At 38.4% G+C, this 288,358-nt stretch overlaps 2 protein-coding genes, 1 non-coding gene and 2 pseudogenes across 7 annotated transcripts; all 5 read right to left on the bottom strand.

Annotated features, from left to right (window-relative positions):
• Positions 1–59,928: 59,928 nt before the first annotated feature.
• On the bottom strand, positions 59,929–61,385 carry LOC118642065 (annotated as a pseudogene).
• Positions 61,386–70,321: 8,936 nt separating this feature from the next.
• On the bottom strand, positions 70,322–235,676 carry COMMD10 (COMM domain containing 10). Of its 5 annotated transcripts, none has more exons than XR_004961672.1 (10): positions 235,581–235,665; positions 233,943–234,033; positions 225,833–225,943; positions 222,882–223,037; positions 202,745–202,855; positions 181,843–181,963; positions 181,406–181,508; positions 174,628–174,996; positions 172,720–172,918; positions 158,031–158,307 (listed from the first exon to the last, which is right to left on the bottom strand). XR_004961672.1 is itself a non-coding variant. In XM_036279660.1 (7 exons), exons 1-7 carry the CDS (start codon positions 235,619–235,621, stop codon positions 71,098–71,100), a joined length of 609 nt encoding a protein of 202 aa, XP_036135553.1. In that variant the 5' UTR covers positions 235,622–235,676; the 3' UTR covers positions 70,322–71,097. The 5 variants fall into 5 exon arrangements, 1 of the variants encoding a protein (XP_036135553.1); XR_004961671.1 differs by lacking the exon at positions 158,031–158,307 and adding an exon at positions 165,517–165,571; XR_004961670.1 differs by lacking the exon at positions 158,031–158,307 and adding an exon at positions 171,051–171,072.
• Positions 183,846–184,450, bottom strand: LOC118641981 (annotated as a pseudogene).
• On the bottom strand, positions 210,308–210,414 carry LOC118642937. Its single transcript, XR_004961846.1, has one exon. It is a non-coding gene; the product is annotated as a U6 spliceosomal RNA (small nuclear RNA).
• Positions 235,677–251,619: 15,943 nt separating the features above from the next.
• On the bottom strand, positions 251,620–255,619 carry ARL14EPL (ADP ribosylation factor like GTPase 14 effector protein like). Its single transcript, XM_036278534.1, has 3 exons — positions 255,530–255,619; positions 252,991–253,130; positions 251,620–251,842 (listed from the first exon to the last, which is right to left on the bottom strand). The coding sequence occupies exons 1-3, from the start codon at positions 255,617–255,619 to the stop codon at positions 251,620–251,622; spliced, it is 453 nt and encodes a 150-aa protein (XP_036134427.1).
• Positions 255,620–288,358: the final 32,739 nt, after the last annotated feature.

The following is a 288,358-nucleotide window of genomic DNA, read 5'->3' as shown; positions in this document are numbered from 1 at the left end:
AAATTGGAACGAATATGAATCATCTAAGAAATGTTAAAAGTCCATGAAGAATTGCATAATTTCAAGACCAGCAGAAGTCCTCTGGAGCAGTTTATACGCTTCCCACATGTCAGGCTCCAGGAGTGCGTGGCACCCTTTCTCAGGATCTGTAATCTGCGAAGCTTCTGGCTGCCTACATATGTCAAAGGGTTTGCCAGTATCATGGTGACCATTTTGCTAATAATAATCTTCACTGATATAATTTATTATCTTTCAAAAAAACATGACAGCAATATCATCTAAGAGATCCCTAAATGTGAATGCTCAAAGGAAGGCTGATAAAAAGCACCCCGAAGTCAAAATCGTTGCAAAGGGAAGTTAGATGTGGTAAAATCCACAGTGAAACCCGTCCGTACACTGTGACGTGCTCTTAAGGTAGGCAAAGGCTCTGCAAGTTATTAAAGACAATGCTAGAGGGGAAACAGCTTTAAAGCCGAAAGACAACATAGTGATTACAGATTTACGCTCTCCTGGAACACACGCCCCTCACTTTACATTTACTGCTACGAGAAAGTTTGTATTGAATTATACAAGGTCTTCAAAAAACCATTTGTTGCATAAAATGTGACCATGACATATATGCGAATATTTTATTCCTCAGGTCACTGAAGCCATAAATGTATCCTGATGTGTCCAACACAATTTGTCCCATGGTTATGGAACTCATCCCCTTTGCTGGGCGAGGCCCCAGACTCCCCCTTTGTCGCCTGGGACCCCACACATCATACAACATGCAGTCGACACCCAATAACGTGATAATCACACCGTTTCAAATAATGATCTGGTTTTCACCCCTTCTCTGCTCAGGCTGATGCTATGTTTGAGCTCTGGCTTTCAGCAGGGCTCCATCTGCTCTGCGGGATGGGTGGTTTCTTTCTCAGTGCCTCAGTTTCCCATCTTTGCAAAGAGACTCGCCCTCAGTCTGACAGTCATTGCTAAGAGGGAGTTGTAGGAAGGATACAGATGGTGCCTTCAGAAGTGAGGATGGGCAGGGGAAGGGTGTGCAGGTCCTTCCGCAACCCTGCGCCCATTCTTGCTCTGGGGTGAGGGGCCATCACAGGTGAGACCTAGCCATCACATTCTTCCCCCCTCTGTAAGGGGACCTCTCCAGCAGTGGGATATGTGGGGTGTAACTCGGACAGAGGGTGGGGTTTGCCCTAGGATCTGTCTAGAAAGTGGCTAGTTGAAACTATGAGTGGTGAGCTCTGGGTATTAAGAGGTAACCAAAGGTTGAGGCTAGAACTGGGGGAAACATTCCCACTTGAGGGTCAAAAAGAGGAAGAGCGAAGACCACCAGAGAGGTGGAGTGACAGGGGCCCAAGTGGGACAATTCTTTTGCCTCCTCCAGTGACAGTCCTCCTCAGCCCCCAGCCCAAATGGGGGTGCACAGAGGCCAACGGAGAAGTGTTGAGTCGAACCATATGGAATTACCACTATTAGGTACAAAATGTTGATTGTCGACAATTTCACATGGTGTAACCTAAAATTACATGGTGTAACCTAAAATTACATCATGAAAAGATGTGGGAACCTCTGAAGCTTGCCTGTGGCCGGAAGTGCACATGGGGAAGGTGATGGGCAGTGGGCTGAGCTGCAGGGGGCTCCCTCTGTCCCACAGGGCGAGGTGGGCAATTGGAGGGGGGCTGTGGGCCGCAGAGGCTCCGCCCCTGGGGATGGTGAATGCGGGTGAGGAAGGGGGTCCTCATGCCAGCTGCCTGTGCACCACTGCCCTCATCACCCTGCCCGGGAATGGGTTGTTTTCAGGTACCTGGCACCCAGCGGAGGATCCAACAAGCGGTGACTGAGTTCAAGCAGAAGCTCCAGCTAACACAGCTTTCCTGTGCAGAACCAGCCGCTAGGAATCCTCAAGAGTAAGGAATAGGACACGCTATTTCCTAAAATTATTGGGCCACAAAATATGTTGTTTTCATGGAGCATTTCCCAGGGCCGGTGCTTTCCAGAATGTATGTTAGTGATTTAGACAGGAGTTGAGTTGAAATACATCTAGCATCATCTATGAAAACAGAAATTAATAGTGTAAACTAGATTTCAAGGTAGAAATAGTAAAATATTTATGAGGGAAAAAACTGTTTCCAAAGACCCGGGAAGCATTTCAGAAGCACCAAATGCATATAAATAATGGATATATTAATAATAATTCAATTATTCATTAAAACAGGCTTCGTGAAGATATGAATGAAGCAAGACTAGATCAGCCTCGTTGAAGATATGTAGTTGAAAGTAACATGACGACATTGCTTCAAATATATTCTATCTTTTCAATAATTCAGAATAGTTCCACCACTTTATGCTGTACTTAAAAGATTTTAACTTACCCATTTATTTCACTAATTCACTTGAAAATGTGTGAAAGGTATTGTTCTTGATATCTCTCAAGATGAATCAGGAAGGGAGTTTGCCTTCAAGGAGATTTCCATGCGAAGAGGTGCTGAGCCAGGTGGATTAGACTAAATGAAGATTCTTCCAAGTAGACAGGGACGCGTGGCACACGGAGACACAGACGAGGGGAGGGGCTTCTGTGGGAGGGAGGCTGCTCCGGCCGCGGCCGCGGGTCGAGCGCTGTCCTGCACGGGGGTTCTGTCCGGGAAGGCGGCCCGTAGGTAAGGAAGGCCGTGGATGGCAGCAGGGCAGGGCTTCCTCTAGGGGCCCCACGGAGCCTGCTAGGACATGTCAGCATGTTTGTACAGTCTAGTAGCCAAGATTTGAGGCTTGATTCTGTAAATGACAAGGAGCCACCAAGTGTGCGGCCAGATGGGTAACAGGGACCAGCAGTGACAGTGGGTATGTCAGAGGTAGAGCTGACAGTCACAAACCCATACAACGGGAGTTGTACGAGGCTGCATAGGATACTCCCGGATTCTGTATGTAGACCTGTGAAACCCTCAGCATGGCTCTGTCTGCCCTGGTGTTAACACGTTCCACCAACCCATGGCCAAGAGCCACCAGGGAGGTCCGGCATGTGCACCAGGTGATTTCCCAAGTGACTGAGAAGGAAAGGGCCCTCTGAGTTCACTGTTTAAAACAGCATAGGAACAGCATTAACAAGGCCAGGTCATTTCAGCGTGAGGACACTGGGAAGTACCCTGACACTATCACATGGAGCTCACATTGGGGTCCTGTTACTGGAAAATGGCGTGGTGCCACCATGCAAGCAAGTGAAAAACAAAGCATGGTGAGTGGGCTTATGAAAGAGTACAGGCAGCGTTTTCGACAGGTCCGACCCCCTCCCATGTGCTCTCATGTAATTTTCATAGCAACCCCATGCATTAGATTAGTCCCATCGTATACATTTCGTAAGGAAACTTAGGCTCAAATGGTCCACAAAACTAAAAGAGGCAACCCTGAAAGCCAGTGGCAGGGTCTTAATTTGAACCCAGATCCTTTGAACCCCCCAAACCCAAGGCTCCATAGAAGTCACACCTTTGCCTAATAAACACAAATTCCCCACCTTCTCAGACACTTGGGTCCCTTGTCTGTGATCAGGGAGTGAGAGGGAGAGAGGTAGGCACACATCAATACTAAGTCTGCTCACTCCACAGGGCCATTAAAAAAATAATTAATAGATCATTTTTAAAAACTGTTTTGATTGATTTTAGAGAGAAAAGGGAGAGGGTGAGAGAGAAACATTGATGTGGGAGAGAAACATCGAGTGGCTGCTTCCTGCATGCCCCCTCTTGGGATTAAGCCCCCAACCTGGGCATGTGTCCTGACTGGAAATTGAACCGGGGACGTCTTGGTGTGTGGGACGACGCTCAACCCGCTGAGCCACACCAGCCAGGGCCACAGGGCCATTTTGAACCTCAAATGTCAAAGTATATTTTCAACTCTGAAGTAATGGCTTTATTAACGGGTGTGTTTTGATTAAGGGATGAGGGTATTGCAGGGGGTGTGCAAAACATGGCTCCTGACCAAAAAAAAAAAGGCAGAAGTGGCCCAGCTGGGCCATCAGGGGAGGGTTATACATTTCAAGGCGTGGTCAAAGAAGGTAGCCCTGAAAGATGCTGGAGGAGTTCAGATGAACTCATCTCCAGGTCCTAATCCCATGGGACTGGACCCTCCTCCCTACTGTTCTCACTGGTCCTCAAGCATTGAGTGTAACTCCACGGTGAGAGCTAGACCCGAGGACCCCCTTCCCCGACTGCGGCTTCCTTATGCTGCCCGCACCGTGTCCGTCCTCGCTGACCTGGCCCCAAGCGTCTGGCCAGGTGCTTGTGCTGATAGACTGCTCAGAGCCAAGGCCACCTCAAGTGACATTGCTGAGGGATTTGGTCTGGGTCCATGAAGTTGTCCTGCCATCAAGAGGAAATGTATCCAAACTGATGCCAGACAAACTTACTTGTTCTGGTGGCAGAGGGGAATCAGTGTCTCCCCACTGTGCGCACAGTGACTCTGCTCAAAGACACCAGCTTAGGGCTGTCAGGGCCATTATCACAGGCCAAACTGGGAGTCAGTGCTGCAGGATTTATTTTCTGGTTCCGAAGTGCAGGTGGATCAGAGCATGTCCTCCCGCTGTGCGAAATCCTCCCTCGTGGGAGCTGGGTGCGGAGCCACGTGGTTCTGAGCCCTGGCTCCTGGCTCCTGTCTCCGGTCAGGTCTAGGGCCAGCAGAGAAGGTACCACTTACCTAGCAAACCACAGACTTTGGGATGAATTTCGAGTGTAAAGGATATTGGGGAAAGGGAAGCAGGAGTTCTATCTAAATTACCCAGAAAATGCCCTGGCTGGTGTTTCTCAGTTGTCTGAGTGTGGTCCTATGTGCTGAGAGGTCGCCCGGGTCGCTGACTCTCTCTCATCCATGTTTCTCTCTTTCTGTCCTTTCCTCTCTAAAAATTAATAAAAACATATTTTAAAAAATAAAACAAAATAATTACCCAGAAAATGGCCTCTGCCTTCGGCTCAACTTGGGGTGGAGAGTTGCTCTTCAGAGCTTTGGGCAGAAATGTTTACGGGGTTTGACTCCCAACGGGTCTTTGGCCAAGTGTCGGCAGGTCCTGAGCTTCCTGAAACAGAACTGTCTGTGACACGTCTGCATCATGTGTGTATGTGGCAAAGAGGTTCCCTATTGGGTCCAACAGGCTGTGTAGCTTTATTTCATGAGATCCTTGACCCCAAAATAGGTCAGAACTGTTGCTCTAGGAAGATAAACCTGCTCAGTCCTGCGAAGCAGGGCCCTTTGCTCCCAGATTTCCGGGGGCTGTTTTGCCTGCCTGGAGCATTAGCTGCAGACAGGGGCCCCTGTGTAGCTCTGGAATTGGTATTTAGTTTTTCAGAAACTGGCAGCAGTTTCTTCCTGACTCTTACAGGGGACCTTGTTGCCCCCTCACTCTCATTCTTTCTGGCCCTTCACCCTCAAAAAGCAGGTTTCTAACAGTGGAAACAGACACAGTTGCCCCCCCCCCCCCCCAGTAGCTACCAACTAGTAGCTGCAGGAGCCTTCTCAGACTCCAGAGCCTCTCTGCATGGACAGGCTGCTGACTAGCCCCAGGCAAAGAATGTAACAGCCCACACTGAGTTGAGTGTGCTACATAATCTGTTTTAAAAGAAACAATACCCCTAGAGATAAACAAGAACTATCAGAAGGCAGCAGCGGCAGCAGCAGCAGCAGCCATGGCCAGGAGAGATGTGGCCACAGCAGAATCCTGAAAAGCTGGTGGAAGACAGAAGGTGTGTCTAGGTGCGAAATGTTTCCAGTCCAAGAAAAAACAAAAACAAACACAATGTCAGAAGCCAGGGGGATTCAGGCCACGGAGACACAAAGGAGCCCTGAAGTCCCCCTCCAACGGTCTCTCCGGAAGTGTCCTGGGGTCCCGGGAGACTTCAGGGCTCACCACAGGCAGGGTGGCTGGAGGCTGTGCTCCAGGGGAGCCCGAAGCCCAGCGCACCCCAGCTGCCCTCCTTGGGGGTGCAAACCTGGACCGCTCTGCCACCGAGGGAAGCTTCCGGTCTGCGTCCTTCGCGGGGTGCCTGTGCCTGAGGCTTCCAGACCCTCTTAGAAGTTCGGCGCGTCCTCACCTACACCATCTGCTCCTTTGGAGGGAGGGGAAGTGTGGACAACACTGTTCTCCACAGTCCTTACCTTTGCAGCAGTGCGCTCGGCTCCCAGCTTCGTTCCTCAAGGGGAGCGAGGAGTGGGCAAGTGGGCACTTCTGGCTCGGAGGACCTTCTTCATCATCCCTTCAGCCTGCGGGCTCTGAGGGCGCGGGAGTGACAGGAGAGGGCTGAGTGGGGACTGAAGCAAATGGAGAGCACCCTCAGTCCCAGTAGCGTCGCCATGAGAGAATGTGCGATAGGCTGCTTTTTCTTCTTTTTTATTGATTTGAGAGAGAGTGGGGAAGGGAAGGGGAGAGAAAGAGAGAGAAACATTGATTTTTGTTGTTTCACTTATTTCTACATTCATTGCCTGATGGTTGTACGTGCCCTGACTAGGGATCGAACCCGCAACCCTGTTGTATTGGGACAACATTCTAACCAACTGAGCTACCCATCCAAGGCTGAGATAGGCTGGTTTATCAAGAAGGGCAGGACATCTGCATTTGTATATGACGTGTTCCATTTCTAACTGCTGTTTTGAGAGTAGTTTTGTAGGACAAGTTTGGCAGGGCTGGCTGTGCACCCTTTGCTCTGTGGACAGGAGGTCCCACAGGACGCCAGGCAGCTCTGTTCTCTCAGCTCCCACGTGACAATGCCCAGGAGCCTCACAGGGCACGGCCTCTGCCACATCCAGAGTAAATGGCTCTGCGGAGTCTTATGACGGGAGAGGAGATTTCCTCTAGCTGTTATGTAGAATCGCCAGTCTGAGCAATAATTCTGGCCCCTCCGGTTCTAGTCTGGAATGCCTTACCCACCCTAGTCAGTCGTAGGATCGGAGGCAAGGATGGTGGGACGGCAACCACCTTTGTCTCATGTGGAAGCTTGTGTGCATTCGGAGTTTCTCTGAAGACAAATAATCACAAGTTTCACCACAGCGTCGCTATACTGAAGTAGCTGTTATGGCCATCGTTCCGAAACCGCAGTACTCTTACAACGTGCTGCTCTTACCACGTCTCTGACGTGCCAGAGACATCCACTGCTCACCCCTTCTCAGGAAGTCAGAACAAATAGTCAAAGTCTTCATTATCATAATAAATTCCTTAAGTTTTATCCCCAGAGGGGGTCAATACTAGCAAGAGATAGGACCGTTTTCCTAGTAGATTACTTACTCTAAACTGAGCCCAAATCTTCCTCCAACACACTGAGGACCTCACTGATTGAATATTTGGATGCTCAACCCCACACCCACCCTCTGCAACCTTTGAGTACTCACAATGAATGAAGGGACAAACTTTCTGACAGTGGGCTGTACCTCCACCTCCTCCCAAGCAGTACAGACAAAATCAAAGTGTTGCCCGCTTCCATATGGTTTCCTCAGAAGCATATACAACATGGAGCTAAACCAGATAGCAATTAGGAGAGCCCATTCAACCTCTCCTTAAAGTATATTGTTCTCTGGATATTACATATGACTCACAAGAAAACGTGTGGGGGGAAACTCCATCATGGATAGTTACCGACTATATTCGTATGTATTCCAACTTGGCTTTTGAGTACAGAAATATTGCTCTTGGCCTTTCTTTCTGTCAATTAGCCAACCATTAACAACTGATTATCTCTGTCCCCAGTCCCTACAGGACAACGGGAAGGAGTATTAGAAATACTGAGTCCTTCCTGAAGAGACATTTCTCCAAAGAGGACGTGCAGATGGCCTACAGACACATGAAAAGATTCTCAACATCAAATTAAAGCCACAATTAGATATCACCTCACACATGTCAGAATGGCTATTATTAAAAAAGACAGCAAAAATAAGTGTTGGTGAGGATGTGGGAAAAAAAGACACTTTCATGCATTGTTGGTGCTGCCACTATGGAAAACAGTGTGGAAATTCCTCAAAAAATTAAAAATAGAACCACTGTATGACCCAGCAATTGGGAATTTATCCAAAGAAATACAAAACACTAATTCAAAATTATCTATGCACCCCTGTGTTCATTGTAGCATTATTTACAATAGCCAGATATGGAAGCAACTTAGGTGTTGGTCAGTAGATGAACAGATAAAGAAGACGTGGTACATATATACAATGGAATATTACTCAACCATAAAAAGAATGAAATCTTGTAATTTGTGACACCATGGATGGACCTAGAGGACATGGTGCTAAGTGAAATAAGTCCAGCAGAAAGACTTACTGTATGATTTCACTTATATGTGCAATCTGAAAAAACACGATAAATGAACAAACAAAACAAAACAGAAATAAACCCATACATACAGAGAACAAATTGATGGTTGATAAATGGGCGAGGGGCAAAAAAAGGTAAAGGGCTAAGAAGTACAAACTGCTAGTTACAAAATTAGTCTTGAGGATTTCAAGTACAACATAAGGCGCAGCTGATGTGGTTCAGTTGTTTGAGCATTGTCCTTGCACCAACAGGTCACTGGTTCAATTCCTGGTCAGGGCACATGCCCTGGTTGCAGGCTGGATTCCCAGGAGGGGGCGTGCAGGAGGCAGCTGATTGACGTTCTCTCATGGATGTTTCTCTTTCTCCCTCTCTTTTCCTCTCTCTTTCTAAAAAAAAAAAATCAATAAAAACATTTAAAAAATAAAGTACAGCAAAGGGAATGTAGTCAATAATATTGTAATAACTATGTATTGTGTCAGATGGGTATTGGACTAATTGTGGTGATCACTTCATAAGGTATAAAAATGTCTAACCACTATGTTGTACACCTGAAACTCATATAATATTGCATGTCAATTATAATTTAAAACCTAATTTAAAAAACACTGGGCCCTTCATCAATCAATGAAATGTGTGTGTGTGTGTGTGTGTGTGTGTGCGTGTGTTTAAAAAGACTGTCTAGTTAAACTGCTACAATGTGTGATACAGACAGCAGCAAATTCTTCAAGAGTTCCAAGAAAAGGCAAAGGGAGAGCACTGACGGCTGGAGAAATCAGGGAAACTTCTAGGAGGAAGTTTCTAGGAGATATTTGATATATTCTAGGAGAATATCTAGGAGATACTTGAACTAGAACTTTAGAAATGGGAATAACCTCATTAGAGCCTTAGAAGCAAAGGACCTTACTTTGGTTGGCTGGGAGAAATAAATTTCTGACTGAGTTGTGGGAGGAGCAGAACCCTATAAACAACATGGAAAAAAACTTTGGATAATACGATAGGCTTTTTAGTTCAGCATCCTTTGGTGGTGGTACTTAGACTACATACAGAACACACAGATGCCAGGAAGAGCAGCCAATGTGAAGTCCTGGATTGGGCAACTAATATCTGTTAAAAAATAAAGGGATCTTAAAAATCAACAGGAAAATAACAAAGACCTACTTTGAAAATAAAATGGGCAAAGGACAATATTAAGCATGTTGCAAAAGAAGAAAAACGTAAGAAAATGTACAACTTCCCAAGAAAAATGGAAAGTTCAAAGTACAATTTGGCAAGATTGAATACAAAGATAGAAGCCAACGTCACTGACAGAGGGGCACCATCACACTGCTGATAAGAGTACAGGTGGGTACTGCCCCTTGCATTTGGTGTGCAGAACTTCAACTCAGGGAGTCAAGTCCACCTTATCTTAAAGAAAGAATTAAGATTTTGAAGAAAGAGTTTGTGCGATGATTTTCATAACATCAAGCTTATGGTAAAATACTAAAATCTTTTAAAATATGACAGCCAAGAATAATGCATAAGAATTTATTAATGTGGAAGTTTGAAAAATTTTTACAAGTATAGCACAGATCACACCACAGTATGTACACTGCAGTCCTATTTGTGTATAAAAGTAAAATACACAAGCATATTATATATATGTGTGTATATATATACATACACATACACACACACACATATATATACACACACATGTATACTCATACATCTCTTTATTTCTCTGTCTATCCATCTGTCTAGATAAATGGATAGACATACACACACAATACACACGCACACATATATGCATATATACAAATAACACATAGATGTCTTATACACTTAGATGTTAATATTCAATATTTCTAAGTAGTGGAATTATGAGTAATGTCTATTTTCTTCTGTATACTTTTATGTTTATAACTTTTTTTTACAATAAGTATATATAATTTTTTTTCTTTTATTTAAAACAAGAAAGCTCAGCGTCTTCTGCCAGGGACCTATGTTAGCAGGGTGCACAGGTGTGAAGGCAACGCACTGTGATGTGAGTGATGCTGAGGGACCAGTTCCAATGTCCCCTCAGTCACAGTCTAGAACTCAGTATTGCTCTGGCCTGGCAGAAAGAAACGTTCCGCTTCCTGAGACATGCTGCGTGTCCCCATGTGCATTTCAAAGAGCGACAGGTAGAGACAGAAAACAGAGAGAAAACAAGAAAGCTAAGTGACACACTTGGGGCCCAGCAGGGAGACAGTGACAGGAGGGCATCAAATCCAACATCAAAAGCTGTCGTTTCGCCCACAACACCCTGGCTGTGTAAACCATCCACTCATAAGTGGCTTCCATGTTTCTGAAAAAGTTGAGAAGTGAATCCACACAACAGAAGGATGGTGTTTGTTCCACAATCTCCTGCGATGAAGCTGAGACCTGTCAATGCAGCTCAACAAGTTAGTTGAGTGTCCTCTACTGAGTTCTGAAAAGCAAGACCCCTCCCTCTTCTAGAAAAAACAATGTCAACAAGGACAGCATCTTATTCTTATGAAACTTTTCTTAAACACAACCGCTCAGTCTTCACAACAGCATTCTCATGTAGATGTGGAGGGTGTTATTCCACCCTTTCTACAGGTGGGGCGAAGGGCTTAGAGGGAGCGACCAGGACTTGACCCAAATGCACTGACTCTCTCCTCCCATGGTGACTTATTAGAGCATCTTAAAAACAAAACTCATTCACAGGCAGCCATTTATTCCCAATATTCATTGCAGTGGTTGATATTTAAGCAAAGGAAAGGGCACAATCATGCAAATCTTATTTATCATCTTGCCTCATTACACAGTCAAATTAAAGTTGCTGATAACACTGAAGTGTGAACCCATTTTTTTGTTTTGTTTTCTTAATCCCACAATGGAATGTCGGTTCTACTAATCAACCTTCAGCGCGGCCTTTCCTCCTGCAGAGCGATTTCCCTGGAAGGAGGAAACACTGCTGGAGGAGCTGACCTGGCTGGGGCGGCTGGCTGAGCCTGAGTGAGCCGGGGTCTCTGCCCTTCTACCTGCCACTGCCGGGCGGTGTGGCCCCATCCTGGTTCCTTCCTGGCCAGGGCCTGTGTGCCGCGGGAGGAAGAGGGGGCAGGAGTAATTTCCTCCCTCATTTCCATTCTCTGCGAAAGGCTGGCCTCGCTTCCCGGTGGCTCCTGTGCGGCCCCTTCCTCAAGCTTTGAAACCTTTTAAAGCAGAAGCTACGATCTTCAAAGCTAACTCATGGCCAAACGGCCCTTATAAGGGTGCAAGATATACTCTTGGTTTCCTTTTGTGCTGAAAAATAAACCTGAGAGGACAAAAGGCTCTTGTTGGGGACCGGAGGCCCGGGGCAGGTGGGCTGTGGGGCTCTGCGGGCGAGGGCTGCTTCCCGCCGGCGCAGGGCTGTGCGGGTTTAGAGAAGGTGCTGAGCTGCGGCTTCCCTTTCCTCCTGTTTCCTGCTTCATCCGCTGTCCTTGATGTGTTCGTCTGACTTCAGAAAAAATAAATTTATGTATCTTTCTATTTAATATAATAATTTAATATGTTTTAAATTTTATTTTTTCCTTTATTGATTTAAAGAGCAAGGAAGAAAGAGGGAGAGACAGAAACATGGATGAGAGAGAACATCGCGTGGCCGCCTCCTGCAGGCCCCTCACTGGGGATCAGGCCCACAACCTGGGCATGTGCCCTGACCGGGAATCGAATGGGCAACCTCTTGGTGCATGGGGCGATGCTCAACCACTGCGCCACATCGGCTGGGCTAATTTAATATTTTGAATAACCAATACATTTCATGGTCCAAACCAAAAATAATACAAAAATGAACACACGGAGAAGTCTTGCTCACACCTTGCCCTCATCCCCCCATTCTCTCCCTTCCTCCTAGGCAACCACTTTTATTCGTTTCTTATGTTTCCTTCCAGCTTGTTGCACAATATATTTATTTTCTCCCTTTCTTATTGAACAGGCATTCTCAACAATGAGGTGATATCATCCCCAAGGGGGTGAAAATTGGTTTTTAGAAGTGGAAAATACTTACTCTTTTTATGTATAAGTCACAGATGAACATTATATATACAAAACATAAACAGATACACATGATATTGAAATTTCATAGGGGTGGCAACTGGGAAAAATATGTTGTAAAAAGGCTTCTTGTGGGGGTGATAATTAAAAATGGTTGAGAAACACTGTTATACAAAGTAGTATACAATCTACACTCTTCTGCACCTGCTTTTTCACTTTACAACATAACCTAGGGATCTTTCCATATCAATTCATACAGATTTACTTCACTATTTTTTATAGGGGCATAGTATTCCATTGTGTAGATGTACCATTATTGGTTTACCTAGTTCTCTATTAATGAATACTTGGGTTGATTCTAATCTTTGGTTCTTGTAATATCACACTGAATAACATTCTGCATACACTGAATACCTGAACAGGTATATCTGGATAGAGATGCCTGGAATTGGGGTTGCTAAGTCCAAGGGTAAATTTCTTTAAAATGCAAATAGAGCCCTGGCCAGGTAGCTCGGCTGGCTGGAGGGTCATCCCATGCACCGGAAGGTTGCGTGTGCAATCCAGTTGGTGCGCATACAAGAGACAATAGCTTGATGTTTCTCTCTCACATTGCTGTCTCTCTCTCTCTCAAAATCAATTTAAAAATATCCTTGGGTGATTAACAAAAACATAAAATGCAGATAAGACATTGCCAGATGTCCCTCCATTTTGCACTCCCAAGTAAGTCTGTCATCCAACAAGTAAGAAACAGGTCAGCTGTTCTTTACATGGCTTCGTCTGACACTTTCTGAGGGTCATGTGACTGGTTGTTAGGCTAGGGGCAAGGTGGTCACTGGGGCCTGGGGTCTTCTCTTGGTTGTGCTGTGACCAGGGTATTCCCAGCCCTGAAGAGGGCCAGTGTGCTTCTGGTTAAGCAGAGAGATGGCCCTGTGTGACAGAACTCCAGGCAAGGGAGGGATCCTACGTCTTAGACGAGGCGCTTTCAGGCCATTAAAGGGAATCCTGCTTGGGATGACCTCAGCCGTCGTGTGGGACTTGGCACCCCTCTCCCAGAGTCTGGAACCTTCAGTGGGTGAGAAGCAGGCAGTTCCCAGTACAAGCTGAACCTAACCCAACCTTGACTTTCCAGCCTGGGAGCAAAGGGCCATGGCCAGGGAGGTTATTTCTGCATGGAGTATCCAGGCTGCCACAGAGCTCAGCCCCTAACACCACTCCCTTCCCATTGTCCTGCACAGTCATGGTGGCCTCATCGTCCCCAGAAACCTTGGGGATGTGCCCCCTCCATTGCACACACCAGCTGGATGCGGCCCCACCCCCACTTTAATCTGGGTCACAATTAATTGCCAGCTCCAGAGACATTTGTGCTTAATGCTTCAACCAACTCTGAAATTTTACTTGGTCCTTAAATTATTTAAACCAGTGTAATCATATTTGCTTTCAAAAGAAACCTCCTGTACTCACAGGTTTGAAAGCTGACTAAGTGAAGTGCCCCGGGGTGGCTGGCTGCTGCTTTGGGCTCCGTCCGGATCCCCTCCTGGAGACGGGCCCCTCCCAGGCTTCTCTCCGTGAAGCTGAGTGCGCTCAGGGTCTGTATGGGCGAGAAACATGCTAGAACTGTCAAACTACATAAATTGTGAATCATAAGTCACAGTCCCACTTGCTCTGCGACAGGGTAAAAATTGCAAATTTTTCATCAAGCAAGAGAACTGAGTGCTTCGTGTAACTCAGCGGCCATGACACTTCCCTCCCCGGGAATGGGCGAGTCCGGAGGCCGGGAAGTACTGGAGAAGCTTTCCAGAAGGAAAGGATGTGGGCTTCGGAGCGACAGAGACACGGGAGAGAACAGTGAATGTCCAGCTGAAGAACTGAAGGAAGGTGATCATGTGACGTAAGGTTGGAAATGGTAGAGAGAGAGGAAGTCACGCATATTATACTGTAAAATAAATCTTCCAAGCATTACAGGGCTCATTTAGGTTTGATTCCCTCGCAGAGAAGCATATAAGTGGCAGGACACAGGACCATCTGCCAGGGGGTGCTGGGAAAAATAAAAGGGGCTGGGGGCACCTGGCAGGGGAGTATAAAAGCCAGGGGGTTGCCCTTTTACTCCTGCTGCAAAAGTTTCCTAGGGAAACATGTTTTATCATCATGGTTAGAATAGCCCTAAACGGATGCCCCAAATGGGCTCAGTTCCCTCTTTAAGGGGAAGTGTCATCAAGCTCCAAAACGAAGTGACTTGATCTCAGCAGAAAGCGTCTCAAGCTGACTGGTGACCAGAGTATGACCGTGGCCTGCGCCCCCAGTCTCAGCCAACACGAGTCCTGCTGGAGAGGACCGGCAGCTGCTTTCCTAGGGTGCAGTGGCCTCCCCCAGGGCTGAAAATACCCTTCTCCACACAGCGTGGCCTCTGGGGCTCTGTGCAGGGCTGTCCCTGCCCCAGGGTTCCAGGCAGAGTGACTACATCACAGAGAGCCGGCACCTCACCAGCCCAGACGACACAGGTGCAGAGGTGACACACCGGGGCCTGCCTGGTGCAGCTGCAGCGCGGGCCTCCCCCAGAGCGGGAAGGGGCACCCAGTGATCGGCATGGAGCAGGCTGGCCAGAGGGAAGAGTGGGCTGGGTGAGGGTGATCATCAGTCTCCTGCTTTACACAGGCTCTCAATTGTTCATTTGATTAAATATCTTACTTAGGTGAACAGATGGCATTAAGATAACATCAGATGCTTCTATTTCCGCTGGCTTCTCCTTCCTTGTCCTCAAGAGTTCCAAGGGTTTTTTTTTTTTTTTTTTTGGTCTTGTTGTGTTTTTCAACAAAGGAAATTAGACAAAGCAGAACACAGAAACCTTTGGCACACGGTGAGGGAGAGGGGAAGCATGTTGTCTTTGCAAAAGGGTGGCTGGCGTTCTTTCTAAGGAAGCGCAATAGCAAAGAGCAACAGGGTTTCAGCTCCTGGGCACAAGACCGTGTCAGATAAAGAACCGGGCTACTGCTCTCAGCGAAAACCTCAACCCGGGCGCGGGGCAGAGCCTGCGGCTCGGAGGAGGCAGCGTGCTCCCAGGTGCGCTCCCCGTGTTGAAGGTCCATCCGTGCTGGAAAAACAAAGCATTTGCTTACACGTTCATTTGTCAGACATCTTGGCATCTTGGGCATACTGAGGTGAGGGAGGCGAAAAAGGAGCCCCAAAATAGCACAGCATTGCGTGGGAAGGATGATAAAATTATGGCACTTGGCACGGTGACAGACACGGGGGTTTCATTTATCACTCTGTAAAAGGGCGCCCTGGGAGACTGGCCGTTTCCATTACTTTGCTGTCTCCTCGTCCTCGTGTTTTCCTCACATTAATGTGTACACTGTCGCGTATTTTGCTTCAATTGTGGATGTTGCTTCTCATGGCGTCCCTGCTCGGATGCACGCGGCTCAGTGATGCCGGGGTGTCTGTCCCTGCGCGGCGCGGGAATGGCCCCTCGGCGCTGCGTCTCCAGGCGCCGCTCCCGGGAAACGTTGGCAGCCCCAGCTGGCCCATGTAGAGGTATGAAGGGGCTGAGAAGTACAGGTTGGAAGTTACGAAACAGTCACAGGGATGTAAAGCACAGCACACAAAACATAGTCGATAATATTGTAATAACCAGGTATGGTGCCAGTTGGATACTGGAAATAATTGAGGCAACACCTGGTAAACTTTATGAGTGTCTAACCACTATGCTGTGTGCCTGAAACTAATGCAAAATAATATTGAAGGTAAACTGTCATTGAAAAAAATTTAAATTAAAAACAAGAACACCCCAAAATCAAAGATCAGATACAGCTGCTGCCCTTTTGAAGGCAAATGCATCCTGGAATCTGGGAAATGGGATTTGCTGGTCTCTCTTCCCACTGACAGTTCTCAGGAGCCGGTCAGTAGACACCGGGTGGACCGAAAGGGCGCTGCTGTGTCTCTCACTTCCAGCCATGGCCTAAGGAGGCAGCTTTTACATCTGCATCGGACCAGTGCTGTGATGAACAGGTTGTTCCTCCAGCTGTGGTCAAGGGCACACTCCTGCCTCCTCTACCTCAATCCCCACCCCAACCTGAACAGCTCAGCAGAGGGAGTTGGGGTGCCTCAGTCTCTCCCCTCTGAATTGGGAGTTTTAAGGTCCCCACTGCATCATTTTCATGTGAACCCTCTTACACAAGTATGCCTGCCCATGATGAGGCTCCACGGATGTCGGTTGCTATGCTCGCTGGATCAGGCAGGGTTTGATCAGAGAAGCAAACCACCGCAGATGATTTGGTCAGGATTTGTTAGTTTGTAGGGTCGGGCCTGCTGCAGTGGAGGCTGCAGACTGCCTGGTAATGCAGGCTGGGGCAGGCTGCGGCTTCTGCCCCTCGTGTCGAGCCTGCAGTGACTACAGACCAGCCGGACCAGTTCAGAAGGAAGTGGGATGTGGAGGAAAGAAAGGATGAACGGGCACCTCCAATGATGAACCCACATGGAGCCTGGGGAGAAAATTGGAACCTGCTTTACCTCCACTTTCCACAATTTTTTAAAAAAAGTATTTATTGATAAGAGACAGAGAGAAGAGAGAAACATCAATTTGTTGTTCTACTCATTTATGCATTCATTGGTTCTTTTTTTCTTAAATTTTCTTTATTTTTATTTTTATTGATCAAAAAAAATTTGTTTTATTAATTCATTTTTGTTACAGATGTTTCTAGTTTTTCCCTGCAGACACCCTCCTCCCTATCTCACTCACGGCCAAGCATTGTTGTCTATGTCCATTGGTCTATGTCCATACACATATATTCTTTGGTTTAGCTCATCCCTTCCCCCGTTAATCCTTGTATGTGCCCTGACCAGGGATAAAACCCGCAACCTTGGCGTATCAAGATGATGTTCTGACTGAGCTACCAAGCCAAGGGCACTTCCTATATTTTATTCAAATTATCCTGTGTGGCCAATGCTCACCCAGAACCATACAGGAAGGTAATTCAGGGGACTGTAGCTCCAGTTTAGGTAAAGTGCTATAATACAAACCACCATAATACTTAAAAGATCTGTGACCTTCCACCTCCACAACCCCTATCCTCACCTGTGGAAGAAATCAACCCCCAGTGCAATGCCTTTATACTCCTCACAACCCAGCATGGGACTGTGAGGCCCACAGAAATGGGATGTTGTGTTTGGTGCTCACTGCTCTATCCCTGTGCTGATGAGGACGTCGATGTTGGTTGAATGACTCACTGCCAGAGACAATCAGAACAAACTCTGACCTTTGCACAAGTCTTCAGCCCACTGTGTATTTTTATACCAGTCTATGGGATAATAAGCATTTACTGAGACCTGTTTTGAACTAGATAGTAGACTGGTACTGAGGAAAATGCAAAGAAATACAAAAAGGCCCTCATGCCCTCAAAACTGCAGCCATCTGGCTTACGAGGTGTCCCAATTCATCTAAAGCTAATGAATAGTCCCACTGGTGTGGCTCAGTGGTTAAGCATCGACCCATGTACCATGAAGTCGCTGGTTTAATTCCTGGTCAGGACACACACCAGTTTGTGGGTCCAATCCCCAAAGGGGGGTATGCAGCAGGTGGCCAATTGATGTTCTCTCTCATCAGTGTTTCTCTCTCTCTCTCCCTCTCCCCTCGTCTCTCTCTAATATCAATAAAGGAAAAAAATTTAAAAAATAAATAAAATAAAGCTAACGAATATCAGCATTGCATTCGGTAAGAGGCAAGGGGCGCTAACAAATACTCTAGGAATCCGTATGGAGAACACTTCAGGGAAGGCGTCCAGAGGAGGTCAGGCTCCAGCCAGTGTGTGAAGATAAAGGGACAGGAGAAGGAAGGGGCGGAAGACAATAGCAAGGGAGCAGAAGTCAAAGTTCAAAAGGCCCGCTTAGGGCAGCAGGGCAGCCTTAGGCCCCCACTCAGAGGCCTAATATAGAGGATGGGAAGACAGAAAGTGGGGGCTCACATCAAGGTTGATTTCCCCACTGCCCAAGCTTTCCCAGCATTGAGAATGGGAAATGTGATTGGGTTGCTCTTCAGTGATGATTAAAAATAGCGGACACCCACTAAGCATTTACAATATTCAGTGCTGTTAACCCCAAACTAACCATTAAGTGGTTATTATTGTCCCCACTGATGGATGAGGAAACTGAGGCTTAGAGGGAAGAAATTTCTCGTCCAAGGTGACCCAGCCAGTAAGTGGTTGAACTGGGATCTGAACTGATGCCTGAGCCAGCAGCTCTGTCCCTAAGCTCTCCACCCGCACAGACATGTCTCCGCCAGACGACGATTGCTTCCTAACCACCTCAAGACTGCCCAGTTAGGCCTGCAGTTCAAAATCCTAGTGAAGAAGGTGTTGCTGTACATACCCAGTGACCCATCAAATGTTAAGCTTCTGCCATTTCAGATCAGTTTTGATTTTGGAAGAAAACACCCCAGAATTTAAACCAGCTAAATTATAAAAGAATCCTGCGGTTTACAAGGTGACTTCTCCATCTAGGAGGGTGGACTGAGGAGAGCCTACATTGTGTACAACACACACTTGTCTTAGAGTAAGCACTTGGCACCTCTTTGCTTTTATGGGTTCTTTTGTTAAAAAAAAAAAAAATGTTTTCAGTTTGTAAGTTGAAATGCACTCATTCATGTCAGTAAAGAAAATAGGCTGGCACAGAGAAATCTTCACCTAGGTGCCCAGCCTGTGACCACCTCCAAACATCAGAGCCCTGTTCCGCTGGTGCCGGGGGGGGCCCCCCTCACCACCCCCCACCCCAGAACCGCTCCAGCAAGGAGAGGCCCAGCTGAGGCAACGAAGCAGGAACAGAAAAGGAGCTCAAGCTAGTAAATGTGTCCATTTATCTGGACTCCCTGCAATTTAGAAGCTGATTTCAAAGAAAAATTGCTTCAGGCTTCAAACTCCTTCTGTTGTTGCCAACTGTGGCCCATTTTTACAGCTGACTGACCACCGGCTAAAAATGTGGGTCTCTGGTCCTCTTGGCAGGACTTGATGGCTCCTGGCCGCCCTGGAGCAGAAGTCATGAGCATAATTACAGCTAATAGAGGCAGGTTGGGACAGGCGGGCGACCGCTTCACCGCCACCTGCTTCCCTAAGGACTGGGCCGAGGCGTCCACTTGCAGCTGCTTGTTGTGAATCCCAAGTCAGCAGCTGACATGATTCATTAGGAGTTCACACTCCGCTGCAATCCCCTCACGCCTCTCTCACCTTCTCTGCCGTCCCTCACGTACAGCTGGGCCACCGCTCCAAGGTCCCTGCCTTCTTTCTCTCCCGCCCTGGCCCCAGGCGACCTCTAAGGTTAATTACGCTGCCACAAGGCTTCCACCCAGAAGGAAAAGAAACAGTCTGATTGCACCGGGAGTGACTGGGCAAAGGGACAAGACATCCACCCCCAACACACACACATAAATCACAGAGGCCTTTTATTTCGGCACTTTAAATCCGAGTATGTCTCGTTGAAAAGCCATCTCTCCCATGGCCGGCCTGAGAGTGGGGTGTCAGACGGCTCTGTGGTAATAGGGAATGCATTAATCTCATCCGCGTTTCCAAAGAATTTTTAGTTGTTGTTGTTCAGAGAGGCTGGTTATTTAAATAGAGTTTTTGGAGGGTGAACCGTTAATATGTTGCCCCCTCAACAAACCCTTTAAGAACCTACCAACAGAGCCTTGGTTGTTCAAAGGGGTGAGTCCTCTGCCTGGCTTATCTCGGGGAACTTGGAGGATGTATTTCGTCTGCTCAAAGAGCCTGTCCTGAGTTAGCAGCGATCTGGGGGAGCTGCGGACGGCGCCCCAGCCGGCAGGGCTCTTCCAGGCCAGGGCGGAACGTGGGCGGCCAGAGGCCAGTGGACGCGGCCACATGCAGGTGGGGCCCAGTGAACAGAGGGGTGTAGACCAAATGACCTTTCTCCTCTGCTGCACCCCAGCCCTGGGCTCCTTGCCTGAACTTTCTTTTTTTGTGAAGACAGCAGTCTGGACGAATGGAGATAACCTTTCCAGACCAATCACAACCTTTTGCTGAGACATTTGCATGCGATTCTCAGGGAAAGGTCACCCAGAAAACTCCATAGTCAAAGAGCATCCTTCCAAACAACAAATGTGACGATGAAAACAAAGCACCCTTCTCATTCGATGGCGGGGGAAGCAGCTGGCTCCAGGGTGGCTTAGCCGACCCAGGCCTGTGGCATTTGTTACCTGAGGGGAACAATAGCAGCTCTGTGGGCATTGCTGTCGAAAGGGCAGGTGCTGTAGCCAGCTTCTGGGTTCAGCCAACAAGGGGGGGTACCAGGAGACTGCCGGTCAGGGCTGCAGGGCAGTCTCCACCTTCCTGAACATCGCCTGTGCTCCTGCACCACCTCCTGTTGCACGCGGTACATCCACGCACACACGATGAGTGCACACGCATGCTCTAGTGACGCATATTGTTCTGATTTCAGAGCTGGGCTTGAAGCTGGGAGCACCCGGCAGGCCCAGAGACCGTGGGTGTGTCTCTTTCGTCCCACTTTGAAATAGCGAGGTCGTGCAGGGCTTTCTCTCTGAATTGAAAAATGTGTTTTGGACTCTTAGAGCCAAAGACACATTTCTTACCTTCTCCCAGCTTTTCCCGGTGTCCTACCAAACCAGGTCTTCCATGGAAGTGATAGCTTATGGAAAGCTTAGGACCGCTTTAAAAAGACTCTCAAGCGCCCATATATCTGGCTGTACTGACAGCACCCGAGGCCTGCTTGGACCACCCTCTAAGGGAAACAGACCCCTGTAAGCCTTTGCTGCTTAGAGGGTCTACTTTTGAACCATCCCTCCCCACCCACACCCTTCTGCACTGCTCATTGGACCAGGGATTGGAGACATAACTGAAAAAGAACCAACTGATGCTTTTCCAATAGCCAATGACCCATATTTTTTTTTAAAGGAGGAGAAAGAATTGAACTCACTGAATATTCTCTCTCTCTCTCTCTCTCTCTCTCTCTCTCTCTCTCTCTCATATTAACCATGAATCAAAGAAGACTTTTCTATTGGCAGGAGAAATTACTTCTGATGACTGATTAAGTAAACTTACAACTACAAAAGCCAAAATTAAGGGTGAGCTGGGGCCGTGGCAAGCACACGGAGCCTCTGATGGTTGGGACTGAATGAGAAAGGCCATCAGGCAGAATGGGGGTGTGTGTTCTTAATGGTGGGGTGCTTCAGTGAGGACCCGGCTAGCGCCCCTTGATCCTTGGGTTCCATTTCCAGATGGTCCAGCTATACCTTGGTTTCTGTCCTTCCTCACTGACCCACGTGTACCTTAACCTTAATCCCCCTTTACTTAGGCTAGTTTCAAGAAGTCTCCATTCTTTCCTTAAACACAAACCTGGGGGGGAAAAAACAATAGACATCTAGGGGAGACTTGTTTCCCAGGGCCGACAAGAAAAGAGTAATTATATTAAGAACACATTTAATTGTTGCTTTTCTACTTGATTAAAGGAAGGAGGACAAAAGCCCTGATTGATGAGGCAATTAGCAGATCCATAGAGGATGGTCCCGGAGGCCAAAGGCAGTGCCATTTATACAGACTGAGTAATCTGATTGCCTCAGAGGGAGAAAGACAGGTGCCTGATCTCTCCGTCAAAACAGCTGTTCGTTTGGAGACCTGGGAGACTGGAGTCAGGGCAGGGAACTTAGAGATGTCTCTCTGGGCGGGCCCCGCAACACCGGCATCGGCATCCAACCAGGCCTGAGAAAAGGCTGAAACCCTGCTCTGCCTCCTAGAACCTGACAAAAAATGGGAGCTACAGGAGGGTTAATTAAATTCATATTCTAGGCTGGGTGTCAGTCATTTCAGTATTTTATATTTTTTTCTGTTTGACTTACAATAAACATGCTCTGGGCTGGGAAGAAGGCACAGTGTTTTAATAAATATCACGAAGTTTCTATGCAATTAAATATTCTTCACAACTTGTTTGAGGAGGCTGAGAGGACAAAGATGGAGCAGGCCATATAATATAAAAAGACCTCAACTAGCCCTGGCTGGTTGGGCTCAGCGGTTGGAGCATCAGCCTCCGGATCAAAGAGTCTCAGGTTTGATTCGGTCAAGGGCATGTACCTCGGTTACAGTTCAGTCTCCAGCCCTGGTTGGGGTCATGCAGGAGGCAACCAGTCAATGTGTCCCTCTCACATCAGTGTTTCTCTCCCCCCTCCTCTCTCTCCCTCCCTCCCACTCTATCTGAAGATAAATGGAAAAATATCCTTGGGTGAGGATTAAAAGAAAAAAGAAAAAAGACCTCAACTATCTAGAATTCAACTAACCCAGATGTCTTGATTAATTAGAAATCGGTTATTTTACTTTTTACTTTTATAAACATAAAAGGTCAAATGACCAAAAAAATCAGTTAAGAATGTCAATCTAGATTATGTATTAGAAGGTACTCGCAGAGATCTCTAGCATGATGACCTCGAGATATCGTAGCGTCTTGAATCATGTGAAATGTTTGTTGTGCTCATTACACTCTGTTGCTAAAGCCATGGATGGGGCTGCAAACATGTTGGAAAGATTTGCAACAAGAGAAATTTCGATTTCATTCACATAGAAGCAGGGACTTGGATGCTTGAGATCCTAAACATCTTTTTTTTTTTTTAAAGACTATATCTAACAGCCTAAACATCACATTCTCTTCTGAGAAGAGGGATCCTGAGGAGAGATTTGTCCAAAGCCCCTGAACTAGACCAGGGCCTTCTACACTCAAAGGCATGAGTGAGTCATTGGACACAATCAAGTCTTGGGATTTGGACAAGGGACCAAGAGACACAGATTGAAGTCACAGCTTTGCCAGGTAAGGAGTGACCTTGGGAAAGCCCCGAGCTCATTTTCCTTAGCTGTAACATGGAGCGATTGTATTAAATGTACAAAAGTATCTGTCTCCAAAGATGATCTCAATTCCAAATTCTGTCCCACCACTTTGAGAGAAAAGTTAGGGGAAGCCTATCTTAATTTTAGCTCTAAACTTGAGGCAAGTGGTGGAGGGAGGTAGCTTAGCCTGGACCCCGTGCTTTGCATTACAAGTTTTCCTCCGAGGGAAACTCTCCCTGGAAAAATCATCCCACACATCCAGTACTGGTTCTAGTTCACAAACTTCTTTTCTTGATTCAGAAAGATCTTGAAGGTTCCAGTTCGGGACTCAGATTTGGCATTTAGAGTATATTTTTCCCGTAGCAGGGACCCCCTGACCAGACCTGAAATTATGTATCTCTGAAGACTCCTTTCTCTCTTTCAGACCCCAGTCCCAGGCCACACTCAGGAGTTCTTCCAAACCCATTCAGAAGTGAGGAAGCAGGAGGCCTCACTGGGGGAAATGATGAGGTACTTCCTTCCTCTTGGAGCTGAGTGAGCTCCCTCCTCAGGACTCCCACGGCCTCAGAGGCCAAGGGTCAGGGACCTGAGAAATAGGGCAGAATCAGGCTTCCCTTTGGACCACAGACAGTGCTTTTGCATCCATGCTCAATCCATTGCAACAGATGTATGTGTGTAATCTCATGTAATCAAAGTCCAAGAGATTGTATCACTAATGCCTACTCTCCCAAGCTCTGAGGTCACTTAACTTGGACAAGTGACTTCACCGACTTCAGCTTCAGTCTCCTCATCTGTAAAATGGATACGGTGCGTGGTGGGTACTAGAATGATTGGGGAGATCACTTCATAAATTATATAAATGTCTAACCACTATGCTGTACATCTGGAACTAAAATAATATTGTCAACGGTAATTGAAAATTAAAAAATAAACAGTTCCTACTTCATCAGGTTGCTGTACTCATTCAATGAGTAATCCATTCCAAGTATCTGGCATACAGAAACTATTTAGTAATATGTAGCTCTTGTTTTTGTTGTATCTCAAGGATCCAAACACTGTTCTTTCTTTGTCTCCCAAAAGTCTTTGGTGAGGACAAGGTGTGACGGGAGCTAAATTTGATCGACCTAGATGCCTCTTCTGGGAGAAGGGCTGCTGCCCCGGGGGCGTGAGGAGCTCACTGACGGAGCCAGCGGCTCTGGATTCTGCACCTGTGATTTCCTGCGCCCGGTCCCAAAGCACCCCCTCTGCCATTTGTAGATGGAGGTGAGAAATGAGTCATTTTTGCCCCTGCTCCAACCCTGATAATTTCAGTCACACCTATGTTCATTAGTGTTCCATGGGAAACATGAAAATCTTTCAGCTGAGGTTTGGGCACTCACATGCACCCAAACCTAATTAGAAAAGAAGAGGGTGTATAATTCCCACACAGCGAGGAACAGCCAGGGCCTTCCTGTGGCACCTGTGGCACCTGTGGCACCTGTGGCTGAAGCAGTGGAATCGAGGGCACAGCCAGGGGTCACTCATTCTGGCTCTGCCACGTGCCAGCCACAGAGCTGTGGGCAAGCTGTGAACCTCTCAAGGCCATGCTTTCTCCTTTAGGAGGAGGAGCACATAGAAGCCTAGGGTCACGCGGGAGACAGTGTTATGTAGTTAAAGTTGGTTACTGCTGAGTCCACTGGGCTTCTCTCCAAGATGCCGATGGCTGGTAGGCATTCTGTTAACTAATGGTGTCTCCCCATCAACAGCAACCACAAACAGGCAGCTCATCCGCCCTCGGGACCCATCTCCCACTTGCACTAAGGGCAGTATGGCCCCGAGAGACTCCAAACCCAAAACCAGAAGACGTGTGTCTGTCATCCACAGGTGACAGCCTAGGAATGACCTGGTGTGGACAGAGCCGGGACCACCTTCACTTGGTTCCTATTAGAGCTCTCTCACCCCCAGAGAGGGTCCACATCCGGCGGGACTTTCGTGGGGCTGTGGTGAATCAGGGGGATTGCGGCTTTGACAGGATCCACAGAAAAGCCTCCTTCTTCCCTCCTTCCCTTGACCACACCTGCTGTGCCTTCAGTGGAACTTCCCCGCCCCCTCTGATGTCCTTCAAGTCTTGGTCACAGCATTTCCTACCTTGACTTACTGTTTATTTTTTCTTACTATTAAACATTTAGTAATTAATAGCATGGACTGTGTCTCAGACTACCTGAGTTTAAATGCTGTTCTACCACTTACTACTCATATGGCTTTAGCCAAGTGACTTAATCTCTCTGTTTGAATTGATGCAACTGTAAAGTATTATTATATTTATAGGATTGTTGCGAGAATTAAATGAGTTCACGCAGGTAAGGCAGTCAGAGCGGTGTCTGTACCATACTAAACACCTTATTACTGTCAGCGGCTTTATTACTGCTTCCACAATATGCGTCAGTAATGATTCATAATTAGCGAGGTTCTTCAGAGGTTTTATCTCTCAGGAAGAGGGGCTAGAGACTGCCCAGTCAGCCATCTACTCAGGACACTGAGTTAATCCATCATGTTGCAACGCACAGGTGCATTCTCTCTGCCTGTTTACTGTGACCCCAGAATGACTCAGTCTGTCCTTCTCTTGGGACAGTTCCTCTTTTCCGGAACTATCTGTTTACTCACATTTCTCTGTATCCACCCTTCCCCGCGTACACAGAGAGAAATATACATCTATATTTTATAAACAGATATACACTTAATTTTTAAAAAGTCAAAATACCCAAATATGTCAACCACACGACCACCACCATGCTCAACCCCACACTAGGGCCCGGGGTGGGAGAGAAAGGCAGCTATGCTGTGCCCCAGGCTCTCTCCACGTGGGAGCACACAGGAGACTGTTTTGGCTTTCCTTAATATTTCCCCTCAATAGCTCTCTCTCTTTTTTTTTTAATCCTCACCTGAAAATATGTTTAGTGATTTGAGAGAGAGAGGAAGAGACAGAGAGAGAGAGAAACTCGATGTAAGAGAGAAATACGGTCAGTTGCCTCCTGTAAATGCCCTGACTGGGGATTGAACCCCAAACCTAGGTATGTGTCCTGATCGGGAATCAAACCCACAACCTTTTGGGTGCATGGGATGATGCTCCCACCAACTGAGCCACCTGGCCGGGGCAGTAACTATCATTTTATTTATTTAATTTTATATATTTATTTATTTATTTTTGGTTAATCCTCAAATGAGGATATTTTTCCATTGATTTTTTTAGATAAAGTGGAAGGGGGGATGGTGAGAGAGAGAGAGAGAGAGAGAGAGAGAGAGAGAGAGAGAGAGAGATGTGAGAGAGACACATCCATTGACTGCCTCTGGCATGACCCGGACCAGGGCTGGGGATCAAACCTACAACCCAGGTATTTGCCCTTGACTGGAAATCGAACTCAGGACCTTTCGGTCCAAGGGCTGAAGCTCTAACTGCTGAGCCAAACCCACCAGGGCAATAGCTATCTTTTAAAAAGCTACAGCAACAGAGGAGTGGAATCAAAAAAGGTAAACCTGTCCTTTTTTGGCCACTTGGGTAAAAGTTATGAAAACAATGTTCCCAATTTCTGGACAACATCCTCTTCCCACCCAGTCCCCAGCTCTCTCAGCCCTAAAACAGCTTGAGCACAAAGACCATCTTCATGGGAGGTGCTGGTGAAAGACATGGTGGAGAAAGCTACCTTTGCTGGGCCCTAAGTCTGGCTCCCAAGGTAACGTGGAACCTGCCTCGTGCCTTTTCCCAACCTGTGTGCACTTCAGACATTCCCAGATACGTGCCCAGCAGCTTCCCCGTAAAACAAAAAGGCCGTAGTTGGCACTTTCTCTCTCTCCACTCAAGCTGTTCATGCAAGAAAAAAATATTTAAAGTCTACAAGTTGAAAAAAGCTTTTTTAAAAAAAAAACCGCAACTACCCACATTAAAGGAAGACTGTTTAATTCTAAATCTACAGCTAGAAGATCAAAAATAGAGATAATTAAGGCCTGAGATGTAACTGTTCAGAAAGGCATTTCTATCCTCTTTGCCAAGTCTTTAAACAGGTAAACCACATATTTAAAGAAAGTACTAAGATTTGAAAATCCCAATGGGAATTTTTTTTTTCTAGTTTAAGACATAATGAATTCAGTCTTCAGAGACCACAGAGCAGGGTTTGTTAAGCTCTTCGAACTGTCAGCTGAATAATTATCTAGCGAAGCTTGTGTGTAGGTGACTCCCTGTGATTCAGCTTCTTTCCTGTTTTGAAACAGAAGGTTACTAACCTCTGGAACAAAATTTGGCCAAGTCAGGGAACATCAGTTTTGTGCAAACAGTATTTCCTTTTTGTGGCCTTCCTTTTCATCCTATGATATTTGATTTTTAAGTCTTATAAATATAATGAATTCCACTTCAGTACTCTTTCCAAATGCCCCAGAGAAAATGTAAAATTAAAAAAAAAAAAAAAAGGTGCCAAACCAACCAAATAAAAAACCTCCCTTTTTCCAGGGTGGCTGGAGCCAGGTGAACTTTCTATCAAACCCCACAAACAGTGTGACGATTTATATTCCAAGGAGAAGGTGAGGCAGGCATATTAAGGGTCATATACAAAACAAGAATTTTGAAGAAAAAAATCTCATTATTCTGCCAGACCTGTTGGTATTTTTAAAAACATGATTATCATTTTAAACTGTGACTTTAAAATATCTGAGTGCTTGGATGTTCATGCCGTGACGGCTCCACTCGCGAGGTTGTGGCTGTGGTTTCTCTTTCACCTAAAAGGAATCCGGACAGCTGAACATGGGCTCATCCTTTCGTTGTGCGAACCTGTTCATCAGATTCTGAAACTAACTTATTCACCCTCTTCCCCACAGGATACAAGACACCCTCCAGCAGAGACAATGCATGTCATTATCCGAACTTGACTGAAGGAAGAACCAAGCAATGAACTCAAAATCAGACGCAAAACCTGACGTGGAGCAGAAACCGTGCCTGGCTTGCTGGTGTCCCAAAGGAACTCTGCCTGGGTGTCAGACAGGGTTGTCTGCGCCTGGCCGGGCAGGAGATGTGGGGTTTGAAGAACAGAACTCAAAAAAACAAAACAAAACAAAAAAAAAACTCAGTTCATTATTGTAAAGAGAAAAATGATTAACAGCCCACCTGTTGCAGAGCTGGCCAGTTTCCCTCGAGTTTGGTCAGACAGGATGCTCTGTTGCTCCAGACACTGTGGCTGCTGCTGCTGCTGCCTTCATCTGCCAGAGGTCAGACTGAGCCAGACAGCAGGAGGCAGGTGACTTCCTGCTCGGCTCTTGGCTCTCGGGTGGAAGTGGAGTTGAGAGAAGGGCAAGGGTCAGCAATGCTGTCCTGAATGCCTGTCCCCACTACACCTCATCTCCACTATCCCTGTAGAGAAAGGTGGTTAAACAGAGAGGGGCAAATCCCCCCAAACAGCTGTAACTCTTCCCCTGATGGGACCTCATTTCTAGACTCATCAGCCTGGAGTGCGCTCCGGGGACTGGAACCTGGTAGGCACACCATCCACATTCACTGGACAAGCTCACAGATAAAGGAACAAGCATGAAGGAGCGATCCCGCCATCACACGTCGAGTAGTCTCCCCCTGGAACCAGGTGTGACGTTGTAGAATGTTTTATTTTACCCTGGTGTTTTCAGGTCCTCCCCCCCAAGTCCTAGAAAGCATGCGTGTAACACTCCCATCTTACCTCAACATGAGCTGCCAGTTTCTTGGGAAACTTCTCTATCCTGACACCTAACACTTCCAACGTGTGGGGGGAGCATTCATCTCTCTCTACTCAGGCTGCTTGGTGCTCAGAGCTCCAAGAACCTTCAATATGCGGGTCCCTTTCACCATTTCTCCCCACTATACTGCAAAGACCTTGTGAAAACTGACCCCCAAGGTTGTCCTGATGTCTTGGAGTTCCCAGGTCGGACATGAAGAGCAGACCTCGGCTAGCCTGAGAGGCTAGTTTCAAACGGGTGGGACACACATAAACTGATGAGAGCTTGACAGCTGCCACTCCAGATGCCGGCCTGCCTGTCACCAGGAAAACGGCACATCGGCTCAGTCCTCAACAGACATTGAGAAAACATCTCAGCATACCCAGAAAATAGATATTCCTCTAAATCCCCTGTATTCTTCGATAATATAAACTCCCCAGCTCCGATCACTGGTGTTGGCAAATCATGTTGCAGCTAATCCCAGTCTGTCCCGGCTGCCTGAAGATCAGCCAAGAGCTGTGTTCACCCCCTGCAACCCACCTGCTTCCTAGAAACTGCAACGTGTATGACACCTTGAACCAACCAATGAATACCAGAGGGCATTCTGAGGATTCGCTGTCAGTTCCACAAAACCTATAAAGCAAATAAAACAACAACAATATACTGGAGTCATCAGGGTAAGGGGCTAAAATAATAACTAATTTTGACAGGTGGATGGAATTGTTACTTTAAATTTTAGAAAACCTACATGAGAAAAAATTAGTCATTGGGAAGTCATGAGAAGTCATTGGTCAAATATTACAACCTGGACCCATCTCACCTAGCCAGGCTCCATCATAACTCTCTTTGCACTTATAACTAAGCAGTTCTTCATGGGGTTGCTTTAAATTTTTAGGAAATTATTTTAGAATTTTTTCCCATGTAGGTCTTATACATTTTTTATTTAGTTTATTCCTGGGTAGCTTAGAGCTTTATAAATGTCATCTTTTGTCTTCTCATGACATTTTGGCAATCACTTATTAATGGGTATAGTATCTGGCCAACTTGCTGAATTCTCTTATTATTTCAAACCATTTTTCAGTTGATGTGAATAAATTTTCTAAGTGGACATATTGTCCACAATAAAAACAATTTTGACTCTTCTTTTTCAGTATTTACATGTTTCATTTCTTTTTACTGTTTTATTCCATTAGCAGGGATATTGAATAATAGTAGTGCTACTGTCTTGTTTCTGTGATTTCAAGTGAATGATTCACCATTGATATGATATTATGTAGGGTTTCTTTCCTTTATTAAAATGAGGCTACTTTCATTTTAATTTCTATTTTGTTAAGTGGTGTTTTAAATAAGTGGGTCTTTGTTGAATTTATTACAGTTTTTTCTAAACTTATCGAGATGATGTTATGATTTTTCCCTCTTAATTCTTGATCAAACAAATTATACTAATAGATTTCCTAATGTTGAAATGTCCTGGCATTCCAAGGATAAGCCCTACTTAGGTAAGCTGTATTATTCCTTTAGTGTATAAATGGATTAATTGCTAATGTTTTATTTAGGACTTTTGTATCTTTGTTCATAAATGTGACTGATTTCTAGTTTTCTTTTCCCATGATATCTTTGCTTAGTCTTGGTGTATGATTATTCAAACCTCATAAATGAATTGAGAGGCTTCCAAGTTTTGTCTTTGTTCTCAAAGAAGTGATATAACCCCCAAATTATCTGTTCCTTGGTGACTGAAGCTTAATGACTACCTCTGACTAAGTTTTAAATGTTCTTGTAATTCTTCATCTCCCTTTAGTCAACTTTAGAAATTATATTTACTAGGACACCACCCATTTAAAAAAATTTTTTTTCTTTATTGATTTTTTTTTTTTAGAGAGAGGAAGAGAGAGGGACAGAGAGATAGAAACAACAATAAGAGAGGACATCAACTGGTCACCTCCTCCATGCCCCGCACTGGGGACCTGGCCCACAACCTGGGCATGTACCCTGACCGGGAATTGAACAGGTGACCTCTTAGTACATGGGTTGACGCTCAACCACTAAGCCACACCGGCCTGGCCACCACCATTTATAAATCTAGATTTTCGAATTTATTTAATGAAATTGAGCATGGTATGTTTTTATGTTTTAAATACCCTAACAGAATATATGCCCCCAATAAATGCAATTAATTACAATTTTAAAAAATTAAATAGAATATAATGATAGTAATACTCAATAAATAGTAATAATCCACTGATAAATACTAAAACTAATATAAATAAATATATACAGAAAATAAAATTAAGAAAAGAATGTAGGTTTTCTTGTTTCTAATGTTTCATTAATTTCCTTCTTGTTCATAATTTAAGTTGCAAAGCCTTGATCAGTTTTTCTTTTTGCTTTTATTCCATTAACCCCTGCATTTTTACATGTTTATTAATTCTTTCCTTGTATTTTTTGGGAGGTTTACTTTATAATTTGTTATTTAGCTTCTTGATTCACGGTTTAATTCATTTTTAAGGCTCATTCTCATTGTCTAATTAGGACATTTTAAGCTACAAATTGTCCTCAGAGTATCATTTTGTATGCATCCCACAAGCTTTTTGTCTTAATATTCTGCTCATGTTTTCATTTATTCCCAACTTGTTTATAATTTGAGAAAGATCTCCTTTTTAATCCAGGAATTATTTATAAGTCTGTGTTAAAATTTCCTGGTAGATGTACCTAGAATATGTAAATAATTCCTATAAACCAATAATTAAAAGATAATCCATTATAAAATAGGCAAAGAAATGAACAGGCAGCTCACACAAAAAAAATATATTTGAATAATCAATAAGCATGTGAAAAGGTATTCAACATTAGAAGCCATTGGGAAATGCAAATTCAAACTGCAATGAGATACCACTTGACATCTGCCAAATGGCTTCCATTTAAAAGATGTAAATTATCAAATATTGGTGAGAAAATAGACCTAAAACTCTTCGGCTTTGGTGATGAAAGTACAAAATGGCACAACCATTTTGGAAAAGAGTGGTAGTTTTTAGCAGCTTTTCATAAGATTAAACATGCCCCTATAAACAAGAGATTCGATTACTAGGTATATACTCCAAAGAAATGAATTCATATGTTCAGCAACATATTTGTACAAAAATGTTTATATTAGCTTTGTTAACAATAACCCAAAACTGAAAACTGGATTACCAGACAGTAATATATCTATGCAAAAAGATACTACTTAGGAAACAACATACATACATACATACATACATACATACATACATACATACATTCAGAATGAACTGCTGCTACACACAGCAAACAACATGGATGAATCTTAGAAACATTATGCTGAGTGAAAAAAGCCAGACACAGGAGAGTATATACTGCATGATGCCATTTACATGAAGTTCAAGAACTGACAGTGATCAACTCTGAGTGGGGGGATGACTGCAAAGGATCATGAGGAGTCTTTTTGGAGTGACAAAAAGATCTTAACCTGAATGATGGTTACTTAGGTGTGTACATGGAAATTCTTTGAGCTGTACACTAAACAACAACAAAAACAAAACATGTTTAACCACCTCCTTCTGTTGTTAATTTATACTATTCTTTCACTTGGCCAATACATGTATTAAATATATTCAGCTTCTCACATTTATTGAGATTTTTTTTTTGAATCATAGTAGATAAGTACGTTTTTGTAACTGCTCCATTAGTAATAACTTTATTTTTAAGTGATTAAGTAACAACTTAATTCCATTTGTAATAACTTTATTCTTTTAGACATAGATTGTGGTTTGTTATTCAAATATACTACTTTAAAAAACAATACTTGTATTTTTGATAGAACCATGCTAAAATTGAAGATTTGTCATTCATTTCACCCAGTAAACATTTGTTGAGTTTCTACCCTTTGAGGACACATATATTAAGGATTGAGAGCAGAGTACAGAGTCAAACCACCTGGGTTTGAGTCTTGGCTCTGCTTTCTACTAGCTGTGTGACACTGAATATACTACTTAGCTTCTCTGTGTACCAGTTTCTATGTCATTAAAATGTGGACAATATAGCACCCGCCTCATGTGTTTGCCATGAGTATTAAATGAGTACATGTGAAGTCCTACAATAATGCTTGCATACTGTAAGAACTTAATAAATGTTCGCTATTATATGTTAAACCCCGGAACTATAATGATGAAAGAGAAAATACATGACATGGTCTGAGACTTCATGGAGCTTATACTGTAGTGAAGGAGTCAGACATTTTGTCAATCCCACAAATAAATGTATAACTATACTGGGATAAGTATAATAAAAGAGAAAACAGTATCATCAGAGCACATAACAATGAGACATAATCTCTTTTGAGAGATTGGAGAAGATTTTCCTAAGGAAGTAATATTTGTGCTGAGGAGAATCTGGTTATGACTTTAGAGTACAAAATAATTTCTTAAACAAGTCACAGCAGTACATAAAATTTGATTGCATTAAAATTTATAGCTTTTATATTTCAGAAATACCAAAAACAAAATGTAAAGAGAAATTAGGGACGAGGAGAAAATATTGTAATACATATAGCTGACAAGAAGTTACTATCCAAATTGATAAAGAAATTCCACAAATCAATAAGAACAAACCAAAATGTATAAAGGTGTGGACAGATGACAGGAACAGGCCATTCACATAATAAAATGGAATAGCACAAAAACACGTATCAAGATGTTCAACCTCATTAGTATGCAAGGTAACACAAAATACAATAACAATGAGATAAAATTTTATACCTGATGGTCTGGCAAAAATTTTAATGTCTAACAATATCACAGTTTGGCAATGGGAACTCTGACATTTGTCTAAAGGTGAATTAATACAATTGATTTGGAGAGCAGTGAAGTAATATCTAGTAAAACCAAATAGGCACATATTCTCTGACTCAGAAATTTCACTCCTGGGCGTACACTCTGGAGGTAGTGCTTCCCATCTTTGCACATCATGACTCACACAGGATTTTACCCTAGATGTAAATCTCTGCCTTTCAACGGGGAAATTTAATATATATCTGTATGTATGTGAATATATACATATGTATATATATAGTAATTACTAATATGCTTGGATGTATTTCTACCATCTTATTTTGTTTCCCATGTATCCTACTTAAAACAACAACAAAAAATCTTTGTTATTTTTCTCTTTTTTCACCATCTTTTAAAAGTGACTTTGAATTCTTTGAAATTTTTTCCTCTAGTAGCTTGGACATTATGCATCCTATTTCTGTGTTATTATTTTTTTGTGATTATCTTTACATCTTTTTTTTTTATCCTCACCCGAGGACATTTTTTCATTTTTTGTTTAGATAGAGTGGGAGGAAGAGACAGAGAGAGAAACATCGACGTGAAGGGGACACATTGAGTGGTTGCCACCCGCACGACCCAACCAGGGCCGGGAACAAACTGCAACCGAGGTACGTGCCCTTAGCGGGAACCGAACCTGGGTCTCTCTGGACCGCAGGCCGATGCTCTAACCGCTGAGCCAAACCGGCCAGGGCTATCTTTACATCTTAACACACATTTAACCGGATGTACTTTTCTATGTATCTCTGGTATTTGTCAATATCTCTATATTGTCCCTGAAAAGTTATCTATTGATTTGATACAATTCTAATGATCAGCCTGCTTTCACTTTCTTCTTCATCCCAAATCATTTGGAATTTTAGTTCTAGTAATTATTTTTTACATTGTGCTATCAAAACCATTTGATATTTAAGTATTAATTGTACAAGTTTACCACTTTCTTGTTACTTGATCACTTTCTTAGGTTCCTTTTTCTTCTGGCAAGAAACACTTGAGTATCTCTGCTCAGAGAAGGTCTGTGAGTAGCAATGCTTCAGTACCTTGCATCTCAGTGATTTCAACTGTAATGCTAGTTTGGCTTAGCATAAACTTGTAGTTGTCTGCAGCCATTCTCTTTCCTGCAGTTGCAAACCGTCAATTCCCCTAAGCAGCTATTGTTTTGGTCTACTGCTATTTTTCCTTAGATTTCAGTTTAACGGGTACTTGTTGAGTCCCTACAAGGTGGCGAGTACATTCCTTGGTGCTGGGGATGTAGGGATGACTAAGACACTGGCCTGTGCCCAGTGTGCTGTGTTGGCTCCCCACCACTGCACCTGAGCTTCCCCCCAATGTCTGGCCGAGGGGCTACCCTCCTCAAGGGTAGCCAGTGCCTAGGCTGGTCCCCATGGTCTGATATTAAACAAAAACAATAAACAATATACGACAGCAGCAAAACTGAGCTGAGCTGATTCCATTCCCATTCTTACGCATTTGAATGGGGACATGGCCAGAGAATGAAGCTGTAAAAATAATGCTGCCTGCTCTTTGGCCATCTGCCCGCCAAGGGCAGAGCTCGGGGCTTCTGGGCCCTCTGATAAATGCTCTGACCCAGCTCCCCCTGACAAACCACACGTTTCTCACTATCACTTTCTGAGCAGTGACATTTGGGAGAGGAAAAACTAGCTTCTTGGTAAAGTGATTCCCTGAAGAAGGAAAATAGGGCTGGGGTTGGGGGAAGCATTTATTAAATCTCCTGGGGCACTTTTCCAAATGCACACTCTGGGTGCTTACAGAGGACAGAATCCAACTTCTTGGAGACTGCAAGTGGAAGAGGGGGCAGCAAAGACACATGTTTTGAAAAAGTGTGTCAGGAAATTATCATCTATATTTTATGTCTGACCACTCTGCCACCTCCTTGTTGAACACCACTGATGTTATCTAACACTGCTGTTTTATAGATGGAGAACACGGCCCCCCAGGAAAGGTGATTGATTTGTCAAAGCCACACAGATAGTCACAGTGGAGCCAGGCTGAGACGCAAGAACACTCGATTCTTAGACCAGTGTTTCTTCTGACGTTACGTATAATTCACCTTTAACCCTGCTCTCCTGGTGATCACCCTCATCACCTTCATCCCCCTCATCACCATCATCAAGGTCAGCAGACACTCTACTGGCCACTTTATATAAAATTATATCTCAAATTTGTAGTAATCCTACAAGACAAATATTACCTTCATTTTTCACCTTCTGTCCATGTTCCTAACCTTTTTCGACTATATTCCTTGACATCTGGGTATCTATTATCAGCAAGTGCCTCTATATCTTTCACCCTTTTTTTGTTGTTTCTTCCTATCTTACCCCATTGGGAATTTAGCTGTCCCCTGCAAATACCACTTCTCAAGGTGAGGCCCACCTGGCCCTTCCTCCATTCTCCTTGTATTAGAGGGTTGGAGGGTGGGGTAGGAATCTCACTGAGTTTGCAAGTCAATCATCTTCCCTCCTCCTTCAAACCCGCCAGATCTTCTGAAAATCATGCCAGCTTTTACCATCTGCCATCTGTACTTGCTACTGATATCTCCCCACCTACTTTTCTTCATTCATTAATGACTTTAGTACCTGGCTATCCACCCCTATTTCTATCACCATTTTTTGGCGACTGAACCCTGTAGAAGAGCGACTCATGCAGTACCTCGTCCTCTGAGTTCTGTGACCAGCTCACCTCCAACAGTCTTTACCTCTACTCCCTCTCAGCCATCCCCCCGCTGTGTTCCCAACCCCGCCATCGCCTCTCTGACATCAGATCCTACCACCTTTATATCTTTACGAAGATTCAAAGCAGACATACAGATACCATGAGAATATATATTCTTCCCTTCATATACCCACTTGCCTTCTTGCTCTGCTTAATGCTATGGTTTAACATTACAATTACTGTTTTGTGAGTTCCCTTATTTTTCTTGCCTTTCCCATTCCTATCAAATTCATCTGGAAAAACACATTCAAGATTAAATCTATAGCCACATAGTCTGTGATTACACCTGAGAGGCTCAAAGTAATGGTAGAAAATGCAAAGGTGCCGGGGGTTTGCCTTAAACACACTGCCGCACCCCAGCACACTTGGCAGTTTTATGATACTTCCCTAATGTGCCTATTTTGCACCCTGCGAAAACATTGTTTCATACCTTTCCCACCCCTCCTTAAACTTTATACACGGCTGTTTTAGCCTAAGTTTCCTCGAAGCTGCGCCTGCGATACAGGCGTGCCTGAGGTCCTCTGTCTGGGAAGTGGTCCCAGGGATGAGAGAGGACCTGAGGAGTGAGTCGGGAAGGGCGGGGAAGACAAGGATGCATGACTGAGTCGGCTGCTCCTATGAGCAACGGAAGATCAATCCCGTGGGATCTTCTGAAGAACTTGATGGGATGCAGCTCCGATTTTTCTGCTCAGGGAATGAAATGGGTGAGCCTTCATCCATAGGTTTCCGTCTTCCGTTGGTCAAAGGGGCCCCTTGAACTCACTCCTTTACATCTTCAGGCTGCCCCAGGAGGGGCCCAGAGGATCCTGTGGGCATGTGCACAGCAGGCTCAGGGAGGCCTGGGCAGACGCTGGTACAGTGCCGCTGAGCACAGCGTTTTGAACCCTGTACAGAATGGGTCCCTGCAACAGCCATAAAGTAAGGAGTGAGGCTGAGAGGACCCTTGCACCTTCATGTCTGTCACGGACGCACTAATTCCCACCGAATCTTTACTCAAGGCTGCAACCTCTGCCAGGACTTAATGCAAGAGAGTGAATGAAACAAGCTCCGGTCCCCTGCCCAGCTGACCGCGGCCATAACTGATATTCAGCGTCTATTCCTCTCACCCTGTCTCCATTTCCCTCAGTCTCAGCCAGCACTTAGCTGGTGTAAGTTGATTGCTTTATGCAGTGACAAAGGCATTTATCCCCAAAGAGGCCCGATGCTTCATGTCTTGCCCTTATGAGGTCATGATTGCTGAGTTGCCCATTTAGCATGGTTCCTGGAAAAGAAAGCGAGGGAAGGCACCCCTCTGATCCCTGGCTTCAGACCGAGGCTCCCTGCCCCCGTGGCCATGGGGCCTGGTGGAGGGGTTCCCCTTCAGGGGAGGGCATGAGGACATTGGCCTCAGTAGAGGTGAGAGGTTAGAGGGTGAGACGTTTCAAAAGCATTGATAGGAGCGAGAAGGGAAGCCAAAGACCTGCTTCACTAACTTCATAAGAGGGGCCTGTCTTTTCCTGAGCACCTACTATGTGCAGGTAGTTTAGGTGACTTGTCTTCATGTAGGAGTGGTATTGTTACAAAACCGTTTCCCATTTTCATGAGGGGGAACTGAAGCTGCGGTTAGGAGCTTGTGTGAGTGCCCGGTGCCCTGCCTCACCCGGGCCTCTCCTCGCGTCCCACTCCTGTGCTGCGGGCTGGCCCACGGCACTGTGCTTCCAGAGGGCGGCCAGAGGACACCCCGCAGCGCCACAGGCAGCGGGAGGCAGCGGGAGGCAGCGGGAGGCAGCGGGAGGCAGCGGGAGGCAGCGGGAGGCAGCGGGAGGCAGCGGGAGGCAGCGGGAGGCAGCGGGAGGCAGCGGGAGGCAGCGGGAGGCAGCGGGAGGCAGCGGGAGGCAGCGGGAGGCAGCGGGAGGCAGCGGGAGGCAGCGGGAGGCAGCGGGAGGCAGCGGGAGGCAGCGGGAGTCCGGGATCGCGCTCCGGGGGGGCCTGCTCCGGCCAGGTGGGGGCCAGGGGCTCCCCCGTCAGTGGGCTGGAGGCACAGCCTCGGTGTGCGGAGCTTTGTGGACCCCGCCGGGAGTCTCAGCCCTGCCACTTCAGCCACTTCCTTGCCGTCAGACAAGTCACTTCGCGTCTCTGCTTCACTTCCCTCCCCCATAAAACAGCTGTGATGGTGAGGATGATCTGACCTTCCCCTAGGGTTAATATGTGTGGAGTCCCTGCGGGGGCGGGAGGGGGGGATTCATCCCGTTTACTCTCAGAACAATGCGGTTTGTCACATTTTACAGATGGGGAAACTGAGGCTCTTACTGGATGACACACATTGAGCGGGAGCTGCAGTTTGAAACCCACGCTCCTTTTGGTCTCTCAGAAGCGCAGACAGGCAAGCAGACAGGCAAAGAGAAAACCTGTCACCAGGGTCAGAAATGGGGATTCCGAGTGGTGCTACTTCATTTTTACTTCTTCTCAGGCTCCTGGAAGCAGCTCAGGGGGCAGAGCCCAATTCCTGCTGCTGAGCCACAGCTGACTCCAGACCTGCGCGCAGGGGCGGACGGTCTCTGCAGCCCTCTCCTCCCTGCCCGCAGGCAGGGCCTCCTGGGGCCCGGTCACTTGCCGAGAGGCCATGGGCTCTGTGCAGGGAAGATGGGCTCCTGTGGAGCTTACATCGAAGCAGGATGCCATCTAGTTTTGGAATTCCATCGAGGCCCTTGCCCTGGCCTCGAGATTCCTGTGTGGGCAGAATCCAAGGGAAAGGATGGACGCTGCGGAGTTTGTGTGCTGGGCACAGGCTCCCACCGACCACTTCTCAAAGCTCTCCCAGGCCTGCCTTTCTCCTCAGTTTACTTCTGGCAGCCCTGTGCCAAGCACTCAATTACCCAGCCGACTTCTGCCTCCTTCCCAGCCAAATGGGTACCAGATGCACTGTGTAGACCTTGGACAACGTGGAGGAGAAAACCTTTACTCAGACAAATCAGCAGAGAAAACACAATTAGGCAAAGCAAACAGAGCTGAAGAGGCAGTAGGCAAGCCAAGCGTCCAGGAGCCCACCTGCAACACATTTCCAGGGCCCCTCAAAAACCAGCCTCTTCTAATGGGGGCCGCATGGAAGCCCCTGCCTGGCAAAGGCAGGCTCTGAGCACGGCAAATCAAGAAGCCGCCATGCCAGGGGCTGGGGAAGCGGGAAGAGGTGGGTTTGCTTGTGTTCCACCCTCTGGTTTCCAGGAAGGATGTAGGGCCTGTGGCTGCTGTGAAAACATGAGAGCTCGGTGCCAAGGAGTGACCAGGATATCGGCTCAACTCCTTCCTTACACTACAATCCAGACTCCAGCCAGAGCCAGGAGTTGCAGTCACTGGAAGAGGAGGGGTAAAGGCCCTTTCTTTGGGAGGCCTGCTGAAATCACTGAGGTAGAAATAGCCGCTTGGCTCCCTGGGGGAGTGGGGAAGGGCGCTCCTTGGTGTCTTGCTTGGAGCATCAGGCAGGCCTGGAGGGGCTTCTGCCAACAGCAAACACCTAGAGCCCCGGGTACCATGGTCCTGCCTCTCCTTGGAAGCAGCAGCTGAATGCGGTGCTCATTCCCCCTCCACCAACATCACTGATCGCACAGTGAGAGGTGAAGAGCCGCCTCTTACCTCACAGACAGACATAACCTGGATTCTCCGACCCGCCACTTACAAGGAGCTGTGCCACTTTCAGCAAGTTACTGAACCTCTCTGGGCCTCTTTTCTCATTTGTAAACTGGGGACATACGCCTAACGTAACTAGGAAGATTCAGTGAGACATGTGCCTAGACGGTGCTGAACACAGACCTGGCGCACAGCGGCACTCAGTAAACGGCAGCCGCTTTGTGCTGAGCTTATTAGAAGGACCTAAACACCTATAGAAATCAGGAGGTGGGAGAGAGAAGGGTGAATATGAAGAATAAATCTGTAGCTGAGAGGTGTGAAGAGATGAAAGAGCTACAGTTGAAAAAAACACAGGGAAGTGTTGATAGAACTACATCATCCACACCCTCTTGTAAGAAGAGGAACAGCTCTGCCAGCTTATTAGCAGGGAAAGTTCTATTTTAAAAACCAAACCAGGAGCAGACATCAACTGTACTGCCTCAGACATGGGGGAAATCATCACCTGGCTCTGTTTCTTTTCCATCTCCAAAGCCTGCGCTGGCTCCCCACCCCTTTCCCAAGCTTTCCGCCCACAGGCTGCTTTCCTCTTTCCTACCCACCCTCCTTTGTTACAGAAATGATACCAGATGAAAGTGGTGGGTTCCACCTGCAAAGGAAGGTTCCCAGGATCCTGCAGAGGCTCAGTGTCGTGGCTCGGCCCCAGGAGCTGGTCTGGACAACAAGAGGTCTGGCTGACCTCCGTGGCCACGGCCTCTGTCATGGTCTCGGCCCCACACCCCTGGGGTGCAGCCAGCGTCCGCTGGGAGCCCTTCCTCAGGGCTGAGCAGAGCTGTGGACTCAGCACTCAGGGAGAGCTGGGGGAGGGGTGGCGGGGGAGCCACATGGCTGAAACCTGCGCAAACCAAGCCAAGGGCTGTCACTCCACGGAGCTTGTATTTTGTATCACTTTACCCTAAGTGGCTGCATAAAGCACCGTCACATTGCATTTCAGGCTGGCACGTCCTTACGTTACTCCAGTGCTCAAGGCAAAATTTTGCCAACCCTCTTATGAAGTCTGCCACCTGTTTCAGAACAATAGCTGATGAAGACAAGCTCCGTGACTTAATTCAACAGTGCGACAATGAACTTCATTCTGGCAAACGGGGCTTCTCACCAGTCTCTGTGCATCTGCAGGGCCCTGTGGTGGTCTCTGGGCAAGGGAACGAGTGGGCTGGCTGAGTGAGCTGCCCGCAGAACACCAGATGAGCCCATACAAACTGGAGCCCGAGAGCAGCCCCTGGACGACAGAAAGGCAGCAGGGAGTCCAGCCTTTGTCCTCAGTGTCCTTGGCCACCTCCCTGGCTTGTATGGAAGGCATGCGAGCAGGAGCCCTTCTCCGCTGAGAAGAGGGCTTGGGGCCGTGGCAAGACCGCAAGCTTTGGAATCAGCAAGCCCGAGTTTGAACTTGAACATAGTCTGCATGGTCTCAGGAACCGATGTAATCTCTTCGGCCTCAGTTCCCCACAGTGAGTAGGGTTTCTGTGAGGATTCTATACTATGAAGTATATACAGGGCCTGGCTAGCACACTCCTTTTCCCTTCAGTTTGGGTTCACAGACCAAGTGTGCAGGGTCTGGCCAGACTTACTGGGCTGTTCCTCCGTCCCCTGAGCCCCCGTGCTCGAGCACAGCCCCTGACTGCCCCTCCCCCACAGTTACCCATCTCTGGCTCCTCAGCATCCACAGCAACGGGCTGCCCAAACCCTAGTCCAGCGGACAGCCTGGTAGCGTTTCTTTTCTTCATCGCATCTGGAATCACTCCAAAGCAGCTGCTCAGGAATTAGAAACCACACAGTATCTTCTGGGCAGCAGCAGAAAGGTCAGAGCAAGCATCTTTTTCTGTGAGAAACTGGACAGGATCGCATGAAGGAGGAGCACGTCCACTTTTCAGGAAGCCCAGAGGACCAGGCTTCAGATGTACCAGACCCTGGCTTGGGTTCATGGGAACGAAAAACCGATTAGATAAATCTGCAAGGCAATGTAAGTTTGCTTTTCTGATGAACAATAACCCTGAAGCTCCTACTTGTTTTCTGTTTTGCATATCCATCCCTGAGGCCGAAGGGGAGGTCACACCCTGCCAAGCAGAAGAGCCCTGTATTGGGCAGACTCTGGGCCAGAAGGACACTCAGGTCCCAAAGCACTTAGGCCTCTAATACCCATGTCACTCACCCTAAATTGCCTGGATAAGCAGTCACATTTGTATTTGGGGCTGGCACACCCTTCCAAGTCCGTATGCTACTCCGGTGCTCAGGGATAACTTGCCAAACCTCTCGTAAAGCCGCCACCTGTTTAGAACAATAGCCAAGGAAGCCACGCACCATGGCAGCAGGGAGCTGTCTCGTCCTGGATTATTTCTCCAGTGTCCGCCCCAATGCCTGGCACCTACTAGGTGCCCGGTAAATGTTTGTGAGACTGAAATCCTCTGGTCTGCTATGGATCCAACTCTGAGTCAGACAGTTCCAAGAAAAGAGCTATCACAGGTAGACACGTCCAACTCTTCCACGGGGCTCCAGGCCAGACACAGAGCTGTGTACAGGAAGGTATGTAGAGACAGGGAAGTGATCAAATGTAAGGTGCGAGGAGTGGAGAGCAGATTTCAACTATGCGAGTGCTCACTTGTTTAGGTAAGGAGAAATGCTTGAAAGCCCTACGTGAAGGAGAAACACCTGGAAGCTTGATAAAACAAAAACAGCCATGCTTTAGACAATGGGTATTAGATTCTTTCCAGGCATTAAAAGAGAGAGAGAGAGGGTGACTTTAAATGTTAGAGTTTCCAGTAGAATCTCTTATCAGCCTAGCCTCTCCCTGCCCTCCCGACCCAGCTCTTAACAACAAGGAACAGCTGCTTGCCACTCCAACACTGCCCGGGGCGCTACCCACTCGGCACCTGGCATGGCAGTGCATGGGACCCCCGGCCCACTGGTGTGTGCCCCTGCCCCGCTCCTGTGACAGAAGAAAAAGCTGAACTCCAAGGCCTGCAGTACAGCCTTTCCCGATGGCCAGCACACAGCCAGTTTCCTAGCTGGCCCTCCACCTTGGCTTCTGGACTTTCGATTCTCTGCTGAACACAAGCTGGCTGGGATGCCGACCCCTTAGGGAGAGTTACCTGCCGTAAGAGTGTTCCAGGGAACTTCTCCCCAGCTGAAACTGATGGGAAGGTGGAATTCTTTGCTCTTGAAAGCTACAAAATAATACCACCCAAACTTGGAAGGGGGAGGCAGAGAGCAGGTGATCAGGGAAGAAACACTTCAATTACAAAGCCACGACAGGAATACCATGTTTCAGGATTAAACTCTACGTGAACAGTCCCTCTCAAATCCCCTGTCTGCAGAGGGAGCAGGTGCCACCATGGAAACACGTGGCTAAAATGAGATTCATCTCACTCTTACTCCCAACTAGTGCGACATTTTATAAAGATCCCTTTTCTAACCCCTACAGTAGCATACTTTAGTGCTAATTTTGATCTCTAAGAAGCCAGTGACCTTGGGTACCTCTTGAGATTTCAGTCATAACATTCATCGGTACAAGTAAATGCTTTCTGACTGACATACACTGCTCTTCACCTATGTTTTCCCCCATATCTCAGAAAACCTAATATATATATATATATATTTTTTATCCTCACCCGAGGACATTTTTCCATTTTTTGTACAGATAGAGTGGGAGGGAGAGAGAGGAAGAGAGAGAGAGAAGGAAACATCGACGTGAAAGGGACACATCGAGTGGCTGCCACCCGCACGACCAACCAGGGCCAGGGACAAACTGCAACCGAGGTACGTGCCCTTAGCGGGAACCGAACCCGGGTCTCTCCGGACCGCAGGCGGACGCTCCAACCGCTGAGCCAAACCAGCCAGGGCAGAAAACCTAATATTTTAAACTCTAGATCTCTTGTTTCTCTGTAACTATCCACAGATACTTGTGGCTTCAGTACTAAGAGTTCTGCACAGTTGTTGTTCAGTCGCTCTGGACCCCTGATCAATGAGTGTCACCTGCTCCCATCCCCCAGCTGATCTGTTTGTGTGGCTTCGTTTTAACAGCATTACCCTCAGACGTGGTGCCCCTGTTGGCATTTCAGTGTATGAAAGTGCCCATCTATGGGCATCTTTTTAAGCACTAACTTTTGTCAGTAGTTTCCTTCTTTGATGCTCTGAGCATTGAAAAACAGGCATCTCATTATTATTATTTCTTTGCAAACGTGCTTATGGAACTGTTACTGTCTAGTGAGCTATCTGGATTCCTATTTGCGCCAGTTCCTCTGTTCAGCCGTGGCTTTGCCTCTGGGTTTTCCTCTTCATCAGTCCGTCCCATGGAAAGTTGGGCTCTTTGGTTGTTCCCCTTTCAGGACAGAAAGCAGCCTTCAGGATGCTTTCACTCAGTCTCTCTTAAACCGTGTTTTCTGATTAGGCTGCAGTTACCTGTGAGGCCGAGACACCAACTTCAGAGCTGCTATTCTTTTCCCTCTTTATGCCCCCAAGTCTGCTCAGCTTCCTCTCTTTCTAACCAAAGAAGCTGAGTGACGGGCCGGGTCCCAGCAGGTTTTTCTAAGCCCGTACAATCTTCTACTTATGGAGTGTGGGCTTCGAATCCCATTATCCTATTGAAGGTGACTCACACGGTCCATTGAAGAGCTGTTCTGGTCAAAGAACTTCAGTCCAGCAAGCAAACCAGAATTTTCAAAGTAACTCACCCCCTCCCTCCCTCCTCCCTCGCGCGATTCTCTCTCTACCATTTCTTGAACATCACGAAGACGATCCACATTCGCAAAGCAGTTCGTAAAATCCCACTTTTCTATTCCTTCTGCTTCTCTCTTGTATCCCACAGCCCTTCTCTTGTGTCTCCTCCACAGCCCGCCCGCGGCTTGCCTGCCTCTGAGGCTCGAAGAACAGCCCTGAAACCGGCAGACTTCCGTGGAGGGCCAGGGAGGGGGGAAACTGAAACACCCGAGTCCTCCTCCAAAGAAAATGCAAATGCCGGGAAATAGAAAACTTGCAGGCAAACATTTGTTTTTGGTCCTGTCACGCGTACAAGTGCACAGTATTTTAATATGATCCAAGTACCTTCTAGAATCATCTCCTTCTGATTCGCCCACGGGGAGGAGCAGCAGGGTGCGGGCTGCCCTGCCGCTGGGCTGGGGCGGCGGGAAGAGGCGGTGGGAAGATGCGGTGGGAAGAGGCGGTGATCGCGTGCAGTTTGGGCCTCAGGGAAGAGGAGTCGGGCCACCCTCACACTAGTTGTCACTGACGGTACAGCGAGCCAGTGCCTTAAACCCGAAATACTAGAGATTAGAGGGTCTCTACAGTTCCTGCGCGCATCATGTTTTAAACTATGTTCTGGGGAACACTAGGTCATAGTTGAATGTTTAGAGAGGGGGAGGGAGGAAGAGAAAGGAACTGTATTTTAAACAATTTTCTTTACTGTAGGGTGCCTCAGACTTGACTACGGTAACACTGATTACACATCCCTAAGAGGAAGAGACCACAACGTGTAGCTTAATGTTTCTTTAATTGATTTGATCAAAGAACTCTTTCTTTCTGGAACCCTTACTTTTTACAACATAATTTAGTAAGAGTGGATGTATTTGTATTTTTGTCTTTATTTTGATAGAGGTTTTGTAGCTCCACCTGTTTTCTTTGGTAACCATGTATAGTGTGGTGGAGAGGAGACTACGATAGGATGCAAGATATTACTTTATGTTTAAGATATCCTAGACATTGGAGTTCAGTTTTTCTAAAAACCCTTTAAGCTGACATAAAACAATATATGGTCATTATAGAAAATTTGTAAAATATAGGCAATTATCAAGAAGATACTTACAATTATGTCAAGAAGAGTGAAATTCCATGATATTAAGTTATCATCCAAAGACTGTTCTCAATACATGTGTATTTTTCCTGTATGTGTGTTGTGTGTAAAAGCATGTTAATGTGTACATATAGCTTTTCAGCAAAATTAGGGTCATTCCGTGTGTGAAATTTTGCATTTTTTCTACTTATAATATTTTGAGCATCTTAATAAAATGTTCAGAACTTTAATTTTAATGGTTATTACTTCAGATGTATAACTAAGCCAAATTTAACTATTTCCATTTCGGAGAACATTCTAGGTAATTTCTAATTTTTTACTGTTATAAATATAACACCCTGATGAACTTCTTCCATATAAATCTTTGTTTTCATCTCTGCTTACTTTCTCAGGATAGATACCAAAATCTGTAATTGCTATATGAAAGAGTAGAACTACTTAAAGATTCTTGTTCTGTATTATTAAATTGCTTTTGGGAACGATTATTCCAGCTGTATCATTAGCACTGTATAAAGCAGCCTATCTCACAACAGATTGGTAAGAATTTTTATGATATTTAAATTTAAATTTTATTTACTAAGTGATACTGTATATAAAGCAAAATTCAAAAAAATTTTTAATGCAATCAAGTTTCACTTTAACCTCTATCCTCTAGGGACCCCCCCCTCCCCCGGCAAATGATACTTGTGAATACTTTCAAAGACATTTTGTGCACATGGCAAATACATGTAAATATATTCTCTTCTTCAAACTCTTGCATATTTAAGTTTTACATGGATCTCATTCCATGTTAGGACATAAAGGATGTTCTCATCTTTTTTAACAGCTGCTTGGCATTCCATTGTATAAAATATACACGTTTTTTAAACCAATCCTCTATTAATAGATATTTGTGATATTACCAGAAAAAAATACATACTATTTCACTTGTATGCAAAAATATCTAGGCATGTTCCTAGAAGTAGAATTGCTGCTTTACAGAGTGTGTGACCCAGTCACTTTGCTAGATATCAACAAAATGCCCTGTGGCGTCCCTGCTGCTTCCCACACTCTCACCTGGTGCTGTGTAGGTAACTGATTGACCGGTTTCCATGACAGAAACACTTACCACATGGCTGATTGCAAGCTATCAACATGAAATCACTGTATATCAAGTTGGGAAGAGATGTCTACAATCTGCTCTTACACTGTCCACACAGTGTGTTAGCAAGCGTTTTAATCATCACCTGACTAAAAATAATATTGGGCATGAAATCGCATATACTTTCATATATTTAAGAACATTTTTTTCCCCTAAGAGCTGCTTATGTCCCTTGTTCATTTCCTATTGCAGAGGGGGTTCTTTTCTTATTTGTGGAAGCACTATATATAATGGTCATCAGTTTCTGTATGATTGGAACAGCAAATATTTTCCTTGGTTTATATATATTTTGAATTTACTTATGAAGGTTTTGCCATGAAGACAATTTTTTACTTTCATGTAAATATTTATCATTCTTTTCTTTATACTTGAATGGCATGCCTTAGTTAGGTCTTTTCTAAGATTAAAAACATAATTCTCATATGATTTCTTCTCATACTTTTATAATTTTATTTTTTTATACGTAAAATTGTCGAAACATTTTGTTCCAGTCTATGTTTCAGTCTGGGTGGCACATGCTCTAATACCAATTAGGACAAGTTTGTTGATAGTGCTGCTCAAGTCTCCTCCTTACTTTTTTTGGGGGGGTCAGCTGGTTCTAGTAATTGAAATCTTCAACATTGTGGGTTTGTCTTTTTTTGTTTCTTTTTGGTTTAATCAGTTTTTGGTTCATGTTTTTTGAAGGTCTGTGATTAGGGGCATACACATATAACACATTTCTTGTTGACAGTTTGACCCCTTTATCATAATGTAGGGGCATTCTTCATTCCTGGAACTATTACTTGCTCTGAAGACTATATTATCTCATGTTAATAGTCACTCTAGCTTTCTTTTCATGGGTGTTTATATGAGGTATCTTTTCCTCTCTTTTTTAAAAATGTGTTTATATTGAAAATATGTTTTTGTAAACGGTTACAAAGTTGGTTTTTGTCTTTTCTTCTATATATATTTTTAAATTGGAGTGCTTAGACCACTGACAGTCAGTGTAATTATCAATAGAGTTGGGTTTATATCGAACATGTTCCTGTTTGTTTTCTATTTGTCACATTTGTTCTTTCTTTGTCCTCTTTTCCTGTCTTCTTTTGGATTAATTAAGTACTTTTTAGTATTTACCTCTATTAGCTTATTAACTATATCTCTTTGTTTTTAGTGGTCGCTCTAAGGTTTACCACATATATCTCTAATGTATCACAGTCTGCATTCACACAGAACTACACAACTTTGCACGTGGTTAGAGAAGCTTAAGACAGTGTGCTTCCATTTCCCTTGTTCTGCTCTTTGTTCCCATATATTTCACTGCTACATTTATGCACATTAATTATAAGCCCCCCAGACCACTGCTACCATTCTTGTTTTAAAACAGTCAGTTATATTTATAAGACAGTAATAATTGGAAAAAGTATTTATTTTCTATTTACCCGCATATTGGCCACTTCCTGTACTCTTGTGTCTGTGTGTGCATTTTCAAATTTCCATCAGAAAAAACATTTTAGTTCAGTCTGGAAAGCTTCCTTCCAAGATGCTTTCTAGAGCAGATCCAGTATCGACGGATTTTCTTAGCATTCCTTTGTCTGAAGTCTTCATTTTACCCTCATCTTTAATGGTGTTTTCATTAGGTTCGGATTCTGGGTTAATAGCTCTCGCCCTCTCCTCCTGCATGTTAAAGGTGTTATTTGACTGTGTTCCTGAGGACTTGGCTGTCATTTCTTTATTTCTCTACATGTAATGTGTATTTTTACTCCGGATGCTTTTTTACCTTCTCTAATGTCTTCCTTTTATTGTTTCTAACCTATGCCATTTCCTTCCTTTTGAATAACTTATTAAAATACTTCTTGCAAGGCAGGCCCACTGACAACAAACTCCCTCAATTTTTGTCTCAGAAAGCCTTTTTTTTTGAAGATATTTTCACAGGACACAGAATTGTAGGTTGGTGTTTTTGTTTTCTCTCTCCCCGCAATATTTTAAATATTTCACTCCACTCTCTTCTTGCGTATGCTGTTTCTAAGGAAATGTTAGACATAATTCTTATCCTTGCTCCTCTATAGGTAAGGTAATTCTTCTCCTCTGCTTTCAGTATCTTTTATGTTTTCCATCACCACGTATCCCCACTATGCCCTCTTCCACCTCCACCTCCTCCCTCCCCTAGTCTGAAGATGATACGCTTAGTTGTAGAACTTTAGTTTTGTTTTTAAATTTATCCTATTTGGTGTTTTCTCAGCTTTGGATCTATGGCTTCCTATCATTAATTTGGAGGAAATTATTCATTATTGCTTCAAATATTTCTTCTGATCCTTCTTCTCCTTTTGTAGTTGTTAGTTCTTGGATATTCTGTTCCTTTTTTTTTTCTTCTTTGTTTTCTTAATTTTTGATTTCCGGTTTCATAAATGTCGATTTACATATCCTCAAGCTCAACAATGTCTTCGTTAGCTGTGTCCAGTCTCCTTATGAACACATGAAAAGCATTCTTTATTTCTGTTAGTGTAGTTTAGCCTTTTATATGCCTTGTGATTTTCTGTTGAGAGCTAGCCATGCTGTCCCGGGTAAAAGGGCAACAGACGGGCCGTTCATAGTGAGGTGGTGAGGCAGGAGGGCCTGCCTCTGGGCTGTGAACCTCACAAGGGCTTCTCGGTGTTTTCCCCTCGTAGGTGGGACCGGGTGGCTAGAGGGAGCTGGAGCTGGGGTTCTCTTCCCCCAGCCTGGCTAAGCTCTAACAAAACCCCCATCAGCTTAGGCTCTGGTAAAACAGTTTAAGGCAGGCCTTGTTAAGAACAAAGTGCTCTGGCATATTTGTGAATAGTTCTCTTCCCCTTCCCTACCAGAAACATGAAGGGGTCTTTCTCCAGTATTCACCATGAAAACCTGCTGGGGCTCCGAAAGGCAAACAGCTACCACAGCGTGCAGGTTCCTCCATGCCTATCCCTCCCACGTTTTCAGCTCTCAGATTTGTCAACACTGAGCCTCCAGCAATTTGTCAACTACAGGGTAGGTTTCCTACCTGGCACTGGGTCCCACAGAAGTTTCTGTTCTAGGAAGTTGTGATTCTCTGTACCCACACATCTCTCCAGTTTGGAGAACCGTGGTTTGCCTTGTGACCTCACTTCTCTGACAGATCTAAGGAGAGTTGTTTTTTCAGCATTTTAATTATTGTTAGGACTGAGGGGTGAGTCCCAAGCACCGTACATACCAAACCAGAAGCCTGGATGCTTTCTAAGATTTTCTCTTTATCACTGGTTTGCAGCAATTTGATATGATGTGCCTTGGTGTGGTTTTTGTCATGTTTCTTCTGCTTGAGGTTTTTAAACTTCTCAGAACTGCAGGCTTAACATTTTTGTCAAATTTGAAAAAAATTTGGCCATTACTTCATTTCTGTCTGCTTACCCCAACTCCTCTTCTTCTGGGATTCTAATAACATACATGTTGACGGCTTAATATTGCACCACAGCTCACAGATGCTCTGCTCATTATTTTCAAGTCTGTTTCCACTGTTTCATTTTGGGGAAATTTTTCCTATATTTAAATTTATATTTATATAACTTCTAGTGACTGATTTTTCCTTTTGCAGGGTCTAATCTGCTCTTAAACCTACTCAGTATATTTTCGTTTCAGATATTGTATTTTTCATTGTCTGAAATTCTACTTAATTCTTATTTCTTCCATTTCCTTTTCAGTGGGTCCATGTTTTTCTTTAATTACTTCAAAAAAGAGAATGTATTTATAACAGCGTCCAAAAATCCTGTTAATTTCAACATCTCTAGCATTTCCGGCTTTGTTGATGCTTTTCTCCCAGTTATGGATTGCATTTTTCTGATTCTTGGTATATATAGTAATTTTTATTGGTAACCCAGACATTGTTGACATTGGTGAGTGCTCAGTTTCGGTGTATTCCTTTAAATAGTGTTAAACATTTTCTGGCAGATAGTTAAGGAGCTTTCAACATTAATTTCACCCTTTCAAAAATATTTTTTAAAGCTCTTTTTAAGGGGGCCTAGAGGAGCTGTTGTTCAGAGCTATTTTGCCCCACTTCTAAGACTTGGCCGTTTTGAGGTCTCTACTGCATGTCCTTCAGTTTAACAATGTCTCTTCACTCTGGCTGGACATCAGTCAAACAATTTCCAGTCCTTTGTGAGCTCTGGGAATTATTTATTTTACAGTTTCCTTGTAATTATTTTACTTTGGAAGTTGTGTTTGCCCAACTGTGTGGGGTGTTTTTCATTTCTCTCCTCCTTATATTCGTGTTTCCTTTTCATTCTTTGAACAAACAGAGCATGCACGGACTGGTAAGCAAGCAGAGACCCGCGGGGCGCCTGCGCACACTTCTGTGGCAGTTACTCCAGGGACAGGAGCAGAGGAAGCGCTGGCTGTTTAATGGAGATGGAGGAGACACAGAAATGTTGTACCATGTACTTGTTCTCAACTTCACATTTCCCCAAACCAAAATATTTGTCTTAAAGATTTAGACCTTATTCCTAAAGAGCCATTTGGGGCCCTATCTAAATTGCTTTCTATCCAACATCAGTTTTCTGGCTTTTGCTTTATAGAAAGCAGGGAGTCCGTGGCGAAGGGGCTTAGTACTTGAGCGCAATAAATGGCCCAGCTTCTTAAACTTATGTAAAATTCTTTGTAAATAGAGCTTAAACTTAAACCTGTATAATGTAGTTGGGTCAGTTCCCACTACCTAGTGACATTGAAAAAATTGGGGGATAACAAAACAACCCTTCCCATTCCCTCCTCATGTCTCCTATTGCTGAACAGAAATGCTCACAGGGAATATATTACTACAAAGACCTCTGACCATATCTCCAAATGTCATCTGGGTTAGCCAACCCTTATATGTCAACAACCCAACACTCTTCTCTGACCTGTGACAGCTCTGGCTGGGGCAGATCATGATTTTGGAAAGATAATCCACTGCTGAAGTGTTCCAAACAGCAATTCTTACAGCTTTTTCTCTAATAAACAGCATAGGGCTGAATCCTGATAGCATACCTAGTCCTGATTCCTTTCTGCTGAAGACAGAAAAATTGGAAAAACAGCATTTTCTGAGATGAAACAGTGAAAAGGAAATAAATTATACATAATCACTTTAAATGCTGGTATCAACAGAGCTGGAAAAATCCTCTGGCTAAATCCCATGGTGAAAATACACTAATTTTGAAGGGATTAAATCAACTGAATAATTTTGGATGGGCAGATAATGGAAGTAACTATCCCGACAGTTAAACTACTCCAGGGAAGGAAACTTAGTTTTTAAATCTCTGGCAATAATTGCAAATACAATTTGGTATTTTTAAAGCTACGCATTTGGAACTGTTTCTTATGATACAATTTACATTTCTATAATCTCTGCATGCCAGTAGTGTTAATATTTTATTCAGATATAAATTCATAATTCAACTATTACTGTCTGAAAGCATTAGGTAGTAATCTCCTTATTTACCTTATCAAAAAAGAACCCAGGCATGACTGCATCTGGTTGGTACAAGAATCCCTACACAAAATTTCCTTTCCTATTTCCAACACAGAGGCCAAGCTCTGAGAAGGGTATTAATGTGCTAACAGTATTAATTGACCTGCAGGGCCAGTTTCAAGATATGATAGGTGCAAACTTTCTCATTTTTCTTGCTTACAACTTGGCGCCTGGTTGGCGTGGGCTGGAGAGACATAAAGTTGGCAGAAGATACAGACAAGAAAGAGAAACCAAAGATGTCTCATTGAGCACATTACTAAAACTCTATCCTTAGAAACTGCTAGAGAGATCCTCAGAAATGTGGGGAAAGCTGTGATGAGGAGCTGGGAACTCCTCTGGGGCAGAGATGTGTGTTCCATTTCATTCCTATGTCCTCAGTGCCTGGTCCTGCTGGACAGAGCAGAAGCTCAACACATGTGATACCTGATCAGTGGTGGAGCCCTGGGGAGCCCCTCGCTCTGCAGAGGAGTGTATCTCACCCTTTCCTTACTGAAGTGGTGGTGAAGTGAAGAAATGGACCCAGATGGAGTTCACTCCTCCTCTTCTCAAAGACGTGCTCCCCCATGGACTCATCCTTTACCTTTATGGCCAAAATGTGAAGTCGTACTGTTTTTATCTATCCTTGTGTTTTGTTTGAGAATTAGAATGTTTTCTGCAGAGAGAACAGCATGGGACAAAGTAAGGGCATAAGATTGTATACTGTGTTTAGAAACTGTTCTCTCTGTGTGTTTTTCTTTCCTGGTTGAGTTGTCCACAGTGAGTTCAGGGGTCAGAGTGCATCATGTTCCTTTGTTCATGGTATGTTATCATAATTGGTCTGTTCAAGTTTCTTTCTTGTTTTATTTATGTATCTATTATTTTTTTCCCCAAAACTGGCTTCTTGCTTATGATATACTAAGACTCCCACTGATAACAGATAACATCTATAATGAAAAGCCACATAATTTTTTAAAAACCCCTCTGTATAAAGACAACTGAGGGAATTACAGGGGTCAGGATCAAGATTCTGGAGAGAATTAAGAGAAGTGAACTGACCCTCTGTAGCTGCATCTTCTCTGGAGGCATTTGTTATTTTGGCCAAAAGGCAAAACCCTGAGAATCTGGCTGTATCTGAGCACAGCAAGATAAACCAGAAGACGTTTCTGGCAGTCTCACAGGGCTGGAAACCTGAGTGGCTGCAACATGCCTCATTTCCCCCTAAAAACATTTGCCAATATCTGGAGCTACCCTGATTGTAAAAAGAAGAGCAGAAAGCTGTTGAAAAGCAAAAGGGCCTTTGGCGTAGTCTCACAGAAATGATGAAACAAGAATAGAGTTCAGGGTTTACCAAGATGGGGGATCCAACGATCATGCCAGGAAGATTTGGAAGACTGTGCCCTAGGAGCAGGGATGAACCAGAGGTAGACTGAACAAAAAATGGCATATAAGCATTTTCTCAGCTCAAATCCTGATCGGATTATGTGGTCAGTCCCCACTCTGTAAGCCTCATAAAGGAGAGGATGAATCAACTCTTGTGAAAGATAGCATCATTTAAAATCTCTAAAATGTTCAAATCCAATGTTCAGCATATAATAAACCTAGAGTTAAGAAGCAGGAAAGTAACAGAGGATCAAAAGATAAAACAGTTAATAGAAACAGACTGAGAAATGAACCAGACACTGAAGTTTGCAGACAAGGATTTCAAAATAAATAACACTAATATAAAAATAAAATAGAAATAAAGGATGGAACTACTGAATGAAAAAAATGAAGCTGTATAACAAGTAATTTGAATCTATATTTTAAAGAGTCATATTGACATTCTAGAGCTGCAAAATAAGTATCACAGAGGCTTTGTTTTTAGTTTAGAAGGAGTAAACTGTCAATGAACCTATCCTCCTTCAAACAACAGCTATAACCCCTGAAAAAAAAGGGGGGGATCTGTCTGAATACTATGGAGATTGAAAAACACAGGCTAATTATAGAAGACAATTGAAACTTAGGAAAGTGATCAGCACAGAATAAATTCCCTGTTTTTGTCACATTACCCAGAGGTAAACAGATGTGGTGGCAACAATGCCAGGTCCCTAAAACTCCATTAAGAAAACCCATCAATTTATTGCCCAGAGTTAGCAGGGGAAGGAGTATGGGACCACCACAGAGGATTAAAGAGGGAACCTTGGAAAGGAGAGAGCCAGAAAGGATTACATCCTAATTCTGTATGTAAATTTAGCCCAAGTCTATGACTGATGAATGTATCATTCATGCTGCTTAGAGCTAAAACTTTAAAAACTAGATTGTGAACCAAGCCACCACACATCACAAGCATGACAATATACAATCTGAACATAATTATTAATAAGTATGATCCTCCATGTTCCAGCTTTTGAGGTCAGAATGGGCTCAAAATCATGCTTCAAGTGGGATATCAGGATTATCACAATATCTTATCATTAACAGAAGTGTGTTGGGACTCTCTTATGGCTCTAGTGGTCACCAGCTATGGAAAGAGGGTTCAGGAATATAGTTTTAGTTACTAAATTATCTATCAGATCTCAAAACTCTACTATGTTTCATAACAATCTGGCTCTCTGTACTCACCAACATGCCAGTCACTTACCTTATCAGTATATAAACGTGCAATGAAAACCTGGCCTGGGTCTTGGAGAAAACTATTTGCAGTCTAGTTTCTGGACTGTGGGAGGGAGATATCCCAAAGTTTTGGGACAGACACCATGCTTGGTGTGCTGCCATATTCTCAGTAGCTAGCACAGTGCCTGCCCAGGATAAGTGCTTGCTGAATTAACATTTGTTGAACTGTGTTTAATTTGTTTGAAGCCTTTGAGAAAAATTCAGTGACTTCACCTCAGGTCTCCAAATACATATTATCCCTGCTACCTATTACCTGTATTGGGTAAAACCTGTAATTCCTGGTTGGGAGTCCCTGAGACTTGCGCAGATGGACAGTGGCTACATGACTACCAGGGCCTTCATATACTTTACTCATATAAAGTAAGAGCTCCAGTTGTTTCTAATCCTTGTGCAAAATTCAAATCCCTGCTGGAATCAGCATGCATTGTATTTCTGGGCTCATGCCATGTGCACTGCTATGGACAAATACCTTCCATACAACGCATTCATTTCTAGGCATTTCCAAAGAGAAGTGAAAACATGTGCCCTCTCATAGACAGATACGATTGTTCATAGCAGCTTTACTCTTAGTAGCCCCAAACTGGAAATAAACAAAAATCACATCAACAGTTAAATATTTTGTGGCAAATCCATACAATGGAATACTCTTCAGCAATGAAAAGGAACAAACTTTGGATAGCTATAAGAAAATGAATAGAGCTAAAAAATATGCTGAACAAAGGAAGCCAGACACAAGAGTACATACTGTATGCTTTCCATTAATATAAAATTCTAGGATAGGCAAAACTAATCTGTAATGGCAGAAAACAAATCAATGGTTGCCTGGGGCCACGGGTAGAAGAGGTTGACTGCAAAGGAGTACATGGAAGATTTTGAGAAGGTGGAAGTGTTCTATATATTGACAGTAAAGGAGATTTCATAGATCTGTGTATACATCTGTGAAAAGTCAGTGAACTGTACAATTCAAATGAGTATATTTTATTGTATGCAAATTGAATCTCAACAAAATTGACCAAAAATAAATTCTAGTTTGTTTGTTTTTTATCCTCACTCGAGGATATTTTTTCATTTATCTTTGAATGGGGGTGGGAGGAGAGAAAGAGAAACATCGATGTGAGAGAGACACATTGATTGGCTGCCTGCCGCATGATCCCAACCAGGGCCAGGGACTGAACCACAACTCAGGTATGTGCCCTTGACCGGAATTGAACCAGCAATTCTTCTGTCTATAGGCGGACGCTCTAACCACTGAGTGAAATTGGCCAGGGCATATATTTAGTTTTCAGACAGTCAGATGGATCTCAACATCCAGGATGGTGCATGGCAATGGAGCAAGCTATGACACCCCAAGGCCTTGGCTCTAGCCAGCTGCTGGCCCAGAGCCCTGGGACTGACTTCCTCTCTAACTCGATGACATTTCAGGCCTAGAAGTCCACTATCCTGAATGTGTCCATTTACAGAATCCTCTCCTAGGTGTCAGGAGATGATGACGAGGCTAACATAGAAGCCCTATTAGAGCTGTTGAATTCGCAGAGCTTGGCACAGCACACTATGAATGAATGAATAAGACAAAAGTAAACAAAGAATATTCCCAGAAGAAACCTTAGCTAGGACAGCACACCTGCAAGGACTTAGAGGGTCAGGGGCGGAGAGGAAGAAAAACAGTGGTTTGAAGAAAGCCATCAGGCCAGAAAGTGCCTCAGTACTGGCTCCTAGAGCAAGTCCAGGCTGCGACGTGCACAGCTTCGGCACTGGCAAACCCTGGCAGCGTCCTTCCTCACTGGTTTCAGTGGGCCGGGTGAATAGAGCAATCCCCACTCTAGCAGATTTCCTAGTGAGGGAAATTTCATTTCCCAGGCACCAGCAACTCCCAACAAGATGCTTCTCCAACCAGGACTAGCCTGTTAAGTGCAACTCTCATTTCACTCAAACTCCTTGTGGAGCATCTGGCCTCTCCCAGGATGCTCACAGGCAGGCCTGTTTTCTCTGCACCCATGTGTCTCTTGCTTCCCATCACAGAGGTGTATGCACATCCTGAATCAATTAATCAGCATGAGTTCCTTCTCAATGACAGCCAACACAGACATTCTAAACATGGCTTGACATAGCTCACACAGCGTTTGCTGCATCCACACTCCTCCTTGGCTCATATGCATCCCATCTGTCGAATGAAAAATTAGTGACACACAGTGTGTCACATATGCCCATACGTTCATTGTAGGATGCAAGCTAGAAGTCATGCTCTTGGGGAAGCTTCAGAGGACTATGTGGAACAGGCTCTGTTGGCTCTCCCCACTTAATAAAAGATGCCAAGCCTTGGCTCCCTGGGAAAACATCTGATCAGAAATAGCAAAATGTCCTACTAAGTAAAGGGAAATTATTAGCATCATTAAGCTGCAGATGTTGGAAAGAGTGATAGAGAGGCATTGTGTGGGGGTGTAAGACCACCTCAGAGAAACCCGAAACGCTGTGAGGAGGGTAGGACAGGGAGCATTTTGCTTTGCCCCAGAAGCCTGCAATGCTGTGGATTAACAGGTGGCTAATTACCTTGGGGGGTGTATTTATCTGACAGACTGCTGGTTGCTTTCCCAAAGGTAATAGTATTGGCAGGGAATTTCTTGGATCTCCCAAATAGAGTCTTTTGAACTGCTATGTAAGGAATAACCGTGTTTGGGGGTATTTCCCCCCACTTTCTGAGATGGCAGTTTGGATCACCACTCCTTCTCACCCCGCTTGAAGAATCACTGGTAAGGGTTTGGACTGAGGATCATGAGACCTGCCTTCCACTCCTGGCTCTACCAAGGGGGAGCCACGTAACCTTAGATAAGTCGCTTATTATTTTTGAGCCTCACATATAGTTAGATCATTTAGCATTTCCCTAGTTTCTTCTGGGTCTTTTCATGTTGTTTTCATTTTGTCTTCCAGAATGTTCCTCATAATTTTTCCTCTAGTAGCAGCATTTACCTGGTGCCCAGTTAAAGGCCAATGCTGCTCTTTGACCTGCTGTTGGGGCAAATGCTGGGGCTCCCAGTTGGCATTTGATCAATTTTAGTAAACAAATGAATAGCTCACCTCAGAAGTGACCTACACCGGGGCTTCCCATCTTCCCTGCAGAAAGCTGCTGGGAGTCAGGAGGGGCCCTCGGGCCTCTCCTCCCCGGAACATCTCTTGCTGAGGTCCTGGGGCCATTTCTCTATTGTGGTTCCTGATACTCAAGCAGAATAAGAGAGTTCTAGCAGGACCTCACTTGTTGGCCTATTAGATAGTTAATGGATGAATAAATGGGTAAATAAATAAATGAACAAGCAGAGCTGTCCAGCTAAGGTCCTGCCTAGCATCCTATTGGAATATGATAATCATAAGACTACCAAAATGCATTCTCCTCAACTATACAGTAATGCCTTAAATGCACACACACACACACACACACACTAATCTTTGTCCATTTCTTTCTCTATTATTCCCTTCCTTCCTTTTTTATAAATAGATAAAGAAATCAAGGTATATATGCAAAGCAATTGCTGATCCGTTCATTTACTTATTGTATTCCTGCAGCAGAAACCTCATAGTAGAATAGAGCAGGGCTGTGTCTGGGCATCTTGGGCACCGCTGTTCAAGGTCGGAAGCTGTGTGATTTCTGAAGAGTCTGTTTTTGCATGAAGGGCAAGTTCCTGGTGGTCTGGGCTCCCACTCAGCCGGTCCTGGGACTGCTGCCGATCATGTCGGGAGGAAGCTGGGAACAAGCTGTGGCTGGAGGGGACAAAAACTGAGGACAAGCTGATGGGCTGGGAGAGGAACCTCTGCCATCTGGCTCTCCTCCCCCACATGGCAGTTCTGAAGGAGAAGCAGGAACAGACAGGCATATCCTGGGACATTTCAGAGCTCCCTGCAGGGGACTGAACTGTTCTTTAAAGCTGAACATCTTTATTGTCTGAGACAGAAACAACTCGGCATTGCAGAATCAGTTTGCTCTGCCCTTTTTTTTTTTTTTTCTTAATGTAACACTGTTTATTTAACTTCAAAAACATTTTAGCATTCCAATCATACAAAAAATAACAAAATGTTGCAAATTGTGTTTAGCACCGGTTCTTGAACTTTCATTGATGCAGTGACTCTTCACTTTGCTGACAATGAAGAGTTGTACAGTTTGTTAAAAAACAAAGTTTAAAACTACCACACTTAACTAAAAAAAGATCCAAACACTTCTCATGCCAGCTGACCCCCCTTTTCCACAGCTAAGAATGGCAGAATGCTATGTCACTACATACAAAAATCAGGACAACCTGAAGCTAAGTGATGCCCACTGCAGTGTCCACAGGTCCAGCCTTACAGTGCACGCCCTGAGCTATGGCCCCTCCCAAAGGCTTCTTCCCCACAGCCTCAACGCCAAGCAAAGAGCATCAAGAGCTTGTCTCGGTTGTTCGTTCTTTTTACAAGCTATAGATATGTACAGTCTTGGTAACTCAGGATTTCTAGCCAATAACCAAATAGTTAACACCACCTTACAGATTAAAAAAAGAAAATGCCAGAAACATCTTTAAATGCCTTGTCACACCAACAGCAAAGTGCACAGAGTGAGGAGAACACGAGAGCCTTTTCATTTTAAAAATGTTTGGAAATATGTACAACTTTGATACAGTATCAGGGTGCTCGACACCCATGGCCACTTCACGTAAACCACTGACAATTTCTGAGCACTTTGAGAAACTACATATGATCATGATCCAATTGTGTAATTAATCCTAATGAGGACAACAGACATCTCTCAAATAAGAGCTGTGTCAATTACGGCGCTCCCCTACACTAAGGTGTTCACAAGGAGACAGATAAACAGGTTTTTTTATTCATCCTCCTCCTCCTCCTCCTCCTCTTCCTCCTCCTCTTCCTCCTCATCTTCTTCATCTTCCTCTTCCACCTTTTTCCGGGCAACTTTAGGGGGACCTTTGCACCATCAAACTTTCCTTTAACCTTATAGTCGGCAACCTCCTTCTCATACTTCTCCTTCAGCTTTGCAGCCTTACTGTTGTAAGGCTGCCTTTCACTGTCACTTAAGTTATTCCACATCTCGCCCAGCTTCTTTGCCACATCTCCAATAGAGTTGCCAGGTTTTGTGGATTTGATCTTGGGGCGGAATTCTGAACAGAACAGAAAGAATCCAGACGGTGGCCTTTTGGGGGCATCGGGGTCCTTTTTCTTCTTGCCTCCCTTAGCTGGTCCATAACCCTTCATTTCCTGATCATAACATACTTTATCTGCTTTTGCCATCTCATCAAATTTAGATTTCTCTTTCCCTGACATTGTCTTCCACCTCCCAGAGCACTTCTTGGAAAATTCTGCAAAATTGACAGGAACTTCTGGAATTTTCTTCTTATGTTCCTCTCTGCATGTCTGCACAAAGAAGGCATAAGCGAACGTCTTGCCCTTTGGCTTCTCGGGATCCCTTTAGCCATCCTGACTGTACTGTTCGCCAGTCTGGGCAGCGCAGGGCACGGCGCGAGGCCTTGCTCTGCTGTTGATACACGCTGGGATGGGTTAAATATTTCGGGCGTGAAACCAACACATGGAAGAAGTCTTTCCTTCCTTCATTGCCCCATCTGAAGCAAATACTGTGGGCTGCATATATGTCAGCCCACTTGCAGATAACAAAACATATTTAGAAAAGGAGGCACAGAAGTAGCCCTAATGTGGCTTAGATGGCAGTTACTGGAGCATATACGGTAACAATCTCAGCCCCCTTTCTCTGTTTCCTTCTTAGCCGTGTTCATTGTAAACACTTAGTATGAAAAGAGAGGAGCACTGTGTGTTTTTTCTTCCACACATTCAACAAATGGTCAAAAGACAGAATCATGTCAGGCTACCAAAGGTACATTCCTGCCTCCTTGGCTTCCCAGGGAGCTGGAGGGAGAAGTTCCAGTTCAAATTCTTGCTCAGAAATGTACAAGGTGAATATGAGGTCAGTTTCCACCCTGCCAGGAACTGGTCTCACTCTTAGGGCCTAAGAAGGACCCTCCTGACCTGCTCCCCCACACACCTCAGCTTCACCTCAAATTTTGAACTATAACGAGTCCCTCCCAGCCACATGGCCGGAAACCAAAGCAGGGATGCATTACGGAGGCAGAGGAAGACGGCCAGGCCCAGAGGGGTCCCTGCTCCACCGGCGATTCCAGCCCTTTGCAGTCAAAGCAGGAGTGTAACAGAGGATTACCGCGAGCAGACATGGCCTTTCTATAGCACCCTGTCCATCAGCAAACGTGGCCGATCAATATTTATAACTGACCGCACAGCATGGCAAGTCATTCTCCCGAAAGAGAAAGAGAAACGAGAAAGTAGGTAACAACAGAGGCCTCCCTTTCCCTACTAAACACTCACCCACTCACCCCAGAAATGTTCTGTTCGAGCCCTATACAGCCTAGCTTATGAAATAGAGTTGGCTTCTTTAAGAAAACTTAAATTACATATTTAGTCTTAGAAAACTGATGAAAAGAGTGGTTATTTAATTATAGGAGAATTTTTCACTTCTCAAAAAATATGATTCTCTAGAGAGAAAAGGTGACTCGGGGAGGTCTTCCCTTTCCAGGCGCACGCGCTTGAAGTCCCGGAACCCCCAGCACAGACTGCAGAGCTCAATATGAAAATCACTTTAAATGTTGTTGAGATTATACGGATTACAAATCTAACTGAAAGTGTAATCTAAATAAAAGGGGCTCAAAAGCACACATGCATTTACTGGAAGAGCATGAGAGGAAAGTGGTCCAGGAAAAGTCGGAGATGGAAGGTCGTGGGCCCCAGAAGCCAGCAGAGAACCACGGCACTATCGGATCAGCATGTCCGGGCAACTTCTCTTTGGGGCCTGAAGGAATAACCCTGCCAGATGGTGGCCACACTCTACTGGTCAGTCAGCTCAGGAAAACCATCGGCACATCTGAGCCTACCCAGAAGAACTTTATAAGGTTGATAGCAAAGATGGCCACTACCCGAGTCCTTCAACCCTGCTCTGGGTAATTTGCAAGGCCAGAAAGCGGATGTACCCAAACTTGCTGACTCTTTATTACTACTCTAGTCAGTTCACATCACACAATACAGAACATGCTTTTCAGTACAAAGTGCCAAAACTCTGACAAAGAGGCCTTTTCTGCCATGAGGTAGAAAGGGGTTAGAGTCATTCTATCAAGAAGAAATTGAGCCCTCGTATTGGACTCTATATTTAGAGTCATGGTCTCGGTTGCATAGTGAAAATTTTAAGTAAAATGACATCGAGCAGCTTCTTGCCTGGCTCTCTGCATTTTGCTTACATTCTGCATTATTTATGTGAACTTGTTCAGATTTTGTCCAGCCTGTATATCTGTGGTAGCTTGGAACAATCTTGTAAGGGGAGACTTCTTTCTAAAACTGTCATTGAATTGCCCCACATCAGTGAAGAAAGCCTCTTTGCAGGCAATGCATATATGTGTATGTCTTTTTTTTTCTTTCTTTCTTTTTTTTTTAATCCTCACCCGAGGACATTTTTTCCATCTTTTGTACAGATAGAGTGGGAGGGAGAGAGAGGAAGAGAGAGAAACATCGATGTGAAAGGGACACATCGAGTGGCTGCCACCCGCATGACCAACCAGGGCCGGGGACAAACTGCAACCGAAGTACGTGCCCTTAGCGGGACCGAACCCGGGTCTCTCCGGACCGCAGGCCGACGCTCTAACCGCTGAGCCAAACTGGCCAGGGCATATGTGTATGTCTTCAATCAAGATATACTCTTCTACAGAAACTAAAATCTGGGTAATGACCTGACAAATTCTATCCTTATTTAACATATACCTCAATATAACAATATATTGAAATGTCTTTCTGGAGCACTTCACTTGACCCTGTCACATAAATCACCTCTGAATTTGGTAGGAACAATATTGCTTTTTAGGCTTCACAGCATCAGGACGAGGTCAACTTGATGGCCATCATAAATCTCAAGCAGTGAGGGAATTGCTCTAGCATTCCGGACGAGGAAGGTACACAACAACTTTGAGAAACCTGGGCCTCCAGCAGGTTACCCGCGTTATTTCTCCTCCTGTACATCTCTTGCTCCATGAATGAAAGAAAGGATCAATGATTTCAGGAGATCCTCTCCAGAAGAGAGGTGCCTACTCCCTAATGGGATTACTGATGAATTGAGCTAAAGCAGTTTGAAAACTACTCTTGTAAATCTGAGATTTATGCTGGTGGAGTTTGTTTTCTAAAATTTAGACAGTACTGTGCAAACAGAGAGGCAGAGGAAGAAAAACTACTTATGTACTCCATTAATTCATTCAGCCAGTATTTCTTAAGTACCCTGATGGTCAGAGGACGACTTACATCAGCATGCAATACAGTGAGAGGCTGCATTACAAAGCTGAGCACATGGTCTGGGATGTGTGAGTCACTCCTGCCTCCGATCATTTGGAAAATTACTGTGCTCTGCCGCCAAAGCATAACCACATCCCTGGACAGGAAGGGATGCTGAAGCTTCCAGCACTGAAGTGTTAGAGCAGCCTGTTTCTGGGGACAGCTTTTTGCTTTGTTAATGAGGAGCTTGGTTGAACCTATGGGAAGACTCTGAAATGTGAACTAGAAACAGTGCAAGAGAAAAAGACCTTGAGAAATCACTGAGCTCCGTGCCTCACAACAAACCTACATTTACTATAGATGAGGAAACCTTGTTGGCTTTTCCTTAAACAAGTCGGGAAGGAGGTATTATATTCTTCAAAACTCAGTTCCAGAAATAAATACAACTATTAAATTTACTTGTAAATGCCTTTCCCTTCTTTCCTTTACTTAGATTCCTCTGAAGAAAAATGTTTTAAAAAAAAAGAAAGTCTTTGATAAAATGAGATTCGTAAATTCTCATTAAAAGATGCTGAAAATGACTGAACTCTGGTTTTACTAAAGAAACATTATTATAGATTCATTATTTTCCCTGCCTTGGAGATTAAAACAGTTTCTCTAATCCTCTAGCATCCTTTTCCTTACATATTTATAGACTGGACCTGCTTCGACTTTCTTGCCTTTGCAGGCTATTTCTTTTGAAACAAAAACTAACAACTTTCCATTTCAAATAAAACAAATAAAGCAGGCTATGCAAACTGCCATCACTTAAATCTGGATCGCAGGCCTCCGCTCAGTGAGCACACCTTACAAATCAGAGAAAAGCAGGAGACATTTAAAAAGATTCAAGGCGGGGCAGCAAGGAAGCAACGGTAAAATCTTGAAATTCTCCAAATTTATAAATGCCATTAAATTTTACTACGAAATCCCTCAAATAAATGTGTTCCTAATTTTAGCACTAAATGAGGCTGGTGTATTGAGTAGAACTATTTGCATAATAATGACAAAAAAATCAAAGTTTCAGAGAAGCAAAATTGACTCATTTGAAACTTAAATTCTCAATCCTGAGCAGCTTCTGACTAATGAGCCTGAACACGTCGGAATTGTCCTGCCCCTCTTCTTCAACAGTGGAAAAGGGATTATGTAAAGATCTTGGGGGAAATTTACAATACATACCTATGGTTTCTCAAACTTTTCCTTCCATGTAGCCACACTGGGGGAGTAGGATGAATATATCCTCCTAGTAGCTCTGCCAATGTAGCCTGACGTTGCCTATTTTCTCTTTAACATTTATACACTTGAACTATATAACATAAAATATTTATTTCTCTGTAACAATACAAATGCTGCAAATTATTGGCTACTTAAAATCATGCTACTCCCATATGAGTTAGGCTATGGGGTAAGCTGCTGTATTAATAAGATCTCAAATATACTTGCTCCAACAAGATGTTTTATTTTTCATGTTAATAGTCTGGGGATAGCAGCTTGTTAATAAGGGCATTTCAGCAGTACTGCTCCATGAGGACATTCAGGGAGGGACCCAGCTTCCTTCCATGTTGTTGCTCCCTACCCTTTAAGACATCATCTTTGTCTGCTCAAAGCTCACTCAGCTCCAAATCTAAGATAGAAAAGTGAAGATGAATATCATTTCCACTTACATTTCACAGGTGAGACCTAGTCACATGGCTGCAGTAGCTGCAGAGGATGGGAAACATAATTTCTAATTCCTATGGGGCTGGCAAAAATTAAAGTAAAAGTGATGCTACAGAAATAAATACCACATCCATCTTATAGATCTATGTATCCCCTATTAACTGCTATATTCCTCTGGAGATGCCCCAGGGAAACATGATATAAGCATGGGTCTGCCCACTATTTTTGTAAAGAGCCAGGTAGTAAATATTTTAGGCTTTCTGGATCGTATGCTCTGTTCAACTCCTCAACTCTGCTGTTGTAGTGCAAAAGGAGCCACAGACTACATGATTATGTAAATAAAAGACTGTTATCTATCACAGCATAACAAATTACTATAAATTTAGAGATTTAAATGAACACACGTTCATTATCTCACAATTACCATGAACCAGGAGTCTGAATTCTTTCTTTTTTTAAAAATTTTTTTTCTTATTGATTTTAGAGAGAAAAGAAGGGAGAAGGAGAGAGAGAGAGAAACATTGATGAGAGAGAACATCTATTGGCAGCCTCCTGCATGCCCCCCACTGGGGATCGGGCCCACAATCTGGGCACGTGCCCTGACCAGGAATTGAACCAGTCACCTCTTGGTGCATAGGTCAATGCTCAACCACTGAGCCACACAGGCCGGGCTGGATCCTTCCTGTAGGACCTTACCAGGCTGCGATCACAGTCAGTTGGTCTATGTTCTCATGTGGAGGTTTGACTGGGAAGTAATCCACTTCCAGTCTCACTCAGGTTGTTTGCAGGCTTATTTCCTGGCAGCTGTAGGGCAGAAGGCCTAGGGTCTCAGCTTCTTGCTGGCTCTTAGTCAACCTCAGCTTCTAGAGGTCACTCGCTTCCTTGCTATGTGGTTCTGTCCACAGCCCCTCTCACAATATGGCCAAGAAGGGAGAAAGTCTCTAGAGTGAGTCTGGTAGCACAAAAACACTTAATGAGTGACATCTCATTATCTTTTTTCCATATTCAGTTGGTGCTTGCTGCCCTCACGCAAGGGGAGAAGATTATACCCAGGTGTGAGTTCCAAAAGACAGAAATGATTGGGAGTCTGTCCCCCATAGCTGTGTTCCAATAAAACTATGAGAGCAAGCGGTGGTCTAAGTTAGGACTGCAGGCCAGTTTGCTGACCCCTGGTATAATGCATAAGGAGGAGGCGGCATTATTTAAGGTAAGAAGAGACAGAAATCCATTGACTAAAGTTAGGTTTCTCAGAACCAGAACTATGTAGAAAGATAGTTATAGAAACATTTTTTTTTTCCTGATCCTGGTCCCATCCCATAATACACCTTCTACCTGAATTTGTTAATAAAAGATCAAGAGTGGGATAGATTAGCATTATGTTTGAATCCAGTTATCACAAGATAGAGCTGTTATTGGAACTCCAAGGAAAGTCAAAGTGAAGGGGCTTCATAGCAAGCTTTTGCAATTTTGACTTTAATTTAAATCTGGAATAAATTTTAAAAAGCCTGGTGATTTGTTTTTAGTGATTATGAAAACGACAGCTAACACTTACAATGTGATTACTGCATATCAGGAATCATGCTAAATGTTTAACATGAATTATCTCATTGCATCTTCAGAACACTCCCATGTTATTTAGATTATTATTATTTCCATTAGAAAGATGAGGAAATAGAGCTTTTAGCAAATCAAATAACACAACAAATAGTACAACTAAGATATGTCTCTTTGCCTGTCCTGAGGGTCCAGACATCTCCACTGTACTTGCAGTGCAATGGGAACCCTCTGTGGAGGTGTCAGCAGGGAGGTGGTGTGAGGAATGACTCGGTTCCCAGATACTGGGTGTGTGTGAAGACTGGTCTGAAGGGTGGCTAGAGTGGAAGCAGGGTAGGCCAGGGCACAGACGATGGTAACTTGGAAAAGGCAGTGTTGTTGAGATCTATTTGCAAGATATTTGGTGGTGGAGTGACAGGACTACCTCTAACTACATCACACTCTGCTATCCCCTGGTTCACTACCCTCTAGCCACACTGACCTTCTTCGGTTCCAGAAACATGCTAAACCTTCTGCACTCTCTGGGACATTGCCCAAGGCATTCTCCTTGTCTAGAATGCTTTTCGCTCTGTTCTTCTATTGCTTCATTTTAACTCATCCTATAAGACTTGGCTCATTTATTTCCTCAGAGAATCTTTCCTTGATGCCCCAAGGTTTCATCTTTTATTTTCTTAATAGAATTCAATTATTTTTCATCCCATACTTATTCACAATTTATTACATTCTGCTTTTTAAAAAAATTGCCTAACAAATGATGCTTCAAGGAGCCAGGAACTGTATTTATTTTGCTCATCGCTGTTACCACAGTGCCTCGAGTACACAGTTCCTGCTACCCTAGGAACTCACTGAAAATTTGTGGTGGAAATAAATGTCTAACTTCAATACCCTTATAATGAAATACTGTGCTATTGCCTCTTACATTTGCTGATTTTAGAAGAGGTTTCCTCTTCTATCCCTCTGGAGTTATCAACATAACATATCCAAAGTAATTAGTGATGTTCCAGTTTTCAACCCCCTCCCACCCTACACTCTTCCCCAAACCCACTCCCGGTCAAAAAGAACACTGAAAATGAACGCTCCATAGGAGGAAGGGTCTATTGAAGTTGGTTTGAGGCAGGTGAATACTCATTTATTGTTGGTAACGGTATAAACTGATACAAAATTTTGGAGAAACAATTTATCAATATGCAAATATAGTCTTAAATATAAATAAATACACAAAGAGGTAGGTATGTGTGTGTGTGTGTGTGTGTGTGTGTGTATGTGTTGGTATTTACAAAAGAGGTCTAAAACTATATAAACCAAATGTTTCTAAGTAGTTGTTAGGTACTTCTGGGAAGTGCAGTGGAGGAATTTTTATTTTTATTTAATAAAAAGATGGGTTGCCCGGCTGGTGTGGCTCAGTGGTTGAGCATCGACCCATGAACCAAGAGGTTGCCAGTTTGATTCCTGGTCAGGGCACATGCCCAGGTTGTGGGCCTGATCCCCAGTGGTGGCCAATTGATGTTCTCTCTCATCAATGTTTCTGTCTCTCTTTTCTTTCCTCTCTTTCTACAGTCAATAACAAAAAAGTATTAAAAATAAAATGAGGCTAGATATTTAAAATAAAAAAGATGGGCAATTCTTATTTTTGTAATAAAATTTCATTAAAGATAAAAATAGAAAATATTCATACTTTTGACATAATAATCCCATCTCTAGGAATCTATACTAATAAAATACTACAAGATGTGGTCTAGCGTTTATACCTAATGATATTCACCAATGAGTTCTTTAGTTTTTTCCATTTAAAAAAAATTGAAAATAATATCCAAGCGTAGATTGGGTAACTAAATAAAGTGCAGCTCATTCAAATTTAATATATATTAAAATTATGTTTTAGACGATAAAGACAAGAAAAATGCTCACTTTACAATGTTATGAAACTGTATTTATGGCATTACTCTAATCTGTCAGGAAAGAAAGGAAAAAAGGTAGAAAAGAGAAAGATGTATGAATAGAAAAAAAAAAAAAAAACTTCTATAAAATCTACCAAAATGTCATTAATGGCCATTTCTGAATGATGAGATTCTATAAATTTAGGTTACTTATAATTTTTGGTATATTCTAATGAAAAATAATATTTTATAATTGAAGAACTACTGATATTATTTGTAATAGGTACTAAAATAGTACATTTTTTGCTTTCTAACAAATAATTCTATTTTTATTCAATCCTCATGTCAAACACTCACATCAGACACATTTACTTGCTAAGAGAGTAGTAGGTTCCAGTTCTCGCTTATCCTCCCACCCGTCTTATTTCTGTTAAAAGGTAACATACATTTAATACTATTTTGAGAATAAGATATTCTTTGACTTGTGTATAGAAACAACAGTGGTGGCTTAGGGAATAAAATGATATGCAATGAAATATATTTCAGGAAAAAATATGTTATTATTTGGAATTACACCTTCTACTTGTCCTTTCTTCAATGCCTTTGATCAGACTTTCTTGAACTAGACTAATGGAGAGAAAACTATTTACCACATTTTTGTATAGGCTTAGATACATACTTGGAGAATATAAAATCAGCTCTTTTAGGGGGCATACAATGAGCTACTATTAGAAAATTCAATTTGAACTGTCACATTTAATTTAGATACCTATACTGAAGGGCTAAGTCTGCTACGAAACCGATGAAAACTTCTACCTGTCCATATGGTCACAGGAAGTCCTAACAAATTCAACTTGGGATAATAAATGTTTATTTGTATGTATAAAGTCTGAAAGAATATTTAACAAAATGTTTATAGTAGGTAGTTCCCTCTGGGGTCTGGCAGAACAAAGCATAATAAAATAAAACAGATCCATCCCACAAGACACCTATGAAAACAAATCTCATTATATTATAAATGTGTCTTTTATCCTGTCAATGAAAGTTTCAGTTTAGAAAGTTTTTAAATCAATCGACTATGGAGAGCAACTATAACATTTACTTTCTGAAACAATCCAAACCCCCAATCCTTATGACAACATAAATGCACACATATAAATGAGGGCATACATTCTATATATTGAATATTAATTTGAGAGATATTTAATACTTGTATTACTTGAATACTTCATATAAAGAATGTGAGTTAGCCCTGGCCTGTTTGGCTCAGTGGTTCGAGCGTCGGCCTGTGGACCAGAAAGTCCTGGGTTTGGTTCTTGCTAAGGGCATGTACCTTGGTTGCAGTTTGTCCCTGGCCCTGCTTGGGGTCGTGTGGATGGCAACCAGTCAATGTGTCTCTCTCACATTGATGTTTCTCTCTGTCTCTTCCCTCCTCTCTCCCTCCCCCTCTATCTGAAGATAAATGCAAAAAATGTCCTTGGGTGAGGATTAAAAAAAAAGAACGTAATTTAGTATCAATGGCTCTGTTTATTTAGGATGTTTCTGAAATCAAATTCCTTCATGTGAAGAAAAGTAATTTTGAATCAATCTGTCTCTCTGTCTTATTTTCTTCCCCTCTCTCTCCCCACCTTCCCTCTCTGACACTCCGAAAACAATATAGAAAAAATTTTCATTTATTAAAAATTCAATTGATATTATCTTTGACAGGAAACCATGCTCATATTTTTATTTATTCATAGCATAAAGTACGGTGCACTCAGTTCAATGAATTCTAAGATAAAAATTTTATTGACTGAAATTAGTTAACATATTTACAGAAGGAGAATGTAAAAGTTACTTGTTTTGAAATTTTAAGGATACCCATTCAGCCTTCATTACAATTCTTTTTATTCATGATCTGAATCTGTCGCCCACATTAGGAAGTGAATCATTATTAATCTGCAGTACAAAGAAAAGCATACAAAAGCCTGGACTGTTATTAAATCATTCAACTCAGAGGAAGAGTAAAAGTGAGCAGAGAAGCTCACACTGGAGTCACCGGGTAACGACTACTAGCTCTATTTTTTATTTCTTTCCTATATTATTTCCAAAGCAACATATACTCATTATATTCAAGGAAACATACTGTAATGTATTTGTTTGCATGTGGCTGCTTTCTTGCTTTTATTAATATAATTACTGAAGTTCTGCATTCTAAGGTTCATGTTACACCTGGTATCCATGGTCCCTCCTTGATACCTATAGGTGTCATCAAGTATGTAAAAAACAAACTTGTTAGGCAATAAAGCAAAACAAGACAGTAAAAACAATATGGTATTCACTTTTGTTATTTGAAAGCAAAAGTGGTCTTGACAACTACTTGCTGTTGGCTCAGGGAACTAGAGCATGTATATTAGAACCTCAGCCCTCAGAAAATAATTTCCCTTAGCCATTATTTGTCTAAGAAATGATAAACCATAGAATTTACAAGAAGAAAATGACTGAATCTTTCAGAAAATACAGCCTGGCAGTCTGTCTTCAGAGCAAAATAATGAGGTGGCAGGAGGTGCTGGAGAAACCGGTCTTCAGGAACATCATGTAAGGGAATCCAGCTGTGCTTGTATGGTCTCTAGCTATTCACAAAGACAAAAAAAGAGAAAGCTGGTGAAGAAAGAGAAATTCATATGAAGTCTTGTTTAGAAACTGTAAACAGAAGGGAAAGTGGCACTGGCTATTATGCATATTCTTTCCATTCACAGTAATAAATACACCACTTAAAATGTTTCTTTCTATGTGACAATATTAGAATTAGTGCTTGCTACACTTTCAAATTTGTAAAGGAGGATTTCTCAATACTACTGTTTGAAATACACCCGGCTGTTTCATTTTAAATGCTCACTATATGAGATTGTTAAAGGTGGTAGTGGCGGCAGGGGGGATTCCTAGATTACAAAATCAGTATTTGGAAAGAATCATAAAATAATGCTCAAAAATAAATCTGTAAGGACTGGCAGCTTCCTTTTCCCTTGCACACAGAAACTAAAATATTTAACATCACTTTATATCTAAAGTGCCAGTGTGCTAGGTGCCACATAATTCATTACCTATTGTTTTAAAGCAATAATCCTATTGCTTTAATTAAAACCATTTCCATTTTCTTCCTGATTTAGTTTGTCAGATTCTCATCTCAGCAATGCTTCCTACTGTGAAACATAAGGTGTTTACAAAATAAAGTTTAAAGAACTTAGTTCCATAATAGAGAATTTAAAAATAAGAATTCATAAAATGAAGGAACCATTATGAAAAAAACACTTATCAGAAATTATTTTTAAAATGCTAACCTTGTTATAGAACTCAAACAATTCCTTGTGACTGAATTCCACCAGAACTTTCTCCAGACTCTGTAAGAAAGAAAATAATTTAGTTGTATACAATTTATATTGCATTTTTTTCTCTCCAGTTAGCCCCCAAATATGCCACATTATTCTCTGAGTGGTTTTAAAAGAAATACTTACCTGCTCTACTTAACACCATTGCTTCAAGAACCCACAAACACAATTAATAACACTCACTTTAGCAAATGGTTTCAACTCTATAGGGACATCTGTTCTTTAGGTTGACTCCATAAAGGTTAATAAAATATATGCCAGCAAGAGAACAATTTCATTATCTATTTTTTTCAAGCCAGAGATAATACATGAGATTATATTTCATCTTTCTCAGCAGTCCATTTGAAATCTAGTAAATGCCATTACATAAAGACTGGAGGTGGCATATCTGATTGAAGCCATTCAGCCATTAAGGCCTCACAGCACAGCTGCTGCCTCCAAGCATCACGGTTATGATCCTGACATGCTGAGATTGCTACCTCTTTCAATGTACAGACTCAGCAAAAGCTAACAATTAACACAACAGCTTCAAAGTGGGAACTTAAACTTGCTCCTCCTTTTTACCTTACATGCTATAGAGAAACCTCCATGGACGCTACAGATGCTAAATAATACTGTGTATGTCTGCATGATGGTGCAGTCAAGTGTAACATTAACCCAACCCACTCCCACCTGCTTTGGGTTGATTTTGCAAACTGAGGAAACAAACTAGTTTCTGAGATTGTTTAGACATATCTATTTTATTCAAGTGCCTTTGGGAAGTATAAGTTAATGAGAAAATGCCAAGAATATGCTACCTGCTCGGACAACACTGCCATGCTCACATGACATAAAATAAGCATCATGAACTGAAGAAGAAGAGACATCAATTCATGTAGCTAACTGGTTGTGGTCATTTCCAACTGTCTATTAATTCTAGTTCTCAGTGTCTGTGTTTACTTTCTTTCTTTGTTTTATCTTATTTAAATTGTTCCATTTCTATTTACAAACCCAACATTTCCAAAACAACTTATCTCCAGCTAGCCTGGGAGAGCCAACAGAGGGATGGCACCTCCCTTTTCATGAAGCCTAAGCACATAGGATCAAATTCCACACTTCATTTTTTTCTCATACAACCACCTAAGTACTTAAGCTTTTAAAATGAATGAAGAAGTGTATCTTCTTTAAAGTCTCATCCGTTACAAATGATTTAAAACTATGAATTTTTCTAATTGTTTTAGAAAAATTAGTTGGCTAACTGGCACATATCATCAAACCTCCAAAGGGTGAATCAGCATTATCCAGCAATGCTATGTTTCCTCCCAGCAGTTACAGGAAGATGACAGGCTTAGGTGTAACCTAGGGAAAAGTAAGGCCAATTCCCCAAGCCAAAAGTTAGGAGGTACTGAAGACTGAACAAGTATGTCGACAACTGATTTGCTGTACCCCTGGAGGTAGCAACCAAGCTGGGTTGTTTTCTGAATTTTACTTTGCTTTGTTTTGAGGCTGTGTTTCCTAAAATGTTACACACTGTGGAAAAAAAGGTAACTTTGAAAATTTACTTCTTAAAATAATAATAGCTAAAATAATTTGTGTGTGTGTATAAATTTAATGGTTTGCTTTATTGACATATTTAGCCCTAAGAAGAAGAAAAAATGCTGATATCTGAGATAAAATATGCAAAGAAGCTATATCTACATCTGGCATAATCACTGGTAGCTAGTTATCATTATCACCTCCCATTCAACTCACAACGACTTAGAGAATATGGAAGTGGTTTTAAGTGTTTCATGTCTATGTGTAAAGAGATTTTCTTTAGAATCTGAGAATCTATGCTTATCCACAGGTGGTTAAGGGCACTTGTTCTTTAGGAAGGTAACAATGGAGCTTAGGATACAGATAAAAAGGAAAGGGGAGCTGGCCAGCTCCCCACATTGTTTCATGTTCTGACATGAAACCCCAAGGAGTCCAAAATTTTAAATTTAAATCTGGCCTTCTAGGACATTATTAAGGTGTCTTATCCAGAAAGGAGTAAAATCAATTTTATTTAAGTTTGATAGCTTTATTTATGATTCTAAATTTAGACATATAGTTCCTGGCCTCCATTTTGCTCTTGCTTCAGGCAGGTAAATATTAGGACTGGGCCCGATCAAAATCTTTCCTAGGACCATGACACTTTAAGGAGAAAAATACTCCTAGCTTTCCTTGAGAATACAATTAGAAAGTCACAAATTTGTTTCTCAAACCAGAATCAACTCTCTGACTTTATTGTTTACTCCTCTGAAAATGTAAGGAAGGGTCTGTCCACTAAAAAAGCATATTTTCAAACAACTTCTTTTCAGTTTAATGTCAGGACACAAACCAATGGCAATCCAGACCCAAGGATATTAGAAAAGCATTATGTTTAATGAGAGTTCAACTGTTAGTATTTAAGGGGTGCTTCTTTGGATTGTCTAACTCTACATATATCTTTCAACACTTTATAGACTCCTGGGCATTAAACCAACTCATGGTTCATTAGTATCTTTGTTAAGAGAAGAAAAGGATTACTCCTTTACTGAAATCCAAACCCTCCGTATCTCAGCTATCAGTAGCAACTCTAACAACAAGCTTTCTGGAGGAAGATGTAGAAAATCCTGGCTGAAGTCATTTTATAGGCTGAATTTGACAATGGATTTAATTATCCATGTGCCTCTGTCTATATCTGTCAATAGATAATAAAGACTTGACTAGTTGGTCCTGTTTTTTTCGCCCCAAAGAGTCAGAAAGATAGTCTGATAATAAGATGTAGCCTATTATGTCAAACTAAATAAAAGAAATATCTTAGTGGCATAAAAGTACAGTAGCAAGTTATCAAATGTATTGTCATTTTGTCGATCATATACCAAAACTATTTTAAACTTAAACTAAACAACTCTAATCTTACTTGGTGAAACCAATTAAGTACATATTTTTTAATATATGTGTATATATGTCATATCTCTTTATATATGTACACACACACCTTTACATAGTATGGTACTTCACTTTTTACATAATCAAGTGTTTTAAGAAAAAAGTTTACAAGAACATTACATCCCCATTCTTTCAGTAATCAGGTACAAAGGATATGTTCATATAAGAAAAGCTGTATTTTAAACTAAAACATGTTAAAGAAAGAAATTGATAATTCTAACAGAGAGTATATATTGTCTTCCAAAGGAATATAATAAATAGATAATTAATACAAAATATTTCTAGGAGGACTTTTTGTTGCTTATTTTTTAAGGGAAGTTATTAGTGGATACTGTTATTATTTAGCATAATTTTTGGAGACATTTACTAGATTTGGTTAAAAAAAATTAATAATGTAATAATAGCTAACTAGGCCAAGATACTGTTATACATATCCTTCTACATAAATGAAGAATTTTTTAAACATAAAAATAAAGTCAGTAAATAAATAAATTTTCTGTTTTATTTTGCTTTGTTGCTATGATTGTTTCCTTGGGGGTAAAGAGGGTGGTTGATTTGTACTGAGTCATCCACACAACTGCATGGTCCCTCTTGAGATAAAAATACTTGTATATAAGATGTTTTGGAGGCTACTGTTAATGATACCTGCTCATGTGAGAATAAAGCAGGGTAACATTTTTCTTAGTCTTCTTGGTTCTATACAATCTTCCTTACTCAAACTTTCTAGTTTTATTTCCCATAAGACCCTCCAAAAATCTGTGCTCCAACAAACTGGTGTACTCACTGTCTCCCAAATATCCCATACACTGTCCTCCCTGTTTTTGCTCATGTGGCTATTTTCAGGTGTCCTGTGATTCTAAATGAGTAAGGTAAAACAAAAAAGCCAAAAGAAAGTATAGGTGAATAATTCCATTACCTTGTGGTATATAAAAACTCCTTTAAGAGACATAAAAATATACTAACTATATAATCTTTAGTTAGCATATAAGCTGTCAGTAAATATATTAACTATGATTGGAAAATCAGAATACATTAGATTTCAGAACTTCCATTTATCAAAACACATCATCAAAAGAGTCAAAAGGTTAGCTGCAGAGAGTGGGAGGAAGGAAGAGAGAGAGAGAGATGGAGAGAAACACTGATGTGAGAGAGACACATTGACTGGTTGCCTCCCGCATGACCTGACCAGGACTGGGGACTGAAGTGCAACCAAGGAACATGCCCTTGGCCGGAATTGAACCCGCAACTCTTTGGTCCACAGGCTGATGTTCTAACTGCTGAGCCAAATCAGCCAGCACAATTATATCTCAATTTTTAAAAAGCCACCTGGGTGGTAGTGTTTGGCTGGGGAGAAGGAAGAAACTATCACAAGATTCTTACGATGTCAGATAAATGGTTAAAAGAGCCTCCATTCCAGCCAATGTGAATGATCTGGAGGCCTGGCTGGTGGTGGAATGCAGGAAGGGGAGGAATTAACAATTGAGGACATAGCCCTTCTCCTGGTAGATTTCCTGGCAGCTTGTCCAGCTGAGAGAAATACATACAAGTTGCTCAAGAGTGCCCTGGATTGACAGATATGCTCTGATTAAAGGAAAATAAATAAAGACAAGAGACTTTTTTTTTTTTTTTTAAGACAAGAGACTTTAATAGACACTTCACAGAGGAGGAGGTCCAAACAACCAAAAACACACAAAACCTTATTAGAAACTATACTGCTGGAAGGGATGGAAACTGGTTATAACCATTCTGGAAACTTGTTTGGCAATATTTACTAAAGCTAAATAAATGTACACCCTATGACCCAGAAATTCATTCCTAAATATAATACTGCCCTCAATAGAATTGTATACATTTGGACACCATGAGATTGGTACAAGAATATTGACAGTACTATTATTTGAAAGAACCAAAAAATGAAAGTAACCAAAATTTCTTTCAACAGAAGGCTATAAAAATAAATTGTAGTATAGTAATATAATGAAATGTTATACAGACTTTAAAATAAACTATAGCTAAATACAACAACATTCATGACTCTCACAAACATAATGTTAAATACTAGAGACAGGAACTGAAGAACACATGCCTACTAATTTCATTTATATAAAATTTAAAAACAACAAGAAGCCCTGGCTGGTTTGCCTCAGTGGTTAGAACACTGGCCTGCAGACCAAAGGGCCTCAGGTTCAATTCTGGTCAAGAGCACATACCTCAGCAACCAATCGGTGTGTCTCTCTCACATCGATGTTTTTTTTCTCTCTCTCCCTCCCTCCCACTCTATCTGAAAATCAATGGAAAAATGTCTTCAGGTGAGGATTAAAAAATAATAATAAAAAAATAAAAATAAAAACAAAAAAAAGTTTTAGAGAAAATATGTAGGTGGTAAAACTATAAAGTAAAGCAATAAAGATACTACCAAAAGTATCAGAATAATGACCTCCTCTGCCTGACTGGGGAGAGGAGGTAGTAAGTGGGAAGACAAATAAGAGAGGCTTCTGAGTTAATGGCAACAATTTATTTTTTGATATTGGGGGTGGTAAAAAGTTTGTGGTTTTTGTTTTTTTAATGACGAATCACTGTGCTCCTGTTGTGTATGTGAGCTATATTTCTCCAATAAAAAAGAAACAAAAGGACAGCACTGTTATGTGTTAAATTCATTCATTCATTTTTATTCACTAATTATTTATTAAATGCCTACAAGGCCTATTATAGGCACTACATTCTAGTTGATGAAGACAGACCACAAACAAGATATGTAATAATAACAACAACAATGATAAATCGCATGCATGTAGAAATGTTTATTACTGGTAAGTACTAAGAAAAAAATAAAGCAGGTAAAGGGATGTGTGTTTGGGGGTGGTGGTCAGGGAAGGAAGGTCTCAGTGAGATGACAACATTTAAATTAAAATTTTAAAAAAGTGAGGGAGTAAATAAATAACCCACAAAATGGAATAAAATATTGTAACTCATTACCTAATAAGAATATAACACCCAGAATATATTAAGAACTCCTATAATTCAACAACAAAAAGACAAACCCAGTTAAAAACCTAATTAAACCAATGAAAAAATAGGCAAAAGACCAGAACTGGCATTTCTCCAGAGACCATATAACAATGGCAAGTAAATACATGAAAAAGATACTCAATACCCCTTTACACCTAATAGGGAGGGTAAAATTTTTTTAAATGGGGGGAATAATAAAAAAAAAAGTGTTGCTGAAGGTATAGAAAAATTAGAATCCTCATACATTGCTAGTGGGAATATAAAATGGTACAGTAGCTTGGAAAACACTAGCAGTTTGTGAAAAGGTTAAAACACAGACTTACTATATGACTCAGCAATTCCGCTCCTGAGTATATACCCAAAAGAATAAAAAACATGGACTCAAACAAATACTTGTGCACCAATGTATATAGTACCTTTTCAACATCTATTTAAGGCAATATGTTGGCATTTTGATGAAAAGATGGCACAGGAAACAAGATCATAAGGAATATAGAAACAATACAAAGTAGTACATTTTGTAAATGCTTATTCTTCTATCAACCATTAGTTTAAGCCCTGTTATATAATGGATTGTCTCTCCTCAAAATCCATATGTTGAAATCTTAACCCCTAGTACCTCAGAATGTAACTACATTTGGAGACAGGGTCTTTAAAGAGGTAATTAAGGTAAAGTGAGGTCATGAGGATGGGCCCTAACTCAATATGTCTGATATCCTTATAAGAAAAGGAGATTAGGATACAGGCACATAGAGGACTATATGAAGACACTGAAGGAAAATGGCCATCTACTAGCCAAGAAGAGAGGCCTTAGGAGAAATCAATCCTGTCCAACACCCAGATCTCAAACTTCTAGCCTCCAAAACTGTAATGAAATAAGTTTCTGTTATGTAAGCTACCTAGTCTGTGCAGCCCTGGCAAACTAATATAGACAGCATCACCTTTTCTGGGACAGTTAGAAAAGTCTTTAAGAACAGTGGAAAGTTTCACGTATAAGAATGATATAAATACATTTACATACTAACAACTCACTTTGGCTTTTATTTGTAAATAGATTAGAGTTGGCCAAACTGGAGATGGAAAAACTAGGTAGCAGGCTACTGCATTAGTCCAGGCAAAAGATCTAATGCAATGGCAACAGTGACAGAGAAAAGTGAAAAACTTGAGATACGGTTTAGAGGTAGAAGAGTTGGCACTTAGTGACAGATTTGAGCTGGGGCAGGGAGGTGAAGGAATAGAAAAAGTCAAGAATGACTCTCAGGTTGGAGAAATTGGATGGCTATAACTGAGATAGGAAACTCTAGAAGAGAACATTTGAAGGGGAGATCAAAAGTGCAGTTTCAGACATAATTAGCTTGATGTCTGTGAGAGTTCCCTGAAAATATATGAAGTAATTCTGGAAGGCCAGAAAAGAGATTTAGGTAAGAGACATACATTTGGGAGTCACTAATATATTGATGTTTACAATTGTAAGAGTGGATGAACTTGTCTTGGAAAAGAATGCAGTATGAGAAGCGAGGGTGGCCTGGGTCTGAACCCTATGCAACGGCAATATTTAGGGTAGGTAAGTGTTCTATAAATGATAAGTATCACCAAATTAACATGTTTTCTATGTGGTATGTGGTAACGTATGGTGGGTATTTATTACATGAATCAAAATAATTTAGTGTGTTTGTATACAGACAATAAAACTGCCTTTAATCTTTTTAAAATATGCCTTTAATCTTCCATTTTCCAGTAAAACCCATTAAAATTACTAATATTGTTAACTACACATACATAGACTAAAAGATTTACTCTCTTCTGTCTTATACATATAAGATTACAACTAAGAACCCATTTAGGAAATTAATTACTTATATTGTCTAAGCTGGTCTCATGCATTACTACCAAACTTAAACTTTCTGCCCCCTGTTTGAAAACACTGCAAAGTAAAAATGAAAGTGCAAAGACTAACATCCTGCCAATTTTTTAAAAAGGAGATGTATTTGTTCACCCATTCCTTTTCATTTTTAATTTATAATCCTGTCTACGAGTACCTGGATAATGTTGCACATAGCCATTAGCAAAATTTCCATGGAAACAGAATTTAGTGAGGTCTTCAGAGGGGTCTAGCTTGATGAAAGCTGACAGTAAAAATATCCTTTGCTTTTCTATTAGTAAGGAATTAGGAACGCACATACATTTTCCAGGAGAAATGCATAAGCCTCTTCAGAAATTATTCAAGCAGAAATATCCTCTAAATAATACAGATATAAACCAGATAAGAATTAAACCAAATTTACATTGCTTAGCTTTTAAAATTAAATTGGATATCAGAATTAGAAATGATACAATTATCTTTTCACCTAAAAAATTATGAGTGGAGAATACTAGTAAAAGAAAAACTACTAGCCCTGGCCGGTTTGGCTCAGCGGTTAGAGCATCGGCCTGCGGTCCGGAGAGACCCGGGTTCGGTTCCCGCTAAGGGCACGTACTTCGGTTGCAGTTTGTCCCTGGCCCTGGTTGGTCGTGCAGGTGGCAGCCACTCGATGTGTCCCTTTCACGTCGATGTTTCTCTCTCTCTGTCTCTTCCTCTCTTTTCCTCCCACTCTATCTGTGCAAAAAATGGAAAAATGTCCTCGGGTGAGGATAAAAAAAAAGAAAAACTACTAGTATTTTGTTCTAGTAACTCTAAAACTACTTTGCTAGGTACTAAAGAGGAAGTTTTCTTATTTTAAGTTACAGAAATAATGGGCAGAGATTAAAATTAAACAATATTTCAAGTTCTACTGAATGGATTTATAAAATAAAAATGATTAGGCACCATATATGAAGTGAATACATCTATATATTATATTCTCTATAACCTTTACAGTTATAGATAATTGTAAATATAGTGCAGTATCTTTATTATTATTATTTGTTGACTATCTTTATTAATTATTGTTCAGAAAACTAGGGATCTAATTTAAGCTCTCACCATAGGCTGAAAACTCCATGAAACTCTACTCATACATACAAGCTTTAGCCATTTTTGTTACCCATAATATTCATTCATTCAATACACATTTAAAGAGTACTGATAAAAAGATAAATAACATGGGGAGGAAATACTCTTGACCAAAGAAAGGTCTTTCTCTAGGTAGGCAGATTACCCTTTATAGCTAGGCTCCCAACTATTAGAAGAATGTACATGAGACAGTAGGAAGGAAGGGATCCTCTGCCCATCTGTCAGATCAATGGAATCGATCCTGTAATCAAGGGGTAATAGATGTTACAATCAGCTCTGATTCCGAAGGTGCCAGCTTGAGAGGTGCAAGCAAAAGCATTTTGGGTAGAGGCTAAGAACAAATTTCCCCTTTTCTGTGAGGCAGCTTGACTATATGATTACCCAAGGTTCTTTTCAATTCTACAGCTCGAGGATGTTGAAAGGCACACCTACATAAGAAAATTAAACTGGTGAACTGAGGTAGTTAGAGAACCATAATATGTCAGTGAAAAAGAGCTTTAGCAATAACCTAGTTCAACTCTCTTATTTAATAGATGAAGAAACTGATCCCACATAAAGTATATAGCAGGGGCTCATTAGTATGGTAACCCAAGACAAAACAGCACTGTCACCTGCATATCAAGCTAATTTATAGAAAAAAGTTTGCACAATTGCTTCTCTTCTCTAACTCATTCTACACAGAAATACATAAAAATTACAGAGGGTGAATATTTTAATAAATATGGCAGATGAAAGGCCAAGCTGTCTTAAGTAATAGAGGTATAATGTCAGGTTAAAGTGTTCAATTTCTCAAAAAATTTCAGGAAAAAAAACAACACACCCAAAACCAGCAAATCTCTTTGTTCTGGTTACACTGGGTTTAAAAAAGCCACTGTGAGAATTTCACAAAAGTTAACACAATACTATTTGCCATGTTTAAAATCCTAACTACAAACTAACAAAAATATGCTCGCCCAATGGATGTACTACACACAGAAATAATCACTTTCACCTGCACATGAAGCTGATTCCTTTCTCTCCATCGAGCGCTGTGATTCAGCAGGCTCCAAAACCGCACAGGCATGGATGGCCCTGCTGTTTGAGGAGGGCAGTGAGCAAACTGAAAACCTTGAGTTTATATCAAGATTTGAAAAGAGTTAAAAAAGGACAACAGTGACAAATAAATGGAATACAAGCCAGAAGGGCATTTCCCAGGGTTAAATCAACCAAATCTTTTTTTCAATCTTTGAAAAGTACAGTTAGAAAAACTGCCTATTTAAGAATATAGTCAGTATATAAGCAGTATAAACAAATTTCAAGCTTATTAGGATGGCATTCAAGACCTCCAAAATCTGGCCCACAATCCCTCCCTGAGGCCTCATCTTCTAGCACCCATACTGGATGAGCCAGTGGGACCAGTATGCTCTGCATACTACCCTCTCTGGGTCTTTGTTCATGCTGTTCCCAGTGTTCTCCCAGTAGTGCTCCCAAGTGCTGTTATGAGTGCACGCACACACATACGTGGACTATTTCATTAGGCTAGATCCTAATACTCACTTTAGTTGGCATCATATCTCTATCACTGCCTTTCTCTACTACACTGTATAGAATTAGCTACCTTTATATAATAGGCTTTTCAGGAGGACAGGCTATGCTTTATTTTCATTATTGTAGTCCAATAGCCTAGTATGGTACCTAATCTTAGTACTTAATAACTTATATGTTTATTGAGCTTAATTGTAAGAAAAGGAGGTTGCTAAATTTAAGCATGCCTTTGTCCTCATAGAGAAAAAATTGTATATATGGAGAGTATTAGAATAAATAGATTTTGTCTAAATGTCAACAATCTTTTCCAAATATAGTATAGTATTTGTCCTGATGATGAAAGTAGTCCTGTAGGTCTAATAACTCTTATTTACTCAGTAAATATGTGGGCCAAATATCACAGTAATTAACCTCTAAGTATTGAATCCCTAGTTAGCATGAGAAATTGCTTCTTACACTTGAAGGTCCCTGCCTCAAGGTGGTGAAAGATTTGTTGTTTTGAACATTTTTAGCTAAAAGACAATATTTTTGACTGTCAACATAACAACAAAGTATTTCTGACCAGAAATATTTATTCAATATAAAAATTGTGTAAAACTGTGCATGAAATACAGCCACTAAATATATAATCAGAAGTATCTACTTCAGCTGTTAAAACATTTAACCCGTTATCTGTATATGCCCTTTTCATTCTGGCTAAAATATTGCTTTGTTCTTGTATAGATAACACAATGTGCTTTGCAGTCATATCATTATCATATTTTCTGTCCTTAAAAAATTATAATGTTCTATGCATGAGCAGATCACAAACTTGGAGCCAATCAAAATGCACCTTCTACAGTACTCATTAACTGTAATTTATTATGTGTATGCTGATATGTCATTATGATTTTCAGCTTTGGTATTGAAATGTTTTGCTATGGTTGTTAAATATAATCAGCAAGATAAGAGGTTTTGAATATGATTACATGAAGCTCCTTAAATATAGTGAGGAATTATGTTAAGAATAGCACTGACAACTAAAAAATGAACCTTTTTTTGGTAATAATTATTATAGGTGATGTGATCTTTTTTCTGGAAATTATACTTTATTCTAATTATAAATACTTATCTGATTACTGAAGCATTATCATTACAGATTTAGAATAACACTTAACTTTTCAAAATGTGTGTTAGTACCCTAGCTGAGGGATTCAAAGTAAACTGCAGACATCAAATTGAAATCATATCATGTTTCCAGTGTACAGTTTTAAAGACTATGAGCTCAATACCCTTTGTTTGTAAAATCACTTTATTGTATTCATACACAGAAATTTGGATGATGTGTGTGTACCTTCAAGAGCTACTATGTAGTTTGCATCCTAAATTAAATAAACTAATATAATTCACAGTGCTAAGAAAAGGTAATTAAAAACATATGTTGGTTTAATTTTTTTCTATTTTGTGCTCTCATGTCGGTGTTCAAGGAAAAGAGGACCAATATGTGCACCTAAATGAGCATTAATTTCAGCAATTTACATTTCTTCTAAGCTAATTGGAAACTCTGTTTTTGCAAAATAAAAAGGGTAAGTTCAGCATTTGCTTCATGTTATGAAGGGTACTGAATTTATCATATAAGTCGACACCTGAAAATCCATTATTAATCTGAACATAATAATGGGACACCCCCTATTTTACCCTCAACACATTGGACCCAAAGTCCAAAAGACAGGTACAATAACTAATTTGATTATGCGGTTAATTTAAGGCAGTAACTGTCTAGAAGAAACTGTTAACTTGTAATCATGTTGTTCCCTTATAAATTTTTAACTTATAATGGTGACAGATGAAGACTGAGCTTATTTTTCCATCTAAATTAGTTCCCTGCTAACCTAATTACCAGATTACAATTTGCAAATTCCACTTGGAATCATCAATTAAACTAATAATGTGTATTCTAAAAACAAAACGGTTCTAATGAGTTGATTTTTTAAAATAATCCTGAGTATATCAAGAGCTCACAAATAAGGTTTTAATTTTACATTTGAAATACAGTGTCTGGGGGATATTACTATGAATCCTACACAGATAGTATTGGCAGATAGTTCAGTCTGTACAATGGTACTAAATGATGGAGCATGGGTTTTATTTTTAATTTAGAAAAAATAATAAAATTGGAGAATTTAACTTATAAATTTTTAAAACAGATTTATGGAGATACTAATATACTACACAATTCGGCCATTTAAAGGGTACAATTCAGTGGTTTTCAGTATATTAATAGAATTATGCAACTATCACCACAATGAATTTTAGAGCATTTTCATCATCCCAAAAAAGAAAGCTCACACCCTTTAGCTATCATCTCCCAACCCTCCTAGCCTTCCTTGTCCCCCAACCCCTGTCATTCTAGGCAACCAGCAATATACTTTCTGTGCCTATAAATTCACCTATTCTGGAAACAATATAAATTTTAAACAGATCCCTAATGCATACCATTATTTAAGGAATGAGCTATAAAATGTGGAGCTCTGCAAACACAAAAACTGAGCAATGCCTTGAGAGGTAGGAAAACAACTAAAAAAGTGCTATCATGGACCCTAAGGAACCATAGAGTTTTAAAGGAAAGGGTGATTCAAGTGTCAAAGGCTCCCAAGAACCAACTGAGACAAGGACTAATACATTTTCATTTTAGAGTCAACTGTCAGAGTAGGTAGCTAGACAGACATGAACTGGGATAGACGGCTAAGATCGAGGAGAAGACGTGGGAGACGTGACCAATAAGAACTAACAGAAGAACCCAGGATACCCAAGAATAAGGGAAGGGGAGACTTAAAACCTTCTCCAGGATGTGGTCTAACAGATAGCACAGCACAGTATCCAGGTAGGGCAGCACTGGAGCTTAAGGAGATATCTATATTTTTTGAGACATTATGGGGGGGGGGGGGGCTTATTTCTTGCCTAGAGGTGTTCTAGCCTAGGGGTATAAATCCTTTGAACTCCTAAATAGGTGGTGCACTTGGTTTGGCTTTGGCCAGCTAAGCTGCCCGCTCAGACTACACATATCTGAGTGTATTTCCTTTTCTTGCAAATAAACTCTTGCATGATTTGCTATTTGGTACTGTCTGTTTGAATTCCTTCCTACAAGCAAGACAAAAACCAGGACACAGAGACCTCCTCTAAAACAATGACAAGGAGAATGTTACTGACATCGGTAGGAGTATTTTTGATGGAATGGTGGGAAGAAGCTAACCCCAGCTGATGAAGAGGGGTGAATATAAAGTGAGGAAGACAAATGCATGCAGACCAGGGGCTGGTCAACTAGAGTTCACAGGTTAGTTCTGGCTTGCTGTCAGTTTCTGTAAATCAAGGGTCACTGGAACACAGCCACACTCACTTGTTCATGTATGTATTGTCTATGGCTGTCGTCATGTTACCACAGCAGCGTTGTATTGCCTGCAAGCTTAAAATATTTACTATTTGCCCCTTTGCAGAAATATGTTTGCCAACCCCTATTGTAAACAAATGTCTTAAATTATTAGTTCTACTTACCAAAGTGACCTAATAAGCATCTATATTCCACATTGTGTTCACTATTGCCAGTTAAAAAAGACCTGTTGTTTACATGTCAGTGGAAGTAAGGAAAATCAGCTGTTTTGAATACAGCATAATTACTCATCTCAAGGTTGAAGTTTCAGGCCCTCTTCACTACCATTGATGCACTCTTATATAGGAAAGGCTGGTGACAGCTACAGAGGCTGTTAGATCACATTTTGGGAATAAATAGTATACATCACTTAGCTCATATATTAATTTTCAAACATTAGTAAAGTCTTACATCATGCAAACTTCAAGAGAATACAAATGTGATTTAAAAATTGATATTAAAAGATAAATTTTGCCTAAAGTTTTATCTCTTTTCTTTTTTTTTTTTTTTTTTTTTTTATCCTCACCCGAGGATATTTTTCCATTTTTTGTACAGATAGAGTGGGAGGGAGAGAGAGGAAGGGAGAGAGAGAGAAACATCGATGTGAAGGGACACATCGAGTGGCTGCCACCCGCACGACCAACCAGGGCCGGGGACAAACTGCAACCGAAGTACGTGCCCTTAGCGGGAACCGAACCCGGGTCTCTCCGGATCGCAGGCCGACGCTCTAACCGCTGAGCCAAACTGGCCAGGGCTCTTTTCTAAAGTTTAGTAATAATAAGTGCTGTCCTGGCTGGTTTGGCTCAGTGATTGGAGGGGTGGCCCATGGACCAATGAGTCGCGGGTTTGATTTGTACCTGGTCACAGTTCCTCCCTGGCCCTGGTCAGGGTTGTGCGGGAGACAACTGGTCGATGTGTCGCTCTCATGTTGATGTTTCTCTCCCTCTTCCTTTCTCTCCCTCCCTCCCACTCTATCTGAAGATAAAATGAAAAAAAAATATATATATATATATCCTTGGGTGAGGATGAAAATAATAAGTGTTTTTTTCAATGATTAATTCCAAGTATTTTAATGTCATATATTCATATAAAGTCCATACAAATTTTGTCAGTTTTAAAATTCCAGTTTATTTACTTTAAGAAGAAGCCAAAAGTTTGAATCAGAAACACTAAAACTGGACTGTTCAGCTTTTGCTTGTTATATGAGGTCTTTCCCTGGAATGACTCACAACATAATAAAGCTACACAACTTGGTTTAATATTTTGTATCTGCTGATGATTAGAGAGGCTAAATGCCTCTCTAGTCTAGTCATTAATATTAACGAGTTCTGTGACCTATGCCAACTTAATAAAACAAATCTTTGAATATCCTATTAAGAAGTTCTCAATAATTTTGAACTTGAAATTATGTTATAAAATTCTTTTATAGTGCTGAAAGATAAACAAGGATGTCAAAGGCATTTCCTATTCTAAAAAGAAAAAAATGACAGAATGGTGAGAGCATCTATCAAACATCACTTTTTGATTATAGGTCACATCAGGCTTCGAAATCACAGATTCACAGATTAGGGAATTAAGACACAGATTAATCCATAATTGAATGGAATACAGTATGAGAACAGGTTAACTCTATTTAACCCCAAGGTGATTATAAGTAATTTTTACTTTCAAGTCAGATCTCAGTTAACAAATATAAAACTGATAAGGTTGGTGGACTCTACCCAAATAGTTGTGAAACACTCATTTGTGTTTTAAAGTTGGAAAAAGTCAATGATATTTTTAAAAATAGAATGTAATGTGTGAAGTAATGTTATTCAAGGTGGGGTTAAATAATGGCTTATAGGTTTCTCTTTTAGATGTTTATAAAGAGACTGGCTTAAATAAAAGTTTGTAGAAATTTGTAGAAGCAGCCAAGGATATGTTACAAATCAGAACTCTTCCAAATAGACACATAGATGGAACAGACATATTTGAAGCCAGAATTATTGGTAACAGAGCTTCTTGGAAGTTGATCTTACTCATGGTGGCTTAGGAGTAATAACCATATTATTGGTCATAATCTCAGTTTGGGCTTGGTTTGGAATGTTAACCCGGTTTGTACAGGAGCTTATGTTTATGTAGTAAGAACTAGATTTGAGATAGGTAGTAAGGTATACTAAACGCATTGAGCAAGACTGGTAATGCACCTTAACTTTCACTTGGTGTATTACCAAAATGATCATATAAAGCAGCAGCATCCCTTCTCCTTTCCTTTCTATTCCCCATGCCACCACCTCATCTAAAGACTTATTTCTAGGAAATTGGAATGTTTAACTTCCTTTTGGAATTCTTTTCCTTCAGTCTCATCATTCTCTAGCTCATTCTAAATACAGATGCCCAACTCAATTTTTAATGTGTCCCTTAGAATAGGTTGTTCTTTTACTAAAAAGAATCAATATCTCCCTAATTACCAACAATAAAGTTCTATCTCTTTTGTATAGAAGTCAAAGCTTTACATAAACTGGTCCCAATCTAGCTTTTACTTTTTATAAAATATTTAAAATACTTAAATTATAGGAACTAATATAACAGGTATTCATGTAACCCAACACCTAGATATAACTCATATTAACATTTTGCTTTTAAAGAATACAGTTAAAATCTGCCACCAGTAATCCCATTTCCTTCCCTTTAGTAGAAGGATAAAGATTTGCTGAAAATAAAAATATAAAGTAGGATATCAGAAACAATTAACAAAAGACTTAAACATGTAAAAATATAATTATGAACTACATCAAGATTAGAAGAATAATTTTTTAAATGTTACTCATTCTTAGACTGAAAAGTTGAAAATAAGAAAAATAACAATAAAATGGCAATTAATAACCTCTTTTATCTTCATTTCAAATTTGTGCTAGAAGCAAAATTAGACCTAGTCTTTGGAGATAGGACTTGAATATTCAGAAATGGGGTAAAGAGTATTTACTAATTTCCTCATCTCCATTCCTTTTTCCTTAAACAAAAGGTAGAAAAGACTGGCGAGACATAGGTCAGAAAGGATGAGGGCCAATTATCTTCTTTAATAATGTATAGGTACGCATGCCCTGGCCAGGTGGTTCAGTTTACTGGAGTATTGTCCTGTACACCAAATGGTTGTGGATTGGATCCCAGGTTGGGGCGTATATAGGAGGCAACTGATCAATGTTTCTTTCTTACATCGATGTTTTTCTCTCTCTCCTTTCCTTTCTCTCTCTCAAAATCAATGAAAACATATCCTTTGGTGAGGATTAAAAAAATGATAATGTAGCCCTGGCCAGTTTGGCTTTGTGGTTAGAACATTGGCCTGTGGACCAAAGAGTCACGGGTTTGATTCCCAGTCAAGGACACATACCTTGGTTGTGGATTTAATCCCCGGCCTGGTCAGGGTTGTGCAGGAGGCAGCCAATGGATGTCTCTCTCTCTCACATCTCCCTCCCTTCCTTCCTTCCTTCCTTCCTTCCTTCCTTCCTTCCTTCCTTCCTTCCTTCCTTCTTTCCCTTCCTTCCTTCCTCCCTCCCTCCCCTCCCTCCCTCCCTCCCTCCCTCCCTCCCTCCCTTCCTCCTCCCTCCCTCCCTAAAAAAATCAATGGGAAAAATATACTCGGGTGAAAAGTGAATAAAATAAATAAATAAATAACACATGTATACAAACCAAGATGTCTTACAATATAAGGAATCATAATAGCTGACAAAAATCATTTCTCAATATGTAACTACATTCATGAAAGAGGTGCAGAGAGGTATTTAAGAAGAGGCTAAAATATCTGAAAAAGAATCAGTTAGTATTTAAATGGTGTTCTTAGAAAAAGATAAGAAATAACTCTAAAATTAAAAATATGTAATTTATTATATATAACCATAAAAGTCAACATGAAAATGCTTGAAAAGGGTATTAGGCAAAAATATGGCTCAGACCAATCCAATTTTTTCTAACTTAAATTGAGTAAGATTTTTTTATTTTTGCCTGAAATCCAAATGTCAACATAGCCTACAAATTAAAATGTGAAAGCCAGAAGGAGAAATCACATCTGCCTAATGACCTCAGTATGACTTAGTTCACTAATTGGGTCAGTGAATCACAGGTTTGGTGGGTGGCCCATCTCTCCAAGTGTATCAGCTCTCCCCTGACAGATTTGGTAGGAAATCTGTCCTCTAGAAATACTATGTCAGAGAGTACTGTTTTAGTACTTTGAAATAGGTATTCACATGTAACTATTCACATGACAGCAAAAATAAAATTTTGCTGTCAGTGCAACCCTCAACGTTGTATTTTAAATATTAACAGGTTATGACAACAGATTTAATTTAAAGAGTGCAATAGCAATAGCTGTTTAGAAGCTAGGTTTGTTTTGTTGCATCAACTCAGACCTATTTAGTTCAGTTACAGGTAATATAATGTCATCTAAGATTAGATATAAAATAACATTAAAATCTGTAAAATATTTTATAACATCTTTATAAGAAAGCAATCTTAATTCATAGGACCTTGACCAGATTCCAGTTTGGATAATTGCTTTCCATTGAAGTTTTCTTCTACAACTAAAAACAGAAAAATGATAACAACTGAATTTTAACTGCTGGGCCAAACCGGCCAGGGCAACAACTGAATTTTAAAATAATATATAATTTGGATTTATAATTTACTAATACCACAAAAATGCTGTAAAGTTTCCAATATTAAATGAACACATATGCATTAGATTGAAGAGTCTGTGTAAGCGCAAAGATTTTTTGGGGGGAGAGGGTGGGGAGCAGACAGAGAGAGAGAGAAACATTGATCAGCTGCCCCCTGTACATACCCTGACTGGGGATTGAACCCACAACATTCTGGTGTACGGGACGATGCTCCAACCACCTGAACCACCGGCCAGGGCAACACAAAGATTTTTTCTTTTCCATATATTCAAATTAACTTTGGCCACTGTAGTTTCATCCAGTTACAGAGTAAATTGTATTATAAATATTTGATGTAACTCCTAATTACGCTCTGTCCAAGTTTTACAAAATCTTAGGGTCACTCTTCCCTCTTCAAGCCATCAATTCTGACCATGGACTTCTTTTTCTAGAGTTTAGACCCTTTAAAAATTCTTCATTTCTGGCAGAAGTTCATATACTCTAGGTTGCCACTTCAATCCTTCCACAATTTAAGTTGAATTATCTCCTCCCTACCACCTCTCCAAGGATACTATAGAAACTTGCTAATTACTACCCTTGAACATTTCTGTATTTTCTCAAAACAGTGCCTTTGTTCCCACTGCTCCCTTCAACAAGAATATACTCCTCTAACTAACGTCCACATGGCAAAATTCTGCCATTCTTCAAGGGTTAGCTAAAACACTTCTTCCGCGAGGCCCTGCCCCACCCCCCACGGGAGGGCACTGCTCCTTCTGAGCAGGTGGTGCAGCACCAAACACATTCCACCTTGTACTGCATTTTCGCCTGAATATATCATCTCTTTTCTAGCACAGCGATTTAAACCTTTTTCATCTCACAGCACATAAACCAATTACTGGAATTCTGTGGCACACCAAAAATATGTATTTTGCCAGCCTGACAAAAAAATAGATATCATTTTGATTCATTCACACCGGATGGCTATTGTGTTGGCTGCTGTCATTTTTTTATTTGACAGCCTAAGAGAAAAGAGGTCAGTGCTCCTGACTAAATAGTCAAGTATTGCATGTTTAAAAAATTCTTGTGCCACAACAGTGTCCATGGCACACCAGTTGAAAATTGCTGTTCTATTAGAATGAAAATTTCTTTAGGGCAAATTCTTGTTTTCATTTTAATTTAGTACAGTGGTTACGAGTGTGACCGCTGGTGTCAAGTGGCTTGTGTTTTAAACTTTTCACAAGTCACTGTCTGGAGCAAATTGAAATGTGCTATGCCTCAGTTTCCTCATTTGTAACATAGGGATAATAACAGCACCTACTTGACAGGGATATGAGAATTAAATAAGTATTATATGTAGAAGCACTTAGGCTAGTGGCATGGTCTAGTATTCAGTAAGTAACCCATGACTGCAAGTGTTTACAATCATTATCATCATCATCATTTCAATGTTCCACATATACCTAGCCTAGGGACTTGAATATAAGAAATATGCTTGCTAAGTGGAATAGAAATTTTTATTTTTTGGATTTTCAAACTGAATGGAAAATAAAGCCACATGTACAATGATAAGAGGAAAAACAAAATCTCTCTCAAATGCAATATTTTAAATAAGCAAGAAGTAGATAAACAATTATATACATAGAGTTATGTAAATGTTGTCCAAATAAATTACTTTTTGGAAAAGTTATATCACTGCTTGAATATAACCTAATATGACTACAATTCTGAAAGCTATTTTCATACTAATAGATTGTCCGAGAGGCCCTTTATGGAGATATATTGAAGGTCAATTTCAATAGTATCAGAACTGCATGAAAAGTCAGAAGAAAAATAATGAGTATGCAGGCTATTATGTTTTAGGCAGACAGCATGCAGAGGGTTGGGTTCTTTTCCCACAGGGTTTTGTTTCTTATTAAAATAGCAATTTCCAACTATTTTTAGATGTAATTTTTGTTTGTTTGTTTGTTAATCACCTGAGGATATTTTTTTCCATTGACTTCTTTTTGATAGAGTGGAAGGGAGGGAGGGTGGGAGAAAGATAGAGAGAAAGAAACACCATTTGAGAGAGATACAATGATTGGTTGCTTCCTGCACATGCCCAGTCCCCAGGACCAGGGATGGAACCTGCAATTCAGGTATGTGCCCTTGACCAGGAATCAAACCTGCAACCCTTCTGGGCCGACACTGTAACCAAACCAGCCAGGGCTAGATGTAATGTCTTTTAAAAACAGACCACCAGCCCTGGCCGGTTTGGTTCAGTGGTTAGAGCGTTGGCCTGCGGCCCTGAGAGACCCGGGTTCGGTTCCCGCTAGGGGCGCGTACCTCGGTTGCAGTTTGTCCCCAGCCCTGGTCGGTTGTGTGGGTGGCAGCCACTCGATGTGTTCCTTTCACATCGATGTTCCTCTCTCTCCCTCCCACTCTACCTGAACAAAAAATGGAAAAATGTCCTCAGGTGAGGATAAAAAAAACAAAAAAAACAAAACAGACCACCAAATAATGCAAAAGTGTTACTGTTTTGTGAAGCAGATAAAATGTTTTTAATAGAATGAGTCTCCGAAGTTCACTTTCACTGGTGACTTAATCTAGAGATTAAGCCTTAATATTTATATCAGAGATATTTTCACTACTCTTTTGCATGAACATGTGAAAACAAAATGAAACTCCAACTACTCTGAATACAGTCAGTATCTGAGATTTTTCAGGACACGGACTTATTCATGGTAAATATTACATGTCACTTACATAATAGAGATTTCCTATAAAGAAGTAAATATTTGCCCTGGCCAGTTTGGCTCAGCGGTTAGAGCGTCGACCTGTGGTTCAGAGAAGCCCGGGTTCAGTTCCCGCTAGGGGCGTGTACCACGGTTGCAGTTTGTCCCCAGCCCTGGTTGGATTGTGCGGGTGGCAGCCACTCGCTGTGTCCCTTTCACGTCGATGTTTCTCTTCCTCTCTCTCCCTCCCACTCTATCTGAACAAAAAAATGGAAAAATGTTCTCAGGTAAGGATAAAAAAAAAAGAAGTAAATATTTTTAAGGAAAAAAATGATGTTTTAGAGTAAAAGAACTGACTAAACTTTGCATTTAGATAACACCTATGTTCAAAGGGCCTCAAGACATTTTGCAACCTGACAGAAATGGTATCTCTGTCAAGCTCCTAACTAGGAAAAATCCATGCTAAGGGCAAGTGAGAAATTAGCAATATGATGCTAATTCACATCCAACAGTCATAAAGGAGATTACAATGCTGTGTCTGTTATGTCAACAGGCAGACCTCACTACTGTAGGCTTCTATTTTCAAATAAAGCCTTGATTTGTCTTTCACATGGCATTGTTGTTAATGCCCCATCTTCTGATAAGAAAGGAGACTGAGAATCATAGAAAATCAAATCTTTGCATGCTAAGTGCTACAGTGAAGGTAACAGTAACATTAGGTGCTGTGAAATGAATTGCAAATGACAGGGCTAGATTTTAGTGCAGGGATATCCTGACTAGCTGAACTTTCATAAAGCAGTAATTTTTGTAACTACTGAAGAGAATGAACTAGAATATTAGATAGTATTAAGGCTTCATACATACATTCAAAATTACACCCGAATTATAGTTGAACAAATCTGCAGAATAAAATTTCTTTCTTCTCCCAGCACCATGTTCTGCACTTGAATCACTAGGACTCACTGAAGGAAATGTATACCTCTCTGAGAAAGCAGAGCTACACGGATCCTAGATGGCCAGATGTAGTTGGAACCTGAAACAGTCTGACTTGATTTAGGGGTCACACTGTCATTTGAAGGCTCTGAAGCTCTGGCATTTTTAAACACCAGGGCACAGGTTCACAACCTGGACAAACTCCAGCTTTCTTTAACTCTTAATCTTCCCAGAAAGTGTGGTTTGCTGCAATTTCAATACATCTTAGTGTTTAATACATTTAAGAAAAAAGTCCTCAAAGAGAAAAATAAAAACTATTTATTTTCTAAAATGTATGTGCATATAAATAAAAACTTGCCTACATATTACTGAATAACTTCTAAAAAACCATAGAAACTTTTAGTCATGACAACCAAATATCTGACCTCATTTGAAGATTTTCATTTTGAGATTAACTGTTCTATTACAAAGACTAAAGAGACCATTTCCAAAGCACTTAGTCAAATTTTATCCTCATTCTTAAAAAGGAAACAATGATGCTTGATAATATACTGGCCATTTTAAGTGCAAGATTTAAAAATATTTGACATAGAAATACTGTCAAATATTGTAAAAATTTTATCTCAAATTGTTCTGAAAATGAGTAACAAAGTTATTTTAAAATTTTCCTTTTTAAACAACAAAATACGTAGGCATTTATTCCTTAGCTCACTTCAGAGTAAAAGACTTGCAAATGCAGAAGAACAAAGTTGGAAGAATCACACTACCTGATATCAAACTATTATACTACAAGGCTATAGTAATCTGAACAGATGGTACTGGCATAAAAACAGACATATAGATCAACGGAACAGAACAGAGAGCTCAGAAATCAACCCATGCCTTTATGGTCAATTAATATTTGACAAAGGAGTCAAGAACATACAGTGGAGTAAAGACAGTCTATTTCATAAATGGTGTTGAGAAAATTGGACAGATATGTGCAAAAAATGGAACTAGACTACCATACACAAGAATAAACTCAAAATGGATTAAAGACACAAATGTTACACTCAAAACCATAAAAAATCCTAGAAGGAAACATAGGCAATAAAACCTCAGAAATTTCTCACAGCAACATTTTTTTCTGATGTATCTCCTCTGCAAGAGAAACAAAAGAAAAAATAAACAAATTGGACTACATCAAACTTAAAAGATTTTGCACAGCAAACCATCAACAATATAAAAAGATAACTCACTGAATGGGAGAACATAGTTGCCAATTATATATCTAATAAGGGGCTAGTATTAAACATTTATAAAGAACTTATACAACGCAACAACAACAAAAATCAATTAAAAAATGGACAAGGACCTGAACAGACACTTCTCTAAAGAGGACATACAGATGGCCAAAAGGCATGTGAAAAGATGCTCAATATCCCTAATCATCAGAGAAATGCAAATTAAAACCACAATGATTTATAACCGAACACCTATCAGAATGGCTATCATTCAAAAATCAACAAACAACAAGTCCTGGTGAGGATGTGAAGAAAAGGGAACCCTGTGCACTGTTGGTGAGAATGAAGACTGGTGTAGCCATTGTGAAAAACAGTATAGAGTTACCTCAAAAAATTTAAAATGGGCCCAGCTTGTGTGGCTCAGTGGATTGAGCGTCCTCCCATGGACTGAGAGGTCCCAGTTCTATTCCGGGTCAGGGCACATGCCCAGGTTGTGGGCTCCATCCCCAGTAGGGAACATGCAGGAGGCGGCCAATCGGTGTTTCTCTCTCACATCAATGTTTCTATTTCTCTCTCCCTTCCTCAATTAAAAAAGACAAATTAAAAATGGAACTGCCTTATGATTCAGTGATTCCACTTCTGGGAATATATCTGAAGAAACCTGAAACACTAATTTGAATGAATATATGCATCACTATGTTCATTGCAGCATTATTTACAATAGCCAAGATTTGGAAGCAGCCCAAGTGCCCATCAGTAGATGAGTGGATATAAAAGCTGTGATACATTTGCACAATGAAATACTACTTGGCTATAAAAGGGAAGGAAATCGTACCTTTTGCAACAGCATGGATGGACCTGGAGAGTATTGTGATAAGTGAAATGAGCCAGTCAGAGAAAGACAAACACCGTATGATTTTATTTACATGTGAATAAAATAAACTAACAACCAAAATAGCAACAGACTCACAGATACAAAAAACAGACTGACAGCTGTCAGAGGGGAGGGGGCTTGGAGAGCCGGGCAAGAAAGCAAAGGGATTAAGCAAAATTAAAAAAAAAACAAAAACAACTCACAGATACAGACAACAGTATGGTGATTACCAGAGGAAAGGGGTTTGGGAGGAGGTAGAAGAGGGTAAAGTGGGGATAAATGGTTACAAAAAGAGACTTGACTTTGGATGGTGAACGCACAATACAATATACAGATGATGTATTATTATAGAATTGTACACTTGAAATTGATATAATTTTATTAACCAATGGCACCCCAATAAATTTAATAAAAATTTTAAAAATGCACAGACTAGAACTTGACAATACTTAGAAAATTATCAATTTTATAATAAGTAGAGTTAAACATTTCAAATCATTAACATTGGAAAAACTGACCCTAAGTTCAGTCTTCAACTCAAAGAAAATCATACCTCAATTGCTAATGATGAAATCCAGGCACTATAACTTGTTACATGACTGGCAATTAAGAAACTGAGAATTATGGATAAAATAAAAACACATATGTATGCATGTCATCTCTAAATCCTCTTAGGTCTAACTTTGAACCTTGTAACGATTGTTCTACTTTAATTTTAAAGGGTAACAAAAAGAAATTTGTCTATATTATTTATTAAACTCCCACTCTGTTGGGAATTATAACAACTGACACTTGGAAAGTTTTGGGAGATGTAAAATTTTAACATAATAGGAAAATGTGGGCCAAATGAAAATATAAAAACCTAGACTCAAAATCCTGGACTCAGAAAAAGACAAGAGAAAACAGTGATTTAAAAATTATCTCGAGGTTAACAGCTATCGAGTCAGACGGCCTGTGTTTGAGTCCTGGTTCCACCAGTTAATGGTTGTGTGGCTTCACACAAAGTAATTCATCTCTCTGGGCCTCACTTTTCTTATCTATGAGTGGGGATAAAAACAGTAACTCATCTTAGGAATGTTGTGAAGATTATATGATCCATAAAGTGCTTGGAACAGTGAATGACACCAAATAAGTGCTCAATAAATATTAGCTAATATTATTATTATAAAACTAAGGAAAAATAATATTTATGAAGTCCAAACACTAAGAATGGCTGGCCAGTAATACCAGAGGTTGACAATAGATCTAGAAGACACAGAACAGAAGCACTGAGTCTACTGGTAAATCTTAAACAAGAACAATGTAAGTTGATAAATAAAGATAAAAGTCAGACATTAAAAATTAGTGTTGGTTGATAGAAATGAAGAAGCCAGTGATCAGTACTTATGCAAAGGCTGCAAAATAAAAAGAAAAAAAAGGATGAACATAAAAAAGAGTCAGGAGTCAGGGATTTTGGTCAGTAATAACCAGAAAGATGTCAAATAAATGCTCTGAAATGAAAACTTCCAATCATGGTAACATACATGGAAGTACAGGCTATACTGATCAATTTGACAAAAGAACCTTACTAATATAGAAAAAATACACATTTAACCTTACCTAAATATAAAAATAAAATAAGGAAAATCCCTATCCCCCACTCCCACCCTCCCCAGAAAAATCAAGAAAATCCTCCAAATACTTGTAGAAGAACTACTTATTATTACCCTGGCAAAATTAGTAAAACCTTAAAAGGAAAAAGCAATTGTCATATCAAGATTTTCAGATTCAGTATCTCTATGGGTATACCTCTGATTTCTGATTGCATCTAACTTTTCTATTCAATAAACAGTTTTGAACATTATACTCAACTTCTTTTTAATCAAAACTAGTCATACTGGAAAATGAGGTAGTACTAAGAAATGTATTTCATTATGGTAGTTTTCTTTTTAAGTATGCTTTTAATCAGTTTTAGGTGCAGGTGCATCTTAGAAGAAAAGCAACAAATTTCCATGGGATACTGATGTCTCTAAAGGAGGAAATGGTTTTGCTAAAAAAAACTATTAAAAGACAAAAATGAAATCAAATTTTGTAAGTCTCCATGAGGCAGTTCATGTACAAAGCAATTTTAATGATTTGTTAATAATTTCTAACTTTTGCAAAGAGAACGTGTTGTTTCACATCTTCCTATTTTTGAATAATTTAATAGAAAAAAACATAATACTGCTACCATAAATAAACCAGACCTATGTAAACTATTTCCTTATTCTCTTCTAAATACCTACTACCAAGCTTTGTTTCAAAATACAGCTATGAAAAGTATGACGAATTCAAGCCTGAGGTCTAATTTTAAATTAATTCAATTTCCAAAAATGTTAATTAATTAAAACAAGATGATAAACAAATCAATCTGTCCACTTTAGTAGATACTAGTTAATTTACTTGTACAGATTGGCTATTGTTTTGCACGACTATTAATATGATACCTGATTTTCTCTTTTTATTGAATCTTGCTTAGGATAACAGAGTGAAGTTCTTATAATCCCTGTTTACTTCTTTTAATATTGATAAGTTAAAATTTACCAATCAAAATGCTGACATGTCATGCTACTTTTGAAAATAACATGCCTGCTTAATAAAATAGGTCAATACTGAGCACTAAATATATCAAAATAATCCATTTGTTACCATAAAATAAAAATACCACTTAAGCACGTTCTTTTAAATAGAATGACTAACAGTAAATAGTACCCAAGAAATTTATCCCAATTCAGTTGTTTAAATAGGTTTTCTTGTGGGGAAAAAAAATAAAATAAAAGTGTTGAAGAAGTTAATGATAAATAATTGGCTTTCATAAGCACTATCAATATTTAGCATATTTTCCTCCTTTCAAAATTATTGATAAGCCTCCACTAATGGTTTCATAATCTTTTTAGCGTCTATTAATATCAAAATCTGTCCTTTTACATTTTACTTGAAGAGAAAATGGATCACATTAGCAAAGGGGGACATATTTAACTCTTCCCTTTCCCCTCAAATGATACTTAGAATATATTTTTTAAAAGAAGAAACATTAATAGTTAAGGTAAATAAGAAAGAATACCATCGCATACCAGAAAATCTGAGGAAGTTCTAAAACTAAAAATCAAAGGAGATTTGATTAAATAAAAAAAAAGTCAAATTGGAGAAATCTAAAGCTAAAACAAGTAAAGGAGAAACACTGTAGAGGCTCAGAGAAAACAAAGATCATGGTCAATAAATAACAAAAGCAGGAGTGTATTTTCTCAAATGTGGTTTCTGACTGTGAAGAGTCCCAGCATGGATAGTGGGATTAGAGAAAAAGAACAAAGTGGCAGGTGATTTATGAGAAGGGACTCTCAAACCCTGATAATAAACTCCTGCAACAAGGCACACCCATGGCCAGTCAGTCATACACCCTTCCTTCGCCCTGCAAGTCACTGGATGAAAGCTTCTGCAATAGAAATCTTAACTCATAGTAGACACAAACAACAGAGTATGGTGATTACCAGAAGGAAAGGGGGTGGGGGAAGGTAAGAAGAGATAATGATGACAGAAGAATACTTGACTTTGGGTGGTGAACACACAATACAATGTACAGATGATGTATTATAGAATAGAATACTTGAAACCTATATAATTTTATTAATCAAAGTCACCCCAATAAATTCAATGAAAACTTTTTTAAAAAGAATCTTATTACCCCAAGAAATTAAAAAGGGATGGATTCATTTGGCCTGAGAAGTAAATAGTCTCCAGCCACCAAAACACCTCAATCTAGGTTTGTTTGTTTTTTTTTATCCTCACCCGAGGACATTTTTCCATTTTTTGTTCAGGTAGAGCGGGAGGGAGAGAGAGGAACAGAGAGAGAGAGAGAAACATCGACGTGAAAGGGACACATCGAGTGGCTGCCACCCGCACGACCGACCAGGGCCGGGGACAAACTGCAACCAAGGTACACGCCCCTAGCGGGAACCGAACCCGGGTCTCTCAGGACCGCCGGCCGACGCTCTAACCGCTGAGCCAAACCGGCCAGGGCTCAATCTAGGTTTTTAACTGTATATATATATATATATCACACACACACACACACACACATACACACACACACATATATATACTAACAACCAAGAATCACTAATCATTTGAGGAAAAATTAGCAAGAAGTCACTGAATTTAAATTGAAGAAATAATACTTAGGCAGAGTAAAAGAAACAGAAGAATAAATATAATTGATATTCTCAGTGAGATGAAAAGATAGCACATCAACAATAATAAGAACAGGCTATTTTGAAAAAGAGTTCTATGAAGTTAAAAACATACCTAAATAAAATAACGAGAAAACAAAGCCTAAAAAAAATGGACTAAAAATTTAAAGGATCCAGCTAAGGATCAAATTATTGAGCTAGACAAGAACAAGACATTTTATTTTTAAATTTTTTTTCTTTATTGATTTTTAGAGAGAGAGAAAGGGAGAGGGAGAGATGGAAACATTGACGAGAGAGAATATCGATTGGCCACCTCCTGTATGCCCCCCAATGGGGACTGGGCCCACAACCTGGGCATAGGCCCTGACCAGGAATCAAACTGGTGACGTCTTGGTGCATGGGTCAATATTCAACCACTGAGCCACACTGGCTGGGCACAAAGAATTCTTTATAATCCACTGAAAAGTGAGAAAAACATAAAGAAAAATGGAAGACAGATTTAGAAGCCCCAGTACCTACCTAATAGAAGGATTAGAAAGAACTGGGCAAAAAAGTTATCACAGAAATAAAGGAAAATAATTTTCCCTAGCTAAAGATAGATTCAGGCTTTCATACGAAAGGGGGCAGAGGCACCTGAAGAAGAACACTAATAAAAACAGACATTTAATCACATCCTAGTGTAATATCAGAACTCCGTGAATACAAATTTCAAAATCTTCTAGGGGGACTGTGGGAGGAGAGATGCAGGGAGGGAAGGAAACATGTTATCTACAAAGTTATGAAAATCATATTGATATCAAAATTCTTTTTAGCAAATACCAATAAAAGTCAATAAAACAGTGTCTTCAAAATTCTAAGGTAAAGTTATTTAAATGTAGACTTCTATCAAGCCTAAATAGCAATTAAGTGAGAGATTAAATACACATTTTCAGTCATGCAAAGACTCAGACTAGCTTAAAACTTTCAGATAAAATCTAAAAGAATTATTAAATAATTAATTCTAGTAAAACGAAAGCATCAGTGAGGAAAGTGTGAAATAAACTGTGATGTCCAAAACTAGTAAAACTAAATTTATTAAATTAAATTTAGTAAGGCTAAACATAAATAATTATTGATTGATGCATAATGTTTAAAAAAGTAATAATCTAAAATTAAAGTACAAAAGTATTTTTGAATGACTATCAGGGAGGAAGAAATACATATATATTTAGAAACTCTAGATATTGTTGGAAAAGAATACCAGTATTTAGTAAGAGAAAAGCTTTTGGATGTCCTCAAAATATTCCTTTTATTCATTTATACGAAGAGATGCCTTACAATGGTAAAACGACCCAATTTCTGTGACTTTAGATTTAATATGTTAGTTTTTCTTCATATATATATCCATATTTATACATCAATAACTCTTTACTGGTGTGTAAATATCACCATTATACTGTTCCTGGAGCCGCTGAATGCTCTTTAAAACTAATTAGACAAAAATGATTATATATGGCCTTGAATGCTCTGTATGGAAGAGAATCAAATCATGAAATCAGGTATATGAAACTGTGACTTAGAAAGCTTCAGTGTTAATTCTCAGAAAACTTTTCTATGGTGTTACATTATACAAAAGCATACATATTTGAGAATCTTCAAATTATCTATTGCTAATATTCTCATTAAAATTGAACTTAAACCCATGACAATAACTTTCATTTTGTTCAGTAATAAGTTTGATGTCTTATTTTTCCTTATGTGAAATTTACCTGATTTTGAAAAGAACTGGTATTTAGCCCTGGCAGGTCTGGCGCAGCGGTTAGAGTGTCGGCCTACAGACCAAAGATACAGGAGGTAACCAGTAAATGTGTATCTCTCACATCATTGTTTCTCTCTCTCTCTCTCTCTCTTTCTTTCCCCCCCTCTCTCCCTCCCTCCCTCCCACTCTACCTGAAGATAAGTGGAAAAAAGTTTCCTCGGGAGAGGATTAAAAAAAAAAAGAAATAGAAAGGATTGAAATAAAATACTATGAACAATTAATTTTATGCCAACCAACTGGACAACGTAGGCAAAATGGACACATTCCTAGAATCATATAAGCTTCCAAAACTCAACAGGGAAAAGTCAGAAAACCAGAACAGAACAATAACAACTGAGGAAATTGAAACAGTAATTAAAAACTCCCAGCAAATAAAAGCCATGGTCCAGACGGCTACACAGGGGTTTTACTAAGCATTCAAAGAACTAACACCCATTTTCCTCACACTATTCCAAAAAATTCAAGAAGGAGGAAGTCTTCCAAGTTCTTTTTATGAGGCTACCATAATCCTAATTCTAAAACCAGATAAAGCCACTAAAAACAAAGAAAACTATAGGCTAATATCCTTGATGAACATAGATGTCAAAATCCTCAACAAAATATTAGCAAATTGAATCCAGTAATATATTTAAAAAATTATTCACCACAACCAAGTAGTATTTATCCCAGGGATGCATGGTTGGTAGACTATTCATAAATCAATAAATGTGACACATCACATAAACAAAATAAAAGATAAAAATCTTATCAATAGATGCTTAAAAAGCATTTGACAAAATCCAGCACCAATTTTTGGGAAAAAAATCTCATCAAAGTGGGAATAGAGGGAGCATACCTCAACATAATAAAGGCAGTATATGACAACCCTACAGCCAACATCATACTCAATGGGCAAAAACTAAAAGTATTTCCCTTAAGAACAAGAACAAGACAGGGATATTCACTTTCGCCACACTTATTCAACATAGTACTGGAAGTCTTAGCCACAGTAGTCAGACAAGAAATAAAAATAAAAGACATCCAAATTGGAAAGGAGTAAGTGAAACTGTCATTATTTGCAAAGGGCATGATATTGAACATAGAAAACCCTAAAGACTCCACCAAAAAACTACTAGATTTAATAAATTACTTCGGCAAAGTAGCAGGACATAAAACTAACATCCAGATATCAATGGCATTTTTATACACCAATAATGAACAATCAGAAAGAGAAATTGAAAAAAACAATCCCATTTACCATTGCAACAATAAAATTAAGACACCTAGCAATCAACTTAACCAAGGAGATAAAAGACTTGTTCTTAGAAAACTATAGGATATTGAAAAAGAAATAGAGGAAGACATAAAAATGTGGAAGCATGTATCATGTTCATGGATTGGAAGAATCAACATTATTAAAATGTCCATATTACCCAAAGCAATCTATAGATACAATGTAATCCCTATTAAAATACCAATGGTGCCCTGGCCAGTTTGGCTTAGCAGTTAGAGCGTTGACCCCACGGACCAGAGAGTCCCAGGTTCAGTTCCAGCTAAGGGCACTTACCTCGGTTGCAGTTTGTCCCATTCCCCGGGGTTGTGTGGGTGGCAACCAGTCGATGTGTCTCTATCACATTGGTGTTTCTCTCTCTCTCTCTTCCGCCCTCTCTCCCTTCTGCTCTATCTGCAGATAAATGCAAAAATGTCCTCGGGTGAGGATTAAAAAGACCAAAAAACAAATAAAATACCAATGGTATATTTCACAGAATTAGAACAAAATACTCCAAAAGTTTATATGGAACCAAAACAGATGGTGAATAGACACAGCAATCTTGAAAAGGAAGAACAAAGTTGAAGGGACCACAATACCAGATATCAGGTTATACTACAAAGCCATCATAATTAAAACAGCCTGGTACTGGCACAAGAACAGGCATATAGATCAGGGGAACAGAACCCAAAACCCAGAAATCAACCCAAGACTTATATTCAATTAATATTTGACAAAGGAGGCAAGGGTATACAATGGATTAAAGACAGTCTCTTCAATAAAGGGTGTTGGGAAAATTGGACAGGTACATGCAAAAAAAATTAAACTAGATCACCAACTTACACCATACACAAGGATAAACTCAAAATGGATAAAACACTGAAACAGGATATACAAATGGCAAGAGACATATGAAAAAAATGTTCAATGTCACTAATCATCAGAGAGATGTAAATTAAAACAACAATGAGGTATCTCCTCACACCTGTCAGAATGGCTGCCATCAACAAATCATCAAACAACAAGTGCTGGTGAGGATATGGAGGAAAGGGGACTCTAGTACACTGCTGGTGGGAATGCAGACTGGTGCAGCCACTATGGAAAACAATATGGTGTTTTCTCAAAAAATTAAAAATTGAACTGCCATGTGACCCAGTGATCCCACTGCTAGGAATATATCTTAAGAAGCCTGAAACACCAATCAAAAAGAATATATGTACCCCCTATGTTCACAGCAGTGATATTTACAATAGCTAAGATCTGGAAACAGCCCAAGTGCCCATCAAAAGAGTGGATAAAAAAGCTGTGGTATATTTACACAATGGAATACTATGCAGTTGTAAGAAAGAAAGATCTCTTGCCTTTTGAGATGACATGATGGGACCTGGAGAATATTATGGTGAGTGAAATGAGCCAGTCAGAGAAAGACAACTACCACATGATCTCACTTATTTGTGGAATCTAATGAACAAATTAAACAAATAAACAAAATAGATCTAGAGGCATGGAAGTAGGGAACAGACTGAGAAACCTCAGAAAGAAGGGGGGTAGGGGGCAGAAAGAGATAAACCAAAGAACTTATATGCATAACCAATGGACACAGACAGCAGTGCAGTAAAGGCAGGGGTGGCAGGAGTGGGGAGCAGAGTGTCAATAGGGAAAAAAGGGAGGGACATCTGTAATACTTTCTACAGTAAAGCTAAAAAATTTAAAAAAAAAATTAAGTAGACAAAAAACGAAAGAAGTCTATCTCTTTACTCAGACAACAACAGTTATATATTTAAAATATCTACAAAGGATCTTTGCAAGATCTAGAAGACTTTATATCTTAGTTGAAATGTCAAAGTGAAAGGGGAAAAATGGCTTCTTGATACATAAATCCAAGAACCATTAATCAAGACTCTTCAGATCTCAACTGTCACATGAATACATGAGAATGATAATTTCTACAGTACTCAAAGTACAAACTATAAAATCTGTTACAGATTAAAACCAACAATACCCAAATTTACTTCAGCACAGTCATGTCCATGCTTACTGAGCTTCAGGAACAGGTATAGTAGTATTCTTCATATAGTTATTAACTCCAAAAGAAATAAAAGTCGGAAGTTTTACTACTTTAAGTTTCCACTAGTCTCCAAGGTCAGTCTCATTCAGTGTCACAAGATTATTTTGGACTTGACAATAGTATGGTTAATTTCATTACAATTAGATTCTTTCTTCTGACCATATATCCATCCAGAAGCCACACATAGCATTTGAGTGAAGTAAAATATGGACTTGCCACCCTTGGGATATTTTTCAAATGCTTTTGGAAATTTTTATAGAAGGTAATTTCAGTCATGAATATTTGAGCTAATTTATTTAGCTGAGAATGAATTCAAATTAACTTCATATGCATATCCATGATAATTTAAGGAAATGAAAAAAAAGATTGGTTTCTAACTGCAATTTTTCTGAAAACTTCAATTTACATTACTAAATGTTTTAAAAACAAGAAATATGTTCTTCTCTTCCATTTAATGAGATCAACCTTGCTAAATGTTTTAATAAATCATTCTATATCTCTTACAGGCAAAAAAGAACTCAAGAGACTAAATAAATCTGAATTTTCTTTTCTTTTTTTTTTTTTATCCTCACCCGAGGATATTTTTCCATTTTTTGTACAGATAGAGTGGGAGGGAGAGAGAGGAAGGGAGAGAGAGAGAGAAACATCGATGTGAAAGGGACACATCGAGTGGCTGCCACCCGCACGACCAACCAGGGCCGGGGACAAACTGCAACCGAAGTACGTGCCCTTAGCGGGAACCGAACCCGGGTCTCTCCGGACCGCAGGCTGACGCTCTAACCGCTGAGCCAAACTGGCCAGGGCTAAATCTGAATTTTCTATTAGCATATATGTATACTATTAAACATCAATATTAGCTTATGCCATCATTAAATTTAAACTAATGTTATGAAATGTAAATACTATTTAATTGTTGCTAAATCATATTCCACCAGAATATTAGCAAATGAAGATGTCTTCAAAGAAAAAAGTATTTCTGGTTGATTCCTAAGACTGGGCTACCAACAGTGAATTACTCTTGAAAATAGAGTTGGCTTCAATTTATTAAATACTTGTACAGTGTGGAACAAACACTTAACAAACAATAAAAACAAAATTTAAAACCTAACAGAAAATTGAGCATTTGTAATAATATAAGGGTTAAAAAAATAATGTACAAGCATAATAATGAAAACAGGTTTTATGTGTCTTCTTGCCTACTTGGTAACATTATCTAGGAGCTCTATGTGCACGGGAGGCTTGGGCACAAGCAAGCTTCAATCTAGGCAGGAGCTGTAGTGAGCAGGTAGGAAGCCAGCTGTCAAGCTGCAACTCCTCAAAGGCCAGAATAACATAGGCTTATATGTGGAGTGTCAAGATGTACAACAGAAACCTTACCCTTTCCCATATGGTTCATTCCCTTTCTTCTGCAATGAGGATCTAGTTTCTAGCCTGGGGATGTAGAAGTGAGGTAAGGGAGCCAATGTCCCAGTTTCCTGTAAGACATTTAATTAATCCTCCTGTTTTCAGCTCTACATCTTTTTCCTGCCCTTTATACTTGCAGATCTCAGCCGAAGAGTCTCCGCTTGGTTGAGGCAGGCTGATCAGTTTCTTCTCACCTTTTCTGCAGCCTCCTCACAGCTTGTTTAATCAGTCGACTAACTCACTCCCATGTTTCCTTCGCCCAGTAATTTCTCGAAAACTTACAAGTACAAACAAATCTTTCTGATTTTCTTTGCTGCATGGATCAATATCTTTATGCCCTTCTATGCTTCTATTTAGTGAGGCTCAGGGGACATGTATGCTTAGACCTCCATCTTTTACTAAGTAGGACTACTTTTTAAAAAGTTTAATCAGACTACCTCCATCTAGTCCCTGTAACTGTGTATAAAAAAATCTTACCTGCTAACTTGTAGAACCAATCTTTTTAAGATCTAAATAAATTTAAAAACTCCACAGCATTTCAATTTAATATAAATTGTCTATGGATCAGTCATTTTCATATCTGAAGGACAGACAGCAAATACTTATGACTATACGCAATGTTTCATTAAGAAAACTTAATCCAACAAGTGATCTCAAAAAAGTTCACTTTCTGTTTCAAGTTCAAAAGTTTCCTCACAAACTAAAAGATAAAATGTATATTGTCAATTGTTTCAGTAATTGAACAATTATCAATTAGCTGCAAGATAATGAAAGCTAGATGTTTGAAACGAAAAAATTTTTATTTTCCTAGAAGAAGGCAATGAATGAAAAGGATCAACTACAATAGTCTGTGGAAGTTTGAGAGAATATTAATTATCATTATTCATAAATCAAATATGAATAACAAATATGATTGTTAAGAGATTTCTGTGAGTCACAATTAATTGAATTATTATGTTGATTTATTACTTTACTGTCATTGTCCCATTGTTTATTTTACATAAACCACTAGAACTTCTCAACCATATTAGCATCATTTTTTACTCTTTGAGAATTCAAATTTTATGTAGTGGTGGAGGAGAGCCGCGGTGAAAGTGGGGAGAGGATCTAAACTAACCTCAATTATCTCTTCTCATTTCTAAATTCCTCAGTCAATTTCACATTCTCAATTCTTTTTTTTTAAAAAAAGTGATTTTAGCCTTGGCCGGTTTGGCTCAGCGGTTAGAGCGTCGGCCTGCGGTCCAGAGAGACCCGGGTTCGGTTCCCGCTAAGGGCACATACCTTGGTTGCAGTTTGTCCCCGGCCCTGGTTGGGTCGTGTGGGTGGCAACCACTCGATGTGTCGCTTTCACGTCGATGTTTCTCTCTCTCTCTCTCCCTCTCACTCTATCTGAACAAAATATCGAAAAATGTCCTCTGGTGAGGAAAAAAAAAAAAAAGTGATTTTAGAGAGAGGAAGAAAGAAACACTGAAACGAGAAATAATCAGTTGCACACACCCTGATGGGATGGAACCCACAACCTAAGTGTGTGCCTTGACCGGAAATTGAACCTGCCACCTTTTGATGTATAGGCACCATGCGCCAACCAACTGAGCCACATCGGCCAGGGTGTCAATTCTTTATTTATTAAAAATTTAATATTTTATTGCCATTACAAATAAATTATTTTAAATTTAATATCACTGTCTCTTCAAAATAAGATATTAGACAACTGACTTTAGAACTAAACTCCTATATTAAGACAAATGAACACTAGAGAATCAGAGTTTGTGGTCTGCCATGCTCAATCATTTGATTCATCCAGATGTCTGACAGATGAAAGATCCAAATGCTAATCCACTATAATCACTAGATAATGTTTGGGAACCTCCATTAACTTCTGTCATAAAACAAAAAGTAAAGAATTTTAAAATAAAAATTAAATACTTATTTATAATTATTTATATATTTGAAATAGCCCTAGCCACAGCAATCCTGAATATACCAAGGTAAAAAGAATGAATATGTGGTAAAGTTTTGATTTTAAAGGAAGAGTATAGCTGATAACTATGCTTTGATGTGAACTAATAAAATAATAACTATTTTTCTTTCACTAAAAACAATAAAAATTGCTAAAGACAATATTATTGGCATTTAGCAGAGCATAAAATTGTAATCATGGCCCTGGCCGGTTTGGCTCAGCCGTTAGAGCGTCGGCCTGCGGTCCAGAGAGACCCGGGTTCGGTTCCTGCTAAGGGTACATACCTCGGTTGCAGTTTGTCCCCGGCCCTGGTTGGTCGTGCGGGTGGCAGCCACTCAATGTGTCCCTTTCACGTAGATGTTTCTCTCTCTCTCTCTCTCTCCCCCTCTCCCTCCCTCCCACTCTGTCTGAACAAAAAATGGAAAAATGTCCTCGGGTGAGGATTAAAAAAAAAAAAAAAAAAAAAAATTGTAATCATGGGTACTGTACTATTTTTGGTTTTTATTTTAGTGTTGTTTTTAAAAACAGGTGGGAAAGTGAAGAAAAATAAGATTATCTGCACAGCCAGGCCACAGTCCTTTTCAACTTTGGCTCTAACAGAACCAATAGGGACTTCTATTAAAATTTTTCTATGATCAGGGACAATCCCAAAGTTTTTATAAATCTTTAGGCCAGGGCAGATATATTAGAACAAACAATATTATATCAACCAAAACATAACTGCATAGGCTACTGTGGTGCCTAACAAAGGTCTGCACACCTGGCACAAACAAGCTTTACTTTCTTGTGTCTTCCTTTATCTCCCCCAAGTCTTTGTTGTAAAAAATCTTCATTCTTTCTCCACTTTATCTTTCTAACTTTCATGTTATACTTTTTCTAATTATTCCCCATAGGGATGCCTTGCAGTTCATTTATGTCAGAACTAAAACTTTCAGTGCTATCCAAAAGCTACAATGAAGTCCATTTATATACTCTAAACTTTTATTTAAGGGGAATTCAAGGTGACAGAGGATGACTGTTTAATGAATATTCTAATGTCAGCACATGATAGTACAAAGCATAAGAAAAAATACTCAGATTTTGATCCTTTATACATCTAAGAAAACCAATACACAACAAAGAGCACGAGTTTCTGGTGAAAAGCAGTGCAAGTGAATTCAGACTTATCAGTTTATACCTGGTAGACTTCAATACCCAAAGATATGTTGGTTTGTAACTCACCAATCTGAGGGGGAAAAAACTTTGATAATCTTTTGGTCAAAAGCAATTTCAGTGATAAGGAAGTCTTTATCAGTTATTACAGGGATCTATTGTAATGGCCTTGCAAAGTACCCCCCCCCACCACCACCTCTTTTGGATTTATTAGATTATGTGGCCGAGAAACGGTTAGATGTATTGTGGTTCAGTTTAAAATTCATGCCCCGAATCTCTTTTACATTTTTGAACATTAAAAAAAAAATGCTTTAATGCTTTCCAACAGATTTTATTTCACTTTAGTAATTTCTAATTTCTTACTTATTTTGCAATTAATAAGTTCATATGAATATCATAATAATTACTATTGGTCTTATGATTCTAACATAAATAATTTACCAACCTTCAGACTACGTATGCATGTTAACGAAATTCCTTATACTTAAGAAATTTCCCTGATTACAGTAACTTTTAATTACATCAGACGTTTGCCTTTGTTTTCACTCCTCATATACAAACCTAATACTTTTTATTCTACCTCAAAAACATTATTAACATTGTATCTCATCAGAATTCAGTTTTTCTGACAACTATGTAATCACCTTTAAACACTTAGCTACACAGAAGTTATTGGAAAAGCAGATGCTTTAATAATTCCAGAAAACTTATCACCTTCTTGATGGTTTTGAAAACTAATTAATACTATAATATTTTGTTTGTTTCTCTCTCCTTCTCCCTTCTTCTCTCTCTAAAATCAATAAAAACATAGTTTAAAAAACTTGTTTTAAATACCGTAATATCATTTAAATTGTTTTTCCTTTACTTCACATACAGATTTTTAAAACATTGACAGGATTTTATTTTTGATGCAGGGAATTACTATAACATTAAAAGAATAATAACTTAAGATCCAGAAATAACCTCTATTTTCTTTTTTTTTTTTGGTAAAGATCTCAAATTAAGTTGTGCAAGATATGAATAAATTAGGTCAAATAAACAGACAAATCTGAGTTTAAGCTAAGAGAAGATTTATTGTAAAATATGGCAATTGCTGGAGAAAACAGATAATATAAATGTGCTTTTATTCCAAAATACCACTTGTAAATGGTCTAAGTTGGGGGCTGCTGATTTCACATATAAGAATTTTATGAAAGAGAGAAAAAGAGTTGGAAGACATTTATTGAGTTTAGTTACTAAAGTTATCATAAACCACAAACTTATATATTGGAAAATAAAACAATTGTGTGTTTTTTTTAAAGTCTTTGCTCAGCTATTTAAAAAAAGAAAAAGAGAACTGTGCAAATTTTTTTTTAACTTTTCATGGTTAGTTCAAGCCTTTTGACTAAGCAAATCTTACAAAAAGTAAGAAACTCTTTAGACAAATATATAATGTAAGGAGCTACTTGGTAAATCATTTGAGGATTTAAAGTGGAAAAACAAAATGGTTAAATCTGCATTTTTAAAAATCAAGTATTTGCTGAGTGCCAGTCATATGCCTAACTAATTTGAGAAAAGGGAAAGTAGGAAATTTGAGAAGAAAAAGGAAAGTAGGAAAATCTGCATCAGAATCACAGTAATATAATGAATTACTCATTCAAATTCTCACAGGGAAAAACAGACACTGTCACTGGACAGCTTTGCCAATCAACTAGGATATCTTTGGTAACTAACAAACACTTATGTTAGAAATTTTAAACCCTCCTTGTCTTAAAAACAAACAAAAAAGTATTGGTAGCACTAAAAGGAAAACAGTTTCAATTTTAGTTATCATTAAAACAAGGTCACATGGACTTAGGAAAAATACCCAGAGTTCACATATAAATCCTTGTGGTAGTAATAATCTAATGTATTTGGCTTTGAAAATGGGTAAAATTATTACTTTAACACAGTGAAACGGATGAATAAGGGATATACAGATTGTTTATACAAATATATTTGAAATGAAGTAAAATTCAGTGTTCAAATGGAAAAGCTATTCAAGTGTCCAGTAATGATGCATTTAAATAAGGCAATTTGGCTGTGAGTGCATTCATCTGTAAATAATTTACATACAGATAGAGTTATGAACTAGCTAAAAAAATAGTATGAGTTCTAAAAACACACCCAATAGAATAATTTTGTCTCTAAGGTTAAAGAGTGCTGATTTTAAAAGGGTCTCAGAGTCCCTTTTGTGAAGAGACCCCTTAAAGTACACAGGGCTGGCAGAGCACAGGAGGCAACTGACTCGGAGCCTCAGGAATGCTGGGGAAAGAGCAGCAGCTCTACTAACCGGCCACTGGAAACAGAGTTGGAGTCAGAGCAGTCGCTGCGGAGTCCGAGGCTTTCCAATTTGCTGGGAAACTCTTACCTCGTTGATCCAGCTGTCTACATTCTACCAATGAACTTCAACCATGAGGGCGTTATTTGTAAGAGGACATAGAAATCAATCATTTGTATGCTATAATTTCACACCTGTGCTTTTTATATATATTTTGTCTTTTATTTTTTCCATTTGTGAAATGTGCCAGAATCTACCCTACTTTATTTATATTTCTCACCCATTTACTTAAAAAACAAACAAAACAAAGAACACTGATACAATTAAGGAAAGACGGAGTTGCCTAATAATAAGCTCATAAATCAAAAGCACAGATTAAACGGAGAACAGGGTGATAATGAATACTTGCTCATTTCTTTGAGGACTCTTTGGTCCTTCAAGAATCAGAATTATAAAAGCTATAATTCCTTTGGGGTGGTAATTATAGGACTGCTGCTTGTTTGTTAGATTTGGAGTTCCAATATGAATCAGTTGCCTTCCTGGCTAACTGTAAAGCTGTCACTTCTGTATTTCAGGCATTTCACTTTCCTGTTACACTTTTGGGTTATATTCAGTTTCTTGGCTCTCACACCTCTTCATCTATTGTGACTTTATTGGAGGTGCACTTTCAGAGTTCTTGCATGTCTGAATTATCTTTATTTGCTCTCACATTTCATGAAGAGTTTGGCCAGGTATACAAACTTCAGGTTCCAAAATCATTCTCCTACAGAACCCTAATGACACTTTCTCCATGAAATCATGGTTGCTGATGAGAAGTATAACACCCGTTTGATTCATGTTCTTTGGTTGGTAACCAATTTTTTTCCTCTTGGAATCTCTTAGGACTTTCTTCTTTATGTTTGGTGGACTGAAAGTCCAAGAATATGTATTTACACAGGAGTATTTTATTCATTCATTCTGCTTGATACTTGCTCTGCCCTTCCATTTGAGGATGAATAGCATTCTTCAGAAATTGCGATTTTTTAAAATTATTATTTCCTTAACTTCTGCTCTGTAGTACACATACATTATTTGTGCCCATCCATTATCTTTTTCCCCCATCCATTATCTTTTATCTTTGAACATCCTTCTATGTTTCCACATATTATATTCTTAAAAAAATAAGAACATTATTTGGTGATAGATGCTATTGAAAATGAAAAAGTAGAGCAGTGTAAAGAAGTTCAGATGCTGGGTTTGGAGTGCGGAGGGAATACAGATTGTGATTTTTTAATAGAATAATCGAGGTAGGCCTCACTGAGAAGCTAACATGTGAGCACTGAGAAAAGTCTATGGGGCTGTGTGGGAAGAATGTTCCACGCAGAAATATTAGTACAAAGACCCAAAAGCAGAAAGCCTGTGACATGTATGAGGAACAGTAAGAACATCAGCATAGCTGAGGTGAACTGAGTGAGGCAGGGAGAGTAGTTTAAAGTAAGATCAGAAAGGAGACCTTGAGGAGGCCACATCATTTAGGATTTTGCAGAGACTTCTCAGTAATGATTAAATTTAAGCATTTTCTCTTTGATTGGTGGTATTATTAAAATAGATTTAATGTTCTAGTTATAAAAATTACAAGATTTATTTTTAATTGATTTCTACCATAAGCTTAGAAATTTTGGAGGGAAAACCCACAATACTACAACATGCAGATAAAATGTCGATAAGTGTTACAGAAAAAAATATTATATACAGGACTGATCAGTTGAACTACTCTTAGAAAATATTTCAATCACATAATGGTCTCTAATCTGCTTTCTATTATATGGTCAAATTATTACTTGGCTCATTTGGTTATATTTATTAAAGAAAAATGCAAAAATACACTTCACATTTCTTGCAAATCAACAATGTTGTTGTCTTATATCTCCTGATTTGTACTAATACCATCAACTCCTCCTGAGCAGAGTTAGAATAACAATAGAAACCTTGGAAAAGATTAAATGACAGCTAAACTAAGGGGTCAGAATATAATGTCATGGTTGTTTCAAAGCAATTTTCTTAGTTGTGATCAAAGCAAATTTAATAAAACAAACAAAAATCTGCTCCTAGAATGTTACAATCTCTTGTTCTGAGTAAATTCATGTTATCTGTAAATCAATAGGGCTATTCACAAACAAGTGTGAAAATAGTAGCACACCAGAGCTCTCCAACAGGAGGTCATTTTCTTGAATTTTTAAGACCATATGAAAGGCTATTTCCTAGAAGAAATGATGATTCTGAGCAATACATTTCTTAAAATATTATTTCCAGAATTACTTGTTACCACCATAATAAAACATTATCAGGAAATAATCAGCCTGAATATTCACAGTATTGGTGACATAGAAAAATCTCATATTTACTGGACCACATGACAATTAAGAGCAGAATATTTTTATGATTAATAGGTTAAAAAGCAGGAGTTTTCAATGAACCTAGATTGGGCAACTTTCAAATCTTTGATGATTGTACTGACTACTTTTAATGGGTTTAGTGTAACTTTAAAATGTTTCCCGAAATGTTACATCTGTTAAGAATTAGAAACCAGCTTAAACTTCCATTACGTTTTATTCAACAAACCTCAAGGTTCTGCCCTGAGAACCTCACAAGCAAGTACCCTCTACGCTATAACATGATTAGTAATGTATTTCAACATTAATCTAACAGTTGGTTTTCAAAAATTTTTAAATGTATAGGCTCCCCAGGAAATCATATTCAATTGAATATGAATTCTACCTGAGTCATAAAAATCCATTTCTACTGACAATAATATGAAAACTCAAACTCATATCCTTCATATGGGACAAACCCCCAGGGAATGAGCCCAACAAAGCACTGCACGGTGAGGGGGACAAGCTTTGACAAAACACTGGGTAGTGTTTACATCAGTAATCATTTCTGTCACTTACCAATGTGGATCAGTTTAATGTCTTCCATTGTTTAGACTAACCAGTTGATGATGCTAAACTGCTTTGAAGTCTTTGCATTTAGCTTTTCAAGCTTTTGTTTTCGGTTTTACTTCAAGCTTAAAGTAATGCTAGCAGCAACATAGTACATCAACAAGTTGATTCTATTAAAGACATCAATGCCCTTAACTGTTATCTGTTTAAGTAAAGAGAGCAGCAAAACTTGTTAAGTGTCAATCACAAATTTATACTCAATTTAATTTATTAATTTAAATCCAATAATGCTATATTAATATAATTCTTCACAGAAGGATCTTAGTGGATTTTTACACACTCTCAGTTAACCAAAAATCCTAACAAGATTTAAGAACTATTTTTAAAAATGAACCTCCATTTCTCCCATTCAAACTCTTATTTCCCTTCTACTTTGTTTCATAGAAATGAATACAAAGAAGAATAGAAAGATAACAGAAGATTGCTATATGAGGCCATGGTGTGTCTTCTTTTAGATTCAATACAGGGACGACAAATGGCAAGTGAAAAGGGTAAATAAATATGAGAAAGGAAGTAAATACAGGTGAGTGTGGAATATGGAAGAGGTAGCATGGGAAAAGGAAGACAGGTAAGTGGAGAAAGAAATAAGGAAAAAAAAGGAAACATTAGGAAGGCAAAAAGAAAACAGAACGGAGAAGAGAACAAAATGAAAAGCCTTTGAAGAGTACATTTGAGGCAGGCCAAGTAGATAAAATAGATGGATCTTGAGAATATCATGCTAAGTGAATTAAGTCAGACAGAAAAAGTCAAGAACCATATGATTTCACTCATATGTGGAATATAAAATTGAAAGCAACAAATGAACAAACAAGACAAACAAAAAAAGCCTCATAGACACACACAACAGTGTGGTGGTTACCAGAGGGAAAGGGGGTAAGAGGCAGGAAAGTGCAAAGGGGGTCAAAATACATGGTGACGGAAGGAGATCTGAATTTGAGGGGTGAACATACAATGCAACATACAGATGATGTATTATAGAATTGTACACCTGAAACTTAGATAATGTTATTAACCAACAGCACCCCAATAAATTTAATAAATTTAAAAAATGCTGATTAAGTTGAAGGAATTTATCTGGAGCCACATTAATGAAACAACTTAGAGTTTCAAATGATAATTAAAATGTTTCCTTTAATCCTCACACTTATGTTTATAAAATAATGCTCTGAAAAGGACTTAAGGGCACAACCTGAGGTGATTGATTTGTGCAAAAAGCCTAATGGGAAAATTGAAAAACAAAACAAAAACAACTTACCATATTTTAAAATTATGATAAATACTGACCACACTGTGACATAGAAAAGTGCAGTTGTAGTTACTACATTCTACAACATAAAACATCCTAGAAAAGATTTCAGTGCTTTTAAGCACTATCAATCAGACTATAGTTAGAAGGAAGCCAAAACCAGACTGTCTCAATTTGCTACTGAAACAGGTGTTCAGGGGAAGCCTACTTAACAAAGAACAAAAACTTGTAATTTCAGTCTTTTAAATTGAACTGGAGAATTTCTTATATTCACTGCCAGGAAATATTACCTACAGAAGTAAAAAATCTGATACTTTGATTAGTAAAATGACTTTGAAGAAAAAAAGTTCAAAATAGTAAATTATAAATAAGAATTTGTATTTGCAGATAGAGTGTGATTTTCCAAATATCCTGGTGTCTGAGCACATAAGTAATACAATATAGTTTGGCCAAAAGTAAAGTAGCTGACATTAAAAAGCTGTACTATGAGAAACAGCAACATCAAAAATTTCAGATGAATAATTGGTAATTTTATCAAGTGGATTAATGTTGGGATGATTATTTTTTTGTCACCCCCCAAAAAAAGATAAGTGTTGGTGAGGATGTGGAAAAATTAGAATTTTTGTACACTCTTGGTGGGGGTGTCAATGGTGTAATTCCTATGGAAATCATTATGGAGGCTCCTCAAAATATTAAAAATAGAAATATCAGGCCCTGGCCAGGTAGTGAAGTTGGTTAGAGTATCATCCCAAGGGCCAAGGTTGTAGATTTGATCCCTGGTCAGGGCACATACAAGAAACAATCAATGAATGCATAAATAAGTGTAACAAATCAATGTTTCTCTATCTTTTTTTCTCTCCAAAATTAATTTAACAAAAGGAAAGAAATCGTATAATTTCTTTATCATATGATTGAGCCATCATACTTCTGGGTTTTCATCCAAAAGAAATGAAATCAGGATCTTGAAGTGATATTTGCATTACTGTTCACTGCATCATTATTCACAATAGCCAAGATGTAGAAGCAACCTAAAGTGTTCATATATAATGGAATATTATTCAGCCTTTAAAAACAGAAAAGAAACAACAACAACAACAAAAAAACACAAATAAATAAAAATAAAAACAGAGAAGATGCCCGGCTAGTGTGACTCAGTGCATTGAGTGTCATCCCATGCACCAAGAGGTCACCTGTTTGATTCCTGCTCAGGACACATGCCCGGGGTGTAGGCTCGATCCCCAGTAAAGGGAGTATAGGAGGCAGGTGATCAATGTTTCTCTCTTATCAATGTTTCTATCTTTCTCTCCCTCTCCATTCTTCTCTATCTAAAAATCAATAAAAATATATTTAAAAAAAATAAAAACATAGAAGGAAATCCTGCCATATGTAATAACATGGATGAACTTTGAGGACATTATGTTAAATGACATGAGCCCATCACAGAAGGACAGATACCACATGATTTCACTTATGCGAGATCTCTAAAGTAGTCAAACACATAGAAGCAGAGACTAGAATGGTGGTTGCCAGGGGTTAGGAGGAGGGGGAAATGGTGAGTTGCTGCATAAGTACAAAGTTTTAATTACGCAAGATGATTAAGTTCTGGAGATAATGGGCACAATACTGTGTCTATAGCTAACTATACTGTATTTATACACTTAAATTTTGTTAAGAGAGTAGAAATCATGTTAATTGTTCTTACCACAATAAAAAAATAAACAAACAAAAACCTCCTAGACCATAACCACTTAGCAAGTAATGGAGAAAAAAACCCCAAAAAACAGATGTAGTGAGGCTGCTTTACCACATGGTCTCCTCTCACAAAGCTAACCAGATAGCTATGTTCTTTGAGGACTACTTTCTAATAAACACAATTCAGAATACCAGGACATGGGAAAAACAAACTGTATTTAGAATATATAGGAGACTTTCTGTAAAATAGAGTAAATGACCCTAGGATATTAGAGGCAAGGAAAGAATATTGGATAAGACTTAATAAATTTATACTCAGTGGACTGAGCCATTAAAAGTATCCTTGAATTTATTTAGTGTCTCATATACTGAAGTGATCATGTATTTATAATGTATGTTTAGGCTAGGCTAAAGGATATTTAAATAAATATCTTTTAAATTGCTTTGTTTTTTCATTTTATTTCTTTTTCCATTAATTTTTAGATAGAGTGGAAAGGAGGGAGGATGAGAGAGAGAGAGAGAGAGAGAGAGAGAGAGAGAAACAATGATGTGAGAGAGACACATTGACTGGTTGCCCCTTGCAATACCCTGATGGGGGCCAGGGATCAAACCTGCAACCCAGGTATGTGCCCTTGACCAGGAATCCAACCTGAAACCTTTAGTCCATAGGCTGACGCTCTAACTGCTGAGCCAAACCAGCCAGGGCTGTTATTTCATTTCAAATAACCCCAAATTTCAAATAACCCAGACAATGTTACTTTATGTCACCATACAGAATTTTACATCACAAAGATATGTCTTTTCACTTGCTGGACAAACAACTGTGCTTGTATTCTGTTGCAGACCAAACCCATACTCAATTATATATTGTCACATTTTGCTCTCTAGTTATTTCATAAATGAATCATTTGTCTTCCAAATTAGATGATAAACTTCTTTAGGGCAAATTATATTGTCTTCTCCTTTTGCATCATTAGCAGCTAACACAGTGTTGGGCTATAGAACTGCTCAATAAATACTTATTGAATTGAACAGTACCTTAGTCATTGCTGTTTCTTTTCCCTGAAGTACAGTTGAATAGATTTAATGCTGTGGCACTGTCAGCTTTTATACTTCACCCTGCTTCTATAACCACCTTGCTAGAAGAAGGCAAATTCAATCTTTACGTTAATTCAATCAATGTGGCTCCTGACAGGATTATCAGCAATAACGACAATCAATGCTCCAGTGCCAGTTCAAGTGGTAAGCTTTATTACACATGAATACCTGTCACCTAGAGATTGAACCCAGAATACCTAAATCAGACTTAGTCATTTTTGCCTGCACCTGACTCAAAACAAATGATCAATTTTAAATATAAGTTCACTACCGGTATTTTTCATTCTATATGTGGGGAGAAAAAAGTAAAAAAGAAAGTAATAAAAATAATTACCTTTAATGTAGGTAAGTTGTAAATTTTCTCTATGTACTGGTATTTTTATGCCCAAATGTGAAGGCAAATTAGTTTCTTCTAAAGTGAAATTCCTCCACTTTAAATTGTAATGTCTATAGGCAGATATTTATTCTACACTATTTTACGAGAAGATAAAATAATCTATGTTAATCCTATCACAAGTTGGAAGTCAAAATAAAAAATAAGATTCTCATAACAAGTTAATTTTCCAATTATAAAACCATGTCTCAATGCCCATTTAATGAAGAAATTTTTCTTTGTCAATACGGAAATGTTAAACTGAATTAGGATGTAGTTAAAACTTGCTTAATCACGCCCTGGCCAGTTTGGCTCAGCGGTTAGAGCGTCGGCCTGCGGTCCTGAGAGACCGGGGTTTGGTTCCCGCTAAGGGCGCGTACTTCGGTTGCAGTTTATCCCCGGTCATGCGGGTGGCAGCCACTCGATGTGTTCCTTTCACGTCGATGGTTCTCTCTTTCCCTCCCACTCTACCTGAACAAAAAATGGAAAAATGTCAAAAATGTCCTCGGGTGAGGATAAAAAAAACAACAACAAAAAATTTGCTTAATGAGGACTAAGTTGTAACGTGAAACTAACAAGGAGAGGGTTACAATGATCCTAAAAGGTCCTATTTTAATAAGCTTGAGAGGAAAAGGATCAGAATTCTGACGAAATTGTCATCTACAATCCTACAATTCACGACAAACCACAACACATGTAACCATGAAAACATTTATTTAAAGTCACAGCAGGACTATATTATCTTTTCAGGTTTAATTGAAACTTTGAAGGGAAAAAAAAGGTAGTAGCCTATTAAAGGTTTCCTGACAAATCTATTTTATTATACCTTTTATATCTTCATTTCTTTTTCTTGATATAAAAATTACCATATATGAACATAATGTGATTTTTCTTACTTTAATTACTTTGCCTAAATGAACTTAAAAGTTTGTGTCATGCAAAACAAAAAATAATAAACAAATTATTTTTGAATTTTATAACTGTGGCCTAAAATATGAATGATTTTAGTATCAAAATTGTGGTTTTGTGGCTCACATTATACTGTATTTCATTTCTCCTAATCTCATTGTTAAAGATGAACTGGAAGTGTATTTTAAAATTAAACCAATACAGTCTGGCCAGTGTGTCTCAGTGGACTGAGCAACCTCTGATGGACTGAAAGGTTCTGGTTTGATTCCTAGTCAGGGTACATGCCTGGGTTGCGGGCTGGATCCCCAGTAGGGGTTGTGCAGGAGGCAGTCGATCAATGTTTCTCTCTTACATTGATGTTTCTCTCTCTCTCTTCATTCTTCTCTCTCTAAAAAATTAATAATAAAAAAAAGTTAAATCTATAAAATGGCTGTTATCTATTTGTCTTAAAAAGTCTTATCTGTACCAACCTTCCATGGCAAAATTGAGATTTTTTTCTAATTTAAGAAAAGCAGGAAAAAGACCAAAATGAACACCTAAAAAAAGAGTTATAATGACAGTAACTGTATTCACATTTATCGCTACAATGGAAAAAACAACAACAACAAAACACCTGCTAATCCTGATTCCTAGAAAAGATTTTAAGCTCCATTGAAATGTAAGCATATGTGCATTATTCTGATGACATTTTATTCCCTCTCTTGCCTTGTTGACATTTATAACATGACCCAGTTCAACTAAAATTACCATAGTGAAAAAGTAGCTGTATTGTGATAAGTGATTTCACCTAGACATGCTGTCTGGTTCCCACTGGTATACACACACTGACATCCCTGAGTGAGAAAGACTAATTCCTTCTACTTGTCTTTTTCATGATAAAAGGCATTGATAGTGACTTTTAAAAAATGTCTTGCTTCTAAACTGAGAAACTGAAAAGCTATGAATGCCAGGCATCAGCAACCAAGTAAGAAAACTAAACCTTGTAATAACACAAGCTAAAGAAAATATCCTGAAGCCGATACCTTGGGAAATGAAGATAACAGGAATGAAATCACCTAAACTGGTGGTCTCAGTATTTCTGGCCGTATTTCATACTTCCCTCAGGTAATAGTGGACTGGCAGCTGGGAAGCATATGAGACAAACATAAGTGTGAAATTTCAAAGATGGTACTATTCCATGTTAAATGATCGGGAAGTATGAACTGAATAAAAATTATTTGCAGGTAGATTAAAGATTTAAAATAAAGGGTCTTTCAAATATACTGTGAAAGATAGAAAAAGAAAAACAGAAAAATACCTAAAAATGAACTGATGGAGAATAAAGAGAATGGGTTAATCATAATCAATTTACCAGAAAATTGTTAAAATTATTGGTAGAAATAATGTCTGCTCAAAAGAATCCAAGCTATGTTGATTAAAAATATGAAGTCCCATTAAGGAAAATTCTAGGTAACAGGCTCAGGGCCCTGAAACAAGAAAAAAAAAAATTCTCTCAATAGGCAGAATCCAGTACTTAAGTAGTGATATTTTTTAAGTGATCAACTCAACCTTATGCCAAGGTTAGTGAGTCTATAGTACTAATAGAAATGGATCCTGTGAATCACCCTTATGAATCAGGAAAGCAAGAGAGAGTGAGACTCGGGTACAGTGTTCGTTAGAGCAGTAAACTTAGCTACATCTTGGGCCTGGGACACAGAAATAATGTAAATTTGAAAGAAAGAAGTAAGAAGTCTGAAAAAAAGAGTGTTTGTTTTAAACTGTCAAGATCAGCAATTAGCTTATATGTAAAACTCCCAATAGCATATTAGGGGGTTACAATAAATCATAACTACTATTTTTATGAATAAATATGGAATTTAAGTGCTGCTGAAGTTACCCTGGAATTTAGAGACACCTGGGTATCTGTGGACGGATAGTATGGCAGAGCTGATAATATACACACACCAGCTGTGTGTATGACCTGACTTGCACAAGGAGTAGTTTGAAACTTAAGAGCAGCTGACCTGAGGGTGTGTAGAGGGGAGAGCAGACGAAAGACTAACACTGGGCCTATGGAAAGGAGGGCCTATAGACAAAAGTTGTTTTCAGAAAGGATTCTGTGAGACATGATGTCCAACCACAGCAGTGATGACTAAAGTGAATGCAGTGCCAATATTGAAAGCTCTAAATCTGCATGTGAGAGCAGCAAGACAGCACCTCTAATAAGGAAGGAGCTACACAGGACATACATTACAGGGGTAGTGGTGAGGGTCTGCCCTCATGTTGACTGCATGAGAAGACAAGAGTCAAGGAACACATGGTGCCTATGTGCACAACAAAATAGCATGTTTACAGGAATAAATGGTGGTATATTGTACACAGAGGTGGAAGCCTTGCATTATACTGGCAGGACATGAACAAATATAATTGAGTTGTTACTATTAATATGACTGCACACGATCTCCCAGAATGGTGAGGTATGGAGAAACTCAGGTTAGGCACAATTTGTGTCCTGATTGTCTGAGAATGTTTATTTTGACAGACATGAGGAGGGAAAGAGAATTATTTAGAAGAGAGTGGAGGTCAGGGGAAGAGGATATATCCTAGATTAGACTTACTCCAGATTGCTGAGAAAAGCAGTATTCTCCCTTACGATGCTCTTTATAACATTCTTAATGGTATTGACTGGGGTGGTGGTGAAGGTTTCTTAACAATGATGATGACCACAACAAATGATATTTGCCTAGTGCCAGCTGCTGTGAAAAACACTTAATTATTCATTAACTCAATGAATTCTCACTATAGTGTTATGAGGTAGGTGCTGCTATTATTAACCTCACTTGATTAATAATGGAGCGGAGCTTAGAATTTTTCCAAGGTCACAGGCAAGGTAAGTGGTGGCAGCAGCTTAGCAATACTTTGGCAAGACCTCCAATCCAGAAGCATTCGTTTGGCAGCTCCACTGAAAGTGCACAGAATGAAAACCTGAGAGTATCATTAGACAAGGCTAGAAGCAGCAACAGGGCCATGGCAATGAACCATGTCCTCAGTCTCCATCTTGAGGCTAACCAAGAGAGGACAAAGTTCAAGTGTTCTGCAATATGCTGGAATTCTCCAATTGTTTCCAGTATATCAAGAAAAGCCACTGATTTTCAGGATAAGATGAATTTCCTCAAATTCAAGGGGCCTGGAGCAGGTAAGACATGAAAATCACTTGTCTTATCAGGTCGACCTCTTGTTTCCCCTCAAACCGTAGAAACCCGGCATTCCACAGTTCATGAATAAGAGCGTGGATTACATAATTTTAAGATCTTTCCCACAACCTAAACACTATAATATGCCCAAATGTCTATAATTCACTTCAGACCCAACCGCTACTCAGCTTCTAAAAAATTTAGTTAGAAAACTGTTTTCCACTGAATTCTAAAAACTCTTTGCATACACTCCATAGGAAATACACTATCTGAATTCCCCCAAATAAGTAATAAATAATAAGCATGCATGATATAAAATGTCACAAATATGAAGATCAAATAGAAAATGGTCAAGCTAGTTTATGTATAATCATTTAAAAGTGTTAAATCTTTCATCTTTAAGCAGGCAAAATTTCAGTTGATAAGTAGTCTGAAACACCAGCACTTAAATTTTTAAGATACATTTACAGTCTAATGTTACATACTAAATACCATATTTAAGGGTGCAAAATAAATTTATGGCCACATTTAAAATGCAAGGCTAGATAAAATCAAATAAATTTTACAGGTTATGTTCCTCCTCTCCAGGCTCTCTAACTTAAGCTGAACTACTTGTCCAAAAAACTGTAACTTTCATTCAAGCAGTTGGTAAAAACTGAACACTTATTATGGATCTGACAGTATGTTTAGCATCTTTTACCCTCATGAAATTTAAATTTTAGAAAAAGACAAAAATATAAGGAAACAGGCAAAATCACTGCAAGCTGTAATAAATAGTAAAAAGGGAACTAGCAATGGACTGAGATGGACATTGTACTCATGGCACACTTTTCCAAGGACATAGCATTCGAGTTGAGAAAGTGAGAGAAGGAGACAGCTATGTGCAAAGCTGGAAAAAGAGTTCTAGGGAAATGAAAAAACATGAAATAAACTGCAGCAGAAAAATACTAGCATCTGAGGAACTACAAGGACATCAGTGTGATTGTGGTCAAAGAACAACATCTAGCTGAAGAGCTTACAGTTGGGCCCAATCTGACAAGGTATCATAAACCAAAGAAAAGAGTCTGAAAATTTTACTAAGTACAATGGAGAGTTACTGATAAGTATTTTAAAAAGGGAATGATGTGATCCAAATAACATTTTAAGGAGGTGAACTTCAAACTGTGTAAAAATGGATCAGAGGGCTCCAGTGGGAGTCAGGTAGGTGAAAGGAAAATGATGCTTTGGAATAGGTGGCAGTAGATATAAAGAAATGAGAGTAGATTCAAGATAGAATTTGAAGAAAGAGGCAATAAGCTAAGAAACAGATGGGGAACACACACACAAAAAAGGAATTAAGGAATGAATGCTAGGTTTCTGCCTTAAGCAACTTTAAGATAATATTACACCAAAAGTTCTTCAAAACAAACATCTGAATCTTGGTTCATTCTAATTAAAGAAAGAAGAAAGGGAGGGAGGGAAGGAATAAAGTGTTCAGGGTGAGGTGGGGGGAGAGGGAGAGAAAGGCAGAGGAAGGAGTGAAATTCCCTGCCATTCTTTGAGGCATTCCAATGTCCCCACCTTATGTTGCAATACTGGATAAGTATTATATAACATACTAAGCTGATTCTTATTATTTATCTGCCCACCTTAGAAATATTTTCCATTTTATATATAATTTGCATAAAACAAACATGGTCTAAAATAAAAACTCATGTTGGAAATAATTTAAAGTTATTAGGAAAACTACACCTACATGGTTACTGGCGTTTCATTCTAAGTAAATTTTTTAAATCTGTGTTTTGCTGCTTATAAATACTTTGAAACCTGAGGAAACAAAAGAAGCTATATGTGCTAATCAGATCTAAATAATCAGATTAAGAAAATGTTATATATTAGGATTGCTCACTGGAATGGTTTCTTGAAGGCAACAGGAAGAATTTCTTTAAAATGACATCACTATAATTGTTTTGAGGAGGGAGTAGAATTAGATTTAGTAGTATAGGTAATGAAGCAAGGTTTACGTGGGTTGAAGAACTAGTTTTGATACTACATATTTAACCAAGTATATATTACTTTACCTGGTTGTACTTTAGTTTTTTCACCACTAAAGTAGGTTGTGGTACTAATCATTTGTTTTCCTTCCAGCTCTAAAACTCAATAATGTTATGAAACTATATTTAGAATAGTTAATTACAGAGGTAATATGTTAGAAAAGCTAGAGAAACAAAAGTTCCAGTCTCATCAGAGAAAGCACATTTCCACATTTGAACATGGGTATGGTTATTAATCTACATCAAATACAAAAGACAATAACATATTGTTTATTTATTGAAACTGGGAACAACTCAATATATTCTAAGTACATATTAGGTACAATGCTAGCCATTACAGAAAACATAAAAATGGGTTAGATTACAATAAAATCAAGTATCCAACAACATAGTGTGAATTTAAAGTTTCCTTTGAGAATAAAAATATTTACATTGTCTTTTAATTCTAAGTTCTCCAATAACATCACCAAATCCAATGCTAAACTATTTTCCAACCAAATGCCTACAAATCTTACAGTGGTAAAGATTGAAGTGACTTTAATGACACTAACACACACAGACACACACACACACACACACACACACACACACAGAAACTGAGGGGAACCCATCAGCTAAAATACAAATTTGTTGTACTTAAAAAACAAATTGTCAACATAAACTGGAAGAATTTAGGTATAAGTCAATATCTAAAAACTTCATTTAAATTATATTGAATGTTTAGAGGCTTTTAAAAATATATATACTATAAAAATCAGTAGAGATGAGTAAGTTTGGCGTCTGGTCATGGCGGATGACTGGTTACACAAAATGGCAGAGATTCAAACGTGTGTCGAATGTGCAAGGAAAGTTTCTCTACCAACATGCCAAATCGCATAAAGAGGATCCCAACATTTGTAAATACTATGGTTATAAGACAGTAATTTTTGAGAACCTCAGCCAGTACATGCAGACACCCATTTCAGTTATCACCTTTATTGGTGTGAGCAGTGCGATGTTCAGTTCTCCTCAAGCAGTGAGCTCTACCTTCATTTCCAGGAGCAGAGCTGTGATGAACAGTACTTGTGTCAGTTCTGTGAACATGAAACAAATAATCCAGAAGACTTGCATAGCCATGTGGTAAATGAACATGCAGGTAAATTAATACAGTTAAGTGATAAATATAACAATGGAGAGCAAGGAAAGCACAGCTTCTTGAGCAAAATTACCTTTGACAAATGTAACAGGTATGTTGCTATTGAACATACTAAAATTTTTCCTCATGTTTATGATGACTGGGGCAAAGGCTTTCAAGTATGCTAGAATATTGCAAACATTTAAATTCACATTTTACTGAAGGAATTTATTTAAGTCAATATTGTGAATACTCAACAGGACAAATTGAAGATGTTACACAAGGGAAAAAATACTAGATCAGTACAAAAAAGCAAACTACATAAAGACACTGGAAAGTACTCAAAAGCAGACATAAGGCTAAAGAGAGTTTAATTTTGACAAATGAAAGTAGAATATGTAAGAATTAAGAATTCATGGCTTACTGGTCCCAGAGCACCAACCAAGGTCCTTATCTATAGCTATAGAAAGTGGAGGAAAAGAACACAGCCATACTGGCTAAGATTCTAGAACTTGAAGTTTAGAGCTGGAAATTTAAAGGGAAATCTTGGCATGAAGACAACCTCAGAAGGCATGAGACCCAAATTCAGAGCATACACAAATTTCTGGCTGATAGCAAAATTACACATGAGCAAGGGAGACCCAAAAAGCCTGGTGAATGAGTAGAAAAGAAGATTTTTGAATTTGTGATCCTATTAACTGAGTTAATTCATCATCAAGCATTTGCACCTTGAGTGGGAAAAAAGATGAACCTGGACAGGCTTCACTGTCAAAGTATAGAGCCCAAAGCCTGCACAGTTACTATTAATTAGAAGAGAATCTTTAGGGGCAAAGAAACAATAGAGAGAGAGAGCCTCAATCCTTGAGCTAATAGCCAAATTTTTCAGGCACATGGGAGACCTACAGGTGTTCAGGCTAAATTTATAAAAAAGTATCAACAATGGGAAGCTATAAGCTGTACACTGCACAGAGACATTTGCAGTTTAAATTCAATCAAATTATATGCCTACCAGATTAAAAAAGCAAGGTCTTCAAAAAATATATAATAAAACTCAGTCACTTCAACATATAATATATAATGTCCAGTTTTCAACCAAAAATTTCTAGACATGCAAAGAAATGAAATGTTACTCATACTCAGGGAAAATACAGTCAATAAAAATGGCTCTAAGTGGGCTCAGATGCTGAATTTAGCATATAAAATAATACAAAAATGTTATTATAAATATATTCAAAGAATTTTTAAAAAACATGTTATCAGTGAGTGAATATAGAGAAAATCTCAAGAGAACAATGGAAGCTAAAAAAAATGGAGACACTAGATCTGAAAAATACAATAACTGAAACGAAACACTCACCAAATGAGCACAACAATAAGTTGGCGATAGCAGGGGAAGATAAATAAACTTGAAATTGGATGAATAAGAATTGCTCGATCCAAAGGTGAAAGAGAAGAAAATGATTATAATACCAGTGATATGTAAGATAATATATGAACTAATCCAACATAAGTATAATTGGAATCCTAGTAGGAGAGGCAATAAAAGGGAATAAAAAATATTCACAGCCCTGGCCGGTTTGGCTCAGCGGTTAGAGTGTCCGCCTGCGGTCCGGAGAGACCTGGGTTCGGTTCCCGCTAAGGGCACGTACCTCGGTTGCAGTGTGTCCCCGGCCCTGGTTGGTTGGTCGTGCGGGTGGCAGCCACTCGATGTGTCCCTTTCACATCGATGTTTCCCTCTCTCTCTCTTCCTCTCTCTCCCTCCCACTCTGTCTGTACAAAAAATGGAAAAATGTCCTCGAATGAGGATAAAAAAAAAAATATTCACAGATATAATGACTAATGTATTCCCAAATTTGATGGAAAATAGTACATTAAGACCCAAGAAATTCAGTAATATCTAAGCAGGATAAACACAAGAAAAATTTATACTAGAAATAATGCAGTTAAATTCCTGAAAGCCAAAGATAGAAAACTAATCTTGAAAGAAACCAGGGTATCCATAAAGGGCAAAATAAAGACTGAAAGCTGAATTCTCTTCAGAAACTATGGAAGCCAGAGAAATTGGAACAACAGATTTAAAGTACAGAAACCAATAATTCTTTTTCCAGAAAATCCATTCCTCAATAATAAAAGTAAAAGAAGGACATACTCAGATAACAAAAACAAGACTCTGTTGCCAGCTCAACTGAATAATGAAACATGCTAAACATTTCCTCAGTCTGAATGACACAAGATGACAATTCAGGTGTACCCAAAAGAAGGCTATGAGTAAATATATGCATAATATAAAGAGTATATAAAATGTTTCTTTCTTATCGTAATAAAAAACACATATGATTATTTAAAGCAAGAGTTATACCACTGTATAAACTTTATGCTAATACAGTGATACCTCGGTTCTCGAACGCCTTGACTTTCGACCAAATCGGTATTCAACCAGGAGATTCGAGAAACTTTTGTCTTGGAATCCGAACAAATATTTGGAACTCGAACTTCCGAGATGAGCCGAGTTGAGCCGAATGGCGTTCATTCGGCCCAGCGCGCCTTGCTTGCGTCATCAGTGTGAGTGCAGAGAGAGAGTCACGCTTTGTGGAGAGAGTCACGCTTTACACTGAATTGAACCCTTAGACATACTGTATACTTTTATTTCTTGTTGAGACTTATGTTTTTCTACATATTATATACAAATTAGGCCAGTAAATAGGCATTTTCTGGGGCTTGGAACGAATTAATCCAGTTTCCATTATTTCCTATTGGGTTTCATTGCTTCGGTTCTCGAACAATTTGGTTCTCGACCGTCCTCCTGGAACGAATTATGTTCGAGAACCGAGGTATCACTGTAATACAATAGTAATAATAACGTATTAACATTGGTTCATCAGTTGTAACAAATATACCACACTAACGTAAGATGTTTATAGTAGGAGAAACTATGCAGGGTGAGAAGGGATAGATGGGAACTCTGTATTTTCTGTTCAATTTTTCTGTAAACTTAAAATTGCTCTAAAAATAAAGTCTATATATATTTTTTTACTGTTAAAATTTGGGGCTTTAATGGCTACTCTTGTAGAGATAGGTATTCAGGCATGATTTGGCTCAAGAGATGAGTCAGAAACTTCTGTCATCTGCATTTAATTTTTTATTATCTTTATTATTGAGAATATTACAATGTCTCCTCCTTTTCCCCCCATTGACCCCCTCCACTGGGCTCCTGCCGCAACCCAGTCCTTCACCACCCTATTGTCTGTGTCCATAGGCAATGCATATATGCATATAAGTTCTTTGGTTAATCTCTTCCCTCCCCACTCCCCCCCACCCCATCCTCTGAGGTTCCTTAGTCTGTTCCATGTTTCCATGACTTGGGTTCTATTTTACTCATGAGTTTATTTTGTTCATTATATTCCACATATAAAAACTTTAATTACTAACATAAGGTAATATAATAGTGATTATACCATAACTGTAATTTTTGAATCATTTTTTGGTGTAAAAGCAAACCTAGCATTAAACAAAATCATTATAAATAAAATAAAACAAACAACCAAACAAAAACACCTAACAAACTAAGTAGTCATAAAAGAAAATTTCCCTAAAAGACATACAGACTTGTGCCATACACCAACATTCCCATCAACAACGAACTACATATACTATGGTGGACCCATAAGATTATAACAGAGCTGAAAATTTTCAATTGCCTAATGACATCCTAGTGCAATGCATTACTCATGTGTTTGTGGTAATACTGGTGTAAACAAACCTACTGCACTGCTAGTCATATGAAAGTATAGCACATACAATTCAGCAGTTGCCTATACTATCTAGGTTTGTGTAAGTATACTCTATGATATTTCACAATTACAAAATAGCCTAATAACTCATTTCTAAGAATGTATTCCTATCATTAAATGGTATATGACTGTGTTAAAAACCTATATCTAACATCATACTTAATAATGCAAGAGTGGATGCTTCCCCCCCTAAGTGTGAGAACAAGGAAAGAATGTATGCTCCAATCACTTCTATTCAACAATGTATGGACAATTCTGGAATGTGCAATAAGGTAAGAAAAACAATGAAAAGCAAACACATTTGAAAAATATAAGTAAATGTTTGTATTCTCAGACAACATGATCTTGTATTTAGAAAACTGTAAGAAATTAAAAGAAAAACCCCTAAAACTAATAAATGCATTTAGTAAAGTTACAGGTTACAAAGCCAATATTAAAAGTAAATTATATTTCTATATACTATCAACAATTCAAAAGTAAAATTAAGAAAATAATTCTACTCATAAGAGCTTTAAAAATAATAAAATCCTTAGCAACAACAGTATAAAACCTATTCACTGAAAACTCTGAAACATGACTAAGAGAATTTAAAGAAAATGTAAGCAAATGGTGCCAAATTCCATGTTTATAAATTTTTAGACTCAATATTGTTATGATGAAAATTTTCTCAACTTCATCTATAGATAAAATGTAATCTGTACCAAATCCCAGTATTTTGTAGAAACTGACAAGCTAATCCTAATTGTTGTATGCCAATTTTCTAAGAATGTAAATTAGGCAAAATAATGCTGACAAAGAAGAGCAAGGTAGAAGGAATTAAAAAACTCAAGTTCAAAAACTTGCTATACAGGTATAATAATTAAGACAGTGCAGTTTTGATCTAAAGATGGACATATATATCAATGCAGCAGAATAGAAAGTCCAGAAATAAATCCTTCCATTTATGACAAATTTATTTAGACAAAGGTGCCACTATGGAATTATATGGAGAAAAGGATAGCCCATATGGCTATCTAATTGTCCCAGTACCCTGTTGAAAGACTAACTTTTCCTTTATAAAACTATAAAACTTCTGGAAGCAGCACTATTTACAATAGCTAAGATCTGGAAACAAGTGTTCATCAGTAGCCGAATGGATAAAAAAGCTGTGGTACATATATACAATAGAGTATTATGCAGCTGTAAGAAAAAAAGATCTCTTATCCTTTGAGATGACATGGAGAGACCTGGACAGTATTATCCTAAGTGAAACAAGCCAAGCACAGAAAGACAAATATCACACAATCCCACTCATTTGTGGAATATAATGAACATAATAGTCTGAGAAACAGGGTAGACTCAGAGATGTGGAAGTAGGGTACAGACTGACAACTTTCAGAAGAAGGTGGGGGGGGGTAAACCACAAAACTTATATGCATGTACGCATAACCAATGAACATGGATAACAAAGCTAAGGACGGGTGGGGAGATGGGGAGGAGGATGTCAATGGGAAAAAGAGGAGAAACACCTGTAACAAAAATAAATTAATAAAATTTAGCAAGATATATATATATATATAAAGAAGTGCTTTAGTGGTAATCACTAATATATTCAGGTTTTAAACTTTTCTAACAAAAAGGGTACACTACTTTCATTGATTAAAACTCCAAGTTATATCATGATTCTCTAAAAGAAAGCAGGCTTATAAAAGATAACAAACCATCAAAAGAAATAAAGTATATTATCTCCATAAATAGTAATTCATTAACACGTTAAATCCCTGTTTTATAGAAGGTACTTCCTGACCATTATGTACTTCACAGAGATAAAAGATACAGACGCAGTGTTCTAAGAACATTCAATATTATGCACCAAGTATATTTCTGAAAATACTGACTACAAAGAACCATATGACCAAGATTTTATTACAGTCACTCTAAAAAAAGTAATGTGTCATATATTTATAATATTCCTCAATTCCTATAATCATTAAACTTCTGACATGGATTTGCTGATAGACTCCAGTATCTGTACTAATTTATATACCACTCTCATATTAAAACAAACCATGAGAAACCCAGTTAGTTTGCTTTCTTTCTTTTTTTATCCTCACCCAAGGACATTTTTCGATATTTTGTTCAGATAGAGTGGGAGGGAGAGAGAGAAACATGGACGTGAAAGGGATATATCGAGTGGTTGCCACCCACATGACCCAAGCAGGGCCAGGGACAAACTGCAACCTATGTACATGCCCTTAGCTTGAACCAAACCCAGGTCTCTCCAGACCGCAGGCCAACGCTCTAACCGCTGAGCCAAACCTGCCAGGGCCCAGTTAATTTTCTTAAAATAATGATGGTTGGGATCATAAAATGTGATGAGTTCATTCTCTAATTTCAATAAAATGCCAAGAGTAATTACTTGTAGTATATAGGTGACAAGTTTTGTTTTGTTGTTGTTTTTAATCAGAGGTTCTATTAGATCTATCACCCTGGCCTACCACTTCACACCCTACTTTATTCATCTGTCCTCCACACCAGTACCCCTTTCCCTAGCACCTCCTGTCATTGGAACCTCACCTCTAATCTTCTATCCCCTTGCAAGCCCCACTTTGTAAAAAGCCCCAGCCCCAGGCAATCAAAGCATCACCACTGGCTTAAATATGTGGGTACATTTACTCCTATTCCTCAAGAGATGGAAAGGTGCCACACACACCTTAATAGAATCAATGATTCCATTCTTGGCTCACTCAAAGCACTTTATTTATACATCATTTATTTGACTCAGACTCATGTTAGTTTGTTGCTCCTTCATTAAGTTAGTTCTTTAAAGTAAAGCAGGGATTGTCATGTTGTAATATCTTTAAGTACAAAACATATCTTTAAGGTACAAAACATTAGAATACCCTGAAAGACCCTCCTCATGTCCCCTTCTAGTGCTGCCCCTTCAAGGGTAAACACTATCCTGACATCTAACAACAGAGATTTGAACTTTATATATGTAAGATTATCAAAATGCATTCTTTTACCCCTAGCTTCTTCCACTCAATCAACATTATATTTATGTGAATCATCCAGTGTTAAATTTAGCTGCATTTCTTATATTCTCATTATTGTATAGTATTTCGTTTATGACAATACTACAATTTATTTATCCATTCTACTGTTCATGGGCACGTAAATGGTTTCTATATTGGGGCTATCATAAATAGTATTATTATGAACATCACTGTCCATGTTTTTGGTGAACACAGATATCTGCATTTCAGTTAGGTATATACCTAGATGTAGAATTCCCAGGTTATATGGTATATGCATGATCAATTTTAGTAGATACTGACAAACAATTTTCCAAAGTAGGTTACTAAAGCCTAATTTTTACATTCATTCTCTAATTTTTAAAACAATGTGTTAAGCAAAAATGTCTAAAGGCACCGGCTGACACTGATGAAATGGCCAGCAGAGTTCCTTAATCACCACAGCACTCGTGTCTTCCTGCTTTCATACCCTGAACCTGAGGCATACCAGACATTGTTCTACATTTGGAGACCATCAGATTAATCAGAAAGATAAAATCCTCATCCTCTTGGTTCTTATATTCTAGTGGAGGTGGGATTCACAGTGTTGTAGAGAAATAGAAAACACGGAGAATAAGAAGAAGCAAACATATAATTGAGAATACAAAGTAAACAAAGTAAAAATCAAATAAATGCTAAAAAATGAAACAAAAGTCCTCAAGTTTTCTTAATATCTGTGATGTGAAAGTAAAAAAAAAAAAAATAGTTTAACAACTTAGTTTCTTAAAAAAGCTTTCTTGACTATATTTTTTCATTATTTTATATTTTTCTAATATATGAAATAGGAAGGGATACACACACACACAAATACACATGTGTACATGCATATATGAATACACATATATGCACATGTGTATGTAGGTATATAATGAGTGTATATATTTTAAAACAAATCATGCAACTGAATATACATACTTTTCTTTCCAACAAATCATATAACTGAAAAAAAGACTAGAAAAATTATCTAATGAAACAGAATGCTGGAATCGTTTCCGCCAGGTAAGGAAAGATTACTGCACTGCTCTTAGATGCCAGCAAAAATTCAGTAACACCAGATGCTACTATAGGTAGTATGGCTAATTAAGATTTAACGTACTTTACTGCTTCAACAATTGAATAGGAGGGACTGCAGGGAACTGTTCTATATTGCTAGGAAAATCATATGATGGTCAGAAAAGTGAAAAGTAAATTTCTATGAAAATTTATGTTGTCTTTCATTTGTTTGAGGCATGTTTTTGCTTATGAGGAAGCCTTCTCCCTTTCACTTAGAATTTAAAATTTATGTTGTAGTTTCTAGAGCATTCAGAGTAAGAAGGTTTTGGACACATCAAATGTATGTCCATGTAGGAAATCAATGTTTAATTTGGAATAAAATGAAAAGCTGCTGGAGCTTGGCAACCATTTTATTACTGTCTGATTTAGCAGCATCCAACAGAGATGGAAAGTTTTATCATGCACCTTTAACTACTAAATTCACAAAACAAACAGAAGGCTTACTATGGAAGGTAGAGAGTGATCAGACTATATTCTCTAGTTACTCTTCCAGTAAAACAGCATGTGTTGTCTAAAATTGCTATGGGAACCTGGGAGCTCATAAGAAAAATCGAGTTTTAGTTGAACGTCTTCTTTAATATCCTATACTACAATCTTCAGAGTAAATAAAAAGTTTACATGCAGACATCCATTATCAGAAAAATCAAATATTAGCATTAAAATGGAGTACAATAATATTAAATTTTGCAATTTAATTATGGTGCTGAATTCTTATTCAGCATATGAGTAGATTCATTGCATGATATTTTTGTTTGCATACTAGAATTGATTTTAACATATTCTGTAAATTCAAACGACAAAAGAGAAGACAGATTTGTGCTCCAATTCCCCTTCTGCCTATAATATAAAGAAGGTTACATTATTAGATATTTTCTCCTCAAAAATGGCAAGTATTCTTCTAAATTTTAAGCACAATCCGGAACCAGATTCAAAAGGAAAATTAATAATTATTGAAAAGGGGGAAGAGAAAAACACCTAAATGAATATCTCAGAAATAATAACTTAAGCCTTGCTGTAACATTCCTTATATGAGCCATTCATATTACTTTTCAGAAAAGTGGAATTTAGTGCAGCAGAAAGAGAACTTGATTGAGAACGCAGATATTTAGGTTCAAATTCCACCCCCACACTCCCTTATCATTTATAACTGTGTAACTTTGGGTAAATAAAAAACCTTCCTGGAATTTGCTGTATAAACTTAAAAGCAAAGAGCAACTCCTTATTCTGTTCATTTAATGCTGCCGTGTAGTCAGGGTGTCAGTTTATAAAATTAAAATGATTTCCACAGCAACCAAATCATATCAATACAGTATTAAGAATTCTTCATAGTATCAGTCAAAGGCAAGAGAGTGGCTTTTAAAGGTAAACATCTACTATAAGCATCCATCTGTAATATACAGCAAGGAGAAAACCAAAATGTACTTGAATATTAAACTGCTCCTCATAGGTTTTCTTTTCTCTCTCCAGCTGTGACTAATATTAAATCTTTCTCTTTAAAGATAACGAAGGACATTTTCTGAGAATAACTTCACTCAAGGCTATAAAAGGAAGTTTAAAAAAAAACTAATCAAAACTGTGTGTGAGGTGTGTGTATATGTGGTAGAAAACTTATAAAAATAACCAGTACTATGTGTGTGAGATGCGAAGAAGAGAAGAGAGGAGAGAAGAGAAGAAATGACATGAGGTGACTATATCTTTGGTTGTCAAGCTTTCTGTAGTAACCACAAGGAAAGCATCCATGGCTCTGTACTGAACTGAGTTAAGAATCAGGATCTTGTACTTCAATTCTATCTCTACCAGTAACTCAATACATAACCTAAACAAGTCATGTAATCTCCCTGTGCTTCTGCATCTGAACCGAATTCTACTCAAAGGGCAAGTGGCTATTTCCATGGGAGCCCATTTTATTGCACTTGCAGAAAGGCAGAAAAAGTAGCACGGTCCTTCCACAGATTTTCTATTTCTAGAAAACTCTCCTAATTCTTATTGGCAAGAAAGATAAAAACAAACTGTTTACTGAAATATAATGACATTTTAGCAAGTAAAAAATGTTGCCTAAAACTGGCTAGTATGGCTCAGCAGTTAGAGCATCTGTGGAAGGACCAAAGGGTTTCAGGTTCGATCCCAGTCAAGGGTACGTACTTGGGTTGCAGGTTCATTCCCCGGTCCCCGTCGGGGTCTTGCAATAGGCAACCAATTGGTGTGTCTTTCTCACATCAATGTTTCTCTCTCTCTCCTTCCTTTCCACTCTATGCAAAAATCAATGGAAATACATCCTTGAGTGAGGATTAACAACAACAACAACAAAATGATGCCTACAGTGTTACTTTCACATTAAATCTGCAAAACACATTACCATCAAATGGATGGGGGAATGAATGAAATAACCTTTGCAGTCTCTTCCAAGACTGAAGATTCAATGATTGTGATAACGAGCTTGATAAATGGGAAGAACCCCACATTTTAAAATGCCGAAAGTGTTTACTGAAGAAAATATAGGAAATGCCCAAACAATTCTCCTTTCTTGATTTAATATAGGGTGGAACAAAAGTAGGTTTACAGTTGTTCATATGAAAAATAATACACTAATTAATAAATAATAATACAAAAAAAAACTGTGCCTCATGTACTCACAACTATAAACCTACTTTTGCCCCACCCTGCATTTCTTATATAAACTACTGACAATATATAAAGAAAAAACATTTATCATCAAGATGTTATTTTTAAGTAAGCACATACTAAAAGACAGGAATACAGGTACAGCAATACTCTTAAGCTTTATTTAGAAAATCATCTGTCACACTAAAACAATATCCATTATTTTTTAGGTTTTGTTTAGTGCCATTTTTTCTTGGTAAATGTGAAAATTAGTAATATGCTATCCTTTATATATGAAGATAAAAATCCAACATTCAGAATATACTGTATTAGCTATTTTCCAATCATATTAGATTATGTCAAGCCATTCATATGCAAGTATTTAGCATTTCTATGAGAAATGCTTGTATATGAGCATGCCATGCACTATAGCAATAAATAGAGCCAGATCAATACCAATGCCATAACTCTGACTCCTTACTATCATGTAGTAATTACCTACATTAGCCAAAGCAGGCATGGAATGTTAACAGATTTGGTCATTAAGTTTTTTTATACTGGAAAGTCATTGTTACAGCTTTGTGTGTTAAGGTTGCTCATCCATGAACTAATTCTCATTGGTAACAAAACAGTTAAAGTGGTAGATAATTATGCTACTATGTCTAAGTACAATTACTCTAAATTCTCTGAATATGAAAAGCCTTTAAAATATTCATCTGTACTATTTATTATTGATAAAACAATAGACAACAGACTAACTTGACCACCCACTATGTGGCTGTACATCTATTCTGGCATAATTGTATAACTTTCACTGAGATTAGTTTTCATAACAATGAATAGTCTCAAGTTCAGGAGAATTCTTTGTATGCTTACCATAACCACATTTCCTCATATTGAGTCAACCAGTCTACCACTGTAAAGGGCTGCAAGTTATAACAGGACTTTTAAAGTGAAATCTTAAACATTTGTTTTTCTTAAGTAGAAAAACAAAATGAAAAAGTTTGAAATTTCATTTGTAGTTTAATTAGGCTGCAAGTTAAACAGTTCCCAAAACAAGCAACATGATCACGATACAACTTCTTATAGCAGTCAGCAGCCTCTGCGAATGTATTTTACTCTGTTAGAATATACTTCTAGCATTTTATTCAATGAATTATGACCTTAACTCACTTGATTGCCTGTCCCTCATAAAAGGAACTAGATATAATAGAAAATAGAGCAAAGAGAGGCAAATTCTACTGAAGAATGACTTAAACTACAAAAATATATTTTGTTCAAGTGGAAGAAAATTTCCCCTATAGAACCAACATTATGAACAGCAGTTAGACATCCAAACTCATTTGTAAAATTTGGTATGAGCCTTAATTTAGTTGAACTACAGAACCATTTTTAAACTCCTAATCCTAGGTCTCAGGGACCATTTGGGAATGGGTGGGGGCACAGATAGCAGTGTTTATTATTACTGTTATTAGTGGTGGGAATAATATCAGCTATCACTCAGCACCGACTATGTGCTTGGCATTGTGATAAATGCTCTACATATTTTACCTCATTTAATTTTCATAACCACTATATGAGAAAGGTATTATTTTCATCTTACAGGTTAAAAAAATCAGGCTTTGAAAAATTAAGTTACTTTCTAAGGTCATACAGCTGGGAAGTGGTTAAGTCATATCCAGATCCACATGACTTCCAAAGTTCATGCTGTCTGTCACTTTACTACATTACCAACCTTCAAAATACCTACTACTTTCCTTTCCACAGCCCAAATCCCCAATTCTTCAATACAGGTGATCCTAGCTACATAGTAGAAGAAATCATTCTGATCTAATTTAGACTGGATATAAATACTAAACCCTACCAGAAGTAGTAGGATTACTACTTTTAAAAAGGCGACAACTAAATTCAAGAATGATAGAGTAAGTAGTGAAACAAAAGTAAACAGAAGAGCTTGTAAAGCAAAGTATATCAGCCCTACTGAAGAAGACATCTATATTTGTCTGGCATCTTTTCTGTGATTCTGATGTAGCTATCAATCATGCCTTCTTCCCTCTCCAACCCCTGACGGCCATGAGAATCAAGCAGGACCCTACCTCCCCTGCCCCCTGCCAGAGACTTTTAATTCACTGGGAAAACAAGTCACACTTATCTGAAATCTGGTACTATAAGAATGATATACATCTGGACACATGAAGTCCATGGTACTTGTCAGAGAATAAAGCCACACAGAGGAAAGCAAAGGGGATGCAGAGACAAAGCTGTGGTGAAATTGCTTGAACCCTTGGATCCTGCCATGACTGAAGCTAGAAATTCACCTTGTGTTTCAAAATACTCTTTCACCAGTAAATTGTGACTAAGCTAATTTGTCTCTGACACTAACACCCAAAAGAATGCTGACTAATAGAGGTTTCACAGAGTTTGCTCTTGAGGCCATCCTCCTCAGGAGTGCTTCCATTAGTTCTTTTCTTCATCCACTTCAATACCCAAGGGTATGATAAGTAAGAAAGAAAATGAAAATCAATTTCAATTTCAAATCAAGGATGATTAGTAAAGGGTAAATATAGGGCTACAGAATGAATTTGGGGCAGTTAAAGGCAATAGTAATAAATATATTTTCCTACTTAAAATATCTATATACAAAAATCTGGAAATAGCATGATTCTTACCTGTAAACTCACTTTCAGTCATGTTTGATAAAAAAGCACAATTATAATATCAAAAATGTAGAAAGTTATATAATAATAAAATAAGAGAGTATAAAATGTAGAAAAGGGCTTATTACAAATTAAATGTATCCAACAAGTATTTATTTGTAATAGCTTTGTTTAATTTGACTTTTTTTTTATCCTCACCCGAGGACATTTTGCATTTATCTTCAGATAGAGCAGGAAGGAGAGAGGGAGGAAAAAAGAGAGAGAAGCATCAACATGAGAGAGACACAACGAGTGACTGCCACCCATATGACCCCAAACAGGGCCAGGGACAAACTGCAACCAAGGTAGTGCCCTTAGCGGAAACCGAACTCAGGACTCTCCGGTCCGTGGGTCGACGCTCTAACTGCTGAGCAAAACCAGCCAGGGCTTTTTTTTAAATCCTCACCCAAGGATATTTTTCTATTTCTCTTCAGATAAAGAGGGAGGGAGGGAGAGAAAAAGAGAGAGAGAGAGAAACATTTGTGTGAGAGAGACACATTGGTTGCTTGCTTTCCGCATGACCCAACCAGGGCCAGGGACGAAACCACACCTGAGGTTGACCAGAATCGAACCTGTGATTCTTTGTTCCATGGGCCAACGCTCTAACTGCCAAGCCAAACCAGCCAGTGCTAATTTGACTTTTTAAACACATTTTACATGACTTATATATTCTTTTTAAGTTTTTGTTTCTCAACTTGTATTTTATAGATTTAAATCAATACAGTTACCTGAAAATTTTATAAAATTTAAGATTTGAATTTTCATGCTTTTCTCTTTTTTGGATTAGTACTTCACCTTCAAGTATTAGTTGCTTTTCCTTTGTAATATTTCAGGTACAAAAGTTACATATAACTTAGATATAAATAAAAAGTTAATCATAAAAATGTGGTAGCACTATATCATGATGCCAATTCAAGACGATTTGGCATTTACATTCCAAATAAACTAGAATTCTTGCTTGCCAATGACAGAAAACCTAACCCAAACCGGCATATGCAAAAAGGTAATGTATTGGCTCATAGTAAGTGTAAGAGTAGGGATAGCTTCTGGCATAGCTGGATTTTGGCCTCAAAATATATCATCAGGCCTCGGATGATATATTTCTCTCTCTCCTCCCTCCTCTCAGTTCTACTTTCTGATATGTTGGCCTCCTTCTTAGGCTTCATGTGATATGTAAGGCTGTGGTACTTAAAGCTACTACACCCATCTTTCAAAATATACTAATATATATTTGCCCAATCTGAATCAATCAATGTGTCTTAGGAGATACAATATGCAGATTGCTTACGTGTAGGTCACATACACCATCTCTAAGTTGGTGGGGGTGACCTTACCTTAAGAGCAGGAAAGGAAAGGATTCTTCAAAGGAAAATCAATGTTTTTCAGAATATCAGATATACAAGGCCAATACAAATTACATTCTTTCATAATAAAGATTATGTGAACAAATAACAACTACAAAAACTGCTTTAAGTTTTTTGGTTTGCTAATAATTATAAACAATTTCTCAAAAACAGCACTCTTCATTAGATTTTTATTATTGTTTCCTTCTGATACCAATACTTAAATAATTAAAATGTTTTCCCTCTTTCAAATTCCTTTTATGTTAACTGAAATTGAGGATGTAGACAGCTATAGCTATAAAAAATAGAATATATTTTCAAATAGCTAGAGATTAATATCAGTGTTTTTTTTTTGCCAAGCATAATTGCACTTAATCAGAGTTCTTGGTTGCAAAGTACGGAAGCAATCTCTGTTAAGCAGAAAAAAGCTCAGGTAGCACACAAAAATGATGAAGCTGAAGAAACAGCATAGGGAAACAAGCTGGAACTAAAGAAGACTAGGAAGCTAGAATTGCAGCCAAAACAACACTAAAAGAAAAATCAGCTTAGGAAGCCTTTGCTGAGAATGCTGGCACCACCCCTGCAGGCACCAGGGCCTCCACTCATGCGGCTGTGGCGGCTAGATGAATGAATTCTTAACTGTCCCTCATTTCTGTGCATCCTTTCTTTTTTTTCAGATGTGAAGCTTCATGCAGAGATTTCTAAATGGTTGAACATAAGTTACGTGCCCCAAACTCTAGCTATATCAAGGGCCACGAGTAGGACTATCTCCCCCATTTTAGCTTTCACAGTGGGAAGTGAGGCCTCAAGCACTTAGAATAAACCCTAACATATGAGCCTTTACTAAATATGATTTATTATTCTCATAAAAGCATGGTTTAAGTAATTATATGGTAAATACTATTTCACCATGACACTAAAATGATGATAGCATCATCTTTATTAAAAAAAAAAGTCCTGGCCAGGTGGCTCAGTTAATTGGAGCATCGTCCCATGCACCAAACGATTGCAGGTTCGATCCCTGGGTGGGAAGCATCTGGGAGGCAACTGACGGATGCTTCTCTCTCTCTAAAAATCATAAAAGCATATTCTCAGGTGAGGGTTAAAAAAGAATAATAAAAATAAATACACCCCATTTCCTCTCCCCCAAATGTATCTTGTCTGTACAACATACTTTAAGTTAAGTGGGCTTAATAAGGCAATAAATAATCCTGAGGCGATCTAAATTTGACATTCTGGGATAGATTATGGCAGGTCATGAACTAAAAGTTACTTCTTTCACCATTAGTGGTAACTGAACAAGTAAATCCAGTCACTTACTGCGAAGTAGGGACCAATGTCCATCTACATTAGTTTCCATCATAGCTATTAGAAACTAACAGAATCAGTCTTCTACTGCAAACTAACAGAGGATGTGTTAGGTCACTCCTCAAGATTCCTGTCCAAACTATGGATCTATATACTCGAAGGGAAAAGGCTGTCATTTGACTCCTATATTACCAACTGCTTCTGTGATTGCAAGACACAGTCAATTATTATTCTTTTAGAATTCTACCCAAGTCACAGAGCTAGAGTCTAAAGAAAATAAAGTATAAAAAATAAAGGAAGCCCGGCTGGTGTGGCTCAGTGGATGGAGCGTTGTCCCATGGCCTGAGAGGCCCTGGTTTGATTCCCGGACAGGGCACATGTCCGGATTTTGGGCTTGATCCCTAGTGCAGGGCATGCAAGAGGCAGCAGATCAATGTTTCTCTCTCACATCAATGTTTCTATATCTCTTTTCCTTTCTCTCTCTAAAAAAAAAAATCAATATGAAATTTTTAAAAAGAAATATATTATAAAAATAAAGGAAGTATTTAAAATAAAAATTTGGCTTAAAACATAGTTATTGTTTTAATTAAAGTACAAGTATTTAGAAGCCAGCAATTTTATTTATTAAAAAGTTTTTTTATTTTTAAAAAGACAGAATTTAATTATTACAATATGTATTCTTGACCCAGTTAAATACAAACTACATTCATTTCTACATTTCTGTTGGGAGTCTGAATTAGAACATGCTGGGATATATTTACATATAAATGTTAATACATGAAATAATTAAGAGATCATTTCATCTAATCTGCTTTGTAGTGCTAGCCCATATTCTGTCACTCTTCTTTGTCATATCCATGTTAGATCAGTTGATGGGGATTTTTTTACATCAATAAAGTAGCTGGGCAAATAATATAAGGTTACTTTTAAACACTAAAATTCTTGAGAATTCTGCTCTAACACTATTTACCAATCCATAAAATATGGTAGCAATCTCTGTGCATATGTGCAGTATTAATTATATTTAAATACACACATTATTATTATTTTGTATATAAATAAGAATTTTACAGAATGAATACACTGTCACTGGTATCTGATCCTTTATATATTCATTAATTTATTATTTTTCAGCTGTACTTTTAGTTATCAAATAGTCCTTAATTATAAAGGTTTTGTAATATTTTATATACTAGAGCATTAGGAACTGATACCCAATATATTTACTAGGTAGAAAAGAGAAAATAAAACTTCTGGGGTTTCTTTTAAACATATGTATCCCTACACTGTTTTTAAGGTATATTTTTAAAGAAATTTGAACCATTTATCTACATTTAAATTTTTCATTTAGGGGCATACACTCAATAAATAAGTGATTTAATTCAAAATGCAACGGAAAACAAAATACTCAACTTCCTAATAAAGAAATTTAAAATTATTGCATATTAAATTTTACAGATTTTTTAAAAAACAAAAAGCAGAGGACAATAAGAAAAAACAATATGTTGTGCAGCTATATTCAGTATTAACTATACACTACTTAAGAAGTCTAGTAGAAGAACTCATAGTTTCACTTCTACTTAAAATTTATTACACTCTCAAGGAAAAAGAATTTCTCATAAGGTGAAAGACATAACTGACCTAGTGAGCTAGGAAGGGATAAAGATGTTCATTTATTCAGTCATTTCTTTAACAAATATTTCTTGAGCTCCTTAAAAGCATTAGGTCTTATGACCAATGAGATCCCTACTCTCTGGAAACTAATATTAAAAGACATTAAACAAATTATTACAAATGTGAGAAGTGCTATGAAGAGGATATAAAGAAGGAAGACTGGATCAGGTTAGGTCAGGGAAAAATCTCTGTCAAGGGATGACACTGATAAATGAACAGTAAGTACAAGAAGTTCGGGAAATCAAGGGGAGTGTTTTCCAAGTATAAGAAAAGAACCTATAAAAACCCAAAAAGGCAAAATAAAATTAAGTATATTTGCTAAAATTATGGGGGTGTATATGAATATTAAGGAGGAGAAGAATATAAGTATGAATGGTATGAATATAAGGTTGAGGATATGAGACTCTCACAAGGTAATGAGAAAGTTGTTGAACATTATTAAGCAGGGAAGTGAAATAAATTTACAAAAGCAAAAGTTTTGGTTGTAAGAGCAGAAACTGAATTGAAGTCTAAAGAACATGAAAATAAACAATCTGTTTTAAAATTTTGTAAGCAGATGAGAGAGAGGATTCTATCTCAAATGGCAGATGGATTCATTGGTTACTTTCATGTGATGCCTGGATTCATTTGAGCATGTTTAAATGTTGATACTAAGAGGCGCAGAGAGAGAAAGATAATGAAGATGAGAAGAGAGAAATCACTCAGATAAATGGAAAGAAATGGAACCCAGAGCTCAGGAAATTATGGGCAACTAATCAGCCCAGTGTTTTATTTTCTCCAACAATACTTCATGGCAGAGTGAAGTCAGACAGATTCAACCAGAGTAAGAGTTCTTACTGGTGGGTGGAGGGAAGACTAACAGTGAGAAAGCTTCACGACACTGAAAAGATCCATCAAGTGATGAACCAGAGTCTAAGACAAATATAGAAGAAAATGAAAATAGGAAGGATCAACTAAAGAGATCTCAATAAAACCAAACAGAAGGAAGTAATCACAGGCAAGATGCCTGTATTTGTTATTTCAAAGTTGGAAAATGTTTGATGATGGCTCAAAATGTGGTTTGCATGGCTGGAGATCAATGCTAGAGCTAAGGTCAAGGAACTTTTCTACCATGAGTGTCCTTTTTGCATAGGACCCTTATCCTTTTATGATGCTTTGTTGGCTGAGAACTCTATCAACAAGAGGGCCTGGAACTCCTCCTTTTGCCCTGCTCCCACACATTCCCACAAACTTTAAAAGGCCAAGGAGAAAGCAGAGTGAAACCTGAGAGCAAACGAACCAAACCAAACAAACAAACAAACTCATAGACACAGACAATAGTATGGTGCTTATCAGAGGGGAAGGAGGTGGAGGAGGATGAAGAGGGTAAAGGAGGTCAAATATATGGTGACAGAAAGAAACTAGACTTTAGGTGATGAGCACACGATGCAGTATACAGAAGCTGTATTACTGAACTGTACACCTGAAAATTATATGTTATAACCAATGTCACCCCAACACATTTAATTTTTAAAAAAGAGAAAAGGAGGTCAAGGGATAGAGTGCTTGAGCCAGCTTTTCGTTTTTCAAACTTTTAAAAAGATACAGAATCTTTTATTCAATCAATATCTTCCATGGAAATACTAAAGGTGAAACAGAAAAGTATAGCTTCCCTGCTGGAAATAGGACCAGGGGTCTGTTAAACTCCCTTTGCTCCCCCTCCCCCTTCCCATATCCTTATATTTAGCAGCCACCTAGGATCACAGAGCCCAAAGTGACCTTTTTTTACAAGCATACAAAAAGTAAAAATTCTGCACCTCCTTAAAACACTTATCCTTGGGATCATTGTGGGTCACTTAGAGTGAGATAATACTATGGGCACAAAACTTAGCAAATTACAAAGAAACTTTTCACATCTCCCTTTCTATACTTAGCAGTAGGATTTACTTGTTTTTAGAGAAAAATTTGTATGGGCCAAAAGTTTCATTAGACATTTTGTGCATTTAATTTCATTCAATTCCCTCAAAATTCTTGTCAAGAAGTCACATTATTTCCATTTTGCAAAACAGGAAGCTGGGGCCCAGAGAGGTCAAGTAACTTGCCCACAGTTACAAAATTAATAAGTAAAAGGGTCAGGATTCAAAGCATCTTACCACAAAGCCCCAAAGTCCATTATATTACATTGCCTCCAAGTTCATAAATATTATGTTGTTCCTCTATTACCATTTATATACAAAATTCTCTGGCTAAAATCTCATAAAATGTTTTCTCATACATAACATTAAAAACAGCTTAACCCTTGAGAACTGTAACTTTTTGCAGTAATAGTGCATAATAAAGTCACTCTAACAGATCTCTGTTGAATATGTTTGGGGGAGGGGAGCGGAGGAGGAGTAGGAATAAATAATGATTCTCTCCACTACTGCCAGAGTAAAAGTCGAGTAAATTCAATAGTCATTGATAGTATTTGTCTCAAAAGCATCATAAACTCAATCCTTTAGTATTTGGAATTTAAGAACAATATAGGAAACTAAACAAAATAATTAAAATCCATACAAATTCTAAAATGAATTTATATTTACCTTAAAATAACACCAGCAACCTCTGTAATACATGGAAACACATAATCTAAAAAACATTCTACCCCATTTCTGATTGGAACTAATGTTATTTAGGTATAGCTCTGCTTCTGTACAATACCTGAATGCAATGATGTTAGAGATCTTCCCAGGCACCAAAAATGAACTGCTTTGTAGATTATCAGCTTTTCAGAAAAACCAAAATTAAATGTAAAATCCATATTCATTCATTCATTCATTCATTCATTCATTCATTCATTCAACAAGTATTTATGAAATTCTTACTCTGTGTCTTGCACTGTGCTTTAATAAGTATGGTCATATATTGGTGAACAAAACACAAACGGTCTCTTTCAAATGTAAAGAAACAATGTTCTCTCAGAACAGAGCTTTCTTTTGAAAGAAAGTCACATGTTTAAACCGAATACTACTCTGAAAGCCTTTACCCTTATTAATTTCAAGGAGGCCTATAATTCATTTTCATATGGATATGGATTATTTAAGTCTTTCCAATAGTCTCTTGGAGAACTGGGAAATACCACATTAAAAATAAAAACAAGATTGACTTTCATTTTAATGAGTTCATATTCTATGTAGTCACTGAAATTCTAGAGCATGAGCTAGCTAAATCCAGATTTTTAAAACTACTTCAAGCATTTAAATTTTATTCTCAAGTTCACTAAGATCTAGGTTTTAAATCCTGTAGAAACTTTTTTCCTTTCAATCTGACACAGTCCCTTTGAATAGTAACGTTTCATATTTCAACTATAATGTCAGATATTCTGTATCCATGGTAATCATTTTCTATATTCTCTAATGAGCCAACAGCCTCTCTCACCGACAACGTTTTGATGATCATGTATTAATTTATTACTTTGCTTACTTTTTGGACAATCTGACTTTTTCCACTTGGTTAGAATTTTAATTCCTTTTTACCTGACTTTCTAACTTGTAATCTTTGTGGGTGTCAACATTACTTCAAATTTGTCAAAACAGATTGCTTTTCGCTTGATCCTTAATAGCCCTGGAGTTTTTCCCAAGAACACTGCTTTATTTTCCTAAATTTTATTAACTTCTGAAGGATCTCCGAAATTTTGTAGCAATAATTAAAGTTTCTTCTGTGTGTAATCTTACTTTACTGTAGTAGCAATTTTAATCACCTCAACTAACTGCTTCTTTGACCAAACTCTCTCAAAACACAGTTGAGCTCTCTCTCACAACCCCCCACCCAGACACACATACATCTTCCCCATTTCTATAAACAATACTACAATTCATCCATTTACATAAACCAGAAACCTAAGGATTGCCTTTAATTTCTCCCCTCTTTCTCCTTTACCTCTCTCTTCCTTCCTATTCCTAAATTTACAAGCAGGCTGGTCTACTTTCAGTTCCTGGAATAAATATTTTTTATCCTGCTTCAGGGCCTATGTATATTTAATTGTCTCTACCAAGTAATGCTACTCCATCCTCCCCTTAAGAGACCAAGTTCCTTCTCTTTTTGGGGTTTCTACCACAATGTCATCTCTTCAGAGACCACTATACTTAATAAAGTTTGCTCTCTGATCTTAATCTTCTTCCCCTTCTTTGTGCCCTCCATATGACACACTTCAACTGGCAACAACATTAATTTCTCTGTTTACCTATTTTTGTCTATATATGGCCCCCAGGAGAATATTAGCTCCATGAAGGCAGGAGCTATGTCTGTCTTCTCTTTTATCTCCAGCTCTAAATATGTCTGGCACATATTAGATATTTAGTAAATATTTATTGAATAAATACACTGGAAAGTTTAGATGAAGAAAAGCCGAGATGCTGGCCAATGTGTTTTAGTTTTTGTTTTTTAACACACGCTACTGTGGTGAATAAGACCACGGACGCTAGAAGTTAAAGATCACTTTCTTAAATTAAAACATTTTCCTTCTCGATCTCATTTGATGACTTCCAATGGGCCTACCAACATCTGTAACAGGGGTTCTACAACTGTGGTCCCTGGACTAGCAGCATCAGGATCACAGTGCTTTCTCAAAATGATGGTTCTCTAAAAGTGTTTGCTGAATTAAGCCGAACAGACTTCCTTTTATTATTTCCTTTTTTCCTCATGTGGATTTTCATGATTAACTATACTTTATGCTTTTAAAATATGTGACTCAAAAATAATGTGTTATGTTCAAAGGTTTAAACTACTCTGACTTCCAGTAATTTCTTTCACATTAGTTACCAATTACTAGCTTAGTTTTAACTTACTTCATATTACTATTTTCATACAATTTCAGAAGATGGGAAATAGAAAGCATAATCTTGGTTTATAATAAGAACACTGATAAACAAGCATCCCTAGGCAAAAAAGTCAGTTTTCAGAAGTCACATGTTGAATATCCACAAACCATATACACACATACTACTTAATATGTTTCTATAGATCTCAATTTATCCAACAGAGAAGTATATTTAAGAAACAAAATTAATTTGTAATTGAACTGGATGTGTGGCAAGAATAATAAATATTTTAAAACAAATATTTCTCTATTTTCTCCTCAAATGACAACAAAAAATGTCTTTAAGATAAAAACAATAAAAATGCAGTCAGTAGCCAATAGGATACAATATGGCTCAACCTCCTAAATGTCCCCAAATCAAAAGAAATAATTTTATAAAAACAGTTTTAAAAATTCATATTTTTAGCCATGAAAAAAATTTCTTCTTTTTTTCAAATGTTTCCTTTTTCTCCTTTATTGATTTGAGAGAGAGAGGGGGAGAGATAGAAACATCAATGAGAGAGACCATCCACTGGCTGTCTCCTGCATGCCCCCTAATGGGGATTTGACCCACAACTTGGGTATGTGCCCTGACCGGAATTGAACCAGTGACCTCTTGGTGCATGGGTCGATGCTCAACCACTGAGCCACACCAGCCGGGCTGTTTCTTCATTTTATTTTATTTTAGTTTTATTATATTTGTTTTTCAAACAAACTTAAAATTAGAGGACACAAAAAGATAAAAGCCAATGATTTTTGAAACATTTATGAATGAATTGCTAATAGAAAATGTCACAAGTTATACTGTCATTTAGGCAAGAATTATTAAAAATGTGAGGCACCACTACTTTTGTCTGAAAAAATAAACCCACTATTCCAAGAATAATACAGAAAAAAAAAAACACAACTGAAAAAAAAATGTCTGTTTTCTCTCTTATATTCTACTTCAGTGGCCTAGGACCCAAACAAAAGACGAATGAATAACTTGACTGGAGAAGGAATCTGAAGAACATATTAAAAATGCATTCTAGCCTGGCCAGTGTGTCTCAGTGGTTGAGCATCAACCCATGCACGAAGGGGTCGCCAGTTTGATTACCGGTCAGGACACATGCCCAGGTTGTGGGCCCAATCCCCAGTGGAGGCCATGTAGGAAGCGGCCAATCGATGATGTTCTCTCTTATCGATGTTTCTGTATCTCTCTCCCTCTCCCTTCCTCTTTCTCTGAAATCAATAAAGAAAAAAAAACAAAAACATTCTAAGCAATATAGCAGTAACAATGACAAATTCAGGTATGTTATTGCCATTAGATTTAAACAATATCCATAATGGTTTTATTTTTTATTTTTTGTGGTTTTTTTTGTTTGTTTGTTTTTTGTTCAGATAGAGTGGGAGGAAGAGAGAGAGAGAGAGAAACAGCGACGTGAAAGGGACACATCAAGTGGTTGCCACCCACATGACCCAACCAGGACCGGGGACAAACTGCAACCGAAGTACATGCCCTTAGCGGGAACCGAACCTGGATCTCTCTGGACCACAGGCCAACGCTCTAACCGCTGAGCCAAACCGGCCAGGGCTCCATAGTTGTTTTATAAATCTGAATATAATTAATCTTCTGTTAAAAAATGTTGATACAGCCCTGGACAGTTTGGCTCAGCGGTAGAGTGTCGGCCTGCAGACCAATGAGTTGCGGGATAGATTCCAGCCAAGGACATGTACCTCAGCTGGGGTTCACCTCAGCTGGGGTTCACCCCGGCTGTGGTCAGGGTCATGTGGGAGGCACCAGTCGATGTATCCCTCTCACCTCGATGTTTCTCTTTCTCTTTTCTCCCCCCCCTTCCTCCCTCCCTCCCCCTCCCTTCCTCCCTCCCTCCCTCCATATCTGAAGATAAACAGAAAAATATCCTCAGGTTAGAATTAAAAAAAAAAAAAAAAGTTGATACATATAACTGAGCAATGTACAGAAATAACCTAACAGTCTAAGTGTACATAATAGGTACAATAAATCATTATCCCTAAATTAAAATATAAAACTTCATTACTGACTATCCAAGAATATAGGAAACTCTCACATAAAAACCTAAAATCCTATTTTAAATCAAATGCTAATACATTTACAGTAAGCCTTCATTAGCACTCAGTAGCAATCCTTTTAATATCAAGAACAAGAAAAGCTTCCTTAATTCTTATTCTTTGAATTGGAATCTATTTCATTCTACTTTAGAGTTGAGTCACCTGCATATAAACGTGCATCAAATTCAACTGCACTGCCCTGGCCACTCAGCAGTTGGAGCATTGGCCCGCGGTTCAGAGAGACCTGGGTTCAGTTCCCGCTAAGGGCACGTACCTCAGTTGCAGTCCGTCCCCGGCCCTGGTGGGGTCATGTGGATGGTGGCCAGTTGATGTGTCTCTCTCACAACAATGGTTTTCCCTCTCTCTTCCTCCCTCTCTCCCTCCTGCTCTGCCTGAAGATGAATGCAAAGATGTCCTCGAGTGAGGATTAAAAAAAAAAAAATGCAACTGCATTATGGCTCCACAATGCTTTACCCAAAACCATCTTTTAGATGTCACCTATTAGTTCTTTTCTTGTTTATCAGAGCCAGTGTCATTTCTTTTTTCTTTGTTGACTCTATGGTCCTATTTATCTTATAAAATATATTGAATGTACCTGTGTGTCAAGCACTAAGCTAAGCTCTTCACTGACTTTATTTAATGCTCTCAGTAACCCTTATCCAAAATGTAGGTGCTATTACTATTCTATTTTACATATGAAAAAAATCGAGTATTTTAAAAAGATGACATCTAAGATAACAAAGCCAACTGGAGGTTGAGGATGGACTTCAACCTAGGTTTGTGAGAGACCAAAAGTCCATGGTGTTCTTAACTATTCTCCCACCATACTTACATTTCTAATTCATTCTTTTCTGTCTGTTTTTTAGCTCCTCCATTTCTTCCTCTCCCTTCAATAGCAGGTAACATCCAAGACTGTCTCTACCCTACTTCTTTAGTAAACTCATATATTCTGACAATTTCAAGAAGATCATATAGACAAGATTCTAAAATCTATATTTTGATCCCATCACTTCAGGGCTGTATTTCCTAATCCTCAGTTGGATGACCTGATATCCCCAAACTCAGCACAGATGATTTCCACATCCTTTACAACTAAAACATCTTAATTTCATACAAAATCTCAGATCATCCAAGTTACTTATTTCTGTCCATGGAAATACCATTGTCCTACATGCTTCTTCCCTTCATTCTCTGTACCAGTGATTTTCAACTGGTGTGATGTGGCACACTGGTGTGAGGAAAAAATTTTAAAACATGCAATACTTGTGACTATTTAGTCAGGGGCACTGATCTCTTTTCCCTTAGACTGTCAAATAAAAAATGACAACAGCCAATACAACAATAGCTGTCCAGTGTGAATGAATCAAAACTATACCCTTTTTTTTGGTCAAATTGTCAAAAAACATATTTTTTGGTGTGCCTCAGAATTTTAGTAGTTTATATGTGCCGTGAGATGAAAAAGTTTGAAAATCACTGCTTTACACTATAAAACTACACTGTAGTTCTATTGCATCCCTCCACCAGAAATGCCTTGTGGTTTTGAATTTTCTGCTTCATTCCTACTCCCACATCCTGACAACCCAACTTACACTGTGTTCCTGGCCCCAGCATTACCTAGTTTAATCCTTCATGCTCATCACCACAGACTGATCTTCCCAAAATACAATTTTTATCAAGTCATTATGTTTTTGAAATCTATAAAAGTGTTCTAGTACCTACATAAAATCTACCTAGTTTGCAAGGATCTCCTTAATCCAACCCCAGGTTAGTAACAGTTTCTACTACGTGTTTTCTACTCTCCTTAGGTCCTTCCCTTTGTTTTTCCCAAAGCTTTCAAAATTCTCTCCATCATGGAAGACCAGTTCTTCTCCCCATCTTTCCATACTCTTCAACATCTCACTTCTTCCATGTCTTGAATCAAGCCCACTCCACACATGCTCAAAGGTGCTTACAAATAGAAAGTCCTAGGCTAAAGTCAGAAAACCTGGGTTCTAACTCTGTTTCTGGCATTATCCACTAGTGTGACTTTGGGCAGATTTTTGAGGTAACAATTTTCTGTTTCCTCATCACTAAAATGAGATGCTAAATTAGATTAAAATCTCTTTTGGTTTTACAATTCTTTAACTCCTACAATACATATTGTCTTAATACTTTAACGTTAATCATACATTCATGGCTTTATCTATATTTAATCTTCTTTACTAGGTTATAAAGCTCCTAAGAATAAAAGATATGTATTATACAGGAGTGAGCAAAAGTAGATTTACAGTTGTATGTGAAATACAGAGTTTATTCTTGTATGATATATTTTTCCATACAACAACTGCAAATATACTTTTGCCCATCCTTGAACTTAAGCATTAGGAAAATGAAAGAATTATAGAAATTATTTCTTTTATAAGTATAAATTTAAAAACAACAACAACAGTAATTCCCAATTATAGTGTGTATCACTCTGAACTCTGTTTTTTAAGTTATGGCAGGTGCATATTATTTGAGTAAAAAAAAAAAAAAAATCCAGTGTAAACTGACACAGTTTGTTCATTCATCTAATAAACACCTAACACCCACTATGTGCTGTGTAGTACATCAAATCCAAGGGTAGAAAGATGACAAGGATGCTATGGCCTGAATGTTTGTGTTCCTAACCCCCAAATTCTTATGTTAAAATCCTAACCCCCAAATTTGATAGATGAGGCCTTTCAGAAGTGCTTACATCATAAGGATGGAGCACTCCTGAGTGGGATTAATGTCCTATAAAAGAGGCTCCAGGGAGATCCCTATCCACTTTGACCAAGTGAGGTTACAATAAGAAGGTCTGTTTTCACCACATGAAGGTGCAATGAGAAGTCTGAGACTCAGAAGAGGTCACTCACCAACCATTCTGGCACCCTGATCTCAGACTTGCACCTTCCAGAACTGTAAGTAATAAATGTCCACTATTTAGAAGCCACCTAGACTGTAGTAGTTTATTTTAGTAGCCTGAATGAACTAAGACATAAGGTATAAACAACAACAAAAACTCACTTCCACTATGGGATGAGACATATGTAAACAAAAGAAGTGTGTCAAAGGAAAATGGTCACCTAGCACTGAGAAAACTTGGGCAAAAGAAAAGATTAAGTGGCATTTAAGTTTTAAAGGATGAGTAGATATTTTCCGGATGGCAAGCTGAGTAAGGGACTATAGAGGGGATGAAATATGCATAGAAGAGTAAAATGATGTTTAAAGTTTTTTGAAAAATTCATTATAAAAGGTATCTAGGGTGACTGGTAAAGGGCAGAGGTCCAATCTACAGGACCTCATACACCACTATAGGAGTTTGGAGGCGCTCATTAGTGAGAGGTCACTACAGAATTTTAACAGCTAAATGTCTTGTCAGATCTTTATTTTAGAAAACCGACACTAGATTGGAAGAGGAAGATTCTGAAGGCAGGATGATAAATTAGGAGAATAATGCACTCTTATGGGATGGAGATGATGAAAGCCTAAGCTAAAGCAATGAGGATGGGAAGATATTAGTGGAAATAGCATGTACAGTACTTGGCATATATTTTAAATTTATGAGAATTAGAGGATAAAAATGAAGCTCTCACCAGGCTGGTGTGGCTCACTGGTTGAGCATCGGCCCAGGCACCAAGAAGTCCCAGGTTCAATTCCCGGTCAGTGCACATGCCCAGGTTGTGGGCCCAATCCCCAATGGGGGGCATGCAGGAGGTAGCCAGTCAATGTTCTCTTACATCGATGTTTCTATCTCTCTCTCCGTTCCTCTCTCTAAACATCAATAAAGAAAAAACATTAAAAAAAAAAAATGAAGCTCTCTTAAGTTTTTCTTTCCTTTCTCATATCCCATTCCATATGTCCAGCTTCTTTCTAATTATTTTCCACTACCACCAACCTCTCTCAGGTTCTCCACCTCTATTAGGATTCTTTATCCACAGGATCCCAAATCGCCTTGCTGTGGCCCTTTCAAGACAGACACTGTGTCTCTAGGCCTTATGCGGCCAGTCAGTGGCACTCTGACTACTTTTGCATGTACAAGCACCAGCACCAGCTTGACTATGACCCAAAGGGTTGCTTCCTGCTTGCCCAGCAATTGTGGACCAACTCTGACCCCACCAACCAAGCAAATTTCTCCACTCTCCAGTAGGCTACAATCACATCTTCTCCAAAGAGGTCTGATCTCTGACTTTGGGGAGGGGTCCTCTTTTCTAAGTTGTTCCTTCCTTAAATACTCTCCTTCAGCTAGAGGGTATCTGTTATAGTTCTCTTTACATTTTTATAGTTACTCACCTTTTGCAGTTTAATATTTCTTTAAAAAAAGATTTTTTTTTTAATCCTCACCCAAGGACATTTTTAAATATTTTGTTCAGATAGAGTGGGAGAAAGACAGAGAGAGAGAGAGAGAGAGAGAGAGAAACATCGACATGAAAGGGACACATCGAGTGGCCACCACCCACACGACCCAACCAGGGCCGGGGACAAACTGCAACTGAGGTATGCGCCCCTAGCGGAAACCGAACCCGGGTCTCTCTGGACCGCAGGCCAATGCTCTAACCGCTGAGCCAAACCGGCCAGGGTGCAGTTTAATATTTCTTTATATTAAACTTCCCCTGTTTAAATTACTTTGTGGTTTCTGTCTCCTGAATGGATCCAGAAAGATACTGAAAACAATAGTAAAAATAAATAGCTTAGCCCTGGCTGGTGTGGTTCAGTTGGTTGAATGTTGACTCATGCACTGGGTTCGATTTCCAGTCAGGGCACATGACCAGGTTGCAGTCTTGATCCCCAGGAGGGGACATGCAGGAGGCAGCCAATCAGTGTTTCTCTCTCATCAATGTTTCTTTTCTATCTCTCTCTCTAAAAATTCAATAAAAACATATTTTTTTTAAATTGAGCTTAATAAGAACCTACAAATTAGGAAATACAAAATGTCCTCATAAAGGCCTCAGAATAATACTCAAGCTCTCAATTCAGTGAATGTTAGGTTAATTACTTAAGGTTCTATTTGTTAAAGCCTAAAGTAGAACTGTCAAAAAGTTTAGAAAGCTGACAAGGTCAAGGTGAGACTCAAATTCAGAACAGCCTGCTTTCAGGTCCATTTTTTTCTGTTTTTGTTTTTTTAATTATTATTATTGTTGTAAAATATACGTAACATAAAATTCACTATTTTAACCATTTTTAAGCGTACAGTTCTGTAGCACTAAGTACATTCACATTATGGTGCATAACTTTTTCATCTTCCCCAACTAAAATTCTGTATCCATTAAACAACAAACCCTATTCCCCCCAGCCCCAGGCAACCACCATTCTGCTTTCTGTCTCTAACAGTTTGACTACTCTAGGCACCTCACGAAAGTGCAATCATACAATATTCTCCCTTTCGTGGCTAGCATAACGACTTCAAGGTTTGTCCACATTGTAGAATGCCAGAATTTCATTCCTTTTTAAGGCTGAATAATATCCCATTGTGTGTGTATATTATATTTTTATCCAATTATCTATCAATAAACACTTGGGTTGCTTCTACCTTCTGGTTATTGTGAATAATGCTGTTATGAACATGGGTATCCAAATATCTGAGTCCCTGCTTTCACTTTTTCTGAGCACATACACAGAGTGGAACTGATGAATCATACAGAAATTCTGTTTAATTTTTAAGGAATCACAATACTATTTTCCACGGTAACTGCACTGTGCTACATTCCCACCAACAATGCACAAGGATGACCAATTTTCTTTTCATGCTACCATTTAATAAACACCCATTCTATGCCATGTACTCTGCTGCATTTTCACATAATGACATCTACTTAAAGGTATTCATTCATCCTATTCATGTATAGTTATTTACTGAGTAACTACTGCATGTTAAGTACTATTCTAGACCTGGGGACTACAGCAGGGAAAACGATGTCACTGCCCTTTCAGGGTTCATATTTCATTGGGGTGGTGGCATGGACAGAAAAATAAGAGGCAAACATATGTCAGGTGATGATAAATTCAATGGAAAAAAACAAGGTAAGGAGATACAACGTAATGTGGAAGTGTTTTAATGGGGTGGTGAGAGAAGCCCTTTCCGACATTTAAGGAGAGGCCCGAGGAAAGTGAAAGAAACAGCTATGGGAAGGCAAAATGAGCAAGTGACTTGCTTCCCAGCAAACTAATTCTTCATTTCTTCTAATCAGCAGGCTATATTTTATCATAGCTCCCATAAAGTACAATTATTTAAAAGACAGAAGTTATTCAATTTAAAATCATTTAAAATAATTTTAAACCTTTAGTAAACATTTATAATTTGACCATTTCTTTATAGAGAAGTTAAAATGGGACACATCAACAGACTTAAGGAAAGATTGTTAGCTTTAATAAACACTAAGTCAGAGTGGCTACTATTTCAACAGTGACCAGAATGGTTAGTCAAGGGTTTCTGTGAACATAGCAATCAATAGGCAATTGAGAGCATGTAAGTTATACAGGTAAACTCCAGAGTCATCCTTAATGACTCACTATTTCTCGCACTTTATATCCAATCAACAAATCCCACCTTCTTTACCTTCCAGAATAACCTTTCACCACCTCTACCACTGTCATTCTGCTCTAAACCTCTATCATCTTTTGACTGAATTACTACACTAATCTGTTAATTGGTTATTCTGCTTCTGCCATTGATCTCCTGCAATCTATTCTCGGTACAGTAGCCAAAGTAATCCTTGTAGATTATAATTCAGATCATGCATCTCTTCTGCTCAAAATTACCCACTGAGAATTTTTACCAGGGCCCATAAGGCTCTACAGGATTCCATCTTCTCCCACCATCATTACTCTCACCTTATCAACTGAAACGCCCATCCTCCTCACCACAGAGTTGACTCTTGAGGCCACAGTAGCCTCCTCACTATTCTGGAAATACAGTAAGCATCCTTCCTTCTTAGGGCCTTTGCATTTGCTGTTTCTTCTTACAGACCATTCTTCCTCAAGACGTGCATACTTCTTTCAGGTCTCCAGTTAGAGATTACCTTATCAGAGAGAAAAGCCTTCCCTGACCACCCCATTTAAGAGAGTACCCCATTATTACTGATCATCTCCATACTCTATTTAGTTTTTCTTCTTTATGTTCTTTCTCCACCTACAGAATGAAATATCTAAGATAGGGACTTGCCTTTAATTACTACCATATCCCCAATACCTAGAGATGCCTGGCCCATGGAATGCTTTCAGTAGACGTCTGGTGAATGAAATAATGAAGGAATCTCTATCACTGATATTAATTGCTGATTGTTCACATTCCAGGGGAAAGGGGGATAGTTCAAAAATGTTTCAACAAGGATATTAATACCCAGTGCTCTGGCTCCTTTAGTTAGAACATGCAATTCTATTTCTATTTGTACAAATATATCTATAGAAGGTGAATGATTTATGAAACTATAACTCCTCTACTGAAAACAAAGAACCAACTATAACTTTTGGAATGACTTCTGATCATAGCTAGAGAGGTGGAAACTGAAAGCTACCAAAAGTGAAGGGCAAACACCAAGTACTTCATTATCTAGGATGCAAATTAATCTTTTTTTAAAAGCTATTCACAGTGTGATGGCTGAAAATAACCACTACCTGTTCGAATATATCTATACTAACTATATGAATTAAATTGCATGATCCAGCATGCCAAAACGAAGTAAAAAGTTAAAATGTTAAAAGTCAGGAAATTCCAAAGTTTATACTCCTACTCTTAACATTAACTTGTTTACCTTGGCTTATATAGCATCTGAAAGGTATATATAACAGGAAAATTGAAAATTACTACACTCATAGAAATAATATTGAACTGTGGCTGCTAGAGGAAGTATAACTTAGGAATTTCCTGAGTTCTAAGAAATGAAGTTTAATGCCAAGGCTTTTTCCATTTGTAAATTACTTTAAAAATGAAATAAATGGGCAACAAGAGGCAACTGTTAGATGAATTAAGATTATATGACATTGTCTTGATCTTAACTCATTTATACCTAAATATTTCCATTATATATTAAAAGAAAAGGTGAATACAAAACAGAGGGTTGTGTACATATTAATTCACATTACTGTGAACCTCAATGAAGGCTCCAATACTGCCATAATTTTACATAGTTTAAATTTTACAAACTTAACAAAAGCAAAATACAAAGCTCTAGACATATATCAAATAAAATTATTAAAGATGTTTCCTTATACTAATGCAATCTATGTATTACTCAAATTTACACAAGAGTACCAACACTGAACTATCATTAAACAATTTTTCAAAAAGATAAAAAGCATGGATTGTTCAAGACCCAAAGCCTCACTATTTCAAATGTACAAGTTAATTAAGTCCCTTTAATTTTAACCTACATATATGTACAGTCCGGACCGGACTCAGAGGAACACGGGTCTCTCCTCCCCTCTTCTCCATGGCTCCTGGCCTGGCCAAAGCTGTGGCTACCGGGGAAGACACCCTGAGACATGGCTTCACAACACAGAACACTGTCAGTCAATCTTTTCTTCAAATGGGAACTCAATTCTCTTTTGTAAGGTATCAGACTAAAACTCCGTAGGACTGAAGAAAAAGCACTTAAATATTTCCTACCTAAGATAGATACCATAAAGCCATAGTCAGTCTGAGCAAATACGCCAAGCCTGAGGGAACTACTATGCCTTTGTAAAACCAAAAAGCTAAAGGTGCCAGCAAATTTAGAGGAGGAAAAAGAGGCAGCATCAGCATTCCTACAGAACACAATTAGCAACTGCATAGAATTCTTTATATAAACTCTCCCCTTCCCCCTTTCCCTACCTCTTACCCCCTTGTTATCCCTGAGGTAGTGTAAATAAATCCTCCCACTCCTGTAATAATCCGAAATTCTTCTCCTCCCCCACCTCCATCCAGCCTTAGAGACTAATTTAATTCTCCACAAAATGAACAGCTGGTAAGCCAATATGGATGTTTCCTTAACATTTTACATGCTTCTCAATATGTAATATATAAAGTTGTTGGGCTAAGAGATGTATTTTTCCAGTCTTGAGTTATTCTTCTGTAAGCTCTAGACATATCACTAAGCAAAATCTTTTGTGGGGGGCACCAACTAAAACAAAGTTTAAATGTAATTCACAAAACAAAGCACAGCATTTTGGGTTTTTCTGCACAAGATGGTGCAAATAAAACTTGCTGAGACTTTCTCCAGAGTACTTGTCCATATAGAAACATAGATAAAATGGGCATGTTTAGCCACTGACAAAGTCCTAAATTTGGAATTAGAAAATCTGGGTTCAACTCCTTCAGCTTTGCAAATAATAATAAAATAACACTGTACATCTTTACAAAAATAACTATTCTCTGCATCTTACTCTATGGTTTTCAATATATTTTCCCTCAAAGAATCACAACCAATAACTGCTCTGTGGAGCGATTATCATTGCCATATTACAGAGAAAGTGACTCAGTTGCACAGAGCTAGATGTGCCAGCGTTCAGGACTAAAACAACAGAAATATTTTAACGTGCTGGCATCAACCATACAATGTCCAAGTATGCCACAAGGGATGCAGAATACCTCCCCAAATGCAAAGAATAACATGCTTAGTGAGTCTGCCACCATAATACGCTTGCAGCAATACAAGTCCCCCCAACCTCTTAAGTGGAGATACATGGTAACCAAGTGTTATAGACTGAATGTTTGTGCCTCCAATTTTCACATGTTGAGGCTCTGCCCCTCAGTGTGGCTGTACCTGGATGGGGCCTCCAAGGAAATAATTAAGATGAAATGTGGCCATAGGGTGGAGCTCTGATCCCAGAGGATTAGTACCCCTGTAAAGACACCAGAGAGCTCACTCACTCTCTCTGAGTGCACATCTGAGAAAGCAGGAGGCTGCATGCAGGGAAGGGAGCCTGCACCAGAACTGAGTTTGTCGGCATCTGGATCAAGCCTCTAGAACGGTGAGAAATCAATGTCTGCTGATTAAGCCAACCAGACGGTGGTATTTTGTTAAGGCAGCCCTAACAGACTAAATACACTATGTACATATGACCTATAAGAGTAGCTAATTACTATTTTACAGTAAAAAAGTACAATGACCAAAAATATGATATAGTTAACTATATTCCTTGTTAGAATGGTGCTTGGAGAAAAGAACCAAAACCAGGGGAGCTTGATAAGTAGGATACTTTAATGGTCTGAAATATCCTCCTCACCACAGGCACCCCTCAACGACAGAACCAGATTATTCACTTTTATGAATTAAATTTCCTTTCTTCAGGTCCTTGTCTCAGACCTTCTTCGGGCTTCCACAGCACAAGGCCACTTCAGCAACTTCAGAGGGGCACACTTTCTTCAGCTATGCTAATAAACTGAACAGCTATAGGCTTTATCAGTGACTTTACAGATCTTGGCCATGATTCATTTTGTGTACAGACAAAATAATTCTCAGAGGGCAAAGAATTTTCTTCACTTCCAAGTCTTTACAGGGTGTGTTGCTCTAGCCTCCAAGAACTTTAAACAGATTCCAGCGCTCAGACTGTAACCCCTGTTCATTCTATTATGCCAGGAGCCTTCCACAGCTTATTAAGTAGCTGTATATAAAATATCATATTTGTTCTATACAACAAAAAAACCCTCTGAGAAAAGTTATACTTCTTTTCCTCAAAAATTAGGAAACTGAGTCTTAGTAAGTGGTAAAGCTCACAACCAAACTTTTTTTTTTTTTACTACTTCACATATTATGAGTAAACAAATGAAGAATTCCAAAATTCCTCAAAATAAAAATCTACATAGTTACTTGTAAACCATGATAGTTAGCTTTTATAATGAATGCTTTATAAGCTAGACAGGTACTATTTTGGCTTAACTGTATTATTTCATTAGCAGTAATGGTATGAAGATTTGACAACTTAGACATGCTTACAAGAAGAACTTACCCTAAATTGATAAAAAAAATGTCATCATTGATATATCCAAAGCTTTGTAAAAACAACTGTCAAATACTCATACTTATTTGGAGGAAAACTTAACCTGTAATTCAAAATAAAGACCAATCCAGAGTTTGTTTCTATTGGTTAGGGAAAACAGTTACACAAAGTCATCTCAGTCACTACTGTGTATCTGTAAACATGTAACTTCAAAGAAGAGAGGGAAGAAACTGTGTTTATTTATTCATACACAAGACATAAGCAAAAATTTACACATAAATTTCAAATAAAAATTTGGTGTTTTTTTCTTTGTGCATCACTTGGTTTTTAAATTAAAATCTGTGTATCATTTAATCATTTTTAGAAAACATAGAAAGTGTTCTATACAGAAATGGTTTTAAAAGTAAAATATCACTTTTTGGTGCTTTATATTATAGTAACAAAGAGTAATCTCTTACTAATTCAAGAATGTAATACCACAAAATAAATATAACCATAAACTATAAATTATTTACAAAATAATCAAGAGCCCTGGCTGTTTTGGCTCAGCGGTTAGAATGTTGGCCCATGGACCAGAGAGTCCCGGGTTCGGTTCCCGTAAGGGCATGTACTTCAGTTGCAGTTTGTCCCCAGCTCCGGTTGCGGTTATGTGGGTGGCAACCAGTCGATGTGTCTCTCTCATGTGGATGTTTCTCTCTCTCCCTTCCTCCCTTTCTCCCTCCTGATCTATCTGAAGATAAATACAAAAAATATCCTCAGGTGAGGATAAAAAATAAAATAAAAAATAATCAAGACACTTTCCTTGTGTTTTTTTTTTTTTGTTGTTGTTTTATGTTTTTAATGATAAGATCTTTTCAAAAAGAAAAAGGCATCATTTAAAAAATAATTTTAGAAGGTGCTCTAAAAGATCTATGCAGCTCTAGATAGGAGGTACTAACAAAGATAGGAGGTACTTTTGATATTAAACATATTTGTATGTATCTAGTTAACTGCTGTATTATTTTTAAATTTCTCACTAAAGTAAACAATTATCGCCCTTTAGCTTACACTTTAAGTCAAAGACTCCTCTCTTCTTATTTGAACCTCTAAAGAAGTGGTAAGAAGCCAAAGGTAGTAGAGCTGAGGGAGGAATATGATATGAGTAGGTCAAATTACTAACAATGCCTGGCTCCCTCACTTCAGTTTACCCAACAAGATTTCGAGAAAGGGAGAGAGAGAGAGAGAGAGAGAGAGAATATTTGACCTACTTGAAAAAAAGGTGCTGCATTTAAAATAGTTCCAAAATGATTCCTCCAAATTAGGTCTTACATGGTGTTCTATATATGATAATCAAAACACTGATGGGGACATGTACCATATCTCTTCCAAAAAACTCAACTACAAATTTCACAAGATAGTATACCAACTGTGTTTTTAGACAAGGCACACACTTTTGCTGCTCATTATACTGTTGTATTATCCAACCAAAATTCATTCCAAATAAACCAAGTTCAGTTATAAAAAATGATAAATATATATAATCCACCCAGATGGGCTAGGGCTTGGTCACCATCTACCACCAACACATGCATTCTTTCTTACAGCAAAGAAATTTACCATGAGCTACTGGGTTAGATCACAAGCTAGCCTGGTATCAGGGTACCTCATTATAGAGACAACAGCTACTAAAGGTGACAGTCCATGTCCAATTAAAATTTTAAATACACACTATAGATAGAATGAGTTAGATGCATAAATATGATATATCTTACATGATATATGTTATATATAAACTATTTCATATATATCTATATTTGTGTATATCAGATAGATAGATAGATAGATAGATAGATAGATAGATAGATAGATATCACTAAATGAGAGTTGATTTGCATATATTTGGTCTAGTTGACCCACTTTACATGAAAAGCTCCAGGTTTTTAAGGCAATTTGAAAAAGCCTCTCTAACATAACTAAATTTAAGAAACAGAGTTGCTCCTAAACCTGGAAAAAAGTATCTGGGTCATCTATTCCAACTGTCTATATCAAGAAAGATTTCCTTTGGCTGACTTTATCCAACTGCCATGGCAACAGCTATCGTCAATGCATATCAGTGCAAGCAAGGGAATTTAGTGATTAGATATATTCTGCTTCAGAATTATTAAGGTCATTAATGTGACCTTGGGGAAATCATTCTCTCTTTTTATAAAACTCCCAACTTATAAGAATAAGAATTAAAATGTTTTGTAGTAGGTGACAGAGAAAAGTAAAATGCTTAAAATACACTGGATCCTAGTAAAGTTGCCTTTGTCATAAACAATAGCAACAACAGCAGCAACAAAAAACAACTTCGCTAGTTATCTTCAGATCTGATTCTGATTATCATCACTAATCATGACTATGTTAGTCACTTAACCTTCTTATCTTCAGTTTTCTCTATTAACATTAATAAAATATTAATATGCAGAGTACATACATAGAAGCATCAGTGGTATGTGTGAAAATACTTTAAAATGATAAAGAACACCCATCTGAATTATTATATAGTTATAAGTATAATTAATGAGATTGGAAAATGATATTTTCTAAATATTTTATTAAAATTACTTATTAGTGTAAAATTGGTGGGCTCATCACCACAGTCTTTTGTTTATTATCTGATTCACTTTACTACAACAAAATTTTAAATCTTTCCATTTTTCTCTATATTTGATTTATTTTTCTTTGTTTTATGACTCACATATTATATTAGCTCCCTTATCTAACACTTTCAAACAATTTAACGTCAAAACATATTTGTTAAATTCCAAATATGTACAAGGTACTATATGCCTTGTCCCTTCATCAAACTGGATTGCCAAGGCCCCTTCGTTCTTTAATTTTTAACTTGCTTGGGTTTACATTCAATTTAAATGGTAACTTTACCTGATATTCCCTTTACCTTCAGCTACTTATAGAAGCAAAAAGAGAGGAAACTAAATTTATTCAGCTCTTATTATGCACTTGGCACCACATTATTTACATACATTATCTCAGTCATCCTCACAATAACACCAAGAGATAGGTATTCACATCCATTTTAGAGATGAGAAAGATAAGAGAACCAAAGCAGAGAAAGAATTTAAATCAGGTTTGCTGAATCCAAAGTTTATGATCTTCCCACTAAAGCAGTAGTTTCCAGACTTTTAGATTTCATAGACCAGTACAATGTGCGCACTCACACACACACTCACACACACACATTGGTGGGCCTCATAAGGCTGGCAACATTTTATTTTCTAAAAGATAATACCTTTTTTAAATCCCTACTACTTACCATCAGCATTATTTTATGAAGCAAAAAGATATTAACGTGAGAAAGACAATCTCAAAATGTAAGCAAGCCTCCTGAAGAAAGAACAGTAGACAACCTTATATTTTCACCATAGAACAGTACATTGTTTCCCATATGAGAGAAGTAGAATATGGAGCCTAGGACATTGTCCTACATACTCTTCCACCTCACTGAAAAGGTGATAAAAATGCATTTGCCTGACTAATGCCATAGGTTTTTCTCAAAGTTTTACATGCCAGGATTCTGAGGACAGAAAAATTATAGAAGCTTAAAAATAGCCCTGGCCGGTTTGGCTCAGTGTGGGTCTGCTGTCCAGAGAGACCCAGGTTCAGTTCCCACTATGGGCGCATACCTCGATTGCAGTTTGTCCCTGGCCCTGGTTGGTCGTGCGAGTGGCAGCCACTCATTGTGTCCCTTTCATGTCGATGTTTCTCTCTCTCTCTCCCTCCCACTCTATCTGAACAAACAATGGAAAAATGTCGAGTGAAGATAAAAAAAAATGTTTAAAAAAAATAATAAGTTAAAGAAGCTTCTGGTATCAACAGATCAACAGTTTCAGTATTACCATGTATTTTCACAGACAGCAGTGCTTCTTTAGGCTTTTATCCTCAAATAAAATCTTTATATCTGATACAATCAAAAGAGTAGTTAAAAAGTATAGCTCTATTATCTCGTACCTAAGAGATTCATCCATCTTCAGTTGTTCACTTGTCTTTCCAGCCTTATCTATCACATTTATGCAACATTTGATATTAAGTTGCTAAATTACTATTTGAGTGTCAATATAAAATAAATTTATTAGCTCATTGCCAATGCCAGAAAAAGTATAAAATATTAATTAATAAATTTGAGCTAAGTTTTCAGAATAAATTTACATTTTTAAAATTCATAGTTTGTCCTCAAAACAGTGACCAGCAGCAAAAACCATAATTATGAGATGTACATATCTAAAAATTCACTATGGTTTCTTCCATACCTGTATTTCTAATTTCATCTCTTTACTTAGCAGAGGATGAGATCAAATAGACAGAAAATGACCTGCTGTTTGCTATCCAACTGTACTTGAAACTGACCTCTATAATTCATTACTTGGAAATAAAGTTCATCATTTTATGCAATAACTCTTTTAGGCCAAAATACTTTAAAAATCCTTTTTTTAAGGATTAAATAATATCCTGATTGATCTACAACACTTTATATGGTACATTTAGGTTATATATCTCTAATGTCAAAGATAAAAACAAATAAAAATAAATATTCTTGATTTTGTCACTGAATCCCTTAAGATTATAATAGAATATTACTGGAACAATCTATTAATATTATAAATGAAATGCTTTCTCACTTAAAAAAAAAGCTACAAGGGAGGTAAATTAAACATTTTTCTGGGCAATCTATTTAGTTTTAAACCTAACTGATTTTAGGCATTGCATAAACTCTTCCCCTTTCTCAGACTATCCATTCTTTTGTTTCACTTACTTTTTAAGACCTAATTCAAATGTGTACTCTTTTGTGGAGTCTTCCCTGGATCTAGATAAGATCAATCAAACACATCTGTGTACTCACACTACACTTTGAATAAACCTCCATAATTCAATTCCATTTATAAGTAACTAGTATGTTGGGCAACAATTAATTGCATTATTTCAAAGCCTTTTTTTCTTACATTACTGTGAGTCTGTCCAGCAGAGGAACCTTAATACCCACTTTTATTCACTCATTACCTATCACAGACATTGGCAGATAATAGGTTTAAAACAACCTTCATATTTTATTAAAAGTACACATTTTTTAAAAATATGTTTTCATTGATTTTTTGAGAGAGAGAGGACAGGAGAGATAGAAACATTGATGAGAGCGATAAATAGATCAGTTGCCTCTTGCAAGCCCCCTACTGGGGGTGAAGCCCAAAACCTAAACATGTACCCTGACTAGGAATTAAGCCAGGACCTCTCAGTCCATGGGATGACACTCACTGCACTGAACCATACCAGCCAGGCTAAAAGTACACTTTTTTAAAAAATCCACACCCAAGGATTATTTTTCCATCCATCTTCAGGTAGAGTGGGAGGGGGAGAGAGAGAGAAACATCAATGTGAGAGAGACACATTGATTGGCTGCCTCCCACATGACCCCGATGAGGGCCAGAGAATGAACAGCAACAGAGGTACATGCCCCTGACCAGAATCAAACCTGGGACACCTTGGTCTGCAGGCCGACACTCTTACCACTGAGCCTAACCAGCCAGGGCTAAAAGTACACATTTTATTAACAAAACTATATATAAATTTGTATTTGCCTTAAATATAAAACCTATCATTTGATCAACATCTTCAAATTTTATTATTCTAATGCAAAATTTGATTCTTGACCGTCCTCTACAGTTGAAATTGACATATATAAGTGCTTAGGTCCTGGAGGGTGTGACTCGGTTGGTTGGAGCATTGTCCTGTACACTGAAAGGTGGCAGGTTTGATTCCCCATCAGGGCACATAACCAGGTTTCAGGTTCAGTCCTGGTTAGGATGCATATGGGAGGCAACTGATTGATGTTTCTCTCTCTTTTTCTCCCCTTTCTCTCTCTAAAATCAATTAAAATATTTTACAGATAAAATAAAAATAACTGGTAAGCATCAATATGTTGTCCACATGTCATATCCTCATTTCTGACGTTTTTTCATTTTACACAGAAAATCAATTGCTGAAATAATTTTATCTTTAAATCAAGACAGTTATCCTTTGAACACTTCATTACATTGGAGTCAAACAGACCAGTGTTGAAATCTCAGCTCAGTTACTCACTAGCCATATGGTCATGCTCAGCTTCTTCATTTATAGAATGAAGATAATAAAATACTATCTATTTCACAGAGCTACTGTGAAGAATAAATTTGATATTTAAAAAAATTTTTTTAATTTCTTTTCTTTATTGATTTTAGAGAAAGAAGAAGGGAGAGAGAGAGAGATATTGAAACGTCAATGAGAGAGAACATCGACTGGCCACCTCATGCATACCCCACACTGGGGATTTGGCCCACAACCAGGGCATGTGCCCTGATTGGGAATCGAACCAGTGACCTGTTGGTGCATGGGTCGGTGCTGAACCAATGAGCCACACCAGCTGGGCTAAATTCGATATTTTAAGCACTGGTACATACTAAACATTCAGTAGACAGGCAGTTGTTGTCTCTAAAATATAATATTTAGCCCTAATCCAGCAATGGTTATACCACTGGTATTCCAACAGATGTGTCTAACAAAGAATACAAAAAATACTGGTGTAACTCAAAAAAACACAACTGAGTGACCCGTGAATCCATAAAAATTCCAGAAGAAAATGTAGGCAACAAAATTTCGGACATCATACGAAGCAGAATTTTCACTGATACATCACCTAAGGCAACAGAAACAAAGGAAAAAATGAACACATGGGACTACATCAAACTAAAAAGCTTCTGCACAGCAAAAAAAAAAAAACAAAAAAAAAAACAACCATCAAAATAGAAAGGGAACCCACTGTATGGGACAACATCATTGCCAATGATGTATCAGATAAGGGGTTAATCTCCAATATATATAGAGTGCTCATACAACTCAACAAAAGGAAGACAAAGAACCCAATTAAAAAATGGGCAGAGGAGCTGAATAGACACCTCTCCAAACAGGACATACAAATGGCCAAAAGACATATAAAGAAATGCTCAACATCACTAATCATCAGAGAGATCCAAATTAAAACAACAATGAGGTATCACCTCACACCTGTCAGAATGGCCGCCATCAACAAATCATCAAACAACAAGTGTTGGCGAGGGTGTGGAGAAAAGGGGACTCTAATACACTGCTGGTGGGAATGCAGACTGGTGCAGCCACTATGGAAAACAATATGGTGTTACCTCAAAAAATTAAAAATTGAACTTCCATTTGACCCAGTGATCCCGCTTCTAGGAATATACCCTAAGAAGCCTGAAACACCAATCAGGAAGAATATATGTACCCCCATGTTCATAGCTGCACTATTTACAATAGCTAAGATCTGGAAACAGCCCAAGTGTCCATCAGTAGATGAATGGATAAAAAAGCAGTGGTACATATACACAATGGAGTACTATGCAGAGGTAAGAAAGAAAGTTCTCTTTCTTATGATGACATGGAGGGACCTGGAAAGTATTATCCTAAGTGAAATAAGCCAAGCAGAAAAAGACAAATGCCACATGATCTCACTTATATACGGAATATAATGAACATAACAGTCTGAGGAATACGGTAGACCCAGAAACATGGAAGTAGGGCACAGACTGACACCCCTCAGAAGAGGGGGTGGGGGGTGGGGTGGGAAGAGATAAACCACAGAACTTACATGCATGTATGCATGACCAACGGACATGGACAACTAAGCCGGGGACGGGGCGGGGGTGGCGTGGGGAGGGGGGTGCAAAGGAGAAATATCTGTAACAAAAAATTAATAATAATAATAATAATAAAACAAAAAAAACCCACACAATTGATATCTACTACCTCATTCTGAGATTTTTCTATTGGTGGAACTCTAAGTGTAGGCACAAAGAGTTAGGAAACTATCCTCCATGACTTTAATATCACTGTTTTAAATATTAAAGTTATTGAACCTTGTATTCATTCCAAAATCCAATTATTAATAGTCAAAATGTTAAATGTGTTAAAATGCCAAATATAAATTTTCTATTTTCATTAAAACAGACATTTCATTCACCAAAATATTTTCTATACAGCCAGCTCTCTTACCAATAAATGCTTAATTAAAATCATGTATCATTTTCAAATCTTTATAAAGATTAAAATCTATAAAAACATTTTTCCTTTTATAATTTATTCCTAATTTGGGGTTTATTAGTTTTTTTTTTTAATAATTTTTTTTAATTGATTTTAGAGAGAAAGGAAAGGAGAGGGACAGAGATAGAAACACTGATGAGAGAGAACATCGATTGGCTGCCTCCTGCATGCCCCACACTGGAAATTTGGCCCACAATCTGGGCATGTGCCCTGACTGGGAATTAAACTGGTGACCTCTTAGTGCATGGGTTGAAACTCAACCACTGAGCAACACCGGTCGGGCTATTAGTTTTTAAAATCAGAAAGACAGCCCTGGCTGGTTTGGCTCAGTGGTTAGAGCATTGGCCAGCGGTCCAGAGAGATCCAGGTTCGGTTCCCGCTAAGGGCATGTACCTCGGTTGCAGTTTGTCCCCGGCCCTGGTTGGGTCGTGTGGGTGGCAGCCACTTGATGTGTCCCTTTCACGTCGATGTTTCTCTCTCTCTCTCTCTCTCTCTGTTCCTCTCTCTCCCTCCTCTCTCTCTGTTCCTCTCTCTCCCTCCCACTCTATCTGAACAAAAAATGGAAAAAATTGTCCTCGGGTGAGGATAAAAAATAGTAATAATAATAAAATGAAATCAGAAAGACAATACCCTTGTCATCATTGTCACTGTATGAAGAGAATTCTTTAACATTATCGCCAAGGCCAGATGTGCTCAGGGCTCAAAGCTGCTCTTCTACTAGGTCAGGAAGGTCTCAGTCCTGTCTGCTGGTAAAAGTTCCTATGTTTTATTGTTGTTCAACTTGACTATGTAGCTCAGCATTTTAGAACAGTCCATAAGTATGAAATAAAAATACTGCAATAGCCACAGATTCATTCATTACAAATATAGTAACAATTAGAGGCCTACCATGTGCTAGGCACTGTTTTAGGCATCCTTTCTCAGAGAGGGGAACAAAAATTAAACAAATAAACATACTAATATGAAGTATGTTAGAGGATGATACTTTTGTGAAGAAAAATAGAATAAGGAAGAGAAAGAGTCACAGAAGAGATGCTGCAATTATTTGTAATGTATTCAAGGAAAGCTTCTCTCTGACAAGTTATTTCAACAGAGATCTAACAGAGGGGAAAATAGCAATCCGTGTGGATATGAGGGGAGGAAGCATTCTAGAAGAGGATGCAAAGGCCAAGAAGCAGAAGCATATTTGAAGTAGTCCAGGAAAAGCAAGGTGATTTCCATGGTTAGAGAAAGAGTGAGTGGGAATGGGGGTGGGAGAAGGTGAAGGTTGGGGGGTTAGGATGGTGGGGCAGGTAACAGATGAAGTTAACAAGGCAGGACAGGGTTTATATCTCATAGGATCTCATAGGCTATGTTAAGGCCTTTGGATCTTACTTTGAGTTATAAGGGAAGCCCTTAAAGTACACTGGATAGAGAAATAGTATAATCTGAGTTAAGTTTAAAAATTATGATTATTGTGTGAAAAATAAGCTACAAAGAACAAAAGTAGAAGAAGCAGGGAAACTAAAGGCACAGATGACAGATTCATGTCAAATGTAAATGATCAGCCACAGGAGAAATAAAATTTCCTGGACTTAATTAATTAACATGGTGACCTAGACCTTCTATTCCCTGTGACAAGATTGCAAAAGATGTTAGCACCTGTTACACGTCAAACACAACAAATTTGTTTGCCAACAAATTAGTCAGACCTCAGGAAAAAGATAATTATTTGCATAATAAATGACACTTCATTTACAGAAGTCTTTCATAATGTATATTAATCCTTAAAGCTTTAGATATGTTTCCCCAAATCTGTCAGATTCAGGAAAGTCCAAACTACAAAGATAGGAATGAATTATTCCACTTCCAGGAATGTTAGACTAGCACTAACTTCTTCTACTAAGGATTAACTAGAAAAACTTGACAAAAAATAATTAAAAACAAAAATTAAAAAATATATATATTTGTTTGAAGGTACTAGGATCATTTAAGATTTCACAGTCTATGTTAGGTCCTAACAACAAAGTAATGATTTATAGTTCAGGATCTAAGAGCAGCTCTTTGGAGTAAATTCAGCCTTAGGAGGCATTCTTGACTTCCTCCTTAACAAAAGTAGATATTCAAATGGCCAATTTTTTTTAAAGCTAAAGGTAATCCATCTTATTAGCAATTAAGAATATAAATATTCAAACCATAATAAAATACCACTGGACAGTCACCAAAATGACTAAAACTAAAAAGACATTACTAAATTCTGGTCATGACGTGAAACAAGCACAATTTTCATACACTGGTTGTGTGCGTAAAAGGTGCCACTACATTAAAATTATATTTTACATATATATATATAAAACTTTAATAGATGGTAAAAATGACCCTAATTCTTCACCTTTCACTAAAGACATTACCTCTGAAATGACTCAATAGCATCTCCCATCAATAATTAGAATCTGTTTCGCTACTCCTTGAATCTGGCCTGTTCTCTTGACTTACTTTGGCCAACAGAATGTGATGAAAATAGCACGTGTGCCAATTCTGCACCTAGGCCTCAAGAAGCCTGTGTCGTTTCATGCTCTCGCTAAACCAAGTGAACAAGCCAAGGCTGCCCTGCAAAATGATAAGAAATATGAAGCCAGTCACCCCAGTGTCACAGTGAATACAGCCATCAACCTGATGTATGAGATGAGAGACATGTATAGCACAAGATGACAATATGCTATACTACCTAGCTTCCATTAAAACTTTCTCCTTTAAAAAAGGTACCACTATAAAACAAATGTTGAAAAATCATGATTCATAACTCATATTTGTCCACTTCATATTCTAATGCTGCAGGTTTGCAATCTGTAACACAAAGCATAAAAGAGGGCTACAGGTTGATTCAGTTAAGAGAATACTTTTCTTTAAAACTGTAAACTCATTTGCCCTGGACGCTGTGGCTCACTTGGTAAAACATCATCATCCCATGTACCAAAAGATTGCCAGTTCAATTCCTGGTCAGGGTACACACACAGGTTGTGGGCACAATCCCTGGCAGGGGTACGTGTAGAAGGCAACTGATGGATGTTTCTCTCTCACAAAGATGTTTCTCTCTCTCTCTCTCCCTCTCCCTTCTTCTCTCTCTAAGGGTCAATGAAAAAACACATGAATAAAACTATAAACTCATTAAATAACAAAAAAGAAAAAGTTCAGCTTGAATTAGCACATAAGAACTTCAATTAAATTTAGAATGTACCAGTTGGCTGATGTTAGTACTGGATATACTGTAAGACTATTATAAATGAAACTTTAATTTTCCTATGAATCTACAACTGAAATGGGATACAAGTTAGAAGAATTATATTTTGAAAGAACATTACAAATCAAACAAAATGCAACTTTAAAATACAAGCTAAAATGTTGAGATCTGTGGCATATTTAATTCTCCAAATATAGACATAATATTTTTTTATCCCACACACCCCTCTTACAATGTGAATTTAACATTTCTCCTCTAGAGAGGTGGGGTCAATATCCCTCCCCCTTGAACCTGGCAGACCTTTGTGATTGCTTCACGCAACAGAAAACAACAAAAATTACGCTGTGTGACTTCTGAGGCCAGGTCATAAAACTCATGCACTTCTATCTCAGGATGCTCACTCTTAGATTTTAGCTGCCATTGGCATTAGGACTAGGTGGACATTATTAGTTAAAGCCTAAAGGGCATTGAGGATAGTGTTAGTGAAAGTCTAAAAAGCCCAGGAAGGGGCTGTTGTAAGGATTTAAAAGAAAGAAAATGTGATTGGAAGCTGCAGGAAAAGGGATCCTCATTTTATTTTGGAAGGACATTTGGAAAAACTGATACTGGCAGAAAAATTTAAAATAGAAATGTTCCTAATGAAGTCATTGACTGAAAGTGCCACTGGGCTTCTTCTGGCTATATAAGATAACATATGAGAGGAAACAGATGAGCTAAAGAATGAACTGTTAAATCAAATCCCAAGAACCAAGGATTTGCTGGGTTAAACAATAAAACAATGTGAAGTAACCAGCACTCCCGACAACAAAATGATTCTCAAATAATAAAATGGCTGCCAGGTAAAGATAAAACCCAGGGATCTTAAAAACATATGTTAAAACTTTAGAAAGATCTAATACAGAGTTTCATAGAAGTGATCAGATTGACAAAAGGTCTTATAAAATATATTAGTTTTTAACTGCTACATAAGCATTTACCACAAACTTAGTGCCTTAAAACAATATCGAATCATTAGTTCATAGCTCTGCAGGTGGGAAGGCCAGGCAGGCTTGGCTGGCCTCTCTGCTCTGGGACTCACAGGGCTGTAATCAGGTGTCAGTCAGGCTGGGTTCTTCCGTGGAAGCTCTGGGGAAGAGCTGCTTCAAAGCGGTTGGTAGCAGCTTCTAATTCTTGCCGCTGATGGTCTGTTTCCTTGCCATCAACATTGAGCCACTCTCTGTTCCTAGAGGTTGCCCTCATTCTTTCTCAGCAATTTCTCCATCTTCAAACCAGCAACATATGCAGTCCTTTGCACACTTTGAATCTTTAACTTTTTCTTCTGCTACCAGCCAGAGAAAACTTTTTGCTTGTAAAGAACACACCTGATTGAGTCAGGCTCATCTAGATACTCTCCATAGTTTAAGCCAACTGACTTGGGATTTTAATTTTATTTCTTTAAGATAATTATCTGTTTAAACAAAAATAAAGATATTGTGTGGTGTTTATAAAAGATGTAATAAAAATGTATGAAAACAACAGCAAAAGGCCAGAAGGGGAGAAATGGAATATATTATTATAAAGTTCTTATTAGTGCTTGGAACCTGAGACAAAAGGAAAAATGGGTGCCTCTAATTCACATGTTTTATGTAAACCTGAATGGTTAGTATTTTCCAGAACATACATTGAAAACTTAAAACTCACATTTTAAGTTTAAATATTTATAACAACAGAATTTATTATACTTTTACTTTCCTGGCTTTAATAAAAGCAAATTCATCAATAATGTTTTTAAAATCTACCTCTTTGCTTATATTATTTTCAACTGAGGTAAATGCCACATTAAACAATTTCTCTTGACCAAGTGACGACTGTAATTTCAAATTAGCTTCAGTTTACTGAAACTTCTTTCACAAGACACCACTGAGGTATTATCTTTTAAAGTTCTCAAGGTCACTTACACATTTGGATAAAATTGTAGCAAGCAAATTTCATAAACTGCTTTTAGAAGGTCCACACATCATGCTGATTTTACATTGCAATTATTGATACTTCATGCTGGTAAAACTATTACAGATGAAATTTCTACAGGGCTTAGTCTAAATATTTAAGAATCAAGTCATAACTGTTTTTGGCAAGTAGATGTATTTCTTTCTTTTTTTAAATTCTCTTAGCATTTATTCTTTAAAAAGAAATTTTTTTAATTAATTTATTTTTGTTACAGATGTTTCTTTTTCCCCCTAGCAGACACCCTCTACCCTACCCAACCCCTCCCCCCTCCGCCAAGTATTGTTGTCTATGTCCATTGGTTATGCATACATGCATATAAATTCTTTGGTTTATCTCATCCCGGGAGAAGGAGGGGAGCAGTAGATGTATTTCTAAAATTAACTTTAAGGATTAAAAATTTGAAGATACTTTATTTAATTTTTCATATCTTCATTACAAATGTTAAATTAAGATGGCTAAAATCTCCCTAATTTCTATTTTCTATACACTTTTCCCATAATTAAAACTTTTATCTGGTGACTCATACATTTTCAGTTTCTTAACTTTTTAAACTTCATTTCCTTTTTATATTAAATTTATTGAAGTGACTTTGGTTAATAAAACCATACAGGTTTCAAGTGCCCAACTCTGTAGCACAACATCTGCATACTGCATCATGCACTCACCATCCAAAGTCGTCTCTTTCCACCACCATTTATCCCAGCTTTGCGCTCTTCCACCTGACCCAACACTCCTTTCCGCCTGGGAATCACCATAAGGACACGGCCACATGTTGTCTGTGTCTGCTTTTCTTTTTTTGCTTAATCCCTTCACCTTTTTCACCCAGCCCCCGACTCTCCTCCACTTTGACAGTTGTCAGTTGTTCTATCTATGAGTCTGTTTCTATTTTGTCTAGTTTTTGTTTCTAGTTTATTTTGTTCATTATATTACATATATAAATAAAATCATATGGTATTTCTTTCTCTGACTAGTTTATTTCACTTAGTATAATACTCTCCAGGTCCATCCATGCTGTTCCAAATGGTAAGATCTTCTTTTCTATGGCTGAATAGTATTCCATTGTGTATATATACCACAGCTTTATTTATTTATTTATTTATTTATTTATTTATTTATTTTTAATCCTTACCCGAGGACATTTTTGCATTTTTTGTTCAGACAGAGCAGGGGGGAGAGAGAGGAAGAGAGAGAGAGAGAAACATCGATGTGAAGGGACACATCGAGTAGTTGCCACCCGCACGACCAACCAGGGCCGGGGACAAACTGCAACCGAGGCACGTGCCTTTAGCGGGAACCGAACCCGGGTCTCTCTGTACCGCAGACCGACGCTCTAACCGCTGAGCCAAACCGGCCAGGGCCCACAGCTTTTTTTATACACTCATTTACTGATAGGCACTTGGGCTGCTTCCAAATCTTAGCTATTGCAAATAATGTTGCAATGAATATAAGGGTGCATATATTCTTTCAAATTGGTATTTCAGGGTTCTTTGGACATATTCCCAAAGTGGAATTGCTGGGTTATAAAGCAGATCCATATTTAATTTTTGAGGTAACTCCATATTGTTTTCCACAGTGGCTGAACCAGTCTGCACTCCCACCAGCAGTGCACAAGGATTCCCTTTTCTACACTTCCTTGACAACACTTGTTTATTGCTTTATTGATGACAGCCATCTGACAAGTGTAAGGTGATATTTCATTGTGGTTTTAATTTGCATTTCTCTGATGATTAGTGACTTTGAGCATATTTTCATATATCTATTGGCCATCTGTATGCCATCTTTGTAGAAGTGTCTAGACAGGTTTTTCTGGCCATTAAATTCATCTGTTCCAGTGTGTCATTTAAGGTCACTGTTTCCTTGTTGATATTCTGTCTGGAAGATCTATCCACTGATGTCAATGGGGTGTTAAAATTCCCTACTATGATTGTATTACTGTTGATCTCTCCCTTTATATCCACGAAGATTTGCTTTATATACTTAGGTACTTTTATGTTAGGTGCATAAATGTTTACAGGGTTATATCCTCTTATTGGATTGATTCCTTTAGCATTATGTAATGTTCTTATTTGTCTCTGGTTACAGCCTTTGTTTTGAAGTCAATTTTGTGTGATATAAGTATTACTAACCCAGCTTTATGCTTGTTTGTTTCTATTTGGAATATTTTTTCCATCCCTTCATTTTGTTTCTTTTGTTCTGAGGTGAGTCTCTTGTAGATAGCATATATATGGGTCATATTTTCATATTAATTCAGCTATCCTATGTCTTTTGGTTGGAGCATTTTATCTATTTACATTTAAAATTATTGATAGATACATATTTTTTGCCATTTTATTCTTTATACTTATATTCTCTCTAAATCTTTTATATTTCTTTCAATACTGGTTTGGTGGTAACAAGCTCCTTTAGCTTTTTTTTTTTTCCCTTAGTCTAGGAATCTCTTTATTTTGCCTTCATAGCTTTGCTGGGTAAAGTAGTCTTGCTTGTAGATCCTTGCTTTTCATTACTTTGGATATTTCATGCCAATCCCTTTTAGCCTGAAAGTTTCTGTTGCGCAATCAGCTGACAGCCTTATGGAGACTTCCTTGTAGGTAATTACCTTTGTCTTGCTGCTTTTAAGGTTCTCTCTTTATCTTTACCCTTTGCAACTTAATTATGATGTGTCTTGGTGTGGGCCTCTTTGGGTGCATCTTGTTTTGGGACACTCTGTGCTTCCTGGACTTGTTTGTCTTTGTCCTTCCCCAAGTTAAGGAAGTTTTCCACCACTATTTCTTCAAACAGTTCTCAATCCCTTGTTCTCTCTCCTCTTTCTGGTACCTCTATGATGTTTGATGCTGTCCCAATGGTCCGTTAGGCTTTCCTAATTTTTAAAAATTTTTTTTTGTTTTTGTTTCTATGGTTGGGTGTTTTCTGTTATATTGTCCTCTAACTCACTGATTCAATACTCTACTTAATCTAGCCTACTCAACAGGAGTATATTCCTTCTAGTATAGTCATTTCAGATATTATATTCTTAATTTCTGACTGCTTCTTTTTTATTGTTTCTATGTCCTTTTTAATGCTTACTATTATCTTTGCTTAAATTCTAACTGAGATCATCCATTCTATCCCTAAGGTCCTTGAGCATCCTTATAACCATTGTTTTAAACTCTGCATCTGGTATCTTTGGCACAATCTTCCAGATCACCTGAGCTAGGTGCTCCAGGAATATCTCTTGTGTAGATTATGTATGCCCTCCTGTTGTAGTTGAGTCTTGGATGCTGTTGGTGGAGATAATCCTCAGGCTGGCTGACTATAAGGATAGACCTCAAACACCACCTATGAGTCACTGTAAAGGGGCTGCCCACTGAGGTGGAGTGGTTCCCAGCAGTGACTTGTGCCTGTCTGAATCCTTCTTTGGGTGTGCCACTTGTGTGGCTAGTTGGGTAGAGCTTTGGTATGGTCTGAAGCCCACCACTGGTTGAGTTGGTTCTCATCCAATTGGTGGGGTTCCAGTGCAGGTCTAGGTCAGACACTGCATGTAACTATCCTTGGGCTAGTGATCTGGAGCTACATTATTCACTGTTTGTGGCTGTGTCTAATGTGCCTGGGTGTGCATGGGAGAGGCTAAGCTGTATACAAGGGTCAGCTTTCGCCAGCTCTGAGCTGGGGGCAGATCAATAAAAGGTCCATGGCTCCTTGAGGTCCATCTCACCTGAGGTTGCCTAGTTTTTCTCCAGAGCCTTCTGAAGAAAAACTATAGAGTGGTCCCAGGCTGGCCATGACCATAGACCCTTCCACAGGCATGAGCTAGGTAGGGCAGGTCAATGGGGTCAGGAGGATGGGGCTAGTGGGTCTTCTGCTTGGGAACAGCATGGCCATGTACTCAGTGGGGGTAAAGTGGCCCCTACTCCATAACCATACAACTCAGTCTCTGCAAGAATCTCCAACTCTAGCTCCCTTGGCAGGTGTGCACCCCAAGTTCAGGTTGAATGTAGCCAGCTAGCCCCACTAAAGGAGAAAGCTCAGCAAGGCAGAGCCACTGGGACTCAGGAGGACAGATCAAAAGAGTCTCCCACTGGAATTTATGCCAATTGAGCCTGCAGGATGACAGCAAGACTGGCCACTGTTCCAAAGCCACACAGCTCAATCACTGAGTGTCTAGAAAGAGCTTTTCCAGAAAAAGAACGCACTAAAGGTCCCTGTTGAATGCAGCCAACAAACCTTTCTGCAGGACCTAAACTTGGCAGGATGGTGTTACCAAAAGTTGGAGAACCAGGTTAGTGCAGTCCTAGGCTGATGCTGTAAGAATAGGAGTGCTCAACCCTGGGAATATGATGCCTGAGGGCAGTGTAAAATAGGGACTCAGCACAGGGACCTTGGTAGCTGACCCTCCACATCTCTCCTAAGGGCCATGCCACCCAGATCTTCTATTTATGATTCCCATATGCCCTGAGTCATTATCCCTCTACCAGAGCCCCAGATGAGTGTCTGAGAGCAAGATCTTGTGTGTTGACCCTTCAGAGTACCTGAATTTCTAGCAGACTCCCCCCTCTTCCAAGTGGATAGAGTCTCTACTGTTTTTCACCACCAGATGCTATGCAGGCTCCTCTTCCAGGCTCTGGTGCTCTGAGTTGGTGATCCCAGTGTGGGGGTGAGGATTATAAAAATGATTTCCTATCATTAATGTTCCAACAGAAAATGCTGACAAATTCAGTCTTTTACTATTTGTGTTCGAGTGTGCCATTTCCTCAAAAATGTTGACAGTCCCTTTTCTTTGATTTTATATTTCTAAATATAAAAACTTTTCTTTAAATGTTCAAAATATTAAATATATTCTAGTGCCCCTAAAACTGACATAATCTCTAAAGATGTTGTTGAATGACTAGCTCAAAGTCATTCAAAAAGTAACAAAATTGCATCTAGCTTTCTCTCTGAATATTTATTTAGTATTCTCTTCTGATTCAAGTTCAAATGCTTGAGGAAAAGATCACTAGCACCAAAGAACAAAATTCAGTAAAGTCTTTTGACAGACCCAATCTTTCCCTAAATATTTTCTTCCAATTACTGTCAAATAGCAATGTATCATAAAGATATTAGAGAAACTATAAAAAAAAGAAGGAATTGTCCTCTTTCTGCCTTTTATGTTTATAGCTAATTTTACTTTTTGCAAAACTCAATAATGACCTTATAAAGAGCTGGGCATTTCCATTATCCTGCCCTAACCTGGAAAGACCTCTTTAAGAAGATATCAATAAACTAAAACTATGCTATAATAGACACTTTTACATTTCCTGTCATATTTAATTCTCAGAAAAACCTTGTGACATAGCTATTATTGTCCAAATTTCTAGATCAGAATTTGAGCCCCAGTCAGATAAGTAATCTGCTTGAGCTCCTTCCTAAGAGGCAAACAGTATGATTTCAAGGTCTGTGTTGTTTTTACTACATAATGCCACACTTAAAGTCATTCATCTTATTCTCTATTATCTGTCAAAATTTTATACAAGTTATTTTTTAGCTGGATAATAGAAATCACTTAACTCCATCCCTTATTTTGTACATGAAAGCACCAAGATCTGAGACGTGAAATGCTTTGTCCCAGGATACCCAACTATTTAGTTACAAAGGCTAAGCCCTTTTTACACAACATTAATATGGGGAAGAAAAAAAAAGAAAAGAAAGGAAACCATGGTAATCTCCAGCCAGATCTTTTAAAATATAATACATTAAATGTTATAGTTGTTCTCAAAAATGTTAGGTCCTTAATTTGTTAGGATAACTGACTTTTATAACTTCTTATATTAATTAATGGGATATGTTTTAAAGGCCCACAATGGAGAAAAATTAATAGATAATTAATTATGCTAATATAAATAAATGTAAACTCCTACCGTGTAAAACAGTGTAAGCAGAGTCAACAAAAGTGAAACCATGGGAGATGGTCATATCTGAATCTAAATGCAATTAAAATAAGCTGACTGGTAGCAACAAAACCTGGCTCAAGATATTTGGAGAAAAACAGAAAATCATATTAAGATTAGAATTCTTCAAATTGGCACTAAGTAGGTCGATATACTCACATTCTTCCTTGTCAATTAATGCCTAATACCACCATTAGTCTCTTTTCTTCTTCTTTTTTTTTTTTTTAACTAGGACACATAAAAATTTGTTTATCTGCAAGAATTTTACAAAAATATATTTAACAAATACAGAATGCCAATGAGTTTATATTTAAGAAACTTTCCTTTCTCTTAACAGGCTTGAATCCTATAAATCAGTGGGAGATTAGTAATAGGCAAGAAAAATAATGTGGATGAAATGAACTTACTTAGAAATGTTATGCTGGGATACAATATGGTATTTTCCAAAGGGATTTCTTCTCCCTTCCAGAATAGTCTAGTCTGCATGAAATGATCACCTTCTGCACTGTTAAACCCTAAAACCCATCTCTGCATGAGATTGTACAGTGTGAGGAAAAAAAAAAAAAAAAGCCATCACTCTTTTAACATTAATGTGCAAAAATTAAAATAAAAAGTTTTGTGGAAAAGGCTGACAGGAATGAGGATTTTCTCACATAGAGAAAACTATGTGGGACTAGACCAGACTAATAAAGTACCTTTGAATGCAGATTTGGGTCAACTTGTTATATAAACGGTTTAATGTATGTTAATGAATTATAAATTAAAACTTAACTATCTGAAAGAATTTTTTTTTTATCCTCACCGAGGACATTTTTCCATTTTTTGTTCAGACAGAGTGGGAGGGAGAGAGAGGAAGAGAGGGAGAGAGAGAGAGAGAGAAAAATGTAGATGTGAAAGGCTCAACATATCGAGCCCGTAGCAAGAACCAAACCCGGGTCTCTCTGGACTGCAGGCCAACGCTCTAACCGCTGAGCCAAACTGGCCAGGGCTGAAAGAATTTTCATAAAAGAGCTTCAGAAATCACTGGAAACTACTAGTAAACCAAAGTTCCCCCAAAAGAATGTTGGAGGTGAAAGGCTCTCTCAGAAAGCAGGTTAAGTTCGCCCTCTGTCAACCCACACAATCAACTGGTGGACACGTCCTGGTCAGGAAATATTTATCCTTTTATGCAGGTCACTACTGTTAACTTTTGAGATCACTAACAATATGATGCCAAGTACAAATTTCAAGCACTAAACTCAATATCACATCAGCAATTAAACAATAGGAGAGAGAGAATCAGGTTAAAGAATACTTTAAAATTTGTACTTCTTTCCTTTTCTGAGTAAATTATGTTTCCTAAGACTAGCTCACATCCTAGCACTGACAGAAACTGATGATATTTTTACCCTAGATTGTGGTCAACCAACAAGGCAACTTGAGGATAGGTGACTGACTGGGGACTCAAGTTCCCCTAGACACTGCTTGGCTGCCCCAAGGGTTTAAGAGGTCAACCAATATCTCAGCTGATCTGTTACCTACTTACACTTCAGTTAAGTGTAAAATCCAGTCCAGACTCCATTCTCCCACCTGAAATTCTCTGATTCTGCAGTCCCCTGAAATTCTCTGATTCTGCCATCCTATAAGCACCTCAACATTTAGCCCCACAAGAAAAGAACAAGAACAATTCTCAGTCCAATCTTCTATCAAGGTCATTCCCTCACTCCTCACACCTGGGAAACTGAAATAAATGACTTACCCTCAGAACAGTTTCATAGCCATCAAAACAAAATGTTTAAGAGCAAGATAACACTATATAGATCGTAAGAATAGGGTTTACTGAACTAGCCATGAACCTCACTGAAGACAGATGGCAAAGTACTCACTGTGAAAGCTTGTTGGCTACTTTATTAAATTGTACATAATTTTCAGCCCTTCTAGAACAATTACAAAAAGTGACTCATTGCTTATTAATTTCAAGGGTCTGATGAGACAAAGCATAAAAGTACATAAAAATAATACCTGGCACATAGTAAGTGGTCAATAAATGTTATCTATTATCATCTTCTTCATTGCCTGAATGTAATAGTATCAGATACAGTGGTTACTATTTGTACACTGCAGCTATGGAGACACTCAGCTTTGATAAGCTCCACCTATCCAGCCTGACTAGAATTCAGGAAGAGAAGGTGGCAGCACTTACAGAAGGACAAAGAGGCTATCAACCACCTACAAATTTTATATAATACTATCAAGGACTTAGATGTCCCCTCAGCCTCCAAATGGGTCCTGACCCATATTCATTGATAAAGGCAATTTATAGGTTTACTTTTTTTTTTTTAAATCAATATGAGGCTTTTATTGCATCTTTACAATATTGCAAATAAGTGTGAAAATCACTCGGCATCTTGGTGTTTGTATAGCTGGACAACTTAGATTTTATTCATTAGCCTGCTGAACTGTTCCTTTTTCAGAAACATAGATACCATCCAAAAATTTTCTGATATCCTTGTTTTTAACTTTCGTGGCTTGCTGAATCAAAGCAGCTGAATTTGATACAAGTTCAATGTCATTTCCTTCAAGAATCCACTCATCTTTCTCTGCTTGAGATACTGAACAAGCAACACCTGACCTCATCCAAACTCTGCGGATGTATTCTTCACCCAAGAAATTTCTGATTTCAACAAGAGAAACCATTCTCCTGAATATCGATGTTGATGGGGAAGTGAGCATACACAGACCTCATCTTGTAACGGAAGCCCAGTGTAACTCCCTTGATCGTGTTCTGCACATGACTGCAGAGAGTGCGAACGGTGGCCAGTCCCTTTCTATTTCCCCACCATCTGTCAACCCAGAGCCTCTTCTTTTTTTTCCCAAGGAGACTGAGTTCCACATCGATGTGGTTGAAATCCCTCCACAGTGTGCCTCTGGGGCCCTTCATAATAACTGTGCGTCCCTTCAGAGTGATGTCGACATGTTTGGGATGTCGACGGTCTGATTGCTGAGAGTGGTCTTCATCCTCGCAATAGGTGCGGCAAAGAGTATAGGTTTACTTCTTAACATAAACAAAATGTTATGAGAAATATGCATCTTTTTTAGGAATTACTATGAATTAGGCCCATTTTTAATTGTATTTTTAGACTTTTCTGTATCTTAACCTATATAATGTCTCCCCATCCCCACAGATGACCACTCATAAGAAACAGGCAGCCAAAATATATAGGATTAGGTAGTACTTTATTCATAAAGGGCAAGTGCATAATCAAAGTGAAGGATAAACACACTTTATGGGACACCAGTCTTATTATTGAATAGTCGTTATCATGCCAACCTAAAATACTGGAGAAGGTGACTCTTATGTAACTTTGTATAAATGAATATACAATATCCATTCTCAAAGCCAAGAAATCTATCAATTCTTTCACTTACCTATATAGAGCAAAAAGGCTTCTTAAATTGAAATCATACCACTATAGGTACATGCTTACAATTTTCATATTTTCTTGTACTTTAGCATCAAAATAATCAGTTGAAAAGTAGAGAAAATAACCAAATTAAAATGGGGATGAAAATCTGAGCATCATTTACATGAGGCAGAAGAACTTTCGGTTTCTCATTTTTTTTTTTTTAACTAGCAATATATTTTTATTAGACTCTTATTATTTATTCTCTTATTATAGCATTAACAATTAAATAATACCATCTTCCTTGTCTCTTACCAAAAAGGGTGATTACGGTATGCCTGCCTCAAAGGATTCAATATTTGTAGAGTTTTAGGCCCTAAAGATGAAAGCTATATACTAAATATTATAATTGAGAATAATGATACAAATGAAAGGTAGTTTAGGATAACAGAAAATTACATTTATAATTGGCACACTGCCACACTACCCCTGTGGATTGGTTCTTTCAGAGCACATACTCTACAAAAGTTCACTATGAGTGAAAAACACATCCCACAGGGAGTTCAAGTAGCCTACAATCCAATACTAGTAATTAAGGATGTGGTATTCTCCCTCTATATTCATTTGAGAATCATTTCTACTAATTAAGAGAAAAAGAACAATGATTTGTTTAAAATGATAGCTAAGACCATTCAATCTCAACTCTAATAACCTGGTTACAAAATAGAATACTATAACACTAAACAAAATTTTTTATAAAGAGCAAACTATTTTACAAGCCACCAAGTCAGTATTCAACTACTTTCCAAGATAATATAGTCCTAAAAAGACCTTCTTGAGCAATGTTCCTAATACAATGTTAAATTAAAGCATTACAAATTCAAATTCAATAAACATTAAATACCTACTATGTGAGAGTCATTATAATAAGCATTTTAAGGACTTTATATCATTTAATTATATCTATAACCCTAGGAAGTGGATATCACTAGCCATTTTATCAAATAGGAAATTTTCCACAGAAAGATTCAGATTCTTGACCACAGTCTAAGAATTTAAAATCAGTATTCTTACTTTAACCCCAATGTTCGCTCCATAGTGTCAAATTAAGGTCTCACTGACTATGTTAATAATCAACTAACAAATCCTTTAACCTCACTGGGCCTGAATTTTCTCTTCACTAAACTTAGAGGGTTGAAACAGAGGGGTGCATATATTCTTTCAAATTAGTGTTGCGGGTTCATATAGTCCCAGAAGTAGAATCGCTGGGTCATCAGGCAGTTCTGTTTTTAATCTTATGAGGTAACTCCATACCGTTTTCCACAGTGGCTGCACCCAACCTGCATTCCCACCAATAGTGCACAAGGGTTCCTTTTTCTCCACAACCAGGCCAACACTTGTTTGTTTCTTGATTTGATGATTGCCATTCTGACAGGTGTGAGGTGATATCTCATTGTGATTTTAATTCGCATTTCTGATGATTTGTGACATTAAGCATCTTTTCTCATATGTCTATTGGACACTGGCATATCCTCTTGGAGAAATGTTTGTTCATGTCCTTTACCCATTTTTTAATCGAATTGTTTGTCTTTTTGGTGTTTAGTTGTATACTTTTTTAAATAAATTTTGGACATTAACCTGTTATTGATGTATCATTGGTGAGTATGTTCTCTCATTCAATGGATTGTCTTTTCATTTTGTTGATGGTTTCCTTTGCTGTGCAAAAACATTTTAGTTTGATTTTAGTCCCATTTGTTTATTTTTTTTCTTTTGTTACCCTTGCCCAAGGAGACATATCAGATATAACACTGCTATGAGAAATGTCCAAGATTTTACTGCCTATGTTTTCTTCTAGAATTTTTTGGCATCAAGTCTACCATTTAAGTCTTTTTTTTTTTCAATTTTTTTTTCTTTATTGATTTTAGAGAGACAGGAAGGGAGAGAGAGGTAGAGATAGAAACATCGATGAGAGAGAACATCGACTGGCCACCTCCTGCATGTGCCCTGACCAGTAATCAAACCGATGACCTCTTGGTGCAAGGGTCGATGCTCAAGCACTGAGCCACACCAGCAAGGCTACCATTTAAGTCATTAATCCATTTTGAGTTTATTCTTCTGTATGGTCCAGGAAGGTGGTCTGGTTTCATTGCTTTGCATGTATCTGTCCAATTTTCCCAACATCATTTATTGAATAGATTATCTTTACCCCACTGTATGTTCTTGCCTCCTTTGCCAAATATTAATTGAGCATAAAGGTGAGGGTTTGTTTCTGGCCTCTCTATTCTGTTCCATTGAGCTTTATGTCTATTTTTACTCCAGTACTGTGCAGTTTTGATTACTATGTCCTTGTTCTACAGTTTGATATCATTCAGTGTAACTCCTCTAACTTGTTCTTCCTTCTCAAGATTGCTGTGGCTATTCTGGATCTTTTGTGGTTTCATATAAATTTTTGAAATATTTGTTATAGTTCTGTGAAATATACCATTGGTATCTGGAATAGAAATTGTGCTGAATCTAGAGATTGCTTTGGGTAGTATGGACATTTTAACAGTGTTAATTCTTCCTATCCATGAACATAGTATACGCTTCCACTTATTTGTATCTTCTTCAATTTCTTTCTTCAGTGTCTTATAATTTTCTGAGTACAGGCTTTTTATATCATTTGGTTAAATTTATTCCTAGGTATTTTTTATTGAAGTTATCATAAATGGGGTTGCTTTCTTAGCTTCCCTTTTTGATAGTTCATTATTGGTGTATAAAAATGTAACTGATTTCTCAATATTTATTTTGTATCCTACTACTTTACTGAATTTATTTATCAATTTTAATAGTTATTTTATAAAATCTTTAGGGTTTTCTATATACAGTATCATGTCATCTGCAGCAAAACAATTTTTCAAAACTTAAAATTTGACATTTTAAAAGTTATTTACAGTTTGTTATTTCATTAACTTAGGGATCAAAATTTTTGAAACAATAAGTTATCAGGGTTTGTAAAAATTAAATTATATTAGTTCTATCTTTTTGCTAGTAGCAAGGGGTGGGATAAATGGTAAAATAAATAACATTGCTTCACTAACCCTATATCTACCCCTCTGTTCATCTGTGACCCTGGTTATGATATGTTCTTTCTGTCTAAGGATATCACTTTCCATTATATGATAATGTGACTAAAATACACTATTCTCTGTGTACTAATTGAATAGCTACCTTCAGCTCAAACATATATCTAGATACAGACCAAAAGCACAGAACTGATGCTACTGAGCTGATGCTAAATACAAACAAGAAAATAGCTAAATAAAACTCACAACCCTTAGGCATCTTAGGATGGCCACAATTCCAACTAAGAAGTCAGGTGATGCAAGATTTGAAGATCTGATTAAATCCTTAAAACACTCTATATAGAGACATTACATTTTTTAAAAAGATTACAATTTTCAGTCATTAATAGTAAAGACAGTTGAAAGGTTCAAAAAAAAAAAAAAAAGAAAAGAAAAAGAAAACCAAAACCACACAACATAAAGAAAAGATTTTTTGTGTGAACTTGTTAGAAAAATATTCACTTTTCCCAATACCATAAAAGCAGCCAATGGTGCCCAATAATTTGTTCTAAGAGGAGAAATATACAGTAAAAGCTATTCCTCCTTTTCATAGAACTTTAATTTCCTCAAAATGATTTTCATATAAAAAAATGTGAAATAAACATAATTTGCAGAATCCATTAAAGCTATAGTTAAGCATTCATATGGTGCCTAACACTAAATATGCTCAAAATCTCATTTAAACTAGGCCAGGAAAGAAAAGTGTTTGTCAACTCCCTTTGGATAAATTTTTAGGACTGAGTTCAATATTGAACAATAAAATTTACTCAAGAGAAAACTTAATCTAGCCATCTTTACTTTGTCTTGAATCTAAAACTTATAATACCACGCCCAAATCAGAATATTAGCTTCAGAAAACTAGTTCAGAAAATTATCAGTGATGTTCAAAGTTGATACATTCAAATGAGAAAAAACATTCACATTTTAACTGGTTTCTGGCTATAGTATCATTGGTATTTTCTAGAAGATGCTGGGTTTATTATCAACCAAGGAAGGAACAGATCAAGGAGCAGCCACTGGCCATACATTGAGAACTCCTAGGATATGGAGTAAATCTCATATATCTAGGCTACTTAAATTTCCAATTTGATGAAAAGTTCAAAACATGCCAGGTATCAGGTTTTACTTGTATCAACTTCTCAATCCTAAAGGACATACTATACACATGTACACAGAGGTCTGAAGACTCAAAAAATCCTTGAGTGATCCTGGAACTAATGTATCTATCTGAAGCTCCACTGTGCCACACAATGCTTGAGGGATGTTGTGGCTAGTCCAGTTCTATCTCCAGTCAGTTTCTCACTCTCTATCACACCCCCACTCCCAAAACACACATCTTCACTTTTCACATGAGCTGACTTAGAATCCATGATCAATCACTCTCTTGTGTACCTAGCCAATCCTTTGTTCCTTTCACCCTTCATCTGATATATCTGGCAAAGATGAAACCCTCATTAAACCCAATTATTCACCTACTCCACATCTGCATTAGAGCAACTAAAAATAAGTGAAGAAAAATGTACAACTTTCCAACATCCCTCATTTCACATTCATGGTCACAAATCTGAAATGGGTAATCATCACTGGTCAGTAACAGTGAAATATCCTAAAATACCTAGCTTGTTCATCTTCCCAATATTCAAAGTAATTATTTTGTACTTTCTCCTCTGTTCTCAATCCCCCTAGACCTACCCACTTCCCCAACTGACTGCACTGAGAAAATAAAAACAATTAGACACAACAATCTCTTCCCACTACCAAAACTACCGACCTAACCCATATTCTTCCTGTTTTTCCTATTAAAACAAATATGTTCCCACTCCCATCAAAGCCTAACCCCTCTATTTGTGCTCTGGATCTCATTATCTTCTCACTTTCTCAAGAAACGTATATCCCTCTCTGTACTGCATCATCAATTTCTCCCCTGGTGGATCTGTGGTTTCAGCATACAAACCTCCTCTAACACCTCCAGTCACTGAAGTCACATTCTGCTACATGACTATCCTATTTCTTTTCTTCTTGAAAGAGTTGACTATACGGTTGCTTTACTTTCTTTCCTCATATTCTTTAATCAGTCAGGTTTCTTCTTCCACTCCATTATAACTTAAGTTAAGGTCATTAGAGAAGTCCATCAACCGAATCCAACAGTCACACGTCTGTTCTCTTTCCTGACCCCTCAACAGCATTCAGTACTGCTTTCCATCTTAAAACATCTCCTTCTCCTGCCCCACACAGTGATTACCAATGACCTTCATACCACAAAATTCATTTTTTTTTTGGTATGTGCCCTTAGCGGGAACCGAACCCGGGACTCTCTGGTCCACAGGCCGATGCTCCAAACACTGAGCCAAATTGGCCAGGGCCCACTAAATTCATTTTATTACCACTATAAAGTCAGATGAACCTGGGTTCAAATCTTGACTCAATCATTTTCTAGTATCCAATTTAGGAAAAGATATTTAACCACTGAGCCTCTGCACCTTGATCTACAAACTAGGGGATATATCAGTACCTAATTCATAGCTGTGAGAGTCAAATTAGTATCTCCCCACACCCTTTTACTTAGCAGCATGTGACAATCTGTCCTCCAAGAAATACTCTTTTCCTTGGTCTCAGGCTACTCCTTCCCATCATTGTCATAAGCTGCTCCAACTCCATTTTTCTTTTAAATTTAGTTCATTTAGGTTCTATACTCTCTCCCTACATGACTGATCTCTTCCATTCTCATGACTAACATTTTAATCTAACCTTCAAGAATATCTAAATCTCAATTTTTAATCTTTAATTTTCTCCCAAGCCCCAGACTGCCAACCACACAATCTTCACCTGGATATATATCTCAGCTATCTCATACTCAACATACTCAAAAAATAAGTCTCTATACTTTTTCATTTGCTCTTTCCTCCACCTAAAACTCCTCTGCCCCTCACAGTCTGATTACTTGCTGTCATATTTTTGTAGTTTCATGTATTTCCTCTTTCATAACAGTCTCTAAGCTTATATTTATTGACATAATACACAGGGGTGAGCAAAAGTAGGTTTATAGTTGTTTGTGCGGAAAACAATACAATAATTAATAATTAATAATACAAGAATAAATTGTTTTGCATGCTCATAACTGTAAACCTACTTTTGCCAACCCCTGTGTGTATTCCCTGCTAGTACGTATGCTCCTTGGTGAAAAATAAAATCTGCCTATTTCACTAACCCCAGTGTAGTACTTCATGTATAATTAATGATTAATAAATATTTTTGAATTGCATTCAAGCTATCTAAAATATTACTGCTTACTTATTTAACTTATTAGCATTTTATTTGTTCAGATGTCTAATTCATTAACACCTTTATTTCAAAATACTTAAACCACACAATTACATTATTATCATTTCTAAGCCACAAAATACAGCAAACAAAATTTAAAGGTACTTCTGAAAATACTGTTATATTTCAAGAATTCTACAATTATTAATTGCCCCTGAATTACAAAAATTAAAAATGTTCAGAAGCTAAGAAAGAGAGGGTGATATTATTTATTTCCCTATTTCGGCATTCCACAAAAAAAATTTAAAAGAATTTTAGCAAAAAGATTATTTTTAAATTCCAAAATGCATAAATCTTCTGGAGCAATTGCAAAAAGAATTTCCTCCTCGGAGACTCTTTTATCATTTTCTCCACATGAATATTAAATTCTATCACATTCTAATTGTGTATTAATATTTTGTTTGTTTTTATTAATCAAAATTAAACAGTGTTTAATGCAATATTTTTGCTAGCTTATAGAGTCTTATCAGAGATCAATGCAGACTTTCTGTTAGGCAGACTTAAATATGGAAAAAAGTTTACCTACATATACTCACACACATACAAGGGGGTTCATTTTGTGATATTAAGAAACTGTAAAATATTATTTAAATACTTCAGTATACTTGAATACATTAGATCTTTTAGAAAGTCATATTGATCACAAATCTAAAAAAAAAAACACTACATTGAGGAAAGACATTTTTATATTGTTCTTATTTAGAAAACATGACACCTTGAGGGACACTATGATAGAAAAATAGATCACAATGAAAAAGAATACAAAACAAAATTAAGAATCAATCTGTCAAGACTTAGGCATATTTAAATATATCTGATTCCAAAGAACATGGCTTTGTTTTCAAAGTATCTGGGTACTATCTTACAAATACGGGCTGTTTCTATTTTTTCTAACTGCTAGAATAGTTTATCAGATTGCTTCTGCATGTTCTGTAATATAGTAAATACATTTAACAAAAGCTTGTTTAATTTGTACACTAATAGAATAAAAATACATAAAAGGACTCTATAATATTACAAACGTACCTGATCTTTTCACTGGTCTAAAATTATTCAAATGAATTAACTAGTTACTAAAGAATCTATTTTTTAAATGTTTTTATTGATCTTTTTGTAGTTGTTTTTTAGAGAGAGAAGGGGAAGGGAATGGTAAAAACATTAATAAAAGAGAAACATCCATCTCCTACACGTCCCCTACTGGGGATAGAGCCTGCAACCCAGGCATGTGCCTTGACCTGGAATCAAACTGGTGAACTTTTGATGCACAGGACAATGCTCAACACTGCACCACACCGGCATGGCCAAAGAACCTATTTTTAAGATATTAATGTTACACCTTTCTCCAGAGGCTCTTAAATCCTTTGAAATGTCACGTTACCTTTGAATTTCTCTGTGTGTTCCCAAACTGACTGGAAAGCCATTTATCATATTATATACCCTTACACCCTTTCACCCAATAATTATAATCCTGGGGAATAACCTACATACCAATAAGATTTCATTCATTCATTCATTCATCATTCAATAAACACTTACTAAGCACCTGATGTATACAAAGATGTTTATTACAATGTAGTAAAAAATACTGAAAACATTATTTTATAATAGAGAAATTGGTAAAAAAAAAAAAATTATAGTATGTCACAGCCAAAATATGATGCAGTCATTTAAAATATATTAGTAACCAGTTTGAAGTACAAAAAAAGTTTGTTACAGAGTTAAGTAAAAAAGGCCAAATATAAAATCAAAGAAGTCAAAAGAAAGTATATATGGAATAAACACTAAAAAAATAGATACAAGAGATTGGCTGCATCTTGTTAGTAAATCTGAGTTTTTTTTCCATATTTATATAATTTTTAGGTTTCCAATAATAAATATATGAAACTCAAGTAATAAAAAATAAACTACATTTTTAAAAAAGATGGTCCATATTCATTAATAGTTTCATTTGAAAAGAAAAATCACTAACCTTTCTTAAAATTTTTCTGAACCCTGAAAAACCAGCCCAAATGTACAAATGAAAGTATCCTAACACAGAAGTGCTATAGACAAAGCTTATTTCATAAAATTTCTGATCAAATTCAGTGAGTAAAAAGCCTAAGACTTTATAGAATGTGTCTTCAGATCACAAGATAGCATATTGTAGAAAAAGGAATAATTGCTATTTATCAAAACAGAAAACATTCTGATTGATGAATCAGATTATCTCTTCATAACCCTATCTAGTATTAAACAGTTACAATAAAACTTCAGTACTTTTTCCTAGGCCAAAAACAAACATCCTTATTTTTTTAAAAACCACTTATAAGTTTATATATTCATAGAAAAAAACAACTGGAATGTTATAAAGCAAAACATAACAGTGTTGTGGATACTGAAATTATATTTGGCTTCAGGGGGGAATTTCACTGAACATTCAAAGAAGAACTAACACCCATTCTCCTCAAACTATTTCAAAAAATTCAAGAAGGAAGACTTCAAACTTGTTTTATGAGGCCAACATAATTCTAATTCCAAAACCAGGAAAAGACACTATAAAGAAAACTATAGGCCAATATCCCTGATGAACATAGATGCCAAAATCCTTAACAAAATACTAGCAAATTGGATCCAGCAATACATCAAAAAAATTATTCACCATGACCAAGTGGGATTCATCCCAGGGATGCACAGCTGGTACGATATTCGCAAATCAATAAGAGTGATACACCACATAAATAAAATGAAAGATAAAAACCATATGATCATATCAATAGATGCGGAAAAAGCATTCGACAAAATCCAGCATCCATTTCTGATAAAAACACTCAGCAATGTGAGAATAGAGAGATCGTATCTCGATATAATAAAGGCCATATATGAAAGACCTGCAGCCAACATCATACTCAATGGGCAAAAACTAAAAGCATTTCCCTCAATGCCCTAGTCAGTTTTGGCTCAGGGGTTGAGCATCGGCCTGTGGACCAGAGACTCCCGGGTTCGGTTCCTGCTAGGGGCACGTACCACACAAAAAAAAAAAGCATTTCCCTTAAGAACAGGAACAGGACAGGGATGCCCACTTTAGCCACTCTTATTTAACATTGTACTGGAAGTCTTAGACACAGCAATCAGACATGAAGAAAAAAATAAAAGGGATCCAAATTGGAAAGGAGGAAGTGAAACTGTCATTATTCGCAGATGACATGATATTATACATAGAAACCCCTAAAGGCTCCATCAAAAATCTACTAGACTTAATAAATGAATTTGGCAAAGTAGCAGGATACAAAATTAACATTAAGAAATCAATGGCATTCTTATAAACCAATGATGAACTCACAGAAAGAGAAACTAAAAAAACAATCTCATTTACCATCATGGCAAAAAAATTAAGATACCTAGGAATAAACTTAACCAAAGAAGTAAAGAATCTATTTGCAGAAAACTACAGGACATTAAAAAAAGAAATAGAGGAATATATAAAAACGTGGAAGCACATTGTTCATGGATTGGAAAAATTAATATCATTAAAATGTCCATAGTATCCAAAGCAATCTATAGATTCAATGCAATCCCCATCAAAATACCAATAACATACTTCACAGAACTAGAACAAATACTTCAAAAGTTCATATGGAACCAAAAAAAACCCCAAATAGCCACAACAACCTTGAAAAAGAAGGACAAAGTAGGTGAGATCACAATACTGGATATCAGGTTATACTAAAAGCTACTGGAATCAAAACAGCCTGGTACTGGCACAAGAACAGGCATATACACCAGTGGAACAGAAGAGAGAACCCAGAAATGGACCCAAGACATTATGCTCAATTTATATTTGACAAAGATGGCTAGAGCATACAATGGAGTAAAGATAGCCTCTTTAATAAATGGTGTTGGGAAAATTAGACAGCTACTTACAAAAAAATGAAACTAGACCATCAACTTACACCATACACAAGAATAAACTCAAAATGGATAAAAGACTTAAATGTGACTCATGAATCCATAAAAATCCTAGAAGAAAACGTAGGCAACAAAATTTCGGACATCATATGCCACAGAATTTTCACTGATACATCACCTAAGGCAACAGAAACTGGAAAAAATGAACACATAGGACTACATCAAACTAAAAAGCTTCTGAGCAGAAAAAAAAAAAAAAAACAATTATCAAAATAGAAAGGGAACCCACTGTATGGGAGAGCATAATTGCCAATGATACATCAGATAAGGGGCTAGTTTCCAAAATATATAGAGTGCTCATACAACTCAACAAAAGGAAGACAAAGAACCCAATTAAAAAATGGGCAGAGGAACTAAATAGACACTTCTCCAAACAGGACATACAAATGGCTAAGAGACATATGAAGAAATGCTCAACATCACTAATCATCAGAGAGATGCAAATTCAAACAACAATGAGGTATCACCTCACACCTGTCAGAATGGCCGCCATCAACAAATCATCAAACAACAAGTGTTGGCGAGGGTGTGGAGAAAAGTGGACTCTAGTACACCGCTGGTGGGAATGCAGACTGGTGCAGCCACTATGGAAAACAATATGGTGTTACCTCAAAAAATTAAAAATTGAACTTCCATTTGACCCAGTGATCCCACTTCTAGGAATATAACCTAAGAAGCCTGAAACACCATTCAGAAAGAATATATTTACCCCCATGTTCATAGCAGCACTATTTACAATAGCTAAGATCTGGAAACAGCCCAAGTGTCCATCAGTAGACAAATGGATAAAAAAGCAGTGGTACATATACACAATGGAGTACTATGCAGCTGTAAGAAAGAAAGATCTCTTATCCTTTGAGACAACAAGGAGAGACCTGGAGAGTATTATCCTAAGCGAAATAAGCCAAGCAGAGAAAGACAAATATCACATGATCTCACTTATTTGTGGAATGCAATGAACATAATAGTCTGAGGAACAGGGCAGACCCAGAGACGTGGAAGTAGGGTACAGACTGACAACCCTCAGAAGGGGTGGGGGGAGATAAACCACAGAACTTATAAGCATGTATGCATAACCGATGGACATGGACAACAAAGCTGGGGAATGGGGGGGGGGAGTCGAGAGGAGGGTGTCAATGGGGAAAAAAGGAGAAACATCTGTAACAAAAATTAATTAATAATAATAAAAAAAAAAGAAGCAGCCCAGACCTCAGCAGAAGGAGATGAGGGAAAACAGAGACATGGACTTACTTTTAATAAAGCCACCTTGCTTTGAATGTAGGTGACACTTATTTTAAAAATAAATAAATAAATAAATCTGGAGAAATGAACCTCCCTAACCCTTATCTACAAACCTTTAAGAAAATATAATGTTTCCTTAAAAAAAAAAAAAAGCAAGATTAATAGCAAAATTTAAATATTTTAGTGTTTTTAGCATATTCAAAGTTAAAATTTTGATGTCATTCAAAATTATGGACATTTGTGACATATAAAACTGCTCTTCTCTATAAATAAACTTCAATTGCCTATAATTAGCCTGGAACTAGTTGCATTATAATCTTATACAGCCATTCAGCTATCATGGGGATTTTTTAGTCTCTTTTGTCATAAAGAAAATAATGCAAGTGACAGAATGTAAGTAACCAAAAAAAGTCAATAGTGTAGAAGGCTTTTAATATATTTCATCTTGGCATATGATCACATACGAATTAAACACTGAAATCATGATGATTTCATTTACTTGTTCTGTACATATGTGATTAATAGGCATTAATTTTGTTGATGGAAACAAGCAAATTTTGTTGTTATATACAGATTAGAAATGTAAACATTCAGCATTTCCCACAACTACTGACTTCACAAATTATTTTGAATGTTATTTCAAATAATAAGCAGAGGTTACAAAGCAAAGAGCTCTACTGCCCCCTAATGAAATAAACCAGAAAAAAATAAAATAAAAACATAACAAACCCTTAAAAAAAAAAAAGAAAAAGGAAAAAAACCAGAAAACTCCTTTTGAGATATCAGTGAAACCGAAAAATAATCTTGCTTTGCTAAATACAACAGACAAACACTAAGACAATTAACTGAAAACAACTAGAATACATATCAAATACTTTAGGAAAAACTACAATCACCCACTTTCAATGATAAAATTAGCAAATCAGGAAAGCCTTGAGACAGAAATGTTCTAAAAGAAAGGAGACTAGTACAACAATGTTATCAAATGTGATAGCAATTAAAGCTTCACTGCAGGCTACACTTTTCATGTGTATGTTGGAAGTGAATGACAAGAAAGAGATTCTTAGAAATCACACTCTTCAGTGAATTACAGTAAATTTTCAGTTCAGCAGGTCAAAAGTAAATACCATCAAAATATTCTTTCAAATTTATATTGACTATAATCCTCTCAGAATAATTTTAATATGTGTATATTTTCAAGATACCTAACCTATAAAATATATACATTTAAAATAATTTTAGCTAATGCTCGTTTTAAACAAATGCCAATTTCATAAGTATGACAACTTTTTACTTTATGGTACTTTGCATCAGAAACTAACCAGTGATTAACTTTTAATTTTCCTCTTACTAACAGCTTCCCTTCCTTTAACAAAGTTGGTTTTTAAAACATCCTCCATACTCAAATTCCTTTTAACTAATACTCCAACTTGTCAAGAAGTCTGGCATTCTCTTTTCAGAAAAGAGCAAATATTAGGGAAAAGTAGTGTGTGGTCCTTCATAACAGGAGTTACATAACAATTACAATCCAGGAACCAGACATAATAAGAGTACAAAGAGTAGAATACTAGAACGTAAAAACAGGGAGAATGTACTCAAACAAACAAAAATAAAAAAAAATTCCAGGCAGCTTTTCACTAAGGGGAACAGAGGTGTAGTGGTTACTGTTCCTTGCGGCTAGGACACACCATATCACTTGGAGATGGCATGTTTCTGTCCAGGTTGATAGTGGCTGCACACTCCATCATGTGTATGTTGTTTAGGAGGTGTAAGAAAAAGGGATCAATTCCACACAATGCTATTAGGGAGACAGGCAATACCGACAAAGATGTTTACTTAAATCTACTCACAGAATAAAAATAGCCCTTAACATTTGTGTGCTGCTGCTCTTTTTCCTGAATGTCTATTTATTTATGAAAATGTTTCTTTATCTCTGCAAGTAATAAGGGTGAACAAATGTTCGTTCAAAATTTCAGAAAAGCAACAGAAAAATACAAAACCTATATATATTCAAACCTGTATCTCAAATGAGTTGGATCTCACATCTGTACAGATTTCCTGAATAATATGAATTAAAAACATGACTCTTTTACTAGAAGCATTACTCATCATTCCTGCTTCCTAAAAATATATCAGAAACACAGACATATTTTAAAGATATCATAAAGTTACTGGGAAGACTTAAGCATCCCCAAATCAAACACTGTCAAAGTCATGATGCTTAAAGCATATCTAATATATGGTCAAAGTATCCTTCCAACCTATAAATTGCATTTAGCTACTTACGCTTAACATATGGTAGTCAAGAGAAATACAACAGCAGAGGTATATAGCTACTTGGAGAATGAATGCATGTGTGAATGTACATACCTGTGTACTTTCAAACATGGAATAGCTCCAGTCTACTCTAGTGAGTTCCAGGTTATTATCCTAAACCTAAAGGAATGCCTTCCCTAGTTGATGAGAGAGAGAGAGAGAGGTGTAAAAGGACATCCAGGTTGTCCTTTGCTTCCCCAATTCCCAGTAAGAATAAATATGAAAAATATGATCAAGAAGTGAAAAAAGGGAAGAACACAAGAGAAGAAAAAAGAAAAAGTTAACTTAATCAGAAATGACAGGTTTGGTTTAAAACAAAAAGATTTATTTATTTATTGTGCAATAAAGTTTTATTGATGATGATGGAGATGGTAGCAATCAGCATTTATTGAGCATTTACCATAGTACAAGGCATTGAACTAAGCACTTTACATACACTGAAGATTTAATCTTCATAAAAACTCTGAAACAGGTAATTTATAAAGAAATGGATACTCATATAGATTAAGTAACTCACCCAAGTTTACACTGTACTAAATTGTAGAGAATATATAAGATACCATCAGTTTGACTTTTAACCATTAAATTTATATTATTTTACAATGAAAATGTGTGAAATTAAGTGATACTTTTGGTACATTGTAATAAATTAATAAGTTATATACATAAGGCCCAACTCGATTTGAGATCCATGATGGCTGCAGACTAGGTGAAATGCTATACTCATATCCTTCCAGGAATTACAACCAAAATATAAAACAATCAACCTGAATACAGTCATCCCTCACCACTTCGCACTTCAACTTTTGCGGTTTCACTTTATTGCAGTTTTTTAAAATATATTCATTAAAAAGTTGATCGAGACAGTGAAAATGATACAGTGTGTGCTTGGTTGTCTGAGTCAATTATACATCCCTGTATTACAATTAAAATTAAAATTACTGTACATATGGACTGTAGGCCTATGTATTCCAGCACCCCAGGAATCCTTCAATGCCAGGTGCAACCGCTAGAGTCTGGAACGGATTAACCACAATAAATGAGGGATGACTGTAACCAACTGAAGACTAGCTGACAGAAGTCTTATAAACAAGGATTTACAGAAAAAGCCACATGGAGACTGGTAGGAAGGTCGGAGATGCAAAAAGGGCTGGCCCCACTCCAACAGGTAGCAGCTGATTTCTGATGAATATCTCAGCTGCAAAGGTTTCTCCTGAGGAGCATGGGGTCTCAGCCCCACACTGGGCTCCCAAGCCCAGAGAACCAGAGGTGGGAAGAGGTGCCCAAATAACATATGGCTGTGAAATCAGGGGAATTATGTGTCAGGGAGAGAAATGAGTCTGCTAGAGGCATAGGCATTCCTCTAAAGAACCAATGCACAAAATGTCATTTGCAGCAACTCATCCTGAGCTCTGGCAGAGAAAGGGCAGAGCGGATTGGAGTCTTGTGATGAGAGACTAGGGGTGTGGCTCTGGGGAGAGAGTTGAGGAAACAGCCACCAACACCCCTGTGCTGAGTCACTCTCACGCACTGCAGATGCTCTCTATCTTGGGTGGAGACTCCCCTCCATACAGCATCAGCCTAGGGAAACACAATAGCCACACCCTCCAGCAATTGCCTAAGCTGGGGTGTAGAGGTCTGAGTAGACTCAGGGGTGTCAGTAACTGAGTGGTATAGCTTTGGGATGGGGGCCATTCCCCCACTTTCCCATGAACCTGACTAGCACCTCCTCCTCAAGAGATACTCTAGCCCCACCCACTGGGCTCTACCTCTGAATAAACACTTCTCTAAAGAAGACATATAGATGGCCAACAGACATATGAAAAGATGGCTCAACATCACTAATCATCAGAGAAATGCAAATGAGATATTGCCTCATACCTGTCAGAATGGCTATCATCAATAAATCAACAAAACAACAAGTGTTGGAAAGGATGTGGAGAAAAGGGAACCCTTGTGCACTGTTGGTGGGAATGCACATTGGTGCAGCCACTAAGGAAAACAGTATGGAATTACCTCAAAAAATAAAAAACAGAACTGCCTTATGACCCAACAATTCTACTACTGGGAGTTTATCCAAAGAAACCTGAAACACTAATTCGAAAGAACATATGCACCCTTATGTTCACTGTAGCGTTATTTACAATAGGCAAGATTTGGAAGCCTCTCAAGTGTCCATCAGTAGATCAGTGGATTAAAAGCTGTGGTACACCATGGAACACTACTTGGCCATATAAAAGAAGGAAATCTTACCCTTTGCAACAGCATGGACAGATATGGAGAGCATTATGCTAAGTAAAATAAGCCAGTCAGAGAAAGACAAGTACCACATGATTTCACTCATATATGAAGTCCAATGAATAACATAAAGAAACAAACAAAATAGCCCTTGCCGGTTTGGTTCAGTGGTTAGAGCGTCGGCCCGCAGACCAGAGAGTCCCGGGTTAGGTTGCCACTAAGGGCACGTACCTCGGTTGCAGTTTGTCCCTGGCCCCGGCTGGGGTCGTGTGGGTGACAACCACTTGATGTGTCTCTTATGTTGATGTTTCTCTCTCTTCCTCCCACTCTATCTGAAGATAAATGCAAAAATGTCCTCGGGTGAGGATAAAAAAAAAAAAAAGAAACAAACAAAATAGAAACAGATTCATAGATACAGAAAACTGACAGCTGTCAGAGGGGAGGAGGTTTGATAGGCGGGATGAAGAAAATGTCGAAGGGATTAAGCAATAAACAAAAATAAAATTCACAGACAATCAAATGGTGATTACTAGAGAAAAGGAAGGGTGGGGGCAGGAGGTAGAACAAGGTAAAGGAGAGACAAATGTGAAGGAAGGAGACGTGAACACATAATACAATATACAAATGATGTATTATAGAATTGTACACCTGAAACCTATATAATTTTATTAACCAATGTCATCTCAATTAACTCAATAAAACTTTTTTACAAGACCGAATTTTCAATTGCCTAAAATTTTAGACATGTAACCTGGGCTAGGCATTGAATTCAGTTAAGGAAGACAGATTTATGCATAACATAATAAATAATGAAAGTGCTAACAAAGAAGTCATAATATTCCCATCCTTCTTTCAATAGCCCTAAATGTTACAAATAATAACATTTCTTCCATTATTCTCTGATCACATCCAGCCATAATAATCTCTCCTTCCTCAGATCTTTCCACCTCGTTCTCACCTCTATTTTTTGTCTTAAAATGAAACAGTCTCATTTGTTTAGAGGAAAAAAGGTCACGCCCCCTTTCCTATTTCAAAAGGATATTTATATTTAAAAATATCTCTCACTGATATCTGCATTTCTCTGTATGCTACCATAAGAAAAACTATTCCATAAAACTCTTTAACCTTTGATAACACATTCAAGTTTTCAAAAACTAATACTACAGAAGAAATCACCATGTAGTACAAAATGAATCCAAAATTCTATTTTGCAAGAGCTAGAATCTAAACACATGCACATGTTTAACTCAAAAACACAAACACAACTCAGGTCATGTCCATATTCCAGTATTGGCTGAACAACAATATTCCTAGCAGGAATGAGGGGGTCAATGAGGAAAAAAGGGGGACATCGGTAATATGTTCAACAATTAAGAAACGAAAAACAGTATTCCTTCAACACATGTATGCAGCCTAAACCACAAAACACCCAGGAATAGCACAAATATCTAAGACATTAAAATCATAATTTTATATGGCTACTACCAATTTTTCCATTGCAGAATTTAAAAGAAGACATTATGAAATGTTCTTGCGAGAAAGGCACCTTACAAGATAAGTTATTTCTTCAAATAAATATCAAAGTAATATGTAAATATGACATCAAAACCTGTCACAAATAAATATCTGTCAATTTGGTAATCCTTAACTTTATTTGAATTGTGTTTAAATTTTCAATCCAGAGAACAAAGACCGTGTTAATGATGGAAGTACAAGACCTAGTTAAAAATACATCATTTCAAAGCACTACCATTTCTTACCTTTGAATCTTCATTGCTCACTCCTAGCTGTAACACAGCTTGAGGAGATTTTAGTTTTGCTTGAGCAGAGTGAGCCATCTGAAGGTTAAGCTGCCATCCGACCGTCTCTAGCTATAAAAGAAAAGTGCAGATTAGAATCAGATGATACAGAAGGAAGAAATCAGACAACTTGAAGCAAATTTCCACTCAGCAGGAATGAACATGGATAGCCTGGACCTCGTGGAAAGTCAGCTCCCAAGCTACTTTAACCTGCATTCTCTGCAAATTCTTGCTTTAGGCTCAGTATATTGGCTTCATACCATGCCTGTCAAATTCAACAGTAAACTGGTCTTTAAATACAATCTAAAAATAAAAGTTCTAAGATTTAGCAATAGAGAACATTAAGAGAGTAAATGGTTTTAAATAGTACATTATTATTTTTAAATTGTATATTTGAAAGTCAATGATTTTTAAATAATTATAAATTTTAACTAGTAAATAGTGTACATTGGTCATAATCACTTCAATGACCTTCCATTATCTTTCAAAACACCTTGCATTAGGTAGAATACAGGTATAAGTTTGTTTATTTTAATTTAGAAGGAAACTGAAGTACCCAGATTGTAAGAGGTTCACACATTTAGACACAGTTAGTGAAAATGGAACAGAGTCAGGCAAAGAATTGCAGGTGTTACCCAATAGGCTATCATGCTTTCTAAAGAATTCTAACTTACTATGGTTCCCAGTTATGACAGAAACTAATTAAAATATTTTCTTTGAATTTATTAATTAACACAACAGCAAAATTTAATCTATACAATAATAGTAGGCAGACTAAAGCAGCATAAATATGGCTTTATTAAACTTGATTATTGGTTTATCCAGCCTCAGAACTGTGAATATAAAATTTTAGATTTAATTTCCAGTAAATCTCGAATATCAATATATAGGGAAGTATTGTGAAATGCAATTGTCATATGCCTTTGACAACATGACTCCAATAATTGATTTAGTAAAAACTACCTTAGCTGCATTGGTAAGAATGGCAGTCTCACAACAACTTTTACTTAACCAGAATACTAATTGCTAACTTTGAAAGCCTGTTCAACAGCTAGAATCACAGCAGAGACTCAAAGCCAAATTGGAAAGAGAGCAATGGAAGTATTATCGAGAGGATGTGATGTGAAAATAAAGATACAGCTCTGTTCTCTTTGGCACTGAACCTTTTAGAAGTTATGGGTAAGATGGGGAAAGATGTTGCAGAAACATAATCCATAACACCACAAGTAAATTATCAATTTAATAGTCATGTTAAGTAAGGACCCTTAATGTATTGATCTTTAACACAGATTACAGTAAGCACAGTCTCTAATACCAGCCCACCACAATAGACCTTACAATAACACAGGAAAAAACCATGATATAACCACTCTCATCCATATAAGCATATATACATGTCACCTTCTATGAATTCATATGAACCTATAAGACACTGTTTTGATCTCATTTAACTGATCCTATCCCTGTCCTGTAAGCACTTAAGATAAATGATAAAGATGAATACTGCTTTAAGTGAATAAATTAGGCATACCCCCACTGTGGTCAGAATTTTGATTAAATTAATGTATGCTTAGTTGCTGCATAGAGGTGGTGTGGGAGAATTAAAAAGAACTTAAAGCTTATGTCTGGTTCATACTTAAGCTGTCACTCACTAGCTATGTAACCCTGGTTAAATTACAATGTCCTAAGCTCTCAATTTCCTCATGTGAAATGGAAATAAATCTATCTGATCTATCAACTTTTCTGAGTTATTGGTAATATCAAATAAAAAATGCATATTCAAAGTGTTTTGGAAACTGCAAAGCATTATAAATATAAGGCATTTTGATCACCTAATTTTTTTCTTTTAACTAGAATGGGTACTTTATATATAGATTAAATTGAATTGAAATGAATCAAAGAACACTCACAGGAAAGAAACTGAACCACACACAAAAACTAAGTTAAGTGGATTAGAGAGTTGAACATAAGACCTGAAATCATAAAACTCCTAGAATAAAACGTAGGCAGTAAACAGTTTGACAATGGTCTTGGCAATCATTTTTTGGATTTGACACCAAAAGCAAAGGCAACAAAAGCAAAAATAAACAACTGGAACTACATCAAACTAAAAAGGTTCTGCACAGCAAAGGAAACGATCAACAAAATGAAAAGACAACTTACCAAATGGGAAAAATATTTGTTAATCATATATCTGTAAGGGGTTAATATCCAAAATACATAAAGAACTCATATAACTCAAAAGCACAGAAACAAAAAAAAATCCAATTTAAAATGGACAGAGGATCTAATAGTTATTTTTCCAAAGAAAGCATACAGATGGCTAACAAGTACCTGAAAAAGTGTCCAACATCACTAATCATCAGGGAAATACAAATCAAACCACAATAAGATATCACCTCCCACTTTAGAATGCCTATTACCAAAAAGACAAGAATAACAAGCATTGACATGGGTGTGGAACCCTTGTACTGTTGGTGGGAACTTAAATTGGTGCAGCTACTATCAAAAACAGTATTGAGGTTCTAATAATAATAATAATAAAACTACCATATCATTCAGTAATTCCACTTCTGGGTATTCATCCAAAAGAAATGAAAACACTAACTCAAAAAAATATCTGTACCCCATGTCCACTGCAACATTATTCACAATAGCCAAGACATGGAAGCAAAGGTACAAACTTCCAGTTATAAATTAAATAAGTTCTGGAGATACAATGTACAACATGGTGACCACAGGTAATAATATTGTATTGTATATTTGAAAGTTGCTAAGGGAGCAAATCACAAGAAAAAAAATGTGTAAACATGTGTGGTGATGGATGTTGACTAGACTTACTTTGGTGATCATTTTGCAATATTTACAAATATCAAGTCATTATGCTGTATACCTGAAATAAATGTTATATGTCAATTATATCTAAATTTTTTTAAATGACACAACTACATGCTATCTGGAAAGAAACACTGAATATAATGAGCTAGGTGGTTTGAAAGTAAAAATGATACAAAATGATACATTATGAAAATGTTAAAACAAAGCAGAAAGGACTATGAAATTAACAAAGATAAAAAACATTAAGTAACACTCTGGACAATGTTGTTCATCCCATATTGGTTGGAGTGTCATCCCATACACCAAAAGGTGGCAGATTTGATTTCTGGTCAGAGCACATACCCAGGTCGATCCTGGGCACATCCAGGAGGCAACCAATTGATGTTTTTATCTTGTATCAATGATTCTCTTTCTTTCTCTTTCTCTCTCTCTCTCCCTTCCTTTCTCTAGAATCAATAAACATATCCTCAGGTGAGGATTTTAGAAAATTAAAACAAAACAAAAAACATTAAATAACAATGAAAAGATAAATTAAGACAAAGCAATGCTGAATGTCCTAATATACATGCACCAAACAATAAAGCTGTAAAGTATGTGAAACAAAAATTGATGGAACTAAAAGAAGTAACTACAATTACAGTTAAAGACTTCAACGCTTGCTTCTCAGCATTGATAGAATAACTACACAGAAAATCAGCAAGAATGTAGAATTTAACATCATCATCAAACAAAAGAATCTAATTGATATTCACAGAACACTCCGCTCAGCAGAAAACACATTCTTTTCAAGCACCCACAGAACATACACCAAAACAGACTATATTCTGGGTCATAAAACTGAATATTTTCTCTAATCTATTTAATGGTACCAAACTAGAAATGAATAATAGAAAGATAAGAGGAAAATCCCCAAACACTTAGAAACTAAATAACATACTTTCCAATAATCCATGAGTCATAAAGGAAGTCTCAAGTAAAATAAAAATATACATTGAAAATGAAAACAAGGTGTATCAAAATTTGCATGAGACAGCTAAAGCAATGCTGAGAGGAAAAGTTAAAGCACCAAATGCTTAAATTTGAAAAGAGAAAAAAACTCTCACATCAATATTCGAAGAACCTCAAGAACCATTGGCAAAAATAATTATCCTCAACCAACTCACACAGCTTATACAAAAATTAATTCAATATAGATCATGGAGATAAAATATATATATATAAAATTTTTATTAAGAAAAAAAATGAAGCAAGGAGTTCTTAGATGATCTAGGGCAAGAGAAAGAGATCTTGGGCTTGACACCAAAAGCAAAATCCATTAACAAAAAAAAATTTAAAAACTGATTTTCCTCAAAATGAAAATGTTTTGCTCTCCTCATGTCCCTATTAAGATGACAAGAAGTCAAGCTAAAGACTGAGAGAAAATATTTACAAACCAAATATTTCAGAAAATATCTATCTGAAAAAATCAGTATCTAAAATATAAAAATATATAAAGAATTCTCAAACCTCAACAGAAAAAAAAGTAATCCAATCATTGTGCAAAATACATGAAGAGACATTTCACTGAAGAAGATATATAGATGTCAAATAAACACAAGAAAAATATTTCGGCCTCATTATTTATCTGGTAAATGCAAACTGAAACTACAATGCTATATCACTATACACCTATTAAGAAGTTAAAATAAAAAATGATGACAACTCCAAATGCTGGCAAGGATTCAAAGAAAGTGGATCTTTTATACACTGCTGAAGGGAATTCAAAATGGTTTGATAGTTTCTTATAAAACTAAACATATAACTACCATATGACCCAGCAATTGCACTCCTGAACACTTATTATAGAGAAATAAAACTTATGCTCATGCAAATCCTATACAAAAATGTCCATAGCAACTTTATTTGTAATGGTCAAAAACTGGAAAAAAACTCGGATCTCTTTCAAAGATTGCTTATGCAATCTGTTTTATATACATACCACAGAATACAACTTAGCAATAAAAAGGAATTAATAACTATTAATTCATGTAACTACCAGAATAAATCTCCAGAGAACTAGGGTGAGTGAAAAAAAAAAAAAAATCAATCCCAGAACATTACATACTGTATGATTCCATTTATTTAACATTTTTTTGAATTCATAGAAAATTATAAATGGAGAACAAATTAGTGGTTGCCTGAGGGGAATGGGGTGGCCATGAAAGAAAAGTGGGTGCAGCCATATAAGGGTAACACACGTGACCATTATGATGAAAATGTTCTGTATCTTGATTGTATAAATAGCAATGTCCTGGTTGTGATATTGTACAATAGTTATGCAAGATGTTATCATTGGGGGAAACTGGGTAAAGGTATCTCTCTGTATTATTTCTCAAAACTGCATTTAAATCTATAATCATCTCAAAAGACTAATTAATTTAAAAGAAAAAGGGCATGATAAAAGGGAAAAAGATTAATACATGTAAATAATTATGAAAAGTTTGCTAAATTCATATTTACACTTCATTCTCAGATATGATTGTGGCATTTAACGCAAACTTACTCCTCTAAAAGGTCCCTATAATTTGAGTTGGCCTTTCCATATTCTTTGTTTCTTAAAAGCATATATTTAGAATGAAGCATGAGATAAGAACTTTTTCTAAATCTTTCACAAACAATGATATTTTTCAATTCAGTGTATCTGTTTAATAGTGTTAACTTTTTTTTTTAACTATCCTCACCCAAGGACATTTTTTTTCTATTTTTTGTTCAGATAGAGTGGGAGGGAGAGAGAGAGAGAGAGAAACATCAACGTGAAAGGGACACATCAAGTGGCTGCCAGCCGTACGACCAACCAGGGCCAGGGACAAACTGCAACCAAGGTACGTGCCCTTAGCGGGAACCAAACCTGGGTCTCTCTGGACCGCAGGTTGACACTCTAGCCGCTGAGCCAAACCGGCCAGGGCTAAGCTTAACTTTTTGAAGCATTTCTCATTATAAACCAGTTATCACTGAGAAAGCAATACCTGCTGGGAAAATCAACTTATGAATGTATGATCCCTTAATAATGGCATGTGTGTATGTATGTATACATAATTAAATCTTTATTTAACAATAATAGATTCAGAGTAATTTTACATTTGTCTACAGCAGTATACAAATACATACAATTTGCCCAAAGGACACAAGATAACACCATTTATGAGTACATTCTTTGGAAACATTGTGTATACTAGTTAACAATCAGAGCCCTGGCCGGTTTGGCTCAGTGGTTAGAGTGTCTGCCTATGGTCCAGAGAGACCCAGGTTTGGTTCCCGCTGAGGGCGCATACCTCAGTTGCAGTTTGCCCCTGCCCCTGGTTGGTCATGTGGATGGCAGGCACTCGATGTGTCCCTTTCACGTCGATGTTTCTCTCTCTCTCTCTCTTCCTCTCTCCCCTTCCCACTCTATCTGAACAAAAAAATGGAAAAATGTTCTCAGGTGAAGATAAAAAAAAAAAAAAAAAAACCAGAGCATAAATGAGTATACCTCAATTTTTTACCTTTATTTCTAAGGAAAATGCTTTGAACATGAAGAAGATACTTATAATTCGCTCAAATAGGTTCATTAATCAAATCAGCAATATTTTCAATTCTTTGTCATTTGGATGCCCCCTAGAAGATCCCAGATTTTATTCCCCATTTTTAAGCTGGCAGTACCCAACTTATAAAGTTGCATTCTAAAAGAATCTATTGTTTGGAACTTAAAACAAATTTGCAAATAGAGTAATATTATAAATGGTGATTACATTACTAAATAATTTAGTAGAAGGGATGCAAGTGGTTCCCTAGTTTTGTCCTAACCAAAGGAATATCTGAAACTAAAAAAAAATAATAAAGTTCCACCACCCAATGACTAAAAACAAATAATATCTTGGCATTAAGACAAACCTTCAATTTCCAGCATACTATATGTATATTTGTCTTAAATATTACATATAATAGGTCCTCAAATAATTCTGTTTCATTCGATGTCATTTCATAAAGAAGTTGATTAGAAAAATAAATCCATTCCCATCCAAAGCAACTGTCTGTGTGGAGTTTGCACATTCTCCCCACATTTGTGTGGGTTCTCTCTGGGTCCACCAATTTCCTCCCACATCCCACTGTGTACATTAGGTGAACTGGTGTGTCTAAACTGTCCCATCATGAATGAGAGTGTGTGTGTGTGTGTGTGTGTGTGTGTGTGTGTGTGTGTGAATGTGCCCTGAGATAGAAGGACATTCTGTCCAGGGTTGGTCCCCATCTTGTGCTCTGAGCTTCAGGAAAGGCTCTGGCCACCAGCAACCTGAACTGGAATAAATGGGCTGGGAAACAATTACCTTATTGTTTTTATTAATTTTTCTTAAATGTGTGTATAGCTCACATTTATTTCAATGTTTAATATTAGAAGTGTTTTGAGTCTTTACTTAGATAATTAGTGATCTTTAAAATATGAAATGTGCCTGGCTGGTGTGGCTTAGTGGTTGAGCGTCGACCCATGCACCAAGAGGTCACCGGTTTGATTCCTTGTCAGGGCACATGCCCAGGTTGTGGGCCAGGTCCCCAGTAGGGGGCATGCAGGAGGCAGCCAATCGATGTTCTCTTTTGTTGACGTTTCTGTCTCTCCCTCTCCCTTCCTCTCTCTCTAAAATCAATAAAGAAAAAAAAAAGATTTTTTAAATAAAATAAAATATGGAATGCTTCATGAATTTGCATGTCATCCTTGAGCAGGGGCCATGCTCATCTTCTCTGCATCGTTCCAATTTTAGTATATGTGCTGCTGAAGTGAGCACAAAATTTGGTGAAGTTTATAAGACCAGAAATATGCCATAGGAACTAAACTCTTGTTTATATCAATTACCCTATGGTAAAATTGGTTTCATTATATGTTGTTTTGCTTAGACTTGAAATTCCAAAGAACCTATTGATAATGTTAAGTAAGGACTTACTATACATAGATATAAGCCTTAATGCAACAAGCATCCAATTTGAGAAAAAGCCTAGTGTGCTTTTAGGACACTAATAATTCCCATCTTTATGTAAATTTCATTAAGTTTATGAAATCTACATTTATCAGTAGAATCAAACTTTCATCTTAATTTTCTATTAATTTGAAATAATAATGGCAAAATGATAGACTGGCCTGTGCAAATGGAAAAATAAAAATGAGTTACCATTATTGAGATGGAAAAACTTCAAGAATAGTTTCAAGAGGAATGATCCAAAGAGCAGTTTACTTTTTAATTGTAAGTTTGACATGCCTATGAGAAATCCAATGAAATTATCAAGTAGGTAGACCCAGACTAGAGAAAAAATTTTATTATAAAATAGTATTGAAACCCTGATGCCTAGGTAAGATTGCCAAGGACACAGGAAGGAGAGAGAGAGAGAGAGAGAGAGAGAGAGAGAGAGAGAGAGAGAGAGAGAGAGAGAGAGAGCGAGGAGGAGGAGGAGGAGGTGGCAGAAGAAGAGAGGGAACTGAGTTCTGGCACAATTCAAAATTTATAGGTTGTGAAAATGAGGAAAAAGTAGCAAACATGACTAAAAGCAGTAGCCAGAAAGGAGAAAAACCAGAAGAGTATGGACCTAACTTTTATACCATCATAGATGCTGGGGACATAAAAATGAATAAACTTACCATCTCTGCCCCAAAAGCTCCAAGTCTAGCAATGAAGACAAACATGTACAAAAACAATAGTGATATAATGTAAGATATAAATAAATGAAGAAATATATACTATGTTCATGAATTTAAAGTCTCAGTATTGTTAAGATGCCATTTCTTCCAAAAGTGATTTATAGATTTAGGGCGATCCAATTAAATTCTCAGCAGGCACTTTTGATAAAAACTGACAAGCTGATTCTAAAATTTAAATAGAAATGCAAATCACTTAGAAAAACCAAAGCAATTTTTTTTGTAAGTTTGAGAAGCTACACTACCTAACTGTAAGTATTATTATAAGGCTACAGCAATAAAGACAATGTGGCACTGGAAACAGGATGGACATATAGACCCATGAACTGACTCCTGACAAAGATGCCAAGGTAAATGATGCTGGAACTACTAGATGCCTACATGGAAACAAAATGAACAACCCTACCTAAAACCAAACACATAAATGAACTCAAAATGGATCACAGACCTAAATGTAAGTACTATAACCTTCAAACTTTTAAAAGAAAACACAAAAGAAAATCTTTGTAATCTTGGGATAGGTATTAGACAGAACATTAAAATCATGAACCATAAAAAAATTATAAACTAGACTTTATCAAAATTAAAAAATCGTTCTTCAAAAATCACCATTAAGAAAAAGAAAAGGTAAGCCACAGACTGATAAAATACTCACAATATATATACCTAACAAAGAACTTGTATCCAAGCTATATAAAGAGTTCTTACCAGTCAATAATAAGACAAAGAAATCTATACAAAATGGGCAAGGAATTGAAAAGATAATGCACAAAAGAAATATACAACTGGCCAATAAACACAAAAAATGATGTTCACTATTCTTATGTTCAATACCCTCACACCCATTAGAATGGCTAAATTTTAAAAGACTGGCCGTACCAAATGTGGCCAGGATGTAAAAAAAAAAAAAAAATGCTGCTTAGAAGTAAAATTTTAAAAACACATTTGGCAGTTTCTTATAAAACACCTACCCTGCAACCCTGCCAATGCATCCCTAAGTATTACCCAAGAGAAATTAAAACATATTCTATACAAAGATGTGTACATAAATGTTAACAGATTTATTAAAAATAGCCCCAAACTGGAAGTAGCCCAAATATCCATCAGTGTGAATAAATTGTGGTATATCCTTATGATAAAATACTACCCTGCAATATAAAAGAACAAACTATTAATATATGCAACAACATGGATGAACCTCAAAATCATACTCAGTGGAAGAAGCCAGACAGAAAAAGTCATTTGTGTGATTCCATTTTTTAAAATGTTTTTTATTGATTTTTAGAGAGAGGAAGGGAGAGGGAGAGAGATAAAAACACCGATGAAAGAGAGAAGCATCTACATGGATCAGATGCCTCCTGCATGCCCTCTACCAGGGATTGAGCCTGAAACCCTAGCATGTGCCCTGACTGGGAATCAAACCAGTGACTTCTTCGTGCATAGGTCGATGCTCAACTGCTGAGCCATACCAGCTGGGCTGTTTGATTCCATTTTTATAAAATCTTAGAAAATGCAATCAATAGTGACAGAAAACAGATCCTGAGATCAAGATTAGGGCATAAGGAAATTTTTGAGGGTGATGAAAATGCTCTGTATCTTGATCTCATGGATATACAACTATCATAATTCATCAAAGAGATCAATTTAAAAGGAACCTGATTACACTGTGTAAACTGTAATTTAATAACATTATTTTAAAAGAGACAATATAAAGAGAAAAATGTATAGATACAATGGAAGAACATCTTCAGCTGCCTGCTACTAATCACCTCTGCCATCCTCTAGTCATGGGCAAGAACAGAAAGAAACAAGCCTCCAAGAACCAAGCCACACTACTTGCATCCTAGAGAAAGAATCTTCCACCTTGACATCTATAAGTATATAAAGACAATGTAGGATCTCAGAAATGACCATTACACAATATGGTATCCATATTATACAGATGTGATTACCATATATCACATAGTTGTAAATAGATAAACTTGTTTAATCAATATTAGAGTTACCTTGCACCCAGGTGACTGCCTACCTCCACAAAGCATACTGTACAAATCACACTGCACAGGGCTACCCATTTGGTAGTCTCCAGAGGACATCAAAAATCTACAAGTAATTGAACCTATGTCCTTCTTTAATGTCGTTGCTACACCAAATCATAAGAGGTACAAATATTTTATTACAAATATCACAACTTAGGGATACTTCCTAACTTATACTCTCAAGTTTAGATGCCACAAAAGTCAACCTAGTCTCACTGCTAGGGTGGTATGAAACTTAATTATACAACTTGGTACACAGACTTAGCCAAAATACCTAACTGTGGCCTTCATATCCAAGTTGTAAAGTGTTGAGGGAAAACATCGATGAATCAATCTTCAAACTGTTTGCCACCTCTCGACCTACCAAGAATATATGAAAACAATAGTACAAATTTGAGGACACTAAAATGTAATTCAACTAATGCTCTCACAATTGGCAACACTTGGAAAAGGTACATCAAAATTATTTAGCAAGTACACATCTTTGAATACTATGACATAATAAGAGTAATTTTGCTAACAGCACAGTTTTTTGGCTTTAGTAAAATCTTATTTAATTTGTTAATGGTTCTGGTTTTTAGCTAATTACTTATGAAGCACAGAATACACTTCTGTGTCAAATTAGATTGATCAAGAGTTTCTTAGATAGATCTACAGCTCTTTAAATTGACTGCTGCATCAACAGCTAATGATGTCACTTTTTTTCCCCTAGAGAATTTGTTTTAAGCTAAAGCAATTCTCTCCATAATCCTACTATTAAAGAGAAAAAACTGCAAATGATTGAATTTAATACTCAAGCAAAACTTGAGTCATGAAATAGGTGAATCACAAAAGGCTTAAAGTACAACCAAAATAAAAACACACACAAAAGAACTAGGAAATACAAAATATAATCCATCCCCTCCTCTCTTTACTGTTCTTTTCTCTATCAATACAAATATCTCTTTTACAAGAAAACCTAACCAACTGAACTTCAAATAGCACAATTTATAAAGTATGGATATTGTGCCTTTATTCATTCAACAACTATTTTTGAGAACCCACTATATTCCAAGGGCCATTTAAAGAAGAGAAAATATAGTAGTGAACAAAATAGATTCCTGTCTTTGTGAAGCTTACAGTTTAGTAATAGAGACATACAATAAAAAATATAAGTATGTAGTGGGCCAGATAATAAATGTTATGGAGAAAAATGAAGAAAATACCACAGAGGTGGGGGCACTTTTCATTATGATAATCAGGGCAAGACTCACTCACTCATCAATGTGACATCTGAAGATATTTAGAGGTGAAGGTCAAGAAGACAGGTAGTGGACTGAGGGGGATTATACATCATGTAAGGCCTTAAAGGCAACTGTAAGATTGTAAGTGATATGGAAAGCCTTTGGTGGATTTGGAGCAGAGAAAGGATAGAATAAGATTTAACAATTTAAAAGAATCACTGCTAGATTTCCTAATCTGGTAATGGTAGGAACTATGGATAAATAAATTGTATTTTCATACAATGGAATACTACTCAGTAACAAAACTTATCAATACAAGGAACAGCATAAAAACATTAAAAAAAAAAAAAAACATGCTGAGAGGTATTAGCCAGACACATTAATTTGAGTCCATTTATATTAAGTCCAAGAACAAACAAAACCAAACTATGGTGATGGAAAAGAATTGAAACTGGGCACTTTCCAGGTCATGAAATTATTCTCTATTTTGTTATGGATATAAATAAATGGGTGTATATTTGAAACTCGTTGAACTTAATACTTAAAAATCTCTGCAGTTTATTGCAGGTAAATTATAGTTCAATAAAAAGTAGTACATATAGCACCATTAAACCTCACAAACATTTATATTCAGTTAATTTCAACACATGAAAAAACTGTCTTTTACTTGATTCATAACATGCTAATAACTAAAGTAACAAAAGAGGTAAAAATTTGAGTTGTATGTGAATATAATTCAATAAAAATACATTTCCTATAAATGCAGAACATAATGTTAAGAAGCATTTAAATGTCAAATCCAAATTTTTAATTTCTTATACTCTATATAGAATACAGGTATTTAACAATTAATGAAACAAAGAATTAGTTGTCACACTTAACAATAACGTTAATCTAATTATAATGGCTTTAAAGGGGATATTTTTAAAGAATGTAATAATAACATTACTGTCTTAGGAACAAAGGCCATCCATTTGTAAATGTAGGTTTCTCAAGAATCTACAAGAAAATATGATGAAATTTCACTATATAATGAAATGAGTAGATATGACTAAATTCGCCATCTAATTGGTAAAGTTAAGAATACTCTTGCCCTGGTTGGTTTGGCTCAGCGGTTAGAGTGTCGGCCTGCGGTCTTGAGAGACCCGGGTTCGGTTTCCGCTAAGGGCGCGTACCTCGGTTGCAGTTTGTCCCCGGCCCTGGTTGGTTGTGCGGGTGGCAGCCACTCGATGTGTTCCTTTCACATCGATGTTTCTCTCTCTCTCTCTCTGTTCCTCTCTGTTCCTCTCTCTCCCTCCCACTCTACCTGAACAAAAAATGGAAAAATGTCCTCGGGTGAGGATAAAAAAAAAAAAAAAAGAATACTCTTAATAGGAGAAAATCACATTAAACACATTTTGAACATTCAAACAGATATAACTGTCAGATTTACATTTAAAAACTTCTTAACACCTTCTGGTGAAGATGGCAGCATAGATAAACACAGTCTCGCCTCCTCCCACAACCACATCAAAATTACAACTGAATACAACACAGCCATCATTCAGAACAGCCTGAAATCGAGCTGAATGGAAGTCCTACAACTACAAAATTAAAGAAGCAGCCCCACTAAGACTGGTAGGAGGGGTGGAGTCGCACATGGGCTGGTCCCACACGCACCTGTGGCAGATAAAAATCAGGAGGACACCTTGGCTGGGAAGGTCCTCCCTGAGGAGTGAGGGGTCCCCATCTCACACTAGGCGCCCAGCTCAGGATTCCAGTGCCAGGAAGAGAAGTCCAATAATTTCTGGCTGGAAAAACCAGCAGGAACTGAGGCTGAGGAAGGCTGAGGCTGCTGGAGCCCCAGGCAGAACCTCTTAAAGGGCCCCTCGTACAAACTTACTCAAGCCCACTCCCTTTGAGCTTGAAGAAGAGGCAGCTTGAGGGGCACCAGAGACATACAGGGAAGAGCTGAGCTGTTTGGCCTTGTGACAAGGACTGGAGGGGCAGTTTTCTCCTGGACAGAGATGCTGGCAGAGGCTGATGTTCCTTTGGTGAGCCCTTCCCTGGGGCGGCAAACAGCTACCATACCTGGGACTCCAGCAACCTGGCTCACACTGTTTGCCCACTCTGGTGATTCCCTGAGGCCCCATCCTACCCAACTTTCAGGCCCACCCAAGCTGTTTTCAAAGGCTTTACCATAGGATTGGCATGTCTTGGATCCTGCTTCAGAGTTTCCTAAAATCTCTCACACAAGCAGCATCTGGTCTCAGTAAACCCCATACCTCTCCTTAAGTGGCACCAGGCCTGGCACTAGAAGCAACCACCGTTGGTTCACAACTTGGCTTTTCCTGGACACCTCTAAGCCCAGCACAAAAAGCAGCCATCAGCAGACTGCTTTGTAGTTTATGTCGAATGGCCCCGAGTAGAACACAGGCAGTGGCTGACCTTGCCCCAGAGCCAGCACACCCAGTGGAGAGCTTCAGACCACATCGAAACACCACCACCTAACCACCTCCACAAGTGACACATTCAGTCAGCGGACTCAATGGGTACCAGAGCTATGATGAAATCTTGCTCTGTGTGGTGGGCCCCTATACAGCTGATCCTCCAAGGTAGTCAGAGGCCAGTGGTCAGTGGGCACAGCCAGTCCTTGCAGTTGATCAGCCTGAGTAAATCCCTCCCATTGATGTGCCAACAGCAATGAAGTCTCAATTACAACAGAAGGGTATATAGTCCACACTAGGGGTGCATCTCTAGGGCCCAGCTGGGGTGATCAGGGAGACTCTGCCACCTGCAACAATAGGCCATCCTACGAAGCCTAGGAGACATAGCAACTCTACCTAATACATAGAAACAATCACAGGGAAGCAGACAAAATGAGGAGACAAAGAAACATGTCTCAAATGACAGAAAAAAAACAAAACTACAGGAAAACAACTAAACAAAATGGAGATAAGCAATCAATCAGATGCAGAGTTCAAAACACAGGTTACAAGGTTGCTCAAGAAACTTGGTGAGACATTCAAGGGACTTAGTGAGACCTTCAAGGAACTTAAGGAGACCTCCAAGGAACTTAGTGAGAACATCAACAACATCAAAAAGGACTACTCAGAAATAAAGGATGCACTAACTCAAATAAAGAATAATTTACAGGGAATCAATAGTAGAGTAGGTAAAGCCAAGAAGCAAACCATCGATTTGGAATATAAGGAAGCAAAAAACACCCAATCAGAACAACAAAAAGAAAAAAAGACTCCAAATGAGGATAGTTTAATGAGCCTCTGGAACAACTTCAAGCATGCCAACATTTGCATCACAGGGGTGCCAGAAGAAGAGAGACAGCAAGAAATTGAAAACCTATTTGAAAAAATGACAGAAAACTTTCCTAACTTGGTGAAGGAAACAGACATACAAGTCCAGGAAACACAGAGAGTCCCAAACAAGTTGAACCCAAAGAGGTCCATACCAAAACACATCATCATCAAAATGCCAAATGTTAAATACAAAGAGAAAATCTTAAAAGCAGCAAGAGAAAAGCAGTCCGTTACCTACAAGAGAGCTCCCATAAGACTGTGAGCTGATTTCTTGAAAGAAACTTTGCGGGCCAGAAAGGAGTGGCAAGAGATGATGAAAAGCAACAACCTACAACTAAGATTACTCTATCCTACAAAGCTATCATTTAGAATCGAGGAACATACCAAGAGTTTCCCAGACAAGAAAAAGCTAAAGGAGTTCACCACCACCAAACCAGTATTATATGAAATATTGAAGGGTCTTCCTGAAGGAGAAGAACAACAAAAATATGAACAATAAAATGGCAGTTAATGCATATCTATCAACAATTGAATCTACAAATTAAATGAGCAAACAGAACAGAAACAGACTCATAGATAGAGAACTTTTTGTTGCTTGCCAGATGGGTGAAGGTTGGGGGGATTGGTGAAAAAGATGAAGGAATTAGAAAGTACAAATTGGTTGTTAGACTGATGAATCTCAAAGGGAAGTGGCAAGAGAGGGCGGGATGAGATAAACCAAATAACTTCTATGCACATATGCATAACCAATAGACACCAACAGTAGGAGGGGGGCAGGAATGGGGAGGAAGGTGTCAATGAGAAAAAAAAGAGAAGAACATCTGTAATACATTCAACAATAAAGATGAGTTAAAAATAAATAAAAATAAAAACTCTTTAACAAACACTTAAATGCATTTTAAGAAAGGGAATTGGTGCATGTAGTCTTTAAAGAGTAGATTATTCCAAGTGCTTAAATATGCCTTACATATATCTCTCATAATCATATCTGGCACTAAGAAATAAAGTCAGCTTAGAAATGTAAAAATATTTTAGAAAAAAAATATTACATAAATAGAATACAATTATTTTCCTTAAAGTCTTAGAAAAAAAATATGTCAATATTTAACATATAAGTTTGCACATTCAGTTTAGTAGAAATATATGTCAAGAAACTATAAACAGAATTTCAGGAGCAAAATTAAACATAGTACTGAAGTTCTGTTTGAAAGGAGATTCATAATTTAATAAATGTCATGACCACATAGGCATTATAACAAAAATCAAGCAGAAAACCCTTTTACAAGTACACTGATGACAGAGTCAACACAGATAAAAACGAGAAGAAAACAAATTATAAGTAGTAGTGACATTTCAGTCTCAAGTCTCCAAAGAGATTAAGATAAAATATATTTTTTAAAACAAGAGAATGAGTACGGCTGGTGTGGCCCAGTGGTTGAGCATTGACTCATGCATCAAGAGGTCGCTGGTTTGATTCCCGGTCAGGTCATATGCCCAGGTTGTGGGCCCGATGCCCTGGGGGGGGAAGGGGGGGATCTAGGAGGCAGCCAGTCAACGTTCTCTCTCATCAATGTTTCTATCTCTCTCTCCCTCTAACTTCCTCTCTCTCTAAAATCAATTAAGGGGGAAAAAAATAAAATGTAAGTATTTGGGATAAAAATTTTAAATCCCTTCAATCATATTCTGCAAAAAGCTATCATTAAATTAATTTTCAAAAAATAAAAGATGAAAAGAGGAGTGCTTAAAAACTGAATTAAAAATAAGCACCTGAGGATTTGTTAACTTATTATTTAATTTAATCTGACTCTGAATTTAGAATTATTACCCACAGATGTTCCACTGCAAGTACCACCAAGACAGTTCAGGTGAGTGAGTACCTAAATTACCATTAAAACAAAAGTCATTGTAAATATACCTTTTGTTCATTATATAATAAGTTACTGCCATCTATTTTATTACGACTTAAATGGCATGACCTATTTTCACACATGTTTATCCTAAACAGTTATCAGGGTAAAAAGGAAAGATAACATTGTAGCTGCCAGGGGTAGCATGATATAAAAGGAACAAAGCTTAAGAGACAGACAGATCTTTGTTTAGCTCTCACACTGATGTTTCTATCTCTCTCTCTCCCTTCCTTTCTCTCTAAAAAAAAAAAAAAACCAAAAATCAATAAAAATATATTTTAAAAAGAAGAGAGAGGTAAATCTGATTCCCATCTCAGCTTTACCATGGACTGCTTGGGTTAACATAATAAAGTTACACTTTCTAAAGTTTTATTTTCTTCCTTTTCAAATATATGAACCACACACACACATACACACACACACACACACACACACACACACACACACAAACTTTGTAAACCACCCTTTATAATTCCTGACACACACACAAAAAAACTACTTCTTGAACAGAACTTAATGTAAATATAATATGGTGAATAAATATTACTTTAAAAAATACTTTAAGAAATATAGCATCTAGATACTGGAAAATGACTTACTATTCGAAGCAGAAAAAGAAATATTTCTAACTGTACTTGTCAAATGCAAAAAAATCAATGGACCCCATAAAATAGCAGAAAATTATAAATAGAGAACAAGCAAATATTAAAAGGTAAGTGAAAATTTTTTTAATGGAGATGGTTGAAAGAAGAAAGAATTTCAGGGACAAAATGGAAAACTTAAAATCTGTGCAGGATTTAGCAAAGAGTAGAAATTGAAATGAAAAATGAAGCAGTGATGTGGACACTTGATAGCTCTTAGAATGCAGTATAAAAACTGAAAAAAAAGTGCAGGGAGATGAAAACAGAGGCATTTTCTAAAAATCTATAGCTAATATCCTACTTAGTGATAATAGACAATGCTTTCTCTCTAAAATTCGAACAAGGCAGGGTGTTTCAAACATACCACTCATATTCAACATCATATTAGAAGTCCTAGTCAGTGCAATAGGCAAGAAAAACAAATAAAAGCTGAAAATACTAGAAAGGAAGAAATAAAACTGTCTCTATTCATGGACAAAACACGATTGTCTACAAAGAAAATCACAAGAAATCCACACACAAAAAAAGGCTATAATTCATTAATGAGTTTACCAAAGTCACAGAATATAAGATCAATATACAAAAATCAAGTATATTTCTATGTACTAGCCATGAACAATTCAAAAACAAAACCTTAAAACAGTACTATTTACATCAACTCAAAAAAAACAACAACTAAATACTTAGTTACAAATCTAACAAAATATGTGCAGGATGTGTATGTTAAAGAATGCAAAACACTGACATGAGAAATCAAAAAGGACCTGAGGGAAAAAAAAAAGGAGAGATATACTCAATACTGTTAAGAAGCCATTTCTCTACAAAGTGATCTATAAATTAAACATAATCCCAATCAAAATCCCAGCAAGATTTTTTACAGATACAGAAAAGCTGGTTTTTAAATTTATATGAAAATTCAAAGAAACCAGAATAACCAAAACAACAAAAAAGAACAAAGCAGACTCATGATACCTGATCTTAAGGCTTACTACAAAGCTTACAAAGAGACAGAAATTAAGGCAGTATAATATTAGCATAAAGACAGACAGAGATCAATGGAACCAAAAAGAGGGTCCAGAAAAAGACCCATACAAATAATGTCAAATGATTTTAACAAAGGGGCAAAGGCAATTCAGCAGCAAATGATGTTATCAACAAATTATGTGGAGAAAAAATGAACATCCATAAGCAGAAACAAAGAACTTTGACCCACACCTTGTGCTTTATACAAAATTACCTCAAAATGGACCTAAATGTAAAACATAAATCTATAAAACACTTAGAAAAAAAACAAAAGAGAAAATATTTGTAACACTATATTAAGCTACAAATTCTTAGATACAAAACCAAAAGCAGGATCAATAAAAAAAAAATTGATAAATCAAATTTCATCAGAAATTAAAAGCTTTTGGTCTGCTGAAATGCAATACCAAGCCTTCACAAATTCTTCTAGAAAATAGAAGGGGAGGGGCCACTTTCCAACTCATTTTAAAAGTCCAATATTACCCTTATACCACCAAAGACATCACAGGAAAAGTACAGACCAATATTCCTCATGAACATAGATGGAAAAACATTTAACAAATCAAATACAGCAATACATAAAAAGGATTACACATAATACCAAGTGAGATTTAACCCAGGAATACAAAGTTGGCTGAAAATCAATTATAATAATACAGAAAAAAAGGACAAAACCTGTATGATCATTTCAACCTCCATGAAGAGTGACTAAAGGTAACTAAAGAAGAGCTTTGTGACTTTTTGTTACTTTATATTTTTCCCAATGTGTTCATTTTGTTCACAGTTTGTTACTCAACAAGTACTGACTACCTTCTGTGTGTAAGACATTCTGCTAGGCACTAGTACAGAAACTGAAAAACAAATAATTATGGAATTCAGTAAAATTACAGTTAAGTCTTAGATACAGGTACACAATTAAAAGAATAACCAACTTTGCCTGGCCGGTGTGGTTCAGTGGTTGAACGTTGACCCGTGCACCAAGAGGTTGCTGGTTCGATTCTCAATCAGGGCACATGCCCAGGTTGTGGACCACATCCCCAGGGGGGGCATGCAGGAGGCAGCCAATTGATGTTCTCTCTCATCGATGTTTCTGTCTCTCTCTCCCTCCCTCTCCCTTCCTCTTTCTCTCTAAAACAAAGAAAGAAAAAAAAAGAATAACCAACTCTGTCCAAGGCCTCAGGGGCAAAAAATCGAAAAAGACTTTCATTCCTATCCTTAAGTTATAGAGGCATATTTTAAACTGCAAATTAAAATTAAATCACATTGTGTGATTTGTAGCCAATATGTATGGAAATAACTTTATAGGAATATTGTCCATATACTCTTTTGCCTGATTGTACCTCTCTACAAAATATTATCACCTTAAAAACTCTTCAGGTATAATAATCTATACCATACAGTATTGAAAAATATCTTGGGTTTAACATAATCTGTACCTTGTGGGGAGCAAGACTCCTCTGCCTGAATTTTTCGACTGTTTCTTGACCCATGGAAGACCAAGTATTGACAAATGCTTCTGCTTTGTCTTGTCTAAGATGAATGTTCTCTAACTGCTGCTGCAAAGCTGCTGGCTTCACATTGTGATATACTGCCTGTTAAAGAGAAAAAATTACATATATCTCTAACATTCACACAGAGACTTTGATCTATAGTTAAATACAAAATTAATAATTTAAATCAAGAGAGTATTTTCTATTTCTATTGAAGAAATTATTTATTATTTTACAAATAATATACCATCCCAAGGGTTGAAAGATCTAGGCTTAAATAGCCTAAATTATTCAGGCTAAACTTTTTCAGTTTTGCCTGAGGTTTAAGTAATCCTAAATCTACCTAACCTAAATACTTCTTTGTTTTAGCTATGCAAATGGTACCCTAATTAAAATTTCATTTCCTGGGTTCTCCCACCATCCCCATCTTGGGTCCAAGCAGCTTGGCAGCTGGAGAAGGCAGTGGCCAGGCAGTGCAGCTTCAGGAAGGCACTCTGGAAACAAAGCTGAAAAAGGCAGTAGGAAAAGGATAAATATGCAGACAAAAAAGTGCAAATGGAAGGGAAAAGAGAGGCAAAAGGAAAACAGGCCAAAGTGGCTAATCAGGAACCTAAAGATCTACCTGTGGAAAATGGAGAATCTAAAAACAAGGAGAGTCCAGCCTCAGATGAAGCAGGAGAGAAAGAAGCCAAGTCTGATTACTATCATATACCATGCCCTGTCTCCCTTCTTGTACAATCCAGAGGAATATTTTTATCAATTATTTTGTAAATGCAAGTTTTTTAGTAGCTCTAAAAACATTTTTAAGAAGGAGGGAATTCCACCTGATCTCATTTTTTTTTTAGGTGTAAATGATCTTTTCCTGAGAGGTGAAATCGTTTGCTGGTTATTTTTTGGTACAACCAGAAAATAGTAGGATATTAAATGTGAGAGGCTTTAATTGTCTTGGGTGTCAGCTTAACATTCTATAGATAGGGGTAGTTTTTATATCCTATAATACAAAGCATATTAAATGGCAATTTGAAGTCAGCTGTACATTTTCTATGCCCTGAACATTTTAAATGACTTCTATTCTCATGTTTTGGGTAGAATTGTTTCCTAAAGAAAATCACTCCTTGATCTTGGGTCTCTCTGCCAGAATTCTGTGCACTCTGTAACATACTTGTGTGGTAGTCCAGTTTTCCTAGTAACCTTTTTAATGTGCTGTGAAAGAAAGAAGATTTGATTATGTAGTACACATGATATTAAATTGTGAATTAGTGGGATTTTGATGTATCAACATTTGAAGATATTGGTACTTGATACTCTATTAAGGAAAATTAGCCTCCAAATTTTAAGCAGGGAAGTCACTGGAATAAGTGTTTAGAAAAGAATCACAACCACGTGACTTTAGGTTTCGGGTACATATGTTAAGAATTGTGTACAGCCCTGGCCGGTTTGGCTCAGCGGTTGGAGCTTCGGCCTGCGGTACAGAGAGACCCGGGTTCGGTTCCTGTTAAGGGCACGTACCTCGGTTGCAGTTTGTCCCCGGCCCTGGTTGGTCGTGTGGGTGGCAGCCACTCAATGTGTCCCTTCACATCGATGTTTCTCTCTCTCTCTCTCCCTCCCGCTCTATCTGAAGAAAAAATGGAAAAATGTCCTCCGGTGAGGATAAAAAAAAAAAAAAAAAGAATTGTGTACAAAATGAAATGTCTATGTACTTATCCTTAAAACAACCAATAGAATCTCAATTATGAAAAGAATTTCATTTCCTTATTTCACTTAATTATTTCAAAGAAGTATACAATGGTTTTGTTTCCCAACTAACAAAATTTTCCAAGAAGCACTTTTTCAAAACTACCTTCCTTCTCCCAACTTCCGAGGTAATATATAATAAAATGTTGTATAATTTTTAACAGTGATATCTGTTATATTACATTATTCTGGCGCAACTTTCTCATAAACCCCACGCTGCTCTATCTTATTTGATTATCCTTTTCATCTATTAAAGTCCCACCAAGGATAGTCATCTTTATGATCTGCACTCTGTTTAAGGCTGTATGTAGTAGATGCCTGGCAGCTTGTCCTTTTAACAGTACCTGTCACTAGAATGCTTATGAAGCTACAGTACTATTTAAAATTTAATTTCACAAGTATTCTATTTAATCAATCAACAGAAATTTATAGAGACTCTATTTTAAGCCTAGCAATATGCTAGGTTTATATAAGATACAAACACACACACACACACAATCCTGGCCCCCCACACATTCAAAACTAAGTGAAAAAGGTATCACTGACATCTGTGTAATAATGAAAGACTAATAATGTGCTCTACTATGATAAGCCAACGATAAAAGGAATCCAAATAAGGGGAAGACTGAAAGCATAAGGGGTCAAGGCTACAGTGGAAGGAGATAGGACTTAAAGGAAACTTATAAAATAAGCTGAATTTAGATGAAAAGAAGAGATGTAGAAGGGTAGATAGGTAGGAAGAAATAGTATGACAAAAGTCATTTGACAACTACTACTTTTCCAAATGTTTTATTTATCTTCTGAGTTAAATAAATCCCCCAAAATAATTTATTTACATTTTTAAATGAAGTGTGTTCATTTTTACAAATTAATATACCAAGTAACAATCAATTAAAATCTTTTATAATTGTCTCAAGGCAATACAGTCTTAATTCGTATGTTAAACACTTTACTCACACTACTCAACATTAAGACTGTTTTGTAGAATGCAGTACCGTGAGGAGAGAATCAAACATTCAAACATCGTTTTACTACATTGAAATTCTTAATTAATATACATTCACAGCTTCCATCTGCACATGTTAAAAAATGTTATACATATCATAGCAATACAAACAAGTACTAAACAATAATGGTTAGGAAGTGTGGGGCAATAAAAATACCTGTTCTAAAATGAATGATATTGTTTCAAGAACTAGGTGAAGATCTTGTTTTTCTAGAGAAAATGCAGCTTGAAGTTTTTCTTCCTCTTCTTCACTGAAACTGTTCTCAGCCTGCAACACAAAAAGGAATCTACTAGCACACATTCAGGTATTCAAAACTCAGGTACTCAAAAGGTTTAGTTGTATACAGAACGGAACTTGAAAGAAAAAGTAAATCCATGGTAAAAGAAACTGATGTGTTTGTAAATTTCAATGTCTCAAAATCATACCACAGTTCAATATCTGGATCTTGCCAAATAAAGTTCATTTTTAAAGAACAGTATTTTGCCCTGGCCGGTTTGGTTCAGCGGTTGGAACGTCGGCCTGCGGTCCTGAGAGACCCGGGTTCGGTTCCCGCTGAGGGCGCGTACCTCGGTTGCGGTTTGTCCCTGGCCCTGGTCAGTTGTGCAGGTGGCGGCCGCTCAATGTGTTCCTTTCACATCGATGTTTCTCTCTCTCTCTCTGTTCCTCTCTCTCCCTCCCACTCTACCTGAACAAAAAATGGAAAAATGTCCTCGGGTGAGGATAAAAAAAATAATAATAAAAATAAATAAATAAATAAAGAACAGTATTTTAAAATCTATGGAGGTGAAAAATAACACTAAATACCATAACTAATGGACATTTAGAAAAAAAGCTAGAAGGTAAAGCCCACGATAATAACAGTAATTTCCATCTTCATACATTCAAAATATTTACTGAGTATCTATTATGTGCTACATAGACAGTTCATGTCTTCAGGTATACCAAACTCTAGTTAAAAAGACACATTAAAACAAATAATTATTCAAATAATTTCCATTTTTATGAGTTCTGCAAATGTATGGGTTATTATAAGAGTATATGTAAAGCAGGAAATTATCTTTTTTATAATTTCCAAGTTTTGAAAAACTTAAAACATTACACAATTACTTCTGTAAGCAATATATGATAGAAAGAAGATAGTCACCTGAATATAATCTCTGACTAGTCTCCTCTCTTTCATTTCCAAAATAATCTCCTGCCATAAAGACACTGGTTTATCAAATATGAAAAGTGTATGCTATTAAAATAGCTTTTAAATAATAATGAATACTTTATGCATACATCCTAAAAAGAACTTTCTCTACTGCTTCCTCGCCCCAATAGCAATATGGAAAAGTTTCAGAAGGTCCACAAGTCTCTGCCTTGACAGCTTAGGATGATGTGCAACCATAGTTGAACAACTTCCAAGTTGGTCAATCTGATTCCCTTTAATATACACCAAATAAGGTATTTTGACAAAATAAAAATAGTGACTGAGCATGTAGAAAAATAAGCTGCAGTGTCCTCAATGTGTATAAGAGAGAAAGAGCAACAAAATGGTCACTCTCAAGATCTTCAAGGGCATTGTATTAACAAAGTAGTTTGGAGTGAAAGGAGACAAGGGCATATTTATTTATATGCCCCCATCCACTGGTACATCAGGCAGGCACCCTTAAAATAAAGAGAGGCTTAAAATAAGTGAGCAAAACGGCATATGGAGAATACAGCTATAGAACAAAGTTTCAAACACATATTCAACCTCTTGTTCCAAAATGATCCTGGGTAGATAAATGTTAAATATAAGTTCCTCTATTTGCTTTCAAAGAGAAGCAGTTAAACTTCTTTCTATCTACCAATAGCAACCCATACATATATGGGAGTTAAAGAGAAGATAAAGGAGATATATTCTTATTATTTTTTTTATCCTCACCCAAGGACATTTTTCCATTTTTTGTTCAGATAGAGTGGAAGGGGGAGAGAGAGAGAGAGAGAGAGAGAGAGAAACATCGATGTGAAAGGGACACATTGAGTGGCTGCCTCCTGCACGACCCAACTAGGGCCGGGGACAAACTGCAACCGGGGTACATGCCCTTAGCGGGAACCGAACCTGGGTCTCTCTGGACTGCAGGCCAAACCAGCCAGGGCAAAGGAGATATATTCTTTCTTATCCCCTCAATGGGAGAAAATGAAGGCCCAGGTTTTGTTTTGTTTTGTTTTGTTTTTTTATCCTCACCCGAGGATATTTTTCCATTTTTTGTACAGATAGAATGGGAGGGAGAGAGAGGAAGGGAGAGAGAGTGAGAAACATCGACGTGAAGGGACACATCGAGTGGCTGCCACCCGCATGACCAACCAGGGCCGGGGACAAACTGCAACCGAAGTACGTGCCCCTGGCGGGAACCGAACCCAGGTCTCTCCGGACCGCAGGCCGACGCTCTAACCGCTGAGCCAAACTGGCCAGGGCAAGGCCCAGGTTTTTAAAATTAGAAAATAAGTATTCAAGAAATTTAAATCTTAAAATGGAAAGTGGGATGTTAATTTTTTCTAAAAGAGCATGTGCCATACACACACACACACACAAGCAGGAAGGAAAAACAATACTTAAAAATAATAAGATAGTGCTACATGGATTGACATGGAAAGATCTCTGGTAAAAATGAAAGAAAAAGGTAAATAGCAGGGCAATATATACAGTACGATACCATTTATATAAAAATACATAAACTACACGTCTATGTATATGCGCATGCAAATGTGTGTGCACATCTGTATTTATTAATACATGGGAAAATATCTGGAAAGATAAAAGACCAAACTGATAATAAAGTCTACTCTAGGGAGGTACAATGGTTTTACTATTCTGCAAATTCTGTAACACTCCTCCCTTCAAAAGATGGAGCCTAATTTCCTTTCCCTTGAATGTGAGTCAAATCTAATAACTTACTTTTAACAAGTAGAATATAGTGAAGGTGAAGTTATGTGATATCCAAGGCTAGGTCCTAAAAAGGACAGCACCTCCCTCTCTAGGATCACTCTCTCTGGAAGAAGCCAACCTCCATGTCCAGAGGAATGGCTTGTCTGGCAAGGAACTGAAGTCCCCACCCTCCTGCCACCAGCTAGCCTTACTAGAAGAAAATCCTCCAACCTCAGTCAAACCTGCAGATAATAGCAGCCCTAATCCAACATCTGACAGCAACTTCATAAGAAACCCCAAATAAGAACTATCCAGCCAAGCTACGCCTAAATTCTTGACCTACAGGAGCTATGAGAGATCAAGATTTGGAGTAATCTGTAATTCAGCAATAGACAACTAATGCAGGAGAGAATTAAGATGGAAGGAGGGGCAAGAGTTAACCAAGGGGTAAGTTCAGATTTTCCATAATGCTTAAATTTTTTAAAACAAAAATTTATCCATAAACTATTTGTGAAATTTATAATGTTATTAAAATGCTCGCCCTGGCCGGTTTGGCTCAGCGGTTGGAGCATCCACCTACGGTCCGGAGAGACCCGGGTTCGGTTCCCGCTAAGGGCATGTACCTTGGTTGCAGTTTGTCCCCAGCCCTGGTTGGTTGTGCGGGTGGCAGCCACTCGATGTGTCTCTTTCACATCGATGTTTCCCTCTCTCTCTCTACCTCTCTCTCCCTCCCACTCTATCTGTACAAAAAATGGAAAAATGTCCTCGGGTGAGGATAAAAAATAAAATAAAATAAAATGCTTAATTTAAGTGCTCTAAGTATTTTGAACTTTAAGGGCACACAAAAAAGCAAACTAAAAATCCTTTCTTCTAACTTTTTCTTTTTCTTTAAGAATTCATTTTCTTAACATGCATGATGAGGGAACTAATCTCAATTCCACATATAGTTGAAATCAGACCACATTCTTCATAAAATTATACAGGTCTTCTATCCTATGAAAATGGTATATTATCTAAGTAATTATGAAGGCAATTAGATTTTTTTAAATTTTCTAGTTAATTTGCTAATTTAATTGTCCTTTAATTTATTTATCAAAACACTGATACATTCAATTATATTATAGTGGAATCATAAATTGGCAATATGATAAGAAATGCCTATGAATTGTTCTATTACCTAGTGGTTGATGGAGGGAATAAGATCAGAAAGGTAGGTGGCACAGCATTAGAATCAAAAAGTAAATTATGTTCAGGACATGAAAGCCTTTACATACTTTGCTAAGGAGTCTGAACTCTAACATCAGAATCTGATAGCCTGAGTGCCTATCTCTGCTCTACCATTTAATAACCCAAATGACCTTGGGTACTCCCCATAACCCCTGAGATTGTCAATGTCCTTATCTGTAAAATGGGTTTAATAAAAAACACTTCAAAGGACTGCTCTGAATTAAATCAAGTAAAAGTTTGCAGCTCAGACTCTGTCACATAGCTAAGTAATAAATACTAGCTACTGCAGATATTGATGCATATTAATTATAGACAGCTAAATTTGCAATTCAGTTTCAAAAATGCAGGGCATGGATTTAGAGACAGAGAGGACTGTGATCCAGAGTCCAAGCTCTGAATCTCATATATACACACAAACACCATAATGGAAGAACACATGGTGCTATTATTCTGCAAACACCGTAACTTAAAGTGTGTGGAGATATGATACATATCATTCTTACCCGATGAACCAATTTGTAAAGCCCTTCACCTTAAATAAAATACAAAATAGCCCAGCCGGTGTGGTTCAGTGGTTTGAGCGTTTTCCCATGGACTGAGAGGTCCTGGTTTGATTCCTGGTCAGGGCACATGCCCAGGTTGCAGGCTTGATCCCCAGTGGGGGATGTGCAGGAGACAGTCAATCCATGTTTCTCTCTCACATCGATGTTTCTCTCTCTCCCTAAAATATCAATAAAAACATATTTTAAAAATAATAAAATAAAATACAAAATGAATACATTTTCAGAGATATGCTACCCTTTTCTTTTTTGTCCATATAGGTGAGACCAAATGTGTGTGTGTGTGTGTGTGAGAGAGAAGAACTGTCTTGCACATTCAAGACATTTAATGTCCCGGAGCACTGAATGCCAGCAGTACCCTCCACACACTGGCATTTCTATAAGCTGGGGTTTACATATGTGATTGTCTTTTATGTTAATTAGACTGCATAATGGGGAAATATAGTGGTACTCACAAATGAATCTATCAAATAAATGAACTTTTATTTTAAAAGTTTGAAAGAAATATTTCTAAAATGTATGGCATCCATTCTGGAATTTTGTAAACAAAGTCCATTGGATTAAACTAATTTCTTGTGCTGACTCAGGTCATAATCATCAGACTCAAAGTTCTGTGCTAAAGTATCCTAAAGAATACCTACGATAAATCTATGATTTTTTTCACTTCAGTAAAAACACCTCTCAGATTTCTGTGCTTTTATATTTCTTCTGCCTGATTTTCATAATTCTTCTATTTCATTCCATTATCAGTAGTCAATTCCTGAAAATGCCGAACATGCTTCATCATAGCAGCACCTTCATCCCCCCAGTTTGCTGCTTCAAATCTGCCATGCCAGGAACCCAGACAGCTGATCTCTCAGGACTAGACACACAGCACAGTTACATTAATAGGCTTTGTGTGACAGCCTAAAACTCTTTCCTACAAACAATATATATGAGTTTTTCAACTGCATGAGTTGTGACAGTTATTTTTGAAAGTCATAAGTCATAAATGTTTATTTCTAAGTTCCCAGCTATGACAGTAGGTCTGACTTCCCTCACTATTTCTCTGTGCAGACTCTATTAGCCTGATGAGTGGGGCAATTCTTTGTGCAGGACTGTCCTGTACATTGCCCTGGCCAGGAAGATGGCCAGTTCAAAGAAGACTCCCAGACCCATGCTTAGGCATGGCCATAGTCTATACCTTAGCTTATTTCCCCACCTTTATTCCTAGGAGGGATTCCAAGGAATCAGTCTGGACAAAAACCAGATTTTCTCTGCCCATAAGCAGATTAAGCTTGCTAAAATCAAAGCGCCAAGCTAGTATCATTTAGAATAGCAACCAAATCCTCTTCATCAATCTACCTGTATCAGGTTTCACTGTTCTAAGGGCTCTGCTTGTCCGAAGGCAAAGGCCAACCTGACAGGCCAAGAGTAAACTAAAAAGAGCTGGCAGATCCTAAATGGCACTGCACACTTTATTTGATAAGAGCTCTTATCACAACAGGAGCCATTCTGGAAGAACATTCCAGGAAAAAAGAAAAAAACTGCACCTTTCCAGACTTTCTTCCTTAGCAGGCACATATTCACATATGTATATTTCTGTCCTCAGTTGCTTCAGCTCTCAGTAACCACACCTTCTCATCTTCATTCCCCTACCTTGGATGGAATAGCATTCAAGCATCTCTGTGGAATGCTTCAGCCACTCAGTTACTCTAAGATAAATATTAATTTATTCTCAACTCCAGAGGTGACTGACAAGGTCAAAGACAAACTACACATCACAATTTTCCCTGCAAATGCTTGATCCTCCCTCAGTATAAAGAAAAGATGTACATAAAAGAGTTTTTTGACCCATATTGTTTTATCTGTTTAAGAAGGCAGCCACCTACCAGCTCAGGGAATCAAAGCAGAACATCTGTTTGACCTTGGAACTGCCTTCATCATTTACTTTTAGACTGATATATATACTATTTTGTACTCTTTTCTGAGGTTTACTGTAATGAATTAAAGGGATGGATTCTGGAACAGACTGTCTCACTAGTGAGCTGTGTGACCTTGGGCAAATTATTTAACTGTTCTCTATTTCAGTTTCTTCATAGATAATATAAAGATGACAATAGTACCTACTTGCTAAGTTGCTGTAAGGATTAATTCTAGCATGAGTTAATAATACAAAGCCATTAGAACGGAAGCAGTCACAGAGGGAGCAATGCAACTGTAAACAGCAAATTCCTTACAGGCAGAAATTTATATTTCTTTTGTGTTTCCCATAGCAAGGAAAAGAACTCCAACTACAGTTATTGAGTGCCCACTGTATAAGTATCAATGTATTAGGTATGGGTAATATAAAGATGAGTAGAACATGATACTCAAGGTATTCAAGGTCAGAGAAAGACCTTGTAATCATGAAATAAACAATGCAGTACTAAAGTGAGGTGGTAATGACCCAAGTGCTTTAGAAGCATAGAAGAGAGAACAACTGCTAAGAGACTGTATACACACACACACACACACACACACACACACACAGAGTCGAAAAAGTTCATGACATGTTCTAGTAAGAAAGCACAGTCCAATGTGACTGGGGCACTTGCAAAGTGGGGAGAATATAGGTTGTGGCCATGTTGTAGTGTTATTATAATATAATGTTAAGGATTTTGAACTTTTTTCCATGGGGCAATGGAAAAATCACTAATGGCTTTGATATCATCAATTCTTTTTTTAGAAAAAAAATATTTGGCAAGAAAAATGAAATAGCATTATGAAGAAGCAATAGGAAGGGGAAGATTAGCGGTCTCAAGGTACCAGTTTAAAGGTAAGAGATAATACGATAGTTCAGATAATACGAATCTGAACTAGGACTATAAGGAGAACTTGGATTTGAGAGACACTTCAGAGGAAGGAAGGATTTGAGAGACATTTATGAGACACGTCAGTGATGAAGAGACACTCCTGGCCAGGAAAAAAAAAAGAAGAAAGAGTCCAAGTTCTTTTTTAATGGTGGTACCTGGCCCCAGGCAGAATAGTTAGTTGGTGCTCCATCAACACGTGATGGATGGAATTAAATTTTTATAACCTAATAAAAAAGTTAACTTAGATTGGTGAGCAAGTAGTGAGTTACTAAACATCAACATGTCCCAAATAGCCAACCCTTGAAATAAAAGTGAAAGATTAAATGAAAGATTAAATACTGATTGATAGCAATACCACAAGATTATTTTTAAGAGTGAAGTCATAAAATCAGAATTTTCCCAAAGCATGTTCCATAGAACCTTAGTCCCAAAATATATACCATCATAAAACAGTTCCAAGGTGAAACACATTTGGAAAATTTTGCACACCACATTCACTCTTAAATATTTACTATAAACACTACCATATAATATACTCTGTAAAGTTCTCTAATTAAAAAATTAACTTTAATGAAGACAGAGCTTCCCAAACTTTTGACCATGGGACATTATCACATTTTCTAGAGACCTGATTTTCTCAAAAACACACTGGGAAACACTATTCTTTGCAAAAAGTTCTGTAAGTAGAAACAAAGTTTCAGTGGAATCACAAGAAAGTATATTATAAGTTGTAGAAATACAAACGTACAAACCTTCAGGTGAAGTTTTTGAAGAATTCGGGTGAGCAGCCGTGGAAATCTTCCTATATCTATTGCATTTATCAGCAACACTGCTTTTTTCATGCTAAATAAATTAGTAAAACAAAGTTTTGAGTGAGCCATGCAAGTGGAATTGTACTTGCTATAAGTACAGTTGTCTAGGCTGCAGTTGTCTGTAAGTTTTCATTTCAACAATTCTGACTGCTATAAGGTAAGTCAGAGTAAAATAAAGAAAAACAGATGATGGCCAGCAAAGGAGGTAGGGCATTTTCAAAAAGACAACCTCCCCACTCCCGCCCATCCCTCAAAAAAGGACTACTGTTGAAAAGGTCTATTTGCCAAATTTTCTTTCTTTCGGGCAAGGCAAACCACTACAAGAAGCTTGCACTCTCTGGGGAATGGCATTAGTTTAGCAGTAGGTGTTTAAGTATCCACTCAACCCAAAATGCAACCCTGAGAAGAGTGGAAGGAGGAAAGTGGCTATTATACCACAAATATAAGCAAAAGAAAGCTGCATAACACATAACAGAATTTTTAAAAAATAAAGTATTACATACAAAAATCATGTGGGGTCTCTAAGTACACAATTGTTTTAAAACTCTGCTTCAGCCCTGGCCGGTTTGGCTCAGCGGTTAGAGCATCGACCTCGGTTGCAGTTTGTCCCCGGCCCTGGTTGGTCGCGCGGGTGGCAGCCACTCGATGTGTCCCTTCACGTCGATGTTTCTCTCTCTCTCTCCCTCCCACTCTACCTGAACAAAAGATGGAAAAATGTCCTCGGGTGAGGATAAAAAAAACAAAAATAAATAAATAAATAAAACTCTGCTTGAGTTGTAATAACTTTAACTTATGTGATAAGAACAACTCTGTTGAACATGTTACTATGGTTCACCGATGCGGTGTGTTGTTACCCAGGACACTGGTGTGAGGCAAGGAACTGGCTGGCAGGACTCAGGACTCCGGAAGAGGGAACAACTTTAAAATGACAACTCTGTTCTTTCAGATTCCTGCCCAACCCAGGCATGAAGAAGCTATTTTCCAACGTCAATGATTTGCCTATATCCTTCGGCACTTTCTGCGCACCCACACACGACCTCACTAGGCATTAATTCCTTTTCATGACATGGAATCGTTACTTAAATAATTTTGTTTTAAAAGAGAACTTAACATCACCGCGGACAGCCCACCTTACCTACCACAAACAGAAATGAACTCAAACGGAATAAAAGGACAACAAAGCCGTGTCACCGAAGTCGGGCCGCAGTGTCCCCGGGCCCAAACTCTGGCCTGCGGTCTGTCCCGACGGAGAGGGGACCCGACGCGAGTGGGGTGTTCACGGCCGCAGTGGGAGCCTTTCTCGCCGCACGGGGTCCGGAAGAGGCCAGAAAACGGGAACGGATCCCCTCCCCGCCCCTGCGGCGTGACAGCCGGGAGGCCTGGGTCCTGCGGGCACTGCGCTCGGGAGCAGGACCCCAGCGGCCAGGGGCCGGGGACCCCGCGCGGGCGAACCAACGTGGCGGTGGAGGCGCCCACAGCCCCGGGCGGGCAGGCGACGGCTCGGCCCCTCCCGCCCCTGCCGCCCCGGCCCGCGTCGGCCAGGGGTCGGCTACCGCTAGCGCCGGGCCCGGCGGCTACCTGGGGCTCTCCCGCAGGATCAGCGCCGCGGCCGCCGCCATCCTTGAAGCTCCCTCGCCGGGCCGCTACCTGTCAGCTGCTCCGGGCCCAACCAATGGCGGCCGCGGCCGACGGGAACCCGGAAGGGCCACGCCGCGCCGCTGCCCGGCCAGTCGGCTCCAGACCCGGGCGCCTCGCCGTCCTCCGCCTGCCGCTGCAACCTGTCCCGAGACGGGCCTGTCCGCACGTTAATGTCCGTGTGGGTATATATTGACTAAGAAAATATACCTGGATACGTGTGTACGGACGTTATGTGTTATGTATGTGGTATGTGTGCACGTGTTTATGTTATCTATACTCGCTCTGCAGGGCGCCACGTGGAGCTTGCTTGCACTGTGGACCTTCGTTTGTTAACAATATTCCCTGAGCACCTACTGTGCGCAGGCACGGTACAAAAGCCCCAAATTTCTGCCCTGTGGGTTTGCCCTGCACAAATGGACAGGCTTTTTTGTTACTCCCTCTTTGGGGTCTGACATAGTGGGACAGATGAAACGCCCCAGAAACTGCCATTAGGGATCTCCCCAGAGAGTAAGTAGGGGATTCAGAGGTGGGACCGGTGCTGACGCATCGGAGGTAGGATCAGGAAAGCTTCCTAGGGCAGAAGACATGAAGAAGCCTTGAATAATGGGTTGTGTGGCATGTGCACTTAATGTGGTGAAAAATGGGGAGCTATTAAATGTTTTCAAGCAAAGAAAGTCTTGTGATGAGAACTGGGTTTTTTGTTTTTGCTTGTTTAAGATTACTGTCAGCAGAGTGATGACTTGATTGGAAAGAGGTAAGCAAAACAGTCAGATAGGAAACTTGGCAATAATCTGTGGAAAGCAAGACAATCCTGTGGTAGTAAAATGGCATGGGAGAATAAAACGATCGTGGATGGATTAGAGTTACAGTTCTGCTGTACAATCTTCAGGAGCTGGCAAGAGATTGAATTTCATTTTCCTACCTAATTATGTTTTACTTAAATTATTATTTTAATTAGTTGGCATTCCTACAGCAGCCCAAAAACATCCTAACTGAAGGGAGAAGCCAGATTGCAAATTAAAAGTCAATAATCCCCACATGGATAATTGAGTCAATTATACAGTGTGCTGAACACATACAAATACATTTAGTTCCACAACACTACATATTCCGCAAATGATGCAACATGTAAAAAAGATGTATGTAAATCTGCATAAATTATAGCTTCTGATACAAACACATTACCCTACCTGGCACAACTTTAAAAGAGTCCCAGTCAATCACCTTTTGAATCCTTTTCCAGTTGTCTTGATTCATTGCCTGAAGTAGAGCCACTAACCAGCTAAAACCCTTTGGAATGTCTAGTGAAGTTTCTGTTCTCCTCAGATGTCTTCAAAACTATAGCTAGGATTTTGAGCAAAAGAACATCAAGTTGCCCTGGTGTGGCTCAGTTGGTTAAGCATCATCCGGTGAACAGAGGGGTCCCTGGTACGATTGCCAGTCTGATTCCCTTTTCAGTCAATTCCCTGGGGCACATGCCCAGGTTGTGGGTATGGGTTTGGTCCCCAGGTGCTTATGGAAGGTGGCCGATTGATACCCCCCTTCCTCTCTAAAACAATCAATGAAAGGGGTGGGGGAAAGGACTTAAAAGTAAAAGGAGTATCAAGTTGGTTTGAGTCCTGGACCTATGTAACCTGGAACAAAGCATTTAACCTCACTGTTTCCCATTCCTGATCTGCAAAATGGGAGTGAGAACAATATCTACTCCTCTGCACTGTGGTGAGAATTAGGTAATGGGATTTATATATACAAGAAACACTCTACCCTTCCTTACAAAGCAAAGCACAGGCCTCTAAGGTTTTAGCAAAAGAAGTCTCCAGTGGATGAAACAGAGGCCTCATTCTAATTCTTTATATTTTCATTGGTGGAGTGATCATTTCCTATTGCCACTTACTATAAAGGCTTGATGATGTAAATAATTTTACCCCTTAATGCCTGGCTGGTGTGGCTAAGTGGTTGAGCATCACCCCTTGCACCAAGAGGTCGCCAGTTTGATTCCTGGTCAGGGCACATGCCCAGGTTGTGGGCCAGATCCCCAGTGAGGGGCATGCAGGAGGCAGCCAATCGATGTTCTCTCTTATCGGTGTTTCTATCTTTCTCTCCCTCTCCCTTCCTCTCTCTCTCAAATCAATATTTATATATTTTTAAATAATTTTACCCCTTAAAATAGACCCTCACCCAAAATATTTCTGTGGTCTCTGTAATATAGGCATATATATCCATGAAATAGTCCTTGTAGTTGTCTACCGGTTGCCACCTGCTAGAGGACAGGAAATGTACCTCCTGCAGACATAATTCTATAACTGTACTTGCCCCTAACCCCCAAACTCGTCAGCCCATTTTTTGATGGATCCAGAGCCCAAATCTGCTTCCCCTGATCTTTTATGGCTACTAAACATGCCCCAAAGTGTCTTTCATACCCTTGCCTTCATTGCAAACTTCTGCTAAATTTACTTTTTTAAAAAATTCTATGTTAGCCTGGGTTCTCTAGAAAACAACCTGATTGCATGTTAGTGCTTTGCTGGAAGCTATAATTGTAGGGAAGTAGGAGTGAGGACAAATGGGAAGGAAGGAAAGGAGGGAGGAAGGGAGGGAGGGAGGGAAGAAGGAAGGAAGGAAGGAAGGAAGGAAGGAAGGAAGGAAGGAAGGAAGGAAGGAAGGAAGGAAGGAGAGCAAATACAAGGTTGTATGTTATCCAGCTGATTACAACTTCCAAACCTAGCTGTTTTCTCTGTACTGTGGGGTATTTCGAGAGAGATTATGTCAAATCATTATGTCTTGGAATAACCAGGAGGTAGGAATGAGGAAAGGAAATTTATTACAGACTCTTTTATATCTTCTCTCTGTTGGTCAAAATTCATCCTGTAGCTCATACCTCCCTGTACTTCTGGGGTATGTTACATGGTACCTCTAAACATACACTGGAAAATCTAGAGCTTCTGTGAGTTGAGTCTGGTACAGTAGGAACCAAGTCCTAGAGCTGCAGGGGAAGAGGAGTTCATGGCCTAATCCCTAACCATACCCACCCCCAGAAGTGTCCTTCCCTACCCCCTGCCTGGCCAACGGTGGCAACAAGTGGCAGGGCCTTTAAGGCTATGGGAAAAGTTCAGAGTTCCCAGGGGCCATTTTATTGGGAAAGTTAAGCAGCACACTGAAGCCTGGGACAGTGAGCTGGAGCATATCTGGGGAGGAACATAACCTGAAGACAGTTTTATTCCTTGAGTGCAATCTCAGCACAAGGGATGCTTGGGTCCTGAGTGCTTCAGCTCTTTAATGGTGGAGCTTTTCAATTCACATATGTCTGGTTGTTTTACCAAAGTCTATCATAGGACAGGTTAGAGTGAGGTTGGTGACAGGCCCCCACTGGATCAGAGAGGAAACACTTTTTTCTGGGGTGTGTCATTGTCCTGTTTAGAGCCCTTCCCTTTCGTGGGTTCCTTCTCAAGGGCTCCACGCAGTCTCCTGCAATAAAGCCTCAGTCTGCACCCACCCTTTCCCCACTAGACATGATTTATATGCTCAACACTCAATGAAGTAGAACAGGATCTGAGCCTTTTTCCCCCAGAAGTTTCCTCCAACCCTTAAGTAATCCCTGGATACACCAAGAAGCCTGCCCAAATCCACCCCTCAACATTCCTGCAGCAATAAAAATGATATCTTAGGAGGAACGGTAATACCTACTTACCCACCAAAACAATATCTGAGCCCCAGGCACTTAGTCCAGCTGAAATAAACTTTTAAGTAGGCTCTTGATATATATTGTCAAATGGGGAGGGGGGTAGGCACTCCATTATGTACCCCAGATTGTTCCGGCAGTGGGTTAGCTAGGTATCGGCCCAGGTCCCTAACATTGTAAAAGTCTGTAGTCCTACAACTCATCTTGGGTTTCTCAGGTGCATTTGTCAAAGGTAGCTTAGAGTCACTGGCAGAGGACCAGAACTACCTGCTACCCATGTCCTATCCTCAGATGACTAGCAAGTATAAAATTCATATTCAGCGGTTTGTCACATTCACTTGCAGAAGCCACTGGCCCAGTTCTCTCCTTCCCGCCATGCCGACACACACCTCCCCCTCTCCACACCATCACTCAGTCAGTGGTTAGCCTGTTTTTAGCTCTGTAGTCAGCACTTGCCTCATAGGTGTGAGAGAACCGATTGGGATATAACTGAAGAACACCCTTCTAAATGGTTAATGTGTAATTGTTTGTTTCACACTTTCTCTCCAGATTCTCAGGGGAATGAAATTTTATAATTACATCTTTTTATTTATGAGTTGGTTATGTGAATGTTCCTGTTTAATGTAAGCTATATCAAGAATAAAGAATGCATAAATATGATCTAATCTTTGAGTATTTGCATACCAGGTTGTGATATGGAAAGGAAGCAAGAAGCTTAAAAAATAAAGAAAGAAAAGAGTATTAAAGTTGCAGGCCACTTTTGCCCATAAAAAAACATTATTTATGCTCACCCACCTTTAACTAAATGGAGGGTGGGAAAGGATATGGGAATTACATTTTTATTAAAAGATAGTAAAAATATACTTTGTGATAGATGAGCAGATCTCTTTCTAATCTATTCTCAAACTTAAAGTTGAAAACCATCTCAAATTATCACCCCTCCATTTTAATTTTCACCTAGTTTTCTCCATTCTACCTCCCAGAGGCCTGTGCCATTAACAGGACTGATATTTACATGTAGGATATGAGAGAGATTGAATGGTTTCTTCAGTAATTTTCACCAGTGAACACAGTTTGAAAAGAATTAGATGGAGCTCCCCATAAAGACATGACAAGTGAGGCATGATTACAGATCCTCTTTTACCCAAAGACTAGTAAAGGAAGTAAAAATAATAAACAACACAAATAGGCAACAGGAAAAGAAAAATCCACCCATCAACAGAAAACAAACCAGGAAAGAACACTCAAAAAAGTGTCTGGCAAGAAAGAAACAGAGCACCTGTCTGTATTAACTAGGCTGGAGTCTAAAGGTGATTTCCAACCTGTTGGAATAGACACCTTCACTTCCTTTTCTAGAGAAGGAAAGGAGGTTGTCCACAGAGCCATGAGAATTCTCGATATAGCCCTCAGTTTGGACAGGAGCAGAAAGGGAGGTAAAGAGCCAGTGTAGGGGAAGTCTTGGGAAATCCCTGGAGAATATACACCTGTGGGGGCCAATGCAGGATTCCACGGAGCCTAGAGGAACCTCCAAGAGGCATTCCTTTGGTGCTTCTGGGTAAGGGGAAAAGTAGAGTAGGCAGAAAAAAACAAAACTATATATAATATCCCAGATGAATAAGGAGCTAGAAATTTGAATAGAGAACACAAGAAAAGATACTCTGAAGAAAAAGGCCAGTGGAAAAGTTGACATTGAGGCCACCATGAAATAAGCCTTCCCTCAATGTCCCACCACATGGTTAACACTGACTGACACCCACAGGCCCTCTAATCCTTCCCCATACTAAGTGGAAATGAAAGAAGGAAATAGGGAAGTGAACAGCCAGCGCCAATTTAGGAGGAATCAGAGGCTCTGGGTGCCACAGTTAATGAAGGGCTCGGTTGAAGTATCTATCCCCACCCCAGAGACTGGACATGCCCCCATCCAGCGCAGTGAGTTCTGATAGAGGACAGTTCACTAAATCTCAGAGTTGAAAAAGTGAAAATTAAATCCACCAACAAATGGTGAAGCCCCAGCTTCCCCTGAAACTTTTGTAGAAAAGTAGATAGACTGCAGCATTGAGCTATCAAGCTGGCATCCTGGATGGAAAAACAGATCTCACATTAGAAGGCAAAGGAACTAAGGAGACCTTGGCACTACATCAGAGAAAACAGATGCCTAGGCAGAGCTGTCCATGCTAAACACAGTCGGGTGGGAAGAAAGGGCATGACAACTGTGTAATCATCCTACAGATAAATATAATAAAGAGAGGTAAACAGCATGCAAAAAAAAAAAAAAAATTGACTTAATAAAATAAATTTAGTAGAACAAGAACTAAAAGACAGTTTGATAAAACAATACAATTAGGTGTAAAAGCCATTGCAAAACCAAAGAAAGAAACTGAGGGCTAAAAGCTCACCATTTCCTATGTGATGCATAAACTAGAAACAAAAAGAAACAGATGACAAAATTGTGAAATAAATATTGACGGAAAGGAAGGGCTATTCATAGGGAATACAAAGGAAATAGAAAGACATGAAGTAGATATTGAGAACAAAGAAAAGACAACCTAGAGATAACTCTGTCCCCAAGGCAAAGAACCCAACAAACAGACACAATGATACATTCAATTACAGTAAAAGGAATCTGACTCCATTTTTGATGTTTGACTGCTGACATCTTTCAAGTCCCCTTCACCTAAGGGTTGTGGGTTTGACTCCTGGTCAAGGTCATGTATCTGGGGGTGGGGGTTCCATCCCGGCGCTGATCGGGGTCCTGTATTAGGCAACCAACTGATGTCTCTCTCATATCGATGTTTCTCTCTCTCTCTCTCTATCCCTCCCTCCCTTCTACTGTATCTAAAAATCAATGAAAAAATATTCTTGAGTGAGAATTAACAATAAATAAATAAATAAATAATAAATAAATAAATAAAGCAATTTCTTCAGTTTCTTTTCCTTCTCTTACCCAGTTTATTAAAATAATTTCTATATATCCATGTGTAGGTTGTGTGTGTATATATATAACTGGAATAATAATCACAGTATTATTTCTGGTTGATAAAATTTTCTATATTTTTTACCTTCTACTTTGTACTTTTTTATATTGCTTGGATTTCCAATAATGATCATATATTTTTATAGAACAGTAAAGTCATTATTCAAAACATAATAAAAACAAAGTGGATTAGTTATATGTCCAGGCTTTTTTATATTAAGTACAAAAAGAGGTTATGTATCAATAAAAATACTTCAGGTAGTCCAAATATTAACACCATCCTCATGGAAATTTGTAAATAATATTTATTTATTAATCACTGTCAAAATTTACAATTTTTGCCTGGCTAGTGTAGCTCAGTGGTTGGGCATCTACCCATGCACCAGAAGGTTGCCAGTTCGATTCCCAGTCAGGGCACATGCCCAGGTTGTGGGCCACATCCCCAGTAGGGAGCATGCAGGAGGTGGCCAATCTGTGTGGGTGCTGGGTTGTGCCTTCTAAATACTCCCTTCAGGAAGAAAGGATCTATTTCCCCAGCTGCTGGGCAGGTTGCTCGCTGACATCTCTAAACTGTCAGTCTTCTTCAGGAATTGCCTCATCTGAAGAGCACCACCTAGCTGTCTCCAGTGATTGGCTATGGTAACTAACAGCTCTCTGAAGAAGAAGAAAAAGTCCTAATTTGTAGCATTTGCCAATTTCTATAGTGTAAATACTCCTACTTCAACCGTTTTCAAACTACTAATATTTAATCAATGAAAGCACCTTGAGAAGAGATACATACAATTGCTTTTCCACTGGGTTTTCTGAAGTCAATTTGGGACAACTTCGAAGAACCTTTGACTCCAGAGCTTCCTGTGAGGCCAGCTGAGTGCTTGGTATGACTGCATCAGAGCCCACCCTCCCCCACCTCGTTCTGCCCCTTCCCAGCCCTTTCCACGTGCTGAACTCAGAGCACTCCTCAGCTAACTTCCAGCATATTCATGTCAGCTCAGATTCTGCTTCCTATGGAACCTAATGCACAACAGGGACGTTTTGTGGGACAAACTGCTCAAGAAGGACTTGATTCAATGATTGTATAAGGTAGCTGAAGACCGGGATCATGGTGATGATGACGGTAGTGCTGGCGGATGAGGGAAGACAAAGGAAAGAAAAAGTTTTTGTCTGATAGTTTCTTGAATTTTATTTGAACAAAGGGTTTGTCAAGTGGAAATGAAAAAATAAAAATGATAACCAAATATTTAACTGAAAAACATGTAAGAAGACCTTTCATAGTCATGCCTATTTACTCTCATACTCCCCTCAGCACGGAATCCGTGATGCCTCTCACCTTCGGCCAGCATGTATTCACTGAGTATCTACTCTGCGCCAAGCTCCGTGCTAGGGATCTGGTATTTCAACAACACAGTGCTTCCGTATAAGGAACTTACAAACTAATGTGAGGCCAACGAAAAAAGTAAAAGACAATACAAAGTTTAAAAAAAAAGAAAGAAAAAGTGCCGTGATTGATGTGAGCACGAGAAGGCGCTTGAACTGAATATACAGTGATAGCCACCACTTATCAGACTCTGCTTACTGTGTGCCCAGCATTGTTTGAAATGCTTTACAAGCATTATTTCAGTATGTTTCACAACAATCCCGTGAGCAGTCCCACTTTCACAGATAAGGAAACTCACATGAGAGCTTGAGTAGCTTTCCCACGGTCACGCTGGGAGGGAGTGGGGGCAGAGCCAGGGTGTGAGCCCCATGTGCTCACTCAGGACCTGGCACTCCTAACCTCCGTCCTGCTGAGACTGGGTGTCACACGGAGCGTGCAAATGGGCTGAGGACAGAAACTTTGTGAGGAATGAATAACAAAATGACAATGAGAGAGGCTGGAAGGAATAGTCAGAGAGGAAGGAAGGGAATCAAGGGTTGAGACAGTTTCAGAAAGCAGAGCATGGCCAGCAGAGTCAAATACAGAGAGGTCAACCAAAATAAAGAAATAAAGGACCTCGGGCTTGAACCACAGTGAGGTCCTTGGGGAGCTTGGTAAGGGAAGTTCTGGTTGTGTGTGTGTGTGGGCGGGGGGCTGATACCAGATCACAGGGAGTTGGGAGATGAATAAATAAGTGACAGAGAAACAAATACAGTGAGTGTGGAGTATTATTTCTGGAAGCCTGGCTGTTCAGATAAGGGTGGGCAATAGATATCAGGTCAAAGAGAAACTTTTTCTACAATTGGTTTTTCTAAGAAGGGAGAGACTTAAGCATGGATAGAGCATGGGTTGTGAGTTGACCTGCCTAGCTTCTTTTCCAATTTTTTTTTTTTTTTTGCAATAGCTTCTGATTTTTATTTGGGGTAATCCTCTTCTTCCCCTCAATGCTGTTGGTGGGACTGCTAACTGGGTGTCAGGTGGTTCCCTGACTTACCCTAGGACCTCCAGACACTCTCCCTAGAGACTTCAAAACTTGAGTGATTGACACCAGGACAAAAAAAAAATATTGGATTTGATTCATCCCAACAATGAGGAGGAGTCTGGCCCTGGTTACAGACCTATGTATGATTGTTCAGGCCTGATCCTAGGCAATTAACAACAGCTGTATCTGGAATACCTCGCAGGGAAAGGCTGCCCTCCCATACCAGCTTGGTTCATAGCCAGTGCATTGCAGTCTGCGGACAATACAGCCAAGGACTCAGGCCCCTTGGCTCCTTCTCTTAGCATTCTTACACCCCTAGCCCTGGTGGCTTCATCCCGTAGTTTCTTAACTGCGGCCTTGAGCAGAAGTCTTCTTCAGGCCCTTCTGCTGAGGCCACCTTATTGGGAAGAGGGAGAAGTCCTGAAGACATCTTTCCCCACTCAGACTCAATATCCACTACTTTTCCACTTCCAGCCCTTACCCCTCCTAGCTCCCCTATCCCAGGATCCATAAAACTGCAGGAGTCTTTAGCTCAGGCTCCCAGACAGTGGAATGACCCCCTTGTTTGTGCTGATCCACATGACCCTCATCCAGTGCCCATTCCATGGGGGGTCCGGGGGGGGGGGGGAATGAAACGGGGAGAGTTGGCACCTTGTCTGATTTTAGCCTCTTGCTTACACCATTGCAGTAAGTGATTAAAGGCCTCTCTCCTTTGGGTTCTTTGCTTTAATCAGCTGCTTTGACACCTGACAGCTCAGCTCTCAATCCCTCCCAGCTCAGCCGAGCTCCTGGAAGTTGGGCCTGGAAAACACTGTCCATGATGCAATGCCACCCAGCTCCACAGAGCTGCTCTGGCCCCTGTTTTTCCCAAGGTGGGTTCAACATTTCCTTACATGTAGGTCCCTCCAATTTTTTTTTTTTTTGCTTAAGTTAGCCAGAGCTGTTTGCAGATGAAAACCCTAACTGACATACGTATGTCTACATCTTGATCATGAAAAACCAACAAAGAGTAATAGTGAAAAGATATAGAAAATGGAGAGGAGAAAGAACAATGATAAATATAGTGGAGCTCCTGAGGAATCCATGAAAATGTGATCCAGAGGTCACTCCAGTTGACTGGCCTTTGACAGGAGAGAAACTGGTTTCTCTGTACCCAGAGGGATAAAGGCAAGAAGAGACAATGGATAAAGATTTGTATGTGGATTCAGGACAGGGCAGGTAATAAGGATGTAAAAATTATCTGTGGTGGATGACTTCTAACATTTCTAAGGAGAAAACCCTGCTGAGAGGATGAAGAGGTGGTGAGTTAAAGAGGCTAAAGATTTAAGTAGCTGCTGTGGAGGATGGCTGAGGAGCTGACTGAACCAAGGGAGTCACAGCCATGGGAATAGGTAAGAGCATCAATCTGTACAACTGGGTACCTTCACCACACACAACTTGAGAGACAGTGGGAGTCATGTATTTTATCTCAAGTATTTTTAAACTTTGTTTTTTGCTAAATGTATCCTTTGTTTTCAGTTATAATTTTGAAGCAAAAAAGTAACAAAATAAAAATGCATTTATCAAATTTTAGTCTTTCATAAGTTTGGAAATGTTAAATTAAAAGATTGAAATAAACTTTGGGGGAAAAAACACAAATCTGTTTCAATAGTGTATCTTGCTTTTGTTCTCCGTGTAAAACTTAAAGTACATAAGAATGGCCAGCAGAGGGAGCCAAAACCACGCTTGGATATTTCTTTTCTGCCTACTTTTGAGGAAAGTGGATTAAAATCTACGAAATGCAAGCAGTATTCCTTCCTCACTTCCTCTTTCTCTCACTCTCTCTCTCCTGTCTCTTGGACTTGTTTGGAGTAACTCCCCCAAAGGTAGGTAATGTGTATTCTACTTCAGTATTCTACTTCGTTCTGTGTGTTGTATCGACACTTTCCCAGTTTCGGGAGCATATCGGTTCACACTGGTTCCAGCTGTGTTGGAAAGAAGCAGGCCTCTAACTCAGACCTCTTGAATCCTGCTGTAGGTATGTGTCCCTTAGGAAAGAGGAGAAACATACTTCTCGCAGAAGTTTGTTGAAAAGGAATTGGCTGCAACTAAATGTAAGCGTCTCTCCGTTTTCGGCATGGTACCTGCATTAGTTAGGGTGTTTTGTTTATAAGCAAGAGAATCCAACTTCGACTATCTTAAGAGGGGAAGGAAATTTATTGGAAGGATACTTGTTTGCACTATCCTTTAAATAGGCTAACAGTAAAATTTGGGGGAAATATTTTATAATTAAAAATGATGAATTTGTTTTGTACAACTTTATTTCACAAATTTGAAAGTTTAGATAAAATGGATAATTCCTAGAAAATTTATCTCTCCAAAATGAATATGAGAATAAAAAGAAACATAACAATTTTTACAAATAAATGTATAATTTAAAACCTTCCTATTAAAAAAAAATAAAAGCAAAAAAAATCCTTTCCAGGCCCAAATGGTTTCACTGGCAAGTTCCAACAAATATTAAAATGATTATACTAATAATAATAACAATAATAATAAAGCCATCTAAACAAAGATGTCAGAGGAGAAAAAGACAAAGCAGTCTCCAACTCCATTGTGAAGCATATATTACCTCGATACCACAGCCTAACAAGAGACTTCCATTTCCAGAAAGATGGTCCTTTATATATTCCTCTCAGTGTAGCTAAAAAGTCTTGGCATTGTAAATAAAACAAATAAGACAACTTTGTAATGTGGAGAGAGGAAGGCAGACTATATAGGGACCTCGGACACAGGAATGATACAATGTAAGTGGCCTGGATTTTCTTTTTATTTCATATATGCCAGGTGTTTGTTTGTTTGTTTTTTTCCTTATATTATATTCTTAGGACCTCATAAAGTGTCTGGCAAATAGGAGGTGCTTGATGAATGAATGAATGAGTGAATGAATGAATGAATGTGATGTGTCTATTAAGCATGCAGTCCTATTGAATGCATTACAGAAGAAAAAACAAACTCAGATCCCAATCTCTTTGAATTTATAATTTATAAGTAAGCATTGGCCAAACAGATAGCTATACAAAAGTGAGGAGCAAACTATAAATGCAAAATAAACTCCTTGTCAGACAAGGACAGTGATGATAAAAGAGTCCTTTTCCTTCCACAGAGTGAGGGAAAATACTGTAATAAAAGCAGAATTTTAGAAAATCTATAAATATGAAAAAGAATATTTCAAATCCAGGATTAACATATAGATTCTAATAAGAAACAAAGTATGAAAACTGCTTAGGCTAGATCAGACAAATGGATCACTTTTCTAAATAGCTCGAAAACTGCCTTTTGCTGTTACAGACCCCATGGAGAGTGAAGGAAAAAGTAGAAAGGAAAGAAACAAGAATGAAAGGTTTTCTTTTCATTATATTATACAAAAATATAAGCTAATCTAAAGCACTCAATGCCCAGAGCATGCTAAATGTAAAAAATACTAGACTATCAAGAAATCCACACATTACCCTGGCCCGTGTGGCTCAGCGGACAGAATATCAGCCCACCCACACTGAAGGGTCTCAGGTTTGATTCCCAGTCAAGAACATGTAGATGGGTTGCAGGTTCCATCCCTAGCCTGGTTGGGTACATGCAGGAGGCAACCAATCGATGTGTCTCTCTCATGTCAATGTTTCTCTCTCTCTCTCTCCCCCCCCCCCTTTCCCCTTTCCTTCCTCCTTCCCTCCCTTCTACTCCCTCTAAAAATCAATGGAAAAAATATCCTTGGGTGAAAATTAACAAACAAACAAATCCACACATGGACCAGTACCTGCTTTGAGAGCCACTGTGCTGGACAGCTCTAGGGGGCACTCTTGGCAGTGTTGTCTATGTAAAAGGAACCCCTGCACGTAAGCCACAGAGAGCCTTCAGGAACAAACACTGCAGCCCCGCTCATGCCAATGTTTACGCTTCCAAGGCGTTTTATCTTGATAGTCACCAAATATCCAAGTTGGCTTTGTTCACTTTCCCAAAAAGCAAATAATAATGTAAAAGAGAGAGGTTAAATGATTTTTCTGAGTTAGCATCCCAAGGTTTATAGCTGAAATAGATCCAGGATACTGTGCGGGGAAGGGGTTAGGTACAAAGGGGTTGTCTGGACACTGTATGGATATTCTTTAATTCTTACAAATTAGACTCAGATAAAGTTATTCTGCAAACTGATGTGATAATGGCATTCCAATTGTAAATCCTTGTGTAATTTGCTATAGGATGGCTTGTCTAAAGTCTTTAGTATGTAACAGTTTCTATTTAAACAACCTTCTGTGAAATAGCTCCCTTACCATGTCTATACATATTCATTTAGACTCCGTCAGCATTAAAAGATAGCCAAGCAGGAGAAAAATGCAAATACAACGATAAGAAAAACTTTTAGTTGATGTAATCAGATCGTGCAGCTACATTCTTTGCTAATCCAAACTTAGTTCAAATCACTAAAAAGCTTCATTCACTTTGTGATAAAATTAAATACTTGCAAAATAGGTTTCTGACAATTCACATAAATTTGTTCTTGCAATAATCATTTAGTGCAGGAGGCTTTTTAAAAAATGCATAGAATTGGCATTAGGTCAGAATGAAATAACCCAGTTTCTAAGAAAGCATTTCATCAAATGTCCTACCAGGTTTCCATGACAGCAGGATGAGGGGTCTACTTAGTAACTGTGCAATTTATTTTACCTTATTTTATTAATTGTTTTACTTGGAAAACTTGCCAACATAACTGGCCAACACATTTTTTAAACCAGATTATGTCATCTAATGATTAAGACTGAATGACAAGAGGAGACAAAAAGAAAAGATACTTCAGTGTTAATTTGCCCAAGATTATGTTTTAATATGAAAATTGGACAAATAGTGATAAGATACTATTTCTCAAACTTCCTGCTCCTGAGACTTACCTGGGATGCTTGTTTGAAAGTATGGACTCCCAGGTCTCAGCCCTAGAGGTGGTGATTCCTGAGGTTTGGGATGGGGTTTAGAGTTGTAGATAATTAAAAGCACTTGGATAAGTTTTCCAATCAGGCAAATGTGGGAAATGCTCGGTGTCATGCAGAGAACACTGACCTAGTCTCAGGGTACTGAACACCAGGGTTGCCGGCTCTTCCATGTATCCTCAACAGAGTCCTTTTATCTCATTGGGTCTAAATTTCCTCAGTTATAGAAACAGAACAAAGCAAAAGGACTGCTTTTAGTCTACAAACACTGTGAAGAGAGGAAGCAGCTGGGTCTCACTCACTGCTCAGCCCCCTGCGCCTTAGCCTGGTGCCTGGCACAGAGCAGCCTCTTGGTTCATAGGTGTTGACTAATTTACTATTTAGATGACCTGTAAGATTACTTTCAATTTTTAAAATTATGTGCTAGTAAAATGAATAAGTAATAAAACCATTCATTTGGCTAGCCATTTATAAAATAACAATTATTCTGAAAACACAACATAAACCCAAAAAGGCCCCCACTCCTTGTGTGCGGTTTCAGGGTTGCATGCTCCTGGTGGACATGTCAAAGGAGCTGACTTGGATGATTTGACTTTATATCTTCCTCACAGTTGTGCTGATGGTTCAAAGTATGAACTGGGAGCACTTAGCGCAATGTCTGGCTTAGTACAAGTGAGTTGAATCTGGAAACTCATAAATGTGGAAACCAGAATAAGCCCCCTGCTGCACATGCAGGAGTACTGCAGTCATAGCATGACTTGCAAGATTTTTGTTATGTTAGTCTCAAAACATACTGTCAAATGACAAGCCCAGAATTATTAGGAACCTTCCCTAGGATATGTCGATTGTGCAGAAAAGGTGCTTTTCAAAATGATTATGGAGGAAAAATAAGCCCTAGAAAATTTTACTTTAAAATTAAATACTCTTAATAATTTTTAAGACATTTATTAAATTTTCTTAAACCCTTCCATACATTATGTATCTAATATCACTTAAAGAAGTGGTTCTCAAAGGGTGGTTCCCACACCAGCAGCATCAACATCACCTCAGAAATGCTTCAGACCTGCTGTGTTAGAAACTGGACACGCGATGATAAAACCTATGCCGTCTTCCGGGTGATTCCGATGCACACGGAAGTGTGAGAATCACTGACTGAAGGTAAATGGGATTATAAACACAATTCAAAGAAGACTGAGCTCAAGTTTCTATAAACCTCCTACAATGCATCAGATTGGAAAACACCACATCATACATCTATTCAACTGCATAGCAATACACTTCATCAGTAAACATACAACACATTTTTGTATAAAAACTTGTTTTCTTCTTTTGAAAAAAATTCTGAAATACTGAGCCTGAAACAAAAACAATTTAAACCACTGGCTTTTAGGATATGCAAGTCCAAATTTCTGAATTTTACAAGTAAAATATAAAATTTTAATACAAACATTACCAAGTATTACTAAACTTAATTTCAAATTATTAAAATAACAACAAAAATGAGACTATAAATATACAATGCACAGTCACAAGGTTTGGGTCTTTCTTTGAATCCAAATAGCAATTCTGATCTAGAACTAGTGAAGTGTACAATTCTAAGGGTAACTAGATATTATAAATTTATGATTCTATGTTTTAAAATACTCTCAGCTAAAGAATCTGAAAATCTTAAAATTACATGTTCTCAGATAATCAGAAAAGAGGAAAGAGATTTTTAATTTGAGGGCAGAGTAGAGATGGGAGCATAGATAAGAGAAATGGAAATCATCCACTGTTGCACTCTTCAGTTAAAAGTGAAGGAATTTGAAAAGACACAGTAAGAAGGTTATAGAATGACAACCCATTCAATATTGTTCTACAGCTTTGGAGACCATAACTCTTAAGTGTGTTTTTCCAACATTTTCATGCCCTGGAATTCATCAAGAGAAAGTTTGACTTAAATGTAAAGAAGAAACAAATCAATTCAATGTAACAGTTCCTAGTCAGGAACATTAAAGGGCAGCGCACTGATGACCTCTCCGGATTCGGTGACAATGGCGTCATAGACCCACTTTCGGCTGCAGCGGCACTCGGGCCCACACTTGTTGGAGTTACACTTGGGGCAGGGGTAGAAGCAGCCCAGGCAGTTCTTCTCCAGGCAGTCGCACAGGTCAGCATCGTTACAGATTAGCCTGCCGCTCTTGTCATACTTCTTCACAACTCTGCAAAGAACAAGACTGACACTCACATGACTGCGATTTCCTCAACATTGAGGATAAATTCTTATGCAGCAAACGCCATTAATACGATCCTTTACTTGGAGGAAACAGCACCCTAGAGATTACTCAGCAACACTTCAGAATATTATATGGCAGTGATGTCCTGGGAAATTCAGCCAATATGTGTTCCCTGGTTTAATCAACATTGATATCATCAAACTAAACTCTGTCTGTCGGGGGAGTGGGGCATGTCTCCATACATTACTGATGCGGTTCAGTATCCTGAGTGTTTATTAGCCTTTTCTTCTATGAAATGCCTGTTTATTGTTTGGTTCATTTTTCTCAGAGGAAATTTCTCTCTCTTTTTTTTAATGACTTGTAGAATTCTCTATATATTTTGGATACTAATCTCTTATATTATTATTATTTTTAAATGTTTTTATTGATTTTTAGAGAGAGAGGAAGGGAGAGAGAGACAGAAACATCAATGAGAGAGAAACATTGATTGGCTGCCTCCTGCATGCCCCCTACCCGGGATAGAGCCTATAACCCAGGCATGTGCCCTGACCAAGAATCGAAGCAGCAACCTGTAGGTGCATAAGTCAACGCTCAACCACTGAGCCACACCAGCCAGACTGGTTATTCTAACCTTTTAAAGTATAAATAACTTCTATCTTGCGATTTGTGTCTCATTATTTTTAGGGTGTCTTTTACTGGTATAAATTCTTAATTTTAATGTAGCAGAATGTATCAACCTTTTTCTTTGTGGTTTATTTAGTTTATACTTCTGATGCATTAGCAATCATTGTACTTGTGATACTTTGTGCCCATTTGATACCTGAATCCATTCCCATAGTTATATTATTTCTCCTTCAAATGATACATGTTTCTTACTTTTAATTATCTTTCCTACTAAAGTTGCTACTCTAATCCAAGGGGTTCTGGAGCCTTTTTTAAAAATTGAATTCTAGTTTGGGATTACAGTTTATTTCTTTAAGTTCCTAACTTTCAGACACATGGGTGATATTGTACTTTAGAAAACATAGTTTGAAATCATAAACAAGAGACCATCGTTAATTACTTTGCTTTGTCAAGGAGAACGCATGCATTTTATTATCCCACAGATCAAATATAATAAATTATGATCTTACTTGTATCTTAAAGAAAAATAATCATTCATCTTTGACATCCGCGCTTTCTTTTTCTGCTGTCGTGTTTCAGGATTAAAGTCTGCTACCTGTGGTCCAGGGTTTTGAAATGCCAAGCATCTTAACTGGCGTTCTATCTGTTGCTTTGAAACAAATAAAATGTAATAGTAGTAGTAGTAGTAGTAGTAGTAAGAACTGGATAGTTTTATCTGTTTTACATTGTATCAAAATAAATTTTCAGTAACTTTTACCATAATGGCATGAAATGACAGATATTATTACCTAGAGAAAGAACCAGTTTAATCTGATTAAATTTCAAAAGATGATGTAAATTTCCTCAAGTTAGATCTTTCTTTCTGAACAGAGAAATCCATAGCATAAAATTTATATAATAAAAATACAACAAACAACCAAATGGGAACAGAATTCTTTTTATACCTGCAAAACACTAGTTGGTTTCTGAAATAGGATGGGGGTGAAAGTGAGAATTATTATGTATGACGGAGAAAGACAAGAAAGTAAAGGCCCTTCCACGGTTGTCAGGTAAAGAAACCCAGGTAATGTGTGTCAAATCACAGAGAAAGCCTAAGTACGCACAGACCTCCCCTTCAGTGCTCCGGGACACTTCAGAACGACCTGCTACTGGAGTGTGGGCTTTGATGCAGAACACAGTCATGAAGTCTGCACTCTTAGTCAAAGCCAGATTTGAAGAAGAAAATCTTACTGGAATGGCTTTCTCGAGTGTTAGTGTAGCTTTTAAAAAGTCTGTTTGGGCTATTTATATTTCTAAATTAAATGGGGCCTAATCAGGAACCCAAGTAACAATGATGCTTTAAACAATTCTGATAACTTATTGTGAACACGTAGCACATGTGTCATGAGAAAAGGGAATGCTCTTTAGAAGGATTTTAGAAGAAAATAACCCGAGTGGCCATAAAACATATAGCTAATACACAAGGATGGGCAAAAAGTAGGTTTTAGTTATTTATATGGAAAATAATACAATAATTAATAAATAGGAGGGATCCAAGATGATGGCGGTGTAGGTGGACGTTACAATCACCTCCTCCCAGGATCAAACTGGAATTCCAATTTGAGAATATAGAGGAATCAACCTGAATAACCAATTGAAGAGCAGCTGAAGAAAAGTCTTATAACCAAGGATTTACAGAAGAAGCCACATTGAGACTGGTAGGAAGGGTGGAGACATGAAAAGAGCTGGCCCTACTTCCACAGCAACAGCTGAGATTCTGGAGGGATGTCTCAGCTGCGAAGGTATTATGCTAAGTGAAATAAACCAGTCATAGAAAGACAAACACCATATGATTTTGCTCATATGTGGAATCTAATGATCAAAATAAACTAACAAAATAGAAGCAGACTCATAGATACAGAGAACAGACTGACAGCTGTCAGAAGGGAGGGGGTTTGGGGAGCTGGGTGACAAAGGTGAAGGGATTAAGCAAAAAAAAAAAAAAAACTCATAGACACAGACAACATGGTGATTACAGAGGGGAAAGGAGGGTGAGGAGGTATAAGAGGGTAAAAAGGGGGATAAATGGTGATGGAAGAAGATTTTAGTTTGGGTTATTACTTTTATTAACCAATATCACCCCAATAAATTCAATAAAAAAGAAAGAAAAATTCTATAACTATGCACAATGAAAGGAAAAAATATAATAGTTAATAAATAATAATACAAGAACAAAATGTGTTTCACATATTCACAACTATAAGCCTACTTTTGCCCTATCCTGTGTATATGAACTACTATACCTGAAAACAAAAGGGAAACTTTCAGTGTAAAAAGTTAGTAACAGAGTCTCAGGCTTTTCTACTGTTTATTTAGTTTAGTAATAGTTTAGTTAGTCCAACATACTATAAATATATTATAAATACAATATAAATAATATAAATTTCTAAAATTTCATTTTGGTGTGTGCGTATAGATTTGTTTACAAAGTTAACCTTATGAAAAGTTCTGTATTCAGGCATAGCTGTGAGGTGAGTATAACTGAGTTCCACCTATTAGTATTCTCGGTGGCACAGGCAGTTTACGAACGTGGACGGCAGGGTAAGCCTACCCATATTCCACTCTGGGGCTACACTTGGCAATGGTGTGCCTTGAGCAAGTTCCCACTGCTCCTTTTGCGAATGGGATTACATCTTGTGATAAGGGTTAGGTGAATTAATATATACAAAGTTTTAGGACCATAACTAGCACATAAAGGAAAAAACCACAAGCCTTTGTTAAATAAAAACACTTGACCATATTCTGTAAAATAGTCTACTCCAGGACACAGTGTACTGAGCTAAACATCAGGGGACTGAGAGGTACAGAGGAGACATGGGAGGAGGAACTAGCTTGGCAGTGAGCAGAGTGACAAGGAAGCAAAGCCCCATGGTTATGGAAAGAGGACAGAAATCCTTCCTGAGGAGTCCTGACTGAGCCCACCTTCCCACCCAAGTCTGGGGCCTGTGCGAAATGCCCATGCTGGGAACTCCCCAAAGACCACGGAATTGTAATATCCATATGTCATACCAGTTGCTTTTGTCCGATTTGGCAGTTTTTCTCCAAGAGACCTGTGTGTCTCTCTTCAGTGGAATTGGTTTTTTCTGATGGTTCACTCATTTCTGATCACTAAAAAAAATAATGAGAAAAAAGTAAAACACATTAATTTCATACATCCCCAGTAACTTAATCCTATGACTTCCTGCTCTCTCCCTATATCTTTCTTTCAAAGCCAGATTTCCATCTGCACTCCTGGTTTATTTTTTACCACTCACTGTTTTCATTGTTTGTTTTATTCGTTCATTTCTTCTTGATTTTTAGGTTCCACATATAAGTGAAATCATGTGGTATTTGTCTTTCTCTGTCTTACCACTCACTCTTATATCCTGCAGCTGACTCCCCAGTCCATTGTACCGATGCTCTTAGCTGGTGTTCCATGAGCAAATCAGCTGTGCCCTTTACAGTTCTTAGCAGCACAGACCTCACTGGAGCAGGCAACATGGGGACCATGATTTCCTGCTTAACAGAACTGTCAGTTCTTACACCTCTATTTTCCCCCTTTATACTCCCTTTAAAAAAGGTAAGACACATTAATGTCACACTTCCCCAGTAAGTTTGTGAAAATCTTATCCGCGCCCATGGTTTCAATTGTCTCCTTTTCAGAGACCATTCCCCAGGCTGTCCTCCTCACTCAAGTTTTCTGAAAAACTTCTAACACAACTTGTGCTAAAGGGAAGTCCTCAGTTTTCCATAAAACTCAGCTGCCAAAATGCCTATAATTTGCTTTGAAATACTTCAGTATGTATATAGGGTGTGTGCGTGTGACTTGGGTGAAGCTAGCGCAGGATGCTAATCACAAATGCACCATCCAGGCTGCTGTGCAGGCTGTCAGAAAGGACCATGCTCCACAGTCCTGCTGCTTTCTCCTCTCTTTCTGTCAACTGCTGGCGCTTACTATAGGGTCTTGTTTCTACCGAAACCAAGAGCTACGCTATACCAAGTTGGCCTGGGTCATTTGGCACCAACACTCTGCCTGCCAACTGGAAATTCCATTTCTGTCAATGCACCTTCTTTCTCCCTGTGGCTAGGGTCACCAGACATCAACTGCTCACTTTTCTGTATCCCCTTCTCCAATTAATTTCCAACATTAGGTTAGGAAGTACGTTGATTTTTTTTCCCCTCCTAATATTGGTAACATCGATTCTCCTTTCCACTCTCTATCAGGTGTTATCCACCCTGAAGATAGTAGTACTAGTAATAGTACCGCACCCTTGACCAAGACAGCCTTAATGTCCATCGGCTTGACTAAACTTCAGACAGGCTTCTTCCGGACTATAGGCCTCTGACCTCCCTCTTCCTGGAGCACTTCCTTCAGAAAACTTGAAACTGTAAATTATTTTTCTTCCCCACTGAGATGTAAGTCATCTCCCAGACTCTCACACTTTTATAACCCAGCGATGTTTCTCAAGGATTAGAAACCATCCCTTAGAAATGTAATCAGCTGGTAAGATACTGTCCTTATTTGCCAATCTCAGTGGAAAGGTAGAAGTCTAATTTGCTAATTGGTGGGCACCAATTAGCAAACACAGGTGGCCAAATCACAGAGATAAAACATTTGCAAACTTGAGAATAAGTCAAAGTGCTCTACACATCTCACTAATCTCTCTCTCCCCTAAAGTACGCGAGTATTTTCCTTCTCCCTTTCAGTTAAGTGGAGTTGAGTTCACACTGAGTTCCGGTTTCTCTCCCCTATTACAATAGCTGTGAATGAAATCTTCACTGCCTGTTTAACTTTGTCCAGTGCAATTTTTTTCTTTGACACCTTTACATACGATTTCTCATCTGAACAGATCAACATTCCTGTAGAGTATTTTCCAACTGGTCTGAAGATAAAATCACATGGAGCTGTTTTAAAAATGACAAATCCCAGACCTACTGGGGTTATCATTTGCAGAGCAGAATCTTGGTAACCTGTATAATTAATACATTCTACAGGTGAATCCTATCCTTAGGCGATATGGAAGATGTTAGGAAAGCAGGTATAATTTTCTCCATCTAGTCTTGCCATCTGATTCTAAAACTATTGTCTATATTTTTTTCCTGCACCCAAATCTACTAAACAGGTGGTCATGTTGATATTCCTATATCAGACATTTCTTTATCTCATTCTTACTAAAAGACTTCACTGACTCCCTCTGCCAATAATGTTCCGCATGCTGGCACCCCTGTGAAGATCTGTCACCGCCACCTCCACTGTATCTTCTAGGCTCACCTCCGCTCATACTTCCACTTGGACCAAAGCTACCAGACTCCCTACTTCCATTAACATACCTCCCATCTCTTATCCAACTGAGCCTCTCCTTTGATCTATTTCTCTGCTCCAAGAAGCCTCCCCATCATTCTAGAATTCCAAGACCCCTTTCTCTTTCGAGCTCCATTTATAGGTTCTTCAAGAAAATTCCCCCAAAAGGGGCCCAAAGCCCTCTAGCTTCTTCATGAAATACATTTTTTCTTCCCCTGAGAATAGATATGACCTTATGATCACCTTTGCAAGCAAAAACTGTTCCTGAAAGGCATCCTTTTGACTGCATTGGGAGAAATGAATATGTTATGTAAATCCCCTCACTGAGATGCCTTTGTTTAAGTCCTTTGTAGAATGTAGGTCTCAGCAAATAGATTAGAGGAAAAACTTGCTTCCTTGTATTTCAAATAAGGCAAAAGAAAATTACAATAGAACCTCAGGAGATGGCAGTGGGCAGGCAGGACCAGAGGGAGGGTGAGTGTGTGAGAGAGTGAGCTAGTGTGTGAGAAAGAGTGAGTGGACGACGAAACTCGTGTAGTGCAGAGACGTGGAGCAGAAGGTCCCTGTGCTGTAGACGGAGCAGCCGGCTACCGAGGTAAGTGGCCCTTCAGGGCGCTTCTCCCTGCACCTCGGGGAGGTCCCACCATTTTGGAAGATCCTGGATCTTCCCTGGGAGGAGGCAGTGGGAGCGGCTAGGGCCCAGCAACCTGAGCCCACCAGCGCACCTGGCACCATCGGACCAGTGGACCCCCTATGTCAACACAGACCAGTGCACAGTAGCAGAGCTATCAAGGTACTGGTTGCAGAAACTAAAAATGGCCAGGAGCCTGGCACCATCCCTCTCAGTAGCAGCCTGATCACAGTCGAGATATACCCCCAGCAACAGAGACTAAGGAGCAGACATCCATCCCCAGGCAACAGAAGCACAGATCAGCAGCAGAGAACCATCCCCAAAAACTACAGCAAAGGCTGAGCAGAAGCTGAGCCCAACTGGGCAGCAGCACTCCCCAGCCACCAGCACCAGGACCTGGGGCTCCAACGGGGTCTGTGCAACACAGCAGCCCACGGGTCCAGCTGGGAGCTGGGGCCCAAGAGGAGCTGTGTGACCCAGCCGCCCAAGGTGTGGGCAGGGGGTGCAGCTCCAGCAGGCCCTGAACAACACAGCTACAGGTGGCACCAGCGACCAGCTAGGAACACAGCTCCAGAGGGACCCATACAATCCAGCAGCAGCACCTACCAGGACACACCAATACCAGCCCTCATTAGACAGTCCTCCAGGATCCACAGCAGGCAAGAGGCGACACTCAACAGAACAGTCTGGGAGGCACAGTAGCCTGCCTTATTTGATATACAGTGAGCTGCCTACACATCCAAACATCCCTCACTGGGTCTAGAGCAACCAGACGGCTAAAATGAGGAGACAAAGAAACAAAGGAAAGCAAAAGGAATCACTAGAAAAGGAACCACAGAAAATGGAAAAAAGCAACTTGTCAGATAAAGAATTCAAAGCAATGATTTTAAAGATGCTCAAACAATTTGGTGAGAACTACAAGCAACTTAATAATAATTATGAAGAGCTCACTGGGAACTACTTCAGCTTTAAAAAAGAGGTAGAAGCTACACATAAAGAGGTAGAAGCTATGCATAAAAATCAAGAGGAAATAAAGAATGACATAGCTGTTATGAAAAATACCTTACAAGGGTTCAATAGTAGATTACAAGAAGCTGAAGACCAAGTCAGGGACTTAGAAGACAAGGTAGAGAAAAACACCCAAATAGAGCAGCAAATGGAAAAAAAGTTTAAAAAGCAGGAGAGTTTAAGGGAGCTGTGGGATAATACAAAATGTAACAATATTTGTATTATAGGGGTACCAGAAGGAGAAGAATCAGAGAAAGGAATAGAGAAACTGTTTGAAGAAATAATGACAGAAACTTCCCTAAACTGGTGAAGGAAAAAGTCACACAAGTCCAGGAAACACAGAGAGTCCCAAACAAGATGAACCCCAGAAGACCCACAGCTAGACACATCATAATAAAAATGGCAAACATTAAAGGCAAAGAAAGAATCTTAAAGGAAGCAAGAGAGAGACAGAAATTACCTACAAGAGAGCTCCTATTAGACTGTCAGCTGATTTCTCTCAATAGAAACGCTGCAGGCCAGAAAGGAGTGGCATGAAGTGTACAAAGTAATGCAAGGCAAGGGTCTGAATCTAAGACTACTCTATCCAACAAGGCTATCATTCAAAATTGAAGGAGAAATAAAGACCTTCAAGGATTAAATAAAAAAAAATTTAAAAAAAGCTAAAGGAGTTTACCACTACCAAACCAGCACTGCAAGAAATGCTGTAGGGACTGTTGTAAGAAGAAGAAACAGAGAGAGAGAGAGAGAGAGGAACACAGGCATAAAAATTAAAATGGCAACTAATAATTATCTATCAGTAATTACCTTAAATGTAAATGGCTTAAATGCTCCAATCAAAAGACATAGGGTAGCTGATTGGATAAGAAAACATGACCTATATATATATGCTGTCTACAAGAGACCCACCTCACAACAAAAGACTCACACAGGACAAAAGTAAAGGGATGAAAAAATATTTTCCAGGAAAATGGAAATGAAAAAAAAGCTGGTGTAGCAATACTAATATCTGATGAGATAGACTTCAAAACAAGGGCCATAATAAGAGACAGAGAAGGTCACTACATAATATTAAAAGGATCAATCCAACAAGAGGATATAACCCTTTTGAATATATATGTACCAAATACAGGAGCACCAAAATATATTAAAAAAACTGTTGGAGGACTTCAAGGGAGAGATCAATAGCAATATGATCATAGTGGGTGACTTTAACATGCCACTGACACCACTGGATAGATCTTCTAGACAAAAAATTAACAAGGACATAAAGTCCTTACATGACAAACTAGATCAGTTGGACTTCATTGATATTTACAGAATATTTTACCCAAAAGCTGCAGAATACACATTCCTCTCAAGTGCACATGAGACATTCTCAAAGACAGACCATATGTTAGGACACAAAGCAAGTCTCTACAAATTCAAGAAGATTGAAATTATATCAAGCATCTTCTCAGATCACAGTGGCATGAAACTAGAACTCAATTACAATAAAAACACACAAAAACATTCAAATACTTGAAGGCTAAATAGCATGTTATTAAACAACAAATGGCTTACTAACAAAATCAAGGAAAAAATTAAAAATTTCCAGAAACCAATGAAAACGAACACACAACAACACAAAATCTATGGGACACAGCGAAAGCAGTCCTGAGAGGGAAGTTCATAGCACTACAGGCCTACCTCAAGAAACAAGAAAAATTCCTAATTTACTTTCTAACCCTATGACTTAAAGAACTAGAAAGTAAACAGAAAAAAAACAAAAACAAAAACAAAACACAAAAAAAAACCAGAGCTCGTAGGAGGAAAGAAATAGTAAAGGTCAGAGCAGAAATAAACGACATAGAGCCAAAAACAAAAAACAAAAAAAACAACTCAAAGGATCAATGAAACAAAAACCTGGTTCTTTGAAAAGATAAACAACATTGATGGATCTTTAGCCAAACTCACCAAGAAACAAAAAGAGAGAAACCAAATTAAAAGTAAAACTGTCATTATTTGCAGATGACATGATAGTATACATAGAAAACCCTGAAGACTCCATCAAAAATCTACTATTCTTAATAAATAAATTTGGCAAAGTAGCAGGGTACAAAATTAACATCAAGAAATCAATGGCATTCTTATACACCAATGATGAACTCACAGAAAGAGAAACTTATAAAAACAATCCCATTTACCTTCGCAGCATAAAAATTAAGATACCGAGGAATAAATTTAACCAAAGAAATAAAGGACCTATTTGCAGAAAACTACAGGACATTGAAAAATGAAATAGAGGAAGGTATAAAACAGTGGAAGCACATTCCTTGTTCATGGATTGGAAGAATTAACATCATTAAAATGTCCATATTACCCAAAGTAACCTATAGATTCAATGCAATCCCCAGCAAAATACCAATGACATATTTCACAGAACTAAAACAAGTACTTCATAAGTTCATATGGAACCAAAAAAGACCCCGGATAGCCACAGCAATCTTGAAAAAGATAGGTGGGATCACAATACTGGATATCAGGTTATACTACGAAGCTACTGGAATCAAAACAGCCTGGTACTGGCACAAGAACAGGCATATAGACCAGTGGAACAGAACAGAGGACCCAGAAATTGACCCAAAACATTATGTTCAATTAATATTTGACAAAGGTAGCAAGAGCATACAATGGAGTAAAGACAGCCTCTTTAATAAATGGTGTTGGGAAAATTGGACAGCTACATTCAAAAAACTGAAACTAGACCATCAACTTACACCATACACAAGAATAAACTCAAAATGGATAAAAGACTTAAATGTGACTTATGAATCCATAAAAATCCTAGAGGAAAATGTAGGCAACAAAATTTCAGACATCATACGCAGCAGAATTTTCACTGATACATCTGCTTCCTAGGCAACAGAAACAAAGGAAAAAATGAACACATGGGACTATATCAAACTAAAAAGCATCTGCACAGCAAAAAAACAACCATCAAAATGGAAAGGGAACCCAATGTATGGGAGAGCATAATTGCCAATGTTATATCAGATAAGGGGTTAATTCCCAATATATAGAGAGTGCTCATACAACTCAACAAAAGGAAGACAAAGAGGGACCTGGAGAGTATATTATGCTAAGCAAAATAAGCCAATCAGAGAAATATTAATACCACATGATTTCACTTATTTGTGGAATATAACGAACAAAATAATCGGATGAACAAAATAGACATAGAAAGGAGTATGGTTCAGACTGACAAACCTCAGAGGAGAGGTGTAGGGGGGAAGGATGAGATAAATCAAAGAACTTATATTCATGTATACATAACCAATAGACATAGACAACAATCCTATGTGTTTGGGGGGGGTGGTGGATCGGGAAGAGGGTGTCTGCGGGGGGGGGGAGGGAGAAGAAATATCTGTAACAAAAATAAATTAATAATAATAATGATGAAATAAATTGTTAAAACTTTAAATACATATTTATTTTCACTACCTTCTAACTGGCATTTCCTTCTATTATAATGCAACCAACAAACCACAACAGTATTAGCAATATTTGTGACTTTGTTACTTCATAACCCATCAGAGTTGTTGTAGATATATATAAATGTTATTTGTGCTTATCACTTCTTCAAAATAATGGTAGTTCTTAGACTCATTACTAGATTTTGTTATATGTTAATAATGAAACACATATATTATGATTATAAATTGTTTTTAACATTTTGATAAGTATATTGCAATATAATTCCTTTCCTTTGTAACCTAACAGATTTATTTTATATGATTAAAAACACCATTCTAAGAAATGGTCCACAGATATAACAGTTGGCCAAAGGGGTCCATAACACAAAAAATAAGATTAAGAACCCCTGCATAGAGACAGGGCGAATGGACTGCCACTATCTCCACTGATCACAGTGATAACAGCTTCTGCTTATGGAAGATGATCCTCTTCAAGCATGAGGCTGGAAGCAATGTGGTATATCCTGGGTTATTATTACATTTAATGGAACAAAATGTGCATGACATCGATTTAACAAGCTCTGTATTCTGTCCTAACATCCTGCTAGACTGCCTACAAAGGCCTACACTACAGTCAGACACAAAGAGAAGAGGCTCCCCACGTGGCACATGTAACGACTCCAAGAGCAGGGGTCCTTACGGTGTGCACCACGGATGGTACCAGGGTCGGGCTTCACTAAGGACGTTGGGTAACTTAGCTGGCATTTTTCTTCATAGCAAGACTGTCTTCCTGGAGGAGGCAGTTCATTGATTCACCCATCCTGGCATAAGCTCCTTGATTCGCTGTGAAAAGGAACCTTGGAGTACATGTTGGCTAAAACACTCATTTTCCTTCTGTAGTAGTTAAATTTTCACATGCAAGTTCCTATTTCTATTAGGTCAATAGCTCTGGAATCAGTTTTACCCCTTTCTTTACCCCCCAGCAAGCCTAGGACTAGTATATATAGTCAGGGCTCAAGAAACATCTCACAAATATTATGCTAATAGTGCCAATTATTAGGCACCTACTATATACAAGCACTGTGCTAAGCATTCTATATATATTATGTCATTTAATTCTATAACACTCTAAACTAGATATTATTGTCTGTATTTTATAGATGAGGAATTGAGTCCCAGAAAGATTATTTAGGCCCCATAGTAACCAGTAGGCTGCATGTCTGGCCCCTCAAACTAAGCTCCTTTCAGGAGGTTACACTGCTTCAAGATTTGTTTTAATGATGTATACCATCTCTACAACAGGATATTGCTGAGGGATGGGATGTAATCAATGCCAGCCACACAAAGCCTTTTCAAAAAGCAGTCTGTTTCTGTCGGGCCAGTGTGGCTCAGTGGTTGAGCATTGACCCATGCACCAAGAGGTCACCAATTCAATTCCCAGTCAGGACACATGCCCAGGTTATGGGCCTGATCCCCAGTTTGGGGCATGCAGGAGGCAGTTAATCAATGTTCTCTCTCACCGATATTTCTATCTCTCTCTCCCTCTCACTTCCTCTCTCTCTGAAATCAATAAAGAAAAAAAAAAAAAAAAAAAGGCAGCCTGTTTGTTAGATTGAGCATCAGATGAAGTTGCTGGCTTATACATAGGAGGCATCATGGTTAACTTATGTTTACCTCTAACCCTCAGAATCTCACACGCTGGCATGTTGCTCAGTCTACAGAAGCCTCAGGAACTGGTTCCCACTGAAACACCACTAGGTCTGGGTCTCCATCTTCCTGCTCACTCTGAGGCACAGGTCATCAAGGGAAATGCAGGCAAAGTGACTCAAACTTGAATCACTTACACTTATCTTTAGGATGGCCCCAGCACCAGACAGTTGGATCTCGTTGAGCTGATTGCAAAAGGTAGAATAAGTATTTTTTCTACTTTTATTCAAGCAAGAAAAGCATTTAGTTTAAATTTTAGCTCAAAAGTTGTCTGCCCTGGCTGGTTTGGCTCAGCAGTTAGAGTGTTGCCCCGCGGACCAGAAAGTCCCCGGTTCGGTTCCAGCTAAGGGCACATACCTCGGTTGCAGTTTGTCCCTGGCCCGGTTAGGGTCGTGTGGATGGCAAATACTTGATGTTTCTCTCTCACTCTTCCTCCCTCTCTCCTTCTGGCTCTAACTAAAGATAAATGCAAAAGTGTCCTTGGGTAAGGATTAAAAAAAAAAAAAAGTTGTCTCTATTTTTATTCAGTAGCAGATAAAGAGGTTTATTTAGAGACACTACCTGTAAGACACCTCTCAGAAAACATTTAGAAGTAAAAGACACACACACATGGACACCGACAGAGAACATTCAAATGGGTAACATAGGAGTAATTTAATCAAAAAGTGTTCATTAAAAGCAATCAGAATAGAGAATCAAGCTATTTTAATTTCATTCTGTCTGAGGCCTTAGTTTCCATACTTGCTAAAAAGGATAAGTCACTGGGATAATTGACAGGTAAGTCGAATCCCAGCAGGAATATTTGGTAAAGATAAATAACTGCTGTGCAGGTGATCAATTCAGTCATTCCCTTGCTGCTCCCTCCCAGCTGATTCAGCTGTTTTCGAAGTCACAAAAACTGCTCAACAACCTCTAACAAAATCTCCAATGCCATTTGTCCATAAGAATTAAAAGTAATTTTGATCTAAGCCTTTGCAAGTGTTTTTAGATAAACAATGATAATGCTTGATAAGCAACTTTATTTATAATACATAAATTTTCCTAAATTTTGTATTGCTGTATATGCCAACACACACACATACATGCAACACATACACACACTTCTGTAGCTCAATATAAAATAATGTGAAAACAAATATATTTTTTAAATAATTTGAGAGTGCACTGAGCAGAGCACTTGATAAGCTGTTGAACACAATGAGACCATGTTGTTGTTTTGCTAATGTGGGGAATTCTGCAACTTGGTATTGCTCTGAAACCAAACCCCTTGAAGGGCCCATCTGAGCCAGTTACTGGTCAGCATCCATGAAGGCCTCTCTACTCACACCTTATTTATAATCTGGATCTCTTGAATTATACATTTAAATTCTTCCTTGCAATTTTAAGGATCATAAAAACCTGAAACCTGTCTTTTTACTCCGCCCCACCAATGGAAAGCAGAGACAGAAGACTCTTATGAAACCAGAAAATTGGGCCATTTTCTGCACTATCCTGATAAATACAGTCAACATTATCTTGATAAAAATACTTCTAAACCACTCATCCCAAATTTCAAGTGTGAGGTTCTTTTTTCAGGTTTCTAAGGCCCTTTTATGCTCATTCCTTTTTGCTTTCATTTTTATTTCAGTCCACATTGCAACAAAAGAACACCAATTTTCTTCCACTCTTAACTACACCACATTAATATGACAGTATATATTCAGAGTCAACATTCAGTAGTAGCTTGCTTCTGGCTCTTCTTTCTCTATCAGCCTCAGAGGGAATCAAGTTTAAATGCATCATCGAATAAGAAATGCCTTTCTAATTATGACCTTCCACAGTTCGATCACTCCCTTCTTAAAGAGAGTTGCTTTGTCAATCTGAAGCAGTAGGTGGTAAAGAGAAAGTCCACATACCTTTAAGTTGGATGAAAAAGAAGGAAAGAACCCTGGAAAAAAGAGAAACTGTACTGCTTTGTTTCCTTTGTTTTGCCGAGAAACCATAGAACCCTCTAGGGAAAAAGTCATAGGCCTCTAAGGTGCTTCTATAATTTAACGCTTTAATAATATTGGCCAAGAGGAGGAAAGGTAGGAAAACAGAGGGGGTTTTGGCAAGTAGGGTATAGATGTAAACATCATTAACTCTCTCTTCCAACACAAGTCTCTTCAAATATCATATGAAATGAGGAAGTTATCACTGCTCGCTCATCTTCCATTTGCAATAAGAAATGAATCTAGAGTTTGAGTTTAACTCTACTGCTCTGTCTCATATCTCAACTTCAAATGTTCAATTAATATTAACACCAAACTGCCTTCTGGCTATGTTTTTTTACTTCAGTGTGCATAGGCAAGTTGCTTACATATATATATATTTAAGCTAAAAACCATTTAAGAAAAAACTGTTGTCCCAAGAGAGAACTAAACCATGTTCATAAGTTGTGTCTAAGACGTATTAATCTCTAAATTATAGCCCTCTAACCATTGTCCTCCATCACCACTAGGACTCAGATATTGTGCTGTGAGTCATTAAAACCATTCTACTGCAGCTTAATGCCCATCCATTCATTTGTGAATTATAGGGTAAAAACCACCATTTCATTCCTAATTACTTTTGCTGCAAAGAACAAGGAAAGGAAACAAGAGCTTGCAACCCATCTGGCAATGATGTGAAACCTTACGACAGTGGTTCTCAACCTTCCTAATGCCACGACCCTTTAATTCAGTCCCTCATGTTGTGGTGACCCCCAACCATAAAATTATTTTTGTTACTACTTCATAACTGTAATTTTGCTACTGTATGTCTTAGGCAACCCCTGTGAAAGGGTCGTTCAATCCCCAAAGGGGTCGCGACCCACAGGTTGAGAACTGCTGCCTTAAGGTGATACCAGAATTAGGTGTATTTGACCTGAACTTTATATCCATTAAGCAACTGCTATATTTTTGAGATTTATACAGTATATTTTGCTTAATCAAAAATTTGCCATATAAGCATTGTCAATTCCATCTTAAGGATTGATAAACCTCAAAGCAGGTAAAAATCCTGCCAGACTTGCCACAGTAAATCAAATTTTACAAAAATATATTCTTTGGCCAATGTCTGGCTTTGTTCTTACACAATCAACAGGAGAAGGTACTCTTCACTGATCTAACCACACAATATGCTACAAATAGAACAAACATATCAAGGGCCAATGCAAGGGCAGTAATCCTCTTAAAAAGTGGATGAAGAAAAATCTTCTATAGGATAAGGATTGTGACCAACCAAGAAAAGTCGCAACTGAAAAAAAAATTTTTTTACTTAAAGTTCTGAGAAACAATAGTGCACCACAGAATAGAAAGTTACTTTCTCTCTCTTCTTTTTTTTTTTTATCCTCACCCGAGGACATTTTTCCATTTTTTGTTCAGGTAGAGTGGGAGGGAGAGAGAGGAACAGAGAGAGAGAGAAACATCGATGTGAAAGGAACACATCGAGTGGCTGCCACCCGCACAACCAACCAGGGCCGGGGACAAACTGCAACCGAGGTACGCGCCCTTAGCGGGAACCGAACCTGGGTCTCTCAGGACCGCAGGCCAACGCTCTAACCGCTGAACCAAACCGGCCAGGGCAAAAGTTACTTTCTCTTTTTTTTAAATCATCACCCGAGGACATTTTTGCATCTATCTTCAGATACAGCGGGAGGGAGATAGGGGGGAAGAGAGGAAGAGAGAGAAACATTGATGTGAGAGAGACACATTGAGTGGTTGCTACCACATGACCCCAACTGGGGCCAGGGACAAACTGCAACAGAGGTACATGCCCTTAGTGGGAACTGAACCCAGGACTCTCTGGTCCACAGGCCGACGCTCTAACCACTGAGTCAAACTGGCCAGGGCAAAAGTTACATCCTCTTAATTCTTCTATTTTAAAATGAAAATAAATCACATAAAATAATTATCCCAATATATGTCCAAGTTTCTCAAGCAAAATCTAATAGCTTTTCAAATTAATGATGTTTAACTGGCAAATCTTCACAAAAACTTTACATCATGCTTTTAAAGGATAGTAATTTAATCTTAAAAGATGAAAGAGTATTTTTCAAAGTCAATAATATCTCACTAAATGTATTTGTCTAAAATTTATTGCACTTTTGACATGACTTTTATGAAGAAAATAGATTTCTTTCTCTTCAGATGTTCTCAGATTTTCTAGAGAATATGTTGAATGTAATTTAGAATTGATTGCTTTTTCAAATGAAGAGTTCACATACTAAAACACCCCTAGGTCTACCTATTAATTCCTGGAGAGTAAAAATCTAGTTTATGATTTGAATTAAATTATTTTATCAGTTCTCTATATACAAATGATCAGTTATCAGTTATCTATATATAGCTATCTATATATACATTTTTAGTATATACTATGCTTAAAAGTAACACAACTCAAAAGCCTATTTATTGTAGTATTATTTATAATCGCAAAATATTGAAATGCCTATACGTAGTGAGTGGCTGAATAAACTGGTACAATCACATGTACCATAAAATGGAGTACTATGTAGCTGTGAAAATAGAATAAGGAAGATCTCTATAAAATGATATAGAGTGATTTCCAGAATATATTATTAAATGAAAATATCAGGTACTGTTGTACTGTGAAATTGTAAGAGCTGTACTTTTGAAAAGGCAGACCTCCTAGTGAGAATTACCAGGGAGGTCCAGAAGTGAATGGAGCTGGTAACTTGAGCCAGGACCAGTGGCTCCATCACTGGAGGTACTCAAGCATATCTAGCACCAGGATGCTGAATCATTCACTCAGCAAGCATTGATTAAATACTTCTAATCATCCAGGCACTGTGTGAAAGATTAAAAGACACATAAAACATGGTTCCTCTCTTTAAAGAGCTCACAAATATAGTAGAAGGGGATACATAATCAAATAAATAAATACATGATGTAAATTACAAGTGCTCAGAAGACTGCCAGGGCCAGGAGTGAGAGTGGAGGGACAGGTGGCTTTCCCTGAGAAGGGAGGTATCAAGAAAGTACCCCCAAAAGGCAGGAGGGGGTGGGGAGAAGGGGTCAATGGGGGAAAAGTGGAGGACATCTATAAGACTTTCAACAATAAAGATAAGTTTTAAAAAGAGATTGATTAACAATTTTCCAAACATAATACCCAAATGTATGCCATTTGGTTAAAAGAATGAGCAAAAAGATACCTTATATATTTGTATGGAAAAGAATATATAATTTATAAATAATAATACAATAATAAAGTCTGTTTTGCATACTCACAACTGTAAATCTACTTTTCCCTACCCTGTATTTCAGAAGGGTCTATTTGGAATGAGAGGGGTTATCCAGGCCATGAGAAGGCTGAATCCCAAGTGCACGCAATAGCATCTCTGTGTTTATATAGACTCTAATAAATGTCATTCTCAATGCCCAAAATGGAGTGTCTATCAGGCAGATGAAATATGGCAAGAGAGAGGAGAGGAAGCAGAATTATACAATTTCAGATCCTCCAGGAGCTCCATTTTAGAAAAGCATTAAGATGATTCTACACAACTTCTAACCTGAACAGAGATCAATATAAGTGTATATAATGTGTAAGTGAAATGTTTTATTATTAGTACCCCTATATTTACTATTTACTACAATCGCTATATATTTACTAATTTTATATTACAATTAGCATAATTATTATGCTAATATAGTTCTATTAATTTGATTTACTAATGTCATAGTACACTTATTTTTTCATGAACTATTTCCAATTCTCAGGACATATTTTGGATGTGCTATACTTAAACTTTTTTCTGTTATTCTCTCTTCCAGGAATGCCTTCTCATCATGCCTTTAAAAATGTATAGCCATTGTGTAACAAAAGCTTTAAATAGGCATCTTTGACCCAGCAATTCCTCTTTGGGAAATTTCTTCTAAAACAAAATAAAACTCTGCAAAAATTGACCATTTTATATTAATTGATAGATTATAGAGTTGCTAGGTTGGGAGAGTAAAATTTTAACACCTTAATTACCAAACAAAATTATAAAGTACAATGCAGACATTCGAACTAGCAAAAGAACAACAAACAAAACCCAGAGTAGAAGAAATGAAAGAATAAAGATTAGAGCAGAAATAAATAAAATAGAGTCTAAATAAACAACACAAAAGATCAACACAAAAGCTGGTCCTTTCAAAAGATAAACAAGATTACTAACCTTTAGCCAGACTCATCAAGAAAAAAACAGAGAGGGCCCAAATAAATAAAATCAGAAATAAAAGAGGAGAAGTAACAACTGACATCAAAGAAATACAAAGGATTGTAAGAAAATATTACAAACAACTATATGCCTCCGAACTGAACAATCTGGATAGAATTAATAAATTCCTAGAAACATATAATCTTCCAAATCTAAATCAGGAGGAATCAGAAAATCTGAGTAGACAGATTGACTAATGAAATTGAAGCAGTAATCAAAAAACTCCCAACAAACTAAAGTCCTGGACTGGATGGCTTCACAGGTGAATTTTACCAAACATTCAAAGAAGAACTAACATCTATGCTTCTCAAACTATTCCAAAAAATCCAAGAGGAAGGAAGACTGTCAAGCTTATTTCACAAAGGAAACATTATTCTAATTCCAAAACCAAATAAAGACACCACAAAGAAAGGAAATTATGGGCCAAAATCCCTGATTAACATAGATGCTAAAATCCTCAACAAAATATTAGCAAACTGGATCTAGAAGTACATTAAAAAGATCATACACCATGGTGAAGTAGAATTTATTGCAGAGATGCAAGGTTAATACAATATCCACAGATCAACAAATGTGACGCACCACATAAACAAAATGAAGGATAAAAATCACATGATCATATCAATAGATGAAGAAAAAGCATTTCATAAAATTCAGCACCCATTTATGAAAAATTTCTCAGCAAAGTTGGAACCGAGGGAACATACCTCAACATAATAAAGGCCATATATAAAAACCCACAGCCAAGATCATGCTCACTGGGCAAAAACTAAAATCATTTCCTTTAATATCAGGAACAAGACATGGATGTTCACTTTCAACACTCTCATTCAACATAGTACTGGAATTCCTAGCCACAGCAATCAGACAAGAAGAAGAAATAAAAAATATCCAAATAAAAAAGGAAGAAGTAAAGCTGTAATTATTTGCAGATGTTATTATATATAGAGGACCCTAAAAAGTCCACTAAAAAAACTACTAGAACTGCCCTGGCCGGTTTGGCTCAGCGGTTAGAGCGTCGGCCTGCGGTCCAGAGAGACCCGGGTTCGGTTCCTGCTAAGGGCACGTACTTCAGTTGCAGTTTGTCCCCGGCCCTGGTTGGTCATGCGGTGGCAGCCACTCAATGTGTCCCTTTCACATCGATGTTTCTCTCTCTCTGTCTCTTCCTCTCTCTCCCTCCCACACTATCTGTACAAAAAATGGAAAGATGTCCTCGGGTGAGGATAAAAAAAAAAAAAAAACTACTAGAACTGATAAATAAATTCAATAAAGTAGCAGGATACAAAATAAATACACAGAAATCAGTTGCATTTTTTATACATTAATAATGAACTGTCAGAAAAGGAAACTAAAAATATAATCTCATTTACAATTACATTAAAAAAAATACCTAGGAATAAATTTAACCAAGGATAAAGAGACCTGGACTCAAAAAATTATAAAACACTGAAGAAAAAAATTAAAGAAGATACAAATAAGTAGAAGCCTATACTGTGTTCATGGATAGGAAGAATTAACATCATTAAGATGTCCATATTATCCAAAGCATCTATAGATTAAATGCAATTCCTATTAAGATACCAATGTGGTATTTCACAAAATTAGAATATTACAAAACTTTATATGGAACCAAAAACAATCCACAATTGTCACAACAATCTTGAGAAAGAAGAACAGAGTTGGGGGAATCGTGCTACCTGAGAGCAAACTATACTACAGGGCCAAATTAATAAAAACAAAAACAAAAACAAAAAACCCATAGTACTGGCATAAAAACAGACATATAGATCAATGGAACAGAATAAAGAGCCCAGAAATAAACGCACACGTTTATGGTCAATTAATATTTGACAAATGAGGCAAGATCATAAAATGGGGTAAGATAGTCTATTCAATAAATGGTACTGGGAAAATTGGACAAATACATGCAAAAAATGAAACTAGACCATCTTCTTACATCATACACAATAATAAATTCAAAATGGTATAATGACTTAAATGTTAGACAAGGAACCATAAAAATCCTAGAAGAAAACATAGGCAGTAAAATCTCAGACATTTCTCGTAGCAATATTATTTCTGATATATTTCCTTGGGTAAGGAAAACAAAAGAAAACATAAATAAATTGGACTACTTCAAACTAAAAAGTTGCTATACAGCAAAGGAAACCATCGACAGTATGAAAAGACAACCCACTGAATGAGAGAACATATTCACTAATGATACATCTGATAAGGAGTTAATATCCAAAATTTCTAAAGAACTTATAGAACTCAACACAAAAACAACAAAACACAAAATCCAATTAAAAATAGGTAAAGTACTGGAATAGACACATCTCCAAAGAGGACAAACAGATGGCTAATAGACATATGAAAAGATGCTCAACATCACTAATCATCAGAGAAATGTGAATTGAAACCACAATGAGATATCACTTCATACCTGTCAGAATGACTATCATCAATAAATCAATAAACAAGTGTTGGCAAGGATGTGGAGAAAATAGAACCTTTGCACACTGTTGGTGAGAATGCAGATGGGAATGCATACTGTGGAAAACAGTATGGAGTCTCCTCAAAAAATTAAAAATTGGCCTGGCTGGTGTGGCACAGTGGTTGAGCATCGACCCATGCACCCAGACGTCACTAGTTCGATTCCCAGTTAGGGCACATGCCCTGGTTGTGGACCAGATCCTCGGTGGGGAGCATACAGGAGGCAGTCAATTGATATTCTCTCTCATCGATGTTTCTATCTCTCTCTCCCTCTCTCTTCCTCTCTCTCTAAAATCAATAAAGAAACAAAAATTTTTAATTAAAAATGGAACTGCCGTATGACCCAGCAATTCCACTTCTGGGAATAAATCCAAAGAAACCTGAAATGCTCATTCAAAAGAAAATATGCATCCCTATGTTCATTGCTGAGTTACTTACAATAGATGAGTGGTAAATTTATATAATGGAATACTACTTGGCCATAAAAAGGAAGGAAATCTTACCATTTAGGCATGGATGGACCTGGAGAATAGTATGCTAAGTGAAACAAGCCAGTCAGAGAAAGACAAGTACCATATGATTTCACTTATATGTGATGTGATATCTAATGAACAAAATAAACTAACAAACAAAATAGAAACAGACTCATAGATAGAACAAACTGACAGCTGTCAGAGTGGAGGAGGGTTGGGAGGCTGGGTGATAAAGGTGAAGGGATTAAGTAAAAAAAAAAAGAGAAAACTCACAGACACAGACAACAGTATGGTGATTACCAGAGGAAAAAGGGGGTGGAATGAGGTAGAAGAGGATAAAAGGGGTGCCAATGGTGATTGGAAGATACTTGACTTGTGGTCAATATACAAATGATATATTATAGAACTGCACACCTAAAACCTATATAATTATTTTTCATTGATTTTAGAAAGGGAGGAAGGGAGAGAGAGATAAACATCGATTCAAAAGAGATACATGGATTGGTTGCCTCCCTTATGTGCCCTGACCAGGAATCGAACCTGCAACCTTCCGGTGCACGGGACAGTACTCCACCCAACTGAGTCATATGGGCCAGGGACTGAAACCTATATAACTTTATTAACCAATGTTACCCCAGTAAATTCAATTAAAATTAAAAAACAAAAACAAAACTAAACAAACAAACAAAAAAAGCACAAACCAGCCCTGGCTGATGTAGCTCAATCATTAGAGCTATGCCTGTGCACCGAAGGGTCTTGATTCCCAGTCAAGGACAAGAACCTGGGTTGTAGTTTCGATCCCTGGCCCCAGTCAGGGCATGTGGGGGAGGCAACTAATCAATGTCTCTCTCACATCAATATTTCTCTCTCTCTTTTCCTCTCTCTGTGTCCCTCCCTCCCTCCCTTTCACTATCTCTAAAAATCAATGGGAAAAAATATCCTTGGGTGAGGATTAACAAAACAAACAAACACAAACCATAGCCGAAACATACTCCTGTGTATGTGGAAAAAAATACCATTAGATCTTAACAGTAGGTATCTCTGGATTTTTGTCTTATCCTTTATTATTTCCTATACTTATACATTTCCAATAATAAACATATACTTTATATGTTTAAAAATATTAATAAATATCTTAAAGCTACTTCTGAGAATAAATGCACACTTCTGTCATAGTATGTACAAAATAAATATGTCCAGCAGATGGTGCAAAAACTCTAATGCAGAATTAAAACAGATTTTTAAAAGAATAACCCTTATTACCTCAAGAATGCCATGTGGACTTCCGGTCAAGATGGCGGCGTAGGTAAACGCAGTATCACCTCCTCCCACAACCACATCAAAATTACAACTAAACTACAGAACAAACATCCTTCAGAACCACCTGAAATCAAGCTGGATGGAAGTCCTACAACTATGAAATTAAAGAAGAAGCCACTTGAGACTGGTAGGAGGGGCGAAGGGGTGGATGGGCTGGTCACACACCCACATGTGGCGGATAAAAATCAGTAGGGACATCTCGGCTGTGAAGGTCCTCCCTGAGGAGCAAGGGGTCCCTGACCCACACCAGGCTCCCAGCTCAGGGTTCCAGTGCCAAAAAGAGAAGTCCTCATTACATCTGTCTGTCAAAACCAGTGGGAACAGAGGCTCAGGGAGCTGAGGCTTCCGGAGCCCCAGGCAGCTCCTCTTAAAGGGCCCACACAAGGACTTACTCGGACCCGCTCCCTCTGAGCTCCAGCTCTGAAGGGAGGCAGCTTGAAAGGCACCAGAGACATATGGGGAAGAACTGAGTTGTTTGGCATTGTGGTGAGGACTGGAGAAGCAGCTTTCTCCAGGACAGACATGGTGGTGGAGGCTGTTGTTCTTTTGGTGAGCCCTTTCCCACAGGGCAGGCAGATGGCTGCCATATCTGAGACTCCAGCAACCTGGATCATACTGTTTGCCCCATCCTGGTGATTCCCTGAGGCCCTGCCCCACCCAACTTTCAGGCCCACCCAAGCTGTTTCCAGTGGATATACCATAGGATTGGCTTGTTTTGGCTCCTGCTTCAGATTTTTCTAAATGCTCTCAAACAAGCAGCATCTGGCCACAGTGAGCCCCATACCTTTTGTTAAGTGGCCCCAGGCCTGGCACTAGAAGCAGCCAGCCTTGGTTCACAGTTTGGCTTTACCTGGGCACCTCCAAACCCAGCACAAGAAGCAGCCATCTGCAGATCACTTTGTAACTTATGCCTGGTGGTCCCAGATGGAACACAGGCAGTGGCTGACCTTGCCCTAGAGCCAGCACACCCAGTGGACAGCTTCAGACCATGTGGAAGCACCACCCAACCACCTCCACAAGTGACACATTCAAGGAATGGACTCAGGGGATACCAGAGCACTGCTGAAGTAAGTCCTGCTCTGTGTGGTGGGCCCCTGCACAGCTGATCACCCACGGTAGTCAGAAGTCGGTGGTCAGTGGGCACAGCCAGTCCTTGCAGTTGATCAGCCTGAGTAAAAACCCTCCCACTGATGTGCTAACAGCAATCAAGACTCAATTACAACAGAAGGGTATAAAGTCCACACAAGGGATGCACCTTGAGGGCCCAGCTGGGGTCATCAGGGAGGCTGTGCCACTGGACCCTACAGGACATCTACTACAACAGGTCACCCTAGGAAGCCTAGGAGACATAGAAACAAACACAGGGAGGCAGCCAGAATGAGACAAAGAAACATGTCCCAAATGAAAGAACAGAATAAAACTCCAGGAAAAGAACTAAATGAAATGGAGATAAGCAATCTAACAGATGCAGAGTTCAAAACACTGCTTGTAAGGATGCTCAGTGAATTTAGTGAGGGCCTCAAGAGCATAATAAAGGACCAATCAGAAATAAAGGATGCACTAACTAAAATAAAGAATAATTTATAGGGAATCAATAGGAGAGTAGGTAAAGCCAAGAAGCAAACCACCAATGTGGAATATAAGAAAGCAAAAAACACCCAATCAGAACAGCAAAAGGAAAAAAGAATCCCCAAAAAAGGATAGTATAGGAGCCTGTGGGACAACTTCAAGCATACCAACATTAACATCATGAGAGTGCCAGAAGAAGAAGAGAGAAGGCAAGGAATTGAAAATCTATTTGAACAAATAATGACAGAAAACTTCCCTAATTTGGAGAAGGAAACAGACATACAAGCCTAGGTAGCCAGAGAGTCCCAAACAAAATGAACCCAAAGAGGTCCACACCGAGACACATCATCATCGATATGCAAAAGGTTAAAGACAAAGAGAGAACCTTAAAAGCAGCAAAGAAAATGTAGTTAGTTACCTACAAGGGAGCTCCCAAAAAACTGTCAGCCAATTTCTCAAAAGAAACTTTGCAGGCCAGGAAGGAGTGGCAAGAAATATTTAAAGTGATAAAAAGCAAGGACCTACAACCAAGATTACTCTATCCTGCAAAGCTATCATTTAGAATTGATGGCCATATAAAGAGTTTCCCAAATAACAAAAAGCTAAAGGAATTCATCAGCACCAAACTAGTATTATATGAAATGTTGACAGGTCTTCTTGAAGAAGAAGATAAAAATTATGAACAATAAAATGGCAATAAATACATATCTATCAACAATTGAGCCCTGGCCAGTAGGCTCGGCGGTTAGAGAGACCGGGTTTGGTTCCTGCTAAGGGCGCATATCTCTGTTCCAGTTTGTCCCTGGCCCTGGTTGGTCATGCGGGTGGCAGCCACTCAATATGTCCCTTTCACGTTGATGTTTCTCTCTTGGTCTCTCTTCCTCTCTCTCCCTCCCACTCTATCTGAACAAAAAATGGAAAAATGTCCTCGGGTGAGGATTAAAAAAAAACCAAAAACAATTGAATCTACAAAGAAAATGAGCAGGCAGAACAGAAACAGACTCATAGATACAGAGAACTTTTTGTTGGCTGCCAGATGGGAAAGGAGTGGTGTGAAAAAGATAAAGGGATTAGGAGGTGCAAATTGGTTGTTAGACTGATGAACCTCAAAGGGAAGGGGAGAAGTGGAGCAGGAAGAGAGAAACCAAAGAACTTCTATGCATATATGCATAACCAATAGACACAGACAGTAGTGGGGGAAAAGCAGGAGGGGGGCAGGATTGGGGAGGAGGTCAAGGGGGAAAAAAAGAGGGACATTTGTAATACATTCAACAATAAAGATAAGTTAAAAAAAAAAAAAAAAGAATGCCATGTGGAAGGTATGTTTCTAAGTGAACAAGGATCAATCAAAATGGACAATGGCTCCAGAATTTTCATATCCATTAAATATAATTTGTTTGACCTCTTTTTGAGTCAAAGGTGAGTCACTTCAGCGGTAAGTAAGGGGCCTTTGAAGAAGGATGTGTGGGACCTACAGAGGCTGCAGAGCAAGATCATTTGCATATAGGAATTTTAAGAATGGAGAAGCTACATGCCAATGGGATGTATCAGAAGAGGACTTTGGCGATCATATCATCCATCAGTTTTCAAAACTTTTTTTTAGAGTTTTCTCTAAATAAATGTATGAAAGCAACAAAACTGGAGCCATCCTAATTGAAGTGGGGATTGGGTACAACAGCCATGTTAGGCCTTTTCTTTACCCAGATTCCTCACTCCTACTTCCTTGGTGGCTGATGTCATCAATATCTATGGAATCCACAAAATACCTCCAAGAAGTCCTAGAGAAAACCTCTAATACAGTGTAATACTGTCATTTTACTACTGATAAAAGGGATGCTCAGAAAGGAAAAGCTTCCCATTTGAAATGAAAAAGTATATAAAAAGCAAATAAAAATTGTTAATTGATTTAAAAAGACAATTCAATAAGGCCATTCAAAGTGCAACAACAAATTCGACACTAATATTTTTCACAAATTTGACATCTACGGAATTTAGAATTTATATTGAATTAAGTTTCTGATATTTTAAACTTTGGATTCACTTAAATCCTTTTTATGTATATGGTTTATGAAAGCCATAGGAACTCAGCATTTAGCTGGACCTAGCTTTCATGAGTAATATAAGCATATTCTTGGGTTATATTTACACACATAAAGTTTACTTGTACCAATAAAATGTTCTTAGACTGTAGTTCCTGTATAGTCTATAATTTTGAAATGCAATTATAACCCATACAACTGGTGATTTGACAGCATAAAGCTAGTTAAAGAAATTTGCAATCCCTTAAAAATCTGTCTAAACATTGTTTGCCAAGTAGATACAACCATGTACTTAAATAAATTTACCTCAAGTTTCTTTTCAATACAAGTCCAAATTTAAGTCTCTTTTAAAAATCGTTCTTAGAAAGGTTTGTTCTGAATGGCTCCATCTACATGAAGCACTGCCTGCTATTTCCCAGAGCTGCCTACTTCCCGGTAGTTCCACGTGAGGCTCCTCGGTGTATACCAGTCGCTTAAGCGTGTCCTAATGTTCCAGGTAAGAGGAAAACCCAAAGTAAGTGGGGTTCGGCAGAAAACCGAGTGGGTCTTAAATCTGGCTTCTGCCTCGGCCCGAAGCCTCTTGTTTCCCCCCGTGTTAAAGTCGGAACAGTCGCACTGACCTGAGTTGGTTGCTAAGCCTCTCGGTTCCAAACCCGCTCTTCTGTTCCACTGCGCCGTCAGCGCTGGGGCTGGGCAGCGCGCCGTCCGGCTCCAGCAACAGGGGGCGCTGAGCGACACCGGAAGCCGCTCTCCTGTTCGCTTCCGGTTTCGGTCTGCATCCTCTCAGCAGTGCTTCTTACCTCCGACTGGTGGCTGTTGGATTCCGGTCCCCAGGATTCACTCCCACCCCCACTCCCGCCCCTGCCCCAGTCTTCCAGCCCCAGCACGGTGGGTCCCCTCCCAGACCCCAGCACCAAGCCAGAGCCACCTCCGCAGAGGTCCGGGTCTAGCACCAAGAGGCTCGTAACCCGAGTTCCTAGAGCACCTGCACCAGTCCAGGCGGTCCGCTCCTCAAGCTCGGCTGGGCCCTTTCTCTGAGTTTCGGAGGCAGCAGCACCAGCTTCTAGATTCCAGATCATTCCATCCCTTCCCTTTGTTGCCCTGCCCTAGGAGAACTAGCTATTTCTTGCAGTTCCTATCTTGGTGTTAGCTCAGTGTTACTCTTTTGCCTTTTCCAGTTCCGTATATACCAGTGCTTTATAATACGTTTTCTTAATCAAAACAAGCTGATCCGGTTTGTTTTCCTGACTGGTTCCAGCATACTCCCAGGCAAGAGAATCTCAAGGTGAGAGTCGGATTATGCCATGTCCTTGAACACAGGGATGACCCCTAGTGTCACCATGATTAATCAGGTAAATCACCTGTGGTTGATTACAATGAGATACCTAAGGAAGCAAGTGGCTTCTGGGACCCAGTGACTGCAAGGATGTGGGATGGGATGGCTATTTCTGAGTGCACTGGGTGATTACGGGAAGAAAATGAGCAGCTCAAGTGAGTAATATTCAATCTTGTTCATCTCACGGCACACATAAACTATACTGAAATTCTGTGGCACACCAAAAAATATATTTTTTGCCGATCTGTCAAAAAAATCGGTATAATTTTGATTCATTCACAGCGGACGACTAGTGTCATGTGGACTGTTGTCATTTTTTTGTTTGTTTGTTTCTTTTAATCCTCACCCGAGGACATTTTTCCATTTTTGTTCAGATGGAGTGGGAAGGAGAGGGGGGAGAGAGAGAGAGAGAGAGAGAGAGAGAGAGAGAGAGAGACATGGATGGACGTGAAAGCGACACATCGAGTGGCTGCCTCCTGCGTGACCTCAACCAGGGTCGGGGATGAATCGTGACCGAGGTACATGCCCTTGATCTGAATCAAACCCGGGACTCCTTGGTCCGATGGCCGACACTCTAATTGCTGAGCCAAACTGGCCAGGACACTGTTGTCATTTTTTATTTGACATTCTAAGGGAAAAGAGGTTGGTGCTCCTTACTAAACAGTCAAGTACTGCATGTTTTAAAGTTCTTTTGCACACCAGTGTGCCTGCTGCTGTACACACTGGTTGAAAATCAGTGGCTCAAGTGATAAAGAACCAAAGAACTTCAAAGGTCGTTCTAAAAGAATCTCTTCATTCTTGTAGCTGCTCTGTAGGATGCATCATTACAATGCAAGTAGAATTCTCAGGCTTGCTAAGTCTCCACGGTGAGAGTTAGGACATTGATTGGAAAGGAGAGAGACGCTGGGATTTGGAATGAGGACGTCTGAGTGGACCAAACAAAACAAAAACTCTTATGCTGTCTAGTCCAAGCTTCTACATTCCAGTAACTCCAACCTTTGCTCTTTATTCTCCAGCCTTAAGGGAGAGAACTTTTTCTGATGCTGTAACTTAGGTGTTTTCTTTTCCATTCTCACTTCTCTAATAGCTGTTAAATCCCTAACATTAAAATCTCTTTGGTAAAACAAACAAACAAAAATGGTCTGGTTTCTGTTTTTCTGACTAGATCCTAATGGATACACTGCCTTAAAGGGTTATTTTGAGGATAAAATAAAGTGGCACATAGCTCAGTACATCCATGTAGGGGGCACTCAACAGGTAGTAATGATTGCCTGCTGACCACATCTCTACTCTACTACGCTACTTTGAGTTGGATAGGTCGTAACTTCTCTCTGAACTTATTCTTTAAAATTTGGAGTATGTGTTGGGGTGGGGGAGATGAGGAAAAAATCAGCCTTATGAAGAAATAATTACTTTCATGCTGCTTTCCTCTCACAAGAGCTCATAAATACTGACGCCTCCATCTGGTGTTAGCAAAAAGGAAGGCCTTCTGCTTACTACTGGTAAGCCCAAAAAGCACTCGCTGAAAGAAAACATACTTATTTTCTGTTATGGGGTGTTCATAAGATAGTTTCCTAAATGAGGCTTGAGACCCCTGGTATCAGAAAAAAAATTGTTCAAGTTCATAGGAGCTGATGGGACTAACATATTGTGTTCATCCCAACTAAGATACGCTAAGAGTCAGGGGCCATTCTAAATAACAGAAACTCCTGCAAACCCCATATTTCACTCCTCTGATATATATCTAATGAACCCCCAGGGCCCAGGACTCATCAAGAAGTCATCAAAATAGCCCACTTTCAGCAGCGTGGCATTGTTTGTGAGACAAGATAAAGACAAAGGATGCCTTTGGTTTGTCCTACTTAATATCCTGCTATTTCTTTTCCATGGCAATCAAAAGAATGAACATGCAGTTCAGCCTAAGACAGGCAGGTGTTTATACACACAGTATTTATGCACACACACATATACTGGATATATACACAAACACATACATAAATAACATTTTCTCACAAAATAAACTTTTAGCAAACAAGTCATAATATATGTTTAAGGGTACAGCTTGGATAGAAAAAATTTCTATAAAAATGCCTGCAATTTATTATTTTGAAAATCCCGATTCAAGGATATTATTAAAAGAGAGCAGAAATGTCAATCTGTACTTTTTGTTTTATACCTCTAAATTCCATTTAGAATTTTGAAGTCACATTATAGCACCCAAGTCAAATAATTTGTATTCATTTAGTTAGATTTTTCTCCAGTAAAGGAAGTGATAAAAGGAGCTGATATTCTGCCTGGTGTGGCTTAGTGGTTGAGCATTGACCATGCACCAAGAGGTCTCTGGTTCGATTTCCAGTCAGGACACATGCCCAGGTTGTGGGCCAGATCCCCAGTGGGGGGCATGCAGGAGGTGGCCAATTGATGTTCTCTCTCATCGATGTTTCTCTCTCTCTCTCCCTCTCTCTCTTTCTAAAATCAATAAAGGAAAAATAATTTTTTTTTAAAAAGGAGCTGATATATGTACCTAGCAAAGAGTTTTTTGTTTTGTTTTTGTTTTTATATGTTTTTATTTATTTTAGAGAGAAAGGGAGAGAGACAAGAGAGACAGAAACATGGATTGCCTGCACCTGCATATCCCCTACTGGGTACTGAACCTGCAACCTGAGCCTGTGTCCTGACCAGGTATCCACCTAGTGAACTCTTGGTGCATGGAATGACATTCAATTCACTGAGCCACATTGGCTGGGCTGTTTTGTTTTTATAATCCTCACCTGAGGATATGTTCCAAGAGAAGAAGGGAGAAATAGAGATAGATAGAGATGAGAGAGAGAGAGAGAGAGAGAGAGAGAGAGAGAGAGAGAAATATCAGTTGGTTGCCTCCCATACATGCCCCGATAGAGGATCAAGCCCACAATCTAAGTATGTGCCCTGACTGGGAATTGATTTGGCAGCCTTTTGGTGTCAAAGGGTATTTATAGTGGATAAAGAAGCTGTGGTACATTTACACAATGGAATACTATGCAGCTGTAAGAAAAAAAGATCTCCTACCCTTTGAGAGGACATGGAGGGACCTGGAGAATATTATGCTGAGCAAAATAAGCCAGTCAGAGAAAGACAAGTACCATATGATCTCACTTACTTATGGAATATAATGAACAAAATAAGCTGATGATCAAAATACATCCAGAGACATGGAAGTCAAGAACACACTGACAAACCTCAGAGGAAAGGGAGATCAGGGGGCGGGAAGTGATAAACCAAAGAAATGATATGCAGATATGCACAACCAATAGACACAGACAATAGTGTGGGGAAGGCAGGAGTGGGGTGGGAGTGGGGAGGAGGGAGTCAATTGGGGAAAAAAGGCTGGGCATCTATAATACTTTCAACAGTAAAAACAAAAAATAAAACTAAGAGTTTTTATTAAATCAAGATGGTAGTAAAGATTACAAAGCTATATAGCAGGTATTGTATACTATACAACTTCTAGACGTATATACCATTTATCACTAGTCATGTGAAATGGCAATGTATTGTGTAGGCATTGCTCTGCATAGCTTATGTCAATTTGGTGCCATAGTGACTTTTCAAGGTTACATTTATCCATGTATATATAGGTTTTTTTCAAAAGTCTTAGTTCAGTTTTAAGTTTTAAAACTTCAGAAACATAAATACTACAAACTTACTAGTTTCAAATAAACTTTATTTGAAAGTTTGATGATTTACATTTATTTTACATGTATGTAGCTTTGCTAATTTTGAATAACAAATTTTTATTTTAATATTTTAGTCTCTTTGGTTTAAGATGGAAACTATTGACTGAAACAGGAAATTAAGTCTTTTGAGACAACCTGAGTTATCACTTTCTGCTTATTGAATTGCTTAATAGATAATTTCTATTAATGGCTATTAATGGCTATAGCCATTATCAAGTTTGAAAGAAATCAAAGATTTGAAAGAAAAATGCATTGCAGTTCTAAAAAATATTTTATTCACTCTTAAATTTAATTTTTATAATTACAAATTTATATAGAAGTTACAATTATAGTAAAAATATCCTTTTCTGCATCATTAATATTAAGTTGTCACACCTGATTCCCCATTCACCCCTTGATGTGTTTTTCCTACAACAGAGATATTTTTCAATACAATACAACCATCAAAGTCAGAAAGTTAACAATAATACATTTCTAGTACCAAACTGTCAGACTTCATTAGAACTTGTCCAATTGTCCCAATAATGTCCTTTATAGCAAAAGAATCCAGTTCAAACTCACTTTACATTTTGTTGTCATCTTTAATCTCTTTTGATCTAAAAAAGCCTTCCACCTTTCCTTGATCTTCATGACCTTGACAATTTGAAGAATATTTTGTGGCATGTAACTCAATTTGAATTTGTCTGATGTTTTCTCCTGATCAGACTCATGTTATGAAGATTCGTCAGAGATATAACAAAAGTGATGCTGTATTTTTGTCATTTCATCTTTGTAAATTATCAGTATTTTGAGGTACACTACTTTTCAATTATGTGTATATTTTTTTTCCTCATCAAAATTTTAATTTATTCATTACTTAGACATAAGTGTAGATTCATGAATCCCTATTTTATTCCATTACTGTCTTTATTGCAATACTCAAATTTTCTCACATTTGACTAATGGAGGCCCCTTTAAACTGGCTTTTGTGCCCTTTGATATGTCCCCATCGTTCTTTGAGCAATTCCTCATTTTTTAGTACAAAAAGATGTTCCATCTCAAATTGTCCCTTTCCTGCCTCAGCCCTGAAATCATCCATTTCTCCAACAAACCCTGGTTCTTCCAGCAGAACAGGGCATTGAGAAGCCAAGATCAGGATACTAACTGTGCTCATTGTTATTAGCATGTTGCTGCTCCCAGGTTCTCTCAGTTGAAAAGCTAGGGTCTCTATCTATCTATGTATCTATCTATCTATCTATCTATCTATCTATCTATCTATCTATCTATGTATCTATCTATCTATCTATCTATCTATCTATCTATCTATCTATCTATCTATCTCTGTATTTGTCTGTATTCCTATCCATAGCTCTATATATTTATAGCTATAACTACATATCTATATAGAGAAAGAACAAGATATGTCTATAAACACATTTACATCTATATGTATAATCTATCCATATTTGAGAACTGTGAGATCTATTCACATCAATACCTCCAATTCTTTTTTTTTTATCCTCACCCGAGGACATTTTTCCATTTTTTGTTCAGGTAGAGTGGGAGGGAGAGAGAGGAACAGAGAGAGAGAGAAACATCGATGTGAAAGAACACATCGAGTGGCTGCCACCCACACAACCGACCAGGGCCGGGGACAAACTGCAACCGAGGTACATGCCCTTAGCGGGAACTGAACCCGGGCCTCTCAGGACTGCAGGCCGACGCTCTAACCGCTGAGCCAAACCGGCCAGGGCTCAATACCTCCAATTCTAATCCAAAAACAAAGGGTTCATTCCATTTTTTTTTTTTCCCCCTTTTGAATATCTGCAACTCTCTTCTCCAACAGTGAGAAACCTGGATCCTATTATCACTTATATATTTTCTGATTTGATTCATAACCCTGTGATATCCAAGCTTACATCTCTGCCTCTCCCCCACCCCATGTGGATTACCCCTCACCGTCCTGAGGCTCTGATACTTCATGCTGGGCCACCCCACCCCTGGTCTAGATCTCTTCTTCGCACCCTGTTTGGGCTTTGACTATTCATGCTGGCATCTTCCCAACATAGATGTCCTCCTTACTCTATTTGGCTCTGGCCCTTCATGTTATAAGTGCCCCCTCTGCACTGTGTGGTCACCTGACTCACTCTTTTGGGGTCTGATACCTGTGCCAAGCTGCTCCCATGATGTGGACACCCTCTCTGCCCCACTCAAGCTCTTACACCTCATTCCAGGCCAGGGGCCAGACTGCTCCCTCTTGGCTCCCACTGGTATAGAAGCCCTACCTTTAGGTTGGACCTCTTTATGAAAGGGAGGAAAGAGGAAGAGTCCAAATAACTCCTAAATATGTGTATTCTAAAGAGTATCTTTGCTGAATTTTGTTGAATTAGAGAGAAGATCAACCTGGAGGCAATATATGTGTGGTTTTAAATGCTGCTGACTATGCTACACAGTTCTTTGTGGGGAGAGTCAGTTATGTCTAGTTGTAAGCCCCTTTAAGACTTTGCTTTGGACATATTAATTTTCTAAAGTTTGGCTGGAGCAAAGATCGTATGTGTTGGGGTAAACAGGAAGAGTAATCAAGTAGAGCTCCCTTATACATCTCATCTTATTTTGTCCTTTATTTGTTCCTCAAAATACATTGTTGTACAGATTGGCCCCAGGGTTCCAAATTACAGAAGATTTTGAGTCTTCAAGACTAAGGCATTTGCTCTTTCACTTAAAGTCAATAATGGTAGGTCACTGAATGTGTTTGAGCAGAGAAGAAGCATGAGGTTGTGAGGAAAACTTTAATTTCTAATTACCAAATTGAAAAAGAAATCATGAGTACATTGTGCATCTTAACTTTTCACAGGATGAACAGTATGAAAGAGACTGTTTTATAGTTAGGGTGCTAATAGACAAGCTGGCTTATTAGCTTAAATAAAGTATTTACACCATTTAGACAAATCTGCCTCAGTACCATGCCCTGACTTACTGCTATCACAGTATTCAATAAATAATTACTCCTTTTATACTAAGTATAAGGTACAATATAATAAAATGTAATTCTCATCTGGAGTAACCGACTTTATTTAAACCAGAAAAAAATTTACATTATTCAAAATTCCTTCTCATATTTAGAAGAATGACTATTAACCCAATATTTGAGCATTTGATTTTGGATAAACACTTTCAGCACAGTTTAATTACTGCAGAACCTAAGATATAATGGTGAAAGGGTTACTAATGTTTTAAAGGGTAAAGGTAAAAGTTTGCAAAGACGGAAACTGTGGAAACTGTGTTGCTTGCATGACATTTGCTCAGCCTTTTGTTGAGTACAGATAAGGTTTATCTGAATTATCCACAAGGCAATGGATAATCCAGCAGATGCACCCACGTGCCTGCAATAAAGCCATTTTGCTCTGCACTGGCCTTGTGTTGTGGATGTGATCTCCCGCCAGCTCAGATCTTTTAAATGGGACTTTACTTTTCAACAGATGGTCTGGAGAACGCTGCCAATGTGCTTGTAGGTAGAATCAGACAGTTCTTGGCATCATCCAACAACGGACATCAGAGCCTGCTGGGGCCCCAAGTGTCAGCCTCCAGTTGCCCTTAGTGGATGAGAACAAAGGTAGGGTAGGGAGACCAAGGGCAGAGGACACAGACAGCTAGGCAGAGGTCACTGGAAAGGGAGAAGGAAGCCTAGGGGAGCCCGAGGGAGAAAGGGGAGCGGTGTTGGAAGTGGAAGAAAGGAAGGGGAGGAAGAGAAAAGCAGTTGAGAGGATATGTGATAAGGTTATCAAAAGATGACATTGATGATCAGAGGAAATATGGAAAGAATGTTTAAGAAAACAAAGGAAGATATTGCATACACAACAGTTTGGAGACAAGGAGATATTTTATTGCTTAAATTTAAAATATTCTAAATTTCAAGGAAGAACTTTCTGAGCTGTGGACCATGGTCAAATCTGAGCAGACTTGTCCCCACGGCCAAGTCTCACAGCCTCCCACTCACACTCAGAGAGCGTCTTCTTATGAAGTGAATGAGTAAGTGAACTTTTGTATTACATTTTAATCTGTGGCTGCATTAACTTCTATAAGAAAACCTTAGATCACATTGTCTTAAGCTCATATAACATATTTAAAGGCCTTTAATACATGTATTCCTTAGTCTTTACAATATCACTCTGAGGTAGAGAGGAGACCTGCAGTTTAATCCCCATTCTACAAAAACAAAATAAAAATAAAACATGGAATTAAGTCAGATACACACAAATTCTAGAGTAGGGTGATTTGCCTTAGCTGTCCTGATTTTATCAGGGGTAATAAGACTAAGCTAATTCCATAAATTGTGACTGAGGAAAATATTTAAAGTTGTCCAGTTTGGCCAAATGAAGGCACATGTCCAACTTAATCCCAAATTCAGAGCTGTAAAAATTATGCTCTGGTTAGCCTTTTAGTTCTATTTCTCTTTATCTGACCATTTCCCTTTGGGCTGAAGATTAGCCAATAATTGCTATTATCTATTGACAGCATTATTTTTGCTCATAAATTTTGGCTAAAAAAGTGACATTCCCACAGATGAATATAGTCAAGAGCTCCCGGGGAGAACCTGCCTCTTCAATC

This window comes from Molossus molossus, unplaced genomic scaffold, assembly GCF_014108415.1.
Source record: "Molossus molossus isolate mMolMol1 unplaced genomic scaffold, mMolMol1.p scaffold_m16_p_3, whole genome shotgun sequence".
Taxonomy (NCBI): Eukaryota; Metazoa; Chordata; class Mammalia; order Chiroptera; family Molossidae; genus Molossus; species Molossus molossus.
This window is presented reverse-complemented; position numbering and strand designations above follow the sequence as displayed.

What these genes read in the sequence shown, in the direction of transcription:
- COMMD10 (XM_036279660.1), bottom strand. Translation starts at nt 235,621, where the DNA reads ATGGCGGCGGCCGCGGCGCTGATCCTGCGGGAGAGCCCCAG. An exon ending in TTCAAAAACTTCACCTGAAG is followed by an intron (nt 225,944 to 233,942) that starts GTTTGTACGTTT and finishes TTTGTGTTGCAG; the next exon opens with GCTGAGAACAGTTTCAGTGA. An exon ending in TATCATTCATTTTAGAACAG is followed by an intron (nt 223,038 to 225,832) that starts GTATTTTTATTG and finishes TCTCTTTAACAG; the next exon opens with GCAGTATATCACAATGTGAA.
- ARL14EPL (XM_036278534.1), bottom strand. Translation starts at nt 255,619, where the DNA reads ATGAGTGAACCATCAGAAAAAACCAATTCCACTGAAGAGAGACACACA. An exon ending in AAATCGGACAAAAGCAACTG is followed by an intron (nt 253,131 to 255,529) that starts GTATGACATATG and finishes TTTGTTTCAAAG; the next exon opens with CAACAGATAGAACGCCAGTT. An exon ending in TATTTTTCTTTAAGATACAA is followed by an intron (nt 251,843 to 252,990) that starts GTAAGATCATAA and finishes TGTTCTTTGCAG; the next exon opens with AGTTGTGAAGAAGTATGACA.